The sequence below is a fragment of the Amblyraja radiata genome, chromosome 7 (assembly GCF_010909765.2).
Source record: "Amblyraja radiata isolate CabotCenter1 chromosome 7, sAmbRad1.1.pri, whole genome shotgun sequence".
In the NCBI taxonomy this organism is placed as follows: Eukaryota; Metazoa; Chordata; class Chondrichthyes; order Rajiformes; family Rajidae; genus Amblyraja; species Amblyraja radiata.
The window spans coordinates 51,559,213-51,807,035 of record NC_045962.1 but is presented as its reverse complement, the minus strand read 5'-3'; the positions used below and the strand labels follow the sequence as shown (position 1 = coordinate 51,807,035).

At 43.4% G+C, this 247,823-nt stretch overlaps 4 protein-coding genes and 1 long non-coding RNA gene across 24 annotated transcripts; 4 read left to right on the top strand and 1 right to left on the bottom strand.

The window, feature by feature from the left end:
- The first annotated feature begins 8,839 nt into the window (after positions 1-8,839).
- On the top strand, positions 8,840-44,409 carry mpp4 (membrane palmitoylated protein 4). The gene is made up of 20 exons (XM_033024510.1): positions 8,840-8,960; positions 11,570-11,647; positions 15,119-15,199; positions 18,365-18,496; positions 19,956-20,037; positions 23,463-23,548; positions 26,101-26,175; positions 28,781-28,977; positions 29,512-29,576; positions 30,870-30,887; positions 30,985-31,023; positions 32,165-32,185; positions 33,875-33,889; positions 35,671-35,712; positions 38,187-38,357; positions 38,759-38,839; positions 39,548-39,641; positions 41,994-42,102; positions 43,251-43,385; positions 43,836-44,409. The coding sequence occupies exons 1-20, from the start codon at positions 8,907-8,909 to the stop codon at positions 44,025-44,027; spliced, it is 1,767 nt and encodes a 588-aa protein (XP_032880401.1). The 5' UTR covers positions 8,840-8,906; the 3' UTR covers positions 44,028-44,409.
- A 5,015-nt stretch (positions 44,410-49,424) lies between these two features.
- Positions 49,425-86,638, top strand: tmem237 (transmembrane protein 237). Of its 8 annotated transcripts, none has more exons than XM_033024506.1 (13): positions 49,425-49,521; positions 62,653-62,684; positions 64,651-64,661; positions 67,735-67,788; positions 71,734-71,853; positions 73,402-73,501; positions 78,799-78,950; positions 79,556-79,679; positions 80,496-80,687; positions 84,298-84,371; positions 84,914-85,013; positions 85,418-85,539; positions 86,353-86,638. In XM_033024506.1, exons 1-13 carry the CDS (start codon positions 49,504-49,506, stop codon positions 86,412-86,414), a joined length of 1,161 nt encoding a protein of 386 aa, XP_032880397.1. In that variant the 5' UTR covers positions 49,425-49,503; the 3' UTR covers positions 86,415-86,638. The 8 variants fall into 8 exon arrangements, with proteins under 8 accessions (XP_032880397.1, XP_032880395.1, XP_032880396.1 ...); XM_033024504.1 differs by having other exon boundaries at positions 64,648-64,661; XM_033024505.1 differs by lacking the exon at positions 49,425-49,521 and adding an exon at positions 60,445-60,546 and having other exon boundaries at positions 64,648-64,661.
- On the bottom strand, positions 86,554-94,409 carry LOC116975413. The gene is made up of 3 exons (XR_004412619.1): positions 94,367-94,409; positions 91,810-91,815; positions 86,554-86,654 (listed from the first exon to the last, which is right to left on the bottom strand). It is a non-coding gene; the product is annotated as an uncharacterized LOC116975413 (long non-coding RNA).
- Positions 94,410-95,551: 1,142 nt separating this feature from the next.
- LOC116975411 (cytochrome P450 20A1) lies at positions 95,552-124,482 on the top strand. Its single transcript, XM_033024501.1, has 13 exons — positions 95,552-95,721; positions 105,408-105,457; positions 106,615-106,781; positions 108,764-108,909; positions 111,360-111,527; positions 113,437-113,515; positions 115,902-116,017; positions 117,682-117,736; positions 118,486-118,606; positions 120,745-120,856; positions 121,176-121,240; positions 122,123-122,212; positions 123,463-124,482. The coding sequence occupies exons 1-13, from the start codon at positions 95,650-95,652 to the stop codon at positions 123,611-123,613; spliced, it is 1,392 nt and encodes a 463-aa protein (XP_032880392.1). The 5' UTR covers positions 95,552-95,649; the 3' UTR covers positions 123,614-124,482.
- Positions 124,483-133,316: 8,834 nt separating this feature from the next.
- abi2 (abl interactor 2) lies at positions 133,317-244,267 on the top strand. 13 transcript variants are annotated; one of them, XM_033024489.1, is made up of 12 exons: positions 133,317-133,486; positions 161,164-161,331; positions 187,367-187,543; positions 196,138-196,155; positions 201,365-201,462; positions 208,832-208,981; positions 211,163-211,284; positions 213,689-213,916; positions 218,882-219,058; positions 219,689-219,775; positions 228,367-228,546; positions 236,988-244,267. In XM_033024489.1, the coding sequence occupies exons 1-12, from the start codon at positions 133,370-133,372 to the stop codon at positions 237,161-237,163; spliced, it is 1,698 nt and encodes a 565-aa protein (XP_032880380.1). In that variant the 5' UTR covers positions 133,317-133,369; the 3' UTR covers positions 237,164-244,267. The 13 variants fall into 13 exon arrangements, with proteins under 13 accessions (XP_032880380.1, XP_032880379.1, XP_032880382.1 ...); XM_033024488.1 differs by having other exon boundaries at positions 211,160-211,284; XM_033024491.1 differs by lacking the exon at positions 196,138-196,155.
- Positions 244,268-247,823: the final 3,556 nt, after the last annotated feature.

Below are 247,823 nucleotides of genomic sequence, written 5' to 3'. Positions count from 1 at the left end.
GGTTTCAATGGGCTGGTAGCCATATGACTCTTGAACCCTGTATGAAAAGCCATTGTTTAAGAGAAAGGAAAGATGGTCATCAACTCCCTCCAGGGTTTGAGGAAGGTGAGAGTTATTGTCTCCATCCTGAGAGGAATTCGGAGGTACAGGTAACGTTCGATCGTTCTATCCGAGATGCTTTTTTCCCTCTGATATGGATCCCTCCGCTGTGAAAGATTTCCATTGTCCCATTTTCTGATTTCTTCTATGCACCTTCTGCAGGCCTGTTGTATTTGAAACAATTCTCTCCTGATATCCATGCATGATTCTCCCCACCTTTCTGCTTTTTGGTGACTTGGGGCAGTCAGAGTGCAAGAGAATGTCACTTTTGTGAAGAAATGGGCAAAGAGAATTTAATGCTTATTAAGCAGCCCTTTGCATTTGATTCTTCCTGCACAGTTTGCTTCTGTCTTCCTGGAGTACTTCCGGATTCTCTGCGATTCGCACATTTTACCTCTCCGTATATTATGCCAACAGTGGAAGGGTAAATTCTGTTCTGGGGAAAATTCAGGAGCCAAGTTTCTGTGGTCCTAGTTCAGTCAGGGGCACTCTTCTTTAGGTCAGTATTGTGTCCTTGTACTTGTCTTTCTTGAGTGGGACATGTTGCAGATTGGTACTTTCATAAAATTGTGGAAAATGTTGTAGGTGTAGCTGTTACCTTAAACTTTAATGTTCTTGTCAATGCTCATCTTTCAATTAACATCACAGAATCTGATCTATCTGATTGTTCTCGCATTCATCATTAAGTGTGTGCTAGGTTTCTGACCTTGAACCAGTGACCATACCTCAGATTAATGAATTTGCCGGTAAGGGTTTTGGATTGAAGTGCAAGGATCTGCAGAATTACAACTTCTCTCTCTAGTTTGCACAGTGTGATAACGTATTTCTTATGGGTTGCTTTTCTTCATCCAGGTGATCAGGGGGGTAAATTGAGAAATGAGTTGAATATCTCTGGAGCCCCTCTTTTTCCCAAGAGTGTCAATTTTAATCTAAAAATTGTCCCAACCTGAAATGTTCCTCCAGCAGTTTATTTCTTGTGCAGTCAATTTTAGTGTTTCATAATGTAATTTAACATCCATTCACAGAATTTTGAATTTTTAAGACATCTTTTTTAAACCTGGAGCTACACTAAAGCAAACCAAAATCTTTCAACATACACTATATATGTTACGATGCTGCTGCACATAATTGTCAATTATTTATTTGGTTAAGAAACTACTAACACCTGCTTGCAAGATACCACAGCACAGTGATAGCAATCTTAACCCTATACTGGGTAGTTTTAACTTGTGTCCAAATGTAATTGAGTCTCCCAACCATTTCTCCCCCCCCCCCCCCCCCCCCCCCCCCCCCCCCCCCCGCCCTTTTTCTCTCCACTTTTCCCATTCTCCACTGCTGTTTGTTTAGTTCCCTTCCTACCTGTGAGGTTTATAAGAGCCGTATGAACATGAAGACTACACAAAATTCCTCCCCACCATACGCTATGTGTGTCAGACAGTGCTTCACCGTTGCAGGATCTCCAACATATTCCACGCCATAAACCTGTCATCTACTCGCCCATTACAACATTTACTTCCCATATCTAGCACACTTTCCTACTTACTCCTGAAGAGCTGTTCTGCACTAAGCTGACAGTAATCTTTCTATTTTCAAACATTGCATTAAGCTTTTTTAATCGTATTCAGCATAATGCTGACCTGCTGTTGACCAGTTTTATGTCAGTCTCTTCATCACTGCTGACAAATCCATTTGTATGCCCTGACCATAACACTTGGCTCTTCCAACTTTGCAGAATGCTAGTCCTGGAAAGCCTTGCTTAATTCCCTGCCATTTCTACATTTCCTGACCGAACCAGGTTCAAGACTTCAGTTCCAGCATGGCTGAGATTTCCTCCCAGCAGCTGACTCCAAACTCCCTCAAGCTGGCTACTTAGATACTTTGTGGGACTTTCCTTGGGCAGATGCCTCATTTCCCTGTCACTGCCTACTTGAATGCCTGCATTAATTACTGCAGGGAAAATTGGCACGCTGGAATATATATTTTATTCTTATCATATCCATACAATGATTTTGAATTGTTTTTAAATTTTTGGTATGTTTTATGTATTTTTGAGGGTGAGCATGGTATGTGTTGTAGGAAACTCTCTAATCTCCGAATAGTGACATTAATTCATTGTAATGTGTTTTTTCCATTGATTATCCCTTGCCCTAATAAGTGGAAAAATGCCTCACTCCCTTAATGTAACTGGCAAAAATTGACCATCATTTCTCTAAGCTACATATTTAGGTCTTCACATCACTACAATATCCCTGATGAACGAAGGTAATGAGAAAACCATCCAAAGAGACAAGTAACCAAAAAATATCTGCCTTGTCTAGCTATGAAAAGCAGGACATTTTAAACCCAATACAGAATACCTCTGGAACAACCCTGCAAAATGTTTTACTGCTTCATTTCTGTAAAATATGTCTCAATTGTCTGCATTGTCCTATTAATAAAAGGTTTAATATTTTGTACTTGTGAAAAATGTTTAATAAGAAATTGAATTTAACTCTGAAATATGTACAAAGCTATTTAAATTTATGCTGTATACAAGTGCTTCACAGTGCAATAATTATTGTGACCTACCTGGCTGCAATAAAGTGGAATTTGGATTTCTTTGTCCCACTTTATTGATTTATGCAGGCCTTTCAGCCCCACTATCCATGCTGTTCATTGACCACCTGTTCACACTAGTGCTATTACATCACATTTTCTCATCTACTCCATATATACTGGGTGTAATTTACATAGGTCTATTAACCTACAAATCTGCACATTTTTAGTCATGAATAATAAGGCATGTGGTTTTAAAAACAATAACCAACAGAAATCCATTGACAAAAGCAGAAAACGCCGGTAACACTCAGCCAGCCTGGCAACATCCGAGAAGAGAGCAATGGTGAAGACTTCACATCCTCAACTTCCAATAAAGTTCAATGATACTTTATTGCCACATATACCTAGGTATAGTGAATAGATATGTTTTGCATACAACCCAGTAAAATCATGTAGCAGACCTCACCCAGGCAGTGCACAAATTCACCAGTTTTATCTACTGCCTGCCGCGCATAGCAGCAGGCTATGTAATACAGCTTTTTAATTGGAGGCTGCTTGAGAAAATTGTTACATAAACATTGCCAGCGTCTCTAGTGAATAGTGTGGCTTTCATGTAATTGCCATGTTCTGAGTTACTATTTGGAGTTCATCAATATTTTAAACTAGAGTCCCACCAAGTGGGACCCATCCCCTCAATGAGCGGGGGGGGCGGGGTGGCCTTCAGCATCTTACACACACACTAACCCCCCCCCCCCCGCTATTATATTAATATTATTCATTTGCTCCTTTTACCCCATCCCTCGTCCTATCCACTCACGCATAACCCCCAACTGCGCAGGCGCGGCTAGAGGGGGGGTGGAGATTGAGGGGTGGGGGGGGGGGCATGCGGCGTCACAGGGGAGGGCTGGTTCCCGAACGCAATACTCCACCACTCGCTCATAGATCCCAATATTCACCATGCCCTGGCAGAGAGGGAAGGGGGAGGGGGCAGAAAGGGAGGGGGTAGAGGCAGCACTTACCCGCCGGGCCCGAGCGAGGCTGTGGGTCAAGTCAAGTTTATTCGTCACATACACATACGAGATGTGCAGTGAAATGAAAAGTGGCAATGCTTGCGGACTGTGCAAAAAACCACAAAACAGAATGGAACAGAATCAGTAATTACATATTTGTGGGAGAGAAAAAAAAAAAAGAAACAGCAATTTAAAAAAGACACAACACAACAGTAAATTGGTACAGCAAGGTGAGAAAGTAGTTTACAATCCTAATGGCCTCTGGGAAAAACTCCTTCTCATCCTCTCTGTTTACACAGCATAGCAACGGAGGCGTTTGACTGTCCGTAGCAGCTGGAACAGTCTGTTGCTGGGGTGGAAGGGATCCCCCATGACCTTATTGGCTCTGGATTTGGACCTTCTGATGTATAGTTCCTGCAGGGGGGGGCTGGTGTAGTTCCCATAGTGCGTACGGCACTACTCTGCAGAGCCTTCTTGTCCTGGGCATAGCAGTTCCCAAATCAAATTGTGATGTTTCCGGACAAGATGCTTTCCACAGCCGCTGAGTAGATGCACTGGAGGATCCCTGAGTGAGCCCCCCCCTCCATCCCCCCCTCCTTCCACTCTCCCTCTCTCTCTTTCTCTGCCCCAGGGAGTGGGTAGAGGCAGCATCTACCCAGGTCGTGGAGCAGCAGCCTCCCCACCAGGCGCCGGGCCCGAGCGAGGCTGCAGCCGGCGTGGACCTGAGCGAGGCCCGGAGCGATCTGAGGACGGTCAAAAGCAGCGGAGGGCCGGCCGATCGTGGCATCCGCGAGGGGAAGCCAACCCACCCACATCACAGACGATCGGCCGGGGGAGACGGAGAGGAAGTCGTCATGACGACCAGAGATCACCAGGTAGGATCGGGATCACCAGCGAGGAAAAGGCGTCATGATTCACCGAGTCCCTGCGATTGACAGAGGAATCGCAGTTCTCCGTAGACTGCCTCTCCCAGAGGGAGTAATGGCCGCCACGGCCACCTTCCCACCACGCTGCTCCACGCCCGCGCGGTGATAATGAACGCCGCCGCCATGTTCTAGAGCTTCAAGGAGCCTAGTGAAGTACGCAGCACGACCTGAGCAGCAGTTTAGAAACGCTAAGTGACAAATTTAAAGAAGTGAAAGTTAAGAAGTCAAGAAGTACAGAAGACATAATGGGTGACATCACTCGCAGCGCGAGCAGAGGCAGGCAGTCAGATCCATTGTGACGTCATCAGCGAGACCATCGCGTTTATTTTCGAAGTTATTTGAAATTTGTGAATATTTTCATAAATAACTCGAGAAACAATGCATGAAATTTTCAGATTAGGCAATTTTTGATTTCATGGAACAAATCTCTACGGGAATATGTAAAATTGGTACCGTTAGCGCGTTGTTTCTTTGAGTAGATGTAATCGCACACAAACAAATAAATACACACACACACATCCAAGATAAGAGTTTTATAGTTATAAGGATGAAAGAAAATAAACTGATTGAGGGGTTGAATATTAGACTATGAAAATATAGCTATATGAGATTAAATTATTTTAGTATACTTTTGAGAGTGTGCCCCCAAAACTTCAGAAATGCAAGGATTCAACTGAAATGGGGATTTTTTTTTATGCTAGTACCAATAATTGTGGTTGATAGACTAATAAAATAGATGGATAAAAATTATTTCCAAGTCGAATGTGGGTTAGATACAGAGTAGAGGTCCCTCCACATCATTTTATCAAGCACTCTCAGGGCAGATACACATAAATTAGATACAGATAAATCTTCCTTTACCCTATCCAGAGGAGTTATTGTACAGGTCAGAAAAAGGATTGGTTGCCAAGTGACAATAGGGTATTATCAATGCAAGTCTCAGCTCAAAGGGGTTTGTACCGATGATTAAACTATACTAAGAAAGCCTTTTTGGTACATTGGAAGTAAAGTGATTGGTTTGCTTTAAGTAATGATGGCTTGGTTCTCGCCATTGATGGATGTGTACTTGTAAAAAAGGATTGCAGCGGATCCTGAGAACATAAAGGGATTACTTGATCCTTGCACCGACAGCTGTGATGAAAACAAAAACTGTGAGAGAACAAAAACAAACAGATCGCTTCGTATTCCAAGTGCTGTTCAGTAGGGTTGAAGTAACTGCAATCTTGTCAATGGTGAGTAAACCAACTTTCAATCATAACTTAGTGCTGTGTGCGAAAGGACAGACAGAGGAAGAGTGAACTGCAATATATTTTTCAAGGACAGTTTTCTTATCACATTCCCCATAGCTTTTCCTATTTGAAGAGCATTCTGTTGGTGTCAGATGAGGGGAGTGGGCGAGAAGATCTGGAATTTGAGGTTTAGCACTGTTAACTGATAGTTCTACTGATCTGCGTGATTTAACTGAGCTCACCAGCAGATTTTGGCACCCAATAAAATATTCTGGCTGGACAGACATCGATGATAGAGGTAATCAACCAGAGAGATTACTTTCAGTGGAAGATTTAATGAACGAAGGAATTGGCCTTGACAGAGAGTTAATGCAGAGAAGAGTGATTTCGGTAGAACTGAGTGGCTGTCAGTGATAATGTCTAGTGCATGTCCAGTTAAAACCTTAATCAGAGCTATGCAGCATGGAATCAGGCTCCGTAGCCCTACTTGTGAATGCCAACCAAGATTTTTATATAACCTAGTCCCATTTGCGTGCATTTTGTCCTTATCCCTCTAAGCCATTCCAATCCATATATCTATCCAAATGTCTTTTAAGCATTGTATTTGTACCCAATTCTACAGCTTCTTTCCATACATCTACCACCCTCTGTGTGGAAAAAGTTGTCCCTTGGGTCCCATTTAAACCTTTACCCGCTCACCTTAAATCTATGTCCTCTAATTTTAGACACCCCTTCCCTCGGAAAATGATTGACCATCCATTTTATCCATGCCTCTCTCTCATGGTTCTGTGTACCTCTCAAGGTTTGCTTCTCAGCCGACTATGTTCCAGGGGAAATGATCCTTAAGTCAATAACTAGCTCCTTCATCTTGCTGTCATTGAGAGAGAGGTTGTTGTCTTGACTCCATGTTAATAAGCTCTCTATCTCCCTCCTGTATTCTGTCTCGTGATTATTCGAGATCCAGCCCGCAATAGTGGTGTCATAGTCAAAAAGCTTGTTAATGTTCAAGCAGAATTTGTCTCCACAGTTGTGAGTGTGTAGGGAGTAGAGTAAGATACTGCAGTTTTGAGAATTATTGTGGAAGATGTTTTGTCGCCTAGCCTCACTGATTGTGAACTATGGGTCAGAAAGTGAGAATCCAGTGGCTGAGGCAGTGCTGACACCTAGGTCCAGGAGCTTTGAGATGAAGTTTGATTCGGATTATGATGTTGAAGATGCAGCTATATAAAATAAATAGGGTCCGACAAAGGTGATCTTATTATGTAGATGTTCCAGAGATGTGACTGTGTATTACAGCCCTCCAGGGCCATCCTTTGAGTCCTTCCACTGATTCCAATTTCTGATGCCTGTTCCTGTGCTTACTATTCTATGGACTACCGTGCCCATGGTAATCTTCTTTTCACCTCATCAAAAAAGTCAATCAAATTTGTAAATAGGTAAACGGCATTGATAGGAATGTTTTGAGAGTTGATAAGAGTGTCATAAAGAAAAATGAAATCTGGTCAATGGGAACTGTCATTGGCTGAGACCTTGGGAGATTCAGGAATTAAATAATATGAAGGTGAGAATTTGTCCAGTGGATTAATTACAAACAGATTAGAACACATCCAGCATTCAGTGGAGCTGATAATTGGTTTTGTGGCACTGACTTTACCCTACATCATTGCCAAATATTAGAAAAGAGCCATCTCAGCCACATCTCTTTAAAACTGTACTTCCTGAGGTGCAGTGCCCAAAAGTGATTGTACTCCAGGGGAACGTAGCTAAAGCCTCATAAAATGCAGCATAATTCCTCCTTTTGGAGTGAACCCCCATCCCATTTGCATACTTGATTTATTTTCCATTTGCTCTGTGGAATGATTTGTTTACTTGGGTTCTCGAATCTCAATGCTACCATACAGATTCTAGCTTTTCAGTTAAAGTCTTTAATTTCCTTAAATCCAAATTTGATGATGTTGCACTCTTAACTCTATATGTCTCAGTTTAGTCCACTCAAGTGACCTACCTATGTGCCTTGCACCTGCACTGCATCTGCTCTGTTAAATGCCCAACTTGATGCCATTTGAAAACTGGATACACAATATTTAATTGCAATAAATATGGTGAAATGTTGAGGACTTGGAACAGATGCCCACGGAACATCACGTATCTCATCTTGTCACAATGGGTCCTTATCCCAACTCGCACCTCCTGTTTCCAAATATTTACTTCAAAATTTGAACACTGGTGTTTTAACTGGCATCCTTATTTTCGGACCTTTTCTGATGCCTCTTGGAGGTTTTTATTAATAACATGCATGTACATATCTTTTGGACATAAGGAACTCAATAAATGTATTTCATTAATCAGGCATGACATTTCTTTAAACAATATTGTGCATCCTCTCTCTAATCACTCTGTATTTACTCAATCACTCTGTATAGCACTCTGACCCTGATGATACTTTAAGAATCAATTAGTGTGGCTTCCCAGTGAGAGAGTAAACTACAAAATATTATTCCTGCCGTTTTCGCACATTAAGATACATATGGACACTGCTAAATATTTCCTTTCTGCTCCAGCTAACCTTCCATATACACTGAGAAACTCATGAATGCATTGCAAAAGCCCATCCTGGCCCCCGAATGTATTGGGAAATACTATCTCTCCTTATACACGTAGACATAAGGCTGCCCTTCCCATGTACAAACTGAGAATGTCCACTCCCTCCCAGATACACTTCCAAAAAGCTCCAATCGCTTTCACATATGCAACAAGAAATTCTTATTCTCCTCATCTACACACTGGGAAACTCCAGTCTATCTCAGATACATACTGAGAAACATCAGCCCCTCTCAGATACATACTTAGAAACCCATTTGTCTTAGGTATCTTCTGAGAAACCCCAGCGCCTTTCATATATATATATATGTGACATTTTGGTTTGGGACCCTTCAGACTGATTGTAAGAGCTGGGGGAAGAAAGCTCGAAAAGGGATGGGGCAATGCAGATGGAGCCAACTAATCATTGCCTTACTGAAACTCAGTCTGTTCTTGTTCAGATTAGTCTTCATTCCTGTAAGCAGCAGTTGAGTGACCAACCTCATCCCTGGGCACAATAACAGATGGATGTCCTGCATGGATTGCTTAATACACGATGGTTGCAGTCACTGGTGAAGGTAAGAAGCACATTTAGAGACCATGATGTCAAAACCTCTGTAAGGATGCACTGTTAATTGTGCCAAGCCCATCCCTAAACCCCACCTCCGGTGAGTACCCAATCTAAATAGGTAATGATGTCTCAGGAGTCAGTGCAGAAAACATTAGTGTGTGCCATCTATATCAATGATTTGGATGACAATGTACTAGACATGGTTAGTACCTTTGTAGCTGACTATAAAATAGGTGGTATCATAGACAGTGAAGAACATTATCAAGAATTACAGCAGGATCCTAAGCAACTGGGTAAGGCAGGCCAAGGTACGGCAAAGAGAAGTGCAAAGTGTATTCTGGGAAGTCAAACCAGAATAGGACTTTCACAGGTAGACAAAGAAGGATTTTGGCATGCTGGCCTTCATTTGTCTGAGTATTGGAAATTGGGATATTACCTTGCAGTTGTATAAGACATTGGTGAGGTCACACTTGGAATATTGTGTTCAATTTTGCTCACTCTTCTCTTGGGAAGATGCTACTAAGCTGGAAAAGAATGCAGAAAATATTTATGATGATGTTGCCAGGACTTGAGGGACTGAGTTACAGGGAGAGGTTGGGGATGCATTGGAATGTAGGGGACTGAGGAGTGATCCTATAGAGTTGTATAAAATCATGAGCGGGTTAGATAGAGAAATGCACTGTCTTTTTCCCTGGGTTGGGTGTCTGAAATTGCAACTGAGCAATATCAATGATGTTCCCAAATCATAAATTGGCAGCTCACATGTTACACAATGTGAAAGATTTCATGTTGAAACTGCAAGCAATTCTAATGTGCTTTCAATGAATTTATGTCCTCATATCAAATGTAATATATACTAGACAAGGTGCGGACCCGTTGGCCCCGCCCCCCGGGGTAATATTCCACCACTGACCCATAGCCTCCTACTGCGCAGGTGCGGCTGAGGGGTTCCCTTTGTGATGCCAGAGATCCCCGTTGTGACACGAGTCATGGCAACCCTCCACCAACTGTGCCTCGCCATCCCTCTTCCTACCTTATCCTCCTCCATTCCCCCTCATCCACAGCACTCCCTCCTCTTCACCCTCCCTCTTCTTTCCCCTCTCCTTCTCCCCCACTCCCTCCCTCACCTCTCCCTCCTTCTTTCCCCTACCCTCAGTCACTCCCTCCCTCCCTCACTAATCCCCCTCCCCTCCCTACCCCCTCCTCTCTATCTCCCTGCTCCCCCACTCCTCACCTCCCCATCCCACTCCCTCCTCACCTCCCCCACTACCCTCCTCTCCCTCTATCCCCACTCCCTACCTCCCCCAATCCCCCCTCCTCTCCCTCTATCCCCCTCACTCTCCGTCCTCACTTCCCCCACTTTCCCCTCCCTCTCCCTTCCCTACCCCCCTTCTCTCCCTCTATCCCCCTGCTTCCCCGCTCCTCACTTCCCCCCTATCGCACCCTCCACAATGAAAATCACAATGTTTTTTTTTAATGAAACCTCTCCCCAATCCCACCCCGCACAATGAAAATCGCTATTTTTTAAAATTAAATTATCAATGAAAATCATTTTTTTCTTTAAAATAAAATAAACACAATGCTAGCCGTTAATAAAAATGGAAGAATTTGATTAAAACAGAGTTTGTTTTTTAAAATCGCGATTTGTTAAATGTAAATGAGATTCGGGATCCATTGTGTCGTCATTGTGACGTCGAACGGGATCCCATTGTGACGTCATTGTGACGACGAACGCAGCTGATGAGCATGGCAAGTGGAAAAGTGGTTTGAAAAGTGATTTTTGTAAAGTTTAAAATGTCAATATCTTCTAAAATATAACATAAATCCAAACAAAACTTGTTTCATTTACATCCCAGGACAATGGTGAGTAAGGTGGGCCAAAAATTGTAGCGCTATCGTGTACCGTTTTGACGGGATTTTGTGATCTTACGCACATGCACGTATACAAACAAACAAACAAACAAACAGAGTTTTAGTAATATATAGATTACTTACAATTATACCAACAATGTCCCTGGCTCTGGACTGGTTAAGACAGGTCAAGATACAAATAAAAATGAAAAATTTTGGAAACACTGAAGCAGGCTGGGCAGCATCTATAGAAAGAGAAACAGAGTTAATGTGTAGGAAGGAACTGCAGATGCTGGTTTAAATCAAAGATAGACACGAAATGCTGGATTAACTCAGCTGGACAGGCATCATCTCTGGAGAGAAGGAATGGGTGACGTTTATGTTTCAGTTAAGCACTTTTGTCAAAACTATATTTACAACGTCTTTTAGAACTGAACTTATCAGTCAAAACTCAGTGGTAACAGTTTTACCACCATCAGAAGTTCAGGAGTCTTTGGGATACCTGAGATAATGTTTATATAGAATCAAGTATTTTTTGTCAGCTTTATTTCACCGTTGTGTGTTTTAATTTCCTAACACAGGATTGTACAAATGTATCTCATGTGACAAACTGAAAAGAAATAAATAACAAAGTATTTGGGGAACAGCTGATAGCTATCTTGTCATTCTCCCTGCGGAAACAATGGACTTGATGGGCCTTCAAGTTCGCTATGAGATAAGAGGATATTCACTTGACTTTTACTGGTTTCTGGCTTGCATTTTCAGGTATATGAGTGCTTGCATCAGTACCTGTGGAGAAGACCATTGCCGGTCATGCCGCAGGCATCTGTGCTTTGTCGAGAGGTGAGGAAAGAATTTTTGAGGCTCAAAATGGGCTTCATTCTTTCTCGCACATATTCAAGGTTATGATGCCACAATAAAGATAGTGCCAGTTATCCCATAATAGGCAAGAATTACCATTGAGATGATTTATGTCAGCTTCCTTGTCACATTTCCACCATCACAGGTGCCAGTTTTCAGCTAATTTTAATTGTTCCATGTGATATCAACAAGTGTACCAAAGCATTTTGGAGCATCCAAAACCTGGCTGTAGATTTCTACTGGAGACCTAGCTATTCAGCCAAGCTACCAGCTAAGTTGCTTCATTGCAACTACCACTGCAGCATATTTTGGACAATTGCCCAGGTATTTTCTGGGTCAGACTGCTGTGGCCCCAACCATTTATGTTTACAAACAATCAGTAATTGATTACCATCAGCCATACAAGATTCTGATCAAAGGATTTTAGTGAATGGCTAAAAAAAATCTAATTCTTTATTCTGTGGTGAAATATCATTACTTGAGGTTGAGATATTATGGTAATGTTAATGTAAAACCACTTCGATTCTCTCTCTACCCATCTCTGCCACAAATAGAACCCTTAAGACTGTCCAGGCCACCCTCTCTTGACTGCAGTGTCTTCATTTCTGAAAGGACTTTCTCCTAAGTTAAAACGTCGCTGGCTATTAACAATTGTAATTGCATCTCCCCCTTTAATCTCAGACCAAAGTTTTGACGTGCCCCTCCCCTCTTACCCAATATCCATGTCAGCTATTTGATAGAATTTCAATGTTTGAACATAATTTTAAAATTACATTCCAGGTGGGCAAACAATACTTGCTTTAGAGAAATAAAATCTAGATGGGGGAAAAAATATTTTAAAGTTCCCAACATCTGCTCTATCTTCATACACACACCTTCAATATAGCACATTCATTTCTTTGCACAAGTGAATTGGTCTTTCTGAAGGATTTTCTTTCAACAGCTGCTAAGAATACTTTTTGATCTCTTGGGCTGCTTTACTTCAACATTAAGGGTGTTCACAAACATCATGCCTTTCCTTTACAGTCACTGGATCCACATCAAAAAATTTTGTTGAGACTATCAACTATATGGACTGCTGAGGTTCAAAATAAATGGTTAACTACCTTTTTCTCAAAGGAGATTAGTGATGGACTGTAAATGCTAATTTTACCCATACATTCAAATGAGCAGTCATTCAGTACCATGCAATCTGTGCCCCAGTGGAAAACTGCACTATCACAAACCAAAGGGTCAAGGATCATGCAATGGAATATCAATGTTGAGGTTATTGAAGCATCCTTTTGAGTCATTGAGTAATAAGGCCCAACTCATCCATGGCGACCAAATCCTACTCACCTGATCCTGACCCATTGCTCCCTAAATCTCTACCAGTTCCTCTGGCAGTTCCATATAAAGTATGCACCACCTTCTGTGAGAAAATGTTGCTCCTCAGGTCTCTTTAAATATTTTCCTCTCATCTTAAACCTATGCCCTTTAGTTTCAAATTCATCTGAGGAAAAGACTGTTGCTATTCACCTTATCTGTATCCCTCATGTTTATGTAACTCTCTATAAGGTTTCCACTCAGCCTCCTAAGCTCCAGGGGAAAATGTCCTAGCCTACCCAGCCTCTTATAACTTCAGGCTCAGCAAAAAGCTCCTAAATCTTTTTTACACCCTTTCCAGTTCAATGAGATCCTTCTTAGAGTGGTGTGAACAGAACTGTACACAATACTCGAAACGTGGCTTTACCAACATCTTGTACAGCTTAACGTGATGTCACAACTTTTGTAACAATGCACTGACCGCAAAGGCATGCCAGACACTGCCTAAAAGAAGAGTGCCGTCACTTTCATGGAACTATGTTCCTGCTCCCCGAGGACTCTGTCCTGCAACACTCCCCAGGACCATAGTGATTACTGCATATGTCCTGCCATGGTTTGTACATTTATGCTTAGAGAGAGCATCAAAGCCAGGCCCAGTCACTTTCTCAATTATGTGTTGACCAACACATGATCCAGGAGGTTAACTGAATAGAAAGATTCCAATGTGTTTAAGGTGCTCAGTTTTTGTGATGTTGTTGAATCAGGAACACACAACCAGCTGTAGGCTATTCAACCTTTCAGTCTTCTATCGTATAAGATCTATTTTCGATCAATTCAATTATAATCCATTGTGGCTGAATTGAGTACAGAAATTGCCACTGGGAAATTAATGTTGAAAGTCTCAGAGACTCCACAAAAATAACTCATTACGTGGTACCTCACAGACAAAATATTCCCCTCCAACCAATAGGAAGCACAGTGTCCACATCTCTGACCTGCCCTGAGGTCCATAGCATTGGCATAGAGACATACAGCAGGGAAAAAGGCCCGTTCAGCACAACTTCTCCATGCTAACCCAGTCCCACCTGCTGGTGTTTGGCCCACACCCCTTTAAACCTTTCCTATCCATGCACCTATCTAAATGTCTTTTAAATGTTGTTATAGTACCTTCCTCAACTACCTCCTCTGTCAGCTCACTCAATATATCCACCACCCTTTGTGTGAAATGGTCGCCCCTCAGGTTTCTATTTATTCTTTGCCCTTAAACCCATGTCCTCTGGAATCTGTGAAGAGTCTCACGGCAACTCCAGCAGAAGTGGGATAGTGGGCTGGGTGCTGGGAATATTTGATTGGGCCTGTAGAGGTAACTTTACTCTGTATTTAGCTGTGCCATATTTGTCCTGGAGATGCATTATAACTCCTTCCAGATTCCACCACTCACCTCTATACAAGGGTATTTAATAGTGCCCAATTAACCTATCAACCGCATGTCTTTAGGATGTAAGAGAAAACCAGAGCACCCTGGGGAACCCACATAATCACAGGGAGAATATGTAAACTCCACCCAGATAGCAATGGTCAAAGTTAAATCTGGATTGTTCAAGCTGTGAGACAACAGATCATCTTACTGAGCCACCCCACCACTGATATGGATGTGTGTCTGCGGGTATGTTAGGATGTGATCACAATTGCATAGATATATATGTACAATTATGTACATTAACTATCAATGTGTTGTATGTGTTGGTCTGTATGTGTGTGAGTGTGAACAGACTGGAATAACACTGTCATTGGGATCTTTGTATTTGGACCTTTCTGTATGTACATCTATCTGTATGCAAGTCGAAATGTATGAGGCAATAAACAAACTGTTGGAGGAACACAGCAGTTCAATGTTTTGGGTCAAGACCCTTCTAGTCCTGACGCTCGTTCTTTAGCTGTTTGTTTTTTGCTCCAGATTCCAGCATCTCCAATCTCTTGTGTCCCTGAGTATGTGGGCCTATGTATGAGTTTGCCTGTGTGCATGTGTGAGTGTGGTGAGTGGGATCTCTATGTTGAGTCTGTATATATACATATATGTAGGGAAGATGGGTGGAATGTGGGTCTCTTTGAGTTTCTGCTTGTCAGTGTGGGTCTGCTTCCTCACAGGTGACAGAGATACTTAAAGAAGCTTCTCGGTCCATTGACCTTAGAGAATTACATTGGCTCCTGAGAAAACCTGATTTCCAGGTAAGTATGGTCAGTTCAGAGCTACGGTTGCAGAGTTATACAAAGCTCAATAATGTTTACGGCTTCTTCTATCTCTGTGAGTGCTTTAATTTCTTTACTGTCTTCTCAAATACATGCTTGAAGATCAGTCTGAAGAAGGGTCTCGACCTAAAACGTCATCCATTCCTTCTCTCCAGAGATGCTGCCTGTCCCGCTGAGTTACTCCAGCATTTTGTCTACCTTGAAAATACACTAATATTTACACATATCACAGAGACACAAGAGACTTTAGATGCTGAAATCGATCAAGAAACAAAATGCTGGAGAACTCAGTTGCTCAGGCAGCATGTGAGGAGGGAAATGGACAGACGAGCCGAAACACTATCTGTCCGTTTCTCTCCACAGATGCTGGCTGGCATTCTAAGTTCCTCAAGCACTTTGTTTTTTACACATACCATGTTATTGCTGTGAACTCCTTCCCTCATTAAGCTCACATTCACAGGACACAGACTCGTCTGTTCACTGTGAAACAAATAGATGCAGATTTATAGAACTTGCTGAGTTGATACTGAAAAATGAAGGCCATCAAGTCTGCACCGGCTCTCTCCAACAGTTGTCCAGCCAATCCATTCCTACACCCTTTCCCCGTTGTCCTGCATTGTTTTTGCAAGTATTTGTAAAATTCCCCTTTGAAAGTGAAAATTGAATCCATTTCTCTCACCCGTCTAAACCCATGAGTTCCAGATCATGCCAGTTTGCTGCATAAAAATCTTATTCATATCAGTCCTCGATCTTTTGCTAATTCATTGTAGATCTGTGTCCTCTGGTTCTTGATCTTTTTTGCCATCTCTCTTGGGCTTTCACATCCCTCCAGTGAGCACTGGGCAATGAGCATGATGCAATTATCTAATCGTGGCCAGTCAATACAACACAATATTAGCAAATGATGAAGCGACTGAGGTGGGGGTCACAGTTTGAAAAAAAAGGACGGCACAGTCCTGCCCAACTGTGCCAGAGACCCGGGTTTGATCCTGATCTTGGGTGCTGTCTGTGTGGAATTTCCATGTTCTCCCTTTGACCGAAAAGGTTTCCTCCAGGTGCTCTGGTTTCCTCCCACAACCCAACGACATGCACGTTTGTTGTTAATTGGCCTTTGTAAATTGCCCCTTTGTTATCCTACAAAGGTAGGATAACATAGAATAACATTGTGTGAACAGGTGATCAATAGTCGTGGTGTGGATTCAGTGAGCCAAAAGACCTGCCTCAATGCGGTATCTTTCAATCAATTCAATCCTTTTTAAAATAAATGCGTCGGAAGGAACTGCAGATGTTGGTTTATACCGAAGAGTCTGAAGAAGGGTTCCGACCCAAAGCATCACCCATCTTATTTTTCCAGAGATGCTACCTGAACCGCTGAGTTATTCCAGCACTCTGCATCTATCTTCACTTAAAAAAAACAATGTTTCACCGAGGGGCAACAAAATCCCTTGCTTTTATACTCAAGGCTTCAATTCGTAAAAGGTTCCATATGTCTATTAAATCTCTTTCTCAAACTCTCAAACATCTACAAAGATTTGTTTATACATAGATTTAGGAATATCTGCACCTCCTCGAGGTCAACCCAATTCTTTTCTTATTCTTCAAAGCAAAATGAGTCCTACTTCCCTGTGCTAAGTTTCAACCTTAATGTGTCCAGCCTATTTTTACATTCCTTTCAAGACACTGTTCAGTCCACCATTCTGCCTTAATATTGAGTATCCACGTGTCACATTATAGGTAAGTTGTAACTGCTAGAGAGAGTGCAGATGAGATTCACAAAATGTTGCTTGGATTAGATGACTTCAGTTATCGGAAGAGATTGGTTCGGCTGAACTTGTTTTTCCTGGAGCGAAAGACTAATGGGTGACCTGATAGAAGTATATAGAGATTAAGAGAGACACACATAGAAGATAGTCACAAGAAAGGTGCATATTGATATAGACATAGACATAGAAAATAGGTGCAGGAGCAGGCAATTCGGCCCTCCGAGCCAGCGTCGCCATTCAATATGATCATGGCTGATCGTTCAAAATCAGTACCCCGTTCTGGCTTTTCCCCCCCTATCCCTTGATTCCCTTAGCCCTCAGAGCTAAATCTAACTCTCACTTGAAAACATCCAGTGAATTGGCCTCCACTGCCTTCTGTGGCAGAGAATTCCACAGATTCACAACTCTCTGGGTGAAAAAGTTTTTCCTCATCTCAGTCCTAAATGACCTACCCCTTATTCTTAAACTGTGACCCTTGGTTCTCGACTCCCCCAACATTGGGAACATTTTTCCTGCATCTACCCTGCCCAATCCTCTAAGAATTTTATATGATTCTATAAGTTACCCTCTCATCCCAAATTCCAGTGAATACAAGCCCAGTCGACCCATTCTTTCATCATCCGTCAAGTCCCGCCATCCCGGGAATTAACCTGGTGAACCTATGATGCACTCCCTCAATAGCAATAATGTCCTTCCTCAAATTAGGAGACCAAAATTACACACAATACTCCAGGTGCGATCTCACCAGGGCCCTGCAGTAGGACCTCCTTGCCCTAAACTCAAATCCTCTCGCAATGAAGGCCAACATGCCATTGGCATTCTTCACTGCTGTACCTCCATGCTTACTTTCAGTGACTGATGTACAAGCACACCCAGGTCTCGTTGCACCTCTCCTTCTCCCAATCTGACACAATCAGATAATAATCTGCCTGCCTGTTCTTGCCACCAATGTGGATAACCTCACATTTATCCACATTATACTGCATCTGCCATGCTTCTGCCCACTCACCCAACCAATCCGTCACCCTGCAGCCTCATAGCATTATCCTCGCAGCTCACACTGCCACCCAACTTTGTATTATAGACATATAGACAAAGCCCGGATACCTGCACATGAAGCATTAGTACACATGAGGAATGTACAAGAATGATTTAATTACACAAGGATGTGTGATGATACATATCAAAATATATATGTATTGGGACATTTATATTTGCAAAAGGTAGTGCAAGGAGACATTTTTCCACACACAAGCCGCCGTGTGCAGATAGGCAGCTACCTTGCGGCAAAACTACTTTCTGAGGAACGTAAATAAACTCAGTACATTAACATTTGCTGCAGAGAATAACTATAACAACTTCAGATTTGATTTAATGCCAGGCGCTGCTCTCTGCTCATGATGCTGTGGCTCAGAAAGACTACGAACCTCTTCTTCCTCCGCTGCCAGATAACATTCCTGAAGATGAGGAAGCCTTGCGGATAGTGTGTCTGGTGAAAAACAACCACCCTTTGGTAAGGACAGGTGGAATTGTGTTGTTAGGCTGTCGTTCACTTTGTCCTTTATTTTAAAATATAATCAAATTGAAAACATCTATCAGCCTATTCTCTCTCACTCTCATTCTTTCCCTTACTCCCAGCTTTCCTCCACCCTTTCCTCCCTCTACTCAGCCTCTTTCTTTCCATCTCCTCTCTCCCCCTCTCTCTCCCCCTCTCTCTCCCCCTGTCCCTCTCCTTCCCTCTCTCTCCCCTTCTCTCACCCCCTCCCCCTCCCCTTCCCTCTCTCCCTCCCTCCCCCCCTCTCCCCCTCTCTCTCTCTCCCTCCCTCCCCCTCTCTCCCCCCCCCCCCCCTCTCCCCCCCCCCCCCCCTCCCCCCCCCCCCCCCTCTCCCTCCCTCTCTCCCTCTCCCCCTCTCTCTCTCCCCCTCTGTCTCCCCCCCCCTCTGTCTCCCCCCCCTCTCTCCCCCCCCTCTCTCCCCCCTCTGTCTCTCCCCCTCTCTCGCTCCCCCCCTCTCTCTCCCACCCCCCCCCCTCTCTCCCCCCCCTCTCTCTCCCCCCTCCCTCTCCCTCTCTCCCTTTCCATTTTTAAGACTGCCAAGGTTTTCATAGAGTCATAATCAACAGCATAGATACAAGCTCTTTGGCCCAGCATGACCATGTTGACCATTATGTCTAATTCAACTTTGCGGTGTCTATAATGAGGCTGCGATTAGTTCCCAGAATGCGGGAACTGCTCATGACTATGAAGGCGACTCCCCGGCAACCACCCGCGAACATGTGGCGACCGTGTGGCGACTGCATAGTCTCCTGCAGTCGCCTAAAAAGTCGCCTAACTGGGACAGGCCCATCTGTGTCTTTTTTTGTAAATCATCATCTGCAGTTCCTTGTGGATACTTAAAAATCATCATGTCTGGGTTTCTTCACTTTACATACATTAATTAATTCACCCTTGACCCCCTCTGCTCTTAAAACAACAACCTAAGCCTAATCATTCTCTCCTCAGAACTAATAACATCCATCTAAATCTGTTTGTGCTGTTACTGTCACTTTCCTATCCCTTTGGTTAATAGAGCTGAATGTGGTACACTTCTACAGAATATATACCGAGAGAGAGTGTAGCTGTGACTGTGAGAGAGATTAGATTAAGAGTGTGAAAGATAGGAATTAAGTTGTGTTCTAAATATGATTTGATTACTGAGTGGGTTAGTTACCTGTACATACATTAGTTACATACATGACCCCATCACAGGCCTGTACCTGTTAATTCCCTGTTATTTCTGAGAATTGGACAGCGGATGAAGACCAACTGATAGGAAAAATGACATAGACATTCTCAATAACTCTGCTTTCAGTCTGTATTTGGTGGAGCTGCCTTCCCATACTGTATGTGTAAATGAGGACAATTCAGCTGTCATAAATTGGAAAGGATCTCCAAATATTAGTCTCATTCATTTCCCTTATATTTCTGTGCACAGGGTGCTACAATCAAACGTCAAGAGGGGACTGGCTCCATTGTGATAGCTCGAGTGATCCATGGTGGTCTTGCTGACCGCAGTGGTGAGTATGGCCCAAGAGAAAATAAGCACAAATTTCAACCCTGCCCAGTTCACATTTATATTCCTCCAAAGATCCACAAGCAGGAATATCTTTCTGACCTAAAATAGACACTAGGTGTTGGCGTAACTCAGCGGATCAAGCAGCATCTCTGGAGTAAAAGGATGGGTGATGTTTCGGGTCAGGACCCTTATTTATTTCTACCTATTCATGCCCCAACAAACCAGTTCCTTCTTATATTGACTTAATCCTTTCTCCTTTTGTCCAATTCTTTCCCACTTTCATCCATGATATTTCTGATGCTCCCTGCCACTTTCTTTGTCCCTACTGGCCAGTCTTCATTAAGGATGTATAATCCGTCTACATTCCCATGCCACATTAGCATGGCCTGAAGGTTTCTTTCTTGAACAGAGGTTCAAAGATTATCTTGCACCTCCACTATTCTTCACCTTCCTGATACCTACACTGAACAACTTCTTCAACTCCACTCACTTTCTCCAGATCAAAAATATAGCTCTGAGCACTCACTTAAGGTCATAAGCCCTGAACATCCTTTAATTCTGAGGCTATGAGCTCTAGTCCTAGACTCACTAGTGAAAACATCCTCTCCACATCCACTCTATCCAATCCTTTCACTATTCTGTACGTTTCAATGAGGTCACCCATTCTTCTAAACTCCAGCGAGTACAGGCGTAGTGCCGTAAAACGCTCATCATATTTTAACCATTCCTGGGATAATTCTAGTAAACCTCCTCTGGACCTTCTCCAGAAGTAGCACACCCTTCTTCAGATATGTTGCCCACAATTCAAGAGTTCAAGAGTTCAAGAGAGTTTATTGTCATGTGTCCCTGATAGGACAATGAAATTCTTGCTTTGCTTTAGCACACCAGAACATAGTAGGCACGAATACAGAACAGATCGGTGTGTCCATATACCATTGTATAAATATATACTCACATGAATAAATAAACTGATAAAGTGCAAATAAACGGATTATGGGCTATTAATGTTCAGAGTTTTGTCCGAGCCGAGTTTAATAACCTGATGGCTGTGGGGAAGCAGCTATTCCTGAACCTGGTCGTTGCAGTCTTCAGGCTCCTGTACCTTCTACCTGAAGGTAATGGGGAGATGAGTGTATGGCCCGGATGGTGTGGGTCCTTGATGATGCTGCCAGCCTTTTTGAGGCAGCGACTGTGATAGATCCCCTCGATGGACGGGAGGTCAGAGCCAATGATGGACTGGGCAGTGTTTACTAATTTTTGGAGTCTTTTCCGCTCCAGGGCGCTCAAGTTTCCGAACCAAGCCACGATGCAACCGGTCAGCATGCTCTCTACTGTGCACCTGTAGAAATTAGAGAGAGTCCTCCTTGACATGCCAACTCTCCGTAATCTTCTCAGGAAGTAGAGGCGCTGATGTGCTTTCTTTATAATTGCATCAGTGTTCTCAGACCAGGAAAGATCTTCAGAGATGTGCACGCCCAGGAATTTGAAGCTCTTGATCCTTTCCACCATTGACCCGTTGATATAAACGGGACTGTGGGTCCCTATCTTCCCCCTTCCAAAGTCTACAATCAGTTCCTTGGTTTTGCTGGCGTTGAGGGCCAGGTTATTCTGCTGGCACCATTTGGTCAGTCGGTCGATCTCACTTCTGTACGCTGACTCGTCCCCATCAGTGGTACGTCCCACAACAGTGGTATCGTCAGCGAACTTGATGATGGAGTTCGCACTATGACCGGCTACGCAGTCATGAGTATAGAGTGAGTACAGCAGGGGGCTAAGCACACAGCCTTGAAGTGCTCCCGTGCTGATTGTTATCGAGGCTGACACATTTCCACCAATACGAACTGACTGTGGTCTGTGAATGAGGAAGTTGAGGATCCAATTGCAGAGGGGTGCGCAGAGACCCAGTTCTGCGAGTTTGGTAACCAGCTTGGAGGGGATGATTGTATTAAATGCCGAACTGTAATCAATGAATAACAGCCTGACATATGAGTTTTTGTTGTCCAAGTTTTGTTTGTCCAATTGCTCACAATACTCCAAATGCAGCATGGCCAGTGCCTTATAGAGTCTCAGCATTACATATCTGTTTTTGTATTCTAGCCCTCTTGAAATACATTTATTTATTTATTTATCTCATTGCATTTGCTTTCTTTACTACCTATTTGACTTGCAGATTAACTTTTTGGGCCCAAGTTACGCCTGCCTCTTTGTGAGATTATACAAAAAGTGCAGATGCTCAAAATCTGAAATAAAAACAGCAAATGCTGGATATGCTGCAATCATCAGATCAGACAACAATGTGGAGGGAGAAAGGTTTCAGTTTTAAAGCAGAATTAGATAGGGGAGAAGGAAATGTACCAGCAAGGAATATAGCAGACGTTACTGATGTCCTCTGACAATTACCTGGGAGAAGTAGGAAGCAAATTATAAATGAGATGAGGCGTAATGTTTCCATCGAGTCATGTAGCATGGACACAGGCACGACTGCCTAACTTGCCCATGCTGACCAAGATGCCACATCTACAGTAGTCCCAATCTCCCGCGTTTGGACCGTAAACCACTAAACCTGTCCTATCCATCCATGTACCTGTCCATATGCCTTTTAGATGTTGTTATAGTACCTGCCTCAACTATCTCCTCTGGAAGTTTATGTCATATGTGAAAAAGTTGTCCCTCAGGTTCCATTAAATCTTTCTCCTCTCACCTTAAACCCATGTCCTCTGGTTCTTGATTCCCCTACTCTGGGTAAAAGACTCTATCTATTCCTCTCATTATCTTATACACCTCTATGAGTTCATCCCTCATCCTCCTGTGCTCCAAGGATTAAAGTCCTTGCCTGTCCAAACTCTCCCAATAGTTTAAGCCTTCAGGTCCTGGCAACATCCTCATAAATCTTCTCTGAATTCTTTCCAAATTAACAACATGCTTCCTATAGCAGGATGACCAAAACTGAACACAACATTCCAAATGTGCCTCACCAATGTCTTGTACAATTGTGACATAACATCCCAACCTATACTCAATACTCTGACTGATGAAGGCCAATATCTACCAGTGGTACCACTTTCGAGGAACTATGTACCTGCACTCCTAGATTGCTCTGCTCTACAGCATACCCAGAGCCATGAAGGTTCTGCCCTGCTATGACTTCCCAAAATGTAACATCTCACAATTTTCTGCATTAAACTCATTTGCATTAACCGTACCTCAGCCCACTTGCCTAACCGATCAAGATCCTGCTGTAAGCTTTGATAACCATCTTCACTATCTACGATACCACCCACTGCAAACTTAAGACTTTCCTTAGACTCTTGTACAATCAAGAGTCAAGAGTGTTTTATTGTCACATGTCCCAGATAGAACAATGAAATTATTTGAACAATATGAGTAAGCTCAATGACTAATGGACACCACCTCTTTGTATTTCAGGCTTGCTGTATGCTGGGGATAAACTGGTCGAGGTTAACGGAATACCAGTGGCAGGGCTTGATCCAGAACACATCATCAAGCTCCTGGTAATAGTTTCTTGCAATGTAGCCGTAGCTCCTCTCAACTTTTTTCACCTTATTCTAACTGACTGCAGGTTAAATTGCACATATCGAATATATCAATTCCAAGTCAATGGAATCTGCTTTAAATACCACAACAGGGTCCCACAACATAGGGTCAGGGTCCAATTGTACATTTAAATTGAAGCAATGAGTGGGAGAATGCAGATGGTGCCCCCAGCCTATTTTAGGAACACATCCTCCCCACCACCGAAGGGATCTATAGGAGTTGCTGCCCAAAAAGGCAGTTAACATCATCAGAGACCCACACTACCCAGGCTACACTCTTACTTCACTCCTGCTATCGTGAAGAAGGTATAGGAGCCAAAAACTGTAGCGTCCAGGTTCAGGGTCAGCTTCTTCCTTACAATCATCAGGCTATTAAACATTACAACCTCCAAACTACATAGACTTGGGAGCATTGTTTTTTGTCTTTATATATATATATATATTGAACTTTTGTCAGATTTATTATGGTGTTTACAGAGTACTACATTTACATATCTATTGTGCTGCTGCAAGTAAGAATTTAATTGTTCCGTTTAGCGATATATGACAATAAAACGCTCTTGACTTGATCATCCAGAGCCAACAGAAATCTGACTTTGGGAGTCTTCCAATGGGACAGGGGAACCGATGTGGGTTAATCAGTGATTATCGGCTTCAGAAATAACTCTATTACAAGAAGAGTCTGTACCTCTGGGATAGGAAGGAACCAGTATCCAGTGGGGTTCAGTCTTCAGGAATGAAATAAGTATTTTCCCCAGGAACTGTTTCCTAGTAAATGTCAGTACCTTAATGGGAGAAGGACCTATTTCTCAAAGTCAGCATTTCCAGTAATTGTGTCTCCATGGGAGTTAGAAACTGCAGTGGGTATGGAGTCATAGAGTTCCAGGAAACAGAATCCTGCACCAATTCCTTTTATGCTCCCCTCATTTACATCAACTATATTCTAACGGTACCCGGGTGTAGCGCCGACAGACGAGAAGCCGAAGCAAAGAAGTGGAAGCCAAATAACCGAATGGAAACAAAGCCGAATCGCTAACTAACTGAATGGAAACTAAGCCGAAATGTCAACTAACCGAAAGGGCGGGACGCCTAAATGCAAACTAACCGAAAGGGCGGGACGCCTAAATGCAAACTAACCGAAAGGGCGGTACGCCTAAAAACCAACTAATCGAAAGGCTGAGTCGCCTAAAAGCAAACTCATCAAATGGCCGCTCTGCCAAAAAGCCGCCTACCCGAAAGGCGACGTCGCCTACAAGCCAACGAACCGAATGCCGCTCAACAGAAAAGTCATATAACGGACATGACGTTGCCGGGGGGCGGGACTTGTCAGCGATTGGTCCAGACCCCCGTGTCCATCACATCACTGTGGAGGGATGAACATTGTCCCACACCTCCGCTCCACTCGACCCACAGCACGCGGAGGGTGGCCGTGGGAGAGTGGGGGCTGTACCGAGGGATGCGCACCTTCGGCCGCTTACAACTTGGCGCTTGGGTTCAGATTGCCCAGTCACCTATGGCTTGTGTGGAAAATTGACCCCCACCTTCCCATCTCCATCGGCGCCATGTCCACACACGATTCTAACACTGCACACTCAGGCAATTGACAGTGAACAATTAACCTATCAACTCACACGTCTGTAGGATGGGGGAGGAAACCAGAGCAACCAGAGGAAACCCTGAGGTCACAGGGAGAACATGCTAACTCCACGTGAACAGCACAGAAGGTCAGGATTGAACCAAGGTCACTGGAATTATGTTGTAGGAAGGAACTGCAGATGCTGGTTTAAACTGAAGATAGACACAAAATGCTGGAGTAATTCAACAGGACAGGCAGCATCTCTGGATAGAAAGAATGGGTGACGTTTCAGGTCGAGACCCTTCTTCAAACTGAAGAAGGCTGTCTGTCCCGCTGTTATTCCAGCATTTTGTGTCTATCTCTGGAATTATGAGTCTTTATGAGTGAAGGAGGATCCTAGCTGATCCTAGTTCCTCTAGAAAATCTACCCCTGTGAGAGGTAGCATTCTCAGAAACAAAACTAAGAGTGAATATTTCCAGGAATGAAAATGTAATTGATTTTCAGAAGAGTAGGGGATCGGTTTCTCCAGTATCGTCAGGACAGGAAGAAACTTTATCAAAGGGAGATTCAAAATCGAAGTTGCATAGGATCCAGGGAAGAAACAGGGCCATAATTTTATGTTAAATGCAATCTGCTATGAATTTACACTCCTTATCTCCAGGAAGTTCAGATGTATTGACCTCCCCATCTGCTCATTTCTCAAGTGGAGTCTCTGAAAGCCATTCCTGGCATACACTCTTTGTTGGGAGAGCGATTCACCAAGATGCGTGTGTAATCTCAATGAAATAGGATAAATGGATAGATGAGTGGAGAGAGTATTAAACAAAGAGAATGCCCTAAAATTAACTGAAAACTCTTTTTGAGACTGTTTATTAGATTATTAGTGAACATGTATTTGAGAAAAGTGACTCAATCTGTGATTTGTTTAAACAGAGCAAATCTGAAGGCAGCATTCTGTTCAAACTTATTCCAGCATTCCATAGACCAGCAAACTCGTCACAAAATGAGGTAAGGCTCATATTGTATTCATTATCCCATAGGGATACACTGATTTCGTGCAGAGCCTTTCCTGCTGTTGAAATGGAGATATTGTGTAACCTTTGAGCTAAGCTATAGCTCTGCTTTCAATCAGCCTCTCCCCATTTACCCTCCCAGTCACCCACCACCACATGGAAACCATTCTCAGTCTATCAATTTTTTCTCCATCACTCATAGCACTCCAGTTTGAGGTTTCTTTCACTATCACAACTCTTTGAAATGTCTTTTGCCCACATAATTCTTGCTCTCTCGATATCATATTCTTTCTTAATTTCACACTTCTGATCATCTTCTCATTTTCACTCCACCACCTTGTCCCATCATGAGCGCACTTTCATCTTTAGTCACATCACTTTCTGTATTTATTCCCACTGTATTGTATTCTAGTTCCTTCTGAATTTGTACCAATACTGCGCACTCTCTAACAGTGAAACTTTCAAATCTTATGGGTATTCGTGTTTCATTGCTTTAGGTAACTTACTGTCTGCCCTGTACAGATGATAAGTGTCGGGCATTGTATAAGCAGCAGTGTTTGCATAAATTGGTGTTTACAAAAGATGGAGGGTGAGAGACTGGCCAGGAGAGATTTGGAATTGTTGAGACGAGAGATGAGAGAAGCATGGTTTCTTCAGCAGGGGGGTTGAAGTAGGGGTGAAGGCCGATCTTCTTTTAGAGATGGAAGTGGATAGTTTTTATGACTGAGATAAAAGATTAGAAGCAAGGCCCAAAAATAAACTGAAAACTGAGCAGCATCTATCAGTTAATGGGTTATCTTATTGTCTGCATAATAATGCAATTGCTTATGGCACTATCCATGGTGCTGTCCCTCTCGTTGCAAAGACATTAAGCTCTGGAATTCACAACCTAAACCTCTCCACTCCTCCAGCTATTTCCCCTCCTTTAATAGGCTCCTTAAATCATACTTCTGACCAAGAGTTTGTTCACTTGACCCAAAATGTTCTCACTGAATTTTACTGAAATGATTGTCCTCAATATTGTGTAACGATCACATTCTTGGACCTAAGACATTGCAACACAAGTTGATTTAATTATTCTAAGCCCTAATTATTGACCCATCTTAAATTTTCTATGCCCTACCAGAGGTGATGATGACATGATTAACCACTGCTTTGTAATAATCCAACATTGCAAACTGGAGATTATTTGGCTGATTTACAGAACTTGTTCTTGTCTGTGAGTCGACAACAAAATCAATAGCAAGAAGCAGATGGAGAGAACCTTATTCAGAAGAAGCAAGTGGGAGTGGAAAGAATGGTTATCCCTGAAACTATGATAGGTATCAGAGATGGAATCCTGAGAGCATGAACAGCAGATGGTAACTTGAGATGGTCATTATATCACATTCAATACTTTTCTCTCTATATCTTCTTAGAATCTCACAAATGCTATTGGACACCCTTGCTGTTTCCATTCTTACCCTTCTGGCATTTATTTTGATTAAACTTCAAAGGATGGCCATCTATCATATAATCTTGCCTTGTTGAAAAGATGAAACAAATATGAACAGACCTTTTTCTCTCTCAGTTGCTGATTGACTTTACACTTTAGCGTTTAGAGATACAGCGTTAAAACAGCCCTTCGGTCCACTGAGTCCGCACAGACCAGCGATCACCCCGTACGCTAACACTATCCTATGCACTAAGGACAATGTACAATTTTACCAAAGCCAATTAACCATCAAAACCTGTGCTTCTTTGGAGTATGAGAGGAAATTGGAGCACTTGGAGAAAATCCACATGATCACAGGGAGAACATACAAACTCCGTACAGGTAACACCCGTAATCGGAATCATACCCAGGCCTCTTGTGCTGTAAGGCAGCAACTCCACCGTTGTGCCACTGTGCCGCCCGGCTGGCTCTGTATTTTCCTTCAGTTTTAAGGATTTCCTCTGTTTTTAGTTTAGAGATACAGTGCGGAAACAGGCTCTTTGCCCCACACACTAACACTATCCTATACACACTAGGGACAACTTTTAAAAACATTTACCAAGCTAATTAACGTATTTGGAGTGTGCGAGGAAACCGAAGATCTCAGAGAAAACCCACGCAGGTCACGGGGAGAACATACAAACTCAGTACAGACAGCACCCGTAGTGGGGATCGAACCCAGGTCTCTGGCGCTGCATACGCTGTAAGGCAGCAACTCTACCGCTGAGCAACCGTGCTGCCCTCAGTATAGAAACATAGAAAATAGGTGTAGGAGTAGGCCATTCGGCCCTTCGAGCCTGCACCGCCATTCGATATGATCATGGCTGATCATCCAACTCGGTATCCCATCCCTGCCTTCTCTCCATAACCCCTGATCCCTTTAGCTGCAAGGGCCACATCTCACTCCCTCTTAAATATAGCCAATGAACTGGCCTCAACTACCTTCTGTGGCAGAGAATTCCACAGATTCACCACTCTCTGTGTAAAAAATGATTTTCTCATCGCGGTCCTAAAAGACTTCCCTCTTATCCTTAAACTGTGACCGCTAGTTCTGGACTTCCCCAACATCGGGAATAATAATTGTATATTCGTAGTATCTTTGTTTAAAGCTCCTCTCTCTCTGCAGATTTATGTCAGAGCGATGGTGGACTACAGCCCAAGGCACGATCCTGCCATCCCGTGTCCCGAAGCTGGCTTGACCTTCAAGAGAAGAGACATCCTGCAGATTGTGGATCAGAATGATGTACTCTGGTGGCAGGCCCAGAACATCACGACTGTTTCGAGATGTGCAGGTCTAATTCCTTCAAGCAACTTACTCAAGAGGTAAAGCAACTGGTTCACAAGATGTAAGAGCAGGGCTAATATGTGTAGGAAGGAGCTGCAGATGCTGGTTTACACCAACGATAGACACAAAATGAAGGAGTAACACAGCGGGTCAGGCAGCTTCTCTGCGAAAAAGGAATAGGTGATGTTTCTGGTCGAGACCCTCTTCAGTCTGAAGAAAAGTCTTGACCTGAAACGTCACCTATTCCTTTTCTCCAGAGATGCTGCCTGACCCGCTGAGTTACTCCAGCATTTTGCGCCTATCAGTAGGGCTAGTATGATGGTAGAGTCATGTGGTTAATCCTCTCACTAAAGTATTTATGGTGATAGCAAGACCTAGTGGTTTACATGGCAGGAATGAATGATTCAAGGTTGTTGGTGTGTCCAATTTGTAAATCAGATACAATCTCACCCTCTATTGCTGACACCAACATATGTTAGTTGTCTGCCCAGGCCTGCTGAAGATGTTTCTTTCCCCAACCTCCACTGTGTCACCATGCATGTATTTTACTTTATCCTCTATTATTTCCTCAGGAAGCAGAGGGAGTTTTGGTGGTCCCACACCTTTCAATTGCATACCTGCGCCAAATCGACAGCCTGTAAGTAGAAACAAGGAACTGCAGATGCTAGTTTACCAAGGAAAGACACAAAATGCTGGAGTAACGCAGCTGGTCAGGCAGCATCCCTGGAGAACATGGAGAGGTGACATTTTGGGTCAAGACCCTTCTTCAGACTGATTGAGGGGTGGGGGGAAGAAGGCTAGAAGAGTGGATGGGCAGGACAAAGCATGGCAGGTCATAGGTGAACACAAGCAAAGGGGGGGGGGGGGTGTAGTCAGATGTTGCACAACGGCCAGAGTTAAGCACAAAATGATTAGATAGTTGCAAACTGTGCAGCTAGAGGATTGACATAGTGCGAATTGTTGCACCAGCTGCCCCATCAACCTGACAATTTGCAACACTTTTTGATCTAAAAGAGAAGGGCTTCAGACCTCTGTAGACAATGGGTTATAGCTGGAGGAAGAGATATCTCAACAGCCTATATTTATTTAGTGTGTTTCATGTGGAATAAGAGGCATTTCATTTAGGCAGAAAGAAAATTGGCACAATGCCAAAGGAGAAATAATATCAAGTGAACAGTGGTTTGGTTGAAGGAGCAGTAAAGGAATGTGGAGTTATTGAATTTTGGGAGCGGGGCCAAAGTGTGAGATGAAACCATCTTTAGTTTAGTTTAAGGTGAACAAAAATGCTGGAGGAACTCAGCGGGTGAGGCAGCATCTATGGACAGAAGGAATAGGCGACGTTTCGGGTCGAGACCCTGCTTATTTAGTTTAGTTTAGTTTGCAGCATGGAAACAGGCCCTATGCCGCACCAATTCCACCCCAACCAACAATTATCCGTACACCCATTCTATCCTGCACACTAGGGACAATTTACAGAAGCCAATTAACCTACAAACCTGCAAGTCGTTGGCATGTTGGAGGAAACTGGAGGACCCAGAGTAAACCAATGAAGTCACAGGGAGAATGTACAAACTCCGTTTTGGACAGCACCCATAGTCTGGATCAAACCCGGATCTCTGGCGCTGTAAAGCAGCAACTCTACTCCTACCCCAATGTATTACACATGTCTCCAATTGAGAGATGGTGAGAGTTTTGGCACAAATTCCTCTACACACTTGCTGATGAAGTGTCTGGAGATTTTCATTCCTATCGAGACCTAAGGCTAGCTGTAAATATTTTCCTTCAGGAGTATATCATGACTGTAGTAACGTCTTCTTAAAGAAGCCCAGCATAGCTGTTGGCTCTGTGTCTTATTACTCTTATTGTCAGCAAAAACGGCAACACTGAACTTGACCTGATTATCTTTCCTTTGCTGACGGGGATCACACAGTGAGTACAGTGGAAGAGGGTGAGTATATCCATCAGCATACCGAGAGCTTCAATTCTGCTTTCAAGGTTTGGCTTGAAATCCCAACTCATTGGTGTGTCATTCTTGTATTTTCTAGAAGAGGACATAGAGATCGATGAGAAGTTTTTTGAAACAGGTAATAAAGATTTACAGCGCTTCTTTAGAAAGACAATGATCCTTCAGTTTAAACTTTTCATCATCCATGCAAAGTTCCTGGGGTCTGAACATTCCCAAAAGACGATTGAGCAGGAGTAAATGAGGGCCATGTTGCAATATTGTAATTGAAGGACAGGGTTCAAACTTAACAGGCATGAATTGTTTTGAGGGTTTCTTTAATATAATGTATATCGGTGCAACACAAAACTGGATGAATCAAGCTGAGAAGATGCAGCGATGATGTTAAAAGAAGTAGTGATAGGTGGGACGAGGGTGCTGTGAGAAGGTGTTGGGATATATTCACACATGAAGAGGAAAACACTCAATTTCTCAGATTAATTTGAACGCATTCTACCAGATCTAAATTTGAACTCTTGACGAAAACCATTCAAATTTACCTGGAATGAACATTTAATTTATTCAACTTCAGGTAATGTCTCACTTCCCACTACCATGCTGATATCTTTTTCTCATCCCTTTTCATTTAAGTGTCTTACTAATTGTCAGTACTCTTGTCGTTTATCATCTGATCTGTCACCAATCTCTACATAGTCTTTTGTCAGACATCTCATTCCTTCTTTCTGCTTTGAAGATTGTGAATCCTCCACTCTGGGGGTTAGGGTGGGGCTCCACCCAGCGGCTGAGGAAGGGTCATTGACCTGAAACAATAACTGTTTGACTGTCTGAGTTCTTCCAATCTTTACTGATCTTTCAAATTCTGACAGAGAGAACAAACTTGTGGTCAGCCTAGTTGATGAGGGATCCTCAACTCGTTGATATATTTGAGAGTGTGAGATAATGGCTGACATTTGACAAAGAATGACTCAAAGATCGTACATCACACAACTAATACATAATGAAAATTCCAACTCCAAGTATCTTGAAAAGGAAGAGCACAAGTGGAGGACATATTGTGTACCCACTTTTAATGGAGAATCAATAAGGGCTGATAATCTGATGTCATTTTTATGGGTGATATTTATGCTTTCAGATAAGAGCCATTTGTATTGACGCAGGTTCTCAGTCTGCCAGTGTCAAATTTTCTGCCCCAGACTGTGTAGTTTGTTGTCTGTAATATCTGTACTTCAAAAAAGTGTGCTTTCTCTTCCTTACCTCCACAGATGAAGAAACCTTTGAATCAGGTAGGCAAGTCCAATGTGTTTAATCTGCAGTCCTAATAAAATGACTGTAGACTGCAAGTGCCTAATTGGCTAAAATCCTTTGGTGACCAATATTCCCCTGCCTATTTCCTTCGCTCCATAGAAATCTGAAGAAGGGTCTCGACCCGAAACGTTGCCTATTTCCTTCGCTCCATAGATGCTGCCTCGCCCGCTGAGTTTCTCCAGCATTTTTGTCTACCTTCGATTTTCCAGCATCTGCAGTTCCTTCTTAAACAAGAACAATATCCAGTTCTGTTCTTTCTCCCACACTCACCCCCACTACATTGCATCCTCTTTCCCCAGTCCTATTGGCTGCGATTCTCATCCAGGATGGGGAGGAATCTGCCTACTGACAGGAAATGACCCAGCTCGCCTCCTGGTGCCATCGCAACAATCTAGAGCTCAATGCTGTTAAGACAGTGGAATTGATTGTGGACTTTAGGAGAGCTCCCCCTCCCCTCGCCCCACTCGCTATCAACAACACCACAGTCACATCTGTGGAGTCTTTTAAGTTCCTGGGAACCATCATCTCCAAGGACCTTAAATGGGGGGCCACCATCGACTCCACAGTCAAAAAGGCACAACACAGGATGTACTTCCTGCGGCAGCTGAGGAAACACAATCTGCCACAGGCAATGATGGTCCAATTCTATACGGCCATCGTAGAGTCTGTCCTCACCTTCTCCATCATGGTCTGGTTTGGCTCAGCCACCAAGCACGACACCCGGAGGCTGCAGCGAATCGTCCGATCAGCTGAGAAGGTTGTTGGCTGCAACCTTCCCTCCATTGACGAACTGTACACTGCAAGGGCCAGGAAGCGAGCGGGTAAGATCATCTCTGACCCCTCTCACCCTGGCCACACACTCTTTGAATCACTTTGCTCTGGAAGGTGACTCCGGACTGTCAAAGCTGCCACAGCCAGACATAAAAACAGCTTTTTTCCACGAGTAGTAGCTCTACTCAATAACCAAAAATCTGTAGCCTTCTTTTGCTCTGGTATTTTATTTAATTCACATGTTTAATCGATAATGTTTTATTATTAATGTTTAATATTTTATGTCATTCTTAATTGTCACTGTATATCATTTTATGCAAACATACTTGGCCAATAAACTTATTCATTCATTCTGCATAAGGAGGTATAGGAATTAAAACCTTTTCTTAAATAAGAACCCGTTATCCTTCCTCAAAATATGAAAAGCCCTCCCCTGCTCCCTCTCCATACTCTTAAAATATACCAAGGATCTCCTGAATGTGCCCTGACAGGATAAGAAGTGGTAATGTTGCCAAGCATTGGTGAAGGGGAAATGTTTTGTTGAGAAGTAAGATGGAAAGAAAAGTTTTATTGAAATAAAACCATTAATTAATCTCATGAACGTCTAGAGCACTATATAGCCAATTACGGTAGGTACTTTTGAAGAGTAGTCAGAAAGTGTCCCAAGGGAAAGAAACGCAATATAGTCTAATGCAGTCTAGTCTGTTTAAATCAAACTTGTTACATTTGAACCTTTTGTTATTATGCAATATTTGACATGCATTTTTTAAATCATGAAGCCATTATTAATGCTGCAAACTTTCCAAAAAATTATGTGAATGGGAAAATGATAAAATAAATACATTTAAGAAGTTAATTATTTTATCTAATTCCTACCTCTTGTTTGCTTTCTGAAGAGGAACTAAGAGAAGGTACATTTTCAAAATACCGTGGCTTTTATCCCACCTGCCCATCTTTCCATCCTGTTTCAGTAGACCATTCCCAAGATAGACATAAAAAGCTGGAATAAGTCAGCGGCACAGGCAGCATCTCTGGAGAGAAGGAATGGGTGACGTTTCGGGTCGAGACCCTTCTTCAGACTGGTTAGGGATAAGGGAAAAGACAGATATAGACGGTGATGTGGAGAGATCAAGAACAAAGAATGAAATATATGCAAAAATGTAACGATGATAAAGAAAAGTTGTTTGTAAGGTGAAAATAAGAAGCTACTGCGACTTGGGTGGGGGAGGGATAGAGTGAGAGGAAATGCCGGGGCCACCTGAAGTGGAGAAATCAATATTCATACCACTGGGCAGTAAGCTGCCCGTGAAATATGAGATGCTGTTCCTCCAATTTGCGTTTAGCCTCACTTTGACAATGGAGGAGACCGAGGACAGAAAGGTCTGTGTAGGAATGGGAAGGAGAATTAAAGTGTCCAGCAACTGGGAGATCAGGTTGGTTCACGCGGGCTGAGCAAAGGTGTTCCGCGAAATGATCGTCCAGTCTGCGTTTGGTCTCGCCAATGTATAAGAGTCCACATCTTGAACAACGGATACAGTGGATGAGGTTGGAGGAGGTGCAAGTGAACTGCCTAACTTGAAAGGACTGTCGGGGTCCCTGGACAGTCGAGGGAGGAGGCAACACTTTATTTAAAGACTTTGTTCATATTTTCCAATTGCCCCAAGGCCACGCCACCCAAATCTTCTATTCTCCAATTATGTTTAAATTTGACTTCATATCAACACTGTGCCTGGAACTGACAACCCCCCCCCCCCCCCCCCCCCCCCCCACCCCAAGCTCTGACAATTCCACTCTACACTTCTCTCTCTCAACTTTAAGATGCTTAAAATCTCCCCTCGTGACCAAGCTTTTAGTTACCTCTGCCAAGAGCTATATTATAAATGTAAACTGCTGGCAGAGGCACTGGGGAATGCTTAGGTGTTGCTGATCTTTGTCTGTTCCTCAACTAAGGGTACTGGAAAGAAGAGAGTGAGGTCAGGCATGTACCTAGAGGACAGTCGAAAGACTGCAGGAATCTCAGAGGATTACAGGTCTCAAAACCAGGAATTAGGGATGGAGGGAGGCAACGTACAGATTTGGAAATAAGAATAAGAGTTTTTTAACTGTGTTGTTGGACAAAGGCAAGCATGCACAGGGAGGATGGTGCAGGTTGGGAAATGGGCAGCAGAATATTAGTTGACCAATTCTATGGAGCGTACAGCACTGGAGGTCAGTTTGGAGTATATTGGAATAGTTTTATCTAAATGTAGCAGAGATAGAGTCAAGGCAGGACAGGATCAAATTTGATCCAGGCCTGAACATGCTGTCAAGGCTTCCTGTTTTGCAAATGTCAATGGAGTGAAGAACCCGAGAGATCTTAGCCCACATTAACCAGCAGGAAGGTGGGAGATAATGTTGTTGCAGTTTTTATGGTATAGTCGCTTAGGGGAATGGGTTAAGAATAAAATCCTTCACAAAGTGAATTTATAAAATATTGGGATCAGCTGATCAAAATCCAGTATCCACAGTGATCCACCCACCCACACTAAGTCTTGGCAGTGGCTGAGTTGTTAAGATGTATGTATGTGACTCAAAATCTGAAGTAAACAATTTAAGATCCTGCAGAGATTATTTAAAAACTAATGCAAGTGATTTCCAAACTGATTTAATACCTGTTTTGTTCTGTTTCCTGGTGATATCACCTGAGGTGCAGAAGATGCTGAGTTCAATGGATATAAACAAGGATTGTACATTGGTATGATGGAGCTCTGCAGTTGTTTCACATTTGTTTTCTGTTCTGCATCCATCCCACTCCCAGTTCACTTTCTTTGCTGCTCTTCCCGGGAGGAGAACTGACATTGTCATTTCACTCCAGAATTAGCATAAAACAACAAAGACATTGATCTCAAAGTCTCTCCCTACTTCTTCCAACATAAACCATCCAAAACACTGCCAGGGACAGAGATTAAAAGTGTATCAGATGTGGCTCAGCTGGAAGCATTTCACTTCCAAATCAGAGGTCAGAAGACGGAATCATTCCTCAATATCTAAATTGTTAGCACAGATTCCTAGCCCAGTTAAATAACCACCAAATTATCATACCAAATAAACCCATTCACCTGCTCATTTTGATGATTAATCAATAGATAAATAAAGAAACAAAAATTTTATAGAATATTTTTCAGGGTAAAAAATAGTGAAACTGCCTAGATTAAAGGGTATTGGCTATAAGGAGGGGTTGGACAAATGTTGATTGTTTTCTCTGTAGTGTTGGAAGTTAAGGGGAGTACTGATAATGGTACATGAAAGTATGAGAGGGATAGATATGATAGACAGTCAGAACTTTTTTTCCAAAGTGGAATTATCAAAAACTAGAGGGCACACCTTAACGTGAGAGGGACTTTAAAGGAGATGTGTGGGGAAGGTTTTTTTACACTGAGCGTAGTGAGTGTGGAATGTACAACCAGATTTGGTGGTGGAGGCAGATATGGCAGTGGCGTTTAAGAGGCTTTTGAATAGGCACGTGGATATGGAGGAATATGGATTACATGCTGGCAGATGAGATTAGTTCAATTGGGCATCCTGTTCGACACAAACATTGTGGGCTGTTCCTGTGCTGTACTATTCAATATAATGTAGTACTGAGAAAGTGCCACACTCAGGGGCGGAAAACCCGGGGGGGCCAGAGCGGACACGTCCCCCCCATGTTTTGAGAGGTGGGGGACATCCCCCCCAAGTTTTTGTGATCCCGATTTTAAAATCTCCCCTTTTAGCGCTGGATTGAGCCTCCGAAGCCTCGCGCGTGTGTGTGAGTGTGCGCATACGCGCGTGGCCGCCAAAAAATGGTGTCCCCCGTCCCCTCCATGCTCTTGGCCACACTGTAGGAGATACCTTCTATTGGAAGAGATGTTAAACTGTACATAGACACAAAAAGCTGAAGTAACTCAGCGGGACTGGCAACTTCTCTGGAGAGAAGGAGTGGGTGACGTTTAGGGTTGAGACCCTTCTTCAGACTGGTTAGGGATAAGGGAAACGAGAGATATAGATGGTGATGTGGAGAGATAAAGAACAATTAATGAAAGATATGCAAATAATTAACCATGATAAAGGAAACAGGCCATAGTTAGCTGTTTGTAGGGTGAAAATGAGATGCTAGTGCAACTTGGGTGGGGGAGGGATAGAGAGAGAGGGAATGCCGGGGCTACCTGAAGTGGGAGAAATCAATATTCATACCACTGGGCTGTAAGCTGCCCAAGCAAATTATGAGATGCTGTTCCTCCAATTTGCATTATGCCTCACTGACTATGAAGGGGACTTAGGACAGAAAGGTCTGTGTAGGAATGGGAAGAGGAATTAAAGTGTCCAGCAGTAGATTCAGGTGGGCTGAGCGAAGGTGTTCCGCGGAACAATCACCCAGTCTGCCTTTGGTCTCGCCGATGTATGAGTCCACATCTTGAATACAGTAGATGAGGTTAGAGGAGTGAACCTCTGCCTAACCTGAAAGGACTGTCGGGGTCCCTGGAAAGTCGATGGAGGAGGTATAACGACAGGTGTTGCATCTTCTGCGGTTGCAGGGGAAGGTACCTGGGGAGGGGGTGGTTTGGGTGGGAAGGGATGAGTTAACCAGGGAGTTGCAGAGGGAACGGTCTCTGCGGAAGGCGGAAAGAGGTGGAGATGGGAAAATGTGGCTAGTGGTGGAATCCAGTTGGAGGTGGCGGAAATTTTGAAGGATTATTTGATGTATACAACGGCTGATGGGGTGGAAGGTAAGGACTAAGGGGACTGTCTTTGTTTCGACAAGGGGGAGGGGGAGCAAGGGCAGAGATGCGGGGTACAGAGGAGACACGAGTGAGGGCCTCATCTATGATGGGAGAGGGGAAACCCCGTTCCTTAAAGAATGAGGACTCCCATGTCTTGAAGAAGACCAGCAGAATGGTGTAAAACACTTTGTTACATGGAAATCAAGAAATAAATAAGAAGCTTGACAGTAAAATCCCCTCCCTATACCAGAAGGACAAAAAACCTGTTCCCTCTCTCCGACTGTCAGTACTTGATTTTCATTAAAAATTTCAGATGCTGAAGAACCAGTTGCCCTGCCTTGGGCAGAATAGGAATTTATAGCACAAAGAGAATGAATTTGCATTTCTATCACACTTTTCACATCTTATTGTTTGTTTGACACCCTTTCGTTTATTAATATGTTTTCACTGGTTGGTCCCCCCTCCCCAGCGGGGTTCAGGAAGAGCATGCGGCTCTGCCGCAGGAAATCAAAGAGCGGTCAACTGCAGTGCCCTGCTTGCTGCCCGAACAACTGTTATGTCAGCACAATGTCACCATATGAGGAGGTCGTGAGATACCAGCGTGGCTCCACCGACAGGCACAGATTGATTATCCTTGTGGGTGAGTAACAACCAACTCAGATTAGGAGCTGAGTCTATCTTCCCCAACCAGTGTCTTTGTGAACTCACATGGGCTGAACAGGGCCCCCCCGAGGCCCATAGATCACCCAATTCCTCACACTTTGTGACTTGTCCCTCCAACTGTGCCCTCCAATGGGGGTGCGGACCCCGCATGAGGTGCAAGTGGGATGGGTTGACCACAGGGAAAAGAGGTTTACCAGAGCTGCTTCTACCAAAACGATGGATGATGAGAAAATCAAATGTTCTCCCACGGCAAAGTTCAAAGTTTTAGAATACAGTTGTAAGTGTTAGCCGGGTGGAGAGAAATATCCTGTTGGATATTTGGGAATGCTGTGTCAAGAACTGATACTATCTTCGCTTCCATGTTTCCCAATTCTCTAGGACCCTCAGGTGTGGGCGTGAATGAACTCAGAAGAACTCTGATTGAGACTAACCCACATCTGTTCCAAAGTCCAGTACCACGTAAGTATGCAATTTGTGGGACAGCAGGTACTGAGGCATCAAAATTTGCATAAGATCAGCTTCCATTGTGGAAATTTCTTTTTGTGTTTTTGAGGCTGGAGAGATCCTTCTTTCAAGAAGGTTTGCATGGGGTGTGATGTGGTGGGTGATGGTTAATGCAAGCTGATTAAAAAAGATGAAAGACGTTTCCTTGTTTCATATATTCTTCGTGTAAAGTAGTTGTTGGGGTTTGTTGTGTAATTTTACTTTTAAGGCTCCACTTTATGTCATGGTCATAATTAGAGCTGCTACCGTTTATCCAACTTGCAAATGGAGGCATTATGGTGATGAAGGGTTGGGGTCAAGGTGAAATTTTTAAATAACACATGGATCAAGAAGCAAGTCATTTCATCTGATTTTCAGTTACAAAGTTTGATGGGCACCTTTCTCCAAATTAGATTTTGGATATATGGCAATTAGAAATAGCACCAATATTGCCGAAGTACATTAACCCAGAGGCAATTAGATCTCAATGTGCTGTGGAAAGAGACGCAGTCCAAAATATAGTGCAGGGAGTTCCAGCAGGGAAAGTGGAATGAAGAAATGCTCGGAGGCAGAGGGGATAGCAGAGGGAGAATGTTTGATAACCTCCTGGTTAGTAGTCCATGCCCAGCTCATATTTCTTGACTACCATTTAACCTGATAACTCTCCCTTCTCTGTTCCTGTAGATACCACCAGGCCACCAATAAGCTATGAGGAAAATGGCCATGAATATTACTTTGTTTCCAGGGAAACATTTGAAGCCATGGCACTGAGTCATAGGTAGGTAGGTAGGTATATCAGTTATTTGGGTCAGACTCAAAAGTGATGAATACAATGGCTTTTGTTGAAACAAAACTTCAGGAGGTCTTCTTGGTAATAAGGAACCAGTGGGATGAGATCTGCTTTGCAATATTTACAGTTATGACATTTAAAATAATACTTGGGTAGTTGCATGGATAGGAAAGGTTTGGAGAGAGATGGGCAATGAGAAGATAAGTGGGACTAGCTCATTTCGGCAACGTGGTCAGAATGGATTAGTTGGGCCGAAGTGTCTGTTTCCATGCTATATTATTTCTATCACTATGTGATAATAATGCTTTTGAAGAGGTTCCCTTTCTGAATTACCCACCATGATAAGTCGTGACTGGAAGCCATTTTCCATGCCTTCTTACACCAGTTCCCACTCCAACTGTGAAAGTTTGTTTCTTAAAAAGCAGACGTTTCTTAAAAACAAACGTTGAAGGTAGACCATGGCAATCTTTAATTGATACGTCAGACGGAAGTGGCAAAAGATCTACAATGAGCACAAACATTGCTCAGTGCTTCTCAGGCTCCCACTCACAGAACAAAGGCGAGTTAGCACAATTATACATTTTTCTTATCGGTAAAACACTCCTACCAAGTCTGAATATGGCATGACTGAAAGATTCTGTCGTCTTTCACAATACAGGAAAGCTAGGTCCAAATCTAGCTCATCCAACAACAAGTTATTACTTATCTCTGGAGTGTCAGCTATTTTTTTCAATCTTGGCTTCTTTATGGCCTTGAAGAAGCCCATGTTATTACTGCAGGCTGCCATCTTAATGTCTTTATTGACAGGACAACCTGTCCTCCATATTGTGTTCCATATAATTTACAAAGTCATTCAGACTTGGCACCGAGCCATTCTTTTATTCTACCCGTCCATGCTTTTGTAGAAGAACGACTCCATTTTAGATTTGACTATTAGATTTGACTATTAGCTCTTTCACAACCACATAAGATGAGCAAAGATATAAATCCACACATGTGCAAGGTTAGCAATGGAAAATGCCATTGGTTTTCTCAAGAGGTGTCTTGTATGTACATCCAAAAGTTGCAGAGACATCACTGCAAGCTGCACAACCTTGCAAACTGCAATGATGTTAGACCAAATGAAGAACGGTGATCTGTAGCCTGAGACCAAGATGTGGACTGTGAACACCAGCAAAAGCAAGAGGGCGAGGAAGGATCCCAGAAGAATACCTTTACCCAGCATCAGCAGCCTCGTCTCCCAGTGGAGAGAAGAAAACAGGCATTGTCTGAATGAACAACAAGGAACTCCCTGATAGAGAGACATTTCTGAACAGGCTGAATAATCCCTCTCAAAACCAAATGACCACCAATTTAGTAAACCAATAATTAGCTTGGAGAGCCTAGAAGGGGATTCAGCTTGAAATCTTAACTCGATTTTCTATTCCCACAGATAGGCCCTAACGTGCTAAGAATTTCCAGCATTTTTTTTGTTTTAAATTTCCAAATTTTATTTCTGATTTTATGTTATTTGGATAGCAATTGAACATTGCAAGGTATATAAAGGGAAAACTGATGAAATCCCACTGTTTATAACAGCTGGATGTGATAATAATAATAATAATAATACATTTTATTTAATGGGCGCCTTTCAGACATCTCAAGGACACCTTACATAGTAATCGGAATAAAAACATATAATCGGAATATAACAAGTAATAAAGACATCACAGATTGTACACAAATTAAAAACAGAATTCAATCCAAAAACAGAAAATCAAAAACACAGTGTGAAGAGAGAGCAGCGGCAGCCAAAGCGCGCCAGCGTCCACTCTCTCTTCACGGCAGCCATCTTGGACACAGACCTACAGGACTACAATTAGACAAAAAAATCATCCCCCCACAGTGGGTAGCACTGTGGGGGAAGGCACAATGTCCATTCCCCACCCCATGTTCACCCCAAAGTCAGGCCTATTGAGGCCACTGCAATTGCCTCTACGGAGGCCCGATGTCCCTGGCCGTTCTCACCGGGTGGTCTTGCCCCGGCGTCGGGAGAGTCCTTTCGGCGGCTGGGCCACCTGGAACGGCCGCTTCCTGGTTGGAGCCCGCGGCTGCCGAAGCCGACAAGGCCGCGCCGGTTTGGAGCTCCCAGGCTCCCTGTATGATCACTGTAGTGTCTCGATTTCTTGCATATGCCATCACTTTTGATCAGAGCTTCGTCGTTTTTTTGTCATTGCTAATCCTGCACAAAGAAGAGGGTTCCAATGGACAGTGGGATTAGAGTGTTATGAGAGGTTAGAGTGGATGAAGGGGTATGAGAGGCTGTTATTCTGTTGGTGAATTATTTCTTCCTGGCCCCAGGTTTCTGGAGTATGGAGAATACAAAGGGCATCTTTACGGTACCAGCAGGGAGGCTGTCCGCTTGATTCTGGATTTAGGGTTAATTTGCATAATTGACCTTGAACCACAGGTAAGTGTTCACCTACCAATAGAAGAGCACAGAATGGTTGTGTTCTTTACTGCTCAGCCTGGTCATGTAGCTGGGACTGATTAGCGATAGTCAGTGTAGTTTTGCACATGGGAAATCATGTCTTATGAATCTAATTGAGTTCTTTGAAGAAGTAACCTCATCTTGATGAGGGCAAAGACATAGACCTATCTATTTGGATTTCAGCAAGGCAGTTGGTAAGACTCCGCATGGTAGGCTGCTCTGAAAGGTTAGATCTTATGGTTCTTGATTAGTAAGGGCATCAATGCTTGCAGGGAGAAAGCAGAAAAATGGGGTGAGAGGGAAAAATAGATCAGCAATGGTGGAGCAGACGCGATAGTCCGAATGAACTAATTCTGCTCCAATGTCTTATGGTCTTATGGAGAGGGGAAAGATTTAGAAACATAGAAACATAGAAAATAGATGCAGGAGTAGGCCATTCAGCCCTTCGAACCTGCACCGCCATTCAATATGATCATGGCTGATCATCCATCTCAGTATCCCGAACCTGCCTTCTCTCCATACCCCCTGATCCCTTTAGCCACAAGGGCCACATCTAACTCCATCTTAAATATAGCCAATGAACTGGTCTCGACTACCTTCTGTGGCAGAGAGTTCCAGAGATTTACCACTCTCTGTGTGAAAAATTTAACAGGAACTTGAAGGACAACATTTTCACAGAGGGTAGTGAGTATATGAAACAAGCTGCTAAAGGAGGTAGTTGAGGCTGGTGCTATAATAACATGTAGAAAACATTTGGACAGGTAAATGGATAGGAAATGCTTAAAGGAATACTAGACCAAGTGGGACCTGTTGGGCCACGTCCCCCAACGCGGGGGGTGGCGGGGGGGGGGGGGGGGGGGGGGATGCAGCTTCACACGGGAGGGCTGGTCCCCGAACGCGGCGTCGGCGCTCAACCCGAAGACAGGCGTTTGATTCTATAATAATCTTATTGTCAAATTCTGTGTTGGTTGAGTCAGAAGTTGTACTTGGTGAGTGGTTTGTCAGGGTAAATTGTATATACATATTGTAGGTCATATACTGCATGTAGAATCACCAGCGCAGCTAGGGGTTATTGGTACATGATTCACCAGTATTTCATCAAATGCTTTTAATTGTATTGCTCACAGAGAATTCGAGAGGCACGAACCAAGGAGCTAAAACCTTTCATCATATTTATAAAACCCCCGAGCATTAGTCGTCTGCAGCAGACTCGTGCACAAGGTCGTATTATCACTGAGTATTTTGTGAACAGATCTTTCAAGGTGAGTTAATCCAGTGTATTGACCAGCGCTATGAATTACGGCCTCCGTGTCATAATCCCAGTTTCTAAGGGATTTATTTTTATGGCGAGGATTTTATCAGGACAAAAGAAGTTTCTTTCATTATGCATGATAAACAGATTTTAGGGATTCTCATTGCAGGCACAAGCACTTTAAATAAAGGTACAAAGAAGAAGCCAGAAAATGTTAGTCAGGACCTGCCACTAAATTCAACAGTTTTGGGGGGAAATCAGTCCTGGGTTTCCCCAAAGCAAAACAGTCATTCCCATCATCCATACCTCACTACCCGGTTGCCCATTTATGTCATGGTCACCCTTGTCCCCATCCTATTACTCACTTTTCACTCTACTTCAATCTCTTCCTCATGTCAGTTTCTATCTTCCTAACATCGCCTCTCTTCCACTGTGTCATGCTTTGATTTTTTGTGAACAGGAGGAAGATTTACAGGAGATACAGGATGTATCTGAGAAGATGCTAAACTACTTTGGACATTTGTTTGACTCTACAATTGTGAACGATGACCTTCAGGACACTCGCATGCAGCTACTCTCTGTTGTAAACGAGGCGCAGGCTGGTTCACATTGGGTGCCTGCAGCTTGGCTCAGTTCAGACACAGGCTCTTAATTTCTTTTGTGGGGGTGACTTGTTTAGTGGGGTATCCAAACCGTGCAGATTGACGACATAATGTATGCACTGCATGTAAACGTGTTGTAGCTGGTCCAAAACTACAGAATAGCTCTGTGTAGATGAGATTAACTCCAAAGCTCTCTTGCCAACGAGATGTGTGATTCGATGGGAGAATCTAGATGATCCTTTCTCTGCATCTAACATGCTGTCCATTGCTTGGGTGTTATTGATGCTTTATCCTGATGAGCAGAACATTTCCTTGAGATGTTTTGCTAAATCATAAGTACTCTCCCACACCGTGGACATTTATACTGGTGAGGAGTGGCATGTGGGTCTGTAGAAGTAATTCATTATTAATAATAAAAACAACATGATTGGTGGTTTCACTTTGTTGGTTGTCTGTTTCATTTTATATGTGTTGTAAGACTTGGTACTATGTAGTGCATGCAGAAAGTATTCAGACCCCTTCACTTTTTCCACATGTTTGTTTTTTGATCTGACATGCACTGTCAACTGTGGGACCTTATATAGACAGGTGTGTGCCTTTCCAAATCATGTCCAATCAATTTAATTTACCACTGGCAGACTCCAATCAAGTTGTAGAAACATTTCAAGGACAATCAATGGAAATAGGATGAACCTAAGCTCAATTTTCAATGTCATAGCAAAGGGTCTGAATACTTATGTAAATGTGATATTTCAGTTATTTCTTTTTAATTACTTTGCAAAAATTTCTAAACACCTGTTTTCACTTCTTCATTCTGGGGTATTGTGTGTAGATTGATGATAAAAAAAATAAGAATTTAATTTATTTTAATATAAGGCTGTAACGTAAAAAATGTGGAAAAGGTGAAGGGGTCTGAATACTTTCTGAATGCACTGTACATCCTACAACCTTTCCTAATTCAATTTCGAGACATTTTCAGTCTTTTGTCCTGTTCTAAAGTTGCTGACTCTTGTCTTAACTGAGGAAATGGAAAAGATGAGAGCTGCAGTAAGACTTGAAACAAAATAGTTACTTCAGCAGTGCTCCTGACACAGTCATAGAGAGCCATTGAGTCATACAGTGGGGAAACAGGCCCTTCAGCCCAACCTACCCAAGCTGACCAACATGCACCATTTATACTGGTCCCACCTGCCTGCATTTGGCCTATATTCATCTAAACATCCTATCCGTGTACCCGTCTAAATGTTTTTTTAAATGTTGTGATAGTACCTGCCTCAACTAACTCTTCTGGCAGCATGTTCCATATTCCTACCACACTTTATGTAAAAAAGTTGACACTCAGGTTTTTATTAAATCTTTCCTCCCTCACCTTAAACCTATGTCCTCTGTTTCCTTTACTCTTGGTGAAAGTGTGCATTGACCTTATCTATCCCTCTCATGATCATATACACCTCTATAAGATCATCCCTCATCCTCCTGCGATCCAAGGCATAAAGTCCTGGCCTGTACAACCCTCCCTATAGCTCAGGTCCATGAGTCCTGGCAACATCCTAGTAAATCCTTTCTGCACCCTTTCCAGCTTAACAATATCTTTCCCATAACTCAGGGTCAGGGTTATGAAAACTGAACACAATACTCTAAATTTGGCCTCAACAATGTCTTGTAATGACTGTAACCTGGCCTCCCAACCTACTCTCAATACTCTTGACTGATGACGGCTAATGTGCCATCTACCCTATCTACCTGTGACACTATTTTCAAGGAAGTATGTACCTACACTCCCAGATGCTTCCGCTCTACAACACTCCCCAGAGCCCTGCCATTCACTGGGTATGTCCTGGCCTGGTTAGACCAAATGCAATACATTAACATATCTGTATTAAACTTGATCAACCATTCCGCAGACCACCTGCCCAACCAATCAAAATCCTGCTGCAATTTTTGATAAACATCTTTGCAATCTACAATATCACCCACTTTAGTGCCATCTGCATACTTACTAATCATGTCTTGTACATTTGCATCCAAATCATTGAAGTAGATTACAAAAGTCAATGGACCCAGCGCCGAATCCTGGAGGCATACCACTAGTCACTGGCCTCCAGTCCGATAAACAACCTTCCACCGTCACTATCTGCTTCCTTCCACAAAGCCAATTTTACCTCAGCAACTGAAAACAATGGACTTATTTTCTAATTGTGTTTTACACTAATGTCGTTGTCTTTTTACTGCTTTGGAGAATGTATGATTTATGTTTTTGTATATTGTCAAGATGCACATGGAGCTGAAGGCCACTCTTCACAGTGGCCATTTAATCTTTGGGATGTGGGTGAATACTGGTGCATCCATACAGCCACAAGGAGAACATGCAAACTCCACACAGACAGCACCCAAGGTCAGGATTGAACCTGGGTCCCTGGCGGTGTAAGGCAGAGGCACTACCAGCTGCACCGCTACAATGATACATTGTCTTTGGCTGGATTCAAGAAATTCCATGATGTTTGTTTGAAGAAGAGCAGGAGAGTTCTTCAAAAGCAGATGATCTGATTATTGATTTCCTTGCTGTTGAGGCCTTTTGGGTATGTGAAAATTGCACATTGCAATATTGACTCCAAATATCAAATGTTATTAGAGCAAACAAATATTTTTCAACATTGTAGGTACAACCCACTGATCCTAACAGCCATAGAATAGGTCCAACAACCTCTTGCTTCCTTACATCTGTCCATATGAGCTGGTACTCTTTTTTTTCCAAGCGGAATGATCCCTTCTCAGTTTTGAACCTAAGATTTACTAGCTCCAAATCACAAATAGCTCCCTGTTGCTCCTAGCGTGTATCTGATGTGTGAGTACCTGAGAGGTTAATTGCAATTCACCCCAATGGATATTATATGTGTAGGAAGGAACAGCAGATGTTGGTTTAAACCGAAGATAGACACAACATGCTGGAGTAACTCAGCAGGACAGGCAGTATCTCTGGAGAGATGGAATGGGTGATGTTTCAGGTTGAGACCCTTCTTCAGACCTGAAGGGTCTTGAACCAAAATGTCATCTATTCCTTCTCTCCAGATATGCTGCCTATCCCGCTGAGTTACTCCAGCATTTTGTGTCTATCTTCGGTTTAAACCAGTGATACAGTGTGGAAACAGGCCCTTCGGCCCAACTTGCCCACACCGGCCAATGTGTTCCAGCTGCACTAGTCCCACCTGCCTGTGCTTGGTCCATATCCCTCCAAACCAGTCCTATCCAATGTTCAATTGTCCTTTATTGTCATGTGTACTGAGATACAGTGAAATTTGATTTGCCATACAGTCATACAAAAAAAGCAACAAGATACAAAACTACATAAAGATTAAACTTAAACAGCCACCACAGACCATCCATGTACCTAACTGTTTCTTAAACGTTGGGATAGTCCCAGCCTCAATGACCTCATCTGGCAGCTTGTTCCATACACCCACCACCCTTTGTGTGAAAAGGTTACCCCTTAGATTCCTATTACATTTTTCCCCTTCACCGTGAACCTATGTCCTCTGGTCCTCGATTCCCCTACTCTGGGCAAAAGAGTCTGCATCCACCCGATCTATTCCTCTCATGATTTCATACACCTCTCTAAGATCACCCCTCATCCTCCTGCGCTCCAAGGAATAGAGACCCAGCCTACTCAACCTCTCCCGATAGCTCAGACCCTCTAGTCCCGGCAACATCCTCGTAAATCTTCTCGGAACCCTTTCAAGCTTGACAATATCTTTCCTATAACATGGTGCCCAGAACTGAACACAATATTCTAAAATGTGCTCGGTGTGAGGGAGCCAATGGGATGAAATATTATGAAATAAGGCTACCTTTTGTAAGCATTCATGTCACTTTTGTGACTCGTATATATTTACATTAATTGGATTCACCTACCAACCATCAATATTTTTCTTGTGGATATTTCTGCACTTTGTCCTTCTCTGAACATCATGATTGCTCACACAATTTGGTCATCATCTGTAAAATTAAGTGTTATTAAAAGCTGCATTAGGCTCTGCACAAGAGCCACAACCCTGAGCTAATTTCTGAGGTGTTGCATTGATGGCAATGTCAAAGTTAGATGGACTGCTTTCTCACATGTTAACTGGGAAATTCAATGTAATTAAATGATCTGGTAAACCTGGTGAATCATCACTGCAAAAGCTGGGAGAGCAACTGGTTTTATGCAGAGGCATCTAAAGTAATAAAATAGAACAAATTGTTCTATTTTCGTCATGTTTTGGATTTGTAGAACTTTGGTTTGGCTACATTTGGATTATTATTTGCAGTTCTGGTAGCCCCATTACAGGAAAGACCTGGTGGTCTTGTGGAATGTATAATTTATGCAGAGGCATAAATATTTTTGTGTGTCGTCTGAATCTGTGTGCCTGTGATGCTGCTGCGAGCAAGATTTTCGTTGTACCTGCATCTCACAGTACTTGTGCATGACAATCAACTACTTAACTCATCAACCCTTTCATGATTCCTCTGCAGTAGAGAATATATTAATTCCCAGTAACTACCTTGCATTATCTCCATTTGGGATAGAATAGATGCCCAGTATCTCTTGCCCAGAGTAGGTGAATCCAGGACCAGAGGACATAGGTTTAAGGTGATAGGGAAAAGATTTAATAGGAATCTGAGGGGTAACTTTTTCACACAAAGGGTGGTGGGTGTATGGAACAAGCTGCCAGAGGAGGTAGTTGGAGCAGGGACTATCCCAACATTTAAGAAACAGTTAAGATCGGTACATAGATAGGACAGGGTTGGAGGGATATGGACCAAACATGGGCAGGTGGGCTAAGTGTTCGGCTGGCGACCGGAAGGTAGCCGGTTCGAATCCCGCTTGGAGTGCATACTGTCGTTGTGTCCTTGGGCAAGACACTTCACCCACCTTTGCCTGTGTGTGAATGTGTGTGAGTGATTGGTGGTGGTCGGAGGGGCCGTAGGCGCAGATTAGCAGCCATGCTTGACAGTCTGCCCCAGGGCAGCTGTGGCTACAGAAGTAGCTCACCACCACCGAGTGTGACTGAGGAGTGTATGAATAATGCGATGTAAAGCGCCTTGAGTATTCTAGAAAGGCGCTATATAAATCCCATCCATTATTATTATTAGTGTAGCTGGGACATTGTTGGCCGGTGTGGGCAGGTTGGGCCGAAGGGCCTGTTTCCACACTATAACTCTAATATGACTGCAGCGAATTAAAAGCTCATTTTTCGTTGTATAACGTGTGCTATAACATCACGCGTTATAGTTTATTCAAGTGAATTTGGCACTACCAATATTTGCAGTGGAGTTACCAGCCACGCCGTCAATCACAGCTGACATCCCGCCCTCCGCGACGCTCTACACCAATGATCGGTCCCAGCACCTTCCTCTCCCAATCAAAGATCTTATAGCGGGCTCCGCTATAGGATCTTTGCTCCCAATTTGGACGCAAACTCAGTGACTCCGGATGCAGATGCGTGTGACCCCGGGTGTTTGTGCTGCCACAGCAACGGGACGAGAGAGATGGAGGACGACGAGGAGGTAAACTGTGAGCGGACGCGAGAGGACTGGACTGCTCTTGGCCTCATGACCAGGGCTACATTGGGAGGGATGGGAGAGGAGGGTGGGTTGGTTTGCGAGGAGAGACTGCTCTTGGCTCCATGATCCAGAGAGGATGTAACAGGGCTCTGCTTGGTTTCAGGCTAAAGCAGCTGTTTGGCCACATTATCCTGAATGGAGAGGAAATATTTTTTAGCTTCAGCGCCGTGGGCTAAAGATACAATGTCGTCTGTTGTCCTCATCCCAAGTTTGTACTGTTGAATGGGGAAGGAATGGCCATTTGGGACTCAAGAGAGTGCAGATACTGCATTCTGGAGCAGACTTAGGCAGCATCTGTGGAGGGAAATGGATAGTGGGTGTTGCGGGTTAGGATCCTACATCAGGACTGATATTGTCGATGGGAGATAAGATATAAAGAGGTGAGGGGAAGGAATGAGGTAGGAGCAGGCTGGGAATAGAGTGATTGCACAATGTCAAAAGAGACCCACGGAGTCTCTCAAGCTTTCTGGAGGACAAGCAAGCCTCCAACATACACTCGTTACACACACAACACTTACTTTCTTACCTGGAAAATACCGTCAAAATGGTCAGTTTTTGTGCTGTTAAAAACACCATGCCCATGCAATTATAGATTGCTTCGAAGTATTTTGTAATAGACCTACGATTTTAGAGGCGCGCGCCCAGATTTGGTCGAACTATAAATATAACACCATTAAATTTTGTGGTGTAACACCATATGGAGTTATTTCATTTTTATCTGCTGCATGGGGGGCAGAGGCACAGATAAAACAATCACACTTTCATCTACCTTTTTTGACCACCTGCTCCCCAGAGATGTCATTTTAGCTGATCGTGGTTTTGACATAAAAGATGATGCTGTATTTTACGGTTGTGAAGCAGAAATTCCTGCATTTACAAGAGGGAAAGAACAACTATCTGTGCTGGATGTGGAAAAAAACTAGCGAAATTGCATATTTACGCATTCATGTAGAGTGTGTGATTGGTGCTGTCAGGCAAAAATATCTAATTCTAAGTCATGCTGTACCACTGGAGTACATGATAACCAACTCTGAAATTCAAGGACCCAAAATTGATAAATTGCAAGGATCTGTTGTGCACTTTTCAACAAATGAATCCATAGTCTCACAGTAGGTGCAGATCGTTGTGCTTTCGTATGGGGCATATATGAACAATCACCACTTACAAAAAAGTAACTTAGCTCATCTGCATTTACTATGAATGAAAATGTAGGAAATTGGCAAATCATTGAATCACAAACACAGAAGGAAAAGCACATTTTGTAATTTTAAGATAATAACAAACTCGTATTCCATTCATGTTAATTTAAAATGTTTCATCATGCAATTTTGTCTTGTCTCCTTTGTCTCTTTTATGAGTTCACTGCAAGGCCTGGAAAAAAAACTTCTCAATTACCTTGGCAATGTTGACATCAACAAGCACACTTGAAATAAATCATTTTTTCTCCCATTTTTCTTAGAAAGCACACTTATTTTTATATTGACAGTTTGTTTTGTTTTTTTCACACACACTTGAAAGAAAGTACAGTTTACCTCAACAGCACACACTTTATATACCTTTGGAATATAGACTATACTTCACAGAAAGCACCATTAATGTAATAATTCAATAAAAGCACACAAACATGTATGATTTACTTAGGCATACTTCAGAAAACACCATATTTTTCCTCCCACGCCCCCCCCCCCCCCCACTCTCACATCAGTCTGAAGAAGGGTTTCGACCCGAAACATTGCCTATTTCCTTCGCTCCATAGATGCTGCCGCACTCGCTGAGTTTCTCCAGCATTTTTGTCAAGCTTCGATTTTCCAGCATCTGCAGTTGCTTTTTAAACATATTTCCTTAAACAGCACACTAAAATTAAAGAAAGCACTTTTTTTTAATTAAGGAGAGCACACTCAAATTACTTTGGTATCTTTTTTGAATACCATTGTTACATTTTTAAATGAAAACATAACAGACCCTATGCCAAAAGGGAGCATACTCATGCTTAACTCTGCACGTGATCATTTCCCCGCAGTCCACCTCCTGTAGCACCATTTTTGTTCATCCTGGTCATCCATGACATACTCTGACATATTTTTGGGAGGACAGGTAAAATGCTTCCCAAAAAGCTCCGGCGACAATTCAAAGGCTTGTTGCCGAAGACGGTCCCGCTGTACTGGCAGCCATAGTAATCAACACACTCTTGCTTGCCTGCAGTATACCACTTGTCCTCCAGAAGGCGTTGCATGGCAACAGTACGGGTCAAGTGTCAACCATGAAATCACTCCATAGGTAGAACCAGGTGAGGTGGGGGGGGCGATGATGGGCAAGTGGCAGAGAGAGAGTGGAGCCAGTGGTTGGTGGGTGATAGGTAGAGGCAAAGAAGGAGAGAGAAAAGAGGCACATGGAATAAAATGAACTGCAAATGCTGGTATATACCAAAGATAGACACAAAATGCTGGAGTAACTCCAGCGGCACAGTGGCACAGCGGTAGGGTTGCTGCCTTACGACGCCAAATACCTTGGTTTGATCCTGACAATGGGTGCTATCTGTTTGGAGTTTGTACCTTCTCCCTGTGACCACTTGGGTTTTCTCTGGGTTTGCCAATTTCCTCCCACACTCCGAAATGGTACACACTTGTAGGTTGATTGCCATTGGTACAATCGTCTCTAGTGTGTAGGATAGTGTTAGTGTACAGTGCGATCACTGGTCGGCGCAGACGCGGTGGGCCGAAGGGCATGTTTCTGTGCTGTATCACAAAAAAAAGACTGGGTCAAGCAGCATCTGTGGAAGAGAGAACAGAAATAAATCTCCATCCCATCCCCCTTCCCAGTTCTCCTACTGCCTCTGCCTACATACTTTCTTTGTCCCGCCCCCTTCCGTGACATCAGTCTGAAGAAGGGTTTCGACCCAAAATGTCGCCAATTCCTTCTCTCCATAGATGCTGCCTCACCCGCTGAGTTACTCCAACATTTTGTGTCTACCTAGTGATGTTTTGCGTTGGGACGCTTCTTCAGACTGATTGTGGAGTGGGGGGGGAGAGGAGGAGACTGGAATCAAGACAAGACCAGGACAACTCGGATACTTTGTTACGAACCATGGAACTGATTAACCCTTTAGAGGGAAGGGGGAGGGGAGCATTTGTATGTTATCTAAAATTAGTGAATTTGCCGTTCATTCTGCAGGATTGTAAGCTACCCAAGTGAAATATGAGGTGCTGTTCATCCAATTTGAGTGTGGCTTCACTGTGGCAACGGAGGAGGCCCCGGATAGAATGGTCATAATGGGAGGGGGAGTTAACATGGTAAGCAACCAGGGGATCTAAGGCCAGATCTCTTGCAGTTGCTGGGGAAAGTCCCTGGGGAGGGGGTGGTTTGGGTGGGAAGGGATGAGTGAACCAAGGAGTTGTGGAGGGACTGGCTTCTGTGGAATGTGGAAAGGGGTGGAGATGAGATGATATTATTAGTGGTGGGATCACGTTGCAGGTGACGGAAAGGTTGGAGGATGATATGTTGGATGCGGAGGTGGAGTGAAAGGAGAGGGCCAGGGGAACTCTGTCCTTGTTGCGTTGGGGGAAGCTGGAGCGAGAGCAGAACTACGGGACACAGAGGAGACATGTGAGGGAGCCATCTATGACGGAAGGGGGAAAAGCACGTTCATTAAAGACTGAGGACATCTTGGATGTCCTTGTATGGAAAACCTTATCTTGGGAGCAGATTCGGCAGAGACGGAGGAATTGAAAGTAGAGGATAGCATCTTTGCAAGAAGCAGGGTGGGAAGAAGTGTGGTCCTGGTAACTGGGAATCGGTAGATTTGTAGTGGACATCAGTCAATAGTCTGTCTCCTGTGATTGAGATGGAGAGATCAAGAAAAGGGAGAGAGATAGTGCAGGTGAATTTAAGGGCAGGGTGGAAATGAATAGTGAAGTTAATAAAGTCCATGCGTCTGCTCGGTTGCGGGAGGTAGACCCGATACAGTCGTCGATGTAGCGGAGAAAGAGCTGATCTCTTGATCTCTCATGCTAGGTCCGTCCAGGCCTATTGGATCTCCCAGTTGCTAACCTCCCTCAATAGACAATAGGTGCAGGAGTAGGCCATTCGGCCCATCGAGCCAGCACCGCCATTCAATGTGATCATGGCTGATCATCCCCAATCAGTACCCCGTTCCTGCCTTCTCCCCAACATTGTGTCTTATCTTCAATGTTCATACTGTTGGATTGTAAGCTGCCCAAGTGGAATATGAGATGTTAGACAATAGGTGCAGGAGTAGTCCATTTGGCCCTTCGAGCCAGCACCTTGTTGTTCCTCCATTTTGTTTGTGGCCTCGCTCTGGCAATGGAAGAGGCCCAAGACAGAATGTTCAGATGGTAATGGGAAGGGAGTTAAAATGGTTAGCACTGGGAGATCCAGAAGGCTTTGGCAGACCATGAGAGATCAAGAGAGGGCCTATCCCTCTCTTGACAGAGAGTGGTGCCGATGTACAGGAGGCCACAGGGAATACTGGATGTAGTACAGTTTCACTTGGAAGGATTGCTGCGGTCCCTGGATGGAGGTGAGGGAGGAGGTGTAGGGACAGGTGTTACATCTCCTGTGGTTGCAGGGGAAAAGTACCTGGAGAAGGGGTGGTTTAGGTGGAAAAGGATGGGGGGACCAAGGAGTTGCGGAGGGAATGATCTCGGGAATGGAAAGCTGTGACTGGAGGTGGGATCATGTTAGAGGTGACAGAAATGTTGGAAGATGGTGTTGTATTGGAGGCTGGTGGGGTGAAAGGTGAGGACCAGGATAACACGAGAAGGGAGAGCAAGAGCAGAAGTACCGGATACAGGCCCCCTGGATGAGAGATTTATCTCTGACAGCAGGGGGTTTACAAAAGAAAGATGACATCTTGGATATCTTGGGATGGAAAACCTCATCTTGGGAACAGATGCAGTGGAGACGGAGAAATTAAGAGTAGGGTATAGCGGCTTTGCAAAGGGCAGGGTGGGAGGAAGTGTAGTCCAGATAACTGTGGGAGTGGGTAGGTTTGTTGGAGATGTAGGTCGATAGTCTGACTACTGTGATGGAGACAGAGAGATCAAGAAAGGAGAGAGTGGTGTCAGAAATAGTCGAGGTGAATTTAAGGGCAGGGTAGGAAGTAGTGGTGAAGTTAATAAAGTCCATGCGATCTGCACGGTGTGGGAGGCAAAATGAAGGTATTTTGGAGATGGGTTTTGCAGGGCAGTCCTGTTTGTGGATTTTGGGAAGGAATAGAAGGCAGTGCGGGGCTGGGGAATGATAAGGTTGGAGCCTGTGAACGGAGGATTGCCAGAGGTAATACGATCGGCAACAGCCTGGGAGATGATAGCCAGGTGTACATCTGTGGGTCTTGGTCAAGGGGTAGGTATGAGGAGGTGTCCGTGTTTGGTTCCTGGCTTCAGCATGGTAGAGGTCAGCCTGCCAGGCTACAACACCACCTCCCTATAAATACAGCGCGGGGTTTGCTTCTACAGAGGCCCGGGGAGCCGTTGGTGAGAGGAGGACTTACCTGCAGCTGTAAGTATAAATACAGCGCGGGGTTTGCTTCTACAGAGGCCCGGGGAGCCGTTGGTGAGAGGAGGACTTACCTGCAGCTGTAAGTATAAATACAGCGCGGGGTTTGCTTCTACAGAGGCCCGGGGAGCCGTTGGTGAGAGGAGGACTTACCTGCAGCTGTAAGTATAAATACAGCGCGGGGTTTGCTTCTACAGAGGCCCGGGGAGCCGTTGGCGAGAGGAGGACTTACCTGCAGCTGTAAGTGTAAATACAGCGCGGGGTTTGCTTCTACAGAGGCCCGGGGAGCCGTTGGCGAGAGGAGGACTTACCTGCAGCTGTAAGTGTAAATACAGCGCGGGGTTTGCTTCTACAGAGGCCCGGGGAGCCGTTGGTGAGAGGAGGACTTACCTGCAGCTGTAAGTGTAAATACAGCGCGGGGTTTGCTTCTACAGAGGCCCGGGGAACCGTTGGTGAGAGGAGGACTTACCTGCAGCTGTAAGTATAAATACAGCGCGGGGTTTGCTTCTACAGAGGCCCGGGGAGCCGTTGGTGAGAGGAGGACTTACCTGCAGCTGTAAGTATACCCAAATCTGTAACGTTCCATCTCACTTCCAGAGAAGGATTCTGGTGGAAGCCTCTGATTGGTGGAAGCCTCTGATTGGTGGACGAGGATCAGAGGAAGCAGCTGATTGGCTTGTATCCCGGGTAAGGCTTTATTGTATTCGGATAAAGGGGGAGAATGAGGGCCAGGGCAGTTTACTGTTCTGGATGTCAGATGTGGGAGGTCATGGAGTCTGAGTGCTCTCCAGACGTCCACATCTGCGCCAGGTGCGTCGAGATGGGGCTCCTAAGGGACCGCGTTAGGAACCTGGAGCAGCAACTCGATGACCTCTGTCTGCTCAGGGAGAGCGAGGAGGTCATAGAAAGGAGTTACAGGGAGGTGGTCACTCCAAGACCACGGGAGACAGAAAACTGGGTCACAGTTAGGAAGGGCAATGGGCAGAGGCAGGGACGGATGAGTACCCCGGTGGCTGTACACCTTGAAAATAAGTACTCATGTTTGAGTAAGGGTGGGGGAGACAGCCTACCTGGGGGCAGCGACAGCGGCCGGGCCTCTGGCACAAAGACCGGTCCGGTTGCTCAGAAGGGTAAGGAAAAGAAGGGGAGGGCAATTGTAATAGGGGACTCTATAGTCAGGGGGTCGGATAGGCGATTCTGTGGACGCAGACAGGAGTCCCGGATGGTAGTTTGCCTCCCTGGTGCCAGGGTCAGGGATGTGTCTGAACGTGTCCAAGAAATCCTGAAATGGGAGGGAGAGGAGCCTGAGGTTGTGGTGCATATAGGTACCAACGACATAGGTAAAAAAAGAGAAGAGGTCCTGAAAGAAGAATTTAGGGAGTTAGGTAGAGAGTTAAGGAGAAGGACTGGAAAGGTAACAATCTCAGGATTACTGCCTGTGCCACGCGACAGTGAGAGTAGGAATGGAGCGAGGTGGAGGATAAATGCGTGGATGAGGGACTGGTGCAGTGGGTATGGATTCAAGTTTCTGGATCATTGGGACCTCTTTTGGGGAAGGTGCGACCTGTACAGAAAGGACGGGCTGCACTTGAACTCAAGGGGGACCAATATCCTGGCGGGGAGATTTGCAAAGGCTACTGGGGAGACTTTAAACTAGTATGGTTGGGGGGAGGGACTCAAATTGGGAAAGCTAGCAGTCAGTGTGTGAAGCAGGGGGCAGAGAATGGTAGCACTCTGACCCAAAATGTAGGGGAGAGAGAAGAAAAAGAAAATAATCAGAGAATAAGAGAGGGTGGGTTTCTTAAATGTGTATATTTTAATGCTAGGAGCATTGTAAGAAAAGTGGATGAACTTAGAGCCTGGATTGACACCTGGAAGTATGATGTTGTGGCGATCAGTGAAACATGGTTGCAGGAGGGCTGTGATTGGAAACTAAATATTCCAGGATTTCGTTGCTTCAGGTGTGATAGAATTGGAGGGGCAAGAGGTGGAGGTGTTGCATTGCTTATCAGGGAAGATATTACAGCAGTGCTTTGGCAGGATAGATTAGAGGGCTCGTCTAGGGAGGCTATTTGGGTGGAACTGAGAAATGGGAAAGGGGTAGCAACACTTATAGGGGTGTATTATAGACCGCCAAATGGGGAGCGAGAATTGGAAGAGCAAATATGTAAGGAGATTGCAGATATTAGTAGTAAGCACAAGGTAGTGATTGTGGGAGATTTCAATTTTCCACACATAGACTGGGAAACACATTCTGTAAATGGGCTGGATGGGTTGGAGTTTGTAAAATGTGTGCAGGATAGTTTTTTGCAACAATACATAGAAGTACCTACTAGAGAAGGGGCGGTACTGGACCTCCTGTTAGGAAATGAGATGGGTCAGGGCAGAGGTATGCGTTGGGGAACAGTTCGGGTCCAGTGATCACAATACCATTAGTTTCAATATAATTATGGAGAGGGACAAAACTGGACCTAGGGTTGAGATTTTTGATTGGAGAAAGGCTAACTTTGAGGAGATGCGAAAGGATTTAAAAGGAGTAAATTGGGACAGTTTGTTTTATGGGAAAGATGTGGAAGAGAAATGGAGTACATTTAAAGGTGAAATTTTAAGAGTACAGAATCTTTATGTCCCTGTTCGGTTGAAAGGAAATCGTAAAAATTGTAAAGAGCCATGGTTTTCAAGGGAAATTGGACACTTGGTTCGGAAAAAGAGGGATATCTACAATAGTTATAGGCAGCATGGAGTAAATGAGGTGCTTGAGGAGTATAAAGAATGTAAAAAGAATCTTAAGAAAGAAATTAGAAAAGCTAAAAGAAGATATGAGGTTGCTTTGGCAAGTAAGGTAAAAGTAAATCCGAAGGGTTTCTACCGCTATATTAATAGCAAAAGGATAACGAGGGATAAAATTGGTCCATTAGAGAGTCAGAGTGGCCAACTATCTGCAGAGCCAAAAGAGATGGGGGAGATATTGAACAGTTTCTTTTCTTCGGTATTCACCAAGGAGAAGGATATTGAATTATGTGAGGTAAGGGAAACAAGTAGAGTAGCTATGGAAACTATGAGGATCAAAGAAGAGGAAGTACTGACACTTTTGAGAAATATAAAAGTGGATAAGTCTCCAGGTCCGGACAGGATATTCCCTAGGACATTGAGGGAAGTTAGTGTAGAAATAGCAGGGGCTATGGCAGAAATATTTCAAATGTCATTAGAAACGGGAATAGTGCCGGAGGATTGGCGTACTGCGCATGTTGTTCCATTGTTTAAAAAGGGGTCTAAGAGTAAACCTAGCAATTATAGACCTATTAGTTTGACGTCAGTGGTGGGCAAATTAATGGAAAGAATACTTAGAGATAATATATATAAGCATCTGGATAAACAGGGTCTAATTAGGAATAGTCAACATGGATTTGTGCCTGGAAGGTCATGTTTAACTAATCTTCTTGAATTTTTTGAAGATGTTACTCGGGAAATTGATGAGGGTAAAGCAGTGGATGATGTGTATATGGACTTCAGTAAGGCCTTTGACAAGGTTCCTCATGGAAGGTTGGTTAAGAAGGTTCAATGGTTGGGTATTAATGGTGGAGTAGCAAGATGGATTCAACAGTGGCTGAATGGGAGATGCCAGAGAGTAATGGTGGATGGTTGTTTGTCAGGTTGGAGGCCAGTGACGAGTGGGGTGCCACAGGGATCTGTGTTGGGTCCACTGTTGTTTGTCATGTACATCAATGATCTGGACGATGGTGTGGTAAATTGGATTAGTAAGTATGCAGATGATACTAAGATAGGTGGGGTTGCGGGTAATGAAGTAGAGTTTCAAAGTCTACAGAGAGATTTATGCCAGTTGGAAGAGTGGGCTGAAAGATGGCAGATGGAGTTTAATGCTGATAAGTGTGAGGTGCTACATCTTGGCAGGACAAATCAAAATAGGACGTACATGGTAAATGGTAGGGAATTGAAGAATGTAGGTGAACAGAGGGATCTGGGAATAACTGTGCACAGTTCCATGAAAGTGGAATCTCATGTAGATAGGGTGGTAAAGAAAGCTTTTGGTGTGCTGGCCTTTATAAATCAGAGCATTGAGTATAGAAGTTGGGATGTAATGTTAAAATTGTACAAGGCATTGGTGAGGCCAATTCTGGAGTATGGTGTACAATTTTGGTCGCCTAATTATAGGAAGGATGTCAACAAAATAGAGAGAGTACAGAGGAGATTTACTAGAATGTTGCCTGGGTTTCAGCAACTAAGTTACAGATCAGCGGGGGTGGGGAAATGTTGGGATTATTACCGAGTGTGCGGATGGCTGTGTGTTCAGAGGGGAGGGGGTGAGATTGGGTAAGGGGTGTGGAGGGAGGGTAGAAGACCAGCTGTGGGAGTCCATGAGAAGGAAGAATTTTGGAGACAAGCAAAGGAGTCGTCTTTGGGAGGCAAAAACTCCTTACCAGAGAAAAAGGTCCATAAGTAGGAAGAATGTTGGAGACACTCTTCCTCCTCTAGGGTTGACACTACGAGGGCCTCACCATGGGGTGGATTGATATAGGCCGAGATTGATAATCAAAAGAATTCAGAACCCACAATATTGTCGGAGCATTGAATTTAATTTAATCAAATACAGGTTCTCCCTAGGTTTTGACGGGGTTCTGTTCCGTATACAATTTATAACCTGAACAGCTTGCAAGTCAGAAATGCTGTCGTGAGCCTAGTTCCCACAAGCAGAGGATGTCTGCAGCAGCCACCAAATCCATCCTGCTGATCTACTAAATGCTTGTTCTTATGTACGGGTCGGGCGTTCGTAAACTGGGGAGACCTCTATATTTTGATGATCGTGAAACCGTTAAGATTGTTCACGAGAAAAGGAAATCTGCTGTCCTTACCTGATTAACACCGCACCGCTGCAATGAGTCTCAGCTGCCCTCTGAAATCCTGTTGAAGGGCAATTCGGGTTAGGCTTTCATTGCACATTTTCTTATCAGTTAGCATGAATAATAAAAGATAATTGGTAATTTACACACTGTCATTATCAACTGAGTTGTGCTGGAAGGTGACCTAAATCGTAAGTTGATTTTGTTGAACAACTTGATTAGGTTGCACTGTAACTTACATGGAATTGGGAGCTGGAACAGGTTTGGAGAGTGGGTTGAGGTGTGCTGGCAGGCGTATTTTTAGTGTTAATTCTATTCTCTTGTGCTCTTCAAATGTAGTGTTCCACAAGAAATGATCGCAGTTCGAAGAGGAAAAGCTTAGCAAAATGGCAACATGTCACATTTTATTTCCAGTTATGAGGTTTCCAAATCCCTTTGTCACTGACAGCTTTCACGTGGAACAGTCACCCGACTAATCCCATGGGCCAAGTGTTTCCAGAAGGTGGATTTAGTTGCAGATTAGTTCGAGGCACTGCAGCTGCCAGCCACTTGCTGAGGCTTGAGAATCACAGACAGCATGAAGAAAAAACAAGTGGTGAGGAACTGATATTCAGTTAGGAATGAACAAAAATAAAGTGTCTGGATTCTAGGAATATGCCTGCAGCATCAGGAGAAAAGGATAAGATGGCGGTGAGCATGGGCCATGGTCAATAATTCCTTCTGGCATGAATAGAACTGTAGATTTCTAGCTTTTCCAGCTCAATTCTGATGTTATAAATTGTGTGACAGACGTTCGCAGCAAAAAAACTGTGGGTTCAGTGTGAACAACACATTATCAACGTACTTGTTATATGATAAGGTGTAGCTAACACAATGAAAGCATCAGTAGTTGAGTATGATACTGGTTAATAAATCTGTTGCTGCTTAAACACGTTGACATTGCTGATGAGTTAAGTGAATGCAATTGCAGATAAATTGTTTGTTCGTTGTCGGGACTAACCATTGAGATTATGCTGAACAGAGTGATTGCTGATGACGAGGTAGATGTGAGAAAGGGAATATTTGGCCATGCAATGCCAGTAAAATGGACTATTTTGATCAGTGTGAGATGGTGAGAAGGATTATTGTAATTGTGACAGAGGTGAATTGTTTACTTAATGTGGTCTTTTGATAGAAAAAATATTTCTGTGCATGCCAGTGTTGGTTGGAAGAAATCCTTGGGCAGTGTGATTGTCAGCAAGAAGTTATGTTGTTTATAGTGGCAAGTGTACAGATGCACAAATACAGTGAGAGTGGGGAATTTAAATTATCCTAATGTTAACTGAGATACAGTAAAGGTTTAGTCTGGTTTAGAGATGCAGCGTAGAAAGTATCCTTTCAGCCCACCTAGGGACAATCTGCAGAAACCAATTAACCTACAACCCTGCATGTCTAAGGAATATGGGAGGAAACGGGAGCACCTGGAGAAATCCCACACGGTCACAGGGAGGGTGTTTGGTCCTCTGGTGCAGCAGGAGACATGTTGGTGGAAGTTAGTGAGCGATTCGTAAGGTTTGCTTTATTATTGCAATGAGGGTTGTTGCATGAGGTGTGTGTGATGTTCTTTGCATGGATACCAGTAAGGCTTTTGACAAAATCCTATTTGGTAAGCAGATCAGCAAAGTAATACCAATCTAATTTTAAAGAACTTTACAACATCTAATAATTACAGCAAATTAATTATTTTTGAGGTGTAATTATGAAGATCTCTCAAAGAGCGGGAAGATGAGGGATCAGTTGAGCTGTTCTCGTTGATTGAGGGGTGCTTCCCTGTATCTCTGCAAAGAGTTCTATGATATGGATGCTTCTGTTCAACGTCCCATTTAAAAAGTAGCGGCACTCCAATATTGGCTAAGATTATGGGTTCAAGTTGCAACGATGTGTGCGGAGATGTGATAGCACATCACTGACAGATAGGGTGGTAAAGAAAGCTTTTGGTGTGCTGGCCTTTATAAATCAGAGCATTGAGTATAGAAGTTGGGATGTAATGTTAAAATTGTACAAGGCATTGGTGAGGCCAATTCTGGAGTATGGGGTACAATTTTGGTCGCCTAATTATAGGAAGGATGTCAACAAAATAGAGAGAGTACAGAGGAGATTTACTAGAATGTTGCCTGGGTTTCAGCAACTAAGTTACAGAGAAAGGTTGAACAAGTTAGGGCTTTATTCTTTGGAGCGCAGAAGGTTAAGGGGGGACTTGATAGAGGTCTTTAAAATGATGAGAGGGATAGACAGAGTTGACGTGGATCAGCTTTTCCCACTGAGAGTAGGGAAGATTCAAACAAGGGGACATGACTTGAGAATTAAGGGACAGAAGTTTAGGGGTAACATGAGGGGGAACTTCTTTACTCAGAGAGTGGTGGCTGTGTGGAATGAGCTTCCAGCGAAGGTGGTGGAGGCAGGTTCGTTTTTATCATTTAAAAATAAATTGGATAGTTATATGGACGGGAAAGGAATGGAGGGTTATGGTCTGAGTGCAGGTATATGGGACTAGGGGAGAATAAGTGTTCGGCACGGACTAGAAGGGTCGCAATGGCCTGTTTCCGTGCTGTAATTGTTATATGGTTATATGGTTATCTGGGTACATAATGGTTGTATTAGGAATTGAGAATGCAGCAAACTGTGTAGACCAAAGTAACTGATCATTCAAATTTTCTTTCAGCGCCCACCACGTGCCCTTCCACCGTTGCCAAGGTATGCCTGCTGAATATGAAGGTGCAAATATTTCATGTGGTACAATAGTGCATCATAACATTGTTCCACGGGTAAATAATAATTCTGGTTGTGAACATAAATATTTAGAAAAGTAAGAATTGATTGCAGATGAACAGTGTGACACAGTATTGGACATCAGGTACTGAGGCAGGTGGTGGATATTCAGCCTGGAAAGTGGGACCTAATGTATGGTTAGGTTTTTTCTCGCGTTATTGGAATAAAATTGGTTATTTGTTTCCTGCAGTTTGGTAGAATACATTAGAGGAAGATAGATTTCCTGCGGGCAGAGAGGTCTTTATATAACTATTTGTGGAAATAATTATCCATTGAGGAAAAGCGCTGGGATGTAATCAATAATGACTAAACTAAATTGCCCAGTTATTTATGATAAAAGATCTGAGGGGACATGGTAATTGGTTTTACAGCGTTATGTGACAGGAAGTCATAGCTTTGATCCTCGGCATCATTGAAAGTGGTGCTACCATTAATCCCATTGGGTTGATGTGGAAAATATTGCAGGCTTTCTGTTTCTGAGTACCATCCAGGGATCCTAGTTGCTTAATGGATGTGAAATAAGAATGAGATTGGATTTGGCATTTGAATATCCCACCAAAATGTAATGTTTGAGTTCATGCAAAGAGATGGTGAGATATCAGGTGCTGGACAGTGCCCATGAATCCACACTTCAACCCCTTAAGGAATGGAGAAAGTTTGATGAAATAACTGCAACATAGAACATGCAGTCTGGCAAAGAAGGTCTTGCCAAATCTGACAGGATATATTTTTTTTATTATTGGTGAATGTTGATAACTTTAACACAGATGAACAAAAGAAAATTCATTTTTTAATTATTTGAGTTCAAAAATAAATTGACCATCAGACAAACCTTTTAACAGCTGTCCCAAGGAGATTTTACTTGCTGTTTCCAATATTTCTTACAGATATAACTACCAAATGAACACTAATGTAAAACAGAAGAGATTTATATTATTGACTAGACTAAGTAGGACCCGTTGGGTCCCAGCCACATGGGAGGCCTGGTTCCCCAACACAACCCATTCCCCAATGCAATATTCCACCACTCACCCGTTCCCCCAACGCAATATTCCACCACTCACCCATAGCCCCTAACTGCGCAGGCGCAGCTCATTTCCCCTCATCCCCGAGCACTCCCTCCCCCTCCTCTTCATGTATGGGAGGGGAGGTAGGGAGGGAAGTGGGGTGTGAGGGGGGGTTGGTGTGTGGGGGGGGGGGGGGGGGTGGTGTGTGTGGATGGGGGTGTGTGTGTGGGTGGGGGTGTCGGTTTGTGTGGGGGTTTGTGTGGGGGGAGGGGTGTGGGGGGGAGAGCGGTGTGTGGTCGGGGGAGTTGTAGGGGAGAGAGGAGTGTGTGGGCGGGGAGAAAAGACGGGGGAAGAGCCATGGGGGAGTGTAAAAGGTAGCTGTAAAAGGTAAGATGACATCCTGGAGTAAGAAGGGAAGTTGGGTGAGATGTTTTAACTCAAAGGTAGATTATATTACCACGGAAGTCTTTGAACGCTATAGAATAAACATGGCTCAAGGACAAATAAGTATCTGGAGCGAGAAGGAACAAAGTAGATTGGGAGAAATGATGAAAAATTGAGTTGGAGATATAATCAGTAGATATATAGGGTTGGGGACGGTGAGCAGGATTGGTGTCAGTGATTGGATTTGATGAGAAGGTATTTGGAGCATTAAGTATTAAGGTGAAAAGGCAGATGGGTGGGTTTGAGCGATAAGGATTGCAGGTGGGTCTGAGTGAGGGATATGTGAGAAGGTAGGTTGGGGAGTGTGATAAAGTGAGAAGCTAGGAAGATGGGGATAGAGTGAAGATTGTTGGTTTATTTTCTCAGCAATGTTTTGAACAATGCCTATGTATGTTTATCTTGTTTCCTTTCCTTTAAATGGGCTGATTGGAATGAAGCAGCAAAACTAAAGGTAGGAATCGTTTGAACGTCACACTCCCACTTATTTCTCCATTTACTGATGTTATTTCAAAGGCATCTATTACGTTGTTATTAAATTAAAGTTGGCATCTCGACTCCCAACAGAGGAAGCGACGCCACTAACTTGAGCTGTTGCTGCTGTTTATTACAAAGGTAGGGCGGTAGAAAGTTGTGCAGAGGTCCATTGAGTAAAATGTAGCAGGGTGTTGGGACTGCCAACTTTAACATCGTGGAGCTGTGGTCTGCGGAGCTTACAGCCGCGTGCGGCGCTGACTTTAACATCGCGGAGCCTGGGATCTTTTGCTGAGGATCGGCAGTGTTGGAGCTCCACCCAGCTCGGCCTGTTGACTTCTGAAGCCGCGGTCTCCGGTAGGAAGCGGCCGATTCGGAAACTCCAAGCCGCTGAGAGTGTTCTTCCGTTCCGACGCCGGAACTCCATCATCCCGGCGAGAGGGCCTGAAACATCGGGCCGCCGTTGTGGCGACTGCGGAGGCCTCAATAGGCCCTGACCATGGGTGAACGGGGGAAGATGACTGGACTTTGTTGCCTTCCCTCACAGTGGGAAACGTTGATTCTGCTGTGGGAGGATGTTTTTATGTTAAATTCTATAGTGTTGTGTTTATCTTATCTGTGTGCTGCATGGTAACTCAAATTTCACTGCATCAATTGGTGTATGTGACAATAAATGTCCTTTGTCCTTTATCCTTTTGTCCTTTGATTTGACTGCCATGATTGAATGTGTGCTGAAGCTCACTTTCTTGGCCAGTGAATGAAGAATTGCCATGTGGATTAACACTGGGATTGTGTGGTGTCAGTTCCTGTACCCATCTTGTCCAGAGGGGCAGTAAATGACCAAACTGAAATAATTTGTGCCTCACTGGTTCATTTTGCAATTTCAGCACAAATTGCACTGGAAACTTGGCTTATTCATTTCTTTGCGCCCGCCCCCTCCCCCTCCCCCTCCCCTTCGCTGCCAACACCACTGTTGTTGGTAAAATCATGGGTGGTGATGAGCGAATGTACAAAAGAGAGATAGAATACCTGGTTGAGTGGCGCTACAACAGCAACCGATTGCTCAATGTCAACAAAACTAAGGAACTTATCTTTGACTTGAGAAAGGAGAGGTCAGGAGACCACAAAGAGAAGGCAGGTACGGGATACTGAGTTGGATGATCAGCCATGATCATATTGAATGGCGGTGCAGGCTCGAAGGGCCGAATGGCCTACTCCTGCACCTAATTTCTATGTTTCTATGCCAGTTTTCATTAGTGGGTCGGCAGTGGAGAAAGGTTCAAATTCTTAAATGTTAACATCTCAGATAAACTATCCTGGGTCCTGCACATCAACATAAGAAGAAAACATGTCAACGCCTCTACTTTCTTAGAAATGTAAAGAGATTTGGCATGTCACCAAATACTCCAACAAACTTCTATAAATGTACTGTAGAAAGTATCCTGACTAATCACATCCTGGTATGACAATTCCAATTCATAGGAATGCAAGAGGCTGCAGAGAATGATGGACTCGGTTCAGTGCAGTCCATCATGGCACAGCTCTCCCACCATTGAAAGCATCTACATGAGGCATTATCTCAAGAAGACGGCATCTTTCATTAAGGATCCTCTCTATAGAAACATAGAAATTAGGTGCAGGAGTAGGCCATTCGGCCCTTCGAGCCTGCACCGCCATTCAATATGATCATGGCTGATCATCCAACTCAGTATCCTGTACCTGCCTTCTCTCCATACCCCCTGATCCCTTTAGCCACAAGGGCCACATCAAACTCCCTCTTAAATATAGCTAAGAGGAAGTTAGATGTGGCCCTTATGGCTAAAGGGATCAGGGGGTATGGAGAGAAGGCAGGTACAGGATACTGAGTTGGATGGTCAGCCATGATCATATTGAATGGCGGTGCAGGCTCGAAGGGCCTTGCTCTTCTCACTGCTTCTTCTTCTTGCGTAATACTTTTCTACAATCATCAGGTTCTTGAACAGACCTCAGCAACAGAATGCTACGACCACTTCTTTCGCTACCATAGATTTGATTTCTAATTATGTTTTTACACCAATGTCTTTTTTTCAGCATAGTCTTTCTTTTTGATGTCTTGGATAATTTGTTTTTCTGTATTGTTTCAGTTTGTGTCTGTGATGCTGCAGCAAGCAGGATTTTATTGTATTTGTATATCACAATAAATAGATAACTTGAATTCTCCAAGTGTTCATTGAAATAGTAGAATGAGAACTTTACCTTCTTGGCTTAGATAAAACAACTATGTGACTCATCAGATTGCCAGCATATCTCTGTGGGTAGTTATCCTTTATATCTATTCTGGCATCAGTTTATATAAGTCTTAACTCTGCTCCATGTTGTAGTTTTCTTATATTGCAGCCTCTTTAGATCAACCTTTCATGAATTCCTCCATCAAAGCAGCTAACTACCTCTGAAATGACTCTACCGTTGCCTCTACAATGCTAAAAGTGTAGGGTGAGCCAGAAGATTGGGGTGGGGGAGAGACTTTTAATATTGATAATTTTTCTTGAGGTTTGTCAATATTTTCTGCTTGTGCTGAACATATTGTCTAGGTTTAGACATGTAGGGTCGTGAACTAATCTTATTGATACTCATTAATCAAACTGGTGCGATGGTAAGTGCTGCTGCTTCACAGTTCAATAATGACAGATTGAGTCCTGACCATCAATTTTTTAAATATGGAATTTACATATTCTCTGTCTGACCACATGGGCTTCCACTGGGTATTCTGTTTGCCCCTCATGTCCCAATTACATGCTGGTAGATTAATTGGCTATTGTGAGGTATCACACCACCATGTTCACAAACAGCTACTTTTCTACAAGCATCGGGTTCTTGACCCAACTTTAGCAACAGAATGCTATGACCACTTCTTTCGCGACCCCATAATGTAGGAAAGTGCTTAAAGAGAATATGTTTGTTCTGTTGAGAGGTAGCATGAAACCAATCAGCCGTGTGACCTGTCTCATACTAAACAAGTCAATAGCCATCTGTTGCATTGAACCAAATGATCCTATCTGTTGTTTCTATTGCAGATGTATCTATGAGCAAAACCAAAAGGAAAAAATCCAGAACAAGCAATGGAGTAGGTAAGCTGATTGTAAGTGTATTAACATCTGGTATGTTTTGCTTGTTTAATAAGTATACACACACATATGAGGTAAAATCTTGCATCCAAGAAATGGACGCCAACTGAAAGGAATGATTGGAAGTGAGGCCAGGACTAAAAATGCTGGGCTGTTTGAACCTAAAGCGGTGCTAAGCCATCGATAGATCAGGAATAATTTTGCAGGGTAGTATCAACAGCATGGACCGCATTGTCTGAGGGACGGATTGGCAATCAACTGGAGTAAGCGCCAGGCTTTAACTTTTTTTCCAACTAGAAGGGGCCAGTTGCCAGGTGAGCTATCTTCTGACCACCCGCTTGCTGATTAAGCTAGTCCCTCACTGGGTTGCCAAGAAAGGAAAGTAGGTGGATTCTCCCAGCATTTATATTGGTGAGCAGTCCCTTCCGTTCAGCGATCCAGCTCTGATATTTTATGGCACAGCTGTACCGCTGAATGATGAGAGGTTCCAACTGAATGACCCTCTGGCCTTCCCCAAGCATACTGGCTCAGTCCAGGACTCGGAGGATGCAGGCTGGGTGGCAAAGATAATTAATTTGGTTCGCATTGTTGATTAGACTGCCCACAATACTGGTCAACAAGGTAGAAGTATTTTGGCCAAATAGTCACCACATAATAATCAACACATTTTGTAATTTTTTAAAACAATTTATTCCCAGGTGATCGATGTGGAAACCCTGGTAACGTTTCTCAGCCATGTCCATTTTTTGGATGGTCCAGCCACGGCTATCAAGATAAAGATAGTATTAGATGAAAGAATGTCTTAATGTTGCAAAAAAACAAACAAATCTGGGAATTAGGAAAAATCCTGAACTCAACAACCAGGACCAAAGAGATGATGTAAAGGGAAAGTTAGAAACCAATGAGAAAACACCAGATTCTATAAGAAGAGCTTCTAAAGATATGTACGAATAAAGAGTGGCAAAAAATAATGTGGGTTTGTAGTGATTGAAACAAGTGAGATTATATTGGGGAATATGTGGAAAGAAATTATATAAATATTTGTGTCAAATTCATGGAAGTACATATAAAAATACTCTGGAGTAAGCGAGGAGCTAGCCTAACATTAGTTAATACAAAGTAATGGTGGAGAAGTTGACGGGATGAAAATGAATGAGTTGCTTTCTTGCTTTCCAAGATTTTGAAGATAATTTTTGGAGATTGTGGATATACTGGTGTCATCTCCAATAGATTCTGGAACTTTTCTCAATAGTTGCTGAGTATGTTGAAATCGGATTGATAAATTATTAGATATTAAGGGTGTCGAGTAATATGAGGTTAGTGCAGGAAAGGAGCATTGTGGGGCAGTCATCTGTGATTGCTTTGAATGGCGGAGCTGGTACAAGGAGCCAAATAGCCTATTTCCATTTTATATATTTCTATGCTGACTGGAAGCTAACCTTTCCCTTCGGTCTCCAAATAAAAATGGAAAGTAGACTGGGGCTGGTTAGAGAAAGATGACAGAACTGAAACAAAAAAGTTGCCCTCTCCCCAATGCCAAACTAATAATAAAATATGCTATCTGTTTTAGTGTTGTAAATTATTGCTTATAACCAGTGAGGATTAACTTTGTTTATACACGTAAATTTATCTTCATTTAACCAGTGATGAATTGCTCTGGTATCTGCCACAACTCTACATCCCTCCCCTACTCAACAAATTGGCCATGTGTGAGCTTACAAACGTTCAGCTTTGGAAAACTAACTGAACTGCTGACTCAACTAGCCACCCAGAAAAAAGGCAATTCTGGATTTAGTGTTGTCCAATGAACCAAATTTGATAAGAGAATTCGAGGTAAAGGAACCACTTGGAGGTAGTGATCATAATATGATTAGTTTTAATCTACAATTTGAGAAAGAAAAGGTTAAATTGGAAGTGGCAGTGATGCAGTTGAACAAAGGGGATTATGAAGGCATGAGAAAGGAGCTGACCAAGGTAGACTGGAAAGGGATACTAGCAGGAATGATGGTGGAACAGCAATGGCAGGAATTTTTGGGCATAATCCGGAAGACGCAGAATCATTTCATTCCATAAAGAAAGAAAGATTCTAAGGGGAGTAGGAGGCAACTGTGGCTAACAAGGGAAGTTTAGGGATAGAATAAAACAAAAAGAAAAGACGTATAACACAGCAAAGAGTAGCCAGAAGCCAGAGGATTGGGAAACTTTCATAGGACAACAGAAGGAAACAAAACGAGCAATACGGGCTGAAAAGATGAAGTACGAGGGGAAACTGGCCAGGAATGTAAAGAACAGTAAAAGCTTCTTTAGAAATGTTAAGGGAAAAAGAATAGCAAAGTCAAATGTGGTCCCTTGAAGGCAGACACGGGTGAAATTATTATGGGTAACAAGGAAATGGCAGAAGTTGAACACGTACTTCGGATCTGTCTTCACTAAAAAACGGGGAATTACAGACCCGTTAGCCTGACTTCGGTGGTGAGAAAGATGCTGTAGCCAATTATTAAAGAGGTAATAATGGGGCATTTGGATAGCAGTAAAAGGATTAGTCCAAGTCAGCATGGATTTATGAAAGGAAAATCATGCTTGACTAATCTTCTTGAATTTTTTGAGGATGTGACAAGTAAAATGGATGAAGCGGAGCCAGTGGATGTAGTGTATCTAGACTTTCAGAAAGCCTTTGATAAGGTCCCGCACGGGTGACTGGTGACTAAATTTAGAGCCCATGGTATTGTGGGTAGGATGTTGACGTGGATAGAAAATTGGTTGACAGACAGGAAGCAAAGAGTAGGAGTGAACAGGTCCTTTTCAGAATGGCAGGCAGTGGCGAGTGGAGTGCCGCAAGGCTCGGTGTTGGGGCCGCAACTGTTCACCATATATCTATATATATTAATGATTTGGAAGAGGAAATTAGGAGTAACACTAGCAAATTTGCGGATGACACAAAGCTGGGTGGCAGTGTGAACTGTGAAGAGGATGTTAGGAGGTTGCAGGGTGACCTGGACAGGTTGAGTGAGTGGGCAGATGCGTGGCAGATGCAGTATAATATAGATAAATGTGAGGTTATCCACTTTGGTGGCAAAAACAAGGGGGCAGATTATTATCTCAATGGGGTTAGGTTAGGTAAGGGGGAGGTACAGCGAGACCTGGGTGTCCTTGTACACCGATCACTGAAAGTTGGCGTGCAGGTACAGCAGGCAGTGAAGAAAGCTAATGGAATGTTGGCCTTCATAACAAGAGGATTTCAGTATAGGAGTGGAGAGGTTCTTCTGCAGTTGTATAGGGCTCTGGTAAGACCACATCTGGAGTATTGCGTACAATTTTGGTATCCTAATTTGAGGAAGGACATCCTTGTGATTGAGGCAGTGCAGCGTAGGTTCACAAGATTGATCCCTGGGATGGCGGGACTGTCATGAGGAAAGATTGAAAAGACTAGGCTTGTATTTAGTTTAGAAGGATGAGGGGAGATCTTATAGAAACATATAAAATTATAAAAGGACTGGACAAGCTAGTTGCAGGAAAAATGTTCCCAATGTTGGTCGAGTCCAGAACCAGGGGCCACAGTTTTAGAATAAAGGGGAGGCCATTTAAGACTGAGGTGAGAAAAAACTTTTTCACCCAGAGAGTTGTGAATTTGTGGAATTCCCTGCCACAGAGGGCAGTGGAGGCCAAGTCACTGGATGGATTTAAGAGTTAGATAGAGCTCTAGGGGCTAGTGGAATCAAGGGATATGGGGAGAAGGCAGGCACGGTTTATTGATTGGGGACGATCAGCCATGATCACAATGAATGGCGGTGCTGGCTCGAAGGGCCGAATGGCCTCCTCCTGCACCTATTTTCTATATTTCTAACATGGAGCACCTTGGACATTCCTGTAAGGGAACATTGTCAATTATTATTGATTAATTTTCTTGGATGGTTTTTTTATGTTTGTTAATTTGCTCTCCTGTGGCAGATAAATTGATGAGCTCAACGGGAAGGCACCAGTCTGAAAGTAAAGAGCCCCTTACCCCAGATCTTCAGGACGCTCCTCCTCTAAAGAAAAAGAAGAAGAGAAAACTACTACCAGTGGGTGGTGAGTAGGGTCAGCCTCCTCAGAAATACACAGCACAAACACTGCAGACTACAAACAGCACTAACACTGCAGACTACAAAGATTGGATTCTGCTGAAGTAGTTAAAAATCTATTGGAAATCCAAATCCAACACATTGCATTCAGTAAAACAGACTGGGTTATCAAACCCGCCGATAAGGGAGGTGCCATGGTAGTCTGGCGCGTCGATCTGTACAAAGCTGAGGCCACGCGCCAACTCTCGGACACCTCCTCTTACTTACCCCTGGACCATGACCCCACAGACGAGCACCAGGCCACTATCTCTAGCACCATCACTAACTTCATCCACTCAGGCTCCCTGCCCCCCCCCCCCGAGCCTCCAACCTCATCGTTCCACAGCGTCGCACGGCCCGATTTTACCTTCTCCCCAAAATCTACAAACCTGACTGTCCTGATAGACCCATTGTCTCTGCCTGTTTGTGCCCTACCGAACTTATTTCCACATACCTTGACTCCATCCTATCCCCCCATGTTAAATCCCTCCCTACCTATGTTCAAGACACCTCAGACACTCTCCGTCATCTCCAGGCATTCCATTCTCTAGGCCCACATCCCCTGTCTCCTCCCCTTCTCAGCTCTCCCTCAGCCCTCGGGCTCCTCCTCTTCCTTTCTTCTTTCTTCTCCCCGCTCGCCCCCACCCTACATCAGTCTGAAGAAGGGTTTCGGCCCGAAACGTTGCCTATTTCCTTCGCTCCATAGATGCTGCTGCACCGCTGAGTTTCTCCAGCACTTTTGTCTACAGTAAATTACCCACTCCAGGTATAATGTCAAGATAGGATTAGTGAAGAATGGATTTTAGAATTTGCTTTTAATTCAGTGATCAAAGTGACTCGTGTTTAAAGCCAATGTAACTTATGGGTTCTAACTTCGTGAGGGAGTGGGATAGGTCTGTCATGTTAAAAACCTCACAAGTAATCAGAGCTATGAATGTGGCTATCCTGACAGACTATATGCTTGCAGAATATTCCAAGGATAAAACCTGGGTGAAGGTTTTGCTTCTGAATTCCATTCATTTGTGGAATCCCCAGACATGCTTCCTTCTGCAGATGAACTGATCCTGCATCCGACAGCTCAGCCAGATAGCAGTCAATACATAATAATTGTCAGTCTGCATTGTGGTGACAACGTGATTAGTTTATAGACAAGGATTTGGCAGGTGTGATGGGGATACTTGAAAATATGGTAACAAGGTATAAAGTTGCTGCTGCTCCTTTCTTTTCCTCTTGTGTCTATATTCTGATGCAAGTTCTGAAGACTGTTCTGTATCAAAGATCTGTGATCCGCAGAAATAAAACAACAAAGTGCTGGAAACACTTAGCAGGTCAGGCAGCATTTTATGAAGAGAGAAAAGAATTAACTCTTTTGAGTTCATGAACTTGCATCAGACGTGGAGTTAAGCTAGCCAGTGACATTTGTCCACTGGGTCTTTGTGAAGTCTGAGATCAAAATTGTGAACAATAAAAGCAGAAGATAAGCAAAAGTTAACCATAAATTTACTGTATGCTGTAGATTCGGAAACCACCTTCATAGACCAGAATGTCTCTGAAGTGTGCAAGTTGTATAGTGGACCAAACAATGAATTATTACGTAAATCCAGGAAGCGAAACAAGTGAGTATTGAGGAGCTATTATAATTTTCTAACCTGTTTTGTATTATTTTCTTGAGTACAGTGATGCTGGTACATGTCTGCACATGATACGTCCTGTGTTTCAGGTTGTACCTATATCTCCCAATTTGATTAATTAATTAAATAAATTGATCATTTTCCTGTCACACCAGTTTCGAAGAATGAGCGGGGGGACTTCATTGAAACATACAGAATAGTGAACGGTTTGGATAGAGTGGATGTGGAGAGGATGTTTCCACTAGTAGGAGAGTCTGGGACTAGATGTATTCAAGAGAGTGTTAGATATAGCTCTTGGAGCTAACGGAATCAAGGGATATGGGGAGAAAGCAGGAACGGGGTACTCATTTTGGATGATCAGCCATGATCATACTGAACGGTGGCGCTGGCTCGAAAGGCCAAATGGCCTACTCCTGCACCTATTTTTTATGTTTCTGGAGGTCATAGCCTCAGAATTAAAGCATGTTCTTTTAGGAAGGAGATGAGGAGAAATTTATTTAGTCACAGGGTGGTGAACCTGTGAAATTCTTTGCCGTGGAGGCCAAGTCAATAGATATTTTTAAGGCAGAGGTAGATAGATTCTAGTACAGGTGTCAGAAGTTATGGGAAGAAGGCAGAAGAATGGAGTTAGGAGGGAGAGATAGATCAGCCATGATTGGATTGCGGAGTAGATTTGATGGTCCGACTGGCCTAATTCGACTCCTATCACTTATGACCTTATGACTTACAGTGCCCTCCATAATGTTTGGGATAAAGACCCATCATTTATTTATTTGCCTCTGTACTCCACAATTTGAGATTTGTAATATTAAAAAATCACATTTGTTTGAAGTGCACATTGTCAGATTGTATTAAAGGCCATTTTTATACTTTTGGATTCTCCATGTAGAAATTACAGCAGTGTTTAAACGTAGTCCCCCCATTTCAAGGCACCATAATGTTTAGGACACATAGCTTCACAGGTTTTTGTAATTGATCAGGTGTGTTTAATTGCCTCCTTAATGCAGGTATAAGAGAGCTCTCAGCACCTAGTCTTTCCTCCAGTCTTTCCATCACATTTGGAAACTTGTATTGTTGTTAACAACATGAGGACCAAAGTTGTAGCAATGTTACAAAATTTTGAGATTTAAAAAATCAAGTCTGCAATTTATCCCATCAGATAAAGCATAAAAAAAGTTTAATTTGACACCTAATTCACTTTCATATCTCAAGTATTAAAAAAGTTATGGCCATTTTCATACTCGGAAATTAGCATCTTGTTCCCTATTGATTTTCTATGGACATAACAAAAAAGCTGTGATCGTGAACAGTCAAAAGCCCATAACTTTCTTAAAAATTAAGAGAACTGAATGAAATTTTCAGTTATCATAGATTGAAGCATTCTGAAACAAATATAAAATAACCTTACTTGGATGACCTGAAATTAAAGCATATAGTTAGTTAGTTAGTTACCCAATTGTAGCTAATTCCAAACTTCAATTACTAGATCTAAACATCTATCCATTTCTTAAGAAATGATTAACATTTTTAAATAGCCTAAGTGTCCAAATAATATTCACAAAGAATTCACATTAAAACATGATTTTAAAATCTCATTTACATTAATTTATAGGCCAAATGGAAGGAATTTAGTGTTCAATTGCTGTAAATTAATGGCATTGAAATCAGCTTTCCCTGTGGAACGCGCTGGTTTAGAACGTTCACATTGCGGTAGATTTGTGCCCCAAATGCCCAGAAAAATACTGCGGGATAGAATGGGCCCCAAATTAGCTACTCGCAATATAAAATTTTGTATAAAGGGATCTTAAGAAGCCCTTTTTAACGTAAAAATAAACAACCTACCTGTATGAGATCCGGCCCGTTGTCGGCGGTCGCGGGTTTAGAGGTTAATTTTTAACCTACTATAACAAGTAAATAAACCCCTTAAAACTAAAAATAGCTCAAGCGACGGAATCTTCCAGCGATTTTTCGTTAATAATTAACTAGGCTGAACATCCTCGATTTGAACAGCCTAGGGAAAATCGCGTTTTAAACCCGCCCCCCTCTAAACGGCGCCAAAATCGCGCACACGGGCTAGGACAGATTTTCAGCGACGCTTCAGGTACGTTTTACAACATACCTAAAAGTTGTGCTAATGAAAGTCAACAAAGCCATTATGAGACTGAGAAACAAGAATAAACTGTTAGAGACATCAGCCAAACCTTAGGCTTACCAAAATCAATTGTTTGGAACATCATTAAGAAGAAAGAGAGCGCTGGTGAGCTTACTAATCGCAAAGGGACTGGCAGTCCAAGGAAGACCTCCACAGCTGATGACCGAATGATTCTCTCTATAACAAAGAAAAATCCCCAAACACCTGTCCAACAGATCAGAAACACTCTTCAGGAGTCAGGTGTGGATTTGCCAATGACCACTGTCCGCAGAAAACTTCATGAACAGAAATACAGAGGCTACACTGCAAGATGCCAACCACTGGTTAGAGCAAAAATAGGATGGCCAGGTTACAGTTTACCAAGAAGTACTTAAACGTTTTGGAAAAAGGTCTTGTGGCAGATGAGATGAAGATTAATTTATATCAGAGGGATGGCAAGAGCAGGGAAGGATGGAGGAGAGAAGGAACTGCCCAAGATCCAAAGCATACCACCTCATCTGTGTAACATGGTGGTGGGGATGTTATGGCCTGGGCATGTATGGCTGTTGAAGGTACTGGCTCACTTCATTGATGATACAACTGCTGATGGTAGTAGCATCATGAATTCTGAAGTGTATAGACACATCCTATCTGCTCGTTCAAACAAATGCCTCAAAACTCATTGGCCGGCAGTTCATTCTACACCAAGCCAATGATCCCAAACATACTGCTACAGGAGTTTTTCAAAGCTCAAAAATTGTTAATTATTGAGTGGCCAAGTCAATTGAGTGGCCAAGTCAAGCCCGATCTGAACCCAATTGATGCCTTTTCAAGGTCAAGTTCAAATTTATTGCCACATGCACCAATTAAGGTACAGTGGAATTTGATTTACCATGCAGCCACACAATCAAAAAGAGCACAATACACAATAGAATTTAACACGAACATCCACCACAGTGGAATCAACATTCCTCACTGTGGTGGAAGGCAATAACATTCAGCCAGTCCTCCTCCTTTGTTCATCCGTGGTCGGGGTCATAAACCCTCCGTAGTCGCCGCTATGGACGACCCGATATACAGGCCCTTGCGTCAGGATGATCAAAGCTCCGACGTCGGGACGGTCGAACACAGTCCGCGGCTTGGAGTGCCCGAATTGGCAGTTTCCTACTGGAGACCGCGGCTTCAGGATGTTATAGACCGCAGGCCGGCAGTCGGAGCTCTTCTCCGGCGATCCCGGCAAGGGATCCCAGACTCCGGATGGCAAGTCCACGCCCGCCGCTAGAAGCTCCGCAGACCACAGCCCCATGATGCCAAAGTCACCAGGCCAGCGATTGGAGCATTACTCTCTGGCTGAAGAGAAAACTGAAGGGTACTAGCCACCAAAACAAGCATAAACTGAAGATGGCTGCAATACAGGCCTGGCAGAGCATCACCAGAAAAGACACCCAGCAACTGTGATGTCCATGAATCGCAGACTTCAAGCAGCCATTGCATGCAAAGGATATGCAACAATATACAAAACAAGACTACTTTCATTGACATGACATTACTGTGTCCCAAACATTATGGTGCCCTGAAATTTGGGGGGGGGGGGGGGGGGGGAGAGAAACTATGTATAAACACTGCTGTAATTTCTCATGGTGAAACCAAAATGTATAAAAATGGCCCTTATTAAAATCTAACAACGTGAACTTTAACCACATGTGATTTTTTTCTATTACAAATCTCTAATTGTGGAGTACAGAGTCAAATAAATAAATGATGGGTCTTTGTCCCAAACATTATGGAGGGCACTGTATGACCACCTTGTACTGTATGTAATCTGCTGCCATCTCTCAAAAAGGGGACTGATAAAAGCACTTGCTTATTTTAAAAGTACATGCACAGAGTAACAGTTTCAATTGAATATCCCTTTTCACTTCCTTTTGCAAATTAGTTGATTTTCCATCACCTTTCTTGCAGGCAAGTTTTGTTTTTAAAACTTGGCCTCTTACAGCTAAGCAATTAGTCCAGGCACAGTTTCTATTAAGCGTTATCCACATGCCAAAGACTCCACACCCCACTGCATTTTTCTTGGTCTGTACTCAAGGAAACGGGTATCCCTGATGCATTTTTGCTATTTTTATAGCTATATGTTTGCTTTTTGAATAAATGCAGAGCTACAATGTCTGTGGGGAAAATTAATTCTATACATGACAAGGATATGAAAGGATGCAGTGGAACATTAATATACCATTGGCACAGGCATGGTACGCTGAATGATCTTTGTTGTGATTTCCATAATCTCTATACAAGCATTCTTTGTCTGAAATATCCTGGCTTGTCAGTATCCTAATTTATATTTCCCATTTATGTTATTCTCTGTTAACCCTTGATAGTAATATTTAATTAACTACCAATCACTTTTATCCGAATATATTCCAAGATCCTTCCATGATGGATTTGTAAATTCTGTAAAATGACACTGCTGTCCAACCCTGTTGAATTATGGATTATTGCATGTAAGAGTTGAATGCACTTGTCATTTAGATACCCTTGTATAACGAGTTTGCCAAATTGATGTAATGCAGATAGAAGAAAATTCATATGAATGATGAAAAACTAACAAAAGTATGACAATAGAACATTTTCCAGCATTTGGAAGCACAGTTAGTTTTTGGATATTGGCTCACTGTCACCGTCATCAGAACTGAATGGAACTTTTGTGAATTTGGACCAGTCAAAATCACTTTATAAAACTGCGGCCAATTTGTACACAGCATGAACTCATAAATAAATAGTTATATGATCATATCAGATAAACCTTCACATGGTTGAAGAAGATAGAGGGTACCTTTGATAGATGCAAAAAAAATGAAATAAGGGCAGAAAAGCTGAAGATATTCCTTGGGTGGACAGCATCTGTGAAGACAGAAACAGAGTTTACATTTCAGTTAGTGACCTTTAATCTGTCAACTCTTAACTCTGTTTTTTACTTTACAGATGCTGCCTGACTTACAAAACATCTCCACCACTTTGTTTCCCATGTCAATGACTGAGCTATTGTTATTTAACTTGTCTTCCCTTGTGAGTTTCCTTTAAATGAAATAGTACTTTCAAAGAATCGTTTCAACAACATCACATAAGATCTCTTTTTTAAAACAACGAACAGGAGATCGCGCCCAACAGTTCACAGCAATGAACTTGATGTGGAGGAAGACGACATTATCGATGCTGGGCAAGTTCCCCGGCCTCAAGGTCCTTTTTTTGCCACTACCTCTGGTTCCAGCCAGCCTGTGGATAAAGTATTTCTTGAACGAAACCGTGAGTTTTTACTACATACAGTCTTAGTGGTGATAAATAGAGAGCAGGTTAGCCATGGATGTAGCTATGAAACTATAACCATGGTGGAACCATAGAAAAAACTTGGAGATTGTCAATGTTGTATATAATTCACAATATTGAAGCAGATCATTTTGCCAACATGCCTCCTTTCATGTGTAATTCCATCTTTCTTCTTTCACTCCATTCTCCCTTATCTCTTTATTTGTTTTTACTTTAAGTACATCTTTGTTAGATTGTTTAGTTTTGTTTTGAATACAGCGTTGATACAGGTCCTTCTGCCCACCACGTCCGCGCTGATCGATAATCGCCCCGTACACTAGTTCTATCCAACAATCTAAGGACAATTTTCAGAAGCCAATTAACCTACAAACCCACATATCTTTGGAATGTGGCAAGAAACCAGAGAACCCGTAGAAAACCCACGCGGTCAGAAAGAATGTGCAAACTCGATACAGACAGTCTTCCACTGGCCTCCTGTGACCAGGATCTGACTTGTCCAAAGAGCTTATCCTAATGATTGAGCTTGCAGCCACCCCTGCGTGGCTCACGGTCCAATTTTAATATGTTGCTGATTGCTTCTGCAGGTCGCTTTCAGGCTGCAGACAGGATAGAGGCAGAGAAAATGGCCAAACAAGTCGAGGTGTACATGGAGGTTAAGTCCACTTGGACAACCAAAGATGTCTCTTTACAGGTACACCGTGGATTCAGGTAAGGGGGTCTGATGCCTGTCCCCAGAAGCAGTTTAAATTCTGGCAGGCTCTTGCAGCTATGTATTTTTCTTAAACTCCTGTACACTACATAGCCTTGGGACTTGCACTATTTTCAATACAATGTACCATATTTGCTGTTTCTGATATGATCCACTGTGTTTTGAGACAAAAAGTAGAAAGGATAACTGTTTTGCAGAGATCAGACTGTAAGCAAGACCCCCTGCTTCTAATTGCCTGTTGTTTCAATTCCCTTTCTTTCTGCCAGTTGCGCATCTGCCATCAGCATCTCAATGAAGTGAGGAACACTTCATCTGGCTCCTAGACACATTACAGCTTTCTGGACTCGCGGTTGAGTTCTATAATTTTGGATAATAATTCTGCTCCCAGTTACTTTAAGTAGGTCATGTCGGCTAAGTAGGTTTGCTTGTTCCGATCCAACTTTTTCATTTTGCACAATCATCTGTTTATTTGTAACTCACTCCTGTGTTATATCTTATTACAGACCTTCCTTTTATATTCTCTATCCCTTCTTGCCCTGTCTCAGCACTTAACTTAAATTTCTAAATTGACTCTCATGCTGATTGGCACATTGTTGATTGACTTATGGAACATTAGTTACAATGCGGTTGATTCCCACATTGCTTAATGACTTATGGAACATCAGTTATATCCAGAGGCTGTTTTCAGTCTTTCACTTTAATAATCTTATTTTGTAAAGTTAAGGATGCTTGGCAGATATACTGTATAATGGAGAAAATCATGTTGTGCAGTGTTGCAATGCCCAGATCTAAATCTATTTCTGTTCTTCTCGCAGGATAATCGGGCTTTTCTCACAAGGGTTTCTGGCTGGATACATGGTGTGGAATATTGTTGTAATTTATGTGTTGTCCGGTTACAATTTCTCCTCGATTACAAATCTACTCCACCAGTATAGCTTGCTTGTTTACCCAAGCCAATGCCTCTTGTATTTTTTGCTCGCCATCAGCACTGTGTCTGCATTTGACAGGTAAGAAATGAACAATCAAGAGAAGTTGGATATTTGCCAATCACGACCAATCTCTCTGTAATTTTCAAGATATAAGCCCAACACTGGGGTACAGCTTCCACACTGAATATGTGCAATGTGTTCCCTGCTAGGAAGGCAGCTGCAGTTTTATGAAACTCTGATTAGGCTACATTTGGAGTATTGTGTGAAGTTCTGGTAGCCCCATTACAGGGTGGATGTGGAGACTTGAGAGGATGCAAAAGAGGTTTATCAGAATGCTGCTTGCATTAGATGGTATCAGCTATAAGGAGATGTTGGACAAACTTGGATTGTTTTCTCGGGGGCATTGGAGGCTGCGGAGAGACCTGATAGAAGTTTATAAAATTATGAGAGGCATAGTTAGGGTAGACAGTCAGAACATTTGATGGGTTCGAAATGTCAAGGACTCGGAGGGAAACTCAAGTCTTTGATTTGAGAAAAAAAAAGTTTAAAGCAGATGTGCAGGGCAAGTTGTTTTTACTCAGTGTGGTGGGGGTGGCTGCCTCAAATGTCTATGACAATCATAAGTTAAAATAAACTCCTTTGCATGTGATTCATATCCTTTGTTCCCCACACACTGATATGCATATTTAAAATCCTCTTAAATGCCACCATCAGATCTATTTCCACCACCAGGCTGTTCCATGTTCACTCAGATTGTTGGTGTTGCCAGAGGCTGTCAGCCTCTTGATAAAGAAATGCAATCCCTGACATTGCTGCCTTTGTTTGTGCTCCTTGGGTAACGCTACTCCATAATGCTTGACCATAACGGTAGATGATTTGTACCTATTGTATCTTTGCCATATGTCTGCTGCCTTTATATTTCTGAGTCAGGCATGCCCAAGTTCTTGGTCGAGAGGACCATTTAAGTTAGTAGTAGTAGAACTGATGAGCAAAAATTATTGTACAATGCATTCAGAAAGTATTCAGACCCCTTCCCTTTTCCACATTTTGTTACGTTACAGCCTTATTTTAAAATGGAATAAATTCTTTTTTTTTATTATCAATCTACACACAATACCCCATAATAAAAAATGTGAAAACAGGCGTTTAGAAATTTTTGCAAAGTAATTAAAAATAAATAACTGAAATATCACAATCACATAAGGATTCAGACCCCTTACTCAGTACTTTGTTGAGGCACCTTTGGCAGCGATTACAGCCTCAGGTTTTCTTGGGTATGATGCATACCTGTATTTGGGTAATTTCTCCCATTCTTCTCTGCAGATCCTCTCAAGCTCTGTCAGGTTGGATGGGGAGTGTTGATGCACAGCTATTTTCAGGTCCCTCCAAAGATGTTCGATTGGGTTCAAGTCTGGGTTCTGGCTGGGCCACTCAAGGACATTCACAGACTTGTCATGAAGTGACTCCTGCGTTGTCTTGGCTGTGTGCTTAGGGTCGTTATCCTGCTGGAAGGTGAACCTCCGCCCCAGTCTGAGGTCCAGAATGATCTGGAGCAGGTTTTCATTGAGGATCTCTCTGTACTTTCCTCCGTTCATCTTTCCCTCGTTCCTGACTAGTCTCCCAGTTCCTGCTGCTGAAAAACATCCCCACAGCATGATGCTGCCACCACCATGCTTCACCGTAGGTATGGTATTGGTCAGGTGATGAGCAGTGCCTGGTTTCCTCCAGACATGATGCTTGGCATTCAGGCCAAAGAGTTCAATCTTGGTTTCATCAGACCAGAGAATCTTGTTTCTCATGGTCTGAGAGTCCTTTAGATGCCTTTTGGCAAACTCCAAGCGGGCTGTCATGTGCCTTTTACCGAGGAGTGGCTTCCGTCTGGCCACTCTACCATAAAGACCTGATTGGTGGAGTGCTGCAGAGCTGTTGTTGTCCTTCTGGAAGGTTTTCCCATCTCCACAGAGGAACTCTGGTGCTCTGTCAGAGTGACCATCGGGTTCTTGGTTTCCTCCAGACGTGACGCTTGGCATTCAGGCCAAAGAGTCACCTCCCGGACCAAGGCCCTTCTCCCCCGGTTGCTCAGTTTTGCCGGGCGGCCAGCTCTATGAAGAGTCCTGGTGGTTCCAAAGTTCTTCCGTTTAAGAATGACGGAGGCCACTGTGCTCTTCGGGACCTGCAATGCTGCAGAAATTGTTTTATACCCTTTCCCAGATCTGTGTCTCGACACAATCCTGTCTCGGAGGTCTACGGACAATTCTTTTGTCTACATGGCTTGGTTTTTGCTCTGACATGCACTGTCAACTGTGGGACCTTAAATAGACAGGTGTGTGCCTTTCCAAATCATGTCCAATCAATTTAATTTACCATTGGTGGACTCCAATCAAGTTGTAGAAACATCTCAAGGATAATCAATGGAAACAGGATGAACCTAAGCTCAATTTTCAGTGTCATAGCAAAAGGTCTGAATATTTATATAAATGTGATATTTCAGTTTTTTCTTTTTAATTACTTTGTAAAAATTTCTAAATACCTGTTTTCACTTCTTCATTCTGGGGTATTGTGTGTAGATTGATGTTTAAACATTTTTTTAAAAAATCAATTTTAATATAAGGCTGTAACGTAAGAAAATGTGGAAAAAGTGATTACTTTCTGAATGCACTACATGTGTGATATGCCTTTACACAAAGACTCTCAGCATGTGCAGTAACCTCGTATGGTATACAAAGCCAACAAAACATGGAAGCAAGCAGGTAAGGTCTGCTTGCAGTATTGACTAAAGCACCACCTTTAAGAGCCCTATACCTTACCTTGGTCTTGTTTGAGGACCCTAAAACATTTATCTTCCTCTCTGTCAAATTATTTCCATTGTTAACTGCCATGTCATGACTGATTACACTGATTACACGTTGTTGCCTGTGTCCTTCACACAGTCTTCTCCAGCTCCAGCTCCCTCTTTGCCTAACTTCACCCATTAGGTCCCCTTGTCAATGCTTCCTCCAAAATATTTGAACTCTGGGGGGATCTTAGAAGAACTAGTGTGAGAATAGGGGAGACCCTATGGTGGGCCATTGGAACAGTTGCTACATTTACCCCTCTCACAATCTTGTAAAGCACAATAAAATCACATTATTCTAAACTGTTCTGAATGTAGACCAACCTTTTTTAGTCTTTCCTCTCAGGACAACTTTTTCGCTCCAGGAATCAATGTAATGAATCTACACTGCCCTGACGCAAAAGCATAAATATCCAGCTACGGAAACCAAATATGTAAGCAATACAAATTAAGCCTGAACAAAGCCCATTCACTTAGCCAGCCTACATCCCCATGAAGTCTCTCTGCATCCTCTTCACAGCTCACAGCTCCACCTCCACCCAGTACAGCTGGCAAATCAAGAAAATTAAGGACCACGGGGATTGTGTGTGAAAGTGGGATAGAAGTACAGGTTCAACTGTGATATTGGAAAATGGGAGGCACAAGTAGCTGTCTGGTCTCTTTTTCATCCTGCATTTATGGAATAATAGAAATCCAATGATGGTTTTGGAGAAAAGTATGTTTTGAAGGGGTCCTGGTATACTTGTAGTGATATTTTTGATCTGTGAAGTGGATGTTGCAGGTTGATGAATCCTATAAAATAAATGAGTTTCACTGATTTACTTAATTTACTTTTACATGTTATGCTCTCTCCAGACTGAACATAACTGATGCATCAATGGCACTCCGCAGAATGGTGACACTAGACACCACAGCACTGGCCTCTTTCTGTAAGTACCTGCGCTGTCCATGCAGTTGAAGATGTGGAACCAGCTCGGTGCTTACCTGTTTCATGGCTCTCTTTATGGGTATATGGATGTTTATAATTGATTTTGCTTTGTATAACTGGAAACGCAGATTAACAATTCTCAAAGAGGATGCATCATGGTTGATGAAATAATCAAGAGAAGGAAAAAATATTTGATTTTGCATACACTCAAGCACATGCGTGTAATTCCAAAGGTGCCCATTTCCCTCTTGCCTCAATTTCTTATGATGTGAATTGTTGACAATCCATTACATCCAAGCTTGAGCACATTCTGCCACATAAGCAAAGGTGTACTTTCCTGTTGAGGGTATTGATTAAAGTAGTTTGGTATCGTTCTCTCCTCCTGGCCTTTCTGCAGAAGCATCATCAAGAGAAAAGTTAATTTAACAGAGATTGGTGATCAAAACTAAGTGCTTTTAATATTTATTAACTTCAAACAGCATTTGTAATAATGAGGACTGCATTTCTTGATCTGTTGATGTTTAGTTTTCTTTCTGTGTGCAGTATATGTTTCAGCTCTGATCCTATCACTCAGCCAGCAAATGACCAGCGACAGGTTTAACTGGTACCGGTCACCACAAGATATCACCAATATCACCCTTTGGTAAGTTGCAGGCCACACCCGAGTTAAAATGACCAGCAAAGTAATGAATTTTGTTTTGGCATGTGTCCTGTTTACAACTAAAATCTGTGCGCAGTACTGACTAAACTATCTAATAAGTGTTTGCAATCATATTCCTCATGTAACAGCATGGAAACTGGTAATTCAGCCCACAATGTCCACACCAACCAGAGGCCACCTTTCCATATTAATCCTGTGCTGTACTGCTCTGTGTAATCAATTGGAATGATGTCCATTTGTGATCCCTCGAAAATTACCACCTTAACTAGGAGTAGAGTGTTGCTACCTCAGCATTCTGCTCCAGTAGTACATTTTAAACTATATAATTTATTGTGTGTCAGTGCATTCCTTCTTGCTAAATGAATTTCCACTTGACATCCATACAGGCCATCTGGATCAGAGATTTTGACATTGCACCCTTGGGTTGTAGTGAACCTAGTAGCTGCTATCTTAGTTGGACTTGCCTGGATCTTCCTGTCATATCAACCTATGCTTGACCATACTGAAGGTATGTGAGCAAAGATGTGATTAATGGTGAGAAATCAATGAAAGCACAAGTCCCACAGTCTGGGTTATTGCCATCTCGTGAACTGGATAAGATAAGGCTAAATCAGAAAGTAGTAATTAGACCTTGCGACACTTGGGTTTGAAATGCTACAAGAATATTAAATTGTACGTTGGATAGAAAAAAGACAAAAAGACAAATAAGAATTGATTTACAGATTATGCAGAACAAGATCTGATGTTGTTGGTAAACAGAAGGTTCTCACAGTATGTAAGGAAAAGGCACAGATTGATTTTGTTACTGTTTGTCATCCCTTTGTTCTTTGCTTGTTGATAGAATGGTGCATATTTCCACTGCTTCACTTATGCAAAAATAGATGTTTTCCAATGAATTGAAAACCCATGTATTTATCAAGGAGATCAAATGTTAAGAGTGTTTAATTGTCATATGTACAGAAACGGAACAATGAAATTGTTACTTGCAATCAATTGCCTCCCATGGACAGCATATTATGTACTGGTTTAACCTAAGCAATAAAAACTCTCTTCCAAGAATGAAAATGAGGACAGCCAAAGATGTGTATGCTAATTGTCTCATCACTTTAAAAGTTTAATACAAACACAGATACTGCGGGGAAAAAAAGAACAGGAAGGTCGAAGCTTGTCTCCATCATACTCCACGCATTTTGTGTTATATATAATTAAAAGAGTTAAACATTGCCCAGAATGTCAAAGTTATTTTCTGGCTAATGACCCATTATGACAGAAATAGTGTTTAATTGTGCACTGCAATAATGTTTTTCATTTTTCTTTGCAGAAGCGGAGTATGGAGCAGCTGTGAATGATGTGGTCGAACCTGATGATAAATGCAAAGCATAAACTGATATTGAATATTTAATATTGAAATTAGTTATAAAATATTCAATCTGAATGGTTTGTCTTTGGTTACTTTGAAAATCATTTTGTGTTGTGTATAATGAATTTATATTGTGCAGATAGTCATGTGTTTTCTATCAAAGACAACCTCCAGCTATGTTAGAAAGTGGTTGTTTCAACATAACATTAAAGTTTCTTGTTCAATAAATTTGCAGATTTAATGTTGAGCATATTTAAATGCAGCTTGGTTTATGGAATAGAAATTAGTTCTGCTAATATCACATTGGATTAGTGCAGGTCAACCATATCATTCAAAAGAACCCCTCATTTGGCACTATTAGCCACTAACATAGCATTCTGGCAAAACTATAGGATTGGTGTTTGAACAAAAGGGTAAAACAATTATATTGTGGATGATTGAGGCAAAGGAGCATTTTGAGACACTATAGAAACAGCCTCATTCATTATCCAGCCTGTCTTGAAGAGTGAATATGAATCACAGGATATGATTCTGTGATAAATACATGGGTTTTCAATTCATTGGCAAACACAGCCTCAAAAGCTGCCTACCCCCCACACTGGATCCCTATCAGTTTGCCTACCGCAAGAACAGGAGTACGGAGGATGCCATCTCAACGGCACTTCACTCCGCCCTCTCCCACCTCGACAACAGAGACACTTACGTAAGAATGCTGTTCATCGATTACAGCTCAGCATTCAACACCATTATACCATCAAAACTGATCACCAAACTCGGTAACCTGGGCATCGATTCCTCCCTCTGCAACTGGATACTGGACTTTCTAACCAACAGACCCCAGTCTGTTAGGTTAGACAAGCACACCTCTTCAACCCTCACCCTGAACACCGGCGTTCCACAGGGCTGTGTGCTGAGCCCCCTCCTCTACTCCCTCTTCACCTATGACTGCACACCTGTACATGGTACTAACACCATCATCAAGTATGCAGATGATACAACGGTGATTGGCCTCATCAGCAACAACGATGAGTCGGCCTACAGGGAGGAGGTCCAGCACTTAGCAGCATGGTGCGCTGACAACAACCTGGCCCTTAACTCCAAGAAGACCAAGGAGCTCATTGTAGACTTCAGGAAGTCCAGGGGCGGCACGCACACCCCCATCCACATTAACGGGACGGAGGTGGAACGTGTTTCTAGCTTCAGGTTCCTGGGAGTCAACATCTCCGATGACCTCTTTTAGAAACATAGAAATGAGGTGCAGGAGTAGGCCATTCGGCCCCTCGAGCCTGCACCGCCATTCAATATGATCATGGCTGATCATCCAACTCAGTATCCCGTACCTGCCTTCTCTCCATACCCTCTGATCCCCTTAGCCACAAGGGCCACATCTAACTCCCTCTTAAATATAGCCAATGAACTGGCCTCAACTACCCTCTGTGGCAGAGAGTTACAGAGATTCACCACTCTCTGTGTGAAAAAAGTTCTTCTCATCTCGGTTTTAAAGGATTTCCCCCTTATCCTTAAGCTCTGACCCCTAGTCCTGGATTTCCCAACATCGGGAGCAATCTTCCTGCATCTAGCCTGTCCAACCCCTTAAGAATTTTGTAAGTTTCTATAAGATCCCCTCTCAATCTCCTAAATTCTAGAGAGTATAAACCAAGTCTATCCAGTCTTTCTTCATAAGACAGTCCTGACATCCCAGGAATCAGTCTGGTGAACCTTCTCTGCATTCCCTCTATGGCAATAATGTCCTTCCTCAGATTTGGAGACCAAAACTGTACGCAATACTCCAGGTGTGGTCTCACCAAGACCCTGTACAACTGCAGTAGAACCTCCCTGCTCCTATACTCAAATCCTTTTTCTATGAAAGCTAACATACCATTCGCTTTCTTCACTGCCTGCTGCACCTGCATGCCTACTTTCAATGACTGGTGTACCATGACACCCAGGTCTCGCTGCATCTCCCCTTTTCCTAGTCGGCCACCATTTAGATAATAGTCTGCTTTCCTGTTTTTGCCACCACATTATACTGCATCAGCCAAACATTTGCCCACTCACCCAGCCTATCCAAGTCACCTTGCAGTCTCCTAGCATCCTCCTCACAGCTAACACTGCCCCCCAGCTTAGTGTCATCCGCAAACTTGGAGATATTGCCTTCAATTCCCTCATCCAGATCATTAATATATATTGTAAATAGCTGGGGTCCCAGCACTGAGCCTTGCGGTACCCCACTAGTCACTGCCTGCCATTGTGAAAAGGACCCGTTTACTCCTACTCTTTGCTTCCTGTTTGCCAGCCAGTTCTCTATCCACATCAATACTGAACCCCCAATGCCGTGTGCTTTAAGTTTGTATACTAATCTCTTATGTGGGACCTTGTCGAAAGCCTTCTGGAAGTCCAGATACACCACATCCACTGGTTCTCCCCTATCCACGCTTCTAGTTACATCCTCGAAGAATTCTATAAGATTCGTCAGACATGATTTACCTTTTGTAAATCCACGCTGACTTTGTCCAATGATTTCACCACTTTCCAAATGTGCTGCTATCCCATCTTTAATAACTGACTCTAGCAGTTTCCCCACTGTTAGACTAACTGGTCTGTAATTCCCCGTTTTCTCTCTCCCTCCCTTCTTAAAAAGTGGGGTTACGTTTGCTACCCGCCAATCCTCAGGAACTACTCCAGAATCTAAAGAGTTTTGAAAGATTATTACTAATGCATCCACTATTTCTGGAGCTACTTCCTTAAGTACTCTGGGATGCAGCCTATCTGGCCCTGGGGATTTATCGGCCTTTAATCCATTCAATTTACCCAACACCACTTCCCGGCTAACCTGGATTTCACTCAATTCCTCCAACTCCTTTGACCCACGGTCCCCTGCTATTTCCGGCAGATTATTTATGTCTTCCTTAGTGAAGACGGAACCAAAGTAGTTATTCAATTGGTCCGCCATATCCTTGTTCCCCATGATCAACTCACCTGTTTCTGACTGCAAGGGACCTACATTTGTTTTAACTAATCTCTTTCTTTTCACATATCTATAAAAACTTTTTTTGTTTTTATGTTCCCTGCCAGTTTTCTTTCATAATCTATTTTTCCTTTCCTAATTAAGCCCTTTGTCCTCCTCTGCTGGTCTCTGAATTTCTCCCAGTCCTCTGGTATACTGCTTTTTCTGGCTAATTTGTACGCATCATCCTTCGCTTTGATACTATCCCTGATTTCCCTTGTTATCCACGGATGCACTACCTTCCCTGATTTATTCTTTTGCCAAACTGGGATGAACAATTTTTGTAGTTCATCCATGCAGTCTTTAAATGTCTTCCATTGCATGTCCACCGTCAACCCTTTTAGAATTAATTGCCAGTCAATCTTGGCCAATTCACGTCTCATACCCTCAAAGTTACCTTTCTTTAAGTTCAGAACCATTGTTTCTGAATTAACAATGTCACTCTCCATCCTAATGAAGAACTCAACCATATTATGGTCACTCTTGCCCAAGGGGGCACGTACAACAAGACTGCTAACTAACCATTCCTCATTACTCAATACCCAGTCTAAAATAGCCTGCTCTCTCGTTGGTTCCTCTACATGTTGATTTAGATAACTATCCCGCATACATTCCAAGAAATCCTCTTCCTCAGCACCCCTGCCAATTTGATTCACCCAATCTATATGTAGATTGAAGTCACCCATTATAACTGTTTTGCCTTTGTCGCACGCATTTCTAATTTCCTGTTTGATACCATCTCCAACTTCACTACTACTGTTAGGTGGCCTGTACACAACACCCACCAGCGTTTTCTGCCCCTTAGTGTTTCGCAGCTCTACCCATACAGATTCTACATCATCCAAACTAATGTCCTTCCTTTCCATTGCGTTAATCTCCTCTCTAATCAGCAATGCTACCCCACCTCCTTTTCCTTTCTCTCTATCCTTCCTGAATATTGAATATCCCTGGATGTTCAGCTCCCAGCCTTGGTCACCCTGGAGCCATGTCTCCGTGATCCCAACTATATCATAGTCATTAATAGCTATCTGCACATTCAACTCATCCACCTTATTACGAATGCTCCTTGCATTGAGACACAAAGCCTTCAGGCTTGTTTTTACAACACTCTTACCCCTTATACAATTATGTTGAAAAGTGGCCCTTTCTGATTTTTGCCCTGGTTTTGTCTGCCTGCCACTTTTACTTTTCACCTTGCTACCTATTGCTTCTACCCTCATTTTACACCCCTCTGTCTCTACGCTCACACATTTAAGAAACCCATTCCCTTTAACTCCATCCTCCACTATCCCATTCGACACCCCACCCCCCTTATTCAGATTAAAACCACCCGTGTAGCAGTGGCAAACCTGCCTGCCAGAATGCTGGTCCCCCACCTGTTTAGATGCAATCCGTCCCTTTTGTACAGTTCCCCCTTACCCCAAAACAGATCCCAGTGATCTAAGAATCTAAATCCCTGCCCCGTGCACCAGTTCCTCAGCCACACGTTCAGGTCCCGTATCTCCCTGTTCCTGCTCTCGCCAGCACGAGGAACTGGAAGCAAACCGGAGATAACAACCCTGGAGGTCCTGCTTTTCAGCATTTTTCCGAGCTCTCTAAAGTCACGCTGCAGAATATTCATCCCCTTCTTTCCGACATCGTTTGTGCCGACATGCACTACCACTTCCGGATGTTCACCTTCGCCCTTGAGGATTTTTTGCACTCTGTCCGTGACATCCTGGATCCTGGCACCAGGAAGGCAGCACACCATCCTCGCATCCCGTCTGTTGCCGCAGAAACCCCTGTCCGTACCTCTCACAATGGAGTCTCCCACTACAATGGCGTTGCCTGCCTTAGGCCTTTTTGGTTTTGGCTCAACAGCCCTATTCGCATCACAATACCTCAACTCTGATCAAGAAGGCTCACTAGCGTCTCTTCTTCCTGAGGAGACTGAAGAAGGTCCATCTGTCTCCTCAGTGAGACAGATGGACCTTCTACCGCTGCACCATCGAGAGCATCCTTACCAACTGCATCACAGTATGGTATGGCAACTGCCCTGTCTCCGACCGGAAGGCATTGCAGAGGGTGGTGAAAATTGCCCAACGCATCACCGGTTCCTCGCTCCCCTCCATTGAGTCTGTCCAAAGCAAGCGTTGTCTGCGGAGGGCGCTCAGCATCGCCAAGGACTGCTCTCACCCCAACCATGGACTGTTTACCCTCCTACCGTCCGGGAGGCGCTACAGGTCTCTCCGTTGCCGAACCAGCAGGTCCAGGAACAGCTTCTTCCCGGCGGCTGTCACTCTACTCAACAACGTACCTCGGTGACTGCCAATCCCCCCCCCCCCCCCCAGGACACTTATTATTATTTATTCAAATCATTTGCTATGTCGCTCTTCCAGGGAGATGCTACATGCATTTCGTTGTCTCAGTACTGTACACTGACAATGACAATTAAAATTGAATCTGAATCTGAATCGGATGAAAACAATACCTTGAGAAATACTGTCCATTGTGTAGAAGTTATAAAAATAGTTTTTGCAGGAAAGGTTTGTAGAAATATCTAACTCTCCAGATAAATGTTCCTCCTTTGAACAATCAATATGTATCTAAATAGTTACCTCTCAAATGTGTTTAAAATGCAGTCTTACACGAGGAGAAAATGAAATTTGAATGATATGTCATTATGGTCTTTATGATATGTCATTTTTTGAACTACAATTACTTGAACAATTTCTCCCCTTTCCTGAACTCAGCTACGATTGATGCAGCAGTTCAAGAAAGGCCTCCGGTACATTGGCGAGACCAAGTGTCGACTCGGTGACCAATTGTGCTGAACACTTGTGCTCGGTCTGCCAAGGCCTGCTGGATCTCCCAGTTGCTAAGCATTTTAACTCCTCTTCCCATTCCCATACTGACCTTTCTGTCCATTGCGTGAATTAAGCTACTTACAAACTGGAGGAACAACACCTCATATTTCACTTGGGTAATTTACAATCCAGTTATATGAACATTGAATTCTCCAATTACTTGACAAATTAAGGGAGCGAAAGGCTGACATGCCTCCTGGACTTGATGGTCAACATCCTAAAAGATGTGTCTGCAGGAAGACAGAACGTGTTGGATATAATCGATCAAAACTTTCTGGATTCTGGAAGTGTCCTAGAGGTTTGGAAAACCATAAATATAAAAGTTCTAATCTCTCAAATTGGTGGAAATAGCTTGTCAATCCCTCTCAGAATTCTGTATCTCTCGATGAATCATCTAAATTTTCTCAATGCCAGGGCCAATATTCCCATCTGTAGAAGGGTCTCGACCCGAAATGTCACCCATGCCTGTCCCGCTGAGTTACTCTAACTTTTTGTGTCTATTCCACAATCTGTCTTTAAAGAACAATTCCCTCATGTCTATTAAAACCATCCTAAACAGAAGCCAAAGTGTGTGCATCCTTTCCTTGGTAGCGAGATCAAATCTCCCCTCAACACGCCAAATGACGTCCCTACATCACGTTGCCAAGACTTCGTGTTCTTGACATTTACACCCCAAACCGCTACCTTTATTGCAAGAAACCAACCACAAACCACTTTTCCTTCCAAACTGCTTGTATGATCACTTTCTGCATTTTCTGAACTAGCACATCAAAATCTAGTAATTTGTAACATTTAGCAATTTCTGGCCATTTGAAATTAGAGAAATCTTTTTTATTCTTCCAAAGTGCTCAACTTTATATTTTCTCATATCTGACTTGCTACTTTTTTTCTCCTTTTCTTGAACCCTGTAAATGTCAGCATAAAGTAATTGCTTAAAGTATTACAGGGTGGATGAAGAAAATATTTTTTTCATCCAGAAGGGAATTGGGTACTGGAATTTGCTGCCAGAAAAGGTGGCAGAGTTGAAAATCCCAATCTCATTTTCTAAATGTGTATTTAAACAATAGGTGCAAGAGTAGACCATTCGGCCCTTCGAGCCAGCACCGCCATTCAATGTGATCATGGCTGATCATCCCCAATCAGTACCCCATTCCTGCCTTCTCCCCATATCCCCTAACTCCGCTATCTTTAAGAGCCCTATCTAGCTCTCTCGTGAAAGTATCCAGAGAACCGGCCTCCACCGCCTTCTAAGGCAGAGAATTCCACAGACTCACAACTCTCTGTGAGAAAAAGTTCCCTCTTCTCTGTTCTAAATGGCTTGCCCCTTATTAAAACTGTGGCCCCTGGTTCTAGACTCCCCCAACATCGGGAACATGTTTCCTGCCTCTAGCGTGTCCAAACCCTTAACAATCTTATATGTTTCAATACAGAGTGTACAAGCCCAGCTGCTCCATTCTCTCAGCATATGACAGTCCTGCCATCCCGAGAATTAACCTTGTAAACCTATGCTGCACTCCCTCAATAGCAAGCATGTCCTTCCTCAAATTAGGGGACCAAAACTGCACACAATATTCCAGGTGTGTTCTCACGAGGGCTTTGTACAACTGCAGAAGGACTATACTCCTATACTCGACTCCTCTTGTTATAAAGGCCAACATGCCATTCACTTTCTTCACTGCCTGCTGTACCTGCATGCTTACTTTCATAGACTGATAGTCTATGAAACTTATGAGACTCATAGAACAAGGTCCCCCAGATCCCGTTGTACTTCCCCTTTTCCCAATTTGACGCCATTTAGATAGTAATCTCCCTTCCTGTTTTTGCTACCAAAGTGGATAACCTCACATTTATCCACATTAAACTTCATCTGCCAGAGTAATTTGAAGAGTAATTTGCACGATTTGCAGTTCAAAGGCAGGAGGTGGCAATAGATTAGCAAATACAGTACCTTTTCAAGTGGCATGAACACAGTGGGTTGAATGACTGACCATTTCAATTGTAGATTTTCTGTGATTCTGTTTGCAGACTAATTGTGTCTTTACCTTTCCAGCCCTCTTTAAATCATCACCATACTTTAATGTTTAATAAAGAACTGCAGATGCTGGAAAAATCGAAGATAGACAAAAATGCTGGAGAAACTCAGCGGGTGAAGCAGCATCTATGGAGAGATGGAATAGGCGACGTTTCGGGTCGAGACCTTTAATGTTACATTCTCTCCTTTCAACAATACCGTTAACTTTGAGTGTGAATAACTGGCTGACGACTGAACCTGAGTTGCATGTCAATGATTCATTCAAGCAAGGAATGAAATTAGATCTACCAAGATATCAGCACTTCCTAATGTAAATTATAGAAAAAAGGGATATTTTTGCTGACAATAGCCTGACCAGTGCTGTGCCTTTGGTGCTTCGATTCACTTGGATGTGCGGAGCAGGGTATGGTCAGGAAAATTAGCAATAAGAATCCTAAAATGTCCAATACGCACAAAGTGGATTTCCTCTCAGCCAGTTTGCCTCCATCTGAAATTATTCACACCTAGATTTTTTTTACCTCTGTACCCTATACATGGCTTTTGTCTTGAAGAAGGGGTCTGACCCAAAACGTCACCCATCCTTTTTCTCCATAGATGCTGCCTGACCTGCTGAGTTTCTCCAGCACTTTGCGTCTGTTTTCACTTGTCAGGATTTTTTGTGATTGCACAGTGAAATATTGTGATTGTGACACTGGCAGGTAGGAGAATGAAGGGTCAGGATTACCATTGAAAAGTCTAAAATGCGATTGACACATTGATGAATTGGTATTGGGAAACTGAAGTATCGCTTTACGATTTGAGAATGATAATGTGATTATAATGGAGGTACTCATGGATTGAGAGTTGAAGACCGAAATATGTGGATTGTGATTGATGTACAGATCGACTGGGATTGAAGATTGTGAGGTGGGGATGTGAATTGAGATGCGGATGAACTGGAATTGGAAAAGTGAGGGCACCTGCTTTGGGATTGTGACAGGTTGTAATTGGGACTCTGAGTTGTAGAATAAACCAAAAATGTGGATTGGATGTGGGAGGTAGAAAAATGGTGATTAGGAACCCAATTGAAATAACCGGATTGTAATTGTGCCGCTATTTATTGGGTTAGTGGCAAAGTGGAAGATCGGAATGAGACTGAAGCGATGTGGACCAAATATATGTGGACGGGGGGCGAGCCTAAACTCGGGTACCGGTTTGTGGGGTAGCCGAGGCCACGGCTGGGCTGGGCGTTTGGAGCAGAGCCGGGTTGCTGTGGAGACAGGCGGGGCGGGGCGGACCGTGCTGGAGGAGGCGGAGTTGTGGACGTGTCCCGGCGGGAGGGAAGTGGCCTGAGTCGAGCGCTCCGGCTCCGGCTCCTGCCGAGACAAGTGGCCATGCTGGACTTCGCGATCTTCGCCATCACATTCGTTGTGTTCCTGATCAGCGCCGTGCTGTACTTGTACCCGGTAAGGCCCGGAGTCCGGGCACCGGAGAGCTGGCGGTGGCCCGCACCTCTCCCGCTTTACTGTTGGTTGCAACCGAGGGCCCAGCAGACCGGAGCACCTCGTCCACCGGCACCAGGCCTCTCCCCGGACCTCAGCTCCTTGCACTCCACCTGTGGTCTCTATCTCATCCCCAATATCCTATCAACTCCCGGTCTCAGATAGCAAATTAATAAGTTGCTATCTTATTAATAAGTGCTTAGTAGTTTTTATTGACTTCGTCCTGCACAAAGTGTTGGAGAAACTCAGCGGGCAACATCTGGGGAGGGAAATGGACAGATGTTTCAGACTGTCCCATCAATTCGTCCTCGAACGCCGAACATGATGCAAAAATAAATTAATCTCTGCTTGCACATGAGCCACATCGCTCTATTCCCTGTGTGCCATCATTAAAGGCCTCTCAAATGCCTCTATGGTATTTGCCCCCCACCACGACCTCCTGGCAGTACATTCCAGGCGTACACCACTCGCTGTGTACAAAAAACGCCCAGCACATCTTTTCACCTTTGATCTCAAAGCTCTGCCCTCCAGTTTTTGACATTTTCACCCTGGGGGAAAAAAGTTTTGACTATCCTATCTATGCCTCTCATAATGTTATATATCAGGTCTCCCACAACCATTGACACCCCAGAGAAAACAATCCAAGTTTGTCCAACCTCTCCTTATAGCCAACATTTTCTAATCCAGATAGCATTCTGGTAAACCTCTTCTGCACCACCTCCAAAGCCTCCACATCCTTCCTGAGATGGAGCAAACCAAAATACACACTATACTCCAAATGTTGCCTAACCTATGTATTACAAAGCTACAACAAGACTACGTGACTCTTGTACCCAATACCCTCTTAAAGGTCCGCTTGCTTACGGTAAGTGGTTACAGTCGACAGTAACGTTTCTGCCAGGTGATTAAGCAGTGACTCGAGTCCCCTTGGGTCTGGCCACAGTTATTGACGAGCTAAAAATCTTTACATTTAAGCAGGCACATGAGCAGTCAAGGAATTAGGGAATATGGATCGTGTGAAGGCAGATGAGAATTAGTTTAAATTGGCATAATTGCTTGTCACAGAAGTCATGGTCTGAAGAGCTTATTCAAATGCTTTGTTCTGTGTAAATGCTAGAAATCTCAAAAACAGAAAATGCTGGAAATGTTCAACGGTTCAGACAGCCTCTGCGGAATAAGAAAAACATTTTACGATGTTTACAGTTTAAAAGTCGCTGCACTTTTACCAAATGATCTTCCATCATGTTTTGTTTTTTATTCCATGCTCCGGTACGCAGATTTGAGTTCTGGTCTGTGTTATGACAACATGCATTCTCCAGTCCCAAAATGGACTCCGCCCCCCTCTTCATGGTTTTCCTTCTCCCTTTTGGCCTTCTATCCTCTCCGGACCTTTTTATTTCCAACTGCTGACATGACATCAACCATCTTGATTTCTCCACTCCCCTTACCTATTCCAATCTCACCCCCTCTGAACACACAGCCCTCCACTCACTCAATAATAGCAACAATCCCGACATTGTTATTAAACCTGCTGCCAATGGGTGGTGCTGTTGTAGTCTGGCAGGCTGTCCTCCACCGTGTAGAGGCCAGCCACGCGCTAGCTCCCGGACACCTCCTTATATTTGTCCCTTGACCATGACCCCAAAGACGAACATTATGCCATCAGCTGTCAGACTGTTTCCGATCTCATTACCTCTGGCGATCTCTCCTCCACAGTCTCCCCAGCCCCGCACTGCCTGCTTATCTCCTTCCCAAAATCCATAAATGGGACGCCTTGGCAGACCCATTGTTTCTGCCTGCTCTTACTCCACTGAACTCATTTCCAAATAGATTTTCCAGTCCTTTTTGATCCTTGTCTCTGTGTCCTGTAGTTCTGCTCTCGCTCCCACCCCCAGACAGAACAAGGATAGACTTCCTGAGGTCCTCACCTTTCACCCCACCATCCTCCGCATCCAACATATCATCCTCAGACATTTCAGTCACCTGTCCCTATCCCTTCCCCCTTCAGCTCCATCCAGGGTCTCCAGCAGTCCTTCCAGGTGAGACAAAGACTCATTTGTATCTTGTCTAACTTCATCTACTGCATCGGGTGCCTACAATGTGGCCTGTACATTGGCAAGACCACGCGTGGACTCAGCGACTGTTTTCCCTGAATAATTGTGCTTGGTCTGCCAAGGCTGCAGGATCTCCCGGTTGCTATCCATTTTAATTCCTCTTTCCATTTCCACACTCACCTTTCTGCCAGCCTCCTCCATTGCGAGAGTGAGGCCACATGCAAACTGAAGGAACAACACCTCGTATTCCTCTGGGGTAGCTTGCAACCCAATGGCATGAACAATGAATTCCCCAATCTTAGGTAAATACAGACCTCACCACTTCCTTCTTCCCCACAACTCCCTTCCTTCCTCCCCCCCCCCCCCTATGCTCCACCTGGACTTGTACATATTTCTCCCCTCTCCATCCCCTTCAACCAACATTCAACCCTCCTCACCTGAGTTGGCCTATTACATACAAGGCTTTGTTGTGCCCCTTCTTTCTTCTAGCTTTTGGTGCCCCCCTCCCCTTCCACAATACAATCAGCCTAAAGAAGGGTCCCAATCCGAAATGTCACCTATCCATGTTCTCCTGAAATGTTACCTGACCTGCTGAGCTACTCCAGCATCTTCTTTTGTAAACCAGCATCTGCAATTCCATGTTTATACACCCTAAACATACATGATCAGCAAGGCTTGTAATCAGTCTAGATCTCTGCAGCTTGCTGTCAGAAAGTACATGAGCATGGGTTGTGCACAAGGCTTTCAGTATGTTTATGAATCTGCATGATTTTACGTGTGTGTGTATGAATGAATGTGTGAGAGAGAGAGAGAGACTGGGTACACGTGCAGTTGTGAAGCGCAAATGTGCATGATTGCAAGGATAAGGGTCTCCACATGTCAGCTGATGTCTATGTGCTTCTGGACATATGGCTGAATTTACCATGTACGAGTTGGATGCCATTTTGTTACTTACACACAAATTAAATTGCCAGCTGAGCTGTGTGGTGTGATGGTACTTGATATCCTTGAAGCAATCGCCCATATCTGAATTGCAGTGACTGCATCTAAAATATGTAATAACAGTCTCGTGTGTTTGTGCAGCTGCTTTATCAGCTGTCAATGATTTATAAGCCACCATGTATGTCTCTTTCAACTAGGCAATCCAGGACTAGTGTCTTTGATGCAAAAAATGGAAATGTCATGTCTATATTGAATTGGTTCATTGATTTTGCATTAAATGTTTTATATTCATACTGGATGTGATAAATGGGAAAACCCAAGTGCCAGAACTGCCCAGAATTTGAAAAGTAGTAGTACACTCGCTTAAAGCCCCGTCCCATGGTACGAGTTCATTCCAAGAGCTCTCCCGAGTTTGCCCTGATTCGAACATGGAGATTTACGGTAATGGCCACTCATCGGTACTCGGGGCTCTCGTGGACAATTTTCAAAATGTTGAAAAATGTTCACGAGTCTTCCCGTGCTTACCTGCCGTTAGCGAGTCTTCCCGAGTACATGCCGTTAGCGTTACGAGCCGCTAAGAGACGTCCCCGAGCTCTGACGTACCCGCTACGTTCATTCTCCGTGCTTACCACGAGTTTTATTTTTTTTTAAACTCAGGAGAGCTCTTGGAATGAACTCGTACCGTGGGACAGGGCTATTAGTGTACCAGTTTACAATTGACAAATTTGTGTTCTTATATCAATGTACTTTAAAAAACTCAATGACCTCCTGAGGTTTTGCCAATTACCTTAAATTTAATTATTGTTAAAACACAGAGTACTTGTGCTATACCAGGATAAACACTCAACCAAAAAAAGGAAGCCCAATGCCAAAGTAGCCAATGCCAATGCTAAATTGCTTACGCTATCAGATAATACACACTTATGCTATCAGATAATAACTAACTCCACATTCAGTAATAAGCCATCTACATGTTAACAGACACAAAAGCTAAATGTTTAACCAAGAAACACAATCCCACTGCCACATGAACTTCTCCACTCCCCTTTCTCACTCTAACCTCTTCCCCCCCTGAACGAACAGCCCTCCACTCACTGCAACAATCCAGACTGGGTGATCAAACCTGCCGACAAGGGAGGTGCCGGGGTAGTCTGGCACGCTGATACAACTAGTCTGAGGCCACGCGCCAACTCTCAGACACCTCCTCCTACTTATCCTTGGACCATGACCCCACAGACAAGCACCAGGCCATTATCTCTAACATGATGCTGGCTTCATCACTTCCGGCTCCCTGCCCTCCCAAGCCTCCAACCTCATCGTTCCCCAGCCCCACACGGCCCGATTTTACCTTGTCCCCAAAATCCACAAACCTGACTGTCGTGGCAGACCCATTGTTTCTGCCTGTTCGTGTCCAACCAAACTTATTTCCACATACCTTGACTCCATCATAACCCCCCGGTTAAATCCCTCTCTACCTATGTTCATGACACCACACACGCTCTACGTCTCCTCCATGACTTCCGTTTTCCAGGTCCCTATTCCCTCATCTTTACCATAGATGTCCAGTCACTCTACACCTCCATCTCCCATCAGGAGGGTCTTAAAGCCCTCCATTTCTTCCACGACCGCAGAACCAACCAATCCCCGTCTACTGATACTCTCCTCCGCCTAGCGGAGCTGGTCCTCCGTTTGACTCCTCCCATTTCCTCCAAATCCAAGGCGTAGCTATGGGCACGCGCATGGGCCCAAGCTATGCCTTCCTCTTTGTATGGTACGTCGAACAATCCTTGTTCGAGGCGTACCGTGGCCCTATCCCCAAACTCTACCTCCGCTACATCGACGACTGCATGTCCTGCACCCATACAGAACTCACTGACTTCATCCATTTCACCACTAACTTCCATCTGGCACTCAAATACACCCGACATCTCCCTACCGTTTCTAGGCCTCACTATCTCCATCGCAGGTGACAGACTACTGACTGACATCTACTATAAACCCACTTACTCCCATGGCTATCTGGACTACACTTCTTCCCACCCTGCTTCCTGTAAGGACTCCATCCCCTACTCCCAATTCCTCCGTCTACGCCGCATCTCCACCCAGGATGAAGTGTTCCAAACCAGGGCATTGGAGATGTCCTCATTCTTTAGGGAACAGGGGTTCCCCTCTTCTACTATAGATGAGGCTCAACCCAGGGTCTCTTCTATACCCCGTAACTCTGCTCTCACTCCCCATCTCCCCCACTCGTAACAAGGGCAGAGTCCCCCTTGTCCTCACCTTCCACCCTACCAGCCATCACATACAACAGATGATCCTCCGACATTTTCGCCACCTCCAACGGGATCCCAACACTGGCCACATCTTCCCATGTCCTCCCCTTTCGGCTCATCCCAGAGACCGCCCCCTCCGTAACTCCCTAGTCAATTCATCCCTTCCCACTCCTGGCACTTTCCCTTGCAACCGCAGGAAATGCTACACTTGTCGCTTTACCTTCCCCCCTTGAGTCAAGGACCAAGGACCCAAGCAGTCTTTCCAGGTGCGGCAGAGGTTCACCTGCACCTCCTCCAACCTCATCTATTGCATCCGCTGCTCTAGGTGTCAACTGCTCTACATCGGTGAGGCCAAGCGTAGGCTTGGCGATCGCTTCGCCCAACACCTCCGCGCGGTTCGCAATAACCAACCTGATCTCCCGGTGGCTCAGTACTTCAACTCCCCCTCCCATTCCGAATCCGACCTTTCTGCCCTGGGCCTCCTCCATGGCCTGAGTGAGGCCCACCGTAAATTGGAGGAGCAGCACCTCATATTTCGCTTGGGTAGTTTACACCCCAGCGGTATGAACATTGACTTCTCCAACTTCAGGTAGTCCCTGCTTTCTCCTTCTTTCCCCTCCCTTCCCAGCTCTCCCACAGCCCAGTCTCTGCCTCTTCCTTTCTTCTTCCCGCCCCCTCCACCCCCACATCTGTCTGAAGAAGGGTCTCGACCCGAAACGTCGCCTATTTCCTTTGCTCCATAGATGCTGCCTCACCTGCTGAGTTTGTCCAGCATTTTTGTCTACATGAGAATCTAAGATGCCTTTACACATTTAAACTATAGGACAACAAAAACTAGGTATGCGGATGCCAGTATATCAAGTGTGCACTTTCCTTCACTGGTGTTTTGTTGAGTTAGGCCCGCGATACGTTGGGAAAGCTCAACATTTAGTTCTGGTGTCCCAGAACCATCCCCCTCAATACCTGCTCTCACCACCTATGCTACCAATATGCACTTGTAAGCAGTTAACTATGTAAGTATCTGCTCTGCAAACCAAACTACAGAACATAGATTTAACACTCAAATAAATGCTAAGCACTCATGTCCTGTCTTGCACTTCCATCGAACAATCGTAGCGCCACTAATATCAACCTCGCATATCAAACCGGAAAGAACACAACACACATACCACACTTCATACATGTCCTTTCTCCCTCCCAACTGACACTGTTTCTTCTCCACCAAATCCAACTGCTGCCCTGCTCTGCTGTCTCTGACATCTCCTTTATGGCCTGATGCAAACTGCCTGTGAATTCCTAGTTCTCCAAATAGCAATGTATTCGATCGCACTATGAAACCTCTACAACCCACCTCTACCAGATGTACAGTTGCTTTCCATCCTTGTTGCTCAACTTCTGTTGCCAAATCGACATATCTAAGCTTTTTCCTTTCATCCACTGAGTTCTCCCAAGACACCGCTGGTTCTATAAAATACACTATCCGCTCACTAACTGACCATAACACTATATCTGGCCTCAAACTAGTACTAATTATTTCCTGTGGAGCAACAAGCTTTCCTCCTAAGTCCACCTGCACGTCCCAATCATTGTCTCTCCTTAGCTGGCCTAACTAATGCTTGTCTGAAATGTTTCCTCCTCTGCCTTTCTCTCCCTCATGGACAAAATCTTCTTCTTCTTCTTGCGTATGGCGTGCACAGCCTAAAGTTGTAGGGCAACTTGTTCTATTTGATCTTATTTGATTGTGCACACTAGGTTAATTGCATTCGTCGAAACAAGGCGGACCACGTTGCAATCTCCCTCCCCATGGACAAAATGAATAGCTACAATCTCAGTCCTAATGCATACTGAATTCACCTGTGCTCCCCTCTCAATTGCTGCAGCCATACACTTCAAAACCTGGTTATGCCGCCAAGTATCCCGACCTTGAGAAAGGCTAGTCTTGCATCCTGACAAAATATGCCTCAACGTTGCCATCTCTGAACACAGCGGACACACCTACCCACTGTATGAGGTTCTGTGGTGATGGTGGCACATCATTAATAGCCCCTATAAGGAAACTTACCTGACCCGCCTCCATGCACCACAGGTCCCTCCAGCGAAACCTCCTCTTCACTACACTGTATTCTCTTATTACCAACCTCATCTATCATTGCAAGCAGATTCTCATTAAAGTTCATTGACATTGTATGAATTCCAGCAACTCGTCTGCCCACAACGTTCTCATAAACATCAGTTGGTGATCAGATAGTCTGATTTATCTGATGGATAAACAACAGCCTGGGCAACAGTGATGTTGGGAAAGATTTCTCCTGCAAAAACAGTACAAATTATTGCTGTTATGTTTTGTTTACCAAAGTGTTAGATGAGCAGCAAATGCTGGCTCATGTGGTTAGGTCATGGAATACATGTGATCTCATGGAAGGACAGAAAATATTGGGAGCGACGTTGCACACTCCTGTTTATATTTGTCGTTTCTGGCAGATGATGGTATGTTACCATAACTGTAATATAATTTTGTTGGATGCAGATCATCATTGATTTATTTATCACTGAGTTTATAGAACATAGAATAACACAGCACAGTAACGGGCCCTTCAGCCCACAATGTTTGTGCCAAACTTGATGATTAGTTAAACTGATCACATCTGCCTCTTAATGATCCATATCCCTCTATTTCCTGAACTTATATGTGCCTATTTAAAAACCTCTTAAACATCATTATCGTATCTGCCTCTACCACCACATCTGGCAATACATTCCAGGCCCTCACCACTCTGTGTAGGAAAAAAACGAATCCCGCGCATCTCCATTAAACTTTTCCCCTCTCACTTAATAGCTATGCCTCTAGGGTTTTGACATTTCCACCGTGGGAAAAAGATTCTGACTGTCACTAAGTGGAAGAGGATGGGAGAGGGGTGATAAAATGAAATTGAGGGAATTGGGAGGGTAGGTGAGTGTACAAAGGAGAGGAAAGGAGCAGGGTGAGGGGAGGGGCATAGTGAAAGAAATGGGTGTGCACCTGGATGAGGGGGATATAGGAAGGAGAGGGGGTGGGGGGATTACTTAAAATAGTGGTCATATCAAGGTACTCCAAGCTACCCAAGCAGAATACAAGGTGCTTTTCCTCCAGTTTGTATGTGGCATTCTGGCAATGATGGATGTCCAGGACAGAAATGGTAGGTAAGGGAAAGGGAGTTACCAAAGGGGAGATCCAGCAGGCCTTGGTGGACAGAGTTGAAGTGTTGGGCGAACCGGTAGCCTAGTCTTCACTAGTAGGCTGAACGGTTTCCTTCAATGTCATTAAGAATTATGAAACAAATCTCATTGTTCTATGTAAAACCTTGCAGTGCACCAAATGGCTGCCAGATTTCTGTTATTACCACTGGGATTACATTTCTAAAGTACTTTAAAAAAAACTTGCTTTAAATTTGCAAGTACAGCCAAAATACATTAGCCCAATTGTTTACTTTAACCTCTTGAAACAGGTCCATGTCTTAATTTGATATTTTATATGTAGATCAAACTGTATTGCTGATTTGATCTGTGTCTGGTTTTGCTGCTGATGACCTATTCCATAATCCATGTTAGGTTTCCCACACCACCGCCACCTTGTGCATGCGGGCAGCCATGTTGGGTGTTAGTTTTAACTTACGATTCGGAGCCTACAGTACTCATCTTGATGGTCTCTGTATGTATACAAATTAAAGTACGTTATGATATATAATGACTCTGTATCATAAGTACTTTGCACATTATACACTTTTTTTCATTCATGAATTCAGCATGTTACTGATGGGACGAGGGTGACAAAAATGACTTCTTGTACATCCCACCTGTTGGCTGGAAAATGGAACGCAGCATGATTCCTCTGCATGAACTCCGGTTGGATCATGTATGGACAAGTTGTTGCTGGGAATCAGATGACCTGGCAAAAAGTGACAATATTAGTGTAGTCTAGTATATAGTCAATTTTCGTTCGTCACATACACCCGAAGGTGCGGTGAAATGAATTTGCCAGCAGCGGTACAATTAAAAGAACACACAATACACAATAAGAGTTAACACAAACATCCACCACAGCATTCTTCACTGCGGTGGAAGGCACAAAGTTCAGTCAGTCCTCCTTGTTCACCCGTGGTCGGGGCCATAAACCCTCCGCAGTCGCCGCTACCGACGACCAGATATACAGGCCCTCTCGTCGGGACGGTCGAACACGCTCCGTACTTTGTACTTCATTACTTTGGAAGGAATGATGTAGGAATAAATCCCCTAACTTTCCATTCTATCATTTGACTGGTAGTGAGAGAGTTAGGAAATTTGTTTTGCATAATTTATCTTCAGTTGATTTACTCTCAATATTTATCCTGTGTTTTATCAATAGGCATCCAGGCAAGCATCTGGCATTCCAGGGATGACACCTACAGAGGAGAAGTAAGTCACTGCAGGCTGGAAATTTTGTTAAAAATAAAAATGTTTCTCTTCACTGTATGAGAAGATATTCTTTCAAACCAATGAAGTCGTTTTGTACTGTCATTGCTTGTAATGAAAGACATTTGGCACCTATTTTGAGCAGTGCAAGAGCTCAAGAAAACAATGAGAATTGTTTCATATCTCTTTATGACATGGCAGACAATTCAGCCCATCAAGTCCATGCTTGCTCTCGAGGCAATCCCATTAATTTGCCTGCAACATGTGCAACACATGCCCATCAGACGCTCTCCTCTTCGCCCATAAACACCAAAGACAATTTACAGGAAACAATTAACCTACTACAGGTAGTAGATGCACATTATGTCTTCCATGCACAGTCACTTCACTAATATCTGGGATTTTGCATCTCAGCTGTCCTACAGTTCAGTCAAGCAATAACTTATTATTCCATCGGGCATCTCCATCACTGCCTTGTGAATGTGGCCCTGACTGTCCTCAACTTTGAATTCAGAGCACAGAAAGTTGGTACAAGGCAGTTGCATATCAAAGGCATCCTGTCATTTGGTACAAGGCAGTTGCATCAAAGGCATCGGTCATTGTCTCAATACACAGCAACCTGGGGCAAGCCTGGGCTTGTTCAATACAGAGTCCCTTTGAGCACATTAGTCATTGGCTGAATACACAGCAACCTGGGGGAAGTCTGGGCTTGTCTTTCTGTATCGATCTACTGGAGAAAAGCCTGCTTTGAGACAAAATGTAAGTTGTAATAGTCCAGGATTCCATTATATATATTTAAAAGCATTTGACCTTATCAAAAGCTCCAAATGCATCTGATTATTTCAGAATTTTCCAAACTGCTTCACAATGACTTGTAATTTTGAAGATATTGTTGTGATGTTGGGTCTATGGCAGCCAGTTTGAACATAATAGACTCACCAGAACAGAAATCGTCTTCTGAAAACTTGCACATAAAAGAAATATTGTGACTGGTGATAATTCCTCTTCCATTCAAAACATTGCTGTGAGGTAATTTGGGTTGACTTTATCTGAACATTTCCCGCTGCCCTATTCCAAAGCTCGGCTCTCTGTTTCCTTGCCTCGCAGCTCCCATTTATTCCTAATTTATCTGACCACAACTATTTATTCTGACTCCTCAGGGATGGAAATCTTCCAGATATTGTAAGCACTGGCAGTCTTCATCAATTCCTAGTTAATCTTCATGAAAAGTATGGATCCATTGCATCCTTCTGGTTTGGGCGTCGGCTGGTGATCAGTTTGGGTTCCTTGGACTTCTTGGAAGAACACATCAATCCAAACCGAACCTGTAAGTACTGCTCATGTTACTGTTCATCTGTTTGGACAGATACTGAGGCCAATTCCGATGGCCCACCTCTGACACAAAGTTGGCTGTTAAAACAGTGCAGGTTAAAACTCGAGTCATCTTGGGGACATAGAGCATGGAAATAGGCCCTTCGGCCCAACTCGTTCATGCCATCCAAGCTTTCCCATCTAAGCTAATCCCATTTGCCCGCATCTCCTCCTATCTCTCTAAACCTGTCCACGTCTTTTAACTTGTTATTGCAAATGCCTAAACTACTTCCTCTGGCAGTTCATTCCATATACCAACTATCCACTGTAAAAAAAATGCCCCTCAGGTTTATTTTAAATCTTCCGCCTCTCACCCTCTAGTTCTTGATTCTGCAACCCTGAGAAAAAGACAGTCCCCTGCACCCCAAGGAATGAAGTCCTAGCCTGCCCAACCTCATTCTTAGGCCCTTGAGTCTTTTCTACGCTCTTTTCAGCTCAAAGGCATCTTTCCGATAGCAAGGTGCCCAAAACTGAACACAATACTCCAAATGCAGCTCTACTAACGTCTAGTACAACTGTAATACAACATCACAACTTGTCTACTGGGTTCCCTGAATGATGAAGGCCAGAATGTCTAAAGCCTATCTTCCTATTTTTACCCTCACTGGCATGTAATGTTGATTCCGGTTATTTTACCCCCTCCCAGTCTGGGCCAGTAAAACACTGATTTGAATACCAAACCCTTTATTCAATGCGGGGCCAATTTCCGATCCACTCACTCGAGCCCTCAGCAGCCTCGCGCAGACAGAACAGAAAGAGAAGACACGAGCCAACGAATCGATCTCCTATTTATACAGATATACATTGGTGGAAACCAATGGCGGGAAAATACAGTGGGAGGCAACCCTTTAGCCCAGTCACAGATACATAACAGTTGTCAGCACAGAGAAACAAAACAGAAACCTCTTCAGGGGTCCAGACTTGGTGGCGACAAATGGCTCACATCATTTCCAGGAATTGGGTCTCCACCCTGTGATGTCACCACCAGTGAAGCCAAGTCTCAACAGTTACTTTCCATTCCCAAAGCACCCCCATCACTGCATATTCACATTAACATCAGGAGGAATAGGTAGATTATTCCCCTCGTGTCACTAATTTTTAACCTTTTTGCCTTACATATTCATTCCATAGGACCTCATCCCTTTTCCTTCCTATTCCATTTGTGTCAATGTGTTCCCCTAACTAATGTGTCTTCTATTGCTGTAGCCCTGTCTGACTTCACCCTACCCTGCTGTGCTTCAGACCCAGGCCTGGGGCCACAGACCTAGCTGCTGCTGCTACTCTCCTCTGAATAGTCATCTCCCCAATAGTATCCAACTGAGTATGTGAGGGGAATGGCCACAGGGGATTCTTGAACTCCCTGCCTGCTCCCTTTACCCTCCCTGATGTTCACCCATTTACTTCCTGCCTACACCATAGGTGTGACCTGGACAATCCTCTGACCATCCAGCTGCAGCTCCAGTTCTCACACTTGGTCAGTCAGAGACTGCAGCTGCATGCACCTCTTGTCAGTGTTGTCCTGGAGGACAATGGACGTTCCCCTGACTTCCTACATATTGCAGGAAGAGCATAACCGTGCCCTAACTGCCACATCTACTGAACTAAGACCAAGGAAGAATGACAAAAACAACAGATTATACCTTATCCTGCCATTGCCTTCTGCTCAGCCTCTTTCGCTGAAACATCATGAGCCAAAGCCTCAGCAAAAACCCTCAAACAACACTTCCCCTTAACAAATAGCCACTCCCAACACGGCTGCTCTGCTGGTGTCTGTCTTACCTTTGTGCACCACTGGACACTAACGGCTGATTTTTATATATCCCGCTCCTTCGTTTAGCTGTTCACTCACTTGTGATTCAATATGACACCAATCTTCAAGCAGTAGGGAAAGTAGAATTGTCCACGTCATTGTTTAATTGTCTTTCTGCTTTTATTTAGCTGATCCATTAGAGACAATGCTGAAATCATTGCTGGGATACCAGGCTGGATTTGGAGGCAATGCTGCTGAGACTCATGCAAGGAAGAAAGTTTACGAGGCTGCCGTGAATAAAGCAATCCAGAACAACTTCACTCGTATTGTGAAGGTAACTGGATTCAAGACTATTCAAACCACCCCCTTGTGAATCTAGCTTTACCTCTTCAATACAACTTAAATTTGCTTTGTTGAAATATTTAATTTTGTAGTTGAATAAATATATTTTTTAAGATGCGTTGTTAAGTGGTAAAGTTTTTAAGTATTACCTGTCAAGTCCTTTGGTTGTTCTGTACAGTTTTCTCACTTCACAAAGCTGTTGGCATACCAGGTATTCATAAAAGTTTTTGCTATTTCCTTTCTCAATATAAACAACATTTCTAATTCTATTTCTCCTTTTCTTAACAATTTTTACCTTGTTCTTCCAGGATGACTCTTTTCCATGGTTTAGCTCATTTTACATTTTTGTTACACCCTTTTTTTCAGATAATGACATATTTATTATTTAATATGCCTCTTATATCAATGATCACAACTGCTTCCCCCTTGTTCTGTCTGCTGAGAGTTTGAATCTTACAATGGCAAGTCTGTGTGCGTGCGCACTAAAGCATGTATGTGTCTGCGTGTGCAAGGTAAGATTCTTACCAGCAAGAGTGTGGAGGAATTGATGTTAAACTGGTGTCTGAGAGGTATTCGGCAAGTGTATGTGAGTGAGCAGAGAAGCATGTAATTGGGTGTGGCAGCAAATTTTACTGTGCTGGTCGCATCACTTTGGGAAGTCCTAAACTCCATACCCAAGATTGAATGGAGAGCTGAGAAACCATAAGATTGTGTCAGAATCTGATCAAGCCATTGAACTCTTGTCAAGTTGTATTTCATTCTCTCCAGGATGGCAAATGAATAGGGCCAGTGAGATTAATGATTGGGGAGTGTTAATACTGTGCAATTGACAGTCATGCACCCATTCATCAGTATTGAATTACAGCAGGCGTCATCAGTAATTTGCTGAACAAGGAGTAAATTGAAGTTTGGCCTTTAAACCCCCCCACCACTCTGTTTTATTTTCTTTCTCTCTCTTGCTCTCTCTTATATATCGCCCTCAAGTTGTTTTTGATTGAGTCAGCCGAGGTAGGGTAAAATTCTGATAATCGCCCTCCAACTATTCGGAAATCTCGATGGTTTGGCGCGTGACTTACCAGGTTCTGTTTCCTGGGATCTTTCCATCTGCAGGGCCCTGGTTCCCATGTCCTCTCCTCCCTCACCAGGGTCACATCCAAGTTTTTTTTAACTGAATAGTGAATGTGTTGAGGTATTAATAGAACTAATAACCATATCAGATTGTTGGTTTTACTCTAGCAGGCATGATATTCTTCCGATTTAAATTGTAATTCCGAATTTTTTTGTTTTCCTATTTGACAAATTTTTGTGCCCGATTATTTGATGGCCAATCAACCGCTGTCTCTAAGGGGGTTGCGTCCAATCACCAACCAGCTTCCCTTAAAATTCCCGTAAATCAACAAATCGGTCTCCTCCCGTCCAATCAGCTGCTGTCTCCAAGGGCGTTGTGTCCAATCACATAATGCGCCGGTCACTCAGCAGTCTCCGAGGGGCGTTGCGGCCAATCACCGACCAGCTTGACTTACTGAAGCAGAAGATGGCTGCAGCCAAAATCACCTTTTTTGTGCTGTTTGCTCACCGTGCTAGGCAAAGAGACATTTCAGGTAACATTTTTTGTAAAGATTTTTTTAGCTGTATGGTCATTTATTTCATGAAATATTTATCTTTTGGGGGTTATTTTACTGGTTATGTGTAAGAAAAATTCTAAGCTTCTGTTATGTAAACTACCAGCAGAAAGCTTGGGAATCATTTACAATTTACCCCATGAACCCCCACTATGGACACCCGGCCAATACTTCCTACTTTTTTTCTGGAGGTGAATATCATCCCTGCTCTACTGATAGCCAGTTGCTAATATGACGGGTCCCGGTGGATCTTTGACATGACAATTAATTGTAATAGAATATCCCTCCCTGTACATCCTGATTGAAAAATCTCAAATGGCTGGCTGTGGAACAGCTAAGCTGTAAGGAACATTGACAATGTTTATTATTTATTTTCAGATAGTTAACGCCTGTTTTATGTTATCTATTTTGGTATCCAGGGTAAGATGGAATGGAGGGATGTAGTTCGAAGGAGAGATTGTGTGGGTTGGGTTCATTCAAAAGTGACCATAGAGAACTTTATCAAGCAAGGGAGTTGAGAACAAGAGGGCACAGGTGAGAGAGGAGGAATTTAGAGGAAATCTGAGGGGTATGTTTTTCCACATTGGTGGTTATCTGGAATGAACTGTCAAGGGAGGTGCTAGAGGCAGTTACGATTACAATATGTAAAATATTTGGATAGGTACTTGGAAAGGAAAGGCACAGAGGGATAGTGCCTGTTGCAGGCAAATTAAATTAGCGTACATGGCACGACAGTAAGCATGGACGAGGTGGCGCCAGTTTCTGTGTTGTTTGAGTCTGTCAGCTGATTTAACTCCTCTTCATTTCTCAATTCCAACAGCTAGCTGAAGAGCTGGTTTCAAAGTGGCTAATGCATCCTGAATCCCAGCATGTCCCTCTATGCCAGCACTTGTTGGGCTTTGCCATGAAGTCTGTCACGCAGACAGCAATGGGTAACCGCTTCGAAAATGACCAAGAAGTAATCTGCTTCCAGAAGGGCCATGATTTGGTGAGTATACCTGGGTGGAATGCAGAGCAACACTCAGTTGTGTTGGGAAAGTATAATATTTTCAACATTGCTTCTGATCATTGTCTCAAAAAAATAGAAACAAAATGGGATCACAGTGGCAGAAGAAACTCTTCCCTCATTGCTATTGATCTAAATAGGCAATATTGAAACTTTGAGCTCAATTGTATATACTGTAGAGTGCTGTTTAGCAATAGCCCATCTACTGCAGTTGGAATGAGCTACGTGTTTAGTGAAGACAAATTTATCAGTCGCATTACTGCATTGGTCCAGGGAAAAAGCAGGAATGCTTGTGCTTCCAAGAAGCTAAGACAAAAGATTGCAATTACTAGCACACTGTGGGAACGCTGCGTGATGTCGGCTTGCTGCGGAAATTATGTCGCGCACAACCACCAGCTTTTTAATTTATTTGCGTCGTGGATTCTGCTGACGAGGTTGCCTTTTATTTTCCCTTTGCACCTGCCACGGAACTGAGGAAACTGTTAAAAGTCAACCAGATTGTTGGAAACAAGGAACTGCAGGTGCTGGTTTACAAAAAAAGACACTAAGTTCTGGAGTAACTCAGCGGGTCAGGCAACATCTCTGGAGAAAATGAAGGGAAACATTTTGGGTTGGGGGCCCTTCTTCAGACCATATCTTTGGAAAAGTTCCAGCCATAATGGTGGGTCTGGAGTTGTGTGTAAATCAGTCTGTGTAGGGATGGCAGGACATGAGTGAACCAGACGGGATTTTATAACCAACTGGTATTCACTTGTTACCATTACTGTGACGACTTTTATTACTTCCTGGTTAGTTATTTCCCTGAATTTAAATTCCCTGCAATGGGTTTTGAAATCATCTCTCATGTCCGCGATTAATGCCTCTGGATGCTAATTCATCAAATTAATCATGTTGTTACCACATCTATGAAATAAGTACCTTTACCTCTGATCCTGTTGAATATATGCAACTACCCCGTGTACTCTGGGAGTCACGTCAGCATTCCTGGAAACTCTGGGAGGTGTGCCACTAATTCAGTTGTGCAGGTGTTATTCAAGGATGTTTGCTCCTATCTCTGCTATTCCAGATTGCCAGCCTTTAATCCTTATTTTCTGGGATGCGCTCCAACACTCAATGCTTTCAGGGATGCATGCAGCCTGCCCTGCTGTCTGGAACAGGTGCCAGAGGTTCTGGTATTTGTTGTGCATCCTACAAATTCCAGGAATTTCTGTCAGCACCCCTGGTGCTCCGAGAGGTTTGCTATGGATCCTGGCTTTCTGAAAGGCGTGTCAAAGTTCATTTCTTAAAAGCAGACAACAACAAACTGGTACAAAGCCAATATTTAATCGATTTGTCAAATGTGAGTGGCGAGATCCACAAAGAGCACAAATGTTGCTCAGTGCTTCTCGTGCTCCACTCACAGAACCAAGGAAAGTTAGTGCAATTATACATTTTTCTTATCGGTAAAACACTCCTACCAAGTCTGAATATGGCATGACTGAAAGATTCTTTAGCCTTTCAGAATACAGGAAAAGCTGGGTCCAAATCAAGCTCGTCCAATAACACGTTATTGATTATATCAGCTATTTTTTCAATCTTGGCTTCTATATGGCCTTGAAAGAAGCACATGTTATTATGCAGGCTTCCATCTTAATGTCTATATTAAAAAGACGACCTGTCCTTCATATTGTGTTCCATGTAATTTGCAAAGTCATCCAGACTTGGCACCGAGCCATTCATTTGTTCTACTAGACCATGCTTTTGTATTGGAAGAAGAACGACTCCATTTTGTAAACTGTATTAGATTTGACTATTAGATCTTTCAGGCGTGCCATGAATCATGACATTCGGAGAGATGTACCATGGATTCTGGTGGTCGAGAGGCGTATCACTATCCCATGTTTGCTTTCAGGTTTGGTCTGAGATTGGGAAAGGATTTTTGGATGGATCTCTTGATAAAAGCTCCCCCAGGAAGGAACATTATGAAGCAGGTAATTTTGATTTGTGGTTGTGAGTTTTGATGAAATTCCCCGTAAATCATGGCTGTAATCTAACCCACTCTGTAGCTCTGTAGCTACAGAGACCACATCAGAAACAAGGAGATCTACCGGGAAACTGCAACAAAGCCTCTTGGCCAGGAAATAGAGGTCCGCAGGATGAAATTTGCAGGACATGTACTCACTCAGAATGTCAGCAGAACGTGCACCTAAGATAGCAATGACATGGCAACCTGAGGAAAAGAGGCTGACCAAAACTCACATGGAGGCGAACATTCCTGAAGGGTTTGGAAACCCGGGACGCAAACTTATCGAGGGTGGAAGATGTTGCACATAACCGAACAGAATGGCGAAAGCTTGCCGCCCAATGCACTCAACGGTGTGGGAGGAACAAAGTCTAAGTAAATCTAACCCAGAGATCCCAATTACAGCTTTGACTGAGCTTGTGATGAATTTGATGTTCTGATAAGGCCTCACCAGTTATTACATTTTCATCTGCATCTGGGATCAAGAGAGGGGTGAACTTTTGGGGATTCCCATCCTGACTACTAACTAGTGCTGTACATGAGCATTTCTGCCTGTGGGCGAAGAGTAAAGCTCATTCTCCCCATGCCATTGTATACGTACTCTCAAGACAAATGTAGCCAGGGGTTGCTACAGCACAAAGAGATTGCTACGTAGTAAGACAAAATTATATTCCCTGTGCATCCTTCCTCAATCATCTTCAGGACAGGAGAGAATTGGCACAACAATGATCCTTCACAACTCAGATATAAAAATTGATTGAATGGTTCCCTTGGTCTGACAAGGCAGTTTGAAATTCAGTCAGGTTGGAACAGTGAACAAAAATAGCAGATTTGTTTTTTTTTAATTAGCTGATCTAAGATTTGTCAATCTATCTAGTCTTGTCCACAGTATTTCTGGTATCACTTCTAATAACTCTGAATCCTTTGTGTTTATTAAAATTTGAATCCATTGTGTTGAAAAAAGATGGTCTGGTTCCTCCTTGAAACCTATTAGTGTCTGTCACTCCTTCAACAAGCTGTAATGCTACTACCCTGTACTTGTAATCTTTCATATTGTATTTAATCTGTAAGCATGTTCTTTTGTGCTTAAATTCTGTGTACAGCTGAAAAACCTTTGTCACATTCAATTTGCATTTTAAACACATCAACCTTGCCCTCACTCTTTTGGCAAGCGGAAGGAATGCAGTTTAGTCAATCTGTTGGTGCTTTTCTTTGTGCTGTACATTGAGTCCAGCGATCTGAACCTTGGGGAATATTTTCTGTACCCATTCCATGACATTTTAATGCCGCTGTTCCCATCTCTTCACTGTTTGGAAAATAGTCTGTTCTTTTTGACTGAAAATAAAAAAAGTAAAATGAGTCTCCATTTTTGCAGTGGCCTTAGATTTAAAATCATCTTCAAAAGAGCTGGATGGTGTTTCAACACTGAGTTGTTTGAATTTAGAATGCTGAATTAGAGGAACATAATTGTGAAGCAAACCTCGTGATAATTTGAATGCAGCATTTCAGATCTGTTAGGACCTTTTGTCATTTCTAGGTGAATTAATTATATAGCAGAAGAAATATGGTGCAAGAAGATCAAGTGCGGGAGAATCAGAATCAGATTCACATTGCAGGGCTGGTGACTTCCACAATTCAGTTTAGCATTTAGACTTCAGAATTCTATTTATTATGAGATGAGAAAATCATTTTTTACACAGAGAGTGGTGAATCTGTGGAATTCTCTGCCACAGAAGGTAGTTGAGGCCAGTTCATTGGCTATATTTAAGAGGGAGTTAGATGTGGTCGTTGTGGCTAAAGGGATCAGGGGGTATGGAGAGAAGGCAGGTACAGGATACTGAGTTGGATGATCAGCCATGATCATATTGAATGGCGGTGCAGGCTCGAAGGGCCGAATGGCCTACTCCTGCACCTATTTTCTATGTTTCTATAAGGTAGCAACTGTTTAGGCAGATGTGTGGTTATTACCTTTGGACTGACAAATAGAATAGTGTTCTATCAATGTGAAAATCTGGAAACAGTGAAGGTTTAGGGATTTATGTACATGGTGTAGAAAATAATCCCAAAGGCTAATAGTATGCAGGCCTTCATATCTGGAGGACAAGTGGTGAGGATTAATACCATTGCCACATATAGCTGTGGTTAGATCACATTTGGATTCTGGGTGTTACTCCTTGGAAAGTATATTGTCACTGAAAGAAATACAGCATACTAAACACTTTTAGTATGGCCACAATCAGCCATGATCTTACTGAATGCAGAACAAACTTATGGGTAACTGAGATGTACATTCACCTTTGTTTACTGTTTTTGATCATTGGTGTACCTTATTGTTGATAATCTCTGTTGTCTAGCTCTCGAGGAAATGGAAGCTACACTGAAGAAAGTGGCGAAGGAGAGAAAGGGGAAAAGCATCAGCTGTCAAGTGTTTATGGACTCCTTACTGCAGAGTGACCTGAGTGAGAAACAGGTACAGGCTCTGGATAGTGGCACAGCAGAATGGGGCGGGGCCTCGGGTTGCGGGGCAGAGTTCTCAAATTCCTGCATTCTTCCAATTCTTGGTGCTTGTGTAAGCTCTAGAATTCACTTCCTGAACCTCCCCATTGGTAATGTTTCATGAAGCTGAAATCCTTAACCAAACGTTTGGAAACATTACTTTTTTGTTAATCGCTCTGGAGAAAGCCTTTGGACATTTAACCGTTGTAGAAATGATGGTTATTTAAAGCTAATGCACAAGGGAGAGACAAATCAATTTTCCGTCACTGTGCAGGAGGATCACAACCACAAACCCCCATCCTCCACAGTCTGAGGGGGACCACAGATAAACCGTGTCTCATCAGTGCGTGAAGCCCCGTCAGATATGAATCATCAGTTTTCCAGATCCATGTCCTGCTGTTGTGTGGATATTTCCTATCCTTTTTATCTTGTTATTTTGTGTTGGTGATGTGGCGAAGGTTGAGAAATAATGTCTTCATAGGACAAGTTGATGGGTAGGACCTCTGCCATCACAACGGAGGGAGGATTTGTCACTGGCTCCTGTTTTGTTTTCTTCAGCACCTGCTCTCCTCCTGCAGTCACTTGGGAGCTATCACCATAGAAGTTTGTTCCAGCTGTATGTGTTTCCCATTCTACAAGGCCATCCTTCCCTCTGTGCGAATATTCTGTTGCAACACAAGGGCGGAAATCGCTTTTAAAGCATGGGGGGGACACAGTGAGGCCTGACATCTAGGACAGGGTTGGCAACCTACGGCCCATGGGCCAGATCCGGCCTGTAACCCGAAATCATCCGGCCCGCAGGCAAATTTGTTTTTAATTAGTTTTTGTGACTTGGGAACTGCAGCCAGTGCCGGGGCATGCAGGCAACCTGGGCGCTACAGCCATTCCTGGGGCAGGCGAGCTGACCTGGGAGCTGCAGCCAGACCTGGGGAAAGCGAGCTGACCTGGGCGCTAGAGCCAGACCTGCCAGCCGACCTAGGGCAAGCGAGCTGACCTGGGCACTACAGCAGTCCCGAGGCAGGCAAGCTGACCTGGGCACTACAGCCAGACCTGGGGCCAGCGAGCCGACCTGGGCGCTACAGCAGTCCCGAGGCAAGCAAGCCGACCTGGGCGCTACAGCAGTCCCGAGGCAGGCAAGCCGACCTGGGCGCTACAGCCAGACCTGGGGCCAGCGAGCCGACCTGGGCGCCACAGCAGTCCCGAGGCAGGCAAGCCGACCTGGGCACTACAGCCAGACCTGGGGCCAGCGAGCCGACCTGGGCGCTACAGCAGTCCCGAGGCAGGCAAGCCGACCTGGGCACTACAGCAGTCCCGAGGCAGGCAAGCCGACCTGGGCACTACAGCCAGACCTGGGGCCAGCGAGCCGACCTGGGCGCTACAGCAGTCCCGAGGCAGGCAAGCCGACCTGGGCGCTACAGCAGTCCCGAGGCAGGCAAGCCGACCTGGGCGCTACTGCAGTCCCGAGGCAGGCAAGCTGACCTGGGACTGGCTGTAGTGCCCAGGTTTCAAAACATGGGAGGGGACAGCCCCCCGCCAGGATTTCCGCCCATGAGGTCACTGGCCATGTTAATCCTTCAGTAAGCCTCAAATGGCATATCTGTATGAGGGTGGTGGTGACAACTCTGCTTGTTTCCCCAGGTTTTGGAGGACAGTATGATCTTCTCATTGGCTGGATCAGTGATTACAGCAAATTGTGAGTACCTCCACATCTAAATAGAATGGAAAGACACATGCCTGATCATGGGTGTCATTCTGCAAAATAAAAATTGCATCTTTCTATTTGTATAAAAACCATTCCAAGTTTTTTCCACTGCAGTCTAATGTCACAATGATTACATATAGAAGTGTATTTTATCTCCCAATCAATGAAAATCTTTATCTTAAGTATAGCAGGTACTTCACACTAGTGTCTACAAGTAGTCCTGCTTTGCTCAAGATTAGGCTTTATTCACATGACTTCTTGCCCTTATTAATTACCTTCCAAGATTATTCAATAGAATTTGAGAAAATCAATTGTTGCGGATTATTTTATAATCCTAGCAAACTCTTGAAGAAGAGCATATTTCATTCTCCCATCTGTTAGTTTGATTCTCCATGTTACTTTTTACCTCCACTCCTAAACATTTCTATTCTTTCATCAGCATTCCTGTACACTACCCCTTTTATATTCTTTTTCGTCACCAACATCGTTTTCTCAAATTCTTCCCTGTTATTTCCTCTACCTTTCAGCCAAGCTCCTCTTCCTTTCAACTTTGTGCTCTCCGCAGTCTCTGGCCTACTAATCTACCTTTTCATCTTTAAGCATTTCGTGTATCCTCTCTGTCCAGTGCTCTCCAGAAGGTCTCTTTCTTCCTTGTTACATGGTTATTTTTTTTCATGGTCAAATGCAGTGTAGATATTCACTGTCTAATTATGATATTTTACCCTGTTTCTCTTCTACAGTGTGTATTTGGGCCACGTACTTTTTAGCCACATCCAAATCAGTGCAGGAGAAGCTATATCAAGAAGTTAACCAGGTTCTGGGAAACAGCCCGCTCAGTTTCGACAAGTTGCAGAAACTAAGGTGTGTTGCAATATTTGCATTCAAGCCCCTTTTCAGGTGATGTATCACCATTGAAAAGGCAAAAGGCAGTAGTTTCTGACTGCAACATACTTATCGGTGCGATTTTGTTCGAAAAGGCCAGCAGTTCCACTTAGAGCTGCTCGTATTTCTCTGCACATGCCAGTTGTTTTTGTTGTTTGTCACTCGTTCTCAAGTAAGACCATGACGTCGCATCTATAATGTTGAAATATGTATGAAGATGGCTGATTAGACTAATCCAGACAAGGTTCCTTCCACACAGATGACAGAGGTGCAGGGATGCTGCAGCATCAGTGCCGCTTGATTTTTGAGATTCCATTTTCCTCTTTGCCTCCTCCATTCTAGATTCCTCATATGAACATGCACCACTTTTTATGCAGATACATTGAACAAGTCGATTTAATGCGTGTTCCCAGTGTCAATGTTGAAACTTTTCTGGGATGTTCTGAGGGGGCCTTTGAATCCCTTTTTCTGTCCACCACGTGATTGTTTGCTCCAGTGCAGCTCTCCATAAAGTAGCTGCTTTGGTACATCGTCGTCAGATATTCTTCTTGTATTTCTTGCCCACCAGATCTGTGGTTCTTCCAGTAATGTGTAGATGCTGCAAGATTTATCTGGGATAGAATCTCTGTCTCAAGAACCTTTTCTTGCCACTTGATGTGAAGTATTCTGCACAGCAGGTCTTGTGGGAATGTTTAAACTGTCTGGCATGTCTGCTGCAGATTACCCATGTCTCACAAGCACAGGTGGGTATAACAACAGCAGACCACACCTTCAGGTTGTTCTATAGGCCGATTCCCCTTTGTCCCCACACTTCTCAGTCTTCTAAAAGCAGAGCTACTGTTTTAACCTTGTTGTTCAGGTCTTCCTCAATGTTGATCTTGAGAGAGTGTGTAAATTACAAGGTATGTAAGTTTGTCCACTACTAAAAGCCTTTGACCATTCACAATGATGTTTGGTTCTGTGCTTTGGCGCAGGTCGGTGCATAATTTCTGTTTTCTTAGGTAAGTAGGTCGTATAGTATATTGAGCTGACTGGGTAAACACAACAGATCTTCTAGATAATCACGAGTATTCACTGGTTCTTTAATTTCACATTTTAAACAAATTTAAATTACCGAACTTGCACCTCCAGATCATTAGCTCAAATGCTCTTCTGATAACATAACCACAATTCTATCATATTCTAATCTCTAACCCAAGGGCCGTTCGCCAGTGACCTGGAGTCTGGGTCATTTACTGGATCAGGCACAGAAGCCATGAATGATTCCATTATCCCTAACCTCAGGAGTCAATAGTGACATGGAGCAAAATTCCTAGTCAATTCTCTTCTCAAGTGTAGTTCTTGCAACCATAATCCAGGCCGACACTCCAGGCAGCATCGAGGCAGTGCTCAACTGTCAGAGTTGCTCACTCAGGTGGATATAAAATATCCCTTGGCACTATTTTGAAAAAATGATTAAAGGGCTAGCCCAATGTTTGTATCTTTTCCAGCGTACAGAAGAGAAGACCATTATTACTTCATTGGGGTGGAAGATTGCAACCTTCACGTGGTCCGCCCTGTTTCGACGAATGCAATCAAGCCGGCGTGCACAATCAAATAAGATCAAATAGAACAAGTTATCCTACAACTTTAGGCTGTGCACGCCATACGCAAGAAGAAGAAGATTACTTCATTGCTATTCATCCAAGTTGAAATTCTCAAGCCCGGCAGCCTTGGGACCACTGAAACTGCTCCCTGATCATCTTCCTCTTAGCAAGAGAATTGTTCTTTTTAAATATAGACATTCCCCAAGTAATGTAAGGGTTACAAGTAGTGTCCATAAGCCAAGGTTTCTATAAGGTGGAAGTGCTGTCAGCCCCAATTACAAAGGTTGCGCTGGTAGGTTCATTAGCTTCCGATTAGTACAGATCTTGGTTAATTTTACATCTTTGTTACAGCTCAGTTAGAATTAATTAATTTGTTCTGATATGAGCTACAGATTCAAAACATGCTGGTTCTTGGGAGTTGCCGGACCACAGCATGCCATATCAGAAAGTTTCAACCTGCAGTTGGTTTCTGTGCATCAGAAACACAAGTGTGCTTGCTATGGTTATAACCAGCTTTGTCCTCTGGTACAGGTACTGTCAACAGGTTCTAAATGAGACGGTCCGAGCAGCAAAGTTAACCCCAGTTGCAGCACGCCTTCAGGAGCTGGAAGGGAACATCAACAAACACCTCATCCCAAAAGAGGTAAGGCAAGAGTGATGGGCCCTCAGCAGCTCCACTTGGCTTTCACCCTCTGCAATGAGTGCATGCTGAAGTACCCACTGGTTGTTTAGAGCATACTTCCAACCTCATTAACTCATACCAATGATAGGCACAAAATGCTGAAGTAACTCAGCGGGACAGGCAGCATCTCTGGTGAGAAGGAATGGGTGACTTTTTGGGTCGAGAACTTCAGACTCACTCATACCAAGACTTGTTTCAGATACATAACTTTATGCAAATCACTGACACCACCCCTACCTCCTCTGTGTCATTCACATTCCTACATCCTTCTCTTCCTCAGGCTCTGGTTATTTATGCCCTTGGAGTAGTGCTTCAAGATGAAGCTTCGTGGGATTTACCATACAGGTATCTACAAACTTGTGTTTGATTGTGCCTGTTCTGTGAATTTTTGTCCCGAATAAAGTGACACATGTCAGCATTGGGGATTAAAAGTTTTCGAAGTCGGTAAGTACCAATCCCAGGTCAGAAACATTGCTGGTGTACTCTGACCCATCAGTCAGATGCCAGGAATAGGTGGTTTGGATGTGGTGCAGAGCTCTTTACCATCCTTGTAGAGTACAACATAGGGTTGAGTGCAGTGGAACACTCCTACAATGTCCCTTAAGATTAATCAGATAGATACGAAACAACAAAATGCTCTATTGTAAAAATTGGAGTCAAGTTATTTTATGAGTTGGAAGTTGGTCTGAGGGTAGAGTTAAGAATGGGGTTAATGGATGTGTCCTCCAATTAGCCAGGTGTAATAATTGGTTTCTTCCTGGAATCTGTTCCAAGCCCTCAATTTATTGACATTTAGTGTTTAAATAGCATAATGAATAACAACAGTAGATTCAGCTTGTGCATACTCAACAGAACAAATGCATTCCAACACTTCACAAGAACATTATTGAACAAATCATATCAATGGGGAGCTGCTTAAGGAGCTATTAGGGCAGATTGTCAAATACATGGTGATTTTCAAAGAGTGACTCGAAGAATGATGAGGGAATTTGAACAGCAATGGGAACAGGTAGGATAATTGACAAGTTTAAAAACTGGAATGTAAACTTTAAGATCAAGTGTTGCTGTGATGATTCCCAGTGAATATGCACATGACTGTACATTTGTTTTTGTAAATCTTCATCTTCAAATAACACTAGAACTTTGCTGTAGTGTTGGCCAGCAAAAATCTGTGCATTATTCAGACAAATCAGCTCTAATTGTGACTTCTATCCCAATTTTCTGTAGGTTTGATCCTGAAAGGTTCAATGATGAAGCTGCCAGGAAACAGTTTACATTATTGGGATTTTCTGGAAGCCTAGAATGCCCAGAGCTCAGGTAAAGCAGTAAGGGGCTCTGTTTGTCTGGATCAAGTTGAAATATTTACTCTTCTCCAATACTCTTTGATTAGTAGCAGTTTAGTGTCTCTGAGTGGAGTTGAACACAATTCTTCCTTTGTCTTTTGAGGCCAGACTGTTTTTACAACTTGTATATAACAAATATCTCTCATTGCATATATTCCAAAAAGCATCAGTATTTAAAAAGGGGCCATTCCGATTGCACCAAAGCCTTTTACAACGGAAGTGTGTGATCACTGTTGTATTGCAGGAAAAATGCCAGCCAATTGTGCACTGCAGGTTCTCCCAAACAGTAATGATCAGATTGTTTGTTTTTAATTACTGTTGTTAATAGAGGACCAAATATGGGCCATGACACTGGGGAAAGTCCCCCTCTCTACAAATTAGCAAATCTTCTGTATCCACCAAGAAGAGTACAGCTATTCTAAATTTACAGAGATGCCTCATTTCCTGAGGAGTTTGTCAATTTAAACTGGAAACCAGTTGCTGCCAAAATTCAGACAGGAAATTATTTGAGCCAGGTGCTCCCTTTGTAGTCAAATGGCCTGTTGCATTCGGCCTCCCTATGAAGTGTCTTCCTTTGGGTGATGTACCGGGAGGTGGAGCAATGCCCATAGAACCCATGCCCTGGAAGAGAATATCATTGCATGGCTTCTATCTTCTATGCTCCTTTCTAGAGTTCTGCAACACATTATTTAATTACTTAATGGTATCTTCCAAATGTAGTAAAAATATTGAAGGAAGTACTGAACACTTTTTTTTTGGTACAAATTAATTGGATTATTTTCAATCAAACACACACCACACCCAGTGGAAAGGAAAGAAGCTGGACAAACACAGAAAGGAAAAATAAATAAAAAGCAATGATTAAAGGGAGTGAGATGAGCCTCGTGTACAGGATCGTGTCAGTCAGGGTGAATGGTCTTTGACTGGCTATAAATATGATACCAACACTGGCATTCAGTGCCCCAGTTTAGATGCTGACATACTGCACCACACCTATGCCTCATGTGGTATGCTTCTAATGCAATTCTTAAGGGTACTGTTCATTCGCCAAAGGTCTGACTCAATGAAAATCAGGGAACAGCAAAGGCACTTGTTCTATTTGAGAGGGGTTCTAGACAGTAATATAAGCAGCAACTTAACCCTGTGGCTATGCAAGGTTACTGTAACCACCTGAACCTCTTAGTGGTCCCGGTGACAGCGTGTGTGTGCCTTCCTTCCTGATAGGTTCGCTTACACTGTGGCTACTATAATGCTGAGCACACTGATCAAGAAGCTGAGCTTGCACCCCGTGGAAGGCCAGGTGGTGGAGATGAAATATGACCTTGTAACGACACCGAAGGAGGAGGCTTGGATCACAGTCAACAAGAGAAGCTAGGCCTACCTCAAGCAGGCCTGCCTGAGGAAGTGAGTGCTAATAGAGAGGGCATTTTGTTCGTAGGATGTGGCTGGAGCTGTTGGTATTCACTCTAGGCACAGCAGTGAAGCACATCCGAACTCCAGTTTCAGCTCCCAAACCTTGGCCCTTCACTCCAAAAATATGAAGCTAACCATAAACGAATAGTGTCTCATCACCAGAAGGATTTGTGCAGTGAGACCTCTTTAAATCTGTTTGGAGGTTTTTCTGATTTATTTTTAATATAACTCTCAACTTGTGCTTAGTATTTCTCATTAAGTTGGGAAACAGTTGCCTGTTTTGGAGCAGGAGTGGAAAAGCAATGATAAATAACATGAGATCATGGTGATCACGATAGTTTTAAATAATGTTCGACTGAGGTGCACAGCTGGTTTAATGTTAAGGACTTTGACGGTCTTATGGTGAGACCAAGCTGTCACCAGAGAGCCTGCCTTCAGAATGTGACTCCCCTTATGCTTTGAGTTATAAAGCTATATCAGGAACCTGAGTGATACAGTTAGCTTCTGTGCACCTCCTACTATTTCTAGCTTAGTTAATAGAATATCTAGTCAGGGGACATGACTCCTAGCTAGGAACTGTGCTGATAAAGTGTGGCTGTATACAAGCAACTGAAGCCCCAGTCAGAATAACTTTCAGACGCTCAGCATCCACATGAAGTTCATGCTTGCAGAATCCCGGCAAATCATCACTGACCTCTCCTTCAAAATGGTATTGGATATTGCATCATCGTTCGGTATCGTTATCATGAAACCAGTACATATCACAAGTACCCTGTATGAATTTTCACCATGATTTATCAATAAACTTACTGCAAATATGTTTCAAATGAATATATATCTGTCATTTCAGTTGTGAGATCGAGACTCTTCATTGCTAATATGTTTTAAAAGTGTTTAAACCTTTTTACTTTAGTTGTGGTAGTGCCTTGGTCTGCAGTCAGAAGTGTGTGATTCAGCCATGAATTACTCAATTACCCATGCTGAAAAATAGTTTAGACTTCAGAGGAGGAAATTGTCAGGCTTGATTGTGATTCCACTCCATTGTTTAGGCCCACAGATGTAGACAGGGCACTTGATGACAGCTAAGAGCACGTCTCATATTTACTGATTGGTACTGGGGAAGATGGGTACTGGGGAATGGGTCAATTCTAGAGGCTAATGGTATTGGGTCATTATTGACATGATTTGGGAGATACACTGAAAAACTTTGAGTGGTATCCAGGCAAATTGTACTATGCAAGAGTGCAATTATACCATAAGTGAGTACAAATGGTAGTGCAAAAAGAGAAAGGAAACAGAATGCAGAATATCGTGTTACAGCTATATGGGTTCTGAAAGTGTGCTGTCCTGGAGCTATGTTGGCTCCTGGGAGGGAGTTTGCTGACCTCGGGCTTCAGGAAGTAAGGACAGACTTGCCGCATCCGTTAGCTTAAAGGTAAAAATCAGAATAACTACAGATACCAGAAAATAAAATAAAAACAGAAAGTGCTGAAAATATTTCCAGGTCGGGCTCCATCTGTGGGAAGAGCAGTTCAGCACAAAGATCTTTCCTCAAAATTAGGAAGGAAACTGTAGGGAGGATGGAGGTGGTGGATGTCTCTGATAGAGTAAAACTGGGCTGACCATGAAAATCAGATGTAAACAATGTTATTTGATCAATAAGTGAATGCAAGCAGTTGGTGTGAGAACATGGACAAAAGAATATAGGAGGTGCAAAATGCGGACCTGGAAGACATGCCCAGCAAGAAAGAAAGAGAGAACCAACAAGCTGAGATGATATCACAGACAGGCGACTTAAATAGACCGTGAAATCAAATTTCTGAAGTTGTAAAACTCAATATTGAGTTCAGAAGGCTGCAATGGAACCTTGGGAAGTGTTGTTGAGCAGAGGGATCTTGGAGTAAAGCACAGTTTCCTGAAAATGGCATTGAAACATAGATTGAAACATAGAAAATAGGTGCAGGAGGAGGCCATTCGGCCCTTCGAGCCAGCACTGCCATTCATTGCAATCATGGCTGATCGTCCCAAATCAATAACCCGTGCCAGCCTTCTCCCCATATCCCATGATTCCACTAGCCCCTAGAGCTCTATCTAACTCTCTCTTAAATCCATCCAGTGATTTGGCCTCCACTGCCCTCTGTGGCAGGGAATTCCACAAATTCACAACTCTCTGGGTGAAAAAGTTTTTTCTCACCTCAGTCTTAAATGGCCTCCCCTTTATTCTAAGACTGTGGCCCCTGGTTCTGGACTCGCCCAACATTGGGAACATTATTCCTGCATCTAGCTTGTCCAGTCCTTTTATAATTTTATATGTTTCTATAAGATCCCCCCTCATTCTTCTAAACTCCAGTGAATACAATCCTAGTCTTTTCAATCTTTCCTCATATGACAGTCCCGCCATCCCAGGGACCAATCTCGTGAACCTACGCTGCACTGCCTCAATCACAAGGATGTCCTTCCTCAAATTAGGACACCAAAACTGTACGCAATACTCCAGATGTGGTCTTACCAGAGCCCTATACAACTGCAGAAGAACCTATACTGAAATCCTCTTGTTATGAAGGCCAACATTCCATTAGCTTTCTTCACTGCTTTCTGTACCTGCACGCCAACTTTCAATGACCGGTGTACCTCTCCCTTACCATTGCACGTAGATTGTGTGGTAAAGAAGTATTTTTGCACGCTGGGCTCCGTTAGCCAGTGAATTGATTAAATAAAGGATGTTATGTTACATGTGTACGAGGTGTTGGTGAGGCTGCATTTGTATTCTTGTGTCATTTTGGTCACCCTACGATAGGAAAGATGCCATTAAGCTAGAAAGAGTGCAGAGAAGACTTATGAGGATGTTGCCAAGACCAGAGGCCCTGAGCTACAACAAGAGGTTCAGGAGGCTGGGACTTTATTCAGAGCGTAGGTCTTGTATTATAATGCTGTATTAAATAATGAATAGATTAGATAGGCTGAATGCACAGAATATCTTTTCCCAGGTTAGGGGAATCAAGAGGCAGAGGACATAGATTTAGAATGATTGGGGACGAGCTGTGAGTTGAAGTAGTTGAGGCAGATACAAATACAACAATTCAAAGACACTTGGACAGGGACATGAATAGGAAAGGTTTAGAAGGAGACACAAGGAACTGGAGATGCTGGTTTACAAAAAGGACACAAACTCTTGGAGTAACTTACTTTGGACTTACTTTGGGCGCTCTCTTTTATTGCATCACTTCCTCTGCACAGCCAACAATTAACTTTAAAGCAATACTGGAAGCGTGTCATATGATCCCATTCTACAAAACAGCCGGAGCACCTAGAGAAAACCCACATGGCAACTGTAGTTGTTTAAAGTGCTTTATAAATAAAGTTATTATTATTATTATTATTATTATAACTCAGGTGGTCAGGCAGATCTCTGGAGAACGTGGATGGGTGACATTTCAGTTGGGACCCTTCTTCACAGTGATTGTTCTGGGGGGAGGGGTGAAAGCTAGAAGAGAGGGAGAGGCACAACAAACCTGGCAAGTGATAGGTGGATACAGGTGAGGGTTTTTTTTGATGGGTAGATAGTTGGATAAAGGCCAGAGAAGAAAAGACAAAAAGTGTGAGATTTTAGAATTCCTGAAATTTTAGAATTCAATGTTCATACCATTAAGTTGTAAGCTACTCAGCGGAATATGAGGTACTGTTCCTCCAGTTTGCATGTGGCCTTACTCTGGCAATGGGTTTGGCCCAGGACAAAAAAATGGTTCGCAACTGGAAGATCCAGCAGGCCTTGGCAGACTGATTGCAAATGTTTGGCAAAATGGTCGTTTAGTCTTTAAGAAGGAAATGCAGATGCTGGAAAATCGAAGGTATACTAAAATGCTGGAGAAACTCAGCGGGTGTAGCAGCATCTATGGAGCGAAGGAGATAGGCAACGTTTCGGGCCGAAACCCTTCTTCAGACTGGTCGCTTAGACTGCTTAGTCTCACTGATGTAAAGGTCGCCACAGCAGGAATACCAAATGCAGATGATAAAGTTAAAGAAGGTGGCGGTGAACCTCTGTCTCACCTGGATCTGTTTTCTTGTTGATTGCCTAAACGTGCCTTTGTTTCTCGAATTCTGCTGCTTCCAGGAGAAACCTGAGAAAGATTTTTGCAGCTGTGGGACAAGAGATCTTTTCTAGTGCTGGGAGGGACTTACTTTGGGCGTTCTCATTTATTGCATCACTTCCTCTGCACAGCCAGCAATTAACTTTAAAGCAATACTGGAAGCGTGTCATATGATCCCATTCTACAAAACAGCCGGAGCACCTAGAGAAAACCCACATGGTCAGGGAGAATGTACAAACTCCGTACAGACAGCACCCGTAGTCAGGATCGAACCTGGGTCACTGGCACTCTAAGGCAGCAACCCACTGTCCAGCTACCCCACTGTGCCGATCCATTCACACAAGTTCTGTGTTATCCCATTTGCATGCACTCCTTACATACTAGGAACAATTTTACAGATGTCAATTAACCTACAAACTAGCACATCTTTGGGATGTGGGGGGAAATTGGAGCACCCAGAGGAACCCCAAGCAATCACAGGGAGAATGTGCAAACTCCACACAGACAGCACTGATGTCAGGATCAAACCCGGGCTTCTAATAATAATAATAATAAATTTTATTTTCGGGCGCCTTTCAAATCTCAAGGTCACCTTACAAAGATTAAACAGAAGAGAAAAAAAAACATATAGTCGGTGAAAAATAAATAATAAGGACATCATCAATACACAAATTAAAGATAGAAATCGCTCCAAAGACACAAAATCAAAAAATCAAAAAAAACAAAATGTGAAGAGAGAGCAGCGGCAACTAAAGCGCGCCAGCGTCCACTCTCTCTTCCGACAGCCATCTTGGACACAGACTAACAAAGTACCTTACACACAGAAAAATCATCCCCCCACAGTGGCCACTGGAAGCTGATGTGTGAGGTGTAATGTGAAATAGTGGGTCCGTGAAGGCATGAAGAAGGAAGATGTTAAAACATATTTAAATTAGAAATTGACATTTTGGGTTTGGATGCTTGGGAATTTTTTGGAAACAGTGTAATTGTATGAATATAGTATTTATTGGGGTATTGGTTTGTTCCTGGAGTGGAGTTGAGCTGCAGGTTCAACAATTTCTCATTAATCTGAAGATTAGCTCCACACCTGCAGGAAGTTTGTTGGAGATGAGGTGCAACATTGCAGTAAAAATGATTGAGTAAAGCACTGTAGCAATGACACAGCATTGTTTGACACCAGTGTTCGCTGAGAATAACTGATAATTTCTCATTTTGCATTTAGTAGAAATAGACATGAATTTCCGTGAACAGTTGAATTTGAGGAGGATGTTCCAATGTCCCTTTTGGAATCAAAGACTTTGGTGAGGTTGAAAAAGTCTACGTAGTGGCTGGTGCTGCTACCTGTATTTTTCTTGAAGTCATTGCACTGTAAAGATCATGTCCACTTTGCCTCTGGATGGGCAGAATCCACCTGCAGTGGCTTTTTTTGTGTATGTCTCCTTTGCAGTGACTACAATTGTACTTTCTTCCTGCCTTGAAGATGGTCTTGATTATGACAACTATTAAAGTTTTGTAATATCATCTTCGACTCAGATGTGGAAGACAAGGCTATATAGTTTTGTGACTCATTATCACTCCTGAGTTTTCAGAGTTCATTGGGGAAACCATCTGCTTTTTGATGCTTTGTTACTTCAATTGGCATGCAGTCGTCTCTACTTTTTGTGTGGAAGAATCTAGAATTCCTACATTAACCACGTGACCTTATTAACCACCACAGAACCCCTGTGGTAGCAGTAGAATTGGTCAGAATCAGCATGGGGGAAACATGCTTGACTAATCTTTTGGAATTTTTTGAGGATGTAACTAGGAAAATGGACAAGGGAGAGCCAGTGGATGTCGTGTACCTGGACTTTCAGAAAGCATTTGATAAGGTCCCACATAGGAGATTAATGGGCAAAATTAGGGCACATGGTATTGGGGTAGAGTGCTGACATGGATAGAAAATTGGTTGGCAGATAGGAAACAAAGAGTAGGGATTAACGGGTCTCTTTCAGAATGGCAGGCAGTGACTAGTGGGGTACCGCAAGGCTCGGTGCTATTTACAATATATATTAATGATTTAGATGAAGGGATTCAAAGTAACATTAGCAAATTTGCAGATGACACAAAGCTGGGTGGCAGTGTGAACTGTGAGGTGGATGCTATGAGAATGCAGGGTGACTTGGACAGGTTGGGTGACTGGGTAGGTGCAGTTTAATGTGGATAAATGTGAGGTTATCCACTTTGGTAACAAAAACAGAAAGGCAGGTTATTATCTAAATGGTGTCAAGTTGGGAAAAGGGGAAGTACAACGGGATCTGGGGGTCCTTGTTCATCAGTCAATGAAAGTAAGAATGCAGGTACAGCAGGCAGTGAAGAAAGCGAATGGCATGTTGGCCTTCATAACAAGAGGAGTTGAGTATCGGAGCAAAGAGGTCCTTCTGCAGTTGTACAGGGCCCTAGTGAGACCACACCTGGAATATTGTGTGCAGTTTTGGTGTCCGAGTTTGAGGAAGGACATTCTTGCTATTGAGGGAGTGCAGCGTAGGTTCACAAGGTTAATTCCCAGGATGGCGGGACTGTCCTATGCTGAGAGTATGGAGCAGCTGGACTTGTATACTCTGGAATTTAGATGATGAGAGGGTATTTTATTGAAACATAAGGTTATTAAGAGTTTGGACACGCTAGAGGCAGGAAACATGTTCCCGGTTGGGGGAGTCCAGAACCAGGGGCCACAGTTTAAGAATAAGGGGTAAGCCATTTAGAACGGAGACGAGGAAACACTTTTTCACACAGAGATTTGTGAGTCTGTGGAATTCTCTGCCTCAGAGGGCAGTGGAGGCAGGTTCTCTGGATACTTTCAAGAGAGAGCTAGATAGGGCTCTTAAAGATAGCGGAGTCAGGGGATAAGGGGAGAAGGCAGGAATGGGGTACTGATTGTGGATGATCAGCCATGATCACATTGAATGGCTCGAAGGGCCGAATGGCCTACTCCTGCACCTATTGTCTAGAACTGTAATGGCAGTAAGGCATTCTTGATCCCAAAGACTTCTGAAGAAGAGGACAAGAGTTGATTTATGTTGTTTCGAAATATACTGTATTCATGGATATGGATATGTACAGATGAAGTAACCCTTTAGCACAAGATGTTAGTACTGTGGAAGTAATTTAGTGGATTACTGGTTTTTGGGCGTTAATTTTCCAGCGTTTATGGTGTGGTCACCAAGAGTGTTAGGCAAATCAAGTAGATTTATCTTTAGGCTATGTTTATAGTTGTTGACTGCATACGTTTCTTTGTTGTAAATAATTGTAGAATTTTATGCTGTATGCAAAGAATTTATTATTTTGTATTAAGTATAAATGTACTGCATTTTAGTTTGGTTTAGATATACAGCGCGGAAACAGGTCGACCGTCCGTTACGTTAAATCGGGACAATTTTACATTTTTATACCAAACAAAATTAACTTACACACCTGCACGCCTTTGGAGTGTGGGAGGAAACCGGGGTCCCGAAGATCTCGGAGAACACGGGGAGAACGAACAAACTTGGTAGCACTGGTGGTCAGGATCGAACCCAGGACCAGGTGCTCTGGCGCTGCAAGGCAGCAAGTCTACTGCTGCACCGCCCATGCCACAGGCGTTTGTTACTTATTGGGCAATCAATAGAATAAAGATGTTTAAGAAGGAACTGCAAATGCTGGAAAAATCGAAGGTAGACAAAAATGCTGGAGAAACTCAACGGGTGAGGCAGTATCTATGGAGCGAAGGAATAGGCGACGTTTCGGGTTGAGACCCTTCTTGAGACGGTGACAATAAAGATGGTGGGTGGTTTCATAAATGTAAGAGGCATGTGTATCGTATATTAACTGGGATACAATGTATGAACCACAGCTTTTAGTTTCCTTCAATAAAGGATGTTGGCCTGTCAGTTGTATCCTGTTTATGGACCTTGATATACAATAATATATAGAGAAGCTGCAGATGCTGCATGGGTTTGACTGGCAAGGCTGCCAACGTTGGGTGAGAGTTGGGAGTGAGAAATGGCGAGGGACCAAGCCCGAGGGAGCGTAGCAACTGGGGGGGGGGGGGGGGGGGGGGGGGGGGGGGGGGGGGGGGGGGGGGGGGGGGGGGTAGCGGGGGGGTTGGGGGGGGTGTTTGCCAGCCCGGCAACCTCGACACCCCCGCAAAACCTCGCCAGCCCCCAAACCTCGCTCAGCCCCGCAAACCCATCGTCCATCCCACGACAAACACTCGCGGCAAACACCGGCAAACATCGCCAGCCCGGCAATCACTCGCCAGCACCGCAAACACTCGCCAGCCCCGGCAAACACTCGCCAGCCCCCGCAAACACTCGCCAGCCCCGCAAACCGGCAAACACTCGCCAACCCGGCAAACACTCGCCAACCCGGCAAACACTCGCCAACCCGGCAAACACTCGCCAACCCGGCAAACACTCGCCAGCCCGCAAACACTCGCCATCCCCGGCAAACACTCGCCAGCCCTGGCTCCCCGCATCTCCCCAGCCGCTGCTTCTGTTTCCATCCCTCCCTCAGCCCCGGCTCTCCAAAACCCGCGAACCATGCAGTTTATTTGAGTTGTGACATTTTCGTTGATCACATAATTATTCACGACAGAGCATGAGAAATTTATGAGAGCGTGAGAATTTGGCCAAATGCGTGATTCTCACGCTCAAAGCGTGAGAGTTGGCAGTCCTGGACTGGTCACATGGGGTTATACAGGTTCTGCGGTCATCTCTGCTGGTTACTAATTTTAGTGGGGTTTGTGAGAGATGGAATGTATGCCAATTAGAGTGATGGTCACTGAAGGATATATGTGACATAGTTGATTCTGATTGCTATGGTGATGCCACTTATTGGAATGATGTTGGTTACTCAAGTAGTTGCTAGATGGGTGATCGTTATTAATGAAAATGTTTGTTGCGAGTGTGACTGATGGCAAGAAGGGTTGTTGGTTATGAATGTAAAAATGTTGATTACGGTGGGTGACAATTGTGGCTACTTTGATGAGTCACGAATGCTATATAATTACCCAAATTTTGGTGATCACTACGCTTGGATGACTGGTAGGTAGACACAAAATACTGGCGCAACTCAGCGGGACGGGCAGCATCTCTGGATAGAAGGAATGAGTGACGTTTCGGGTCGAGACCCTTCTTCAGATAGGTGCTGGTAGTGAGATTGCTAGGATGACTGGTTAGTGAGTGGTTGTGAGGCTGCAATTGTGGTTAAGACAGGTTGTGCTGAGATTGCTGGGGAGATGCTGGTTTGGCAGGTGAATGCTGGTTGCTGGGACATGTGCTTGCTGGAGGGGAAGACTCAGTTGCAGGGATGGCTGGTTGCTAGGGTGTGATGTGTTGCTGGTGGGCCGATGGACACTAGAAGTTGTGGTTTCTGGAGCTGAGGTGGCGGTTGCCAGGCGAGTGACAGTTATTAGACTCGGTGGTGGTGACTTGGGTCGTGTGGTGGTTGCAAGGGGCTGTTGGCCACCGGGATGAATGTGGTTGCTAAGGGCGGGGGTCGGGGAGATGAGGATCGCCCTGTCCGGAAGTGGTGGCGTCCTACAACTTCCGGTTCCGGTCCCTCCTCTCGGGCTCGTGCTCCCGCATCCAGCGTCGGAAGATGTGGGGAAGATGGCGGAGCTGCAGATGTTGCTGGAGGAGGAGATCCCCGCGGGCCGCCGAGCGCTGCTGGACAGTTACCACAACCTGGACCGAGTTGCCGAGTACTGCGAGAGCAACTACGTCCAGGTGAGGAGGCTGCGAGGACTCTCCTGTCGACGGTACCTGGCCACGCCCGTGGGGAAAGGGAGAGGGTCGGTCCAGCCCCGCCCGGCCCGCTGGTTTGGCCGCCTCTCCTCTCCCCCCCCCCCCCCCCCCCCGTCCCTCGGTCACTGCTTGTAGGCGTCTTTCTGACCTCTCGCCTCTACAGCCCCGTGTCGAGCTTTCCAGGGAAGAGCTTCCCACGACCCACTGAACCCGCCTTGGGCTTGAGGGTCCATGCCCGGCCCGACTCCCCTCGGCCACCGTGTCGCCTGATGTTCGCCCTCAGGCATTGATTCAGTCAGTTAGCTGTCCGGCATTTATTGAGTTCAGGGTCAGAATTGTATTCCGTAATATTTATTACCCGATGTGTTTTCTAACCGTTAAATTGTGTAAGATTTCTTTTAACTCCTTGATTCTGAGCCTGATGCAAGGACTGGCCACCCTTTCCTGGCGATTTAATAATAGTGCTGCTTTTGTGGTTATGAGGGTTTCTTCGGTTCGGGGACGACTGGACTGCTGGTTGAGTTCATTAAACGGCAACTTTTTTTTGTCCCCATTTTAGTTCGAATAATGTGGGTTTTTTTCTTCCGTATTTTGTTTCTTTCATAAGCCATTACTTCCCCCTCCAACCATCATATTTTGCAAAAAATAACGGGTGAGACATGTGACCTGGAATATGTGTGGGAGAGTGGGAGGCTGCATATCATCAACTTCTAAAGACAGTGACTGAGTAGATGCGGTTATGGTTCGTGTTGTTGACAGCAGGTGCCATGGCTCATTTTGCAGAATGTCGTTCAAACTCTGGCAAGAGAAAGGACTAATTTATTGAACATGTAAAGCTCGAGTAGTAATATAAAAGGAGGACACGAATTCGAACTAAGCACTGAGAAGTGGAATGAGTACAAAGTAATTTATTTGTAACAGAGAAATTGTCATACACAATATATGAATTGGGAGCAGAAGTAGGCCACTCAGCCCTTTGAGTTTGCTACTCAAAATAATCACAACTGATCATGCAGTTAGACCATAGGTTTGGGTGTCATGATGGATTTGTTTACTTGAACATGTTGTTGCAATTATCATGCCTTTATGGGAAATGTGTTTATGAATTTTAAAATGATATATGGCGGGGCAATGTAATTATTTTCCTGTCACAGCCTTTCCATTTGTTAATATGGTGGCTGTTCCAGCTTAATCTACTTTAAAATCGTATGCTAGGGAAACGTTTTTTTCCAGGTTTGTATCTTGAATAGCAGAATTCTTATATGCTCATGGTAATACGTCCTTGTAAGCTTAACATATAGCATATTGTTCAGACGCAGGTGAATTGAGTTGATGTGGAAATCAGCTGTGATCTCATTAAATGGCAGAACAGGCTGCAAGGGTTGGATTGTCTCCTTCATGAATGATTCCATAGTTTATGTGTTGGAGCTGAGTATAAATGTTTCACTTGAATCACAGGATGATGGATGAGTAGGAATTCCAGTTATTTATTCTTCATCTATCTAAACCAAAGGCACTGATCAGATCTATTCCACTGTTGATAATCAGCTATAAAGTCAGGCCATTTTCATTCACTTGCCCATCTGGAAAACACTTTATCTTCAGGTCCCTCACTTCAGTCACCCAGACTGGGATTTATTCTTTGGATTTTTCAAGAATGTTTGCACAGTTTACCACTGTAATTGTTAATGATCCAGAACACAAATTCTCAGTTTGTCCAGACTTTATCTAAAGTGATATCGAAAACATTCAAAATATCATGTCACACCTTTTCCCATGTCATGATTTCTTTTGACTGTTCCTTGGAATGACATTTTAGATTTTATTGTACATAGTCAGATAAAATAATTAAATTGTGGATTTGTACAACAGTACCAGTCAGTATGAACAGTACCAGTCAGTATGATTGTCCAGTCCACTCATTGGCCAGCTTTGTTTTTGCTGTACTGTGTATTATTCACAATATAATAGTCTGCTGTCGTCCTTGCATTCCATTATTTAAATTGCAAAATGCTAAATGGGTACAGCAGGCAGTGAAGAAAGCGAATGGCATGTTGGCCTTTATAACAAGAGGAGATGTGTATAGGAGTAAAGAGGTCGTTCTGCAGTTGTATAGGGCCCTAGTGAGACTACACCTGGAGTATTGTGTGCAGTTTTGGTCCCCTAATTTGAGGAAGGATATTCTTACTATTGAGTGAGTGCAGCGTAGGTTTACAAGGTTAATTCCCAAAACATGTTCCCGATGTTGGGCGAGTCCAGAACCAGGGGCCACAATTTAAGAATAAGAGATAAGCCATTTAGAACGGAGACGAGGAAACACTTTTTCTCACAGTGAGTGGCGAGTCTGTGGAATTCTCTGCCTCAGAGGGTGGTGGAGGCCGGTTCTCTGGATACTTTCAAGAGAGAGCTAGATAAGGATCTTAAAGATATGGGGAGAAGGCAGGAACGGGTACTGATTGGGGATGATCAGCCATGATCACATTGAATGGCTGTGCTGGCTCGAAGGGCCGAACGGCCTACTCCTGCACCTATTGTCTGTTGTCTAAACTGTAAAGGATGCATTTTTAAGCTCTGCTCTTCCTTGTTCTTTGTTAGTACTGTGTTACCCCAAGGTCTCTGCAGCAGCTTTCAGCTGTACTGAAGCATTTAATTTTCTATCATTTGAATATAGAAAGATGGTAATATTTTGCCAATCATATATTTCTGAACTTTGCAATCCTTCAGAGCTACTGAGAAGGTCCAATTTATTTGAAAGACTCTTAAAATTGTATTTTGTACTTAATAAAGTGAAAACAATAGGAATGGGAAACAATACTGTGTCAATCAACTATTTGGAGAGTAACATGTCCCCTTGTTTGTTTAGGACAGATACAATATTAATTGGAGGCAGAGTAAAACTTCCCCTTCACATTCAGAAGTTGCAGAATATCACTCGCTCTGTATTGATCTCTCAAAAGCATCCAGAGCAGAAACAATGGGAATAGTTTCAATTGATTCTATCAATTTCAAATCGTGTCTTTATTATTCTTGTAAGGATCCGACATGAAATTTTGTTTAGCTCTTTTATTTTGTTTAGGAAGAGGGACTAGGACGAAACATCAGAGAGAAAAAGGACGTGATATGGTACTGAGAATTGGGAAAGACAAACAACCTTACATTGAAGGGTAATGCATAAAAAGTGGCAGTAGATAGGAAAAGGCATGGGTGGACTAAATGAGACCTAAAGAAAGGTGCCAGCTCAAAATGTTAACTATGCATTTCCCTCTTGGGATGCTGAAGAAGTCTGAAGAAGGGTTTTGGCCCGAAACGTTACCTATCTCCTTCGCTCCATAGATGCTGCTGCACCCGCTGAGTTTCTCCAGCATTTTTGTGTACCTTCGATTTTCCAGCATCTGCAGTTCCTTCTTGAACACCTAATCAAGGCTCAGTTTGGGGAAGAAATGAGCAGTTGGTGACCGATATATGGAATTGGAACAGAGTAAAACCTGTCACGGAGAAGGAAGGTGAAAGTTAAAGTTCTCTGGAAGACTGAAGCTAGAGTTTTGAACAAAACTAAAATTGGAGACAGTGTCAAGTTTGTAACATTACAATTTTGGGCAGAGTGCCGAAAATGCAATTACTAGTCAGGGGAAAAATAATCTGAGCTAAAGAGATATGGGAAACGTTTTGTATGTGGTGGGCATTATTCGTGCAAACAAAATTTACCTGGTATTGTTGAAGTTAGAGAAATTACAGTAGTGCTAGCGGGAGAAATTATTAATAGGTTGACACTATTCAAATTAAAAATGTCAACCTGTGGAGAGCTAGGGTTGTGAATGGAAATCATTGGTCCTCTTCCAATCCATCATGGATTTCTTGTCAGATGATTGGATGGTTAGAAATGTTATATCCTTTCTCAAAAGTAAAAAAGATGAACCCGCTAACTGCAGATCAGTTAGCCTCATGTTGGAAACTTTGCAATCTAGTGCAAAATTACTTAGCAATTTAGCAGGTTGGATATCGGATATAAAATTTGCAGATATCACAAACCGAGGAACCAGGATACTGCTGGACTTCAGGAGATGACTTATGTACTGCTGATGTGGTAGAAGTGCAAGTGCTTTTTGGAGGAGAAAATGTCGAAAAGATGGTATCGCTTTGAAAAATTTGTAAGGAGCAGAGGTCCTAGGAGTTCGTATACAAATCTTTAGTCGTGGCATAATACATGAAAGCTGTTCATACAAGAACTTTTTGCATTGGCCAAAATAAAGGCAAGGAAGTCACTATATTCGTTAGTTAAATCAATGGTCGGGCCACATTTGACTTATTGCACCGAACTTTAGGTACCTGACAAAGATGTCAAGTTCTTGAAAGGCACTGAGAATATAAACTGGAATGGTTATCAAACTTTAGTTACAAGGAGAGACTTTAAAACAAACAATAATTGTTTTCATTAGTCCAGAAAAGGTTGAAGAAACATTTGATGGAGGTGTTTTAAATTGTGCCTGATTTTGATAAGAGTAATTTGGGAACCTATGTTCAGTGGCAGAGGAAATAGATATTATGCTATGAATTACAATCTGGAATACATAATTTGAAAATAATTTTGAAATGGCCTTAATGGGATAAATGATTAATGTGAAGAAAATTACATGGCTTTGGGGCTAGGACCAGGAAAGTACAATTCGTTATTCCATTCAAAAAGCTGACACATTTTTTCTTTGTGCTGTATTTTTATACTTTTACCACCAACTTTAACCCCTTGCCTGGACACGTTCCCAGGCTGGATTAGACTAATCCTATTTCAAATCCAATATTGTCTTTCGTAGAATGGCTTCGTACTCCACGCTCCTCCCTGTTAAAGTCCCTGTGCTACAGAAACTCTAGAAGTGACAATGGGATGAAGAAGACTCTTCCAATATTCAGCATGTGATACCAGCTGCAGAAGTTGATTATCTAAGATCTTCCAGTGCCATGAGTAAACAGAATCTTGAGGTGTTGAGGGTTCTTTCAATTTTATGGTTGTGGACTGCTGTTTTTAAGATTGTGAAGCCCAGATGTAGATTAGAAAAATAATTTTCTCAGAAGGTTGTTACAATTTTGAATTATTTCTTGAAAATTTAAAATGAAATGGATAGTTTATTGATGAAGAAAATATTTTTCCTTACTTGGAATAAGCAGACCTGTGGATGGACTGGGTGAAAGATTAGTTTGAGTTCTGTTAGTCTTTCCCCCCCGCCGCGGGTACCATGTAATCCCGAGCTATCTGCTCCATGGTCGGATAGTCGGTGACTAAACCGTCTCCCCCACCTGGTTTGCCAGGTGAGGAGGGGGCTGTGGACCCCCAGCAGGACCAAAAACAAGACCTGTCAAAGGGCGGATGAGCTTCTAGCGAGCCATCCACACTTCAGTAGAAGTTGCGATCACTGTCGTACGTAGCATTGTAAGGAATGATGATAAAGCACACACACCAAAATCCTATACTTCCAGCGGTGGAAGTCCACAGGAACTGGACGACAGGGATGTGTTGTGCGTCCATCACCGTTCCCATTGGAAACCGACACCACTGCGTCGCTAATGTTTTCAACGATGATGAATGAATTGTCTTTAAAAAACAAAGCAGAGAATGCATTATTTATATATGATTTGGGGCTGTACAAAAGTATGTTATAGCAATGCTGAACTTTTAAATGGTGGATATGGTTTGATAAGAGTTTATGTCAGGAAGATGGACTTTTGTGAGTATTTAAGCCTTTTATCATATAACTTTCTCTAATCTGCAATTGAAAGTGACTGCATTTCTGCTGATGTATCAGAATGTTACAGATTTTGAAATTACAAAGCGTGCCTGGTGCTGACTGATCCACTTCTGTTTGGACTGGGCCCATCCAGTGCTGATTAGTAGATTTTCTTTCCATGATTGGATTACAGAATTAGTGGTAGATAAATAGCAACGGTTTAATGTGAGGGTTTATAATGGTTACATGTTCACAAAGAGCAGTCAAAGTGACAGTGTTGGGAGGTTGGAGGTATGATCAGTGCTGAGTAAACCAGGGTGGCAGATTGGATGCTGCAGTTATTATGTCCAAATGTTTGTTTTAGTGTCTCTTGGTGTGTCTGTGGGGGGGGGGAGGGGGGGGTAAGGGGGAAACTACTTTTGGTCGCCTCCACCATGGAGAGGCGACTTTTCCATGAGCTCCGACCGCCGGCCTGCGACCTACATCATCTTGAAGCCGCGATCTCCGGTAGGGAAGCACAGATTCGGGACTTACCTTCCAGAAGAGAGTGCCTGTACATCTGGCTGCCCGCAGCGGCGACTGCGGAGGTTTATGGCCCCGACCACGGGGGAATGATGGAGGAGGACTGACTGTACTTTGTACCCTCCACCACAGTGAAGAATGCAGTGGTGGATGTTTGTGTTAAATTTTTATTGTGTATTGTGTGTTCATTTTATTGTACCGCTGCTGGCAAGTTCATTTCACTGCACTTTATTGTGTATGTGATGAATAAATCTGATTGATTGATTGCAATTGATTTCTGGCAGAAGCGAGTATGAACTCGTGCAAATTACTTCTAATCTTGTGCCATGTTTAACTTCTACTTTAATTGTTAATTGTTAACTGAAATTGTACCCATGAGTAGTGATAGGATGCTAGTCTCGTTCCTTTGTTTTTCCACAGGCTTTATTTCAGCAGTTGGCATATGATGGTGCATGTTTATACAGCAGGAGTAAAAGCAAAGAAATGTTGGTTCGGAGGTGTTGTTGAAAGGCAAGTTTAACTGTTTTGCTCGAAAGCAGTCTTTTTGTTTTTGATCAGCATTAGCAAGTTAGGAAATTCACAATTCAATAGAGGTGCAGTTGTATGACATGGTATAGAAACATAGAAAGCAGGCGCAGGAGTAGGCCATTCAGCCCTTCGAGCCTGCACCACCATTCAATATGATCGGCTGATCATCTAGAATCAGTACTGTGTTTCTGCTTTTTCCCCATATCCCTTGATTCTGTTAGCCCCATGAGCTATATCTAACTCTCTTGAACACATCCAGTGCATTGGCCTCCACTGCCTTCTGTGGCAGAGAGTTCCACAGATTTACAACTCGCTGGGAGAAAAAGTTTTCTTCTCAGTCCTAAATGGCCTACCCCTTATTCTTAAACTGTGGCCCCTGGTTCTGGACTCCCCATCATGGGGAACGTTTTTCCGGCATCCAGCCTGTCCAATCCCTTAATAATTTTATATGTTTCTATAAGATCCCCTATCATCCTTCTAAATTCCAGTGAATATAGGTGGTGTTAAGCAAAGATCCTATAGCAAGCAAGATGTGCATTGTGCACTCCTGCTAAAACCAATGGGCTGACATGTAGTACGCAACGGAGCGGAACGTCAGCCTTTTCGTCGGCCATTTTAGTAAACCCGACCCGACTTTGTATATCCGTCTCGCAGTGTAATCGCAGTGTGTGTGATATAGTGTTAGATTCATGATTCATAATTCTGTTACTTTTTGTTAATGATTAAAATGTTAATAAATTATAATTCTGTAAATTATCTTTTTTAATGTTTTGGATTCAAAGCCCCGGGATTGTGATCGGACTGTGCAAGTGTGGAGGGGGCACTGAGGGTTAAGAGGCTGTGCCCAATCGGCAGTGTAAAAGGGGAGACCTTTCCAATCCACGCTTCCCTTTCTGTCTCTGTTGTGCCTTTTCAAAATTGGTTTATTGTTTCCACAAAAAGAGCAGACCGATCCGAAGTTTGGGAGCCGGGCAGCGAGCGTGATGGGGGAAGAAACGGAAGGGCCGCCTGTTCTCAGCTTCGGATCTCATGCCCGCCCTCTTTCCCCCCCGTCAGCGAGTCTCTTTAACGGGGCAGAGAGAAAATGAGGAGAAGATTTTTTACCAAAGATCTTTGATTTTTACGAGGATATTTCCGTAAACAGCTTCCGTCTCCGTACTAGTATCTTTGCTCCGCTATGGCGGACAAAGATGGCGGAGACGAAAGCCGGTTACGGAAATGGGGCCGAAGATTACCCATGACCGTACTACGTCTTCTTCGTCGAGTGCGCTATCTTGCTTGCTATAGGATCTTTGGTGTTAAGTGAGTAAGGCAGTTTTTGTGGAGCAAGAGATGTGCTACCTTCAAACAAATATCAGATACAAAATGTGTGCAGTTTGATGTGGAGACAGTGCAGGGAAAGAATTAGAAAAGAGCTGGTTGGAAAGTGGTCTTGATGAGAATTTGAGCAAAAATTCATAACAGCCAAAACAGATTTTGCAGTATGCACGAACCACCGCATTTTTCTATGTTAAAGGCACTATATAATGTATGTGGCTTGTTCTGACAAGAAAAATGTATAGCGCTGACAAGCATGAATTCCACTTGAAGATTAATGTATGACCAGAATGCATGCATATGTTCAGGGATAGGCAATCCTGTGAAATTGTATGTCCCATTTCAGTTAATGTCAGAATCATATGGACTGGGTATGGGAGAGTAATTACACCAGAAAGACTGAATGGTTAGACGCCATGCCAGAGGGATGAGTGTGAATGGGAGCGCTAACATCCCAGCGAGATGCTCATAGGTAGAAAGGTTGTTGCCCCAGAGGAACAGATGGGAATGGGAGAACCAATATGCTATTGATTTGTGTATGAGCAAAACGATTTGGGTATCATTTCTTTTTTAGCTGCTCTGGAAAACAGTTTAGAGGCATTAGAGCCAATCAGGCTGTGAATGAAAATCCAACAACCTTTGTGAGCAAGCCTGCAATGGGTATTGAGAAAAAAAACATGCAGCTGGAAAGACCCTGCTGGTTTTATTGAGTGTAAAAGTTTAAAGTATAATGTCATTCACGCTCTGAATTGTTATAGTTAGCATATTTTGTGATAGAATTGTTCAGAATCAGACAGATATAATGGTATTTGCAGAATGAGGACTTGAGTGATCATAATTAGGTTTCCAACTTGCCACTTTAATATTTGATGCAGTTTTTCTATTGCTGCCTTGTAACTTTGTGATGAAATTACTGCATTAAGTTTGTTGCAAGGCTTAACTGGAAACATTCTGATCTTTGAGTCCAAGTAATGTTCAGCTAATGTTCAATGTCTCTCTTATGGGTCTAACGAGTGAAGAAATTTGATGAGTTTGAAGCAAAACTTCAACCAGATTTGCAGCCTGGTTACAATGGCATGAGGAATAATGCTGTTTTGGATGAAGTCCCCCCCCCCCCCCCATAACTCTGCTCCTGTATTTGTGCACTTTGATCATATATTTCACAGAAGATCACTGTGAAATATTTTTTTGGATAAGAAACTAGAGAAGTCTTCTGACAATTGTGGTTTAGCATGCCAGGAAGAATAATTGTAGTTTGGGTATTAGGAAAGAACCTTAAACCTTAAAGTCAATTTAAAGTTGGTAAGGAAATTTATAAAATATTGGGAGAGAGCAGGTTAAAATTACCGTCTCTTCAACAGTTAAGTGTTATATTGTCACGTGTCCTCACACTGAACAATGAAATTCTTACTTGCAGCAGTACAACAGATGTATATATATTACTCTGTAAAACCCATAACAAACAATAAAAAATATATACATTTTTCTTTGCATTATTGCTTGTTTGCCTGCTTTTATTGATACATTTAAATAAAAACAAGCAAAAAAACAAACAAAGTGAAAAATAATGCCCCCAAGTTTATATTGTTCAGAGCCTATTTGGAGATTGTAGTGAACCTGGACATTACAGTTTTCAGACTTTCTCAGTTTTCTATAAACATAAGAAATTGCCCTTATACAAAGGTCACACAACCATCACCTATGCATTATCTCTTATCTCAACATAAGTACATTTAAACAGCACAACCCAAATCTCAGACTGTTATCTAGCCTTGCTGTCTAAGACCCAACATAAACAACCATAAACACTCTTTATGACACACCTGAGCTCAAAGATGTGTCACAAAGAAAGAACAAATGGTGCCTATGTCCTGGGAAGAGACCCCATTAACAACCTATACTCTAAACACTAAATTAAACAAATACAACTTCTGACAGCGTTATAGCTGCTTCAAAGCAAACAAAGCGATGTCTACTCAGATCAACATTTCCATGTTATGATAAGCCATCTGTTCTCCTGTGTGTGTGTTCTTTGCACTTTATTTCTTTGTGGGGACATGTATTTCTAAAAACCCCAACTCCAAGCCCTTCTCTTACAACTTAACATAAGTTCCTCACACAAAAGTTATCTGAGCAATTCTATTATATAATTCCTCAACCCTTAATCATGGGTTAATATCTTGGATTTTCATGCAGCATTTTGAAATTAGATGTCGGTTTCACCATTCCACTGCCTATAAGAAGATGAGATATAAATATGAGTCATGGAACTGACCCTTCAGCCCAACTTACCCATGCCAACGGAGGTGTTCCATCTCCACTAGTGCCACCTGCCTGCGTTTGGCCCACATCCATCTAAACCTTTCCAATCCATGCACCTGTTCAAATGTTTGTTAAATGTTGTTATAATACCTGCCTCAACTACCTCCTCTGGCAGCTCGTTTCATATACCCACTAGTCTGGAAAAGGTTGCTCCTCCGGTTCCTATTAGATTTTTCCCCTTGCACCATAAACCTACGTCTCTGGTTCTTGATTTGCCTGCCTTGGGTAAAAATAATCTGCATCTACCCTGTCTATTCCCCTCATGATCTTACACATCCAACATCCTCCTCTTTCACTCCAAAGAATATAGTCCTAACTTGCCCAGCCTCTCCCTGTAGCTCGGCCCCGCCAGTCCTGGCACCATACTCATGAATCTTCTCTGCATTCTTTCCAGCTAACGGCATTCGTTCTAGAGCAGGGTGACCAAAAACTGAAAATAATATTCCAAACGTGGCTTCACCAACGTCTTGTACAACTGTAATATAACACCCAACTTCAATACTCAATATTCTAACTGATTGTACCAAAAGCCTTCTTGACCACCCTATCTACGTGATGTCACTTTCAAAGAACTATGTACTTGGACTTCTAGATCCGTCTGCTCCACAACACTCCCCAGGACCCTGCCATTCACTTCCATGGTTTGCCATACACTTATCTGCATTAGACTCCCATAACCATTCCTCAACCCACTTGCCAGACTAATCAAGATTCTGCTGTAACTTTTGATACCCATCTTTGTTATCTGCGATGCCACCCACTTTGGTGTCATCTGCAAACTTATTAATCATGCCGTCTATATTGTCTAAATTGTTGATATAAGCCACAGACAATAATGGGCCTAGCACCAATCTCTGAGGCACACCACTGGTCACAGGCCTCCAGTCTAAAAAACAACCTTCCACTGTCACCTGCTTCCTTCTCTAAAGCCAATTCTCTATTCAGTTGGCTTGCTCTTCCTGGATCTCATGCGATCTAACCTTCCAGAGCAACCAGTCATGCACGTCCTTATCAAGTGCCTTGCTTAAGCCAATATAGACAAATCTTCAGCTTTGCCCTCATCAACGTTTTGATTGTTTCTTGTAAAATCTCAATTAGATTCGTAAGACACAATCTCCCATATACAAAAGTATGCTGACAATCCCTAATCAGCCTCTGTCTATCCAAATGCTTATATATCTTAACCCTCAGAATACTCTTCAGTAACCTGCCCACCACAGATGTTAGGCTCACTGAACCCAGGTTTTTACTTGCAGCCCTTCTTAAATAGGGACACAACATTAGCTTCCCACTCCCCAACCGTGTCCATTAATAATTCATATCTCAGCGAGGGCATCTGCAATTTCTTCTCTAGATCTTACACGGATCAACAACAAACTGGTTAAAGGTAAACCAAGCCAATCTTTAATCGATTCGTCAGACGGGAGTGGCAGGAATTACGAAGAGCACAAACGTTGCTCAGTCTCCCCGACCTCCACTCTTCGAACAAAGAGGGATTAGTGTAGTTATACATTTTTCTTACCAGTAAAACACGCCTACCAAGTCTGAATATGGCATGATTGAAAGATTCAATGGCCTTTCAGAAGATAGGAAAAGCTGGGTCCAAATCAAGCTCACCCAATAACAAGTTATTGCTTATCTCTGCAACGTCAGCTATTTTTTTTCAATCTTGGCTTCTTTATGGCCTTGAAAGAAGCACATGTTATTACACAGGTTTCCATCTTAATGTCTTTATTAAAAAGACAACCTGTCCTCCATATTGTGTTCCATATAATTTTTGTAAATTATATTAGATTTATATTCGGAAGTGGCGGCGCTGCCTTGCAGCTGCGGCTCGCCTGCAGTCCGTTTGTCTTTTCTGTTTTTTGTTTTCTCTTGTGCCGTTTTTACAGTTTATTTCGGTTTATTTAGTTGTGTGTGGGGGGGGGGGGGTGGGTGTGACATGTTTTTTGACTCTTCCTTCGAGGGGGATGCGACCTTTCTTGCCGTATCCCCCGTCTCCGTGTCCGTCTGCGCTGAGGCCTATCGCGGAGCTGGCGGCCTCCAACTGCGACCGACCTCGAGGCTCCAGAGGCAGAGCCAGGACTTACCAACACAAGGCTGGCAGACTTCGGGGCTGTGGTTGCGGTGCAACCCAACTTCCGACCCGACTTTGGAGGCTCGGCCGCGGGCCAGCGGATGACATCGTCGGGAGCTCGCAGGTCACAGGTGGTGACCTGTTTTTCCGGAGTTCCCGCAACCACAGCTGCGTCCGCAGGACTGGAGGGCGGCAGCTTCGACCGCCTCGGGCCGCGGAGTTTGAACCGGCCCGTTTGCGGAGCACAGATTCAGCCGCGGGACTTACCTACCATCACCCGGCGGGGTCACAACATCGGAGGCTTGGATTGCCTCAGCGCAGAGGGAGAGCAAGGAGGGAAGAGACAATGACTTTGGGACTTGAAACTGTGTTGAGTGTTTGTTATTTTTTCTATGTTATGACTGCAGGCTAAACCATTTCGTTGCACTGAAAAGTGCAATGACAATAAATTGAATCAAGATCAAGATTTGACTATTAGCTCTTTCAATATAAGATTAAATTTGGTGTGTCTGCTATCTTGCTATCACCTGCGACTGACCCCGAGGCTCTGGAGGCAGAGCCAGCCAGGACTCACCAACGAGAGGCTGGCCGTCTTCGGGGCTGAGGCAGCGGTGGCCCGAATTGCTGGTGCGGCGTTCTGGCTTTCGGCAGCGGCCTGGAGCTGATGCAGCGGGGCTCGGAGCGGAGACTGCGGGACCTGGAGCTGGGGCAGCGGCCTGGAGCTGGGGCGGCTGCCCGGAGCGGTGACTGCAGGACCCGGAGCTGGGGCAGCGGCCCGAAGCGGAGACTGCGGGACCCGGAGCTGGGGCAGCGGCCTGGAGCGGAGACTGCGGGCGGGACCTAGAGCTGGAGCAGTGGCCCGGAGCGTAGACTGCGGGACCCGGAGCTGGGGCGGCGGCCTGGAGCTGGGGCGGCTGCCCGGAGCTGATGCTGTGGCGGGCCGTCTCGGAGCGGAGACGGCGTTCCGGCTTTCGGCGGCGGCGACATCACCACGGAGGTCTGCTGGACTGGAGGGCGGCATCTCCGGCCTGGATCGATCGCCTCAGCGCAGAGGGAGAACAAGGAGGGAAGAGACGGAGACTTAGACTTTGCCTCCATCACAGTGAGGATGTGCTTGGTGAACTCACTGTGGTGGATGTTTAATTTGTGTTTATTGTATGTTTTGTTTTTATTGGTTCTGTGTATGACTGCAGGCAACATAATTTCGTCAGACCAAAAGGTCTAAATGACAATAAAGGAATCTAATCTAATTTAAAAAAAAAACCTTTCCACAGCTTAGAATACTCTCCCCTTTCACTGCCTAATCAATTCTTTTCTTAGTCTTTGTTAAAATTTTGGACATGCAAATTATCTATGCTCATCATTGTATTGAAACCTAATGACTTGCCATTAGGCTGCCATTAGTCCCGCTGAGTTTCTCCAGCATTTTGTGTCTACCTTTATGCCAATGGAAAACTTTGAATTGTGTGACACGATTCAGATTAGAGTTGTGTAGTAATGTTCCTTGAAATTCAGAAAGTTAAGATTGATTTCATCAAACATTTAAAGAAACTAGATTGACGGAAGAGGTTTAGGTGGGTTAGGTGGCTAAAACAAAGGTAATAGTGAAGAATAGATCCATTGTCTTTCTTGATTGAAGTTAGGAAAAGCCTTTCCATGTTAAGGGGTAGTAATTTGGATTTCTCTTAAACAAATAACAATTTATGCTCGGACAGTAAATTTTAAATCTGAAATAATTAGACTTTTGTTGAGCAAAGTTAATATGTTGGGCAAGTTCACTAATCTTTTTACGTAGTGAAATAGGCTTGAAGACTTACAACAACCCGCATTTCCATTATTCCCGGGACAAATTAGTTTTCAAATGCAAGGAATTCTCTTAATTATCAAATGTCATCAGCTGAATTAATATTGCATGGACATTTTTGTTGCACTATTCAAATATTTTCATTTATCAATCATCCCCGCTCCTAAAATTTGGCTAGAGTACCAAGGCTAATTTCAGAATTGTGATTACCTGAGCCATTGACTTTTTCAACATTTATTTCTGGGTTCACTTTGGTTCTCCCTGCAAGATTATTAATGAAATTAACATGCTTTTTTAACTTAAATTCATGCTTTTCTGGATCCTGAAGCTCATGCTTCTTTGTCTTCCTTCCCTTCAAAAATTGGGGTGTCGCTATAAGACTACTTGCAGTATGCTTATGGAACAATAACTTGCCCGCTTTGAATCAATATTCATGTCTGCTTCTGTTTCTCTGTTGTGCATTGTGGTTCCTATCTTGTATGTTGTCTGTTTGTCTTTGTGGTGTGTTTTGATGTTTTATCTCTTCCCACTGTTGGCTGAAACAGCAAAAAGGACAAGAAAGCGAATACACATAACCTGAAACGGTCAACTTTGAGGCATTTTTAAAACATATACAGATAAAGGGATTCTGTTTGCATAAGGTCTTAAGTTGAATTTTAATCAGTTTGCATTAATCTTCATGGTGCAAAATCAATGGCAATAGCTTGCTTGGTTGGTGACAATTCTTGACAAGTAAAATGCTTTGCAAAGTGAATACAATTCTTTCCCCTTAAATCGGATTACAGGGAATTAAAGTGATTTTTCTATTGCTCATTCTGCTCTTGTTCAATTGCTCCTTGTACTGTGTAAGAGGGAACTGCAGATGCTGGTTTAAACCGAAGATAGACACAAAAAGCTGCAGTAACTCAACGGGACAGGCAGCATCTCTGGAGAGAAGGATGGGTGACATTTCGGGTCAAGTCCTTCTTCAGACTCAATGTACTGTGCCTGAAAGTCTGCAGCATGGCATTGGACTGCCACTTGCAGTATTCTTCTCGTCGCTTTTTTAGACTACAATTTATAGCAACATACGTTATTATTTTTCCGTCGAACACTTGGCTATCTCTGGTCAGAAAATGCTGAAGTACCCAGGATGGCACAGTGACACAGTTGGTAGAGCAGCTGCTTCAGTGCCAGAGACCCAGGTTCGATCATGACCTCGGGTGCTGTCTGGAGTTTGTATGTTCTCCCTTTTGATAAACTGAGTTATTTTGTCAATCTGCCACTTCTTTGGCCATTCTCCCAACCTTCTGCAGACTCCCTGCTTTCTCTACATTACATGCCTCTCCATCTATCTTCGTTTCATCTACAATCTTGGCCACAAAGCCATCCATTCCATTATCCGAATCATTAATATACAAGGTGAAAAGAAGCGGACCCAACAGGCGCAACCGGTGGAGGTGGCATGAAAAATCCCTGCCCCCCCTGTCCCCCTCTCCCAATCATGCAGCCTGCATGTTTTATTTCAATTAGTTTTAGCGCACAGTCAGTCCCGTGCTCGCAGGCGACCTGGGAACTGCAACAAGTCCAGGGGCCCCGCAGGTGACCTGGGCGCTACCGACCTGGGAACTGCAGCTAGTCCAGGGGACGCTAGGGATCTGGGAACTGCAGACAGTCCCGGGGCACACAGGCGATCTGGAAACTGCAGGAAACTAATTGGAAAAATACGTGAAAACTATATTATTAGTATGTATTATTACTAATTTATGTATTATTAGTATGTATTATTACTTATTACTCATTTAGTTAGTATGTATTATTACCTCCATTTATTACCTATGGCGATAGATGTGGCCCGCCATCCGCTCACAAAAATGGGTCCTGGCCCCTATGCAAAAAAGACCTGCCGACCTATACCGACCCCTGCACCAAACCCTTGATCCTGTCCCGCCGGCCTTTTTCAAAATTTAGCAACAAAATGGGGGTGCGTCTTCGATGTCGGGAAATACGGTAACCATGTTCTCCATAGATGCTGCCTGACCCTCTGAGTTACTCCAGCAATTTGTCTTTTTTTGTAAACCAGACTCTCCAATTCCTTATTTCTCCCTCAGCTTTAGTTATTTTCTGGGTCATTAAAGTATTTTAAAGTAAAATGCAAAGATGCCAGGGAGTTTTATTTATTCAACGACATAAAGGAAAGGAACCTTGCCGAGTAACAACCAATATCATTTCAGATATAGTGTTAAGAAGATGCCTGGTTTGACCCCCAACCTGTGCTGACAGTATTGGTCTTGAAGTTCTGGTTTCATGTGCTTTTAGGCTTTCGGTCAGGAAACACAATATCTGCCACAGTTCCTAGGCCTTTTGTCAATCTTGAGAACTCTGCTCGAAGATGCCTTCTAGGATGCCTGTTTGCATCAGGTTAGGTAGTTACTGGCATTTGCTGCCTTTCAGCTAAATGGAGGTACAGAGCAGCTGCTGCTTTTAGCAGATCTGAAAACCAACAAGGTACAACGTTTTGGATAGGAAAGACGAGGATGTTGATGATTAAGGTACTGTGTGCAACTGCACTGAAATGTAAGGCTCATTATTTTAATATATACACATATAAGAGTTTGTTTCCAAAACATACATTATGTACAGCTCATGAACAGTCTACTTTTGTAAACCTTGACTGTACCAGTATGTATGGTGGGATGCAATCCATAAATATGGATACGGTGCAAATTCCTCCACTTGTGGATTCTCTGCAGTTCCCTTTTTGCTCATCTTTTGTATCTAGAATTGTTTACATCAACTGAAGGAGTTTTTTCCACAACTTAGAATGCTTGAAGTCTGGATATTGATTCTGCTGGATGTTGTACATGAGCAAATGGGTGTGAAGCTGCCAATAAAATTAACTTGGATGCCTTTGGTGCAAAAGATTGGTTAGGTATGGTGACCTTGACATTTAGACGTGCAGCAGAAGGGCATTAATCCTTCAAATGTATGTCTACTCCCATCAAGTAGCGCCTGCATCCCCACAGCACTCGTGATTTATACATTTGCCGTTATCAGACTGTTTTAAGATGTATTCACTTCCTCAGCATTAATACCCTCCTAGAAAATCTTGCAGTTGAATTTTAGTGAAATACCGTCTACCTTCGTTATTACAACCTCTTTATAAACGGATTTCGGTTATATCGGACTGCGGCGTCCATTCACGGTGGCGGCCGGTTGGCAGGCAACGCAGAGCGCAGCATAGAGTTAGGTAGTGGAAAGCAGACAGTAGGGAGAGGGTGAGCAGTAAAACACTCTTGAAGAACATTGCATTGGGCATGGGTTTGCAGCTGCTGCAACAAAGCAAGGTCATAGATGCAGTGTGCGTCACTGCACCTGCTATACTTCTATCAGAACTGCCTGCAACATCCACTGTTCCAGAGAAAATACTCCAAGTCGGTCCAATCACTCCCTGTTGCTAATACCCCCTAATCCAGGCAACATTCTGGTACACCAGCTCTGCACGGCCTCTACATCCTTCCTGTGGTGAGGTTACCACATCTGCACACACCACTCCCAGTGCAGCATAACCAAAGTCCTATAAAGCTGCATCATGACTTCCTGACTCTAATACTCAACCACAATTCCACATGGCCACAACATCATAGTCCCGAGCATCAGTCCAGACTCTTAAGCTTGTCTGCTTTCCCCACAATACTACTTGCATTGAAAAAAACACGTCACCCATCAGTTTCACCATATTCCTTCACCTCTCCCAGTCTGTATTTGGTTTGAGACTTGTTGGTCCTAATCGCTGCCTTCCCATCACTCCTTCGAATGTCTGACCTACTACTTTGGTTTCCAATCCCCTGCCTTTCTAACCTAAATCCTCCCAAGTAGTACTAGTGAGCCACCCTTCAATGATACAGGAACTCTCTCATTTAGATGCAACCCAGCCCTTTTGTACTGGTCACCTCTGCCCTAGAAGAGATCCCAATGGTCTAAACCGCGTGGCACTGGGAGTAATCCAGCAATTACTATCCTTGGGATCTTGCTTTTTAATCTTCTAACTCACAATATTCACTTGAGATAGACACAAAAAGCTGGAGTAACTCAGCAGGCCAGGCAGCATCTCTGGGGAGAGAAAATGGTGATGTTTCAGGTCGAGACCCTTCTTCAGACCCTTCTGAGTCTGAAGAAGGATCTCGACCCGAAACATCACCCTTTCCTTCTCTCCAGAGATGCTGCCTGTCTTGCTGAGTTACTCCAGCTTTTTATGTCTATCTTCAGTTTCAACCAGCATCTGCAGTTCCTTCCTACCAAATATTCACTTTTCAGGAGCTCATCCGTTTTCAATAGACAATAGGTGCAGGAGTAGGCCATTTGGCGCTTTGAGCCAGCACTGCCATTCAATGTGACCATGGCTGATCATCCCCAATCAGTACCCCGTTCCTGCCTTCTCCCCATATCCCCTGACTCAACACCTCGTGGATATCCTGGACCCTGACACCAGGGAAGCAGTGCGCCATCCTAGAGGTTTGTTTACTACTGCAGAATCTCCTGTCTGTGCCCTCTAACTAATGAGTCTCCTTTCAAAATAGCTCTGTGTCTGACTTTTCCCCTCCCCGCTGGGCCTCAGAACCAGACCTGATATCAGTCTGGACCATTGATGCTGTTGTTGCTCTCTCTTGACCAGTCCTTTGCCACAACAGTATCCTGTTGTCGAGGGGAACGGCCCCAAGGTAATCCTGTACTTTCTGCCTACTCTCTATCCTGAGACCACGTGCATCTTACGCTTGACCACCTCACTGTAACACTCACACCCTGGGATGATCCTGAAGTCATCCAGCTGCAGCTCCTGTTCCCTTAGTGTGGTCCTTAAGAAGCTGCAGTTGCACGCATTTACTGCAGGTGTAGTCTTCAGGGAAACAAGAATATTTTTCCAACATCCTGCAGAAGATGTATTCCACTATCCCACCTATCACATCCTCGACACCAAAAACTGCAAGTTGCTGTAAGTTTTTAAGTATATAATAACAGTAGGATATAGTACCAGCAAGTCCTAATGTTTATAACTGCAGTAATAGCATGGCATGCTGGAAATATACTGCGATGGAACGGAAAGGAACACTGTTCTGATGATCTTTCTATCAGTGGAAACTGTCAATAACTATAATAAGCACGCTTATACACTTCAAACAGTTCCTCTAGTTCATGGTCTCCTATCTTTAAGTTTATTCCGTAGGACTAATGTGGATTTGTAAACAATTGTTGGATATATTTTCTGCTTGCTATTCCATCTGTCTTGATTACCTGCCTTTTTAAAAAGCTGTTGGGGTTCATCACTGAAAAATGGTTAATGCCATTTGGTATTGCTCTCTCCTGTGGCTCATCAGTCTATTATCCATCTGCATGTACATTCAGTCATGAGCAGCATATTTAGTTCACAAATTCAAATGAATAAATCTGCAGCTTTATTTTCCTCCTTTTCTCCTTTGTTTTCAAAATAATTACAGGTGCGAAAGGCCATTTGTATTTATCATCTGGAGAGCTCCCTGATGTGAACAGTAATTTCAAATTGTTTAACACTTATGCTTCTACCTTAATTCCTCAAGATTTAGACACCTGACATCATGTTTGGAAGGCCTGAATCTAACCTGATACGTAACAGCAGTGATTGGTCAAGTGTGAAGGCGCACACAGACCTCTCACCTTACTGTTCAAGATTGTAGCCCACTCTTGATCTAATCTTTCCATGACAGTATTTTTTTGTGTGCAGGTTGTTTGGTTAATGGTCTGCATATTGAATCAGTACGATCTTTAGGCTCTAAATACAACGTTTGGGCTGAGGGTCCAAAGTGTGGTGGGTAAGGACGTAACCTTGAATTAACATCAGAAGCTGCTCATAATCAGTAATGAGTTAAATTATTGAAGTGTGCTTACAGTATCCTTTTACCTGCAGTCTTTCCTGAAGTTTCTATCTAACAGTTTTAAATTGGTTATTCTATGTCTAGGAAAGCATGTTCGGCTCTTCCATTAGTGAAGACATCAGAGAAGAAAGACAGGAAGTGATGTTGAATCTGTATAACATATTGATTAGGTTACAATTGGAGCATTTAATGCAGTTCTTGGCATTCAATGCAGGAAGGATATTAGAGCGGTTTATCTTCATAATAATAATAATAATAAATTTTATTTAATGGGCGCCTTTCATACAAATCTCAAGGACACCTTACATAGTAATCGGAATAAAAACATATAATCGGAATTAAACAAGTAATTAAAGACATCACAGTGACACAAATTAAAAACAGAATTCAATCCAAAAACAGAAAATCAAAAACACAGTGTGAAAAGAGAGCAGCGGCAGCCAAAGCGCGCCAGCGTCCACTCTCTCTTCACGGCAGCCATCTTGGACACAGACTTACAGGATTACAATTTGACAAAAAATCATCCCCCCACAGTGGATAGCACTGTGGGGGAAGGCACAATGTCCAGTCCCCACCCCAAGTTCACCCCAAAGTCAGGCCTATTGAGGCCACCGCAATTGCCTCTACGGAGGCCCGATGTCCCTGGCTGTTCTCACCGGGTGGTCTTGCCCCGGCGTCGGGAGAGTCCTTTCGGCGGCTGGGCCACTTGGAACGGCCGCTTCTTGGTTGGAGCCCGCGGCTGCCGAAGCCGACAAGGCCGCGCCGGTTTGGCGCTCCCAGGCTCCAGATGAAAAAGTCGGCGCCCGCTCTCCGCACTGCCGACTTGCCGCCTCTACGCACGCCGTCTCTCCGCACGCCGCCTCTCCGCTCCGCAAACCCGCAGCCCGGAGATGTTGCTCACGGCGGTCCCGCTCGCCAGAGCTCCAGCGCGGCGACCCAGGCAAGGCATCGCCCGCTCCGCTCTGCTCCAGCGCTCCAATGCTGTGCCACCACCCAGGCCGAGGTGCTGGGTGGTTCCCGCCAAGAAACGGCGCTCCAAGCCCGCTGGTAGGCCACGAGGACGGGTCGACGGGCAGCCCGGAAAAAAGGCTGCCACACCGACCAGGTAGGGACCTATAAATAAAGTAACACCTACCCCCCACATTAAAAGACCATATCCCCTACAAACAAAAAAACAGGACTCACTAAAAACTATTAAAAAAAAACGAATTTAAGACGGACGGCTGCTGGCTAGCAGCCGTTCACCAAGATGGCTCCTCCTCCTCCTCGTAGGTAGTTACAATTATGGCAGAAGGTCTCAAAAGCTGGAGCTTCTTCACTGCAGTAGACATTCAATTGGAAATTCAAAAAATAAAATTATTGGAGATAAATAAGGAGTATAAAGCTTTTCCCTATGTTGGTAAGAACATAAATGGGGTGCTTTAGCAAAAATGGTTATTCAAACTGGGATGATTTAGTCATTTGAAAGTGACTGACAAAACATTTGAGGGAAGATCTGAAAGACTAAGGCAAAAAGGTAATAAACCTGAGTATGTCTAGAGAGACCTGATTGGAAAACTTTATGCGACACTTTAAAAAAAAATCTATGATGGTATTGCTGTGTAATAACTTTAATTGCTGTGATATAAAAAAGCGTATAACATTAACATTAGGCTCCAAAACATTAAACATGCAACAGGGTATAGACAAGTCATTGTGCTCCATGTGTAATATACTATCACTATAAAATAGTGCAATGGCTGGGTGTAGGCATGTCACTATGTACACTTGAGGTGGATATGGGTTAGTTGCTGGGACACCGTTCTGTTGGGAAAAAAGATCTGTCATTGTTTAACACCAAGATAGAGTACAGATGGATACGTGGATGTCACTTAGTGATCTGTTCTTGTGGGTTGAATCTGACTGGATGTAAGATGACTGAATATACATTTTGTCTGCTCCACTGCGAAATCTCCTCAAGGTTTGTCTACTTTGAAGAAGTCCTCCTCTCTCCGAGAGTTCTGCAACATCCTCTCTCGCTGCTCCCCCTCTGTGACTCCTCCTGTCATTTTTTTAAATTGTTCTTTATCTCTCCACGTCATTGTCTATATCTCTTGTTTCCCTTATCCCTAACCAATCTGAAGAAGGGTCTCGACCCGAAATGTCACCCATTCCTTCTCTCCAGAGATGCTGCCTGAGTTACTCCAACTTTTCGTGTCTATTCCATAAGGATTGTTTCATTTTAATTTTGAGGTTGGAAGTTGTATTCAGTCATCGACGCTGAGGCACTCTAGGACCTTAATGTCCCCATGAACATACCAAAAATGTTCAAGCCATTGCTAAAAATTAAGAAGAAAAAATTGTGATTTGGATAAATTTTTAAACCAGAATGAAACTAAAGGATAAATTGAAGATAGATACAAAGAGCTGGATTAACTCAGCGGGACAGGAAGCATCTCTGGAGAGAAGGAATGGTGATGTTTCGGGTAGTGACCCTTCCTCAGGTCTCCAGAAGGGTGATGTTGACAAAAACAGTAGATCTGTAATTATAGGCACAAAAGTAATGGGCTGACCTAATTATCTTATTTATTTATTTACAGTTTAAATATGAACCATGTATTTCACTGATGTAATGGGAAACACTGTGTAAATAGGTAAGTTTGTAAATGGGAGTAGGGAGAAATGGAGGAGGCTCAGAACAGAAAGGTCAGTATGGGAATGGAAAGGGGAGAATGCTAAAATGGTCAGCAACTCAGAGGTCAGTAGACCTTGGAGCATCAATGTTCTGGTCATCAAGTCCATGCTTGGTCTTGCTGATGTATAGTAAGTAAGTAAGTTTATTGGCCAAGTATTCACATACAAGGAATTTGCCTTAGTGCTCTGCCCACAAGTAACAACATGACATACAGTGACAGTTACGAATGACTCCGAAAACACTAAACATTAATAACAATAAAACATAAATGATAAAACACCATTGATCAAGCATGTGAACCAACAAAATATCAGATCAAAGGGAGGCTACAGATTTTTGGCTGTTGAGTAGAGCAACTACTAGTGAATAAAAACTTTTTATATCTGGCTGTGGCAGCTTTGACAGTCCGGAGTCGCCTTCCAGAGGGAAGTGATTCAAAGAGTTTGTGGCCAGGGTGAGAGGGGTCAGAGATGATCTTGCCTGCTCGCTTCCTGGCTCTTGCAGTGTACAGTTCATAGGAGGCCACCGATGACGTTAGTGGTGGTGCATATGAACTGTCTTGCCTGGAAGGACTGCTGGGGTCCCTTGATTGAGGCATGGGGTATAGGTACAGGTGTTATCTCCTGTGATTGCAGGGGAAAGTACCTGGAGAGGGGGTGGTTTGGGTGGTATGGGATGAGTGACCCAAGGAGTTGCAAGGGGATGGTTTCTGCAGAGGACCGAAGGGGGTGGAGATGGGAAGATGTGACTGGTAGTAGAATCACTATGGAGGTGATGGTAATGTGAGAGGATGATGTGTTGGGTGTGGAGGCTGTTGAGGTGAAAGGTTAGAGAAAAGGACATTGTAGAATTGCTGCTGTGGACAGTGAGTGAGGTGGAGACACTGGGAAAGTGAAGAAAGCAGATGAATAATTTCAACAGCTTAGTTATGTAAACTTTTTGACAAATCATTGGAAGGGAAGAATCAGCAATTATTATGATGGCAGTGTGGGTCTTCATCAACCTTACGAGTATGGATAATTGGAGGAAAATTGTTCAAGGTGATTTGCAATTCAGCCAGACATTTGGAATGAGCTTTAGATATTCAGCTGAAACATGCAGATGCATCTGTTAGGTATGTTAATTATCAACATGGAGAATCTGAATAACACATGCATAAACCTAAGGATTGTATTTATTCATTAATAAAAACATCCTATCAGTATTTACTCTTCTGTTTTCACCCATTGATCTAACTGAATTTGTAGAGTAAATTATATATTTGTGCTGGTTATTGCCAAAAGGAATCAAGTGGGAGTTGATGAGTGTGTGTGAGAAGTTGCAGGGGCTTGGGGAATTAAGGATGAGTGATGTGGACTGGTGGCATTGCTCCCCAGGAGCTGGAGAAGACTTAGTGGCTAAGTTGGTCTCCTTGTTGTTTGAAGTAAAACTAAGCATAACAGCAACAAATTTGACCAGTTGATATATTTCAATTTTCAATAAAAAATAATGATGCATTGTACAAACATTGACAGTCTAAAGGGCCTGTCCCACGAGCATGCGACCTGCATGCGGCAAGCACAATCTAAAGGGCCGGTCCCACCAGCATGCGCCTGCATGCGGCAAGCGCGACCAAACCAGAAGCGGGAGCCGCGCGAAGGTCGAGTGAGTGACACGGCGTGGAATTTTTAAACGTGGTCAGTTTTTCGGAGCCCCGCGCGATGTCGGCACCAGCTCCGCACAACTCCATACGGCTCCGGCGATCGAAGTGGGACCAGCTCCGCGAGGCCGTACGGCTCAAGCGACCACATTAGGTCGTGCTTGCCGCATGCTGGTGGGACTGGCCCTTTAGTCTAGTTTAGAGATCCAGCATGGAAACGGTTCCTTTGACCCATCGAGTCCACACCAATCATCGATCACCCATGTAATAATAATAATAATAAATTTTATATTTAATGGGCGCCTTTCATACAAAATCTCAAGGACACCTTACATAGTAAAACATATAATCAGAATAAAATAAGTAATAAAGACATCACAGAGACACAAATTAAAAACAGAATTCATTCCAAAAACAGAAAATCAAAAACACAGTGTGAAGAGAGAGCAGCGGCAACCAATTCGTGCCAGCGTCCACTCTCTCTTCACGGCAGCCATCTTGGACACAGACTTACAGGATTACATTAGACAAAAAAATCATCCCCCCACAGTGGATAGCACTGTGGAGGAAGGCACAATGTCCAGTCCCCATCCCCAGTTCACCCCAAAGTCAGGCCTATTGAGGCCACCGCAATTGCCTCTACGGAGGCCCGATGTTCCTGGCCGTTCTCACCGGGTGGTCTTGCCCCGGCGTCGGGAGAGTCCTCTCGGCGGCTGGGCCACCTGGAACGGCCGCTTCCTAGCTTGAGACCGCGGCTTCCGGAGCCGACAAGGACGCACCGAGTTGGAGCTCCTAGGCTCCCGATGTTAAAGCCGGCGCCGCCCTCTCCGCTCCGCAGACCCGCAGCCCGGGGATGTTGCTCTCGCCGGTCCAGCTCACCAGAGCTCCAGCGCGTCGCTCCAGCGCGGCGACCCAGGCAAGGCATCGCCCGCTCCACTCCGCTCCGCGATAGCGCTCCAACACTGTGCCGCCACCGAGGCCAAGCTGCTGGGCGGTGCCCGCCAGGAAACGGCGCTCCAAGCCCGCTGGTAGGCCACGAGGACGGGTCAGCGGGCAGCCCGGAGAAAAAGCTGCCACACCGACCAGGTAGGGACCTAGAAATAAAGTTGAGACCTACCCCCCACATTAAAAAGTCCATATCCTCTACAAACGAAAAACAGGACTCACTAAAAACTATAAAAAAAACGAATTAAAACGGACGGCTGCTGGCTAGCAGCCGTTCACCAAGATGGCTCCTCCTCCTATGTACACTAGTTCTATATAATCCCACTTAATATAATATATAAATTATGCCTAATATATACTCCCTGCATATTTGGGCCAATTTTGAGGCCAATTAACATTCAAGTCCGCAAGTCTTTATGTTGCTGGAGGAAACCAGAGTTCCCAGAGGAAACCCAAATGGTCACATGGAGAACGTGCAAACACCATTTTTCAGTCTGGAGACCTGTGACTAGTGGCTTGCCTTGGGGATTGCTGATCCCATTGCTATTCTCCATCTATATCAATGGCTTGGATTAGAATGTAGAAGGCATGATGATACTAAAATAGGTTGTGTCGTAGAAGAGGAAGATGATTATCAAGAATTACATTGGGATCTTGATCAGTTGCGTAAGTGGATGAGGAATTAAAAATGGAGTTTAATTTGGAAAAGTGCGAGGTGTTGCATTTTGGGAAGTCAACCCAGGGCAGGGTCTTCACAATGAACAGTAGGCATCTGGGGATGGTTGTTGAACAGCAGAATCTCGGAGTACAATAACTGAGTTCCATGAAAGTGGCATTGCAAGTAGATAGGGTGGTGAAGAAGGCTTTTGGCATATTGGCCTTCATGTCAGAGGATTGAATATAGAAGTGGGACAATATATTACAGTTGTACAAGACTACACGACCCACTTGGAATACTGTGTTGTTTTGCTCACCCTTTTATATGAAAGATGCTAATAAGATGGAAAGTGTGCAGGGAAGATTTTCAAGGACGAGGGCCTGAACTATTGCAATATATTGGGCAGGCAAGGACTTTATTTCTGGGAGTGCAAGAAACTTGATATTATGGAGGTATGTAAAATCATGTGGAAGAATAGATATGGTGAATATGGGAATCAAAAATTACAGGGCATAGGTTTAAGGTAAGAGTGGAATGATTCATTCTCATTAAATGATTCACTTTTACACACGTGGTGATATGTTTATGGAACTAGCTGCCAGAAGTAGTAATTGCGGCAAGTACAACAACAGTGAAAAGACTGGTATATGCGTAGGAAGGTTTGAGGGATATTGGCCAAGCATGGGCAAGTGGGATTAGTTTAGATAGGACATCTTGGATGACCAAACAAGTCACTTCCAGTATTTTCCTGGCAAATCGCTTCCTTGCAATCCATAAGTCTGTCTGTATCCAAAATTCTGTTGCCCTTATTGTAACCAATTTGTGCATACCAATTACATTCCTACATCTATAGATTCCTTTCTGGTTCATCGTTGTTTCAATTTAAAAGTATTCATAGTGGTATTTGGAGCTCTCTGTTGCTACACTGCTCCCTATCATTGTAACATCCTCGAGTTCATTGGTCCTTAGATCTCATTTCCAGATCTCAAGCTTCTTGTGCATTGCTTTGTCCATTGCCTGGCCATTGTTGGTCGTGCCTTCAGCAGTCCTGGCCCTAAGGTCTTGAATTCCCACTCTGCCCCTTGAGTGCTCTATTCGTCCTTTAATACTCCCTTTAAAATGTGCCTTCATGCTCAAGGTTTTGATTAACACAACTATTTATTTTTGGGTCTCCGTTTCTTGTTTTGCATAAGTATGGGGTCTTAGGATGTGCCCTGGCTTTATTTAAATAAATATGAGTTCGTCTGGTTTGAGTGTCATTTTTTTTGTTTTCAGCTTCATTTGAGAAAATCTTAGGTCACTCAACAAAATTCCTCTGCTCTCACTGTGAGAAATTGATGCTTGGGCTAAGACGTATTCCTGAAAGTGGCTTTTGAACAGTGCAGTAATTATTGATTTTGATGCATAGGATTCAGATTGAAGAAATGATTTGCTGGATTATGAAAAAACTCTGTCCATTTCAAAAATTAGCCACGGTTATGCATGTTCTGCATTTTGAGTATTTGAAATATTCCTGTAGACCTGAACTATTTAACGTACAATGATTAATCTGTCACTTCTTCTTAAAGGCAGCAGATAAACAGCGAGCTCTGGAGGAAACCAAAGCCTACACAACCCAGTCCTTAGCAAGTGTGGCCTACTTGATTAACACATTAGCGAATAATGTGCTCCAGATGCTGGACATTCAGGCATCCCAGCTCCGACGCATGGAGTCGTCAATCAACCATATCTCACAGGTAGGCTCTTTCACTCTCTTTCAGATGGCCATTGATTCAGTTAGTGAGCATTGGTGTCATGGAAAGGTCTCTTGACATAGATTCTTTTGGAAATTCAACATGGACACGTCTGTCATGTTCTGTTCTTGGCTGATAGTCTTGTGTGAAATTTCTGACAAGGTTTGCCTACTCTTTCAGACCTGTTAATATTGCAGCATCATGTTAACTTGTGCAGCAATGCCTCTGTAGACCCGTGGTGTTAATATTACATCACTGTTATCGACATTAGAGGACTTAACCAGCATGTAGTGTTTGTCAAGTAGGTAAATCTTCTAATCTACGTCCTGCATTGTTGGCAATGTTACCCTGAAATATGGGGTGCAATTTATGTGTACAAGGTAAGCATTGATGGTCTTTTCCAAATATGAAAATGAGAGAGAGCAGGTTTGTGGCATTGATATAGTATGGCCCCCTTCTCTGCTTTTTCAGCCATGGAATTTGTATAAGAGTGAACAAACAAACATTAGACTTATTAACTTTAGGGAGAATCTTGGTCATATAGTGAGTGTAGTATTGAACAGTTGTCTTTAATATTTATGATGACTGCTCTTCTTGATGGCTTTAAGCTGAGTGATGAACAGAAAATAATGGTTTTCTGTAATGTTATATTGGATTTCTCTTTGATATGTAACAAACAAATGTTTTGTAAAAAAAAACCCAGCTGAGCTCTGTAGGTATCTGGGTTAAAGAAGGATATGTTAAGTTATGGTGCTGTTGTTCCTCATTATTCCTTGCTGAATGTGTCTTGTCCTAGATATTGCCTATGATATCCCATGGAGGAATAGTTCGCTTGCTTTTATTATTTCAACAATTTTAAATGAGAACATTTTAGGTGAGGTCCCATAAATATTTGTGCCATCTATATCCAGTTCACATTTCTAGATCCATTCAGTGTTGCTCAGCACCACACCTCAGTATCCAGCGATAGACATGTCTGTGCCATGACTTGACAAATCCAAAGCTCTTTCTTCTGAAGCTCCACCAACGCATTGTTTCACTGAGATGTTTCATTGATAGCTCTTAATCATCAGATGACCTGTTACTATGTGTGAAATTGTCTTGCAAACATCTGTGAGCTTTCAAATCAAGCAAAATTCACACAAAAGTAATGTTGTTTTTCAGGAAATGGCAATTCACACAGCACTTGGTTTGTCACCAGCTTTGTGGCCAACTCTTATGATGTACCCTGACGGGAAACGTATGTGAATTCTGTAGAAAATTGGTATGCTTCAACTGCATGCATTATCCTTAAATGAGGATGGAGCAGCTCTGCTCTTTGATTTTATTTCTCCCTAAACAGACTGTACCTTGCTTACCTTTACCCTAATCAGTACCAGAATTTAAGTCATCACACATCCATCCCCTAGAATTATTTGCACAAACATCCCCTGCCTTCTTGAATCATTGCCACTCCAAACACCATTCACTTTTTCAAATGTGCATTAGTTAACCACAATAAAAAATGTCCAAGTTCTCCTATTTAAATGACCCATATAAAGCATTTTGGGACCTTTCTTGATTAAAAAAAAAGTGTACATTCAAGCAGATTTTGTGTATAAAAACTGAAGCTAGCAGCAAGGAATCTTTAGCAGCTAAATAACATTAGTAGGTGGTTTCAAACATTGAACATTGAATTAAACACTAGATCTATAACATTGTAGTTCCTGGACCTTAAATTACAGTGAGATTTACTGAGTGTTTCAGATGTTTTATTCACTTAAGTCGCATCTTTTCTTGGGGAGAGAAAATTCCTTGTTTTAGTTCAGTTTAAGAATGGACAGTGTGCAAAAACTTTTGCATAGCAAGTGCAGAAACAATTTCTGCCTGTGTTTGTTTTGTTTAAAAACTGCAGATGCTAAAAATCAAGTAAAAACTGAAAATGCTGGAAATATTCAGCAGATCAGGCTGCATCTCTTCCCACAGATGGCAACTAGACCTGTTGAGCCATCACTATTACTCTTTCTTCCCTTCTCTATTATATAACTTGTCTGTAACAATAGCAAGAAAATATCTTTTAAAATATATATGGTACAGCACAGGAACGGGCCCTACGGCCCACAGTTTGTGCCAATCATGAAACCTAATTAAATTGGTCTCATTAGCCTGTACATGATCCATATCCCTCTATTCACTGCATTTCCATGTGCTGTCCAAAAACCTCTTAAATGCCACAATCGTATCTGCTTCCACCACCACCCCTGGCAAAGCATTCCAGGCCCCCACCACACTGTGTAAAATCAAAAAACTCGCTCTGTGCATCTCCATCACATTTTCCCCCTCACCGTTTAGCTATGTCTTCTATTATTGGACATTTCCACCCTGGGGGGAAAAACGTTCTGACTGTCTACCCTGTCTATTACTCTCATAATTCTCTAGACCTCACTAGAGAAGAACCAGAAATCCTCGTCAAGGCCCCCGCAGTCTTCTCTCTTGCCTCCCTTAATAACCTGAGATAGATCCCATCAGACCCTGGGACTTATCCACCTTGAGGTTCTTCAAAAGCTTCCTTGAATCTGACTATCCACATACTGTTTAAGGAAACCTTCTTGGATACACCTAACAAATTCTGGCCCGTCTAATCCTCTTGCCCTTCACTGGTGCTTTTGAAAGTTGTTCATCACAACTAACTGACATTTGCAGGGAATTTTGTTATCACTGCAGTGTAGTTATTGCAGTAATGTTAAAAACACGCAGGCTATTTGTATACAGCAATGTCCCGCAGACATCAATGGGATATTGGGCAGGTACAGTGCCCGCCATAATGTTTGGGACAAAGAACCATCATTTCTTTATTTGCCTCTGTACTGCACAATTTGAGATTTGTAGTAGAAAAAAATCGTATGTGGTTAAAGTGCACGTTGTCAGATTTTAATAAAGGCCATTTTTATACATTTTGGTTTCACCATGTAGAAATTACAGAGTATATAAGCCCAATTGCTCCATTCTATCAGCATATGACAGTCCCGCCATCTCGGGAATTAACCTCGTGGACCTACGCTGCACTCCCTCAATAGCAAGAATGTCCTTCCTCAAATTTGGAGACCAAAAACTGCACACAATACTCCAGGTGTGGTCTCACTAGGGCCCTGTACAACTGCAGAAGGACCTCTTTGCTCCTATACTCAACTCCTCTTGTTATGAAGGCCAACATGTCATTCGAGGTGGGCGGCGCGACCGACGTCGCAGCGGCCTCTGCAGTCCGTCTGTCTTTTTATTTTTTTGTCCCGTTGAGGGTATAGTTTGTAGTGGGTTTTTAACTGTGTATGTGGGGGGCGGGTGGGGGAAACTTTTAAATCTCTTCCCTGTACGGGGACCCGACCTTTTCCCTGTTGGGTCTCCGTTGTTGTTGGGGCCTTGCACCGTGGAGCGGCTTCCAACCGGAACGACCTTGGGGCTCAAATCACGGAGCCGGCGGAGCTGCGGACCTACCATCGTGGAGCTGGCCGGCTTCGGAGCGTGGCTGCGACCTGACTCCGGTGGATGGTGACACCGGGAGCTCGCGGGTCCCCGGTGGGAGACTTTTATGGAGCACCAGCAACGGCAACTTCTCCCGCCCGAATTGCGGGGTTGAAAGTGACCCGGAGCAGGGCCTTACATCGCCCGGTGCGGCTTAAACAGCCGCGGGACTTGCTAGCGCCCGCCGGGGGCTCCAACATCAAGACCCGGAGCAGGGCCTGACATCGCCCGGCGCAGCTTTAAATGGCCCGGACTTGTTAGCGCCCGCCGGGGGCTTTGACTTTGACTTTGACTTTGACACCGGGAGAAGAATGGAGAGCAGGGGAGAGACAAGACTTTGCCTTCCATCACAGTGAGGAGGAGATTCACTGTGATGGATGTTTGTGTAAATTGTGTTGGTGTGTGTCTTGGTTCTTTTCTTGTTGTATGACTACAGAAACCAAATTTTGTTTGAACTTCATGTGAGGTTCAAATGACAAATAAACGGTATTGTATTGTATTATTGTATTGCTTTCTTAACTGCCTGCGATACCTGCATTCTCACTTTCAGTGACTTTCAGTGACAATGAGAGCGGGAGGACCAAAGATGGCGCCTGCCTGCGGCGACTTTTGCGGAGCTCCGGAAAATAAAAGGCTCAACTACAACTTCCAACAACTTACCTGGATCAGAAACACGGCAGAAATCGGTGCCGTTTCGGACAAGCTGCTTGAGAACCTCAAGGCTCTCGCAATTTCGCGAGCTCCCGCAGCTGCGGGAATCCAGGACTTTAAACTTTCCCACACTGGCTGTGGAACTCCCGACCCGACTGCGGATCACAGGTACTGTACCTTGAAACGCCGGGATGACCCCCAGAGCCGACGGGCTGGATCTCCCAGCAACAACGGAGCTGCAGTTGCCGACTTTGAGGGAATCCCCGTTCGTTACGGAGCTGGAGCTGCCGTCTGTGAGGGAATCCCCGTTCCAGCGCAGGTCCGCAGAAACAGCAGGTACAGCAAGCACAGTACCTGGAAACAAAGGGGAAGCCTCCATTGTGTCCGGAAACGTGGCCGTCGGGCAGGACTTCAGGTCAGAATGAAGCGCAGGGGCCTCCGGCCCCCTCTCCCTACTATCCTACTGGCTAATGTACAGTCCCTTGAAAACAAAGTGGAGGACTTAAGGGCAAGACTGCTTTATCAAAGGGAGCTGAGGGAATGCTCTGTGTTCTGTTTCACAGAGACATGGCTCACCCCCAGCTCCCCAGACTCAGCGGTCCAGCCTGAAGGGTTCTCCATCCACCGCATGGACCGTACCCTGGCATCTGGGAAAGGGAGAGGAGGGGGCGTCTGCCTCATGGTCAACTCTGCGTGGTGTTCCGACGTGGCAGTCCTGTCCAACTCCTGCTCTCCACACCTCGAACATCTGGCGGTGAAGTGCCGTCCCTTCTACCTCCCGAGAGAATTCACCTCCGTTATCCTGACCGCGGTCTACATCCCACCCCAGGCAGACGTCCATCTGGCACTGGAGGAGCTGCAGGCCGTGGTCAACAAACACCAGACGTCTTACCCCGAGGCATTTACCACCATTGCTGGGGACTTCAATAAGGCGAACCTCAAGAAATCACTCCCCAACTTCCACCAACATGTCTCCTGCTGCACCAGAGGACCTAACACCCTCGACCACTGCTACACCACCATCAAGAATGCCTATCGTTCTATCCCTCGCCCTCACTTCGGTAAATCCGACCATACCGCGGTGCTGCTTCTTCCTGCCTACAAGCAGCAATTAAAGAGCGCACCCCCAGAAGTGAGGACAGCACAGAGCTGGTCGGGGGGGGGCAGAAGAACAACTCCAGGACTGTTTGGAGTCTGTAGACTGGGCAATGTTCAAGGACTCGGCAACGGACTTGAACGAATATGCCACAGTCGTTACAGACTTCATAAAGAAATGTGTGGAGGACTGCATCCCTACAAAAACCTTCCGAGTGTTTCCCAATCAGAAACCTTGGATGAACTTTGAGATCCGCACTCTCCTGAAGTCCAGACACAGGGCATTCACCTCCGATGATACAGTGGCCTACATGAAGACCAGATACGACCTTGGTAAGGCCATCAAAAAGGCCAAAAGGGACTTCTGCTCCAAACTGGAGGACGAGACAGATGTTCGGCAGCTGTGGCAGGGTCTGAATGCAATCACCTCCTACAAGGCAAAACCAGGAGGCAGCTCGAATGCCGGTGTAACATCACTCCCTGACGAGCTCAATGCGTTTTACGCACGCTTTGACAGGGAGAATACTGATGTGCCTTCCCGATCCCCCATTCGCTGCGATGGCATTTCAGTCTCAGTCACAGAGGCCGATGTCAGGAAATCCTTCAGAGGGGTGAACCCCCGAAAAGCACCTGGTCCTGATGGTATACCCGGCGTGTTCTAAAAACCTGTGCGGACCAACTGGCGGGAGTTTTTACGGACATTTTCAACCTCTCACTTCTGAGGTCTGAGGTCCCCACCTGCTTTAAAAGGGCATCAATTATACCGGTGCCCAAGAAGAGTAAGGTGACATGCCTCAATGACTATAGACCAGTGGCACTAACGCCGGTGGTGATGAAGTGCTTTGAGAGGTTGATCATGGAGCAAATCAACTCCTACATCGACAAAAACCTGGACCCACTGCAGTTCGCGTACCGCCACAACAGATCAACGGTGGATGCGATCTCGCTGGCCCTCCACTCCGCACTGGACCACTTGGACAACAAAAACTCATATGTCAGGCTGTTATTCATTGATTACAGCTCGGCATTTAACACAATCATCCCCTCCAAACTGGTTACCAAACTCGCAGAACTGGGTCTCTGCGCATCCCTCTGCAACTGGATCCTTGACTTCCTCGTCCACAGACCACAGTCTGTTCGTATTGGTGGAAATGTGTCAGCCTCAATAACAATCAGCACGGGAGCACCTCAAGGCTGCGTGCTCAGCCCCCTGCTGTACTCACTCTATACCCATGACTGCGTAGCGAACCACAGTGCGAACTCCATCATCAAGTTCGCTGACGACACCACTATTGTGGGGCGTATCACTGATGGGGATGAGTCAGAGTACAGAAGAGAGATCGAGCAACTGTCCATATGGTGCCAGCGCAATAACCTGGCCCTCAACACCAGCAAAACCAAGGAACTGATTGTGGACTTTGGAAGGAGTAGGAGGGGGACCCACAGCCCCATTTATATCAACGGGTCGATGGTTGAAAGGGTCAAGAGCTTCAAATTCCTGGGCGTGCACATCTCTGAAGATCTTTCCTGGTCCGAGAACACTAATGCAATCATCAAAAAAGCACATCAGCGCCTCTACTTCCTGAGAAGATTACGGAGAGTCGGATTGTCAAGGAAGACTCTCTCTAACTTCTACAGGTGCACAGTCGAGAGCATGCTGACCGGTTGCATCGTGGCTTGGTTCGGCAACTTGAGCGCCCTGGAAAGGAAAAGACTACAAAAAGTAGTAAACACCGCCCAGTCCATCATCGGCACTGACCTTCCTTCCATCGAGGGGATTTATCGCAGTCGCTGCCTCAAAAAGGCTGGCAGTATCATGAAAGACCCACACCATCCTGGCCACACACTCATCTCCCTGCTACCTTCCGGTAGAAGGTACAGGAGCCTGAAGACTGCAACAACCAGGTTCAGGAATAGTTACTTCCCCTCAGCCATCAGGCTATTAAACCTGGCTCGGACAAAACTCTGATTATTACCAACCACTTTCTGTTATTTGCACTATCAGTTTATTTATTCATGTGTGTATATATTTATATCATGGTATATGGACACATTTATCTGTTTTGTAGTAAATGCCTACTATTTTCTGTGTGCTTAAGCAAAGCAAGAATTTCATTGTCCTATACAGGGACACATGACAATAAACTAACTTGAACTTGAACTTGATGAACAAGGACCCCCAGATCTCACTGTACTTCCCCTTTTCCCAACTTGACACCATTCAGATAATAATCTGCCTTCCTGTTTTTGCCACCAAAGTGGATAACCTCACATTTATCCACATTAGACTGTATCTGCCATGCATCTGCCCACTCACCCAACATATCCAAGTCACCCTGCATCCTCATAGCATCCTCATCACAGTTCACCCTGCCACCCTGCTTTGTGTCATCAGCAAATTTGCTAATGTTACTTTTAATCCCTTCATCTAAATCACTAATGTATATTGTAAATAGCTGTGGTCCCAGCACCGAGCCTTGTCGTACCCTACTAGTCACTGCCTGCCATTCTGAAAGGGACCCGTTTATCCCTACTCTTTGTTTCCTGTCTGCCAACCAATTTTCTATCCATGTCAGTACCCTACCCCCAATACCATGTGCTCTAATTTTGCCCACTAATCTCCTATGTGGGACCTTATCAAATGCTTTCTGAAAGTCCAGGTACACTACATCCACTGGCTCTCCCTTGTCCGTTTTCCTAGTCACATCCTCAAAGAATTCCAGGAAATTAATCAAGCATGATTTCCCTTTCGTAAATCCACGCTGACTCGGACCGATCCTGCTACTGCTATCCAAATGAGTGGTCTTTGTCCCAAACGTTATGGCGGGCACTGTAATTTCAATTTGCCATTTCATTTCTTTGAGGTATAAATTTTGATCTGAGCAATGACTACCCTTGACATTTTTTAGTACCTCATGATTCAGTGAAACGGTTCTATGGTTCATCTACTTGTCTGAAAATGGCACCAGTACTATACCAAAGGGCCATCCTTCTGTACAGATACCAAAGGGCCACCCTTCATTATTGGCTCGAGTCTCAGCTGCGAAGTTCGATAGCTTATTCTTCCATCCACTGATCTGTTTTTGAACTTGGTGTAGATAATTGAAACACAAGTTCTTTGCTAATAATAGAGGAAAGTCATCTGTGTTTATTAATTTGGAGCCTAATGTTTCTAATTGTAATCAATATGGTTTGAATGTCCTCCAATGTCTTTCTCGTAGGGAATATAATTTCTACAAGCTGGCAACAATAGCTCCAGTTCTCTATGCTGAGTGTATTGCCTTTTCTGTGTTAGAATAGTCCAATTCTGGAAATTAATTTACGTCGCAGTGTATTAATTGCTGCAGAATATGTCCAGTGCATCTCTTAGCTTAGGAAGACAAAAATAATTGCTGTGCTACCTCGTATTTTAGGCTGCTCATCAAATATACATCTAATTAAAAATAAGTCTCAGAAATAAAGAAGAATCTGTGTCCAAATACTGTTGCTTTCTTTTTCCTTTTAGGAAAGGGATTTGTTTTACTGGTGAATGGAGTGAAAGTTGTGATCTGGGTTAAATTCTTTGTGGCTCATAGTACCCCATTTGGGTTTTGTACTCCATTCGTTTGACTATGTATTTATGTGTTTACTTTTGGAAAGAAACATCTCTCATTTGATGCAAATTCTTTTGAAAAAATTAAAGGGGTATTTGAGAAGCGGAAACCCTCACATGCTGTAAATCTAAATTAAAACAAAAAAATCCTGGAAGCACACAGCAACTCAGGCAGCATCTGTGGAAGGAAAAAGTTAATGTTTCAGGTTAAAAATCCTTTGTCAGAACTGGGAAAGTCAGAAATCAACTTATTTTTAAATTGCAAACAGCACAGGGAAAGGATGACTAGGACAAAACAAATTTATCTGATGGGGAGAGGTTTGTGTGATTCCAATGTTAACAGAACAGTCTGTTAAATAAATTAATGAGGGATGTTAGAGAGTGAAAATAAAGGGACATATTAAAGTTGTGAAATGTGGGTCCGTGGTGTTGCTGAAAAAAAGAATGCTGGAAATGGCTAGCTGTTGAAGTAGGGTCCAGAGGGGGATAAACTGAGATGGATAATTTTAATGCAGATCTGGTCAATTCTCATGAAAAACTAAAAGTAAGTGATCTGAAATTATTGAATTGGTCCCCAAGGCTGCCATAGGGTCAGTCAGAAAATGAGAAGCTGTTCTTCAAGCTTGCTTTGCACCTTGTTGTCAAGATGGCAGATGTGCAGGAGTGGGCGCCGTCTGTGTATGGCAGCCTGCCCACAGTCCGTCTCTTCACCTTTTTTTAAATTTTAAGTCCTGTCATAAAATGTTTGTTGGAGGTCTTTTATGTGGTGGGTGGGGGTGGGGAAGGGGGAAACTTTATTTCTTAGTCTCCTACCTGGTCGGAGAGGCAGCATCCCTCCGAGCTGCTTCTTCGCCCCATCCTCGCGGCCTATCATCGAACTGGAGCGGCGTTTCCTGTTGGGACCAGCCGGGACTACAGCTTCGGTGCGGAGCAGCGCTGGGACAGCATCACGGAGCGGGCGATGCCTTACCGGGTCGCCGTGCGGTAAGCTCCGGAGCGCTTTGGTCGCCGACTTCCAACATCGCGGAGCTGTGGCTGCGGGCGTTCGGCCGCGGGCGGCGCTGGATTTGGAGCGCCGCGGAGCCTGGGATCGAGTTCGCCGGGGTCGGAGCTCCAACCGGCGCGACCTGAGGATTGCGAGTGCCCCGGTCTACGGGGAGGAGGCAGCCGCTCCAGACTTTCCAAGCCGCTGAGGAATGTTTCACCCGACGCCGGAGTTCCATCTTCACGGCAAGAGGGCCCTGAAAATCATCGGATTGGCTGCAAGGCCACAAATGGGCCCCGACCTCGGGTGTTTCACAGAGGAAGAGGACTTTCTGGTGCCTTTCCCCACAGTGGAAATTTTTGATTCTGCTGTGGGGGGACGTTTGTGTCGAACTCTATAATGTGTTGTGTCCATTTTCTTTATTTTTTTTAACCTTTTTCTATGGTTTGTATGGAAACTTATTATCTATTTTATGTAAAGCACTTTGGTGTCAATGCGAGTTGACTTAAAACGTGCTATATAAATAAAACTTACTTGTTGGAAATGTATTGGTCAGAATGGGATTGGGATGGAGTATTAAACTAGCAGGTAATTGGAAGCTCATGGCACCCCTGCAGACTGAACACAGGTGCTTATTAGACATAGATTACTTTTCCTGTCAAATTCATTCATTATCTGTTTCACATAATCCATCCTTGCCACTTCCATTCTGGATTTCTGTCTCCATTTCGGAAGATAGGTTACTGACCAATATCCATTAAAGCCCACAGTCTCCCATAGCCATCGTGACCATACTACTTCCCATCATGCTTCCTGAAGAAATCCATGCCATTCTGCGAATAGACTCAAAGACCATTTGAGTTACTGGGTGGTGGGAAGGGTTGAGGTAAAAGAGCAAGGGTTGCGTTTCTGCTGGTTACATGGGGAAATGTTGAAATTGGTTAGTGGCAATGGAAGAGCAGACTTCAGTGGTGAAGTGTGTGGTCCCTTTGAGGGAAAAATATGTCTGGTGGTGGAATCTCACTGAAAGTAGAATATATTACAAATAATGTTCCATTGAATGTGGTATAAGGTGAATATCAGGGGATCACTATCTTTGCTTTAGCCTGGAAAAGAGATTAGAGCAAGAATGTGGGAAATAGATGAGATGCAATCGAGGTTTCTATCATCTGTGGCAGAGAGGAAACTTAGGTTCAGGAAGAAAGAAACTATTTCTGAGGAACATTTGTGGGAAACATTCAATACATTGGTGAGGCCACATTTGGTGTATTGTTTTCAGTTTTGAAAGATATTGTTTAGCTGGAAAGAGTGCAGAGAAGATTTACAAGGACTTGAGGGCCTGAGCTACAGAGTTAGGTTGGACAGGCTGGGACTTTATTCCTTCAAGTGCAGGAGAACATGGGGTGATCTTACAGAGGTATATAAGATCACGAGGGGAATACAAAGGGTAGATGCACAGTCCTTTACCCCTAGTTAGGGAATCAAGATCCAAAGGACATAGGGTTAAGGTGAGAGGGGGAAAGATTTAATAGAAACCAGAGGGCAATTTTTTCTCACACAGGGTGATGGGCTGCCAGTGCAGAGATGTGGGCCAAATGTGGGCAGTTGGAATTAGTGTAGATGGATCATCTTGGTCAGCATTGGCAAGTTAGGCCCAAGGGCCTGTTTCCATGTTGTATGACTGAGTCTTTGAGAATAGACTCAGCCTATTGAATCTCCCTCTGTATTTGCAGGCCTCCATACAGGCAGCAGCCTGATGCATCTCTCCTGCATCCTCTACTGCTACTGTATCCATCTTATCGGGTGACAACCAGAACTTTACACCGCACCAAATATGGTGTAACCAATGTTTTGTGCAACTGTGACATAAATTCCTATTCTTAAATTTAATGCCTTGGTCAATGAAGTCAAGCACAACAAATGCATTTTCCACCACCCTTTCCATCTGTGTCAGTAATTTCTGGGAGCTATGGACTTACACCGCAAGATTTTACAGCTAACCTATGTCCTGCTCTTTCCTTAGACAATCTTATTTGATATCTACGACTACTCCAATTTTTGTGTCAATTTCATGCTTGCTAGTCCAAACACCTACATTGTCATCCAAGTCATTTACGGTATATCAGACTTGGGGTGGGAGTAAGGATAGTCGAGAATCAAGATTTTTTTTTTTACTGGGTGCACATAATTATACAATTAAATTCTTGCTTGCTGCAACTAAATTAGCCCACTAACTGAATAATGCACAAATGCAATAATCAATAATACAATAAATTAATTACCCGTTAACCATAATAGTGTAAAACTGAAGTCCATACTGCAAGCAAAAATAATGTTCATCAAAGATCATGGTTGCTGTGGTTGCGGTTAATGTTGTGTTCTCGAGGCTGATGGTTGCTGGGGATAAAGCTGTTCTTGAACCATGGTTTTCAGGCTCCAGGCTAAGGCATTTGTGAGATGAGGTAAAAAAGGGGATGAGGTCCTACAAGATGAAGTTAGGGAGCTAGGAGATAAACTTAAAAGTAGGACCTCAAAGGTAATAATCTCCGGATTACTACCAGTACCACGGGCCAGTCAGAGTAGAAATAGGAGGATATTGCAGATGAATACGTGGCTTGAAAAATGGTGCAAGGGGGAGGGATTCAAATTTTTAGGGCATTGGAACCAGTTCTGGGAGAGGTGGGACCAGTACAAACAGGACGGTCTGCACCTGGGCTGGAATGGAACCAATGTCCTTGGGGGAGTGTTTGCTAGTGCTGTCGGGGAGGATTTAAACTAATGTGGCAGGGGGATGGGTACAAGAGCAGAGAGGCAGGGGGGTGTAAAATGAGGGTAGAAGCAATAGGTAGCAAGGTGAAAAGTAAAAGTGGCAGGCAGACAAAACCAGGGCAAAAATCAAAAAGGGCCACTTTTCAACATAATTGTATAAGGGGTAAGAGCGTTGTAAAAACAAGCCTAAAGGCTTTGTGTCTCAATGCAAGGAGTATTCGTAATAAGGTGGATGAGTTGAACGTGCAGATAGCCATTAATGATTATGATATAGTTGGGATCACGGAGACATGGCTCCAGGGTGACCAAGGCTGGGAGCTGAACATCCAGGGATATTCAATATTCAGGAGGGATAGAGAGAAAGGAAAAGGTGGGGTAACGTTGCTGGTTAGAGAGGAGATTGACGCAATGGAAAGGAAGGACATTAGTTTGGAGGATGTGGAATCGGTATGGGTAGAGCTGCGAAACATTAAGGGGCAGAAAACGCTGGTGGGTGTTGTGTACATGCCACCTAACAGTAGTAGTGAAGTTGGAGATGGTATCAAACAGGAAATTAGAAATGCGTGCGACAAAGGCAAAACAGTTATAATGGGTGACTTCAATCTACATATAGATTGGGTGAATCAAATTGGCAGGGGTGCTGAGGAAGAGGATTTCTTGGAATGTATGCGGGATAGTTATCTAAATCAACATGTAGAGGAACCAACGAGAGAGCAGGCTATTTTAGACTGGGTATTGAGTAATGAGGAAGGGTTAGTTAGCAGTCTTGTTGTACGTGCCCCCTTGGGCAAGAGTGACCATAATATGGTTGAGTTCTTCATTAGGATGGAGAGTGACATTGTTAATTAGAAACAATGGTTCTGAACTTAAAGAAAGGTAACTTTGAGGGTATGAGACGTGAATTGGCCAAGATTGACTGGCAATTAATTCTAAAAGGGTTGACGGTGGATATGCAATGGAAGACATTTAAAGACTGCATGGATGAACTACAAAAATTGTTCATCCCAGTTTGGCAAAAGAATAAATCAGGGAAGGTAGTGCATCCGTGGATAACAAGGGAAATCAGGGATAGTATCAAAGCGAAGGATGATGCGTACAAATTAGCCAGAAAAAGCAGCATACCAGAGGACTGGGAGAAATTCAGAGACCAGCAGAGGAGGACAAAGGGCTTAATTAGGAAAGGAAAAATAGATTATGAAAGAAAACTGGAACATAAAAACTGACTGCAAAAGTTTTTATAGATATGTGAAAAGAAAGAGATTAGTTAAAACAAATGTAGGTCCCTTGCAGTCAGAAACAGGTGAGTTGATCATGGGGACCAATTGAATAACTACTTTGGTTCCGTCTTCACTAAGGAAGACATAAATAATCTGCCGGAAATAGCAGGGGACCGCGGGTCAAAGGAGTTGGAGGAATTGAGTGAAATCCAGGTTAGTCGGGAAGTGGTGTTGGGTAAATTGAATGGATTAAAGGCCGATAAATCCCCAGGGCCAGATAGGCTGCATCCCAGAGTACTTAAGGAAGTAGCTCCAGAAATAGTGGATGCATTAGTAATAATCTTTCGAAACTCTTTAGATTCTGGAGTAGTTCCTGAGGATTGGCGGGTAGCAAACGTAACCCCACTTTTAAAGAAGGGAGGGAGAGAGAAAACAGGGAATTACAGACCAGTTAGTCTAACATCGGTAGTGGGGAAACTGCTAGAGTCAGTTATTAAAGATGGGATAGCAGCACATTTGGAAAGTGGTGAAATCATTGGACAAAGTCAGCATGGATTTACGAAAGGTAAATCATGTCTGACGAATCTTATAGAATTTTTCGAGGATGTAACTAGTAGCGTGGATAGGGGAGAACCAGTGGATGTGGTGTATCTAGACTTCCAGAAGGCTTTCGACAAGGTCCCACATAATAAACAGGAAGCAAAGAGTAGGAGTAAACGGGTCCTTTTCACAATGGCGGGCAGTGACTAGTGGGGTACCGCAAGGCTCAGTGCTGGGACCCCAGCTATTTACAATATATATTAATGATCTGGATGAGGGAATTGAAGGCAATATCTCCAAGTTTGCGGATGACACTAAGCTGGGGGGCAGTGTTAGCTGTGAGGAGGATGCTAGGAGACTGCAAGGTGACTTGGATAGGCTGGGTGAGTGGGCAAATGTTTGGCAGATGCAGTATAATGTGGATAAATGTGAGGTTATCCATTTTGGTGGCAAAAACAGGAAAGCAGACTATTATCTAAACGGTGACCGATTAGGAAAAGGGGAGATGCAGCGAGACCTGGGTGTCATGGTACACCAGTCATTGAAAGTACGCATGCAAGTGCAGCAGGCAGTGAAGAAAGCGAATGGTATGTTAGCTTTCATAGCAAAAGGATTTGAGTATAGGAGCAGGGAGGTTCTACTGCAGTTGGTGAGACCACACCTGGAGTATTGCGTACAGTTTTGGTCTCCAAATCTGAGGAAAGACATTATTGCCATAGAGGGAGTGCAGAGAAGGTTCACCAGACTGATTCCTGGGATGTCAGGACTGTCTTATGAAGAAAGACTGGATAGACTTGGTTTATACTCTCTAGAATTTAGGAGATTGAGAGGGGATCTTATAGAAACTTACAAAATTCTTAAGGGGTTGGACAGGCTAGATGCAGGAAGATTGTTCCCGATGTTGGGGAAGTCCAGGACAAGGGGTCACAGCTTAAGGATAAGGGGGAAATCCTTTAAAACCGAGATGAGAAAAACTTTTTTCACACAGAGTGGTGAATCTCTGGAACTCTGCCACAGAGGGCAGTTGAGGCCAGTTCATTGGCTATATTTAAGAAGGAGTTAGATGTGACCCTTGTGGCTAAGGGGATCAGAGGGTATGGAGAGAAGACAGGTACGGGATACTGAGTTGGATGATCAGCCATGATCATATTGAATGGCGGTGTAGGCTCGAAGGGCTGAATGGCCTACTCCTGCACTTAATTTCTATGTTTCTATGAGAGCATGGCCAGGGTGGTGTGAGTCTTTGAAATTAACGACCTCTTTGAGGCAGGGTTTCCTATAGATTCCTTCGATTGTGAGGAGATCAGTATCTGTGCACCGACCAAGCAATACCTACCGCTCTGCAGCCTCCTTTGTTTCTGGGTTTGAGTTACCGAACCAGGCAACAATGTAACCAGTCCGCCTGTCTCTCTCTCTCCACCGTACGCCTATAGAAGTTCAATAGAGTAATGGGAGTCTACAGGGAGACGACGAGGCTGAAAGCTGACGAGGGAAGATCTCCTGAGGAAATGAGGTCTGAGACAGTCTGGGAGATAGCCTTGCGATTGTGATTTTCTTTACCAGAAGGGTTTGGCAAAATGGGTTGCAAGGCCTGTTTCCATGCTTCGTAGCTCTCTGACTTGTAAGATTTATAATCAAAAGGGACAGTGATTTATACCTGGGAACAAATATATAATTCACCGATGCAGCAGCTTATCGTGTATACCGTGGTAGATTCACAACTGTTAATTTGCTCAAGGTATAGTCATTGGTATGGCACTGTTGATTTATGCAGAGCAAGGTTTTGTAAAGAGCAAATTAGATGGCTGAAAATGTATTTTATATTTCATTTTTCATTTTCCTTTCCCCTGACTCTAGTCTGAAGAAGTGTCTTGACCCGAAACGTGACCCATTCCTTCTCTCCAGAGATGCTGCCTGTCCCACTGAGTTACTCCAGCATTTTGTGTCTATCTTCAGTTTAAACCAGCATCCGCAGCTCCTTTCGACTCAATGTATTTTAGGTGCCAGTTAAGAGAGTCGAAGAATTGCCATGGTAGCTCAGTGTTTGTAATCTTCAATTTTCATTGCGTCAGCCATTAAAATGCAGAGCTTCTGAGAGTGTGCACTGAATCTTTAAAACATTGGTAAATCAGTCTAGGTAACGTAGTCAAGTCCTGAAGAGAAACTGCAGACTTCCCGTTTAGAAGATTAAAGCAAGGTAACCACCACTGCATTCCGTTTCTAGCATCTCCTAAAGGGCCTGTCCCACGAGCAAGCGACTCCATGCGGCAAGAGCGACCTAACCAGAAGCGGGGGCTGCGCGGAGGTCGAGTGAGTGACATGAAGTGCGAGCGAAGTTCGCGCCTGACGTACGGCGTCGAGGCGGCTGCGGGCCGGCAGGCCATTGCGATGTCGGGACCAGCTCCGCACAACTCCATACGGCTCCGGCGATCGAAGTGGGACCGGCCCCGCGAGGCTGTATGGCTCAAGCGACCACGTTAGGTAGCGCTTGCCGCATGGAGTCGCTTAGGTTGCACTTGCCGCATGGAGTCGCATGCTCGTGGGACAGGCCCTTGAGGTTGAGTGTAAAATACAAGAGAACATTTTCTAATGCGATTAGCATTAAATTTCCATCGTTTTTGCATGTTCAATTTATTTAATCAAGGTCTTTTTTAGCCATGTACATTAATCTATATAATTAAAACCTTCTCATCAGTACTTTCTGGCAGCAAGGTTGAGTGACATAGTGCCATTACTGACTGACCTGGACCTTTTACCTTAAGTTGCATTTGAGAAGACAGTTGGTGTGACTGGGCACATGAGAATACTCAAACGTGCTGCAAGTCATAGGCCATAAACAGCAAAGGGACACCAAATTACTGTTGAAAGATTTGCTAGAATGAATACAATACAATACAATACAATTCAATTTATTGTCATTTGGACCCCGTGAGGTCCAAACGAAATGCCGTTTCTGCAGCCATACATTACAACAAATAGACCCAAGACACAACATATTTTACATAAACATCCATCACATTGCTGTGATGGAAGGCCAAAAAAACTTCTCTCTCCACTGCACTCTCCCCCCCCATGTCAGAGTCAAAGTCAAAGCCCCCGGCGGGCGATGGCGAATTGTCCCGTGGCCATTAAACCACGCCGGGTAATGCAAGTTCGCGCACCGGGTCTTGGTGTTAGAGCCCCCGGCGTGTGCTCGCAGTCCCGCAGCCATTCCAAGCCGCGCGGGGCGGTGCTGTAAGGCCCCGCTCCAGGAGTTCTTCAACCCCGCAACTCGGGCGGGAGAAGTCGCCGTTGCGGAAGCCCCGAAAAGCGGTCTCCCTCCAGGGACCCACGGGCTCCCGGTGCCGTCCGCCAAACCCGCAGTTGCAGCCACCGAATCTCCAGGGGTCGGGCCGCAGCAGCGTCCACCACAGCTCCACCCGCTCTGGACTCGGCCAGCTCCGCGACGGTGAGGTGAGTGTCGGCACTGGAGCCCCCGGTTTTCCTGTTGGAGGCCGCTCCTCGTTGCAGCCCCAACGACAACGGAGACCCGACAAAGAGAAGGTCGGGTCTCCCGTGCAGGGAGAGATTTAAAAGTTACCCCCTCCCCCCCACACCACCCCCACCCCCCCACACACATACCCCAACAAAAATAACAAAAACTACATTAAAACATAGAAGATATAGATTCACTATTTCCATATTTGGATTTGTCAAGAGTTTGTACTAAGCTCCATCTGTGTTGCTTTGGCAACGCTCTTCAGACTTGTGCCAGAATTAGTTGAAGAGGTGGCACCTCGTATCTCCATAGTAGCAGAAACAACTGAGAGTGTGATTCAGCCAATACTTGGATTCCTTGCCTTTATACCCCGTCTGGGCTGCAGCTCCCCCACTGTGATTGACTCTGACTGCTTCTCTATTCACAGGCAATGTCAGTGGTTCTCTTCTCCCCCCTCATCTCTCAAATCCCATGTGCAAAATTTATCTGAACGTTATGTTTATTTGGGTCATTACTGCCAGGTTTTCACTATTTAAAAAGTACTTATGATTTTTTTGATCTATGAATGGTGGAAATCTGAAATAAAAATGTAGATAATTGGAAATACTCAACAGGTCATGTAGCATCTGAAGAGAAAGAAACAGTTTAGATGGATAATGTTTACCCATTACTTTTGTAATTAAATTCCACCATCAACATTGCTTACAATGCCAAGTATCTTATCTCTTATAATATTGGATGCATGGTTTTCGATCCCATTATCCAAGTCAATAATAAATGCAACGATTTATTGTCGGTCCCAATACACCCTTGGGTTTCTCAATAATTGCCCATTGTCAATTTGAATATTTGCTCATTCACCCTACTTGGTTGTTCATGGTCGGTAATTCTGAATGTGAACCCTGGCTGAATATCTTACCCTCCTATTTAATGAGCACAGAAGCTAATTGACCCTCCCTCTTTTAAAACCACAAAGCGAATTCAACCCGAGACCTCATTTGTACAGCTTGTGCCACGCAGAGGTCACACTCGAGTTCCTCATTTTCAAATAGTCTGCATATGCCTATGAACAATCAGTGCAGGATAAGCCATCCGACTCCCACAGTTATCTAGATCTCCTCCACCCTGCCCCTTGCAAAGGTGCTATCCTCTACTCTGAGTTTCTCTGTCTCTGCTGCATCTGCTCTCAAGGTGAGGGCATTCTAGGGCATCCTCAATGTAAACGTGGTTTCCCCTCCTGTCATTGATGGATCCCTTGCTTGTGTCTCCTCTGTGTCCTATGGTTCTTCTCATGCTCCCCCTCCCTACAGACCGAACAGAGTTCCACGGTCCTCGTCTTTCACTCCACCAGCCTCCGCATCCAACAGGTCATTCTCTGACATTTCCATCACCTCCAACGTGATCCCACCATCAGTCACATCTTCCCATCCTTACCTCTTTGGACCTTCCGCAGAGACCGCTCCCTCTGTGAATCCTTAATTCTCTCATCCCTTCTCACCCAAACCACCCTGTCTCGGGTTCTTTTCCCTACAATTGCAGGAGATGTAACACCTGTCCCTACACCTCCCTCCATTCTATTCTGGGACCCCAGCAGTCCTTCCAGGTGACACAGAGGTTCACATGCACTTCCTGTAACCTCATCTGCTGCTTCCGGTGTTCCCAATATGGCCTCCTGTACATAAGTGAGATCAATTGTAGACGACGACCATTTCACTTGCGCTTGCACCACAAGACCTAGTAGATCTCCCGGTTGCTAACCATTTTAACTCTTCCCATTCCCATGCTGAGCTTTTTGTCCTGGGCAGTCTCTGTTGCCAGTGTGAGGCCACATGCAAACTGGAGGAACAGCAATTCATATGTCGCTTGGTTGGCTTAAAGCTGGACGGTATGAACATTGAATTCACTGATTTTAGGTAACTAAACAAAACATCCCCCCCCCTGTGCCACACCACACCTATTTCTCCCCTCCCCTTCCATCAACATTTTTCCTTCTAGATTCACAATTCAACTCGAGAGTGTTTTATTGTGATATGTCCCAGATAGAACAATGAAATTCTTATTTGCAGCAGCAGAACAGAATATGTAAATATAGTACTCTGTAAACAATATGATAAATGAGAAAAATAAAGTTCAATAGTTTAAGAAAGAAACTCTTCAGTCCTTTTGTCTCACCCTTTCACACAATGGGTGGTGGGTGTATGGAAGGAGCTGCCAGATGAGTTAGTTGAGGCAGGGACTATCCCAAACTTTAAGAAACAGTTAGACATGTACATGGATAGTACAGGTTCGTAGCGATATCGGCCGACCACGAGCAGGTGGGACATGTTGGCCTGTGTGAGCATGTTGGGCTGAAGGGCCTGTTTCTACTCTCTGACTCTGTGATCTTCTGTCTTCATGTGGGTAAAAGGCACTGCAGAGGCTGGTTTGCAAAAAAAAGATACCTGTCATTTATGCATAAATCATCTGTCTGAACAAGAGGCCCAACCAGAAACATCGCATATCCATGTTCTCCAGAGATGATGCCTGACTCACTGAGTTACTGCAGCACTTTGTGTCTTTATATCTTTTCATCTCTGACCCTTGTACAAACATCTGCTTATCAAAATGCCCTTTCACCTGTACCAGCCTATTACTTGCCAGGCTTTGTCCTGCTCTCCACTCTTCCAGCTTTCTTTCCCCCACCCGTCACCAGAATCAGACTGAGGAAGGCTCCTGACCTGAAACGTCACATGTCAGTAGATGGACATGTCCGTATTCTCCAGCGATACTGCCTGATCCAGCACTTTATCTTTTTTTGTAAACCAGCAACTACGGTTCTTTGTTTCTTCATACCTCTTACTGATTAACATTATGCTGACCTGTATCAGCTCTTCTTTGCTATTTTGTACCTATCTCCCTTGTTTTTATGGTACCTCAACGCCCATTGTTTTCAGCCTTTGCAGATCCACAATCTATTTTTACAGCCCTGCTACCAGCTGCCCTCTCGCCTTGAGACACTTTTATCTTGAACAATGGAAGTAGGAGATGTTATTAACGTGACTTGTTTACAGAAATACTCAAGTGGAACAAGGGGGGAAAAAGATAAAGCTGATTCAATGTAAATTAATTTTGATAATTAGTGAAACTGTGACGGTCAAGCCAGATCTTACCTTTGACCACAAGTCCATCGGGCAGTGGTTAGCACAGAACATCCTGCAGGCAGTCGAACAAAGACGATGGATCCTGTGGTGTGGTCCTTGAGCAGATTCCCCAGCTTGTCTGGCAAAATGCTTCATCAGAACTCCCCAACAAGCACCAAGATCGCTTGACTGGCAGTGAAAGGAGCCCTCCCAAACAGATCCTGCCTGCAAAATCTTGCTACCAATGCACGCTGCCCTCAGGATGGCTGCTACGAAGAAATGGTTGCCCACCTCTTTGCAGAGTATGGGTTTGCAAAGAAGGCCTGGAGAATAATCCGGGTCCTTGTCAAGGTTCATCCTGAACAGCTCTGTAGTAGAGGACTCTCTGATCTATGGCCTGTTCCTGTGGACACATTTGGAGACGGACATCAAATGCTGCTGGAAGATAATCAACTTGGTGAAAGACGCTCTTTGGTCTGCCCGGAACTTGGCCTTCCATCAGAGCGATATGTCAGTTTTGTCTTTGTCTCAACCCGATAAGTAGATGCAACAGCAATCTGCTTCAGACCCTGCAGCAAGAGCTAGAAAGCAATGGGTTATGATCCAGGTTGTATAGCCAGATGGTGGGTGAAAGAGCTAATAATCAAATCTAATAGTCAAATCTAAAATGGAGTCGTTCTTCTACAAAAGCATGATCTAGTTGAACAAAAGAATGGCTCGGTGCCTAGTCTGAATGACTTTGTAAATTGAATGAACACAATATGGAGGACAGGTTGTCTTTTCAATAACGATATTAAGATGGCAGCCTGCAGTAATAACATGTGCTTAATTCAAGGCCATAAAGAAGCCAAGATTGAAAAAATAGCTGACACTCCAGAGATAAGTAATAACTTGTTATTGGATGAGCTTGATTTGGACCCAGCCTTCCTATCTTCTGAAAGGCTGCAGAATCTTTCAGTCATGCCATATTCAGACTTGGTAGGAGTGTTTTACTGATAAGAAAAATGTATAATTGTGCTAACTCTTCTTTGTTCTGTGAGTGGGAGCCCGAGAAGCACAGAGCAACGTTTGTGCTCATTGTAGATCTTTTGCCACTCCTGTCTGACGAATCAATTAAAGATTGCCATAATTTTACCTTTAACAGTTTTTGTTGCTATCTGCTTTTAAGAAGCAAACTTTGACAGTGGGTGCAGGTATCGTCACAAAATGTAAGTGTCTGCAAGCACTTGAATCACCAAGGCATACAAGGCTACGGATCAAATGTTGATAAATGAAATTCCTGCAGATGGGTGAAATGGTTGGAAATGGGGCCGAGGGGCCTGTTTTCGCATTGCACGATTGTATGACATCCAGCATTTGGGGAGAGAGAAATAGCATTAATGTTAGGATGAAAGGGCATCAACCTGAAATATTAACTGTTTGTCTGCAAGAATATTGCTTGACCTACTTAGTCTTTATATCAATTTCTGCTTTTAATAGAAGTGTCGTTTGTATCAACCTTAATGGACAAGAAAGGGTGGCACCAGCAGTGGGAATGACAGAGAAAGGCAGGAAGATTGTATGCCATACATCCAATTTGAATAATCTCAAAATGAAGAGAAATGATTGAGAGATGTTGCTCTGGAATAAACTGTAAATTTTTTTTTTAAATGTCCTGATGACAGCTATGACAAATCCAAACTTTTTTTGAACAACGGTTTTGGGAAGGAATAGTGGTTTGTATCTCCAATATTAATGAATACAAGAAGCACAAGCTGCACACTGAGACCCCGTACTTAATGATTAGATAATGTTTCACAGCCCAGTTCTTCCAATCATCCAGTCTTTCTGACTTTCTGCTCCCTGCTTGTGATCTTCCAGATTTCCAACCTGTGGATTCAAACATACTATTGTATCACTTCAAACTGAAAAGTAAATTAGTCCCTGAAGTTGTTCAATATGGAATGGCTAATTTAGCCCTTTGATGTTCAGATAAGAGGAAAACATGATCTGTTTTAAAGGCAATTTCACAAATAATTTTATGTTGTCATGCTTGGAATGTGTATCTTTGTTCACAAGTACTAACAGCATCTGCTTCTTTGTTTAACCTTCAAGATTTGCTTTCGTCCGTTCTATGATTTTCTTTGTTTTAGCAACCCTGTCTGTGCAAACTCTACCTCCTTTCCTGTGCTCACCCTCCCCACCTCCTGTCTGCACCACGCCTGTATGCATTCGTATCTGCTCATTTACAATCTAACTCATTTTTATTGACATCTATTCCTCTCACGATTTTGACATCTATTCCTCTCCCTCATTCTCTATGTGAAGTGATGGTACCTCTAACTTCTGTCACCAGTCAAAGTGTGGATCTAATTACTGATTTAAGTGAAATATATTTCTATTTGGAAGAAGAGTGCTGGTGAACAGAGCACCCAGCACTAAGAGCAGAGTACATTAACTTAGATGGAGCCTACAGCAGAGAAACAGGGCATCCTTTGCTGCTTATTATCCTGAACATAAATCACTTTGAACCCCTTCATTCAATTCCCTTGGACACTTTCCGATGTTCCCTTCTCCATCATACTCAGTTATAGCGTTGTATGTAAGGCATCTTTGAAATTTGGCACATCTCCTGCTTGTAATATTTTTTATATTCATACTTTTTGGGCCAAAAGGTTTCTCTTGAATTTTCAGTTTGAGTGACTATTTTATAGTTTTGGCTCTGTCTTCATCTTTCCACAAGTGGAACCTTTTCTCCATATTTGCTGTATATGAAGCCATTTGTTAATTGATCATGCCCATTATTTCTGGGGACAAGAAATTCCTTGAAAGTTCTTTGAAAGTGGTGTCGTAGGTAGATAGGTTGGTCAAAAAGGCTTTTGACCATCAGTCTGGCCATCACTTTGGCCTTCATTAGTCAGAGTATTGAGTACAGCGGTTGAGGGGGGGTGGAGTGGGGTCATGTTCAGTTCTGGACACCATATTGTGTTCAGTTCTGGGCACTATGTTATCATAAAGATGTTGTCAAGCTGGGAAGGGTGAAGAGAAGATTTACGAGGATATTGCCAGGACTCGAGGATTGGATTCTGTTCATTGGAGCGCAGGAGGATGTGGGGTGCGCTTGATGGTGTACAAAATCGTGAGAGGAATAGATCGGGTAAATGCACAGTCTCTTACCCAGAGTAGGGAAAGTGAGAACCAGAGGACGTATGTTTAAGGTGAGGGGGAAAAAAATTAATAGGAACCCGAGGGGTAACTTTTTTTACACAAATGGTGGTGGGTATATGGAACGAGATGCTGGACAAGATAGTTGAGGCAGGTACTTTTGCAATGTTTAAGAAACATTTAGACAGGCACATGGATAGGATTGGTTTAGAGGTATATGAACCAAACGCAGGCAGATGGGACCTGTATAGATGTTGGTGTTGGCAAGTTGGGCGATGGGCCTGCTTTCATGCTGTATGACTTTAAGGCTGCTGGTCTGTTCTGTCCTTATTGTTATAATGTCCCCCTGAAAAAAAAAATCACGTTGTCTGTTCAAGGTTCAATACACACTAAAATGTTTACTGCTTTTCATCTCTACACCTCTTGAAATGAACTTCAATGCTTGGTTTTGCTTTACTTTTAAATGACTTGCATTATCCGTGATAGTAATTCAGTAAATATTCTCATTTCATTTGGACTCTTATTTTCCCGAGATACATACTTCCTTTTCAGTTATTTAGACGGGTTGTGGGGGCAGGTGGGTGTGGGAGGGGAGGGGGGTTGTGGGGGCGGGTGGGTGTGTGTGGGGGGAAGGGGGGTTTGGGGAGGGTTGTGTGGGGCGGTTGCGGAGGGGGTGTGGATGGGTGGGTGTGTGGGGGGAGGGGGGATTGTGGAGGAGAGGGGTGTGTGGGCGAAGGGAGTGAGCTCGGAGAAAAGACGGGGTAAGAGCCATGGGGAGAAGGGGGGCATCGCGGGGGGGGGGGGGGGGAGGAGCCAGCGAGGGGGACCAGAGGCGTAGTGGCTGGAATTGGCCGTGCGATGTGGACTCACAGCGGGTGCTGGTCGCTGGTCGCTGGCCGTTCTCCTTCGCCGGGATCAGTCTCTACTTTCCGTTTGGCCACATCTCCGACTCGGGGCTGGGTCTCCCACACCGGGCTGGTGTGACCTGTTATATCAGGTCACACCAGGCAGAGGTTCATTTGAGATGGCTTTGCCTTCAGAAAGAAGGAAAGGTGTGTGGTTTTGTTTTCATTTTTATTTAGTTTAATATTTTCAGTGGTTAAGTAATTTTAATTATTGTCTTCAAATATTGATATTTCTAAAATAGTTTACATCAATTTCATTACATTTAGACATTTTTTAATATTGCTGATCAGCAGTTCTACCCCCAGCTTTGCCTAGAAAGGAAATCTAGAAACCCTAGAAAGAAATGTTCTAGAAATGTGGCCTTGTTACTACATTTCCTATGGCCTGGCTATCCTTTGGACATTCCCGAATCCATAGTCCTGGCAAGGTTCCACTATACATCCATAACCATGTAAGTATTGGTGTGGTGAGAACACAGGTAACGGCTATGGACAGAATGATAATGAAAAGAAAATCAGTGACTGAAATCCAGCACAAAATTAATTGTTACGTCGAAGTATGTGGGTTAATAACTTATAGCAGCAAAAACTTGTTGGGATATTTTATTTATCAAATTAGAATGAGTTCTCCAACTAAACAACGGGGGATTGTTGAGATATTTCAGTTGATGTCTGTGCATATTTTCAAGATGCGTTGAACAGTGTTCAACCTAGGACACTAATGTCTATATCTCTCATTTCCCTTATCCCTCACCAGTCTGAAGAAGGGTCTCGACCCAAAACATCACCCATTCCTTCTTTCCAGAGATGCTGTCTGTCCCGCTGAGTTACTCCAGCTTTTTGTATCTATCTTCGGTTTAAACCAGCATCTGCAGTTCCTTCCGACACTAATAAGTAAAATTGGATCTCTTGACATGCTTGCCTGCATTGCGAGGCTTGGTTGTATTGGGTATATTATTTTTTTGTGACTCATGCCTATTATGTTGTACCGTAAATTGTGATAAATTTACCGAATATTGTAACTTTGTTAATGTTTACATTACAGACTGTGGACATACACAAGGAAAAAGTTGCCAGAAGAGAAATTGGTATCTTGACGACCAACAAAAACACCTCCAGAACACATAAAATTATTGCCCCATCCAACCCTGAGAGGCCTGTTAGATACATCAGGAAGCCGATTGATTACGCCATCTTGGATGACATCGGTCATGGAGTGAAGGTATGCTTTGTAGAACTGGGAACTGATCAAACAGCTCTGTACTGGAGGCAGGGTGACTGTAACTGCTTAGGGAGAAATTAATTCAATAATCCATTATGGCAGGCACAGTATATTGGGGCAGTTACATATTGATTCTTTAAAACTAGAAGCAACTGGAAAAGTTAAATTGAGATTGATTTCTAATTCAATCCTTTGTACACTTACAAAATACAAAATACTTACTGAAAATAAATTTTGATTCTTGCACAAAACATGGTCTCATCTTCCATAAAGTTCAATTTTAAAAAAGCTTTTAAATATCTTTAGCAGTCATATTGAACGGGGTGGCAAATTCAAAGAGCTAGTTATTCTGTAAAATACTGTCGATTGTTATTTTTTTGTTATAGCAATTAGAGGTGTCTCCATCTAATGTATATTGATTGTATATTAAGGTAAAAGGAGCAAATCATGCTCTCTATATCAGTTGCTCCGTGTTGCATCAAGCTATATGTTTTACATCGCCTCTGACCTCCAAACACTGGAAATAGTCGATGAAAAAATTTGGAGCCCACCTTCCCCCGTAGCTAATCGAGGTAAGCCTTTGACAGTGGGAGATCGGAAACAGATCCCTCTGTAGGTAAGATATATAGCACAGAAGGAACATAAACCCGGGTCTGAATAATCTGTAATGATTGAGTCACAATGTTGCTCTCCTCTGGAGCACAAGGGATCTGATTACAGAAAAAGAAAATAACAGCATTCATGTTTTAAATTTGTGTCTCGTGACAGCTTCCGGAGATGTTTGCATGTTTAAACCTCTGGCAAGGGCAAAATTGGACTTGGCAGAATTGCCCCAGGGTCAAATATCATTCTGGCCTGTGGGACTGTACCCAATCAAGCCATTCTTACGAATGGATATGTCAAGGATTGCGATTTGAGTAAAAGGCATCTGGTGCCCTGTGGAACTGTACCCAATCAAGGCATTCTTAAGAAGGGAAGAGTTAAAATGTAGAGTGCTGTGAAGAGGGACTGAAGGGGAAGTAAGTAAGAGAATATCAAGGAAATCTCCTTGGGTTAAATATCAAAAAAACAATTTTCTCAGTAGATGAATCTTTAACAAGAGGAAACAATCCTATAACCAGAATAAAATCAGAACAAAACTTTTTGTTTAAAGTGGTTTGAAAAAGTAATCCTCTTTCCCAAAAGACGGTGGATGGTTCCTTAATTTGAATTTTTAAAATTGAGTTAGGAGGTTTATTAGATGATGGTGTCAAGAGCTATGCTGCAAGTACAGGAAAATGGCACCAAGAAACTGATCAGTGCATTTTCAGCAGACTCAGATGATTGACTTTCTTATTATTCTGTGAGCCTGAGGGAGGAAGCATGTAAAAGCAGTTAAAGAAATCTTGCACGCGTGGTTGCTTTCTTTGATAGGCTGCTAAAAAGTATCTGCCTATGCATTTTTTTAGGCATATACCGAGAGTTTTTCTGAAATTTATTCTTTTGCTGTTTTTAAGAAATTTGTGGGAGTTATACTCTGATCTTAAAAGGGGATAATGAACTAAAAGCCGACACTTCTGGAAGACTTTGATATTTGCAATACTTACTTGTGATGTGGGTTAGGAAGCATGGGTGTGGTGAGCAGATCACTGGATAGGTAAACAACATCCATAAGCCACATCCATCATCTTTGACATAGTAAAATGTCTCATGGCATTTAATAGGAAAAATGACAAAATTTGACACAGGATCACAGGACCACAGGAGGAGATATTCGAGTGCAACCAAATTGCTGGTTAGAGAAATTAGTTTTAAGGATTGTTGAGACGGAGATAGATACATAGAAGAGGTTTCCAGGTTTGACAGAATTTGGCAGTTGAAGAGCTGCATCAGTGTCGATATATGCAGAACTCCAGGGAGAGTGCAGATGTTGTGAGCTGTGATTCTCTGATTTATGAGTTGAAAAAATGAGTATTATTCCAACCAGCATGCTAGTGGGGAAAGTATTCGTGTAGTATGGGATGAATATCTATGTTACTCTGTCAAAGTCTGTGGAGGGACATCCACAGGTTGGCATTTGCAGCCTAGACAAGGAACATTTCTGTTCTGCAGCAAAGACATTACCTAATAGCTTTGTATGCACAGTCACTGCTTTGTAGCATAATATTAGACAAGGATCCAGGTTCTGTATCCAACTTGTTAACAACCTGTATTCTGAGCTACAACCTGTTATGCATAGGAAGCAGAGACAGCCAAGAGTGGAATTCCCCATTGTTTCTTAATGGGCTCTTGAGGAAAGCGAGTAGTTGGATATCATATCAGGACATGTTCCCATCAAGTCCATCTGAGTGTTCGCTAACCAAAAACCTTGGATGAACCATGAGGTTCGAAATCTACTGAGGACCAGATCCCGGACATTAAAGTCTAGCGATACAGGGTCGTATAAGAAGTCCAAGTATGACCTTAATAAGCAAAGAGACGATTTTGATTTAAACTAGAGAATGAGACAGTCATTCAATAGTTGTGGCAGGCTTACATCTTAATACTTCCTATATGGTGAAACTAAATGGTAGCTTAAGTGACAGCTTCCAGACAAATCCAATGCTTTCTACTCTCACTTCACTCGCTTCAAAAAGGAGAGCTACAGTGTATCCTTGGCCCCCAGCGACCCTCTAAGCTCAGTCACTGAGTATGGTGTCAGAATACAATACAATACAATACGGTTTATTTGTCACATTGCACATAAAGTGAAAGTGAAATGAATATGTCAGCAGCGGTACAATGATAAAGAACACACACAAAAACACAATAAAAATTTAACATAAACATCCACCACAGCATTCATCACTGTGGTGGAAGGCACACAATTTGGCCAGTCCTCCTCCATTTTCCCCCGTGGTCGGGACCTCAACCCTCCGCAGCCGTTGCTGCGGGCGTCCAGATGGTAAAAGGACAAGGTACAAGTCCAGGTAAGTCCAGGATCGGCACTTCCCCACCGGAGACCGCGGCTTTAAGTTGGTGTAGGCCGCAGGCCGGCGGTCGAGATTTAAAGTTTAAAGTTCCCGCCGCGCTGCAGCCAAAAGCACCGCAGACCGCAGGGCCGGCGGTCGAAGCTCCCCTCCAGGGGCGATGGTAAGTCGCCACCGCGCCCGCAGTAGAAGTTGGCCGCGGGCCGGCCGTGATGGCTTCTTCTTCCCCCGGGTCCCCCATGAGGGATCCCGGGCTGTAGACGCCGCGCCAGCTGGAGCTGTGCAGACCGCGCGCGGCTTCAGGCTGCCGGCTGCCCCTGGCCAGCGAAACGGAGCGCTCCCCTCCAGCGAGCCCCAGCGAGGGCTCACCCGCTCCACGCCGAGAGTCCACGCTGCGCCCGCCGCTGAAGCCCCGGGCGCGTCTCCGGGAAAGGCCGCGCTGATCCTTGCTGTTAGGCCACGGGGGAGGCGACCTGGAAAAAGTCGCCTCTCCATGGAGGAGGCGGCCGAAACGGTTTCCCCCTCACCACCCCCCACACAAAACACACAAAGAAACATTAAAAACATACTTTAAAACATATTAAAAAAAGTTGAAAAAACTAACGCGCTGCTGACAGGGCTGCCGCCATTGCAGCGCCCCCACCGATATCATTCATGAGGGTGAACCCCAGGAAACTATCCAACTCTGGTAATGTACCTGGCCACGTTCTTAAAACCTGGGCTGACATCTTCAACTTCTCATTACTGAGATCCGAGGTTCCTACCTGCTTTAAAAGGACATTAATAATACCGGTGCGTGAGAAAAGTAAGATGACGTGCCTCGACGACTACCAACTGTGGCACTGCCATCCGTGGTGGAGTGCTTTGAGCGGTTGGTTAGCAAGGACCTGGACCCACTACAATTCATCTACAGCCACAATAAATCAATAGGGAATGTGATCTTGCTGACTCCAAACTTTGCACTGACCACCTGGCCAATAAGAACACGTAGGTCAGGCCGTTGTTCATCGTCTACAGCTCAGTGTTCAATACCGTCATCCACTCCAGGCTTATCAAACTCCGAGAACTGGGATTTTGCTCATCACTATGTATTTTGGTTCTTTGATTTCCTTGACCATAATCAGTATGAATTGGCAAAAACACTTTCAAAGAAACATAGAAAATAGGTGCAGGAGTAGGCCATTCGGCCCTTCGAGCCTGCACCGCCATTCAATATGATCATGGCTGATCATCCAACTCTGTATCCCATCCCTGCCTTCTCTCCATACCCCCTGATCCCTTTAGCCACGGGCCACATCTAACTCCCTCTTAAATATAGCCAATGAACTGGCCTCAACTACCTTCTGTGGCAGAGAATTCCACAGATTCACCACTCTCTGTGTAAAAAATGATTTTCTCATCTCGGTCCTAAAAGACTTCCCTCTTATCCTTAAACTGTGACCCCTAGTTCTGGACTTCCCCAACATCGGGAATAATCTTCCTGCATCTAGCCTGTCCAACCCCTTAAGAATTTTGTAAGTTTCTATAAGATCCCCCCTCAATCTTCTAAATTGTAGCGTGTACAAGCCGAGTCTATCCAGTCTTTCTTCATATGAAAGTCCTGCCATCCCAGGAATCAGTCTGGTGAACCTTCTCTGTACTCCCTCTATGGCAAGAATGTCTTTCCGATAACCTTCCGAATTTCTTTTCGATAACCATCAATGGGGGACCACCTCAAGTATGTGTGCTCTGTCCCTTGCTCTACGCTCTCTATTACCCATGACTATGTAGCCAGGCACAACTCCAACGCTATATTTAAATTCACTGCGATACCACCATCGTTTTGGACAAATAATGGGTAATGATGAGTAAGATTAAAACACACATCAACCCCTATATAGAAATATTTGATTGGATGGTGCCAGAACAATCTTGCTCTCAACATTAGCAGGACCAAGGAGATGGACACTACATAGCACTAACCTCAGCAACTATAATCCGTTTTGGACTGTCTTTGTTTGCACTAAAGGTTTCATTTTTTGCATTATTATGGTTACCGTAATATTTATTCGATTTTTTATTATGTTTTACGTGTGCAATTGCATTTTATGGGCATGTTTGTATGCAGCAAATAATAATTACATTGTTGGTATATAAGACAATTAACAGTCTTGTGTTTTACAATTAAACAAATCTTCAACAATTTGAGATTGCTGCCTTGGTTCTCAAATACCTAGTCAAATGTATCAGGATTTACATGACGTAAATGAGGAAAACTGGTTTAGTGATTAGTTGATCTGGCTTGCTTCTTGGGGAAAGCAGCTTTTGCACCATGATTTTGAAACAATTTCAATTCAAATTGGCTACTGCATTAAAGTAGCATGTGACATTTTTGCAATTGGGATACACTAGAAAATTATTTTAATTATTTAGAGAGCTGATTCAAAGCAGTAATGTGTTACAGTCCATTAATCAACTTTTAGACACATTAATTTTCTGGTTACATATTTCCAGTCTGAGACATCTCCCACAGAAAGGTGCTCATAGATTTATGAGTATCTTGAGATCTCAAGATTATAGTTTATTCTGCCTGGTGTTGAGTGTCATCTACTGGTAGACCTGTAAATTGTAATTAACTGAGGTAAAGCTGAAATAAGTCATTCATCCCAGATGGAAATGAAATGTATGGCATAGAATGGATATTCTGCATGGCTGAGAATGTTTCTGAAGAAGGTAGATTCAGTCTGAGCCAAAGATAGACACAATGCTGGAGAGAAGGAATGGGTGATGCTTCGGGTCGAGACCCTTCTTCAGACTGATGTCGGGGAGTGGGTGGTGCATAGATAAGGAAGTATATAGATAAGGAAATGTAAGGTATGAAAACAGGGTAAAGGGAATGGAGACAAAGGGAAATATAGAATAGATTGTTGGTTACGAGAAGGTAACAACAAAGCAGATAAAATGTAAGGTAGTAAGGTAGGTAAAGCCAGTAAAGTAGGTAAGCCAGATAGATTGCCTATGAATGGGTTCAACTACCTTGCGTGGGGATTTGGAGAGGGTTTAAACTAATTTAGCAAGGGTCACAATAGGAATATTGTCGAGGGTGAAGAACAGACTTACTTATATGGATGGAAAACTGTCTCCAGGCTTCATAGATGGTGGAAATAGAGGACTGGATATCTAGATAAATCAGAGAAGTGTAAAAAATAATGGGGATAATAATAATTGGAATTTCAATTTATCCAACATTAACTGACATTGCCTTAATGTCAAAGACCAATAGCAATCAGAATTTTCAGGTAGACAAAAGTGCTGGAGAAACTAAGCGGGTGAGGCAGCATCTATGGAGCGAAGGAAATAGGCCTTTTAGAATTAGAATTTTCATCTGCTCAGGAGAGCTTTTTGAACCAATATAGGTAAGAGCCTGTGAGGGAAGGGACAATACTCAATCTAATATTTGAGAATATTGGTGCTGGTTTTAGTATGTTAGAATACGACCAGGCAAAATTAACTAGAAGCAGCCAATTACAGGGACGTGTACAAGTGACCAGCGGAAAGCATTAAAAATGAGGGAGTTCAGTGTTGATGTGTTCTCGTGATGAATGGCTAAGGACTAAAGAACCTCAGATTTCTTGGCATATTAGGGGGGGGGGGGGCTCAACAAACAATGAGGAGAGCAAAGATGGTCACAAAATGGCACTGGTAGGCAAGGTTAAGGAAAATCCCGGCACATATGATATTGAGGGCAAGATGATAACCAGTGAAAAGGTTGGACTTATTGGGGCCAAAGTGGCAGTTTGTGCTTGGAACCAGAGGATGTGCATGTGGTGTGTATCAGGCTGAAGAAGGGTCCAAACCCAAATATTGAATATTAATCAACTAGCCTATAAACAACCTCCCTTTTTCCCTCTCCCCTACCCCCCCCCCCCCCCCCCCCCCCCCCATTCCCCGTGCCACATCTAGACACGCATCAATTTTTTGATTTCTCCCTCCCCTTCGATCTATATTCCTTCCTCTGGCTTTACAATTCGCACCTCTTCATACCTTTATGGGCCTGTCCACTTAGGCGATTTTTCAGGCAACTGCTAAGTTGCCAGCAGTCACCCGAAAAACCGGCAACTGGAATGGCGACTGTACACGCACTGCTTTATGAGGCCGCGACTAGTTCCCAGAATGCGGGAAACTCCTCACGACCATAAAGGCGACTACCCGGCAACCACCCGCGAACATGTGGCGACCGCAGACTCCTGCAGTCGTCGAAAAAGTCACCTAAGTGGGACAGGCCATTAGTCTTTTCATTTCTGACTCTTGTCCAACCAAGCCCAACCTTGCTAACCAAGCCCTTACCTGTATCCACCTATCACTCGCCTAGCTTTATACTGCAACTCTACTCTTCCAGCTTTCTCTTCTCACTACAATCAGTCTGAAAAAGGGTCCCGACCTGTGATGTCACCTATCCATGTTCACCACAGATGCTGCCTGATCTGCTGATATACTCCAGCATTTTGTGGCTTTTTTAATCAATTGTTTTGCCCCACCCCTATCCCTCTTAACTGCCTTTCTCCCCTCTATTCCCTCAGTCTGAAGGAAGGTCCCACCCTGAAACATCGTCTGTCTATTTTCCTCCATAGACTCTGCCTGACCCACTAAGTCCCTTCAGAATTTCATTTCTTTGCTTTGTTTCCAGGTTCTGCAGTTTTGTGTCTTAATTCATAGAATGTGTTGTGTCGAAGGTTCATCTAAATCACGTATTCAATGTGAGATTAATAATGATTTTTTAAAGGGGGTTGAATTGAAAGTGTAGCAGCTGTTAGAACTATTTTTTTATATTTTCTCTTCTGGCTTAAACATGCTATTTATGGGTACAGTCTACAGGCAATTAGTCACTTTTAATGTGCCTGTTTATGGAGGGAATGTGAGGGTCTTTGACTCATCCACAACACCAGAAAAACTTGGTTGGATTTTACCAGTTGAATGCACATGGACTTTCGAGGTTGGATCGCTAAGAACTGACCTTTCTCCCAGGAGGCTGAGCTCAGTTACAATTGCATTAATCTGCTGGTTTGTGACCAAATAACTTCTCGACATCTGGGCACAGATGAACCCACGTCCTTTTACCATCTGGCCTTTGGGAAGATCCCCCATATTCAGATAGTGGTTCCTGTGCTCCTAGTATTTGGGAAGTTTAGAGGTATAATGTTTGGATGAATCAAACCTTTATGTGTTTACAACTGTGTGGAACAGATAGTACCTTGAGAATTGCACATTTAAATGCCTGGTCAGAGCTTTTCCAGACTCCCACTCCCACAAACTTGTGGAACAAAGACATTTGCACATGTGCTTGTCGTTCAGTGTCTGGGTAGGAAGTTAGAAAATGGAAAGCTGAAATCACAACACAAAAATGTTTTAATGGTTATTGAATCAGTTCTGAGTGGTTTCATTAGCAGCGTGGGCTGGAGGTGATCAAAGGTTTCTTCTTCACAACTCATTAATTCAGGTTGTGGCCATGACTTGCACTGTGTTTCACTCTAACCAATTTATAAACATTACTCAATATCAGATGCTTTAACATTGATTCCTTTTGTACTCCTTTCCTGTGGTTTTGACTAACCTGTCAATGCTGTTTTTTTTTCTTACTTCTTTCATTTGCTTCATTTATGCATTAAGTGGTTGCTTAGATTTAAGGTAAGAGATCTCAGTGCTTCTCCGCCATCCTATTCTGTGCTGAGGATATTGCAGACTGGATAGTTAAATGCTGCAGAGTTTGAAACCTTAGATGGGAATATTTACAACCGTGCTTAAGGCTGTAGATTCACCAATTCTGATTTGTACCATTCTTGAAATTTATAGACAGTTCTCTTAACATTAAAGTTATTTTTCCAAAGTGATCGATTCCTATTAAGGGTGGACTTTAATCCCAAGATCACAGGGCATATATATTCCATAAGTCTCGGCCGTGGGAAGCCTAGACAATTTGAGTAGTTGGCCACGTGGTCATGGTGACCCGTTGCAGTAGCCTAGTGCCTAAATTCTAGATTCCTAAATAAGGTGCACCCTTTTCATGGATATTACTGTAGATCAGTCTTGGATTAAGAGCAGTACCCTTAAAAAGTACATTGATGTACATACACAAAGGAGCTGCCCATTTATTGATCAGATACCAAAATCTCTAAAGATCGCATGCTTCCACTTCTGTAATATTGCTTATCTGAAGCTCACAATTCACATCTGCCCCCCAAATCCTCATGCCAGCTTCACATTTCCAATGCCCTTCTGACAATCTATTCATTCCTTTACCTCATAAGTAAAAGATTTTCCAAAATCTATTGCTTTTATTCTATTGCACAGCAAATCCCATTTACCATTACCACCATGCTCACTGGTGAATGTTGGCTATGGCTTTTCAGTATATAAAAGTTAAAATGTTTATTTATGTTCCTCATGTGGCCTTATGCATCCTATCTCTTTGTCCTCCTCCACTCGTGTGACCTCTTACTCAGCCCGTGAAATTAACTTTGACTTGTGAACTTTGTGTACCTCCTTCCCGATTGGTGACTGTATTATCTTCACTTGCGAATGGTGCTTGTAAACCTCCACCTCTCATTTCTTGTTAAAACACATCTCTTGTCCAAACCTTATGTTAAGACTCCTAATACTCATGTGATTCTCTACTGTTTACTTGCCTCAATTTTAAAATTAAATTTCCTGTTGAATCTAGCATTATTGCACAGGAAAAGCTCCAACGTGCCGGGATTGATGGCACTGTGGTATAATTTCCAGGCCTATTCGTAGCCAGGTGCACACCAATTTCTCCATTACTCCTCTCCAACTCTATTCAGTTCTGATCTTTGAGTTAGAAATAAAAAGGACGTATTACTGTTTCCAGGATAACCTTCAGTGGTCGTCATGATGATAACAGTTGATTAGAACAATCGACTCTTAGCTTTGCCTGTACCCACATCATTTGAATCTAGCCTTAATATTCAGATTAAATAGATAAACAGGTTTCTACAAACCTGAGGCAAATGTCAAGCCATTGCAGTCTTTTAAATTGTGAGTTCGTTAAAGGCCACGTTATCCTTGTCGACAATGAAAGTCTAGGAGGAAAACACTATTTTGTTCTAAATCCCAAACGTATGGCTGAAATGTACGTACGTGTTGGGTCCCTGGACTCCCCCTTTGTGGTTGAAATCAGGCACCACTCTATCTCAGTATTCACAAATGAGCACTGTGTCTGGAACAAAGGCTGAATAGTGGTTGGAACCCATGACAAGAGCACTTGTGATGGGCAAGTATAATGAAGCATTGTCAGAACATATTTAAGAGTTAGACATGACTTTATCAATCATCTTGTAGCATTAAGAAAACATATCCAATTATTCTGGCATGAAAAATATCCTCTCCTTCCTCCCCTCCCCACTCCAATGATGAACCAATTATTTCCTGGGTTTCTATCACTACTTGTAAACTCCATGCTTTGTGAAATATTAATATCACTCTTTATCTCTGATCAATTATAAAATTCTGTGGGTAAGCTTACTTTAAGATTTGGATAGGCAGGGGATAATCATGGCAATGGAAAGAACTCCTTGATCATTAAATGTTTTAACATGAATTATTTGCCCTTATTCTGGCAGGAATTAGCAGGAATTTATCTCCCCAGTGTGTGATATCCTGCATATTCTATATATGTATCTTACTATTCCAAAATTACCGTTGAAGGTTGGACCATTTCTACATCATTTCTTGACTCATCTCACCCAGTTCAATCTAAAAACAAATATCAAATGAGTTTCTGATAGCATTAATCCAGGAACTAGTGAGCAGGGGTTATCAACAACTCGTATCTGCAAATTTGAAATTGAATTGGTTTTACAGCATAAAATCTATAGAGTGGCTGCTGTTCGAAATATCCAAATGTTACATATATGTAACAGAGCGCATTCTTCCGTATTTATACATTGTAAAATAATGGGAATGTTTGATGGGAACTATATTCTGTCCAACCTGTAACATGGCACAGCATCACCCCAGTCAAAATGAATGAATAAATTGGTTTAACTTCACACAATGTGTCGTATATCTGTATGTTTCATGGGACAATGTAGAAAAAGCTTTATTCTATATCTAGCTTGTTCTGTATTTGTCCTAGGAGGGTTTGATGGGCACAGTGTCAAGTGACCTTTACTCTGTATGGAATCTGTGCAGTGCTGCCCTGAGGGTGATTGATGCTGGTTTTGGGTGGTTGAAATGCAATGTGTTCCATTCCTCTCCATCAATCTCCCTCAATCCAAACAGTGTCAATACATAAAAACCTTTAGCCCAGCTGCATTGCCAGGTCTCCATCGCAATCCAGCTGGAATGATATGGGCGCATCCCATCCTAAGACAAGATGATAATTTCCTTGCTGTTGGGGAGCATGGATTTAGCGCATCTGTGCATCGAGTCAGGGAGATTGAAGTAATTACACCATATTTCAATTTTCATTAGAAAACGTATAAACTTAAACTATAAAATCATTTGAGAGCAAAGTGAGTTGAGTCATGAATAATGGAAGAAACCATTAGAATGTTGGTTGGTCCAGCCCAGCCAAATCATTTTTTTTACAGGAGATAGTTGTTTGATACTGATGATTGGAAATCATATTATGTGACCTTTTATCTATAAGATACATTTACGTATATAGAATAAATCACTTCCTCCTTTTCCCGACAAATGTAGCTTGTGGTCTCTACGATTTATAGAATTTCTGTTAGTCCTTAAAGGACAAGGTGCAGGGTTTGTATACATTTAAAATGAACAAAAATGTACCATGTGAAAAGCAATCACCTATTTTGAGACACAATGACAACCCACCCCTGTTGTTTGCACAAATCTATTCTGTAGCTCCACATAAAGCCCAGTGTTGCCGTTGTTTTGTGGTGTCATGCAAACTTGTTGTCAGTCTATTTTCAGTTTGTTGATCTTGCTTGTTGCGTCTCAGCCCTGTACCAAGACTGTATATGGTGTTTGCTTCTTGTCAGCTTTCAGTACTTGTATGAGTGTGTGGTGCACATATGGTTCCTGTGACTGGCCTAACTATATTTTAGCTAGATTGGTGGGTTAGAGCTGCTGAAAATGATTGCAGCAAGTGATTCTGTAGGTTGCTATGAACATTTGTATATTTGGCTTTTCTGTTCAATAAGTGGAAAGCTTCCTAACCCAAGAAACTAGCTACGTATTATTTCCCGTTTTAAGAGGCAAGAGTATTAATTGTGAAAATTCCCCTTCGCAAAATTTCATGAACGTACTTTCCTGCTAGTATTTTGTCCTGTGTGTGTGGATTTTCCTGGCAGTACTCTGTGATGTATGGAATTCCCTGTTCATATTCCCTGCTACGCAATTCCCCATTGTTAGTCTGTTGTAAAGGATTGTCTGTATCCTGGTATGTGAACTTCCCATTTATGCTGTGGTTTGCAAGGTTCCCTGACCACATTTACAGCAACCTTAATGGAAAGCAAGCTGCAGAAACAAAAGCAGAAATGCTGAAGAACTCAACTAATCAGGCAGCATCCGTGAAAAGAGAAACCAGTCAATGTTCCGAGTCAGTTACCCTTCCTTAGATCAGGTATGAGAGGAGGGTTTCCTGTTTCCAAGCAAAGCTGAGGGCAGGACTAACCCAAATTATTGGTTTCTCTCTCCACAGATGTTGCTTGATTGGCTGAGCTCTTCCCGTATTTTTGCTTCTATTACAGCAACCCTAGCCTTACTCCATGTGTACAGTGCTCTCATCACTGTGCACTCTGCTTGTGTTGCTCGACTGGTCGTCAGTACAGCATGAGTGTGGTTATACTTTGTCAGTGTGGACTCTGGACCACCTGTTGTCTGCTCACTGAAAACTCCTGAATGGGCAGACACATGCAGAATAAACCAGGCATATTGTTATCACACCAAAGGCGTTCCTGGACTAGTTACCATGAGGATTAAATGAACCATGTAGGTTCTGGGTTTTTTTCTCTCCCAAGTTTAGAACTTGTGAATCATATAATGACACAGTGCCCATGACTGAGTGAGAAACAGATGGCCTTAGTTTTGTTGCACAAAAACTGCAAGAACATAATGGTGAAAGGGAAATGAAAAATCTTGTTGAGAATCCTTTAGAATTCTCACCATAATAGAGGCCCATGTATAATCCTTCTTGCCCGGCACGTTTACGCAGTCCCTTCCCACCTGAGGCTAATTCTGGACTCCCCGTGCCGTGTGGGCCTGGTCTTACCCATGCTTCTTGAATGTGCGTCTAGCTCCCCTGCACCAAAGTACACAGTTTTTTCAGCTCACACCCTCTTTCCACACATGTGCCATTCACCTATCCTTACCTGACCCAATCCACTGATGTTTGCCTGAGTGAAACTGTCGTTTATTGTTGTGGCTGTTTGTTCACTCTGTTTCCAAAGCAACGAGTTATTTAAAAATTGCCATGAAATTTGAAATTAAATAGAAAATATAAGCAATGCACAGCAAGTTGGTCAGCATGTCAGAGACATGGTCTGATGCCGTGCATGAAATATTTGCCCAGTTCCTGTGGGCAGATTTCACCCAAAACATAAACCCATTTTTCCCTGTCACGCTGACAGGACAGTAGTATATTTGTCACTTATATCTGTCATGTCTTGCTTTCATATAATTTTAAATTACAAGCCCTGTACCTGTTCTGTAAGGAGATAGATTACTTAGTCACCTAGAAACCTGTAGAAAAACACTTTGCATGGCCTTGTTACCCTTTACATCTTCTTTCTGTTGTTGCCTTCTGTTCTGAATAAACTTCTGCATCAGTCTCCTTGGTGTCATTGAAATTGCCAAATTTGCATTCACCAACCCTTCTCTCTCTCTCTTTGTCTTGATTTATTCGTTCCAGGTTAGCACACAAAATATGAAGATGGGTGGACTTCCACGTAGCACCCCACCCACACAGAAACCGCCCAGCCCCCCAGTGTCGGGGAAGGGCACCCTCGGGTAAGTGGGGAGTGATTCCAGTCAGTCTGCAGGAATTTTGGTAGAATTCTAGGTTTATAGTCCTATATTATAGTCAAATTCTTATATTTGATGCACTTTTCCCACCTCTGGTTGGTGATGCAGGCAACACCTCTCATTGCATCTACAGTTATTGAATGGTCATGTTGGAATCCAGATGGTGTCAGTAACACTGTTGAAACATGGAGAGGGTTTTGCAGATGAGCATGGCTTTGCTTTTGCTTGTCCTGCTAAGGTATACAGTTTACATTAGTCACTGGCCTTGATCAACCATAGTACAGTGTCAAAGAGTCTTAGAGCAATACACCACGGAAACGGGCCCTTTGGCCAACATTGTCCATTCTGACCAATTTGGCATTCTGGGCATGTTCTTGCATTTAGCCCATAACCCTCTAAAATCCTTCCTATCCATATATCTGTCCAATAGTCTTTTACACATCATAATCATATTTGCTTCCATAGCTCATTCCGGATACAGACCACCCTCTGAGGTCCCTCTTAAATATCTCCCCTCTCACCTTAAGCCTATGTCTTCAATGTTTAGAATCATCCACCCTAAAAAAAAAGACTGAGCATTCACTTTATCCATGCCCCTCAGAATATTGTACAATTAAACATGGTTACCCCTCAGCCTCCTATGCTCATTGAGTGCCAGCCCTAACAAGCCTCTTCTTATAACTCCATGTAACTTCCTAATGAATCTCTTCTGTATCCATTCCAACTTAATGACATTCATCCTGGAGATGGGGAATCAGAACTGCACCCAGTACTCCAACTGTGGTCTCACCATTGATATTCCAACATTTGTCTTTAATACTCTTCTCAAGAAGGCAAGTGTAGATTAACACTTATTAATTCATGCAATTTATAATCTCTACTACACATATGAGCATGCCACCCTTTACACGGTATTACGGTACTACATAGCTTTACATTAGCAAGGTCACCTAACTCGCTCTCTCTCACAAGCCAGCGGAGCTAGATGAGAATAGCTGGCTGTTTGAATGTTCCTCTTTGCCTATGGAATAAAGATTGATCTTCACTATGTGTGTGTTGCTGTGGATTATTCATAAACACGTCTCCAACTCTTTTGCCTGAAGTTATTTTAGTTTTTTTTTAACATCGAACCATGGCAGGTTCCTTCCGTAAACCAGATCCTTTGGTGTTCGACAGTGAACTTGTCGAACATTGGCGAATCTTCGAAGTGGAATTCGGAATTTTTATAGATGCTGCCCACCCTGGAGCTGCTCCCCACACCGTTGCATCAATTCTCCTCAACGTAGCGGACACAGAGGCTGCCCTGTGAGCGCAGGATTTCTACTACGCCCCAGCATATGCCGATGCGGTAACACATGTTGTGACCCCGGTAGAGTCCATCAGAGACCCCGTCTGCCTTCTCTGAAAGTTCAGAGACCTGTGCCAACTTCGCACTAATGTTATCATGGAGCACCACAAGCTTTTTTTCCGTAGCCAACAAGAGGACGAAACGGTTGAATCCTACATTGGCGCACTCAAGAGCATCGCAGTTAGATGCCACTTCCAAGACGGTGACGTACTCATCCGCGGCAGACTCGTATATGGCATCCCGAATGACAAGGTGAGAAATGATTTACTCCGGAATGAGGAACTTACACTACATAAGGTTGAACGTGCCTGCCGGGTTGCAGAATACACTGACACCCATACCAAAGCCGTGGGACCGGGACCACACTCTGCCTACGATGTCCATGTCTTCTGTGGGTCCCCGCGACAAACATTAACCCCTCGACAACCGCCTACAGCCCCAGGGAGGGAAACTGATCGTCCATAACTGGTAATTGCGGTGGCTCACACCCTAAATTTCGTGAGCAGTGCCTCGCGTATGGCAAAATTTGTCACTATTGCAAAAAGAAAAGTCACTTTATCTGGTGCTGCCATGCTCGTGCCAACAGGGTCCAGCCACAACAATCTCTCTATGCGCTTGAGCCTTCACTTACCCACGAGGCACTGACAGAATCAACAGTTCCAGCAGAACCACGACTGCAGAACCTGCAAGAAGTCAGCCAAAACATACATTCTTGTATATCCGATTCACCGTCTACAGACAGTGATCCCATGACAACGCTCAGTTTCAACAACACCAGAGTTGCTGCTAAGATAGATACCGGAGCGAGATGTAACGTGGTCTCTCTAATCGACTTCCAAAGAATTCACAACAACGAAACTGTCATGAAAACAAACTCAAGGTTGCATCCATTTGGTGGGAGCGAGTAGCAACCAGTTGGTACGGTCACATTACAATGCCATCTAGCGTCTCAAGTTTACAACCTGGAGTTTTTCATCGTTAGAGGGGAAGTGCCCCTCCTTCTGAGCATTGATGCATGCCGCGATATGAACCTAGTCTTCTTCGGCAAAACTGTGTACCAGCTGTCAACCTCTCAAAGTCCCACCCAACAACTGCTCGAACAATACAAAGACCTTTTTGATAACCAGCTGGGCAAGCTTCCCACGCTATACAGCATTGTAACCGACAACGCGGTTCTCCTCAACAAATCTCGCACGCAATGAAGGACCGCATGAAAGCAGAATTATACAGAATGGAAACACTGGCTGTAATAGCCCCCGTCAACGACCCCTCCTCCTGGACCTCCACCATGGTTACAGCAGTCGAGAAGAACAAAGACGAAATAAGGATCTGCATCAACCCTAAAGATTTAAATACTGCCATCAAATGACCACACCACCCGATGCGGACAGTGGAAGAGGTCGCAGCCAACCTGCGTAAAGCCACAGTCTTTTCTGTCCCAGATGCAAATAACTCATTTTGACAAATACCACTAGACCATGCATCCTCCATGTTAACGTCGCGAATCATGGACGACATCCTGATCGCTGGGCGCAACGCACAAGAACACGACTCAAACCTGAAGCAGATCCTGGATCGTGCCAGGGAGGTAAATCTCAAACTCAACCCTCTCAAGTGCAGATTTCGGGTCGACGAAGTGACTTATGTGGGCCACGTGTTCACCAACAACGGACTCAGGCCAGACCCGTCTGAAACCATTGCCATCAACGAAATGCCAGCACCTACGGACGTGACAGCTCTACAACGATTTCTAGGTATGGTAAACTACCTGGGAAAATTCATCCCAAACTTCAGCGAGCTGTCAGCCCGCTGCGACAACTGACCCACAAGGATACCCACTGGTCCCAGCACCAGCAGAGGGCATTTGAAACCCTCAAAACAACTAATGTCTTGCGGTCCAACCCTCACATACTTTGATGCCAGGTTACCCGTCACCCTCACCTGTGATGCCTCTCAGTATGGACTGGGTGCTGCTTGCCTACAATACGACCGGAAGGGTCCCAGACCAGTTGCCTATGCCTCGCACCATGACCGACACTGAACAGCGCTACGTTCAAATTGAAAAGGAGCTACTCGCAGTAACTTTTGCCTGCAAGAAATTCAAGGACTTTATCTTTCGCAACCCGATCACGGTCGAAACAGATCACCAGCCCTAGGTCAGTATCCTCAGTAAACCGATCCACATGGCACCAGCGCGTTTACAACGCATGATGATGGAACTACAGAATTATGACATCAGACTAACCTACAAACACGGTAAGGACATGTACTTAGCTGACACTCTCTCACGGGCACCTTGCCCAACCTGCGAAAAACACCTGTCTGATGATGAGCATGAGGGGTACACGGTTATGATGGTCTCCTACCTTCCATCTGCCGGCTTAGACATCCTAGTGGCACAAGCAGCTGCAGACGAAACACTACAATCGCTGGCCACTGTCATCTGCCGCGGCTAGCCAGACAAACAGCATCACCTGCCACAAGCTGTCCGCCCATTTTACCCTGTCCGCGACGAACTGGTCATTCAAGACGGCATCACAATGAAAGAACATAAGGTAGTCATCCTGACGTCTCTTCACAACAAGTACTTCGACATTGTCCATGGGGGCCATCCCCCTGCAGAAATAACTCTCCAACATGCAAAAGGTATGCTTTTCTGGCCTGACATGGCTGACTACATTCTCGAGAAAGTTGCTGCCTGCCCGATCTGCAATAGCCTGACCCCGCACCAACAGAAACTACTGCCTCCCGCACCCCACACCGGACTTACCCAGGTCCACAGTAGGAGCCGACATCTTTGAGTGGCACGGCAAACAATACCTGGTTTTAGTCTATTCCTACTCAGGATGGTTTGAAATCGACCTGCCCAGTAGCCCGACCTCAGCCATGGTCATTCAGACACGAACTTGCCACTTCTCTGTCCACGGAGCCCCCTGAAAGCTACTCTCAAATGGAACTAATTTCTCCAGTCAGCTATTCAGGAATTTTGTGAAAAACTGGGACTTTCACCACATCACCAGCAGCCCAGAGTACCCGCAGTCCAACGGCCTGGCTGAGCGCGCGGTAAGAAGTGCAAAAGAACTAATGGAACGCTCACACAGGGCTGGCTCTGATGTTTATCTCGACTTACTCAACCTACGGAACATCGTCCATGACCCTCTCCTGGGATCTGCAGCCGAAGGCTCATGTCACGGCGAACCCGCTCCACTCTGCCGATGGCCAAGCAACTACTAGAACCACAAGTTCGTGCACCATCGGTTATCCAATCCCAGCTCCAACGCCGCCGCGACATTAAAAGGAAATACTACGATAAAACCAGCTCTCCGCTTCAACCGCTCAACAAGGGACAGGTTGTCTGCTTGTGGTCACTCCGAGGTTACGACCGCCTCAGAGTGGTTCTGGGGTCCAGAACCACGCTTATACTTGGTCAGTATTGACATTGGCATCTATCGGCGAACCCGCCAACAGCTCCTCCCGGTTAAAGAACCGGCACCTCCGCGTCCTTACCTGGACCAGCCCGCCAGTCTTCCTTCATGCTCTGCGAATGCTACTCCAGCGATTCCTCTGCCAGCGCCAGCACCATCCATGCCTTCCCCGGTGCCACCATCTCCACCGGTGTCTTCTTCTCCGCGTTCGCCCGATAAGGGACTTGCTCCCTCAGAGAAGGATGAGGGGTATTACCGTACATGTGCTGGTTGTGTCTGCAAGCCAAACCCGCTGATTGGAAAATTTACTGGCTACACTTGAACTGTGCATGACCCGTTTTGTTTTATGTGCTCACATATGCAGTAAAATAATAAATGCCGCACCTTATACTGGTGTTTGACAATATGCTCCACCAACCACTCTATATATGCTTTGCTTCTTTAAGAGAAGGGATGTAGATTAACCCTTATTAATTCATGCCATTTATAATCTCCACTACACATATGTGCATGGCACCCGTTACATGGTATTACGGTACTACATAGCTTTACACTAGCATGGTCACCTGACTCGCTCTCTCTCTCTCACAAGCCAGCGGAGCTAGATGAGAATAGCTGGCAGTTTGAATGTTCCTCTTTGCCTATGGAATAAAGATTGATCTTCACTATGTGTGTGTTGCTGTGGATCATTCATAAACAGCAAGCATGCCAAAGGCCATCTTCATCATAGTCCACTTAAGTCACCATTTCCCACAACCACACACCTGTACTTCCAGATCTCTCTCTTCGTCAATTCTCTCAAGGACTCTTGCATTTTCTATGCAAGTCCTGCCCCAGTGTGACATACCGAAACGCAACATCTCATACTGATCAATGTGCCATTCCTTGACCCACCTTCCCAACTGATCTAGATCCTGTTGTAAACGGATATCATTCTTCACTGTCCACTACCCCACTAATTTTGGTGTTTTCTGTAAATTTACTAACAATGTTAACTACATTGCCATCCAAATCTTTAATGTAGATATCTAACAACAGTGGATCCTGCACCAATCCTTGCATTACTCCATTGATCACAGCCCTTTAATCGGCAAAGCAGTCCTCCACTACTACCCTGTGACTCTTTCCTCCAAGTCATTTGAACCCAATTGGCTAGCTCACCTTGTATTCCATATGCACTTATCTTCTCGGTTAGCCTACCATGAGGAATTTGGTGAAGTCCATGTGGACAATGTCCACCGCCATGCCCTCATCAGTCCTCTTGGTGATCTCTTTTTAAAAAAACAACTAATTTGTGAGACATGAGATCCCACACACAAAGCCATATCAACTATTCCTAATTAATCTGTGCCTATCCAAATGCTGTTAGATCCTGTCCCTAAGGTTCCCCTCCAACAATATTCCTAACAATGACATCAGGCTCACAGGCCTGTAGTATCCCGGCTTGTCCTTGCTTCCCTTATTAAATAACAGTACAACATTAGACACCTGTCAGTCTTCTGGAACATCATCTCTGTGGACTTCTTTCCTCCCTCACCATCAATGCTGGTTGCAGTGTTATCACCAGTACCACTACAATGACCACACAGTTGTGCATTCCATTGATGCTTTCCATATGATAACTGTTTTGAATATTCAAAGGAGTTAAAATTGGCAGTCCCTTATGACCTGTGAGTAGCATGCCTGCTTCTAAGATTGTATTAAACAGCAGAACAGTCTCAAAAGATTGAATAGCCTTTTCCTGGTCCTGATTTATTTGTTTCTTTATCCTTCTCCGAATTGAGTATGTGATCTAAACTGACATCCTAATGGTGGGGCTTTACAGATGCAGTATTACCCAAGGCCCCATTTGTTTGTTCAATAGCAATGAAGGGTGTTGTCTAAACAGACCACTGTCAGGGAATGAAGGAAAAGAAATGGGATATTTGGCAGCAGAAGTGCGTCATTAAATACTGCAAAAGATGTTACCGTAACAACCACAATTAAAAAGTATAAAAATAGTATAAGTAGAATTAATAATAGAATTCTATGGCACAGATGGAGGCCGTTTGACCGAGGATGCCCAGGCAGTTCAGAACGGAGCATCCAGCTCTTTGTGATCTTATAGTTTACAGCACTTAGCTGTTCATCAAGCTTATGTGACGAGGGATTCTGGCTCCATTTAGGCCACAAATTTCAGAACCCCACTTTCCTCAATTTTCCCTTCAATCTGTGTTCCTTTTGTTATTGACCTCTCTCTTAAAGGGAAGTCTCTACTATCATTGTGCCAATAAATGGTTTACAATTTGGAATACATGCTATTGATAGTATGTTAAGAGATACAGCATGGAAACAGATCCTTCGACCCTCCAAGTACTTGTCGTCCATAAACCAGCTACCCATTTACACTGATCTTATATTAATCACATTTGTTTATTCTCCCCATGTTCTCATCGACAATGTGTTAATAAATATTTTTAAATTTACCACATGAGCTTGTTAGTTAATAGTATGAAGGGTACAACATGAGCTGTAAATGATGGGAGTGAATAATATGTAAGGTGACAATTGGGCTGAACTAATTTCTCTTCTCTGTATGTAGTCGACATTCTCCTTATCGGACACTGGAGCCCGTGCGCCCTCCGGTGGTGCCAAATGACTATGTACCGAGTCCAACTCGCAACATGAGCTCCTCACAGCAACAAAGTCCAGTGCGGACAGCTTCTGTAAATCAGAGAACAAGGACATACAGGTATAGAGAGCGCAGGGTCCTGGCAACCTGACCCACACTGCTGTGCTGAAGTTAGATTTAAGAAGCCACATGTCTGATGGGAGTTTTTATTTTAGATTTTCATTTGAAATTTAAACGTTATTATGGAATTAGTAGGAATTGGAGCATTAACCAGGGACTCTGTTGTATACACTGCAGTTCTTGTGGTTTAGACAGAGCAATTGTGGTTTATTTTATACAGAATCGGTTGTGAAGTCAGGAATTGGATTGAGCTGTGTTCTCATCAAATATCTTGGTGGTGCAGAACTTTGAAATGTATGCGGTCATCATAGTCATGGATAGAAGATAGCTAGTACCCTTGAAAATGCAGTCCAGCATAAGTCTGAACTATTGGGAGAGGTTGGCAGAAGGATCGGTTTTATTTATTTTTTTAAAGGCAAAATTCTTGTAATGTCAGCATGTCAGTCAGCATCTGAACGAAAGAAATGGTTAACATTTCAGATGATTTATCTTTCCTCGGAATAAGAAAAAGTTAAGAGGTTTGGCAGGTTTTAAGGATGTACAAAGGAGGAAAAGCAACATCAATGGAACCTTTGTCATGAGGTTGAGGGCAGGCAAAATTAAATAAGTATGGGATTGGGAGTGCAAAGCCAGAGAGGGTGGAAGTAAGCAGGTGGAAGTGAAAATAGCACAATTCCAACAGCTGCTCTTTGGGGCTGCAGTTCTAATTTAACATTCCTGAACTTGATACTGATTCTGGATGCCTGTAAGATGCTTAATTGAAGATTGAGATGTTATTACTTAAGGTCATAAGGAATAGGAGTAAAATTAGGCAATTTGCCCATCGTCTACTCCGCCATTCAATCATGGCTAATCTATCTATCCCCCCCCTAATCCCATTCTCCTGCCTTCTCCCCATAACTTCTGACACCTGTACTAATTAAGAATCTATCTATCTCTGCCTTAAAAAATATCAACTCTTGGCCTCCACAGCCTTCTGTGGCAAAGAATTCCACAGATTCACCACCTTTTGACTAAAGAAATTTCTCCTCATCTCCTTACTAAAAGAACATTCAACGAGTTTAAATTGAACCTAATTGCAACAGGGAAGAGGAATTAGGTCAAGGTGTCATCAGGCAGGGAATTAAATTGCAAGTGATCAGGGTTCAAAGGAGTTACCTGAAAAATGTATTCAGGGCTGGATGTTGAAACTGGATGTAAAAGAGCAAGTGTTCCATCTTGTGCCTTGCAAAGAAAGTACAGTAGGAAATGAATGGAGTGAATTAGGAATGGGCCAGGAAAGGAAATACAAGTTTGATTAAATGCAATAGAGGAGAAACATGGAGAATTGAGACATTCTGATAGGAAATAGGGTGGAAAGAAATTCAATTGAGGTACCTTTGGGAGTCAGTGGGCTTATATTTATATTGGTTGATGAGAGTTGAGAAAATGAATGAAGGATGGTTCATTTCCTAGTTAGTTTTTTCTAATATTCCCATTTCTTAATGTTTCATTTTCTCAAAGTTTGGATTGTTACAGATGTCTTCACAACCACAGAAAGCCTAAAGTGCTTCACAATCAACCTGTCTTTTCAAACATCTTTTGTTCAGTATAGGACTTTAGAAGAAATATAACTATTCCTGTTTTGGGGCATTAACTTGCAGGAATGCAGATTGCAGAGAAATGCATACAGATTGCTTCCAAAGAGGACCTTGTAAATACTTGAGGAATAAAAATTACAGATAAATGGAGAAAGCGCCAGGAAATGGGACTGACTTGGTTGTTCTTACAAAGATTAAGCTTGGGCTTGATTGGTCAAATGGTCACCCTCTGTACTGCATTGATTCTGAGATTCGAAATTTCGAAATTTCACATGTCCATTGTGAACATGGTATTTGGGCTGAGTGCAAGGGGAACAATGTGGGGTGAGAGCCAGCAGTAAGCATATATCTCCAAGTGATGCAGCCAACCGCACATTGCGTCTGCAGTTTCCAGAGGTTCTGGCCTCAGGTAGATGAGGGAACCAGGAAAAATATGCGTTCTGGTAAAAAATCATTAGCATGAAGTGTTGATGTTGTCTCTATCTTCACAGATCCTTGTGACCTGTAGAGAACAGGATTGTGATTTTATTTGCAGAAGGCGAAAGGTCCCTGTGGCCCTCTGTGAGCACTGACTTGTGCTGTGATGTGTGTATTACAGTAGCAGTGGAAGCAGTGGGGGAAGCCACCCAAGCAGCCGCAGTAGCAGCAGAGAGAACAGTGGCAGCGGGAGTGTTGGAGTCCCCATTGCTGTGCCGACCCCTTCTCCACCTAGTGTGTATCCAGGTAAGGGATAGTCCAGGCAATGTGCCTCACATTTATTTTGTTGCGATCCATGGTCTTTAACATGTTATGATCTTTTTCCTTGCACTCGCTCTCGTGCTCTTTCTAATCCGTCCTCTTCCCCTTGCTCGCCCTTTCCTTCCTGTGCTCTCTTGTGGGCTCACAATCCTTGCTTTACCTCACAGGAACTGGCACTGCAACCTGCTGTCAACATTTTGGTTCATCTTAGTTTTTCTTTTCCTATTCGTTCAGCTTGGCCTCCCAATACTAACAAGCTTGGGGTCCATTCCTGTTTGGATGAAGTGGGTGGAAAGATTAAAAAATAAAGTGGAAATGTCAGCCTTGTCAGGCAACATACGTGGAGAGAGTGGTTGAGTGAACATCTCAGATTAATTACCTTTTGTTGGAAAGGTTGGGAGGTCACTGATCTCTCTTGTTAACTCTACTAGTATTGTCTGAGTGTTTGAAACATTTTCTGTTGTTATTTCAGATCTTAAGTATCTGCAGTGTTTCACAATTGTGTGGAATGATTTGCCCGGAGTAGAAAAATGTGCCAACCTGGCAAAACTGCAACACAGGCTGATAAGCAAAAGCAGCTTGAGCTAACCAATCCACACTAATGGATCAGATGAAAGCTCTGTAGTATGATGACATCACCTGTAAATAGCGGCTGATAATTAAGTAACTATTGAGGAAGAGAGTGAACCCCACCAAGTAACGACCAAAGTTGAGGCTGATGCATTTGAGCCCAACTTCAGTTATAAGTACATGATCCATGTTAGGTTCATTCAGTAATCCCAATTACAAGATCAGTCATCGGCCAATACAGTTCTTTCAGTTAAAAGAAAAAGTGGTTGAGAGCATTCACCTGCTGATGATGATGTAGACGACTTCCTGGGTGTGTTGTTGAAATCTTGTGCTTTAGAAGCAGGCGAGCTTCTAGCTCATCTTTCTCAAAGCAATTGTATCACAGATATCTACCCAACAGTGCAGGAAAGCCCCTCATCCACAAAGGTAGCACATATCCAACGATCTACTGATTACTCTCTTATCTTTTCTCAAACAGATGGAAGGTGATGTTAACAGTGCTCATAAGTAGGATTCGCTGGTATGAGTGCAGCTCTATCAGAACTTTGGAACAGTGATAATGTATACAGAATGAATGCAGCAGTTTGCAAAGGTTATTTATCATATAGAGGGATTTAGCATCCGAACAGGTCCTTTAGAGCACAAACCTGCACCATTAGGCACCTATTTGCATCAATCCTGATTGTACCCATTTAATTTTCCCATATTGCCAACAACAATACCTTTAGGACAATTTACGTTATGTGATTGTGAGAGTAGATTACCACAGGCCAACCACTATCTCGTGCTTGTGAACTTGATATTAGATGAAAATATGTTGTCAAGCTTCAATAAACTGACCAATATCTCTAAATTTCCATTTTGGTCCAATTTATAAACTGCTGAAGGGATGGAATTTCCTTCCTGCCCTCACCCTGCTACCCCTTGATCCTCATGTGTTGACCATCTTGGTGTATTTCTGAAGCCATTGAGAAATCTTGATGCCATTACCAAAATAATATGGTAGCACTTGTGCTGTTGGCCCTGTACTCAACTTGAAGAATTTCATTGGGGAGGGTAGAAACCGACATTTCAAAGCGGATTGTGATGGAATGTATTTAACTCTTCTATGCAACTACCTCCATCATTAGACAATAGACATTGGGTGCAGGAGTAGGCCATTCGGCCCTTCGAGCCAGCACCGCCAATCGATATATTCATGGCTGATCATCCCCAATCAGTACCCTCATTGCCATCCTTATTGGATATAACTCTGTGCTGTGTTGTCATTTCTGAACCCTGTCAACTTTTCAAGGGTGCCACCCTCAGCCTCCCTCCCCCTGAACCAGGTAGATGAGGTTGTCACTTCTGAGCACAATCTAGTGACTTGAAACTGAGTGTGGAGTTTGGCTGAAAGGGTCAGAATTTGTTGTGAAGATTCAGTGACTAAACCTGGTGCTGAAGTTCACATTGCCATTATTTGCCTTCAAGCAAAGCCACCTGGGTGAAATACATGCAGTAACCTTTGAGGAAGTATTTTGTAGTATCAGAACAGCAATTCAAGGTATGGCGAGCAGATTAATAATTGCTTGTTGATATCTGTGTACTGTTTGAAACGGGCCATCTCCTTGTATCAGACTGTCTGAGTTGGGTGGTATGACTTCAGAGTATCTGAGTAGTGAGTTTTCACTTGGTTTGTGCGTATTCCTTTCAAGAATATTGTTTTGTAATGATATAAGTATGATGCTTGCATGATTGGAACTTTAACTGCTCAATAAGCTTTCTTGTCCCAGCTAATATTCTCCTTTGTGTTAATCCTTCTTTTACACCCTCCCCTAAGGCTCGGCTGGTACCCCTCCACTCCCCACTACCCCTAATCCCACTCCAACCCCTGTTCCTGTTGCTCCTGCCTCTGCTCCAGTGCCTGCTTCAACTCAAGGTCCTGTTCCCTCTGCAACCCCTGCCCATGTTCCAATACTGACCCCAGACTCCATAGCAGGAGCTCAGCCCTTTGCTGATGGCTTCATAACACCATGTCTCCCTGCTGTCTCTTCCACTCCTACTGCAGGTGAGTCTGTCTTTCTCACTCTCTCGCTCTGTCAACACAGTTGTTTCTCAGGCAGTCTTGGAATAAAATAGAAATGCAACCAACCCAAATTGGCTTGAAAAGTTAATGCAGTGCATCCATTGCAAGCAGGATTGGGAGAAATAAAAACATACATTTCATACTTCTTAAAGGACAAGGATTATGATAGTGGTCAGAAAGAATAAGTGGACATTATTGAAACTGTCCCAGTTTCTGAGAAGCATAATCCCTGTAGAATCCTCCAGTTCAGAACATGTTTGTACTTTGCAGCAGATGTGGATTATGATTGGAATAAAACACAAGGGAAGCAGACTGTACTGCCCAAACCTTCCACATTTTCAAGAAGCAACAAGAGGCAAACTGCTGGAGACAGTTTCCGTGTCCAGTAGCATCTGTGGAGGCAAAGAGATGGTTGTATTTTGGTTTGACAACCTGCATCAGTCTTCCACAGATGCTGTCTGACCTGCTGAGTTCTTCCAGCAGTTTGTTATTTGGTGCATTTTCCAAATCTTGTATTTTCCACATTTTCAGTTCCATTCAAAATGTCTTGTTTTGGGCTTTGATCCCAGTTGTACAGAGCCTTTGTCAGACCAGATCCAGAATGTGGTATTCAGTTTTAGCCTCTCACCCTCTTGTAAAATCAATTAACTTTATTATTAATTCATTTAAATAATATCAGGGTTTAAAGAACTAATGATGTCAGGTTGCATCAATTTGGTTTATATTCTTTCTGCATCAGAAGGTTAAGGGTTGATCTAACTGAAAGTGAAAAATTATGCAAGAATATGATTGGCTTCATAAAATTACATAGATAGACAACGCAATGTCAGGCCATTCAGCCCATGTCTTCCACCATCAACATCTGAGAAGTCAGCATATTTTCATGAAACTCAAATGAACCTATTGTATAAATACAAAAAAAGATTAGCTGGGTATCTTGTGGTGAGTCACTCCTGTGGTGATAATTTCCATCATCAACAAGGCATGTTGGAAGCATGATGTAGTACTCCCATCTTAACTGGGTAGGTGCAACAACAACTCAAAGGTTGACTCCATCCAAGACAAAACAGCCAGCTTTATTCGCAATGATCCAACACCTAAACAATTCATTCCCTCCAGCACCAACAAATGTCGACTGTACTGCGGTTACTCAGCAAAGCTACTCTGACAGCAACCCCAAGCCCATATCCTTTAGCACTCAGAAGGACTGCATTCATAAACACATGGGAATATCATCACTGCAAGTTCCTCACATGTTGCACAACATCCTTGGGAATATATCCCTGTGTCTGAATCTCAGAAATTCCTAAGCAACAGAATTGCGGGAATACTTTCAATAGAAGGACAAATCAGTTCAATTAGGTGGCTCACCACCGTCTAAAAGGCAGTGAAGGACTGCATTGACGGTCAATGATTCCAAGAAGCATGAAAAATCAATATTTAATAAAATCTCATCAACATACCCCAGCTGTTCACTGTTCCTGAAGTGATTTTTTACTATTTGCTTCAATAGCCCTGTGTAGATCAAATCCCATATGAGCACCTTCATCTGAACATTTTGAATGTTCTGATTTCCCGCTTGATTTCATAGGGTCTATCTTAGATGGACGGCCACCTATTTTGCACTTCACATGTGGAAACTTTTTTTACTTTGTTTACATTTTAGATGGTTTAAATGCTCTATTGGATCACTATTTAGACTTTTTGTTAATAAAAACATACATGGCATAAGCCTCTCTTAATGTATTCCTGGATCTGTGAATCTCTTTTACCACTTTGTCCAGTATGTCTCAAGCCTTTATGAATTAGGAGAGCCAACAGTATACACCGCTTTCCAAATGTGATTGTAAACAATGATTGACTAGTCTCAGTTCTGTCCCTAGTTCTTAACCTCCTAATTCTTGGAGTTATTTTATTATTTATTAATTTGGCCTTTTTAACCTGATTGCAATTATTTAAGCATTAATATTTCCAGATCCTTCTTTCTTTATTCCCATTTAAATTCTTGTTTTGATAAAACATGACTTTTATATTTTTATTATCAACAAGTAATACCTCATTTATGCCTAGTGAAGACTATACGGGCATATGCCTGTGTCCGTAAGCATGAAGTTCACCAATGCTTCTCACTTGTGACTCATTCCCTAGCCCCACGATTTAAATTCAGTTTCACTCTTGGGTGATTTTCAGTTCCAGGTCAGGAACTGATTGTATTAGAGAATGTTTTACTTGAAAACATTCTACCTGTTGCTTCTCTGATGACCTAATCATTACCCATCCTCTCTGCTTTCTAAAACTCTTTGTCATCCATTCTATAACTCAATCCCTGACCCTGTATAATCTCACCTTATTCACTGATGTTTGATCATCCAGCTCACCGAAGATCACTTTTAAGAACAGATGAGTTACATCTCCGTTATATTACAATTTACTGTCATTCTAAAATCTATGCAAATATTTTTTTTGAGATAACGTGGATATGGAAAAACTGATTCCTCTGCGTTGCCTCCAGAACATGAGTTATAACCATAATATTAAAGCTAGGATATTCTGATATCAGGAAGCACTTTTTCCACCAAAGGTTGTAGGAAAATAGAATTATCTTCCCAAAACTGCTGAGAATATGGAATTCTCATACCTTCTGGGCAAAGGAGTTTAGTTTTTAGTTAGGTCAGCATAACAATTAACAATGGCAAATGGAGTTGAGGTACATGTTATAAATGAGAAAATCTTCAGGGGCTGAATGATCTCCCTTTGATCCAAAGGAGGTATCTCCATATTTCAAGGTATTATCAATGCCAGCCTCAGCACTTTGAAGTGTGGCTGGATAGTGATCAGAATCAGCTTTCCCAGTCATTGATTGGAGCAATGGTAAACTTTGTGCACTCTGCCTAAACCTCCCCAAACAGTAGATTTGGTCATTGAGAAGTGGGGCATCATATGAAATATGGAAGTGTCTCTGATATTATGCTGTATATTGTCACAAAAAGAAAAATTGCAGCAAAACTTCCATCTCCATTTATTGCCTCTCATTTGAGAATTAGACTCCATTTATTGGCTTCAGGAATTTGCAAAGTTTGTTGGTAATATCATTTGTACAGTGATGTTACCAGAGTCATAAAATAGAAATCCAGGATCTTTGCTGAGTAAATCTCTGCTGACGATAAAAGGTGCCTTAAAGGGCTATGAGGCCATGGATATAGAGAGCCAACGGCAAATAAAACCAACCACATAGCTCAGCCGCACCAACCACCTCATGGCTGGACCTTCCTCCAATCTTACCCCTCTGGCCAGCTAACCTTTACCATGCCTCCTGCCACTCCAGCCAGGCACCTCTCATATTACCTCCTGTCCATCTTCACATATCCCTTTAATTCAGATTCCCTCACTCCCCTGATCCCTCCGTCACTCGAAAGAAAGGAATTAGACAGTAGGACTTCAAAACCTATCCACATCTCAGTTGCAGTCTTGACCAACTTCAACGCGTTCCATCATACAAAAAGGCAACAAATCTGGGCAGCAAACTGACTATGTCCTCAACCATTTCACTATGTTTGGTCTGCCTGCTCTCCTTGTACACACTAAACATCAGAGTGCTGCTCTTCAATTTTCAAGAACTTTAGATTGCTTTATTTATAATTTGTCCACTTAAAAACTGCCTGAGAAGCAACTTTTCCATTACTTTTATTTGGCTGCATTGCAGTGTGTATGAATGAGGTGAGTCCTTCTAGCTAGTTTGTAGACCCGCTTGACTCATCTACACTGACTTACTGGATGACCTCTGCCTCGTATTGGACGTTTTATCTCTGGCAGAATTGAAGAGGGACCCAGATGATTTACATGTTGAGGGACGCATGAAACATCCAAATCCAGAATACCCAATGTCTTTGAGCTATACTTCATCCAACTTCTAATCCAGTGTTTTGTAGTTTAAATTCAGGGTCACTGCAGATCTGTTGATTTTTTTTTCTAAGGAATGATTAATGTTGATCAGGTTGACTTCTGACTCTTGGTATCCAATTCTTTTCCTTTCTGTTGTTAGATCTCAAGTCTCTGTTTTGAAATTTGTATCAACTGAAGCTAATTAAATTCTCAAAGTAAGGTATTCCTTCTGAACTAGTCTTGCAGTTTCCTTGTGTAGGAGGAACTACAGATGCTGGTTTAAACCGAAGATAGACACAAAAAGCTGGAGTAACTCAGTGGGACAGGCAGCATCTCTGGAGAGAAGGAATCGGTGACGTTTCGGGTCGAGACCCTTCTTCAGACTGGTTAGGGATAAGGGAACCGAGAGATATAGACAGTGATGGAGAGAGATAAAGAACAATGAATGAAAGATATTCAAAAAGGTAACGATGTTAAAGAAGCAGGCCATTGTTATCTGTTTGTAGGGTGAAAATGAGAAGCTAGTTCGAATTGGGTGGGGGAGGAATAGAGAGATAATGAATGCAGGGGTACCTGAAGTGAAATAAATCAATATTCATACCACTGGGCTGTAAGCTGCCCAAGCGAAATATGAGATGCTGTTCCTCCAATTTGCATTTAGCCTCACTTTGACAATGGAGGAGATCGAGAACAGAAAAGTCTGTGTAGGAATGGGAAGGAAAATTAAAGTGTCCTTGCAGAAACTTTTCTTCAATCGCAATCGCAGATAGCATTGAATTACACATAATTGGCTGCACAGACGAGTTGGCCTAATTACTTTGTGCTGAAATTACATGTAAGGCATATGCTTGATCGTTGATCTGCTTGTGTGTCAATCGACTTAGTGGCTTCCTACATTACAATGGTGAAGACCATTCAAGAGTATTTTGTAAGCTTTAAAGTTCTTGGGATGTTCTGAAAACCTAAAATATTCTGCATAAAAATATAAATTCTTCTTAATTGATTTTAAAAAATTGCTTCCTGCTTTAATTTCCAAAGTAACCTTTTCTTCCTCAACTGTTTCAGGGCATACCACCCAGTTCTACAGCATGAATCGACCAGCGCAACGGCAGAACCCTGCCACTATTGGGGGTTCTCTACCTGGCTACAGGCGCCCTCCTTCCTTGGCCTCACAGGCGAGTCTCCAGAATCAAGTCAACGGAGGGCCATACGACTGTCAGAACCAGGCAACTGAATCTGGAGGTAAAGTCTGCCTTCAGCATTACCCTTGATATCCCCACTCTGCAGGGTATTCTTGGGTCTTAGCATTTCAATAAAACATCAGTTGTCTACCAATCAACTCATGGTTAATGTTAGGACTGGGAACATTTTAGAGTTTAGGAATGCTGTGTAGCTGTAATAGGAATTAACTTCCATTATCTCCAAGCTGTTATGTTTCACGGTCTAACAGAATGCTTGAGCAGTGCCTTTAAGAGGCCAGACCAGCAGCTCAACTTTGCACCTGTGCTTCAGATTCCAGAGTACATATGAACACCATGGGAAATCATTTGGAACAGAAATAACACTGAAATGAGGGGGAAGTCAAATTCATGTAATATCTCTCAATCTTAAATGCAAATTTGTTTGGGGGAAAAAAGCAACGTGTCTACTGTTTTGATTGAAATGTATCTGCATGCAGTTGTTCTTCTCTGCTAACCTGGTTGAGAAGGCTTGGCATTTCCTGCTGGCTTTGTGCCTGGTGTGCTTTTACACGTAGGTTCAGCCTTGTCTTGCAAGCGTCGTTACTTGTTTAAATGTAAAAGTTTCTGTTGCTGCTTCTGACAACTTTGTTCCTTTTCTTTACAACCTTCCCATGTATGCTCTTGTATGCAGCGCCCCTCGCTCCGCCGCCACCTTCTATCCTGCAGGTTACACCGCAGCTACCATTGATGGGCTTCGTGGCCAGAGTTCAGGACAATAGTAAGTCCACTCTTTCCATTTTCTGAAAGTGGATGTTCTGCACAGCGTTGCATCAAGAGCAGCCAACCGTCACAAGAAAAATAATCAGCTGTTTGCCACAGTATTTGTAATTATGCACCCAGGCAAGGTTCAGAGGTACTGCGGGTGTTAAAACCTGGAACAAAGAACAGAATATTGGATGAACTCAGCAGGTTTAGCAGTATCTGTGGAGGCAAAGGATGGAGGGTGGATAATGTTGTGTCTTAATTTAAGAAGGGCTGCACGAAAAAACCTAGGAACTATAGACCAGTGAGTTTAACATCTGTGGTCACTAAGTCACCGGCGAGGATTCTGAGGGATAAGATGTATATGCATTTGGATAGGCAGGGGTGGATTAGGGATACTCAGCATGGTTTTGTATATGGGAGATCATGTCTCACAAATTTGATTGAGTTTTTTGAAGAAGTAACCAAGATGTTTGACAACGGCAAGGTCATAGACATTGTCTGTAAGTATTTCAGAAGGTAGGCTGCTCTGTAAGGTTAGATCACATGACATCCAGGGATAACTGGAACAGTTGAACAAAGGGGACTGTGAAGGCATGAGAGGGGAGCTGGCCAAGGTAGACTGGAAAGGGATCCTAGCAGGAATGATAGTGAAACAACAATGGCAGGAATTTCTGGGCATAATCCGGAAGACGCAGGATCATTTCATTCCAGTTAGGGATAGAATAAAACTAAAAGAAAAGATGTATAACACAGCAAAGAGTAGCCGGAAGCCAGAGGATTGGGAAACTTTCATAGGACAACAGAAGGAAACAAAACGGGTAATACGGGCTGAAAAGATGAAGTACGAAGGGAAGCTGGCCATATAAAGAAGAATATAAAGAAGTAAAAGCTTCTTTAGATATGTTACGGGAAAAAGAGTAACAAAGTCAAATGTGGGTCCCTTGAAGATAGACACGGGTGAAATTATTATGGGCAACAAGGAAATGGCAGAAGAGTTGAATAGGTACTTCAGATCTGTCTTCACTAAGGAAGACACAACCAATCTCCCAGATGTACTGGAGGACAGAGGATCTAAGAGGGGAGAGGAATTGAAAGACATTTTCATTAGGCGAGAAATAGTATTGGTAGGCTAATGGGACTGAAGGATGATAAATCCCCTGGGCCTGATGGTCTGCATCCCAGGGTCCTCAGGGAGGTGGCTCTAGAAATAGTGGACGCATTGGTGATCATTTTCCAATGTTCAATAGATTCAGTATCAGTTCCTATGGATTGGAGGATACCTAATGTTATCCCACTTTTCAAGAAAGGAGCGAGAGAGAAAACGGGGAATTACAGACCAGTTAGCCTGACTTTGGTGGTGGGAAAAATGCTGGAGTCAATTATTAAAGAGGTAATAATGGGGCATTTGGATAGCAGTAAAAGGATTAGTCCAAGTCAACATGGATTTATGAAAGGGAAATCATGCTTGACTAATCTTCTGGAATTTTTTGAGGATGTGACAAGTAAAATGGATGAAAAGGTGCCAGTGGATGTAGTGTATCTAGACTTTCAGAAAACCTTTGATAAGGTCCCACACGGGAGACTGGTGACTAAAATTAGAGCACATGGTATTGGGGGTAGGGTGTTGACATGGATAGAAAATTGGTTGGCAGACCGGAAGCAAAGAGTAGGAGTGAACGGGTCCTTTTCAGAATGGCAGGCAGTGGCGAGTGGAGTGCCGCAAGGCTCGGTGTTGGGGCCGCAACTGTTTGCCATATATATTAATGATTTGGAAGAGGGAATTAGGAGCAACACTAGCAAGTTTGCGGATGACACAAAGCTGGGTGGCAGTGTGAACTGTGAAGAGGACGTTAGGAGGTTGCAGGATGACCTGGACAGGTTGAGTGAGTGGGCAGATGCGTGGCAGATGCAGTATAATATAGATAAATGTGAGGTTATCCACTTTGGCGGCAAAAACAAGGGGGCAGATTATTATCTCAATGGGGTTAGGTAAGGGGGAGGTGCAGCGAGACCTGGGCTTCCCTGTACACCGGTCACTGAAAGTTGGCTTAAAGAGATTCTTCTGCAGTTGTACAGGGCTCTGGTGAGACCACATCTGGAGTATTGTGTACAGTTTTGGTCTCCTAATTTGAGGAAGGACATCCTTGTGATTGAGGCAGTGCAGTGTAGGTTCACGAGATTGATCCCTGGGATGGCGGGACTGTCATATGAGGAAAGATTGAAAAGATTAGGCTTGTATTCACTGGAGTTTAGAAGGATGAGGGGGATCTTATAGAAACATATAAAATTATAAAAAGACTGGACAAGCTAGATGCAGGAAAAATGTTCCCAATGTGGGGCGAGTCCAGAACCAGGGGCCACAGTCTTAGAATAAAGGGGAGGTCATTTAAGACTGAGGTGAGGAAAAAACTTTTTCACCCAGAGAGTGGTGAATTTATGGAATTCCCTGCCACAGAGAGCAGTGGAGGCCAAGTTGCTGGATGGGTTTAAGAGAGAGTTAGATAGAGCTCTAGGGGCTAGTGGAGTCAAGGGATATGGGGCGAAGGCAGGCACGGGTTATTTATAGGGGACGATCAGCCATGATCACAATGAATGGCGGTGCTGGCACGAAGGGCCAAATGGCTTCCTCCTGCACCCATTTTCTATGTTTCTAACTAGCTGCCTGGATAAAGAATTGGCGTCATGGAAGGAAGCAAAGTGTGGTGGTGGTGGTGGTGGAAGGTTGCTTTTTGGACTGAGACCTGTGAATCATGGTGTGCCTCGGGGATAGGTGCTGGGCCCACTTCTGTTTGTAGTTTATATCTATATCATTTTTCTGTACACATTTTTAATAAAATCCTTCCCCCCCCTCCCACCTCACTCATTTTTTCGCCTCCTGCTGGCCAGCGACCATAATGGCTGCTGCCGCCCGGCTCTCCTCCAACAACGCCGACATTTTTCACATTTCGCTAGCGACCGACATTTATCCCATTTCGCTAGCGATTTTACTTCCTCCACTCCCCCCTCCCCCCCCCCGGCCCAGCTCTGTCACCCTGGCCGAAGCCAAACATTGCCTGCTCTCCCCGCTGCTTTTCGCTGTCCTCGCTGGCTTGCACTCTCTGAAAATCCCGCGCGTCAACGGCCTGTTGGCCCGCAGGCGCATTGAAAGCGTACGCAGCATCTCGACGGGCGTACGCAGCGTCTTGACAGCGTACGCCAGCGTTGCGCAATGACGTCAGGCCGCCCCCTCCCCTTGCAACTGCGCGTTGCGGGAACAGACCCAACGGGTCTGCACTTGGTCTAGTTTATTTCTAAAGTAAGTGGGAAGATGGTTATTGAAAGTAACAACTGGATCTTGATCAGCTGGCAAGTGGGCTCAGGAATGGCAGTTAATTGTGACGTGTTGCATTTTGGGAGGTCAAACCAGGGCAGGACTTTCATGGGGAGTGTCATTGAGCAGAGAAATCATGGAATACACGGTTCCCTGAAAGTGGCAGAGAGTGTAGAGATTTATGAGGATGTTACCACAAAGCGTGGGCCTGAGCTAAAGGGAGAGATTGGGCAAGCTGGGACTTTATTCCTTGGTGTGCAGGAGGGTAAAGTGTGATCTTATCAAGGAGTATAAAATCATGAGGGGATTTGATAGGCTGAATGCACCAAAGTTATTTACCCAGGGTAAAAGAATCAATAACCAGAGTACCTAGATTAAAGGTGAGGGAAGCAAGAATTGAGAGGAACCTGTGGGACAACATTTTCACTTAGAGGATGGTAGATACAGTGCCCTCCATAATATTTGGGACAAAGAGCCGTCATTTATTTATTTGCCTCTGTACTCCACAATTTGAGATTTGTAATAGAAAAAATCACATGTGGTTTAAGTGCACTTTGTCAGATTTTAATAAAGGCCATTTTTATACATTTTGGTTTCACCATGTAGAAATTACAGCAATATTTATACATAGTTCCCCCCATTTCAGGGCACCATAATGCGTGGGACACAGCAATGTAATGTAAATGAAAGTAGTCATGTTTAGTATTTTGTTGCATATCCTTTGCATGCAATGACTGCTTGAAGTGTGCGATTCATGGACATCACCAGTTGCTGGATGTCTTCTCTGGCGATGCTCTGCCAGGCCTGTATTGCAGCCATCTTTAGCTTATGCTTGTTTTGGGGGCTAGTCCCCTTCAGTTTTCTCTTCAGCATATAAAAGGCATGCTCAATTGGGTTCAGATTGGGTGATTGACTCGGCCACTCAAGAAATGACAATTTTTTAGCTTTGAAAAACTCCTTTGTTGCTTTAGCAGTATGTTTGGGATCATTGTCTTGCTGTAGAATGAACTGCCGGCCAATGAGTTTTGAGGCACTTGTTTGAACTTGAGCAGATATGATGTGTCTATACACTTCAGAATTAATTATGCTATTACCATCAGCAGTTGTATCATCAATGAAGATAAGTGAGCCAGTACCTTCAGCAGCCATACTTGCCCAGGCCATAACACCCCCACCACCGTGTTTCACAGATGAGGTGGTATGCTTTGGATCTTGGGCAGTTCCTTCTCTCCTCCATACTTTGCTCTTACCATTAATCTTTGTCTCATCTGTCCACAAGACCTTTTTCGAGAACTGTTGTTGATCTTTTAAGTACTTGGCAAACTGTAACCCGGCCATCCTATTTTTGTGGCTAACCAGTGGTTTGCATCGTGCATTGTAGCCTCTGTATTTCTGTTCACAAAGTCTTCTGCAGACAGTGGTCATTGACGATTCCACACCTGACTCCTGAAGAGTGTTTCTGATCTGTCGACAGATGTTTGGGGACTTTTCTTTATCTATCAGCAGCTGTGGAGGTCTTCTTTGGCCTGCCAGTCCTTTTGCGATTAGTAAGCTCACCAGTGCTCTCTTTCTTCTTAATGATGTTCCAAACAGTTGATTTGGTAAACCTAAGGTTTGGCTGATGTCTCTAACAGTTTTATTCTTGTTTCTCAGTCTCATAATGGCTTCTTTGACTTTCATTAGCACAACTTTGGTCCTCATGTTGATAAACAACAATAAAAATTTCCAAAGGTGATGGAAAGACTGGAGGAAAGACCAAAGATCCTATAGCGAGCAAGATCGTCCACTCGACGAAAAAGACGTAGTACGGTCATGGGCAGATTCATGGGTAAATTTCGGCCCCATTTCCGTAACCGGCTTCCGTCTCCGCCATAGCGGAGCAAAGATACTAGTGCGGAGACAGAAGCCGGTTACGGAAACATCCTCGTAAAAATCAAACATCTTTGGTAAAAATCTTCTCATCTTCTTTCTGCCTATCTGCCTCACAATAAAAAGCAAAAAGATGCCTATGTTCCTTCCACAGCGTGTGGGAAGTCTGGCCCGGATCAGCACGGCTGGGACGACAGGGTAAAGTTGCGGGGAGGTTTGCAATGTATTTTTATGTAATGTTGGCCCTTGTCTGGGCCTTGTGCCCGAAATAAAGTTTATCATTATATATAAAAAATCTGGAAAATATATATGTGTTATATGATTATATACATCTATATCACATTCATATATATGTGTGTATGTGTGATATTTCCTACACAACCTAATCAGCTGAATAAAACCATCCTTAAATTATACATTGTTTTTTAATCTAGCTCAAAACAAATTTACATTTAGGTAATCCCACCATTACAGACAGATCTCATTCCATTCTCTGGCTATTGGGAAGACCAGACCCATTTTATTGTTGAAAAGCAATTCCAAAGACACAAAAAAACATGAAGGAACATTCCAATAGTAAAGCAACTGGAATCTTCATATTGCTATTATTTTACAAATACCGCCGTTGTGAACAGTGTGATTAGATGAATTACAGAGTGCAAGAGTAATACAAAAATCAACTCAAACACAGCACATGAGCCATTTAAAAAGAAAAACTTTTTAAAAGAAACATTAAAAAATACGATTAACAGAATCATAATTTGTTAACATATTAATCTTTAACAAAATTTAACAGAATTATGAATCTAACCCTATATCACACACGCAAACTGTTCCCCCGCAACGCTGATTACACTGCGAGAGGGATATACAAAGTTGGGTCGGGTTACTGAAATGGACAAAGAAATGGCCCACGTTCCGCTCCGTTGCGGACTACACGTCAGCCCATTGCATTTAGCAGGAGTCGAGTCAAGTCAAGGTCAAGATTAAGAGTGGACTATCTTGCTCGCTATAGGATCTTTGGGAAAGACTAGGTGTGGAGAGCTTTCTTATATCTGCATTAAGGAGGCATTTAAACACAACTGAGCAATTACAAATACTTATGAAGCCATGTGTCCCAAACATTATGGTGCCTTGAAATGGGGGGGGGGGGGGCTATATATAAACACTGCTATAATTTCTACATGGTGAAATTAAAATGTATAGAAATTGCCTTTAATAAAATCTGACAATGTGCACTTTAACCACATGTGTTTTTTTTCTATTACAAAAGACACTTGGACAGGTAATGGATAGGAAAGTTTTAGACGAATATAGCCAAATGTGGGCAAATAGGACTAGCTAAGATAGGGCATTTGACTCACTTTCTCCAAGTTAAAGGTGTAGCCTTAAGCACTCACATGTGCTTCAACTATGCCTGCCTATTTGTTGGTTATGTCGAACAGTCCTTGTTTCAAGCGTACACTGGCTCCATCTCCCAACTCTTTCTCCGCAACATCGTTGATTTCATTAACTTCACCACGAACTTCTACCCTACCCTCAAATTCTCCTGGACTATCTCTATCTCTCTCCCATTTCTTAATCTCTGTCTCCATCACAGGAGACAGGCGTGATTGGCATCTACTACAAATCTAACAACTCCCACAGTTATCTGGACTATACTTTCTCCCACTCTGCCTCTTGCAAAGACGCTGTCCCCTTCTCTCCATTCCTTCGCCTCTGCTACAATTGCTCCCAAGATGAGGCTTTCCATTCGAGGACATCCGAGGTTTCCTCTTTATGTAGTAAACGTGGTTTCCCCCCCTGCTGTCATTGATGGATCCCTCACCCCCTCACCTGTATTCACCTATTATCTGCCAGGTTTTGTCCTGCCCTCATCTCTTCCAGCTTTCCTTCCCTCCTACAATCAGCCCTGATTTGAAACAGCACCTACCCATGTTTTCCAGGGATGCCGCCTGACCCGCTGAGTTACTCCAACAATTTGTGCAATTTTTAGGTGGAACATCTTGGTTGATATGGACATGTTGGGCTCAAGGGCTTGTTTTCATGCAGTACGACTGCAGGTTGATGTTTCAATTCAAGACACAGCGTCAGAATTGAGGCAGGGTCCCGACCCTAAACATTGGCTTACACGTTTTGCTTCTACAACATCTGTTTGATCCACTGAGTTCTTCCTGCAGTCTGTTTTCTGTCCTCGGCAAGACACAGCCGCATTAATTACTGAGCATAGTACACTGTCCCACACACTGCTCCGAATAAGGTTATCTATTAAGTACACACATGGTTGTAAATAAAAGGAACTGGAAGTGCTCTGGTTACACATATACATTAGCATAGCCAAGTGAAATAACCACCTATTGGCTTTATATTTTATACTCTATTGAACTAGTTTCTGGTAAAATCCATAATTGGATGGATTGAACAAAACTGAAGGGAGGAAAGGAGGAATGCTGACTGCTAGGCGAGGGAGGTGATTAATTTTATTCTCAAGTTTTTTTAATAAGCTGAAACCTATTGCCTGAAACAAGGACTGTTTGACATAACCAACAAAAAGACAGGCATAGCTGAGGCGCATGCGGGTGCTCAAGGCTACATCTTTAACTTGGAGAAAGTGAGAAGAGTCAAATGCCCTATCTTAACTGAAATCTATTGTAGACAGTGGGTGAGGATTGTTATTTCCTATCCTTCACAACAGAATGATTGATGGTGTTTACATAGCTCCTTTGCAGCCATCAGTCTGAATTGAAGTTGAATAAAGATCTGGCCATAAAATACCAGCATTAATCTAGCTGAGGTCATTATTCACTGTCATTGCCACTTTGATTTCAGCAGGAAATGTGTGCCCTAGAATTTAGATTAAAAGTAGTGTTTGATCCATTCATTCATTTTTGTCCAGTTAGTTAATGTACTGAAACTGAAGTTAATTCTGGTTCTGAAAAATGACTGGAAGGATACTGCCACAATGTTCTGCGCTTGCAGTGGTTTTACTACTTTGACAATATGTTTTGGACAAGTACTAGATTATTTTTAAGAAGCCTTTTTGGCACTCTTTCTGAATGTATTGTCTATGAATATGAACCCCTATGGCTCAGTTTTGGTCATTAATTTCTACAGATTGAATAAATTACACTTGAATTTATACCTTTCCTCCCATGCCCTCCAAAAAAATGTCCTGGGACTTATTTGCAGATCCGCGGAGTTCTGCTTAGTGCCGTGGATCAATCTTATTTGTAATAAATAGTTGGAACACATTATCTCGTCACTTATCTTACTTCTGTCTGTTTGAGCTTGCTGTGCACAAATTGGTTGGCATGCTTCCTTAATATTATAATTCAGAAGTACTTATTTAGCTGTGAAGTGATGTCGTGGAAGGACCAAATAACTAACTGTAAGCTCTATCTCTAAACTTAATATCAACATTGTAGTTTCAGATGGCTCCAACCCTCCTCCACCTCCGCCAGCTGATAATGTAGTATTCGATGAGTCACCTCCGCCACCCCCACCACCAGAGGATTATGAGGAAGAAGAGACGGCTGTTGTGGAGTACAGTGACCCATATGCAGAGGAAGATCCACCCTGGGCACCCAAGAACTATTTAGAGAAAGGTAAATGGAGTTTTGTATTCTTATGCCAGGTGTCTTTTTAATGTATTGAAATACATTAAATGTTTAAACTTTGTCATCACTCCTAACAACATTTAACCTTTGTGTAGGTTGAAAATTCAGGGGACTTTCCATATGATGATAACTTAACGACCCCTGCTAGAAAATGACTGCATGCTTCTGTGCAGCTGCTGAAGATCGTACATGTTACATCCACCATTAAATAGCATGCTAATGGTGCTGCTCGCGGTTCTTGTGAGGGAAATACATTTGGTTGAGCACTTAGCACACTCCTACATTTTCTTGGACCACCAGCCTCTGATGGAAGTATTGATAGGAGTTGATTCCATTGCAGTAAGGATCCAGAGCACAGTAACAATGCTGCAAAGTGTCACGGTGAATATGAATTCACTCACATGTTCCAGAGTGTACTGCTAGCCATTCGACTGTTCTGTGGAGATCTGCCACCTAATTGCATTTTGGAGGTCAGCGCATTACCCATTCCCTGGCTTGTGCGTTGCAGTGTGAGTCAAGAGCCTGCCAGAGGTCAGATGCCAGTGCTTGAAATCTCCCACTACCAACAGTAGACTCAATACCGAGTTTTAAGGTGGAGCTCAGTCATACATGGAACAGTCATAGAACATAGCCACAGTCAAAGTTACAGCATCAACTACAAGAACAGGCCCTTCACCGCAATGTGCACTCATCATTATGCTAAAGGCACAGGGTCTGTATCCCTCTAATCCCGTCCTGGGACATGTTTCTGTATAAATGCCTGTTAAACATTACAAGGAGTAGAAACACGTCACAGATGGCTGTTTGAATTTTGAATATAAAATTTGAATTTGAATAAATTTTTAATAGCCAAGTATGTATACTTACAAGGAATTTGCCTTGATGCATTGCACGCGAGGATAACAACATGATATACAGCAGACAATTAAAAATAAAACATAATTTAAACATGTGAAGAATAAAATAAAATACCAGAGCAAAAGGAGGCTACAGATCTTTGGCTGGAGTAGAGCTATTCCTCGTGGAAAAAAGCTGTTTTTATGTCTGGCTGTGGCGGTTTTGACAGTCCGGAGTCGCCTCCCAGAGGGAATTCTCTCTCACACTCACACTCACTCTCACTCTCACTCTCACACTCACACTCACACCACAAAGAGTTTTAGTATTATTACCAAACCAAGTCTGTTCCCCCAACGTGTGGTTGCGGGGGGGAGGGTGGCATGCGGCGTCACACACACTAACTACCCCCCCCGCACACACGCTAACTACCTCCCTTGATATTTTATGAATATTATTAATTTGCTCCTTTTACCCCATAACCGCCCTATCCACTGACGCATAGCCCCCAACTCGCAGGCGCGTCTAGAGAGGGGGGGGGGGGCAGAGAGAGAATGGGGAGAGACAAAGAGAAAGGGGCAGAGACAGAAGTGCAAGAGACGGAGAGGTGGCGGAGGGGGGGAGGGTGGGGGAGAAGTGGTGAGAGAGATGGGAGGGAAGGAGGGGAGGGCAGGAGGGAGATGGGGTAGGGGAGAGAGGGGGAAGAGTGTGGAGGGGGAGATGGGGCGGGGCCAGGACGCAGGTGGGCCTGGTTTGGCCGGCATGTGGGCATTGTGACGTCAGCAGCTGGTGAGCCCCGTTTAGTTTTTTTTAATTGTTTTGTGATCAATTTTATTCAAAATCTGGGGAAATAATTGACCAAGGAGTGGATTTCTGAACTCATAAGTTAAATCTCTACCGAAAAACATAAGTTAAATGGTAAAATCTCTGCGTTTTCACGTTTTGCGTCTGGTTTTCGAGGAGATACGTTTCACATGCAAAATAACACACACACATCCCCATACACACACATACACACACACAGAGTTTTAATAGATACTAGACCAAGTGCAGACCCGTTGGGTCTGTTCCCGCAACGCACGGTTGCAAGGGGGGGGGCCGGACGTCATCGCGCAACGCCACGCGCTAGGCATACGCCGTCAAGACGCTGCGTACGCCCACTTAATAGACGCCGCAAATGGGAAGCCCCAGTTCCAAAAGGCAGGAAGCTCCCCTGCCTCTGTGCCTCTCTGTGTGTTCCCACAGGGAAACCGCTAGCGAAATGGAAAAAATCTCTTGAGTTTTTCGGTGTTGTTTTGTCGGACCAAGGAATCAAAGGCCATCACACACCACACACACACACACACACACACACACACACACACACACACACACACACACACACACACACACACACACACACACACACACACACACACACACACACACACACACACACACACACACACACACACTATAGATAAATATGATAGATGTCGCAGATAGAACAATGAAATTCTTACTTGTTGCAGCACAACAGAATATGCAAACATAGTACGCTGTGAACAATATGACGAGGATGCTAGGAGGCTGCAAGGTGACTTGGATAGGTTGGGTGAGTGGGCAAATGCATGGCAGATGCAGTATAATGTGGATAAATGTGAGGTTATCCACTTTGGTGGCAAAAACAGGAAAGTAGACTATTATCTGAATGGTGACCGATTAGGAAAAGGGGAGATGCAACGAGACCTGGGTGTCATGGTACACCAGTCATTGAAAGTAGGAATGCAGGTGCAGCAGGCAGTGAAGAAAGCAAATGGTATGTTAGCATTCATAGCAAAAGGATTTGAGTATAAGAGCAGGGAGGTTCTACTGCAGTTGTACAGGGTCTTGGTGAGACCACACCTGGAGTATTGCGTACAGTTTTGGTCTCCTAATCTGAGGAAAGACATTCTTGCCATAGAGGGAGTACAGAGAAGGTTCACCAGACTGATTCCTGGGATGGCAGGACTTTCATGTGAAGAAAGACTGGATAGACTCGGCTTGTACACGCTAGAATTTAGAAGATTGAGGAGGGGATCTTATAGAAACTTACAAAATTCTTAAGGGGTTGGACAGGCTAGATGCAGGAAGATTATTCCCGATGTTGGGGAAGTCCAGAACTAGGGGTCACAGTTTAAGGATAAGAGGGAAGTCTTTTAGGACTGAGATGAGAAAATCATTTTTTACACAGAGAGTGGTGAATCTGTGGAATTCTCTGCCACAGAAGGTAGTTGAGGCCAGTTCATTGGCTATATTTAAGAAGGAGTTAGATGTGGCTAAAGGGATCAGGGGGTATGGAGAGAAGGCAGGGATGGGATACTGAGTTGGATGATCAGCCATGATCATATCGAATGGCGGTGCAGGCTCGAAGGGCCGAATGGCCTACTCCTGCACCTATTTTCTATGTTTCTATGATAAACGAGAGGGGGGAGAGAGAGAACTGGGAGAGTTTTGAGTGTAGTAGTTCTGGCACAATGGTGTTAATTGCAGAGCTAAAATCCACAAACAAAATCCTTGCTTAGGTCACCTGGTGGTCTAGGTGCTGGATGATGAAGTGCAGGCTTGGGTTGATTGCGTCATCCACTGATCTATTGGCCCGGTATGCAAACTGCAGGGGGTCCAGCAGGGGGTTTGTGATATTTTTCAGGTGGGCCAGCACAAGTCTTTCAAGGGTCTTCATGAGGTCAGTGCAATAGACCTGTAGTCATTGAGACCAATAATCCTTGGCTTTTTGGGTACAGGAACAATAGTGGAGACTTTGAAGCAGGCACGGACTGTGCAGGTTTGCAGGGACTGGTTGAAAATGTCTGTGTAGACCGGTGCCAGTTGTTCAGCACAGAGCTTGAGGGTAGAGGGAGGAAACATTGTCCGGTCCTGGAGATTTCCGGCTTTTCTGTCTCCTGAATAACTTTTCCACCTCCTCAATTTCTATTGTTAGTGATGGAGAAGTGGCCAGACTGATGCTGGGCAGCAAGGAGGGGGTGGGTACTGGAGGAGGGCCCAGTCTTTGCAGACTGGATACATAGATACATAGAAAATAGGAGCAGGAGTAGACCATTCAGCCCTTCGAGCCAACACCGCCATTCAATGTGATTATGGCTGAACTTCCACAGTCAGTACCCCGTTCCTGCCTACTCCCCATATCCCTTGATTCCGCTAGCCCTAAGAGCTCTATCTAACTTTATTTTGAATGCATCTAGTGAGACAGCTTCCAATGCCTTCTGAGGCAGAGAATTCCACAAATTCACAACTGGGTGAAAAAGTGTTTCCTCATCTCAGTTCTAAGTGGCCTAACCATTATTCTTAAACTGTGTCCCCTGGTTCTGGACTCCCCCAACATCAGGCTGTAAGTGGATGTGAAGTGGTGATTGGGGAGGAGTGGGTGGGGAAGGGTCCAGTCTTTGCAGACTGAATTCAGGCTGTGAGTAGGTGTGAAGTGGTGATTGGGGAGGAGTAGGTGGGAGAGGGGGTACCGGAGTTATGTTTCTGTCTATCAAACCTGCAGTGGAACTCGTTCAGATCATTGGTCAGCTGACCATTGTCCAAGGAGCGGCGGGGGGGGGGGGGGGGGGGGGGGTGGTTCCTCTTGTAGCTGGTGATTTCTTTCAAGCTGAGTCATAAAGATGAGTCATTAGCTGATAACTTGCTCCTCAACTTCTTAGAGTACCTTGGCAGCTCTGATTCCTCTTCTCAGCTTGTACTTGGCCTGCCTGTAAAGGTCTGCATCCGCACTCCTGTAGGCCTCATCTTTAGACTGGCAGAGCTGTCTTGAGTTCTGCTGTAAACCAAGGCTTGTCGTTGTTAAACCTGATCCGGGTCCTAGTGAGAATGCAACTGTCCTTGCAAAGGCTGACATATGATGCCACGGTGCCTGTATATTCATCGAGGATTGTGGTTGCTTCCCTGAACACATTCCAATCAGTGCAGTCAAAGCAGGACTGTAGGTTTTCAATGCCCTCGCTTCAAAACTCTTTAGATTCTGGAGTAGTTCCTGAGGATTGGAGGGTAGCTAATGTAACCCCACTTTTTAAAAAGGGAGGGAGAGAGAAAATGGGGAATTACAGACCAGTTAGTCTAACATCGGTGGTGGGGAAAATTCTGGAGTCAGTTATTAAAGATGGGATAGCAGCACATTTGGAAAGTGGTGAATTTATTGGACAAAGTCAGCATGGATTTATGAAAGGTAAATCATGTCTGACGAATCTTATAGAATTTATCGAGGATGTAACTAGTAGAGTGGATAAGAGAGAACCAGTGGATGTGTTATATCTGAACTTTCAGAAGGCTTTCGACAAGGTCCCACATAAGAGATTAGTATACAAACTTAAAGCACACGGCATTGGGGGTTCAGTATTGATGTGGATAGAGAACTGGCTGGCAGACAGGAAGCAAAGAATAGGAGTAAATGGGTCATTTTCAGAATGGCAGGCAGTGACTAGTGAGGTACCGCAAGGCTCAGTGCTGGGACCCCAGCTATTTACAATATATGTTAATGATCTGGATGAGGGAATTGAATGCAGCATCTCCAAGTTTGCGGATGACACGAAGCTGGGGGGCAGTGTTAGCTGTGAGGAGGATGCTAGGAGGCTGCAAGGTGACTTGGATAGGTTGGGTGAGTGGGAGGATGCAGTATAATGTGGATAAATGTGAGGTTATCCACTTTGGTGGCAAAAACAGGAAAGTAGACTATTATCTGAATGGTGGCCGATTAGGAAAAGGGGAGATGCAACGAGACCTGGGTGTCATGGTACACCAGTCATTGAAAGTAGGAATGCAGGTGCAGCAGGCAGTGAAGAAAGCAAATGGTATGTTAGTGTAGATGGGTTATGCATGCAACCTATAATGTAGTTACCTCATCACCACTAACCACGCCCCATCATATTAGTATAACTGTAGTATCCTCCCTTTGTTCCTCCCACTAGGTCCCAGTACGCCTGAAGGCTGGATGCAGTCAGTGCTGGGACGTGTGTGCCACGTGCTATATTAAACTATCAGTAAAGGTTACAGTGTGTCAGCAATCACTCCTTTACAGTTAGCATTCATAGCAAAAGGATTTGAGTATAAGAGCAGGGAGGTTCTACTGCAGTTGTACAGGGTCATGGTGAGACCACACCTGGAGTATTGCGTACAGTTTTGGTCTCCTAATCTGAGGAAAGGCATTCTTGCCATAGAGGGAGTACAGAGAAGGTTCACCAGACTGATTCCTGGGATGGCAGGACTTTCATGTGAAGAAAGACTGGATAGACTCGGCTTGTACACGCTAGAATTTAGAAGATTGAGGGGGGATCTTATAGAAACTTACAAAATTCTTAAAAGGTTGGACAGGCTGGATGCAGGAAGATTATTCCCGATGTTGGGGAAGTCCAGAACTAGGGGTCACAGTTTAAGGATAAGAGGGAAGTCTTTAAGGACTGAGATGAGAAAATCATTTTTTACACAGAGAGTGGTGAATCTGTGGAATTCTCTGCCACCGAAGGTAGTGGAGGCCAGTTCATTGGCTATATTTAAGAGGGAGTTAGATGTGGCCCTTGTGGCTAAAGGGATCAGGGGGTATGGAGAGAAGGCAGGGATGGGATACTGAGGTGGATGATCAGCCATGATCATATTAAATGGCGGTGCAGGCTCGAAGGGCCGAATGGCCTACTCCTGCACCTATTTTCTATGTTTGACCACTTTTTCATTGTCCTGACCACAGGCTTAGCAGATTTTAGTTTCTGCCTGTAGGTGAACTAAACAATGATCAGGGAGTCCCAGAGCTGCATGGGGAACAGAGCGATATCCGTTCTTAATTGTAGTATAACAATGATCGAGTGTTCGCTCCCCTCTGTTGGGGCAGGTAACGTGATGTATTTTGGAAGCTCTTGGCTGAGGTTAGCCTTGTTAAAATCCCCCATAACAATGACCATGGAGTCCGAGAAGTCCCTCTCTACTCATTACCTGGTCAGTGAGTTGCGTTTGTTCCTCACGTACGCAGGCTTGGTGGGGGGGGGGGATTGTAAACTCCAGCGAGAATAAAAAGAGGTCAATTCCCTCGGAGAATAAAAGGGTTTGCAATTTATAAAAAAAGATTCCAGATTAGGAGAACAGGAATTAGACAACACTGTGATATCGCTGCACCAGCCCTGCTTTGTATCGAAGCATATTCCACAGCCTCTTGATTACCCCGCTGCCTCCACTTCACGGTCCGCACTGTGTGGTTGAAAGCCAGCCAGTTTCAGCGCATTGTCCGGGGTCGACTCACACAGCCAGGCCTCGGTGAAGCACAGGGCAGCGGCTCGAGAGAAGTTCCTGTTTGTTTGGCACAGGAGTTTCAGTTCGTCCACTTTGTTGTTGAGAGAACGTAGATATGCAAGGAATATGCTTAGGAGCGTTGTGCGTAATCCTTGTCGCCTGGGTCGGGCGTAATCCTCATCGCCGGAGTTGGGCGAGTGCTCCAGAGCACTCCTCCGCCTCGACCTTGAACACAGCCACAGCCTCGCCGACAAGTATGTCCAAATAATCCAGCGAGTGAGAGAAATCCGGAACGATGTTTGGAGGCTCCGAATATCTGACGTTAATGAGTACATGTCTCATCAAAGTAGACACAAAATGCTGGAGTAACTCAGCAGATGAGGCAGCATCCCTGGAGAGACGTTTCGAGTTGAGACCCTTCAGACACGAAACGTCTCCCATTCCTTCTCTCCAGAGATGCTGCCTATCCCGTTGAGTTACTCCAGCATTTTGCGTCTATCTTCGATAGTTCTTTCTTACACACTCTCTCATGAAAGTGATCTTTGTGGGATTTTCACAGATTACACAAATGAACAAATACAGACAAAACAGCAAGGAGCAATACATCTTCACATCACACATGCTGTTGTATGCATACAGCCTGAAGGGCTTTTTTGTTTTATTTATTTGGTATTTTTGGGTTTTTTCATTTAAATGTTTACAATACATTTATTTTTACCTTTTTGTTCTTCCATTTCAATAATAAAATCTTCCTGTTTACCAGAGACATTTAAAGATGGTTAAAAGAGCTTTTGAGAGCATGTGTTGCAGATATTAAAGCAAATAATTCTCTCGGTTCAAAGTTAGGCAAAGGTCAGTATTTAGCAGAATGAATGCAAGCAATGTTGCATCATGTTGCATTACAGTGAATGCATGTGTGCGATTCCAAGCCCTTTCACACACTGTTTCTGCCTTTGTTACTATGGGTTGAATGCCGTAACCAAATAAACACAGATAGTACACATCTCTCCCAAATGTTTCTATGATAAACTTTTCTGATCCCAAACTACTGGTTCCACATCAAAGTTTACAGTCAACAAGTAGAGATGTTGTTCATGTTTCTAATCATTGCAGAATCCAGGTTCTTGGTCCAAAAGACCAGACTACAATGCCAGCTGATTCAACTCATTCAACAGTGGGAATGGCACCTGACATCCTCGTGTCAAGTGAAGCCTTGTTGTCACCGTCTCGTAGCTGTTTATGTAGAATATTCATAAGGAACCTGGTTTCCAAAAAAATAATTTTACGTATTGTGGGTCAGCGTGCCTGGGACGTTGTTGATATTTCTTATTGTTTGTTCACAGTGGTTGCTATCTACGACTATTCAAAAGACAAAGAGGATGAATTGTCTTTCCAAGAGGGTGCCATCATTTATGTGCTGAAGAAAAATGATGACGGCTGGTACGAAGGAGTGATGAATGGAGTGACTGGTCTATTCCCTGGCAATTACGTGGAATCCATCATGCACTATGCAGAGTGAGGTGCTAAAGGCTGCCTCCCGCAGATGCCACCTTCTTGCTGGTGTACCCTCGCACTCTGACTTCCTATAATGCTCGGACATGCACAAGCTGAAAATGAAGGATTCAAGTATACGACATACACAATATATACATTATTGAACCAGGATGGAGCAAAGTGGCAATGTCTTTTGAGAAGTGCTTATTCCCATATAAGCACTGGTGACTGTTGTGAAACAAGCTTTCTGCACACACTTGCACACAACCAAGCACGCGCACACACATGTACATTTCATGCTGTCACTCCTACTCCTAAACACACACTTTTGTGCGCTCTCCCACGATCATGCGCTCTTTCCCACTCTCCCTTGCTTTTGTGCTCTCTCTTCCCTTCTCAGTCACTGTCTCCCATTCTCGCTCTTTCTCTGCTTTTACATGTGCTCTCTCTCCTCCACTCCCGCACGACTCTCTCCACACTTTGCCCTCGCTCCCTCGTCCCGTTGCATTCTCTCGCCCCCCTCTGCACTCGCCCTTTCTCGACCCCTCGCACTCGCTCTCTCCGGCGCTCACTCTCTGTCCCCTCCCCCCCCTCTCCTGCTCGATCCCTCTCTCGCGCTCGCTCTCACCCCCTAGCGTTCGCGCTCACTCCCACCCCCTCGTGCTCGTCCTCTGTCCACACACTGTCATAATATCACCCACTTAATCATGCAATACAGTCATAACTGGTGTTAAGGGTTGACCGATACCACCATTACTACAGGGCAAGTACCTTGCCAGATAATGGCCCGGACAAGCTGAATCTGTGGTACTGCAGGATTATCAATTTAGCTATTTTCTTTCCCATTTTGTAAGGACACTCTCAAAATAGCAATCCAGCAAGGCTCAACAAAAGCACGAATTGGAAGCAGTTATATCTATGATAGTACTAATTTATGCAGCAGCCTTACAGAATGTGCTGCTCAAGTCTTGGTCCTTGCTTCACCTGGCAGTGTGGGAATGACATTTCATTAAAGCCTGTATCTAAGAAGCAGATGCAAGGACAATTCTGATTTATGCCCTTGCAAATTGGAAAGGTTAAGAGGTGAAAGCCTCTTGGGTGGGATAATCTAAGTGGACTGCATAACAGTCACTGCATAACAGTCACATACAGTGTAGTTAAGACTGGTCAATCACTAGAAAGCACTCAGATATTATTGATGGGAACAGAGCTATTGCTGTATAACACTATGGTACATAACTGAATGTTGTCCAACAAGAGTTTCATGATAGAATACAGTACTAATGGTGTTAAGCAATATAGAAATTTCAGGAGTATGACGAATGGCAAGCATATTACACAGTATTATAGTATTTAAGTTTAATAATTTCTCCAATTGTATAGTGGTCAAGTATGTTTAAGAATGTTGGAAGCAGCAGGTTCAAAATATTTTGGTTGTTTCCTCACCTCTTCCCATAATTTGTTGAACAATATTCTTGATCCTAATTGATCACAGATTAAATACATTTGATGAAGATTAATCAACGAATGCTTGAGATTTTAAGTTGTTCTGGTATGACTTTTAGACATTACAAATCTGGACCAGGGGAATGGTGGGTGGAAGTGGGAAGGGAGTTAAGAAAGATGCCAAGTTTATACCCAGGCTACTTGGATGTGGTTATTTAAGATACTGTTCTGTGTTAATTGGTTATTGAATTGAGGGTTGATCTATATTCTTCTCACATCTACACTGCTGAAATTGGAAAAGGTCCAGTCCCATTGAACTCCCCGAGACTTTATATTGAACCTTTCCCTTGATGAAATACTTGGATTCTATGGTGAACAAAAATTGGGTACCTAATGAGTGATGGAGCAGCAAATGGATTGGAAAATGGTAAAGAAAGTGTTAAATTCAGTCTGTGTGATCAGCTATATTCAACTTAGAGTTGCTACTATTGAACAGTATTGAGTAAACTCTGGTGGAAAGTGTGCACTTGTCTTGACGATCTGGATTCGTGCATGACAAGTGAAACCAAAGACATCTGAACCTAGTGGAAAGTATTGTCACAAGATGGCAAAGATTGTTGGAAGTAGAAAATAAGATAGCTGGTAAAAGCAAATAGCTACAAGCAAAAGTCCTTGTTAAAGAAAGGATATATATCAAGGTCCACAGAGCAGCTATTATACATATTAGTTTCAAAATCTCACGTGACAGCAACTAATTGAAGATTGGGAACTGGGGTTTTAAACTTTTTTATTGAGTTTTTCTTGCTATTGGATGGGATTGGTGAACAGATTGTTGGAAGCAAAACATCGATTTGTACCACTGTTGGGTGGCCAGTACAGTTAGTTGTTTACTGCTAGCATTACATTTGTAGTGATTTAATTTGTAATTAATTCGTAATTTGTGGTAACACTATTCCTTATGGCAGTGCTGGTTGTCCAGAGTTGTCATCATGGCCGTGAAGTCTTCAGGAAATCCACCCGTTGCTGTGAGCGGCCCAAGGGAAATAGCGAGTATTTAACCAAATTAATTTTTATTCCATCTGCATGAAATATTAAAGATCATCAGACTCCATTTCACTACCTTCAAACTCATCCAGTTTAATATCACAAAGCCAGTTATTTCTTTTTCCAGTTGGCATAGGTTTAGGCAACATTTCCAGAAGATGGGACAATGGCGATGATGATGGTGCAGGGCAGTTGGGAATGGGCGATGAAAGTCCAGGATTGTATGAAGCCAAAGATGGAGGGTTTTTTTCTAATTCTAGCAATGTATGGTACTGATGACAATACAGAATATATGTAATTAATAATAAAACACAGTTATCAAGCGTTCAAATTGTGATCTCACAGTCCAAACAGTTCAGTTTCTCTGAAATTGGCACAAACTTCTTCTGGCTTTAGCTAATTGTCTTGCCTTCTTGACACCTTGAATCACAAATTTGAGTTCAAACCCAAATCTCGAGCTCATAATCTGCATTGATGATTTAAATGAGGGAATGGTTTGTCAAATTTTGGAAAAACTGGTCAAATTTTGGATAAACTATTTGGGTGGAAATATACAAGAAACACCTTAACCACAAGGCGATAGTTAATATTCTGGCAGTAAAAATTTGATGAACTGAAGTTTGTTCATCTAAACTGACTGCAACATGACCTTAATTTCCAAAATTGTTGTAAATTTTAAACTTATTTTGTGCTATGAGGTCCATAAATCAATCAATCTTTAAAATAGAAAGGCTACAACTTTCATGTGGCAATGGCATTGTATGTCTATGCCTGTCGAGCACACACTACTAGCTGCAGTTATAAATTTGGGCAGGGTACTTTATTTATACATGGCCTCTTTGTCCTGGATATAAAAACCTTTAAAGAAATAAAACTGCCTGAAGATGTGGAACTTCTGAAAAGTCCAATATTTTAGAGTGAATGTGGGTCACTGCCCTTGTAGTACTGTCCTCTCGCTGTATCGGTCGACCCTTGAGTTTCATTGCTTATTATGCAGTACTAATGCGTGTCCTCACTGGTTTTATGAATCATTTTGTAAGATTTAAGCCCTCTCTTGGGTTGGTGAAGATGTGTAAAGAATACTGACTAGAGCTTGATATACAAGAATCTGTGTCTGTAATGTTTGAATAGACTGCATGCTATATTCCCTGCCCTGGATCTTGCTTTAATTCCTCCCATCATCGTCCCTTTAAAGCTAAATTTTGTCATTTCTTTCTGGGGGTGGGATAGGAATGTTTATCTGTCCACTCTGGCAATGAAATGACAGAGCACCACCAACAAGGGACATTACATGTTGTCCCCTTCACTATACCACCAAAATGCCCCTTCAATGTACTGCCAAATGCATTTTACTACACTGCCAAGTGCTCCCTTTAAAACATCATCAAATTCCCCTTTCATTGAAATGCACACACATTCCAAGGCAATAATCTAAACGGAAGCTGCAATTATTAACTGATTTTTTATGTTTTCCACGCAGCACTGATTTCATATTTGAGTGAGCATTTGGTCTCATTCCTTATTTTTTTTTTTTTTTCCCCAAATTTCTCCCCTCCTTTCTCCCCCCCCCCCCCTTTCCAAATTGAACAGCTGGTGTTTGCTTCTAACTTTTCTGTATTGTGTGACTTGGCTGCTTTGAAAAGTCCTCCTTTGGTAGAGAATATGATAATGGGTCATAGTTTTAAATGGTAAGGGATTGAAAGATGTCAGTGTCAGAGGAACCTGGGTCTCCTTGTGCAGGTTCAGCAAGCAAATATGAAGGCAAAAAGGTATGTTGATGATGTGAATGTGTCGTTACTTCTTTCTCCAATTATGTAGAGCGCTGGTGAGACCGCATCAGTTATATTGTGTGCAGGCCTGATCTGCTAAAGATATGTTTGCGAAAGAGCACAATGAAGATTTGCCAGAGAGATTTCCCAGGATGGAGGGTTGTCTTGGGAGGAAATATTGTGACTGTGCCTGTATTCAGAAATTAAAAGGAGAGTTGACCTAAATACTCTTACAAGACTGGAACGCTGTGCAATCAATGTTTCCTTTGCAGAAGTGTCTGAAACAAAGCATCGTAAACTCAAAGTAAGGTTCAGCCATTTAGTGTAGAGATGAAAGGAGAAGATTAGTTGTGGTCTTAATGAATGATGGGGTGGGTCAGATGGGATAAATAGCATACAGGTACTTTTGATGTTCTTAAAGATCACGTGTACCAGGTTATCAGTTCAGTGCCACTTTTTGATTTGTTCTTTACTCTGCAAACATGCTGCTCCAAGAGTTGTTTATTTTGTTGCCTGAAGATGGGTGACTAGGATCTTATAGGTTGTGGTATTGAGATTTTCAGTCTTGAGATCACTGATGTCAGTCTGAAACCAATCCCTACATAAACACTGTAAGGCAGGGGTGACCAGCCTTTAGACTGTGGGCCACATCAGAAACAGGAATCTCCATGTCTTGGGGGTTGGGAACCCATCTCTGCAGAACTTGGGGCTTTCCATTATATGTGCCTTGTGTGTTAAATTGGCTATATGTCTGATGAGCAACGTTAGTGAATGCAGTAAACTGATAATGTTGCATCAGATATGTCCAAACTTGTGATCTTGGAAATCTATTCCGATTTGGGAAGATGACTACTGATCATAATTGTTGCTTGAACGTCTGGGTACATGACGCACCAGTACACAGGGACTGCAGAGTGATAATCAAGTGGTGCTCATTTGACACCACTTATGCAAAATTCTGCAACATGTGAAGTTTGCAAGAATGCAGAAGCAGATCTTCACCAGAGGATTGAGGTCTGTTTTGTTCTCAGTTATGGTGCGGTTAGGAGAACTAGAGGTTGATGGCTCTAGCTTGCCTAATTTATCCAGACCTCTGGTCTTTCTCTCTCATTCTTTCTACCCATTTTCTCTCTCTGTCTCTGTGTGTCTCTCTCTCTCTCTCTCTCTCTCTCTCTCTCTCTCTCTCTCTCTCTCTCTCTCTCTCTCTCTCTCTCTCTCTCTCTATCTGTCTCATGGATCTGTAATTAGTTATATGCAAAGCAACAGTCTAGCTCAAACTGTCATTTACTTGAAGATTTTCTCATTTCAAAAATAAATATGCCAAAAGTAAATATGCCACTGACATCCTACAGATGGGAGCCTTTCATAGTCACTCCCAATTGGTCACATTGGAGAGCAAGACTGAGGATACAGAACTTTACTGTTCTCTCCCAGGTATCCTTTCAGCTTATCTTTAACGTCATGCTGGTAAGCGCATGTGCATATGTTAGTAATTAGTCACTGCCATGAGGCTCTTTGCAATTGACTGGCCTAACTGGTACACAGTTGGACCAGTGACCTCAAGCACTGCAGAGGGTCGGGTCTCCATGCAAGGAGCTACTTTAGCAATCACCATGTACCTGGAATGAACATAACACATCCCCTGAATCTATAGAAACAAGGAACTGCAGATGCTGGTTTACAAAAGAAGACACAAAATACTGGAGTAAACTGCAGCTCAGGCAGCCTCTCTGGAGAATATGGATAGGTGATACTTCGGGTCTAACCCAACCTAGGTATGGGTTAGGTTCTAGGTATGAACATTAAATTCTCCAATTTTAGGTAACTACATACCCCTCACCTCTTCCCCTATAAACCCCCCATGACCCACCTAGACGTGCACTCTAGACTTCCTCTCGCTTCATAATTTGCAACTCTTCAATTGTTTTGTTACTCACCTGTTGTTTCATCTCTGGCCTTTGACCAACCATCTGCCTATCAAAAGAAACCTCATGTGCGTCAACTTAATACCCGTCAAGCTTTGTCCTGTCCCTCCTCTCTTCCACACAATCAGTCTCACCAAGGGCCCTGACCCAAAACGTCACCTGTCCATGTTCAGAGATGTGTGACCCACTGAGTTACTCCATCACATTGTGTTGTCTCTTGATACTATATCTTGTCATTTGCCTTGAGAATGCAATGGACACAGTGAAAAGAATGAAGCCCTCATGAGACCCAGGGGTTTGGATAAGTGTTTGAATATTCTGAGTGGAGGAATTGTGGGATTGCTGTGGATTAACTGATGGAAGTTGATTCGCAGCTCCTCTCATCATTGTATTATTTGACTACCAGGACGATTGAAGCAGAATTGTCTTTTTTTGTTAATTAATTCCTATGAAAGGCTCCAGAGAAGCAGTGTGTTTTTAGTGAAAAGAATAATAATAGAATCTAATCCTCCAGTAAAAGCTACCAGGATGTTTTGAAAGTGGTGGTGTGTCACATTGAACTACATGAAAATTCCTGACCTCTCCCCTTTTACACCAGGCTAGGTGGGTGTACTTTGAACTTACTGCTCATTTTGGTAACTAAATTCCTGCTGAATATCAAAAGCATGATTTGGTCTGATGGCGGTGAGATTGGAGGCTTGTTATCTGCTGCTCGTTCAGAGGCTTTTTCTAGGCTCTGCAGCAGAGAGGTAATTGGTTGGTTTGCTTGCTTGCTGATACTAAACTCAAATTATTGTTTTTCCCCTTTCTACTGGGTGGGACAGCTGTACATTTTCTGTGCGTGCAAGAATAAAGTTTTGTGAATTAACTGTATCCTGTGTATAAAAAAAAGTTTAAAGGCTTTGAGTCTTAATAAAAAGATAAGTGATTGGAATGTTTAAAGCACATCTACAGCAATCTTCACAAATATTGTCATCGTTCTTATAATTTATTCTATGACTGAATTTCGGTTCAAACATGCACGGTTTCAAAAAAGTTGTGATATTTTTGTGAAATGTGCTTTATTCCGAGTTCAATAGGTGACCTATCTAACTGCAAAGAGAGATCAAATTTGCTGGGACTGGTTTCAATTTGATGCCTCTTTAGATGTAAACATCCTGATGTTTATATTTGTGTAGGAAAGAACTGCAGATGCTGGTTTAAATCAAAGATAGACACAAAATGCTGGAGTAACTCAGCGGGACAGACAGCATCTCCGGAGAGAAGGAATGATGTTTATATTGTTCTGCATCAAAGCTGTTGCCTTTATCCTCACAGTGAAGAAATATGCTCTTGAGAATTCCACCTTTTTTAGAATTGGTGTTTTCTTCTTTGGAAACCATTAAAATTCAGCAGTGGAGTATGGAGCTGACCTAACCACTCCTGAAGCACCTTAATTTTGGGGGGGAAATCAGCTATCAAGAGAATTATGGCATCAAAGGGAAATTAACAAAATTACTAATTAAATTACTTAATGTAGCTGAAATAAAATACAAGAAATCGTGCAAAAACCTCATTTGGGTATTGCTTGTGATAGTGCAGGTAGCCTTAATGTTTCACCTTGCACTTTCCTTCTGAAACCGAATATAGCACAGCACAAAACGGGTCCCTCAGCCTATGCCAAACATGATGCCTGCACAATATCCATTCCCCGGCGTATTCATGTACCTGTAAAATAAATGTGTCTTAAAATCAACTGTCGTATCTGCTTCCACAACCACCCGGCAGTGTATTCCAGGTCCCCACCACTGTGTAAACAAAAAAACTTGCCCTGCGCATCTTCAAGATTCAAGAGAGTTTATTGTCATGTGTCCCTGATAGGACAATGAAATTCTTGCTTTGCTTCAGCACAACAGAACTAAGTAGGCATTGACTACAGAACAGATCAGTGTGTCCATATACCATTATATAAATATATACACACATGAATAAATAAACTGATAAAGTGCAAATAAACAGATAATGGGCTATTAATGTTCAGTGTTTTGTCCGAGCCAAGTTTAATAGCCTGATGGTTGTGGGGAAGTAGCTATTCCTGAACCTGGTTGTTGCAGTCTTCAGGCTCCTGTACCTTCTACCTGAAGGTAGAGGGGAGATGAGTGTGTGGCCAGGATGGTGTGGGTCCTTGATGATACTGCCAGCCTTTTTGAGGCAGTGACTGCGATAGATCCCCTCGATGGTAGGGAGGTCAGAGCCAGTGATGGACTGGGAAGTGTTTACTACTTTTATTAGTCTTTTCCGCTCCAGGGCGCTCAAGTTGCCGAACCAAGCCACGATGCAAGCTCTCTACTGTGCACCTGTAGAAGTTAGAGAGAGTCCTCCTTGACAAACCGACTCTCCGTAATCTTCCCAGGAAGTAGAGGCGCTGATGTGCTTTCTTAATAATTGCATCAGTGTTCTCGGACCAGGAAAGATCTTCAGAGATGACTGGGGGCTCGGGAAGGCACATCAGTATTCTCCCTATCAAAGCTTGCGTAAAACACATTGAGCTCGTCAGGGAGTGATGTTTCGCCGACATTCGAGCTGCCTCCTGATTTCGCCTTGTAGGAGGTGATTGCATTCAGGTCCCGTCACAGCTGCTGAACATCTGTCTCATCCTCCAGTTTGGAGCAGAAGTACCTTTTGGCCTTTTTGATGGCCTTACCAAGGTTGTATCTGGACTTCTTGTAGACCATTGTATCATCAGACATGAATGCGTTCTGGTCTTCAGAAGAGTGCGGATCTCAAAGTTCATCCAAGGTTTCTAATTGGGAAACACTCGGAAGGTTTTTGTAGGGATGCAGTCCTCCACACATTTCTTTATGAAGTCTAACGACTGTGGCATATTCATTCAGGTCTTCTTTGAAGTCCCCCTTCATATTAAAGCTATCTCTTCTACAATTTGAACATTTTGATAAAACATTCTGTATTGATGCCCCTCATAATTATACAAACTTTTATCAGGTCTCCCCATAGCCTCCAAACGCTCCAAAGAAAACAATCCAAGTTTGTCCAACCTCTCTATAGTCACTACCCTCCAGTCATTATCCAAAGAGCATCATAGTAAATCTTTTCTGCACCTTCTCCAAAGCCTCCACACCCTTCCTGTTATGGGATGTCTAGATCAGCACTCAATACTCCAAATGCAGCTTAACCAAAGTTTTATAAAGTTACAACTTATCTTCCTGGCTCTTGTACTCAATGCCCTGACTGATAAAGGCAAGAATACTGTATACTTTCTTTACCATTCTATCTACTGGTGTTATGTTCATGGAGTTTTGGATTTGGATCCTAAGATCCCTCTACATCAATGCTGTTTAAGGGTACTGCCATTAATTAAACTTCCTTCTTACACTTGATCTCCCTAAGTGCAACACCTCGCACTTGTTTGGACTATATTCCATTTGCCATTTCAGGAACTGATCTATATGCTCCTGTGTCATTCAACAGCCTTCTTCACTGTCTGCAACATCACCAATTTGCAAACTCAGTAACCAGCCCATCTACATTTACGTCTAAGTCATTTACATATGTCACAAACAACAGAGATCCCGTTACTGATCCTTGCTGAACACTATTGTCCCAGATCTCCAATCAGAATAACACCCTTCCACCATTACCCTCAGACTTCTATGTTTAAGCCAATTCTGGATCCAAACTATCATCTTCTGGATCAACCCACTATGAAAGACCTTGTCAAATGCTTTACTAAAGTCCATGTAGACATCCACTGCCCTACTCTCATCAATCACCTTCATTACTTCCTAAAAATGTTAACCAAGTTTGTAAAACAGGACCAGCCCCAGAACCTGCTGACTGTCCCTAATTAGCCAATTCTATTCCAAATGAGAGTAAATCCTATGCCTAAAAATCCTGTCCAACAGCTTCCCCACTACTGATGTGAGACTCACCAGCATATAAATTCCTCGATTATCCTTGCTGCTCATTTTAAACAAAGGAACAACATTAGTTACTCTCCAGACTTCCGAGACCTCGGCTGCAACTCATGAGGACACAAAGATCTTCATCAAGGCTCCAACAAACTTCTCTCTTGACTCTCTCAATAACTTTAGATCCCATTAGGCCTTGGAGACTTATTTACTTAATGCTCTTCAAGAGATCCAACACTACCTCATTGATCTCAATATCCCCCAGCATATTAGTATATTCCACAGTGATCTCATGATCCTCCATGTCCTTGGTGAAAACAGATGCAAAGTACTCGTTTAGTACCTTGCTGACATTTTCCGACTCCCTCTTGTTCTTAATGTATGTATGAAATGCCTTGGTATTCTCTTTAATCTGACTTTCTAATCACATTTCAAGGCCCTTCTGGTGGTCCTATTTCCCCGATTGAGTACTTGTCTGCTTTCTTTATATTCCACAATAGTCCTGTCTGATTTCATTGTCGTAATCTTTATATGTGCTCTTTTTGACCGAATATACAACCTCTTATCATCCAAGGTTCAGTTCCTTGCCATCC

Coding starts and splice junctions, on each gene's coding strand:
- LOC116975411 (XM_033024501.1), top strand. CDS start 95,650: ATGCTGGACTTCGCGATCTTCGCCATCACATTCGTTGTGTTCCTGATC. Junction 105,458..106,614: donor ATGACACCTACAGAGGAGAA/GTAAGTCACTGC, acceptor CTGACTCCTCAG/GGATGGAAATCTTCCAGATA. Junction 120,857..121,175: donor AACACCTCATCCCAAAAGAG/GTAAGGCAAGAG, acceptor TCTCTTCCTCAG/GCTCTGGTTATTTATGCCCT.
- abi2 (XM_033024488.1), top strand. CDS start 133,370: ATGGCGGAGCTGCAGATGTTGCTGGAGGAGGAGATCCCCGCGGGCCGC. Junction 133,487..161,163: donor GCGAGAGCAACTACGTCCAG/GTGAGGAGGCTG, acceptor TTCTTCTTAAAG/GCAGCAGATAAACAGCGAGC. Junction 201,463..208,831: donor TCGGGGAAGGGCACCCTCGG/GTAAGTGGGGAG, acceptor CTCTGTATGTAG/TCGACATTCTCCTTATCGGA.
- mpp4 (XM_033024510.1), top strand. CDS start 8,907: ATGGATGTCCTGCATGGATTGCTTAATACACGATGGTTGCAGTCACTG. Junction 35,713..38,186: donor TAAACAAGGATTGTACATTG/GTATGATGGAGC, acceptor CCCCCTCCCCAG/CGGGGTTCAGGAAGAGCATG. Junction 42,103..43,250: donor TAATTGACCTTGAACCACAG/GTAAGTGTTCAC, acceptor TATTGCTCACAG/AGAATTCGAGAGGCACGAAC.
- tmem237 (XM_033024504.1), top strand. Junction 71,854..73,401: donor AAAACTACTACCAGTGGGTG/GTGAGTAGGGTC, acceptor TGTATGCTGTAG/ATTCGGAAACCACCTTCATA. Junction 85,014..85,417: donor ATCACCAATATCACCCTTTG/GTAAGTTGCAGG, acceptor ACATCCATACAG/GCCATCTGGATCAGAGATTT.